General features: G+C 44.2%; 5 protein-coding genes, 2 long non-coding RNA genes and 2 other non-coding genes across 17 annotated transcripts; 4 read left to right on the top strand and 5 right to left on the bottom strand.

Annotated features, from left to right (window-relative positions):
- Positions 1 to 22590: 22590 nt before the first annotated feature.
- On the top strand, positions 22591 to 22697 carry LOC139011984 (U6 spliceosomal RNA). The gene has a single exon (XR_011471773.1). It is a non-coding gene; the product is annotated as a U6 spliceosomal RNA (small nuclear RNA).
- A 5050-nt stretch (positions 22698 to 27747) lies between these two features.
- CDKL3 (cyclin dependent kinase like 3) lies at positions 27748 to 68878 on the bottom strand. Its single transcript, XM_070417163.1, has 14 exons — positions 68842 to 68878; positions 68227 to 68406; positions 64069 to 64263; positions 59181 to 59359; positions 50203 to 50315; positions 47978 to 48117; positions 44119 to 44207; positions 41072 to 41225; positions 40650 to 40978; positions 39393 to 39486; positions 31920 to 32082; positions 30980 to 31077; positions 28751 to 28845; positions 27748 to 27836 (listed from the first exon to the last, which is right to left on the bottom strand). Exons 2-13 carry the CDS (start codon positions 68389 to 68391, stop codon positions 28792 to 28794), a joined length of 1773 nt encoding a protein of 590 aa, XP_070273264.1. The 5' UTR covers positions 68392 to 68406; positions 68842 to 68878; the 3' UTR covers positions 27748 to 27836; positions 28751 to 28791.
- LOC139011990 (U6 spliceosomal RNA) lies at positions 43826 to 43932 on the bottom strand. Its single transcript, XR_011471779.1, has one exon. It is a non-coding gene; the product is annotated as a U6 spliceosomal RNA (small nuclear RNA).
- A 5394-nt stretch (positions 68879 to 74272) lies between the features above and the next one.
- On the top strand, positions 74273 to 89750 carry UBE2B (ubiquitin conjugating enzyme E2 B). Its single transcript, XM_070414994.1, has 6 exons — positions 74273 to 74425; positions 76542 to 76622; positions 78533 to 78558; positions 82508 to 82597; positions 86015 to 86103; positions 87509 to 89750. The coding sequence occupies exons 1-6, from the start codon at positions 74382 to 74384 to the stop codon at positions 87635 to 87637; spliced, it is 459 nt and encodes a 152-aa protein (XP_070271095.1). The 5' UTR covers positions 74273 to 74381; the 3' UTR covers positions 87638 to 89750.
- Positions 89751 to 97147: 7397 nt separating this feature from the next.
- Positions 97148 to 102154, bottom strand: CDKN2AIPNL (CDKN2A interacting protein N-terminal like). Of its 2 annotated transcripts, none has more exons than XM_070414993.1 (3): positions 101894 to 102154; positions 100562 to 100661; positions 97148 to 97355 (listed from the first exon to the last, which is right to left on the bottom strand). In XM_070414993.1, the coding sequence occupies exons 1-3, from the start codon at positions 102130 to 102132 to the stop codon at positions 97344 to 97346; spliced, it is 351 nt and encodes a 116-aa protein (XP_070271094.1). In that variant the 5' UTR covers positions 102133 to 102154; the 3' UTR covers positions 97148 to 97343. The 2 variants fall into 2 exon arrangements, with proteins under 2 accessions (XP_070271094.1, XP_070271093.1); XM_070414992.1 differs by having other exon boundaries at positions 100579 to 100661.
- Positions 102155 to 102462: 308 nt separating this feature from the next.
- On the top strand, positions 102463 to 182993 carry LOC139010482 (uncharacterized). 2 transcript variants are annotated; one of them, XR_011471522.1, is made up of 4 exons: positions 102463 to 103125; positions 110680 to 110726; positions 174708 to 174870; positions 182983 to 182993. It is a non-coding gene; the product is annotated as an uncharacterized lncRNA (long non-coding RNA). The 2 variants fall into 2 exon arrangements; XR_011471523.1 differs by lacking the exon at positions 182983 to 182993 and adding an exon at positions 178386 to 179041.
- Positions 182994 to 186104: 3111 nt separating this feature from the next.
- JADE2 (jade family PHD finger 2) lies at positions 186105 to 236819 on the top strand. Of its 7 annotated transcripts, none has more exons than XM_070414988.1 (13): positions 187258 to 188121; positions 191779 to 191961; positions 196864 to 196921; positions 198819 to 198907; positions 210039 to 210196; positions 214847 to 215007; positions 215652 to 215863; positions 216999 to 217166; positions 218548 to 218664; positions 219777 to 220241; positions 228460 to 228577; positions 231183 to 231311; positions 232312 to 236819. In XM_070414988.1, exons 3-13 carry the CDS (start codon positions 196864 to 196866, stop codon positions 233127 to 233129), a joined length of 2493 nt encoding a protein of 830 aa, XP_070271089.1. In that variant the 5' UTR covers positions 187258 to 188121; positions 191779 to 191961; the 3' UTR covers positions 233130 to 236819. The 7 variants fall into 7 exon arrangements, with proteins under 7 accessions (XP_070271085.1, XP_070271092.1, XP_070271089.1 ...); XM_070414989.1 differs by lacking the exon at positions 187258 to 188121 and adding an exon at positions 188265 to 188390; XM_070414984.1 differs by lacking the exons at positions 187258 to 188121; positions 191779 to 191961 and adding an exon at positions 186105 to 186154.
- Positions 188392 to 189816, bottom strand: LOC139010481 (uncharacterized). The gene is made up of 3 exons (XR_011471521.1): positions 189719 to 189816; positions 189052 to 189131; positions 188392 to 188813 (listed from the first exon to the last, which is right to left on the bottom strand). It is a non-coding gene; the product is annotated as an uncharacterized lncRNA (long non-coding RNA).
- Positions 236820 to 253994: 17175 nt separating the features above from the next.
- SAR1B (secretion associated Ras related GTPase 1B) lies at positions 253995 to 280888 on the bottom strand. The gene is made up of 7 exons (XM_070414983.1): positions 280772 to 280888; positions 268721 to 268796; positions 265481 to 265600; positions 260252 to 260317; positions 258312 to 258415; positions 257146 to 257277; positions 253995 to 254634 (listed from the first exon to the last, which is right to left on the bottom strand). The coding sequence occupies exons 2-7, from the start codon at positions 268776 to 268778 to the stop codon at positions 254518 to 254520; spliced, it is 597 nt and encodes a 198-aa protein (XP_070271084.1). The 5' UTR covers positions 268779 to 268796; positions 280772 to 280888; the 3' UTR covers positions 253995 to 254517.
- Between the last annotated feature and the right edge of the window lie 7470 nt (positions 280889 to 288358).

Here is a 288358-nt window from a genome sequence, read left to right as displayed (position 1 = left end):
GTCCCTGGGCTCACCCCAACTTCTGCCATCAACAAGCTGTCTGATTTTGAGTGCATTCTTTCCCATCAGTTTCCTCATCCGACAATGTAAAGACTGAACTATATTGGTGAGTTCTCAAGTTATGATTCATGGGTGAATTCAGGGGGATCCATCAACTCCCAAAGGATAATGTATAGGAATTTTTAAAATTAATATTCTTACTGAGATAATTTTAGATTCCCATGCTGTTTAAGAAATAATCTGAGAGATGCCAGTTTCCCAATGGTGATAACTTGTAATACTGTAGTGGAATATTACAACTGAAATATTTGACAGTGACAATCCACCTATCTCATTCAGATTTGCCCAGTTTTACATACACTCACTTTTTGTGGTGTGTGTGTGTGTGTGTGTGTGTGTGTGTGTTTACTGCTATAAAATTGGGAATTTTCTCTTGCATGTGCTTTTTTTCTGGGGAAAGGCTCTTAGCTTTCATCAGATTCTCTCCAGTATCAGAGATGCAAAAGGGGGTTGAATTCCCAGCTCTAGGAATTCTATGAGACTACACCCAAATGTCTAGCTTTCTCTTCCAACAGCCACATTTAATTAGCGCTTACCACATGGCAGATGTAGGAATACATGTGGGGAAGAGGTGATGGAAAGAGGTTCAGAGAAAGCAGGATAAACCCAAAGATGGATAAAACACAGTCAACTGAGCTTATGCCCCAGCAAGGGACAGATAATCCAACAGGTAAACAAATCATTTGTTAAAGTTGTACAGAAGGAGAATGGCCTTGCTGCTTGGGGCAGCTTGGGAAATATTTTCACAAAACCTGATGCTTGCCGAAACCGGTTTGGCTCAGTGGATAGAGCGTCGGCCTGCGGACTGAAGGGTCCCGGGTTTGATCCAGGTCAAGGGCATGTGCCTGGGTTGCGGGCACATCCCCAGTAGGAGATGTGCAGGAGGCGGCTGATCTCTCTCATCGATGTTTCTGGCTCTCTATCTCTCTCCCGTCCTCTCTGTAAAAAATCAATAAAATATATTTTAAAAAAACAAACAACAACAAAAAAAAACCTGATGCTTGAGCTACATCTAGAAAGATAATCCAGAATTCTTCAGCTACGAAGAGAAGAAATGTTAAAATCACTCCATCTTAAATCATATCTATTCTAGATGTTTTGAAGAAAACATAGGAAACCATGCCCACATTTGTTTATTTTACGATGTTAAGGTGTCAAATTCTTTAACTCTCGTGTGTTGTTATTGAGGCCAAGAGATTTTTTCCCTCTGAGTATATTTTCCACTGTCTTGTCCAATTTGGATACTAGATCCTGCCTGCTCAGCTTGAGAAAGGCATTTTATCTCTGGCGCCTTGATCACATCAGAGCTTATATTTAAAGCATGAGTGATGAGAAGAGACCGAAGCTAAGTTCCTGGCTCTGTCCCATCCCTAGATGCACCGTGGAGCACCCTCTTCCTCCCCACATCAATGCTACAGTGGTTGGTGGGAGTCAGAGTTGGCCAGAGCCATAAGTAAAACATCTTTGCTCTCCAATCAGTTCTCCAGTCGCTGGGCTCTCCTTTCCCACTGGCTCATCAGAAAACCGCAGGGTCTCCCCCATGTCTGCCCTCCCCATGTTAGATGGTTGGCTGCCTTATATGGGCTCTGGTTCAGACACCACTTGGGGGTCTCTTTCTCTGTGGATTGCAGGTTCCACGACAGGTTATGCAGTTCCCAGTACTATTTTCAGGGAGATTGTTCTCAGTGGAATCCTCACTGCATCAGGTAGACCAAAACCCTACTCTTGGGCCCACTCTGTGAAGAACCCCCTACAAGCCCCATTCAAGGCACCACTTCTCCTGACTTCTGTGTCTTCATGCTAGTTAATGCCCTAAACCTCAATATCTTCATCTAAAGATGGGGATTATAATAGTACCATCCGCACAGGGCTATTTTAAGCTTTAAATAGACCAATGTAAAATTCTTAGCACATAACAAGTACTCAGTCTACATTAGCTATTATTAACATCATTTTTATAATAAGATCATTTTTTATTGTGAAAGATTTAAGGATCACTATAGAAAATTTATGAACTACTGACAAGTTTAAGGAAGAAATAATAATAACATCCAGGGATGAGTGTTACGTATTATTTTGATGTGTAGTCTTCCCAGCTTGTGTGTGTGTGTGTGTGTGTGTGTGTGTGTGTATGAAATTAAAAACTGGGTTCATGTTAAGAATGTCTGTTCTGAAACCTGGTTATTTCAACTGATATATCTTAAGCACTTTACCATATACTTAAATACTCTTAGAACATAGCATTTTTAAAAGACTACCTAGTTTCCCAGGTGAGATCTTCTGGACCACATCCTCTGATACACCATGGATCCATGTGGTCTGGCTGCTCTTCCTATGATTGGATCAGTCTACCTTCAGTAAAGTCTGAGAATGGCAATTTCCCCAAGCCCTTTCCAACCCTAGGGATCATTGAAAATGTTTGGCCACTTGATAAGAAAATATAGCTCACTGCTGTTTAACTTTGTGGCAAGGTACTGACTCCTCTAAAAGCTGAGAGCGAAGGCATTGGCCTCAGAGAATTGTACCCAGTCTGATAACTTCAGTGACATTTCCCCAGTGGCTCAGTTGCTTTCCCATGTCCTAAAAGAGGTGACACAGTTGGAAGGAGGAGTGAGGGGGGCCAGGATGGGAAACAAGCCCAGCTCACCACAGTGGAAGCTTGTCTCCTGATCCCAGCCCCTGCCAGTGTCAGATCACTCCCTGATGAAGCAGGCATTATCGCTCCTCCACCTCCCACCCGAGAAGAGCCAGTATAATGCTGCCCTTTGTTAATTGAATTGATAAATTTAAAACTCTTTCTCTGCTCTGCAGTAAAAGAACTTTCTATTTTGGGCTTAGTGACATAGCCAAAACTAAGCAGAGAGCAGCAGGCTGCAGCATGAGTTAATAGTTTTTCTTCAAGGGAGAGAATCCACAGGCAAACAGAAGGACTTTCCAAAATACATTGTCTGCATAGCAACATGCAGCCTATTTGCTGTCTTTCTGCTGACAGATATATTTCAGGTTCAACACTGAACACTATCTAACCTTCAGAGTAAGCTGATGGATTGATTCTGAACAATCAGGTTTCTAAATTCAAATCAATTCTCCAGGAATTTGTGGATGCCTCCCTCTGTACCTAGAGCTGGACTAGGGATTGTCAGGGAAGAAAATTCTGTCCTCAAGGGAAATCTTAGCCACCAAAAATTATTTTGATTTGAGGAGTGCCTAAAACATTTGCCTAAGAATATGCCTCCCCTGCTCCTCTGTCTCTCTGCCTGAAATTCCCACATTGACCTAAGGGTCCTGGGTTTCAGGAAGCCTCCGCACTGTGTTCCAATGACCCATCTGCTGCCAGCCTTGTTTGGATGCAAAAAGTGGATGCAGGATATATAGGGAACCAGGCCAAACAGAACCAGGGTTTTCTTTTCTTCTTTGCAGTCCCTGTTCTTCATTATCATAGCTGTTATAGTTTTTAAAAAATATATTTTATCAGCTTCACGAGGGTCCTGAGGACCGTGGCGGCAGTGGCGGTGGCGGAGGAGGCTGACGCCTCCCTGGGACTGCCTGGGCTGCGGTCTCCACTAAAAAAAAATGTGTGTGTGTGTGTGTGTGTGTGTGTGTGTGTATTATTGAGTTTACAGAGGGAGAAACATCCATCAGCTGCTTCCTGCACACCCTCTACTGAGGATCGAGCCCGCAACCAAGATACATGCCCTTGACCAGAACCGAACCTGGGACCCTTCAGTCAGAGGACCCACGCTCTAACTACTGAGCCAAACCATTTAGAGCATACCTGTTATAGTGTTGATTAAACCCCCAGTGAAGTAAATGCTTTCATTTCTTTAGGTTTATGCCCATCAAGATAAGAACCAGGATAGCATCAGACATCCCTGAGTTTGATAAGAGCAGGCATGTTAGAAGACATCTCACACAAGTCCAGATATCAGTAAATGAGATTCTTTAAAAAAAAAAACCAACAACACTGTAATCCTGCTTATCAAGTCCTGAGCCAACCTGCCTTTGCCCCTTGGTTAGCATCCTGTGACAGACGTAAGCAGTGGCAGTCCTCACTCAAGGTCAGCTGAAGCGGCTTAGATTGAGTCACCCGGGACAGCTCCTTTAAACGGGTCAGATTTAAAGTCCATCAGAAATTCCCAGTGACCATTCAGGTATATTTACACCTTCTTAAATGTGTGTGGAGGTAAATCAAATATCTAAGTTACAAAGAAAGCTGTTGTTTTCATGCTGATGTTTCCTCAGCTTTCAAATGAGGATAATGACAATGCAAACTTCTAAAAGGGGACAGAAGGCTTAATTTATGACTTTTCAGGAAAGAATGGAATTTTCAGATTTCTGGGAGAAATCGAACTATTACTGTATTTGTGAAATGTGCTTGTGAATTTAGAACTACATTTCAGTACTTATAATAAGCCTGGATAACAGTCAACCATGCCAGGATGTGAGCCACATGAATACTATTGTCACTATTATTCTTGTGCACAATCCTATATAATAAAACCCTAATATGCAAATCAACCCAATGGAACGACCGTTCCCTATGATGCGCACTGACCACTAGGGGGCAGACACTCAATGCAGGAGCTGCCCCCTGGTGGTCAGAGTGCCACTCAGCCAGAAGCCTGGCTCACAGCTAAGGAGCAGGGATCCTAATGTGTAAGGAGTAGCGAGCAGGTGGGCGGTAAGGAGAGAGGGGTCCCGGACTGCAAGGGGGCACAGGCTGGGCTAAGGGACCCCCCCCCCCATGCACAAATTTTTGTGCACTGGGCCTCTAGTTGTAAATAAGCAAGGAGGTGGGCTTTGAAACAACACAGGGAAACAAAAGTACAAATCAGCGGGATGCATTAATAAACATCAGCGCTGGGAAAATAGTGACCACAAAGTGGGCCTGTGACATAAAAAACATAATAGAAGCTTGGCATTAGAAAGAGGAGCAAAAGTTAAAACCTGGAGATGGCTGCCACATGACAGAAAGATCCAGAGGTTCACAAATGGCCTGGCTGCTTCACCCAGGACAAGGTACCCACCATCCAGTGGGACCTGGCTTCTCCTTCTCAGATGCTCCAGCATAGCCTCATCCCCTTCCATCCCTCATACCAGAAATACACCACCCCTGCAGTGCCTGTTGCCACAGTGTCTCTTGGTTAGATCTCCATTCCCATGTCCTAAAAGTCACTAGCTCATATCATTGGCTTGTTGATGCTCTCTTTAAAGAAATCTGGGGTGACTTCTAACTCATGTGAATCCAGAGTCAGCATTGCTCCCTGCTGTCAGCCAGGCCCCTATTCTTTTGTCGTTAAGAATGATGGAGACCACCCTAGCCGGTTTGGCTCAGTGTATAGAGCATTGGCCTGTGGACCAAAGGGTCCTGGTTTTGATTCTAGTCAAGGGCATCAGGCTCCTCCCCAGCCTGGGCTCTGGTTGGGGCTCATGCAGGAGGCAACCAATCAATGTCAATGTGTTTCTTTCATATCAATATTTCTCTCTGTCTTTCCCTCTCTCTCTAAAAATCAATGGAAAAATATCCTCAGGTGAGGATTTAAAAAAAAAAAAAAAAGAATGATGGAGACCAAGAGTAAATTTTAAGTGTTCTCACCAAAAAAATAAATGATTATGCCCTGGCCGGTTTGGCTCAGTGGATAGAGCATCGGCCTATGGACTGGAGGGTTCTGGGTTCGATTCTGGTCAGGGGCATGTACCTTGGTTGTGGGCACATCCCCAGTGGAGGGTGTGCAGGAAGCAGCTGATCAATGTTTCTCTCTCATCGATGTTTCTAACTCTCTATCCATCTCCCTTCCTCTCTGCAAAAAATCAATAAAATCTATTAAAAAAATAAATCATTATGTGATGTGATGCAGCTGGTCATTTTGCAATATATAAGCATATCAAATCAACATATTACACACCTTAAACTTATACAATATTGTATGTCAACTGTATCTCAACAGAGATGGGGGGTAAGAATGATGGAGACTAAAATTAGCTCCAGTAGCTCACTACAAGGTCTCAGATTGGGTTTGGATTCTCAGGATACCCTACCTTCCTCTCTCCTACTTGATTTCAAGTCTAAGGTATGCTTAGTTTGTTTGTTTGTTTATTGGATTTTAAAGTCTCTTCTGAGAGACTCAAAGTTCATAAAAAAAATTTCAGGGAGCAGTTACTTAATAATGATCAAGAAGTTATTTTGTCACCAGATGACTAAGCAAGAAGAAATGGACCCAAATTAAGGCAAGGGAGATTTCAGTTGACACCTGATGAAATATTTGACGAAAGATGGAACACAGGCTGGACTAGGCCATGGGCAAGAAAATGGGAACTTCATATCTTTCCAGAGCCCTTCAAGGAACAGACTGAGCAGAAGACTGTGCATAGTCTAGACTTGAGGTAAGCCTGCCGGCAAACAGGGGAAGGCCAAGGTTCCTTTCAGATCTGGTAACAAACACTTCAGAAGCGTGGCCGGCTGCTCTAGCAAGCTGAATTTTTATTATTAACAACTGAACAAGAACCTATTCCTAGAAGAAAAAGGAGGGCTCAGAACCTGTCTAGGATTCCAAGAGCTCAAGTTACCTGCGAGGTCTACCCCCTGAGCCCTATGAGCCTGGTTCATTTTCTTAACCATGTTTAGGGGGCCAAAGATGGGAAATCTTAAATGTTAAAGTCCAGTTAGTGGAAGAAACTTTCCAATAGTCAAATAAATCTTGCCTGTTGTGTCAACATCATATTTGTCAGTTATCCATGCAGAACTACTTCTGAAAATTTTCTCCTAAAGAAAACTTCCTGAAGGTATTGAACAATGCCAGAAGAAGACAGGGGTCGATGCAGTTCCTGATGAACTCAGCAGAGCCCAGAGCCAGCCCTTTCCAGCTGAGAAAGTTTCCCTTTGTTGCCTCAGCCAAGAACTAAGGAATCCTGGGTCCGCATACCAGGCTCCTTAAACAATGATGAATCTACTTCACTTCCTCCTTTATTTCCTAACCAAGAGTGGCATTCCAGTTTCGGTATGGAGGCCAGAAAGGGCTGATGACGTCACCACTTCCCCATAGGGGTTCACTCAGTCATCTTAGCAGGTTGCTTAAGAGGTAAGCCACCCTCCCCTAACTTCCTTTTGAAAGCCCAAACTAGAGATTATAGTTCTTAAATGAGGCACTCAACTTATTTTGCAACAGATGAAATTTTTCAAAACAAACCTCCAAGGTACATGTGTATAGGACTTGGGTGGAGGTGAGAGTTGGCCAGCACTGCTGAGACCTGGCTTTCAGTATGAGCCCTGCTGCATTCAGGGCCTTTGGATAACCTTTAAAATGATGCTATGACATTTCTCAGAAATAACATTTTCTAGAACTCTATACAAAAAGAGGAAAAGGGGTAGCAGTTGTTACAGAAGATTCTGGCCTCAATTTCACCTGCTCAGGAGAATTAGAGCAGTGTTGCAGCCACACCAATAAGACACATACCCTCCTGGGCCAGGCCCACGGTCTCCACCACTTAGGAATGAAGTTTGGAACAACCTCTGGGTCTCTGGGGAACATGGTTGCCATTCATCACCCATTTCCCGCCTTTTCTCCTCTTCTCTACCCTGAGACTAGATTATTTATGTTTTACGGGAAGAAAAAGTATGATGCATTCATTCCTCATAGCTTCAGAGAGAATCACTGTTGGTGATTGAATTGAACTCCGCTGTTTCTAACACAAAAACCAACATTTAGATAATCACCATCCCTTCGCAAGCCTTTTAAAAAATATTGGATTACACTGTGTGATCTCTTATCTTCAATATTTTATTATATCATTCCTGAGAAATCATAGTACTCTGGGCCATGGAGTGAGGGGCTGGTTACATGGAAAGTCCTGCCATGATGAGATTACTAACTTAATGGAAGAGACAAGCTGGAGGAGAAAAAGCTCTTAGAATACAGATAAAAGGCACAGGCAAATGAATCACTGCTGTACAGAGTTAGTGTAGGCTTGAAGACATGTGAGGGACTGAATAGTGTACTATGCATTAAGAAGAGAAAATACCAAAGGTGAAGCGATTTAGAAGTACAAATTACCAGTTATAAAAATAGTCACAGGAATGTAAAGTACAGCATAGGGAATCTATAACAATAAAACGTAATATTCTAATTAGACAGGATGTCCTTCCGGGCGAAGCTGGGGCTGCAAGGGAAGCCTGGGTCCTAGGTGCTGGAGGGAAGCCAGTGCCGGCAGCTGGGGGAAGGAATGCCTACTCTTGAATGAATCTCGTGCAGAGGGACTCTAGTATAGTTGATAATATTGTTATAATTATATATACAGTCAGGTAGGTACTAGATTTATTGAGGGGGTCACTTCGTAAGTTGTATAAATGTGTAATCACTATGTTATACACCTGAAATTAATATAATATTGCATGTCAACTGTAATTGAAGGAAAAATTTAAAATAATAGAAATTACTGGGTATGCACATTTTTCTAACAATAATTCATCAGTATTTCTCCTTTTTTGCTATAATACTCAACTCAAAATCTAAATACTGCTAATTCTGCCCTCTACCTAGAGTGATTATTTTTAAAAAGTAGTATAATTTTGACCAGCTGGCGTGGCTCAGTGGTTGAGCGTTGGTTGACCTATGAACAAGGAGGTCACGGTTTGATTCACATGCCCAGTTTGCAGGCTTGATCCTCAGTGTGGGGTATGCAGAAGGAAGCCGATCAATGATTCTCTCTCATCACTGATGTTTCTCTTCTCTCTCCCTCTCCCTTCCTCTCTGAAATCAATAAATATTAAAAAATTAAAAATAAAAATGTATAATTTCAAACATATATAAAAGTAGGCCTCCTGTAAAAGCTAATAATTATTTACTAATTTATATAGTGAAGAGTATAATGATCACCCATGCACACATTATCCAGCTTCAACAATCATCAACTCTTGGCCCTTATTTTATCTGCACTTCCAATGACTTCCCCCATTCTGTGCTATATCAAAGCAAATAGTAGGCATAATATAATTTCATCTATAGATATTCAATATGTATCTCTAAAAGATAAAAGTCTTTTTTAACATAATCATTCCCATACTTGAAAGTAATCATTCATAATATCCAAGTGATCATGTTTTAGGAAGCAAATAAAAAATGTTAACCAGTGGGTAGATGTGAAATACTGCCATTCCCAGAGGCACGGTAGTTGAATATGGCATGTCTCTAGCTTTGTAGATAAAACCTCAGAAAGTGGGTGATGAGATCTCATAGTCAATCTAATTATTTTAGAGTTTTGGGGTTTTTTTCAGAGAGGGGAAAGGAGAGGGAGAGAGATAGAAACATCAATGATGAGAGAGAATCATCGATTGGCTGCCTCCTGCACATGTGCCTTGACAGGGAATCAAACTATGACCTCCTGGTTCATGGGTCGATGCTCAACCACTGAATCACACCGGTCAGGCCAACCTAATTTTTATTATTTATTTATTCTGCACTTCAGGATGAGATTATGAGATGAAATCCCCATTAAAAAAAAGTAGAGAGCCTGCCTCCTTATGAGTGATTCCCTTTGGACAGTGGAGACCATGTAATTAGCCAATGTCATGATGTCATCTCACATGTTGCCTCAGAGCTACACACATAGCTTAGGAATGTGAGTGAGCAGCGTGGGCAAGGGAATTACTTGTAGACCCAGAGCGATGTGCAGAAGCAACAGTGTATGAAAGTTTTCCAGTGCCTAATTCTCTTGGTTTCTGTTCCTTTGGAAATATTTTAGGAATTTATTGGATATGTAATAACATTTAGTGGCATTCATAAGGGTTAGAAGAGGAAGTAGAGTCATGTAAAAAGGGTTTTAGTTCTAAGAAATATACATATATAATATATATAATATACATAATATACAATATATAACATCATATGTCATAATGAATATACTATAATACACTATAATATAATCTACATATATAAACAGGGAATATGCTAATTAGCCGAGCGTCACAACCGCTCAGGAGGAGCTGCGCGGCAGATGGGCAGGAGGGGACTGCGTGCCGCCCCCACCCCAGTGGCCGCGGGGAGGCTGAGGCTGGGAGCGGGCCAGAGTGGGGACACAACACACCGAGAGGCTGGGTCTGGGGGCAGGTCGGAGCAGAGACACAACGCACAGGAGCACCTGCCCCCACCCCCCAGTGGACACAACACTGTGGCGGTGCTGGGCCTCTAGTAATAGAATATATTTATTATATTACTTATGTAGTATAATATAATGTACTACTTATGTAGTATAATTATACTATATATATATTCTCTGTATTCCTTTGTAATGGATTGACAAATATTCCTTTAAGAATATTACACAAACATAGGTTGGTTTATGTATTTCCCAAAGACTTATATGCAAACAATTCTCTAAACCTAATCCTATTTTTAAAGCTTTCAAACAGAGCACATTTTGTAAAGCTAATTTATGTGCTTTGTGTCTCAATTTTTGTGCATGGTGTTTTTTTCTTTCTTCCTTAAAATTAAACAATCCCAACTAGGCTTGCAGGAGGAAATCACATGTTCTTTGGTCTGTGCATGCCTTTTCACTCCTGTCCCCCCACTACTGCAATAGCCATCTATGGTTTTTATGCCTCTTCTCTTGCCCCTTCCTACTGAGTTGTCTTCCTAAAGCATGTGTTTAGTCCTGGCACTCCACTAATAGGCATTTAATGCTTCCATCACCTTCCAAACTCCATCCCCTGCTCCGCCCCCCCCCCCCCCCCCATTCCTTAGTATAGCATCCCAGGTTCTCTGAGAGCTGCCCTATCTTACAGGAACCACCTTATTTCCCCCTGCCCTCCACTCTCCACATTCTCCAGCCATCAACTAGTAAATGTTTTTTTATTTTACTTTTTATTTTTTAAATATATTTTTATTGATTTCAGAGAGGACAGGAGAGGGAGAGATAAGAAACATCAAAGATGAGAGTGATACATCGATTGGTTGTCTCCCACACGCGCCTAGACTGGGGCCAGGGATCGAACCTGCAACCGAAATACATGCCCTTGACTGGAATCGAACCTGGGAACCTTCAGTCCGCAGGCCGACACTCTCCACTGAGCCAAAACATGGCCCATGTTTTTCCAAACACTGAACCACTGTCTTCACTTCCTAGAATAAAAGTATAGCATACCCTTCATGTCAGACTGGATCGAATCCTGGCTCTGTCACCTACCAGCTGGGTGACTTTGATAAAAATCACTTAATCTGCCTGAGCCGGGAGTTAGAAGATTTGGTTGTATTAAGCATGTCAAATGCTTAGCACAGTGCCTGGCACATAATAAACATCCAGTATATGACAGCTCTTATTTCAATCTATTAAGATCCTTCTATCTATTAAGAGACACTACCCCTTGAAGCCTTTTTAGTTCCCCCAACTGAAAGTCTTATCTCCTTCCTCTAGGATCCCACAGATTGTTCATACCTCTTTCTCAGCACTAATCACTTTCTGTCTTGTGTTACTATTATTATTTAGATAGGCATCTCTGTTCCACTTTACTAAATCCTTGCCATGTACTAAATGCCATGGGGAATAAAATATGAAGGAAACTTGGTTCTTTGCCATACAAATGCTTACACTCTAGTTAGCAAACAGAAACAGACATTGACAACTCAAAAATAATTCAGTGATGTTTGCTGAATAAGGCTGTGGATCATTATCATTATTATGATATTGTTTCCCTGAGGGTTTCTTTTATAGAAGAATCTCCAACTCTGGCCTAGATTTTAGCCCAGGGACTATTTCCCCTACTACTAAACAGAAATTTCCTCCTGAGAGCAAATACAGTGAAATACAATTGAACCCAGCTGAGTTTAGGGGACTCAAGAGAAAGGCAATATCAGTGATGTTGTCAGATTCAAGTGATACGATCAAACTATGACTTCCCCTATTCTCAAAGCTTTTGCCAAAATAAATACACAGTGTTGGACCTAAAATGTGGCACAAGGCTAAAGCACTTCTAGTCTCCTTTTCCTGATGATGCTGTTGTGATGTGCATTCTTGATGTATGTATAATTCAAAGGCAGACCGGAGGGTGAAGGCCGCATGTCCATGCTGCCTCCTCTCGCTCTACCTACGGATAGTCAAGACCATGAGGTCAGTGACTACCACTGGTTTTCAGCTTCAGAAAGCTGGCAGTCCTGATACTGAAGTCCTACATCTTTATTGTACTAAATGAAACTATAAGTCAGTGCCAGATTGTCAGGGTCAACAAGACTTCAAGTGAGACTGCTCAGGATCCTGCCTCACCCAAATACCTGAAGATAAAAACTACAACACCTACACCAAGAAACAATGCAACTGGACAGCATATTTTGACCGTGTGAACTGGGTACATGTCATCAAGACAGTTCCTAATGAAATAATTGCTCTGGGCTGCCAAAAACAGGACTGGCTTGTTCTTCCGGGCAGAGCCAACACCCCCTTTCTCTTGCCGCCTTCTACTCCAGGCTGGCTGAAGACTATGGCCCTGTGGCAGGCCTAGGCTGATTTCTTCACTCTACCTCTAGAGCTCTAGCTCTGTGGGTAACTGTGGAAGAGAAAGCTTTACTCAACTATGTGCTGTTTTGTGTTTATGAAACATTAAAAAATTAAACGTATGGTCAAACAATGGGCTTAAATGTTTTAAAGACAGTTCATTCCTAGAAAGCTAAAAATACTATAAAATCCCTAATTACATGACACATTTTAATCATAGTATCAAACAGTATTTCCAGCATTTGTAGAGACTTCCTTTTTTTTCTTTTCTTCACAGCTGAGTATGCCACCTGGCATGTGACTTAAGAGTCCAGATGAGGCTAAAGGTTCACTGCTTTTAGTGCCCCTAAGGCTCTCATTTTGTTTTAACGATATCACTTTCATGAGAGTCAAGCTTCTAATCACTAGCACCAGAAGCTTCATTTTTCCACTTCAAATAAATTCTTGGTCCTGGCCTGATAGCTCAGTTGGTTAGAGAGTCGTCCCAATATGCCTAGGTTGCAGGTTTGATGCCTGGTCAGTCAGGGCACATATAAGAATCAACCAATAAATGCATAAATAAAAGGAACAATAAATTGATGTTTCTCTCTCCTGCCCTCCCTCCCTCTCTCACCCCCATCTCTCTCTGTCTCTAAAATCCAATTTAAAAAAAAACTTACCCTTTCTTAAAAAAATAATTATTTTTTTAATATATGTTTTCATTGATTTTAGAGAGGAAGGGAGAGGGAGAGAGAGAAACATTAATGATGAGAGAGACTCATTGACTGGCTGCCTCCTGCATGCCCCCTACTGGGGATCAAGCTCGCAACCCAGGCATGTGTCCTGCCAGGGAATGGAACCATGACCTCCTGATTCATAGGTTGACACTCAACCACACTGGCTGAAGACTATGGCCCTGTGGCTGGGCAATAATTCTTATATTTTAAGAAAGAGAAAAATATTCAAATTGTCACATAAGTACCACTGGCCAACAATGAGAACAATACTTCAAGACTCTGCCATGAATGCAATAGAGGATGTCAGACTGCAGTAGCCCAAATGATAAATGAGAGCCTGAATATAAGACAGGTGGACTAAGGAGAAGTTGTAAGTTCAGTGAGTACAAAATTAAAATGAGTGAAATCCGAGGGCTGCTTGTTCTATTAAAACTACCTTTGTATAGCACCTCTGGGTTACAACCTACGTCCATGTACATTATCTGATTTGGTCATCACCTTACTTTCTCATCTCATCCCACACCCTTCTTCAGTTTCAGGGAAGAACAAGGAGGGTAAGATGACAGAAATCAGTATTTGCTTAGCATGAATTATTAGTAAACACAGAAGTATCATCTATATCTTACTTGATGTAATACATATTGAGTAACTACATAACAATCTAATGGGGTGTTAAGAGGAAAGATTTATTACAGGACTTCTTTACACAGGTATATAAGAGGGACAAAACCCAACATTATCACAGAGTTAAATGATTATCGGTGATGTACACACCAGGCATTTTTGGACATGGCTGCTGGTTTCCATCAGCCGCCTGAAGAAGTCTAGATTCTCAGCCCATCAATGGAGCGAGCAACTGCCCTTTTCAGAATGAGATCCCCACACAGGTTAAGCAGAACTTCACTCAATGCCTCACCAGCAACAATTCTTAAAAAATTAAAACGGAAGTTTGATTCAAGCAGAATGTAAAAATATGAGAAATATGGATAGTTGACCACTGATTAGATAATTGGTGGTATTAAGAAACTATTAATAACTATAATAAAGGCACATAGTTATCTATATAATAAAAGCATAATATCCAGATGTCCTTCCTTCCAGACAAAGCCGCAGCAGGTGGGGGCTGTGGCAGAGGCGGCAGAGGCTTCCCCACCTCCCCCCACAGCAGTGGCGGGCAGGGGCCCTTGCATGAATTTCGTGCATCAGGCCTCTAGTGTATTTATAAGAAGAGGAAGGACTTGGGGAGGGTTACACAACATCATGGACACATCAGTATTATTAAATTATTCTCTATACATTTTTGTATTTCTGAACTACTTCACAATAAAAATACACATTAAAATTAAAAAATGAAACAGCCCAATGGTGTGGCTCAGTGGTTGAGTATTGACCTATGAATCAGGAGGTCATGGTTCGATTCCAGGTCAGGGCACATGCCCGGGTTTCAGGCTCGATCCCCAGTGCAGGACGCAGCCAATCAATGATTCTCTCTCATCATTGATGTTTCTCTCTCTCTCCATTCCTCTCTGAAATAAAATATATATATAAACAAGTATGTAGTAGTCAGGGGCACTGACCTCTTAAAAAAAAAAAAAAAGAAAGAAAAGAAAAGCTGTTTGGCTCAGTAGGTAGAGCATTGGCCTGAGGAGCGAAGGGTCCTGGGTTCAATTCCAGGCAAGGGCACGTACCTCGGTTGCACGCTCTGGGCCCTGTTTGGGGCACATGCGGGAGGCAACCAATCAATGTGTTTCTCTCACATCGATATTTCTGTCTTTCTCTTTCTCTTCCACTCTCTCTAAAAATCAATGGAAAAATATCCTTGGTGAGGATTAAAAAATAAAGTATAAAATAAAAGGCTCTCTTTTAAAAAGGGAAGAGTTCTGGAAGAGTCCTACTCTTCTTGGATTGACTTCCAAGAACAATACCCATCTCTACCCAACCCTCAGCTTGTAAGAATTGCTTTCTATGTTAAAATATTTTTATGAAAAAATATTTCTAGCAGGTTTAAGTAATGATAATAAAATCCTCTAAACCCAAGGGACTCAAGAAACCTAACATTACTAGCACCACTGAAGCTCCAGGCACACTCTCTCCAATCACATCGCCAGCAGACAGAGCTGCTATTCTGAATTTTGTGTTTATTATTCCTGGCCTTTCTTTATAATCTAATCACATAATTGTGTATTTTAAGGTATAGTTTTTGTTTTGTTTTGTTTGTTTGTTTTTTGGTTAATCCTCATCTGAGGATATTTTTCCATTGATTTTTAGAGTGGAAAGGGAGGGGAAGAGACAGAGAGAGAAACATCGACATGAAAAAGATAGATTGATTGGTTGCCTCCCACATGTGCTCCAACCAGGGCTGGGGATCAAGCCTGCAACCGAGGTGTCCTTGACTGGAATTGAACCCAGGACCCTTTTGTTGTTGGACTGACATTCTATCCACCTAGCCAGACTGAATAGGAAGGTATAGTTTTTTTTATAAAGATGAGAGCAGATGTTAATGAATTTTATTAATTGATTTGAGAGAGAAAGATTGACTTGTTCCACTTATTTATGCATTCATTGTTTGATTCTTATATGTGCCCTGACTAGGGATCAAACCCTGAACCTTGGCATATCAGGATGATGCTCTAACCAACTGAGCTACTCAGCCAGGGATAGTTTTGCGTGTGTTTAACTTATATGTGTGGAATCATACTGTGACTTGCTTTTTTTTTTTTGGTGAAATATGTGAGATATATCTATGTTGATGCATGTAGTTGCTGTTCATTCATTTTTACTCTGTATTAAATATATTACTATTTATTTATCCAGTCTGTTGTTGATGGGCTTTTGGATTGTTTCCAGTTTTTGTTATAACAGATAACTCTGCTGGAAACATCCTTATACTTTTCTCCTGAGGTCCATGTACAATACTTCTCTCAGGTAAACACCAAGGAGAGGAACAGTTGGGCATAGGGTGTGCTCATCTGATAAATAATGTGAGATTTCCCAAAATGGTCGTCCCACTGTACACTCCCACCAGCAATGTATGAGAGATCCCATTGATCCATATCCTCACCAACACTTGGTATGGACGATTAGTTTTTGCCAATTGGGTGAGAGTGAGAACTGGAATATAAGGTTTTAATTTCTCTTTCCCTGCTTAAAAATAAGCTGAGGCTTTTGTTATTTTATTGGCCATTCATCTTTCTGTGTTTGTGAAATATCTGATTCTGCACTTTGTTCATTTTGAGAAGATATGTTTTTTTTTATTAATTTTTAAAAGGAATTTACTGTATATTCTAGATATAATACTCTAAGTTTCCAGTTGTGTCTTGCCTTTTTGCTTTTTTAAAAGGTGCTCTGTGATGAAGAGTAGTCCTAATTTTCAATGTAAGTGAATTTGTTCATATATTGCTGTTATCTTTTGCTTTATGTGTTGGTATAAGGCAAGAATCTAATTCCTTTTTCTTAAGTATGGATTGCCAATTGTCCTAGTCCTATTTCTTTAATAGTGTAGCCTCTCCACTGATCATCAATGCCACTTGAATCATATATTGTTTCTGTACATGTATAGGTTTATTTTTAGGCCTTTTATCGGTTCCAGTGATGAATTTTCTACCTTTACACATTACAAAATTATGAGTCTTGAGGTCTGGTTAGGCAACCTTTTCTACTTTATTCTTCTTTTTAAATATCTTTTTAAATAAACAGCCTTTGCTGTTCCATATGAATTTTAGAATGAAGTTGTCAAGGTCCATTGGGGGCGGGGGGGGGGGGGGGAGCACAAACAATCCCTGTTGGGATTTTATTGAAATTTGTTGTGAAAAGCTAACATCTTTATATTTAATGCCTGTTGAAAGGAGGCAGTTGTAGAAATTCTTCTTGCTGAGTTTCAAAGGCATTCCTTAATATATGTGGGGCTTCTTACAGATTCACTTTCTCAGATTCAGAAAATTCCCTCCCATTCCTAATTTAAAAGAGGTTTCTTTCCACCCAGCCAGCTTGGCTCAGTGGTTGAACGTCGACCTATGAACCAGGAGGTCGTGGTTTGATTCCTGGTCAGGACACATGCCCTGGTTGTAGACTTGATCCCCACTGTGGGGCGTGCAGGAGGCAGCCGATCAATGATATCAATGATTCTCTGTCATCATTGATCTTTCTATCTCTCTCTCCTTCTCTGAAATCAATAAAAATATATTTTTAAAAGAGGTTTCTTTCCACCTTTTATCAAAATAGATATTGAATTATATCAAATATTTTTTTTTGCAGAAACTAAAAACAAAACTAATCCACCCCCCTTTAATCTGTTAGAGTGGTAGACTTCAATAATAGGTTTTCTAAATCAACCTTGTATTCTGGGATAAAACCAACTTAATTGTTACATATTATCACTTTTACATATTCTAGATTTTGCTTGCTAATATTTTGTTTAGAAGTTTTATAGTTGTTTATGAGCTTGGGCTGTTATTTTCCTTGTTTTACTGACCTTGCCTGGCTTTGGTTTCAAGACTATTCCATGCATTCATTCATTGAACAAAGTTTTTAATCCCCCTTATGCACAAGGCACTATTTCTAGGCACTTGGACATGTCATGAACAAAGGAGAAAACTATCCCTATCCTGATGGAGATTATATTCTAGCCTCATAAAATGAATTGAAGTATGTTCCCCTTTTTTTATTCTCTGGAGGAGCTGTTTGACTTGGGAATTCTCTCTTCCTTAAATGTTTGAGAGAACATATTTGTTAAACTCTCTAGGCCTAGTATTTTAACAATTGATTCTCTTTTTTTATTGGTTACAGGGTCATTTAGGTTTTCTATCTATTTTTTGAGTCAGTTTTAACCAACATTTTGTAGGAATTTTTCCATTTCATTTAAATTTTAAAATGTATTGGCTTACAGTTTCTGGCAATGTTCTCTTACTATTTTCTTTTTTAATTTCTACTATCTCTGTCCTCGTGGCCCCCTTCTCATTTGTTAACTTCCTTGTCCCTTCCTTGTTGTTCTTGATCAGTTTCATAGGCTTGTCCATTTTGCTAGTCTTATAAAAAAAGTCAGCTTGCAGATTTGTTCTCTATTGTCCTATGTCTCAATTTCTCATTTCATTAATTTCTGTTCTTACACTTGTTATTTCCTTCCATTTTGGTTTTATTCTGTTCTTAAAAATTCTTCAGTTGGTGTCTAGTTCATTAATTTTCAGCCATTATCTTCTGATAGAAACATTTAATGTTACATATTTCCTTCTATTACAAGTCTTTTTTAAACTTTTGTAAAAATTATAACACATAAACAACAAAATCACAAGAGTTCAATGAATTGTCACAAAATGAACAGAACACATGTAATTCCCATGATGCAGGTCAAGAAACAGAATATTACTGGACATCCGAAGCCCTCCTCATGCCCCTCCCAATCACCATCTCCTGTTTTTCCCAAAGGTAAACATTATCCCCATGGATTAGTTTTACGTGTTTTTGAACTTTTTGAAAACAGAATAATGTAGTATGTATTTTGTGTTTGGCTTCATTTATTCAATATTATATTTGTGGTATACATCTAGGTTGTTGCATATAGGTAATTTGCATATGGGTGTAATTTGTTCATTTTTACTGCTATATAATATTTCTTTATATGAAAATGCCAGAATTCATTTTCCATTCTACCATTGATGAACATTTGTGTGGTTTCCAGTTTGTAGCTATTACAAATAATGCTGATATGAACACTGGATTCTCTTATTTTAAAAATAATTTTTCAAACTTGTAGAAAAGTTATAAGAACAGTACAAAAGAACATGTTTTTCCTGAATCATTTGAGACTAAGTTGTTGGTATGATGCCCCCAAATAACTTAGAATTTATATGTAATTCCTACGAACAATGGTATTCTTCCTTCCTTCCTTCCTTCCTTCCTTCCTTCCTTCCTTCCTTCCTTCCTTCCTTCCTCTTTCTTTCTTTCTTTCTTTCTTTCTTTCTTTCTTTCTTTCTTTCTTTCTTTCTTTCTTTCTTTCTTTCTTCTCTCTCTCTCTCCTTTATAAATTTTACTTTATTGATTTGAGAGAGAGAGAGAAACATTAATGTGAGAGAGAAACATCGATTGTTTGCCTCCTGCATGTGGCCTAACGGGGGATAGTACTGCAACCTGGTTACATGCTCTGATCAGGAATTGAACCTACTACCTTTTGTTGTACAGGATGATGCTCGAACCAACTGAGCCACACTGGCCAGGGCAACAATAGTATTTTCTTGCATAATCCCAATACAATAATCAAAAGCAGGAAATTCACATTAATATATTACTACTATCTAATCCACAGAACTCATTCAAGTTTTCCCAACTGTCCCAGTGTGTTTTTCGTAGCAAAATACTCCAGTCCAGGATCACATGTTTTATTTAGCTTTCCTATCTTTCTTCCAATATGGAATAGTTCTTCAGTCTTTTCTTGATTTTTACGGCCCAGTTATTTTGTATAGTGCCCCAACATTTTAGTTTTTCTAGTATTTCATTATGTTTAAATTCAGGTCACATATTTTTGGCAGGAATATCAGAGAAATAATGTTCTTTTCATTGTATCCTGTCAGGTGCTAAATGACATCAGTTTGTCCCATTAATGAGAATGTTCACTTTGACCAATTTATTAAGGTGTTTTCTAATAGGTTTCATCTCTATAAAATTACTATTTTTTCCTTTAGAATAAGTATATTGTGGGAAGATACTCTGACACTCTGCAAATATCCTGTTCAGTTTTAGCATTTATCAACGATTCTTGCCTGCATTAATTATTAGTGTGATGTCTGAGAGTGGGTTTCATTTTAGCTATTTTTAGGATTTCAGCTATTTTTGTTCCCATTTTCCAGCTGGGAAAACTGAGTCTTAGAGCACCACACTTATCTGCCCCAGTGGAGAATTGGTAAAGGCATGATTGGACTCTTATTACTCATCTGTACTTGATGGCTTTTAATAAAAATAGAATGTTCATTCAATAAATATTTTTAAAAAGAAGCCCCAGGAGTTTATAAGTACAGTTTCAATAAATAGTCTGATACTTACCAGATATTGTTTGGTGGATAGAAATGAAAAAAACCAACTTTTCAAACTCGAATTTATCAAACAATAATCCAAGGAAGACTATTGATGGCAGAATTATTCCATAATAAATCTTGTTTTTAAAGTTTTCATGAGGCATCAGATTCTTTCAACATTGTAATAAACAGTTTGATGTAATAATTATTAGCCACAAAGAAATTACTCAGGGACGCCCAAAATATGATGGCTGAAATGTATATAAATAATCTATAGCTTGGTTTATATGTCCTAAAACTTTAGCAGGGGTCCTCAAACTACGGCCCGCGGGCCACATGCAAATACAAATACTGTATTTGTTCCCGTTTTGTTTTTTTACTTCAAAATAAGATATGTGCAGTGTGCATAGGAATTTGTTCATAGTTTTTTTTTTAAACTATAGTCTGGCCCTCCAACGGTCTGAGGGACAGTGAACTGGCCCCCTGTTTAAAAAGTTTGAGGACCCCTGCTTTAGAGTCATTCATCTGAGGAAACCCAATTCCTAATATTTTAAAAAATATATTTTTATTGATTTCAGAAAGGGAGGGAGAGGGAGAGAGAAATAGAAACATCAATGATGAGAGAGAATCATTGATTGGCTGCCTCCTGCACATCCCACACTGGGAATCGAGCCCCACAACCTGGGCATGTGCCCTGACTGGGAATTGAATTGTGACTGCCTGGTTCATAGGTAGATGCTCAACCCCTGAGCCATGCAGGCGGGGCCCTGGCATGCATTTTTATTGCATCTCTCATCTAGAGGAGCAAGAAGCATTGATTCAGAGCAAAAAGCATTGCTCTAACAATTTTTCTAACTTATCTGATATTCCATGGAATTCTGTTTCTAACATGCATCCTTCTGTTAGTATCCCATCTTCATAGCTAGTTCAGTCTAACAGGGGACGAAGAGTGCTATCCTTTGTTACACCAGGGCAGAGACTGTCTCCAGGTCCTGAAAATGCTGGGCCCTTAGCTCCCTCTGGAGGAGGTTAGGACTATTTGACTTCAAAGAAAACCAGATTCACCTTTACTCTTTGGCAAGAGAGGCACATAAACTGTGTAACAGCCACTGGATACCTGCAATCTATATACTCAGGCTGGGTAGCCTCAGGCAGAGGCTAAATTAGCACCTCCTTAGCATTAAATGAAAGCTAATTTGTAACAGCAAGAACCTTAAAACAAAGTCAGCTTGAAAGTCAATCTCAGGCAAACTTCATTTCACAGGTTCATTTATTCTTTCAATACCGTTATGTATCCATTTAACTAAGCAAAGAAATCATTTCACTTATTCTAAGCCGAGAGCTAATTGAGAGACCTGCATAACACTGAGAGTACTTAACACAATTTCCCACTCTATAGCAAGTATTAAGTGTACTAATTTAGGACTTTCCTGGTCCCCTGACACACAGTGGCTAAAAAACAGGAACGTGGTGACTTTAGGTGGAGAATGTGAAAATCTGACCCATATACTGTAACTCACTTTGCAGAGCATTATTTCTATTCACTCTTTCACTTGCCTTATCTGAATTTCCTTGTCTCCTTTCTCTTTTTTACTTTCTGAGAAACAATTTTTCTAACTTATCTGATATTCCATGGAATTCTGTTCCTAACATGCATCCTTCTGTTATCGTTCTGTAATTAAGTTTCAATTCCTTCATTAAAATACTAACAAATTGTAAACTCAGCTGATCTCCTTCACCTTTAAACTCCATGCCAGATCACTTCTACTTAGTCCTTGAACAATGAATAATAGCCTGCTATAGAGAGCATATTCTACTAATAAAATTATCCCATTTTTTTCAAGTGATTACTGTATAAGGTGCTTAATAAATTCATTCATTCATAAACAAAACAAAAGTTATTGAGTGCCAATACATGTGGGTTGCGACCCCTGAAAATACATCCTGCATATCAGATATTTACATTACAATTCATAACAGTAGGAAAATTACAGTTATGAAGTAGCAATGAAAATAATTTTATGGTTGGGGGTCACCACAGCATGAGGAACTGTATTAAAGGGTCGCGGCATTAGGAAGGTTGAGAACCACTGTGCTAGGCACTGTTCTGGGCAGGGGGAATACAGCAGCAAACAAAATTCTAAATCCCCACCTTCAGGCGGTTCCTATTTTAGTGGAGGGAAACCATTAATAAAGAAAATAAGTAAAATACATATCTTGCTAGATAGGGAAGTGTTATATGAAAAATTAAAAAGGGGAAAAACCAAGATGGCGGCATAGGTAAACACCAGAAATTGCTGCCTCGCACAACTACTTCAAAAATACAACTAGTGCTTGCTTCGGCAGCACATATACTAAAATTGGAACGATACAGAGAAGATTAGCATGGCCCCTGCACAAGGATGACATGCAAATTCGTGAAGCGTTCCATATTATAAAAAAAAAAAAAATACAACTAAAAGACAAAACGGACATCATCCAGAACCACAGGAAGGCTGGCTGAGTGGAAATTCTACAACTAGAAGGAAAGAGAAAAGCACACTGAGACTCAGAGGAGGTGCAGAAGTAAAGTACAGAGGTACGGAGGCGCATGTGGAAAGGGATGAGGACGAGGTTGTCTTTTTCAATCGGGAGGGAGTCTCAAGCTCCCAACTGCTCTGAACTCCAGTTCTGGGCGAGTCTCTGGGGACCCAGACTCATACGGGGAGAAACTGGACTGTCTGGCATCGGTTGGAACTCGAGGGCGGCTTTCTCTCAGAGGTGCTTGCAGTGATTACCAGGACACTGAGTCACGGGCCTCTTAGAGTAAAACTGAGGATCAGCTATAGCTGTTTGCTCCGCTCTGTTGATTCCCTGAGACCCCACCCCACCCAGGCTTTTGCATATGAAAGGCCGGGCCCTTTGCAATCTGAAAATTACCTAACAAACTGCAGCTGGGTCAGACAGACCCAGAACTTCCAAAAGAAGGCCCAACGCCCCACAGCAGCTTGCATTGCTTCACAGCTGGGCCTCATCTGGGCACCTCCAAAACCCAAACAAGGAAGAGGAACCTGCAGATCTCTCCATAGCTCCTGCTGGGTAGCCTCAGGCAGAGGCTAAATTAGCACCTCCTTAGAGATCCAAGAGCCAGTGTACCCAGTGGTCAGAGTGGGACCATCCATATTACAACTCCTCAGATCCATAAGGGACACACTCAGGGAGCAGACTCAGTGAGCACCAAAGCCCCACTGAAGCAAGTCTTGCCCCTAAGGGTGTCTCCAGCACAGAAGTTCTCCCATTGTAGACACAGCTGATTCTCACAGCCAATTGGCCTGGAGGTCAATTCCTCCCAGTGATAACTACAACAATCAAGGCTTAACTACAACAAGACTGTGCACAAAGCTCACGAAGGGGTGCACCAAGTGTGTCCACCCCAGGTAATTGGGGAGGCTGAGCCACTGGGCCCTATAGGACACCTAGCACAGAAAGCTACTCTATCAACTCAGGGAAACATAAAAAATGCGGAGACAAAGAAACAGGTCACAAATGACAGAAATGGAGGAAAGCAAACTATTGGATATATAGAGTTCAAAACCACACTTATAAGGTTTTTCAAGAATTTTCTAGAAACTGCCAATAAACTTAGTGAGACCCTCAAGAAATCTAGTGAGACCTTTGAGGATATGAAAAAGGACCAACTAGAAATTAAGCATACACTAACTGAAATAAAGAATATTATACAGAGTTCCAACAGCAGACTAGAGGATCGCAAGAATCAAGTCAAAGATTTGAAATACAAAGAAGCAAAAAACACCCAACCGGAAAAACAAAATGAAAAAAGAATCCAAAAATATGAAGATAGTATAAGGAGCCTCTGGGACAACTTCAAGTGTACCAACATCTGAATTATGGGGGTGCCAGAAGAAGAGAGAGAGCAAGATATTGAAAACCTATATGAAGAAATAATGACAGAAAACTTCCCCTACCTGGTGAAAGAAATAGACTTACAAGTCCAGGAAGCACAGAGAACCCCAAACACAAGGAATCCAAAGAGGACCACACCAAGACACATCATAATTAAAATGCCAAGAGCAAAAGACAGAGAGAGAATCTTAAAAGCAGCAAGAGAAAGACAGTCAGTTACCTACAAGGGAGTACCCATACGACTCTCAGCTGATTTCTCAACGGAAACTTTGCAGGCCAGAAGGGAATGGCAAGAAATATTCAAAGTGCTGAATAGCAAGAACCTACAACCAAGATTACTTTATCCAGCAGAGCTATCATTCAGAATTGAAGGTTGGATAAAGAGCTTCACAGATAAGAAAAAGCTAAAGGAGTTCATCACCACCAAACCAGTATTATATGAAATGCTGAAAGGTATCCTTTAAGAGGAGGAAGAAGAAGAAAAAGATAAAGATGCAAATTATGAACAAATACACATCTATCAACAAGTGAATCTAAAATTCAAGTGAATAAATAATCTGATGAACAGAATAAACTGGTGAATAGAATAGAATCAGGGGCATAGACAGGGAATGGACTGACTATTCTGGGGGGGGGGGAGGGTGTAGGGGGTGCGGGAAGAGAATGGACAAAAATCATACACCTATGGATGAGGACAGTGGGGGGGGGGGGTAAGAGCAGAGGGAGGGGTGGGAACTGGGTGGAGGGGAGCTATGGGGGGAAAAAGAGGAACAACTGTAATAATCTGAACAATAAAGATTTAATAATTATTAAAAAAAAACAACAAAAAAAATTAAAAGGGGATTTATGAATGGGGAAAGCTGTAACTTTAAGGAAACGTGGTAGAGAAGTCTTCATATATGAGTAAAAACCAGTAAAGAGGTTGTCATGAACAATGGGAAGGAGGTGAAGGAGAGAAGCAATCATGCAGTCACCTGAGAAAAATTTCTAAGCAGAGGAAATGGCAAAAATTAAGGTTCTAAGGCAGGAACATAGCTAGGAACAGCAAAGAGGTCAGTGGGCCTGGAACAGAATGAGCATAGGAAGAGAGCAGCAAATCAGGTTAAAGAGGGGCCAGAGGCATACTGTGTAGGGCCACATAGGTTACTGTAATGTCTGTGGTTTCTACTCTGAGTGAAATGAGAAGCATTGGGGGTTTTGAGCACAGCAGTGACATAGTCTGATTTAAACTGTATTAAGGACACCCGGCCCTGGCCAATGTGGACAGTTTGATTCCTGGTCAGGGCACAATGTTGGGTTGTGAGTTCAATCCCCAGTGGGGGTGTGTGGGGGAGGCAGTTAATGTTTCCTTCTCACATCAATGTTTCTCTCTCTTCTTCTCACTCTAAAAATCAAAAAGAATATATTCAAACAAATCACCCAGGCAATGAGTTGGTAAGAGACTGAAGGTTAAACAAGGGTATAATCAAGGAGATCAGTTAAGATACTACTACAAAATATAAACAAGAAATGTGAATAGCAGGAGGGTAAAAAGTAGTCAAATCCTGGAAATACTTTGAGGGTAGAGTTGAAAGGATATGGAGCATCAGAGAAAGAGAGAAGTCATGAATTACAAGGTTTTTCTCCTGAGCAATTGGAAGAATGGAGTTCCCTTAACTAAGATAGGAAAAACACAAGCGGAAGTAAGAGATCAGGACCTTAATCTTGGACATGTTAGGTTTGAGATATTTATATATTTTAGTGGAGCTGGCAAATGGGCAATTGGAAATCTGAGTCTGGAGTGTAGGGGTCAAGTCTAGAGTCAGAGAATTGAAAGTCATCTATATATATAAAAGCCTAAGCAACCAGAATGCCAGAATGACCAGTCGCTATGATTTACACTGACCACCAGGGGGAAGATGCTCAATGCAGGAATTACCTCCTGGTGGTCAGTGCGCTCCCACAGCCAACCTCCCATTGCCGGCCAACCTCCCGCAGTCCCTCCCCGAATCCGGCAGGCTCTGGTCAGCAGCTGGCAGCCCGCAGCCAGCAGGAAGGCCCTGGCCAGCCCTAATCGCCGGCCAGGCCTAGGGACCCCACCCATGCACGAATTTTGTGCACGGGGCCTCTAGTCAGTTTATAAATGGTATTTAAGCCCAGCTTGTGTGGCTCAGTGGTTGAGCATTGACCCATGAACCAAGAGGTCACTGGTTTGATTCCTGGTCAAGGCTCATGCCTGGGTTTTGGGCTCAATCCCCAGTAAGGGGTATGCAGGAAGCAGCCAATTGATGATGTTTCTCTCTCATTAATGTTTCTACCTTCCTCTCCTTTCCTCTCTCTCTAAAAATAAATAAAAATAAAAAATTATAAAAGGTATTTAAGACCATGTATCTGGATAAGCTCACCAAGGGAGTGTAGACAGAACACAGAATAGGTCTAAGAACTGAGCCCAAATACTTGATGTTTCTCTGTCTCTCCACTTCCCTCCCACTCTCTAACAATCAATGGAAAAATAATCTCAGTTGCCCTAGCCGGTTTGACTCACTGGATAGAGCGTCGGCCTGGGGATGGAAGAGTCCCAGGTTCGATTCTGGTCAAGGGCATGTACCTTGGTTGCAGGCATAACCCTAGTAGGGGGTGTGCAGGAGGCAGCTGATCGATGCTTCTCTCTCATCAATGTTTCTAACTCTCTATCCCTCTCCCCTCCTCTCTGTAAAAAATCAATAAAATATATTTTAAAAAAATAATCTCAGTTGAGGATTAACAAAAAAATAAAAAATAATTAAAAATAAAGTAGAACAACAAATTAATGTTTCTCTCTCTAAAATAAATAAAAATGTAATTAATAAATAAGAGATTATAATATTATAATACAAATTATGCTTTCCTTTGTTTTTCATGTCTACTTTTAATAAATAAAAAATCAGGTAGTGTTCTGGTAAAACACCAGATAACCCCATTTTATTGGTTTTTTGTTTGGTTTTTAAGACTAGGACAATTGAGAATTTTGGCACTATTCTTCTTTTGGGTTGTATATAATTGGGTTTTATTAGATAAAAAAGGTTTGTAGCACATAAAAAGCACTATCTGATGGAACTAGAAAACTGAGAGTGCTGGTAGTTGTTTATAAGGATAAAAGAATTTAACACTTGAATATCATATAATTTACAGATATTTAAAAAATATTATAAATACTTTCACAGCTGACTAACAGAACATATGTTTAATCATTTAATGTTAATGAACAGCTTTTAGAACAATGGGTCAGACATTTCATGAAGAACTGACTTCAGAAAGCCTGAGCATCCTAGGGAATAATTGACATTTAAAGTTATGTGACTAGCAGAGGGCAGAGATCAGTCTAAGTACAGTGTGTCCTATGACAGGATGTGTTACCTACTCAGTAATCATGGCAAGTAAAGAGGCAGAAAGACAGATGACTTTAATTCCAAATCAGAGCATCACATCAACAGAATTCTTAGAAGAAAGATGAAAACAGTGAATGGTTTGATAACAAAATGAAGTGGAATGATGCTAATGCAGATGAATGGCCTACTTACAGCTCGTTACATTTCTACCGTATATAAAATAAAAAGAGAAGACTTGCCAATTTGTATTTTAAGATTTAAAAGACGCTACCCCCAAAAAATCTGCTCCTCTTCAAATTCTTCTCCGAACAATGGCCATCTCCACCCTAAAATTAGAAACCAAGCCAGTAAGAACCAGAGATAAGAATGTAAATATATATTGCCAAAACTTTACCTATTAATGTTAAATTATATGTAACAACATATTCTATTAAACTACTAAATGATAAACATGCTGGTCAAGCCAGAAGATTTGCTTCAATGCTTTGCTCAATTTCTATCCTTATTAAACACAACCTTCATGATATGTTTAAATGCTGTTCCAGAATGTTCAGCGTAGAAGCAAACCCATGTTTCATACTTATCAAATATATTTGTTTGCTCAGAAATATTTGGTGCTTCCAGATACTGGGATCTTATTTTATTTTACATTAAAATTTTTTTCCTTCTGTAATTTCAAAGTTTTGAGCATAAGCTAAGAATGACCACTAATCATGACTGAGATAATGAATGTATCATTAAAATTATATGACTTGCCCGGCTGGTGTTGCTCAGTGGATGGAGCATCATCCCATGTACCAAGAGGTCACTGGTTTGATTCCCAGTCAGGGCACATGATCCGGTTTCAGGTTTTGGGTTTGATCCCCAATTGGGAGATGCAAGAGGCAGCCAATCGATGTTTCTCTCTCATCAATGTTTCTATTTCTCTCTCCCTCTCCCTTCCTCTCTCTCTAAAATAAATAAAAACATTAAAAAATAAAAATAAATAAATTAATTAAAATTATATGATTTAATATAAGCTGTAGTTTTATTAGGATGTACCAGTCAGGCAGTTTTTATATATATAATTTAATGTTCAAATTAAGAAAACATAAATAATTTAAAGATTAATAAACTTAAAAACAAATTTAGGTGAATATATATATATCCATATATATACAGAATTTATTATATATTTGTAGAATTATCTAGTAGCATTTTTGCATGTAATATTAAAAAAAGGATTTTTAAAAAACCATACAGTGATTCTGGGATTCCCTGAATTTTCAGCTGCTGCCTTTTCTATTCTGCATCTGGCAGGTTCTTCTTCCTTTCAGTTTGTGCATTTCCTGTATTCTAAAAAGTAAATAGAAACAAGGACCTTAATTGAGGAAATGGTGAGTCTTTGGCTAAGGAAATATAGCCACAGATAAGTACTTATACTTTGCACATGCAGGCTGTTTCATAAGGTTCAGGGAAACTATCTAGCAAAGTATCCTCATTATCATCATGAAACAGAACTGAAGGTAATTTTTGTATGGGCTCTTATCTCTCTTCCTAATACACTCTTTAGCAGTAATTTCGGGTTTCTCTCTAGATCACAGAGTCTATTCAATGCATGCATGTACTATTTCAGCATACATTTAAGATGCCTAAAAGAGTTTAATGTACAACTGGGAAGTGTCTGGATCTGATTAGGTAATTCAAAAACAAGTCAATGACAGAGCAAAGAATAAAAGAAATAAGTTGCTAGTACCTCTTATATTTTTAACAACATGTGATATTCTTTTTTGCTCTAAACTAACAAACTACCAACTCAAAATTTAGGAAATATTCTTAATTCTGACATTAATTTATTAAAAGTGTCTAGAATAGTCTTAGATGCAATTTCAGTCACTTGTCAAAACTGCATTTGAATGGGAAATACAAATAAAATACAATCACCATTGATAACTTCTGGTTATTTCTCTTTTTTAATTTTTTCTAATAACTACAACCGTTTCAAGGTCATTCTTAAAAATGCCATCTTTTTAGAAGTTCTACACCATATGAGCAAGAAGGAGTTTTCCCTTTCTATTTACTTTTGTATTTTAAAATTACAGAACTACCTTAAGAGTTCTTTTCTTTTTGCATTGGCATGTAATTGTAGTTCCAGAGGGGCTCTCTGAGGACAGAGGGATAAATACATAATAGCACATTACTAACATGCCCAAACTCAGGAGCCCTAACTCACCAATCATTCTAAATATGTGCAAATGGTGTGCTGTTCAACATCAAGTCACCCAAGTTTAAAGCAACCTTATTACTTTTTATAATTAACTAAAAGATGACCACTAATGGCTTTCATGTTCTAGCTAGAAAATTTCTCCTTTCTGCAAAATAAACTGGAGAGCTCTTAACATGTTCTAGGCCAAGAATAAAGTATAAATGTCACAAAAAGTATATCTAACAATGTCGATAACTGTTTTACTTGAATGTTGTAGAGATTGAACAGACTTAGTTAAAATACCTTCTTAAGTAGTTTCAGATCAGAGTTTCTTCATTTTTCTAATTTACTCAAATTTCCTTGATAGGGATGTGCTAATTTTATCATGAATAAAAATGTAATCAAGCTCTGGGCTGTGTGGCCCAGTTGGTTGGGTGTTGTCCTGTGCACTGAAAGGTTGCTGGTTCCATTCCCAGAGCACGAGTCCGGGTAGGGGGCTTGATCCCCAGCAGGGGGCATGCAGGAGGCAACCCTCTCATAACAATGTTTCTTTCTTTTCCTCTCCCTTCCTCTTTCTAAAAATGAGTGAACTATTATTTTTTTAATGTAATCAGTTTTGTTTTTTTTTTAAAATAAGAAACTGGGATAACAAAGTTGCCGACCTCCCGAAAATAGAAGGCTAACTATGTGATTTAATTCAGTGGGTGCTCTGCACAATCCCCTTCTTTCAAAAGAATACGTTTAGAGAGTATTCATTTGGATGTTTAGGGCTTCAGATTTCCAAATAAAATTCAAGACTCTCTCTGGTGGGTCGGGGCTGGGACATTTCAACAAGATTATCTGATAGCTAGCTAAGAGCAAATATTTGTGAAAATAGGACAGCAGGTAGACAGAAGGTAATCGAGAACAAATGGGAGGGGAAAAAAAACCAGGAAGTGGCCAGTATAACCATAAGTTTATGCCATTATTCATTTCCTCTGGCATAGGTTACTTGTCCAATGCTTGGTAATACACATAACACATACTCCTTTCCCTGAATACAATATTCTAATCACTTCAACATTCAAATAAAGGCTGGTATTCATTACCCTCCCCCGCAAAAAAGTTATAAAACCTTTAGTAAGTAGTTATTCTGGAAATATATATATCGGTTTCTCAACTTCAAAGATTACAGAATTTTTAATTTTTACATAACTTTCCAATGATAATAACTAAATTTACACACCAAGTCAAGGATTCTAAACAGCATTCTTTAGTTAAATCTATAAACAAAAAATGTTTTACCTCTTGTTTTTCTTGATTTTGGTCCACATTAAGTAAAGTTGGTATTTTAGATGAATCTGTTTTCTTTGATTCCTTCTTCGGCACTTTTATCTGTTTAACTTTTGCAAAAATATATACAACAATGACAACTTATTATTCTTCATGAAAATTTTACTTTCCTTTTTAAGAGTTTCAAATGGAAATTGTGATGCCCACTTAAGTCAGTTCCTCACTTTATTGAAAAGGAACTGAACAAATTATGAGTTGTAATGGTAAAATGCACCAGTCATAAATTATTTGTTTTATAACTTTACAAAAGTAATATATCATTAAAAGAATACATGTATTTTTTAAATTCTGAGTATAACTGTCAAATGGATCAGATATTTCCTCTTGAACTGTACAAGTACTATATTCTTGCTATTATATTAAGTTTTCACAAGGTGTCACTGTTCTTCAAAGAACATAACATTTACTCTGCCAAAAATGAGTTTCATTTTAAGAAATCAATACCTGTTAAAAATCTTAATCTACTAATTCTGTGGATTCCTGAAGCTCATATATAATTCCTGCCATTATATGGGCAAATAATCATGGGTAAACATAGGAAATTGATTTGTTCCAGATCATATACTGAACCAAAACCACCTTCTTCAAATACTGTTCTTAACATTTCAACAATACTAAGCTAATAAAATATTTAACTTCTAAAGTTTTCTTAACCTTTCTTTAAAATTTTCTCATTTAAGTCTCACCCCTTATTTGATGATGGGGGTTGGGGGGGAGGGTATCCTCATCTACTGAAAATATTTTTCACAGGGAGAATGAAAATATTTTTCATTAGGGAGATAATTTACTATTTTCTCCCTAAATCACACTATAACATGTAAGTTATGTTAGAAAAAAGGTTTTGTGAAAGATAACATTGGGAGATTTGTAATTCTATGCAACAATTATGTACCTTCCGTTCTTTTCATATCATTTGATTGTATTATGAAAGGCAATTTTGGGAAATGGAATTCTTTCCTGTCAGGTCTGGAAAAATTCAGCTTCCTTTTATTTCCACTTGCCATTTGGTCACTTTGACTTGTCCGCTCACTAAATACACCTTTCTCCATTTGGTTCTAAACAAACAAATAAGCAAGAGTTAATTTGAAGAAAAATGTGTAACTATTCAATGACAAGCCTAGAATTATTAGCCATTCAGATGGTATAAGGCAGTGGTCGGCAAACTGCGGCTCGCGAGCCACATGCCGCTCTTTGACCCCTTGAGTGTGGCTCTTCCACAAAATACCGACTTCTGCACATGGCCCATGAAGTTTCAATCGCACTGTACGTGTGCACCCACACGTGGTATTTTGTGGAAGAGCCACACTCAAGGGGCCAAAGAGCCACATGTAGCTCGCGAGCTGCAGTTTGCCGACCACTGGTATAAGATATGCATAGCAATGCCTTCTAAAAGAGAATACCAATAAATATATAAACAGATTAAAGTTCAATAAAAGTTTCATAAAGCAACATTATTTTTAGCATATTGAATATTCTGAGAATAATAGTCTCGATCATGAGAACCACAATCTTAACTTTTAATTTTTAATCCTATTCATTATACTCTGACTTTGGACAAATTGCTTCAATTCATTTTATTAAAAATTTACTTTTCTAGCCCTCACCAGTGTGGCTCAGTTGGTTCAGCATCATCCCATGCACCAAAAGACAGCAGGTTCAATTCCCAGTCAGGGCACATGCCCATGTGGTGGGTTCAATCCCCAGTAAGGGTGCATATAGGAGGCAACCGATCAATGTTTCTCTTTTTCTCCCTCTTCCTTCTTCTCTCTCTAAAATAAATAAAAACATACTGTTATTTTTTAAAACTATTTTTCAATTTAGAAATAATGTGCTCTGGACACTGGGAAAACCCAAAAGGAAAATAAATTACTTGTGAACTCAGCATTCTGGAAAACCTTTTATGTTTTCTGATGTTGCTCATTTGACAACAGATGATAAAAACTTTCCTAGGTTACTGAACTGTCTGGCTTCAAGGTGAGGGCTGAGGAGCAGCTTTCTCCCAGACTCAAGTGCTGGCAGAGGCCATTGTTCCTCTGCCCATTCCCCCCAGAGCTGGTGGCCGACTCCACATCTGAGTCTCCATCAATCTAGCTAACTAACATGTTTCCCCAGCCCTGATGATTCCCTGAAATCCCACTGCACCTAGTTTGTAGGCATACAAGTCCAGTGGTTTTTCCATATAAACAGCCTCTCTTGCCTCATGCTTCAGACTTTCCTAAAATCTCACAAACAAGTAGCATCTGGCCTCTGTGTCCCCCATATCTTTGCTAAGTGGCCCCACGCCTGACACTAGTAGCAGCCAGCCTCGGATCACAGCTTGGCTTCCCCTGGGCACCTCTAAGCTCAGCATAAATAACAGCCATTGGCAGATTGCTTTATAGCTCATGCTGGGTGGCCCCAAGCAGGGCACAGGTGGTGGCTGACCCAGTGGATAGCTTCAGACCACACCAGATTACACTTACCAAACAAGGCCACTCTACCAAGTCTAGGAGACATGGCAGCTCTACTTAATACATAGAATCAAACACAGGGAAGCAGCCAAAATAAGGAGACAAAGAAACAGGTCCCAAATGAAAGAACAGGAGAAATCTCCAGAAAAAGAACTAAATAAAATGGAGGCAAGCAAACTACCAGATACTGAGTTCAAAACAATGGTTATAAGGATACTCAAGAAACGTAGTGAGAACTTCAACAGCATAAAAGATAATATGAAAACCATAAAAAAGAGCTGATCAGAAATTAAGGATACACTAACTGAAATGAAGAATAAATGACAGGGAATCAACAGTAGAGTAGATGAAGCAGAGAATCAAATCAATTACTTAGAATATAAGGGAGCCCTGACCAGTTTGCTAGAGCGTCGGCCTGTGGAATGAAGAGTCCCAGGTTCGATTCTGGTCAAGGGCATGTGCCTTGGTTGTGGGCACGTCACCAGTAGGGGTGTGCAGGAGGCAGCTGATCGTTGTTTCTAACTCTCTATCCCTCTCCCTTCCTCTTTTTAAAAAATCAATAAAATATATATATATTTTAAAAAGAATATAAGGGAGCAGGAAACAACCAAATAGAATAGCAAAAAGAAAAAAGAATCCAATGAAATTAGGATAGTGTAAGAAGCCTTTGGGACAACTTCAAGCACACCAACATTTGCATCGTGATGATGGAAAACTTCCCTAACCTGGCAAAGAAAACAGACATACAAGTCCAGGAAGCACAGAGAATCCCATACAAGATGAACCCAAAGAGGCCCACACCAAGATACATCATAACTAAAATGCCAAAGGTTGAAGACAAAGAAAGAATCTTAAAAGCCGCAAGAGACAAGCAGTTAGTAACCTACAAGGGAGCTCCCATAGGATTGTCAACTAAGTTCTCAACAGAAACTTTGCAGGCCAGAAGTGATTGGCACAAAATATTCAAAGTGATGAAAAGCAATGACCTAAAATCAGGATTACTCTACCTAGCAAAGCTATCATTTATAATCAAAGGACAGATAAAGAGCTTCCCAGACAAGAAAAATTAAAGGAGTTCATCACCACCAATTCAGTATTATATGAAATATTCAAGGGTCTTCGTGAAAATGGAAATAAAACAAAAAAAGCTGGGGTAAAATACTTATACCAGACAAAATAGACTTTAAAACAAAGCCAAAACAAGAGACAAAGACCCAGCAACTCCACCTCTGGGTATTTATCCAAAAAACCCAAAACACTAAATCGAAGACATATATATTCATGTTGTTTTTTTATTACACTTTTAAAAATATATATATTTTTAAATATATTTTTTATTGATTTTAGAGAAGAAGGAAGAGGGAGAGAGAGAGAGAGAAACATCAATGACAAGAAAGAATGATTGATTGACTGCCTCCTGCATGCCCCACACTTGGGATCCAGCCCACAACTTGGGCATGTGTCCTGACCCTGAATTGAATCATGACCTCCTGGTTCATAGGTCAAAACTCAACCACTGAGCCACGCATACCAGGCAGCATTCATATGTTTACTGCAGCATTATTTACAATAGCCAAGATATGGAAGCAATCTAAGTGTCCATCAATAGATGAGTGGATAAAAAAGAAATGGTGCATGCTGGCTGGTGTTGTTCAGTGGTTAGAGTACAAGCCTGTGCACTGAGGGGTCATGGGTTGGATTCCTGGTCAAGGGTACACACCTGGGTTTCAGACTTGACCCCAGCCCTGGTCAGGGTGCATGCAGGAGGCAACCAATCAATGTGTCTCTCTCACACCCTTCTCTCTCTCTCTCTCTCTCTCTCTCTCTTCCTATTTCTATATTTCTCTCTCTCTCTCTCTCCCTCCCTTCCCCTCCCTCCCAGTTATACTCTCTCTAAAAGGCAATGGAGAGAATGTCTTCAGGTGAGGATTAACAGACCACAAACAAACAAACAAACAAACAGAAGTGGTGCATATATACAATGGAATATGATTTGGCCATAAAAAAATGAAATCTTGGTATCTGTGGCAATATGGATGAACCTAGAATGTTTTGTGCTAGGTGAAATAAGTCAGTCAGTCAATGCCAGATGATTTCACTTATATGTGGAATCTAGAAAAAAAATAGACAAACAAACAGAACAGAGGCAGACTCATAGATGCAGGGAGCACTTTGACGGTTGTCAGATGGGAGAGGGGGTTGGAGCAATGGGTGAAAGAGATAAAGGAATTCAGAAATACAAATTGGTGGTTGCAGAATGGTCATGGGGATGTAGAGTGCAGCATAGGGAATACAGTCAACAATATTGTACTATGTATGGTGTCAGATGGATGCTGGATGTATTGGGGTGATCACTTTGTATTAGATAAATGTCTAATCACAAGGTTATACACCTGAAGCTAATATAATATTGTAGGTCAACTGAAGTTTAAAAATGAAAGGCCATGTCTGGGTATCTCTTTGGTTAGAGTGTCATCCCAATATGCCAAGATTGAAGGTTTGGTCCCTGGTCAGGGCACATATAAGAATCAACCAATGAATGCACAAATAAGTGGAACAACAAATTAATGTTCTTTGCTCTCTCTCTCCCCCTTCCTCTCTCTCTCTCACAATCAATACATAAAAATATTACAAAAAATAAGACTACCCTTTAAAAATTTTTAATAAAAAGGAAAAGAAAAGCTTTCCTAGGTTAATGAATAATCTTCCACAATGTAATATATAGTATTCCATTGTGTAGATACACTCTAATGTATTTAACCAGCTTGCTCTTGGATGAATTTGTTTTCAATTTCTTTTATTTTTTTTAATTTTTTTATTAAATCTTTATTGTTCAGATTATTACATTGGTTCCTCTTTTTTCCCACCATACCTCCCCTCCACCCAGTTCCCACCCCACCCTCTGCCCTCACTCCCCACCCACTGTCCTCATCCATAGGTGCACGATTTTTGTCCAATCTCTTCCCGCATCCCCCACACCCTATTCCCCCCCAAGAATAGTGAGTCCATTCCCTTTCTATGTCCCTGATTCTATTATAATCACCAGTTCATACTGTTCATCAGATTATTTATTCGCTTGATTTTTAGATTCACTTGTTGATAGATGTGTATTTGTTGTTCATAATTTTTATCTTTACCTTTTTCTTCTTCTTCCTCTTCTTAAAGAATACCTTTCAGCATTTCATATAATACTGGTTTGGTGGTGATGAACTCCTTTAGCTTTTTCTTATCTGTGAAGCTCTTTATCTGACCTTCACTTCTGAATGATAGCTTTGCTGGATAAAGTAATCTTGGTTGTAGGTTCTTGGTATTCATCACTTTGAATATTTCTTGCCACTCTCTTCCGGCCTGCATAGTTTCTGTTGAGAAATCAGCTGACAGTCGTATGGGTACTCCCTTGTAGGTAACTGACTGTCTTTCTCTTGCTGCTTTTAAGATTCTCTCTTTGTCTTTTGCTCTTGGCATTTTAATTATGATGTGTCTTGGTGTGGTCCTCTTTGGATTCCTTTTGTTTGGGGTTCTCTGTGCTTCCTGGACTTGTAAGTCTATTTCTTTCACCAGGTAGGGGAAATTTTCTGTCATTATTTATTCAAATAGGTTTTCAATATCTTGCCCTCTCTCTTCTTCTGGCACCCCTATAATTCTGATGTTGGTACGCTTGAAGTTGTCCCAGAGGCTCTTTACACTATCTTCATATTTTTGGATTCTTTTTTCTTTTCCGGTTGGGTATTTTTTGTTTCTTCATATTTCAAATCTTTGACTTGATTCTTGGGATCCTCTTGTCTGCTGTTGGGTCTCTGTATATTATTCTTTATTTCAGTCAGTGTATACTTAATTTCTAGTTGGTCTTTTTTCATATCCTCCAGGGTCTCACTAAATTTATCGGCGGTTTCCATAAAATTCTTGAAAAACCTTATAAATGTGGTTTTGAACTCTATATCCAGTCGTTTGCTTTCCTCCATTTCTGCCATTTGTGACCTGTTTCTTTGTCTCCGCATTTTTTATGCTTCCCTGTGTTGGTAGAGTGGCTTTGTGTGCTAGGTGTCCTATAGGGCCCAGTGGCTCAGTCTCCCCAATTACCTGAGGTGGACACTCTTGGTGCACCCCTTTGTGGGCTGTGTGCACAGTCTTGTTGTAGTTAAGCCTTGATTGTTGTAGTTATCACTGGGAGGAATTGACCTCCAGGCTAATTGGCTGTGAGAATCATCTGTGTCTGCAGTGGGAGAACTTCTGTGCTGAAGACACCCTTCTGGGGCAAGACTTGCTTCAGTGGGGCTTTGGTGCTCACTGAGTCTGCTCCCTGAGTGTGTCCCTTATGGATCTGAGGAGTTGTAATCTGGATGGTCCCACTCTGACCACTGGGTACACTGGCTCTTGGTTCTAAGGAGGTGCTAATTTAGCCTCTGCCAAAGGCTACCCAGCAGGAGCTACGAAGAGATCTGCAGATTCCCTTTCCTTTTTTGGGGGGTTTGGAGGTGCCCAGATGAGGCCCAAAACTGTGAAGCAATGCAAGCTGCTGTGGGGCCTTGGGTCTTCTCTTGGAAGTTCTGGGTCTGTCTGACCCAGCTGCAGTTTGTTAGGTACTTTTCAGATTGCAAAGGGCCAGGGCATTCATATGCAAAAGCTTCTGCCGCAGCCTGGGTGGGGCAGGGTCTCAGAAGCAACAGGGCGGAGCAAACAGCTATGGCTGATCCTCAGCCCTGCCCTAAGGGGCCGGTGTGTCTCAGTGTCCCGGTAATTGCTGCAAGCACCTCTGAGGGAAAGCCGCCCATGAGTTCCAAGTTCTGCCTGCTGCCAGACAGTCCAGTTTCTCCCGGTATGAGTCCTGGGTCCCCAGAGAACTCCCGGAACCGGAGTTCAGAGCAGTCGGGAGCTTGTGACTCCCTCCAGATTCAAAAAGACAGCCGTGTCCTCAGGTGCCAGCCCCTTTCCGCGCGCTCGAGCCTCCGTACCGCTGCACTTCCGTAGCTCCTCTGGGTCTCAGTGTGCTTTTCTCTTTCCTTATAGTTGTAGAATTTCCACTCAGCCAGCCTTCCTATAGTTCTGGATGATGTCCGTTTTGTCTTTTCGTTGTATTTTTGAAGTTGTTGTCCTGTTTTCAATTTCTTATTGTAAATAACACTATGGTTCAATTTTTTAATAAGTACTTTTCTATGTTAAAAAATGAGGTAATGAACTACACTGATGATTTTTTTCTAGTGAAAACTAAAATGTATCTTTTTGGCAATTGCTTTAATCTATAAAGTAAGGTATTAACATTTTTGAGGTGCAAAAACAAAAAGTCAAGCCATGGATACAGACAACAGTACAATGAAGGCCAGTGAAGAGCGGGAGTGGGATACAGAAGGTCAATGGGGGTGGGTGGGGAGGGAGACATCTGTAATAGTTTCAACAATAAAAATAAATTTTTTTAAAAGTCTTATGACTTTTTAAAAAAATATATTTTGTTGATTTTTTACAGAGAGGAGGGAGAGGGATAGAGGGTTAGAGACATCGATGAGAGAGAAACATCGACCAGCTGCCTCCTGCACACTCCCTACTAGGGATGTGCCCACAACCAAGGTACATGCCCTTGACCAGAATCGAACCTGGGACCCTTTAGTCTGCAGGCCGACGCTCTATCCACTGAGCCAAACTGGTTAGGGCAAGTCTTGTGACTTTTAAAGGTGAAACATTTAACGCCCCCTCCCCCAAGTAACACACTGAATATACAAATCAAGTTAAAAGAAATGAACTAAAATTGTGAAGGCACTGAGGAAATGATGGCCTATTTTCATCTCAGGAGGGGAAAAAGGAAACTAAAAGTACATTTTAATAAATATTAGTGCCCCAGAGATGGAGAAAAGGGCAAGGGGACCAGTTAGAGGGATAATGTTGAAAGAGGCCGTAATTTAATTACTAGCTTCTTGCCTTACTTGAGTGGGACCTGTATCCTCTTGCCTGTTATTAGTCATAACATGTCCAATAGATTGTGAGGAAGTATGTCTCTTTTTTGCTCTTTCAGTTAACCTATTATTTAAAAACAAGTAAATAGTTATTAGAACTCCCCAGAAGTGCTTCTGTTTTAAGTTATACCATGGAAATCTAGTTAGAACACTGAGTGCCAAAATGCAATTGTCAGTCTTTAAGTGCTCACTGCTCTAAGTAGAGAGGTGAAAACAGAGAGGAGAACAGCTCCGTTATGGCTAACATCAGTGGTAACAACCATATTGTAGGGTTATTCCAATTGGCCCACTTGGTCCCTTCTATCTGATCTGAACCTGGGTCTTTGAATTTCTGGGTTTCTAAATTTCTGAACTTGCTGTCCAAAACTGGTTTACAACCATGGTTATTGCAGCAATAGTTTTTGGGTCATCTCAAGAACAACTGAGCTCTTGCTGTCTGTAACCTGCTGAACCTTTCGACTGGCACAGACATTTCCACATAGACAGGTCCACTTGCCCACCTCTGCAGAGCACTAACTTTCCCAGCATCTAGCCCAAATCAGTCTGGCAGGATCAGCTTGGGATATTGAACCTAGTCTCCTTCCTCATCTAGATATATTGAAGTTTCCCTAAATTTAGAACTGATGCCTTACTAGACAGACCCTGCCATCCATCACACTGCTCTTGATTAACAGACTGATGAACCATTCTCTCAATCTGTATTAGTAGCTAAAACTAGCCCAATATGTTGGTTTACTCTCAAAATATTTGACCTTGAAAGACTATTTGACTATAAAAGGTTATTCTCAACCATCCTCTCTCCATTTAGAGAATTCTCTCTGATACAGAAATAAAGCTTACTTTGTTATACCAAGGCAGGTCAATACCAGGACTTAGGTCATAGCACCTTTTTTTCCTCTCCAAATGAGAAGAAATGTTTCTAAGGTTTTGTGTGTTTTTGTGTGTGTGTTTAGTTTTTGTTTGTTTGTTTGTTTGTTGGAAAACTGAGGCTTTTCCAAAAAGCATTAGTGAAAAATTAAACTTCTGGATAGCCAAGAAAAGTTAATTTCTTCTACAGTATTTATAAGAAGGACTCAGTAATGGGCCATTGTATGATTATAATTTCAATGTGTCTTCAAATTCAGTTTACATACAGATACTATGAATCTGATTCTTTGAATACTATTATATAGGAACATTATATTACTTAGGTCCATTTCCTTTTGTCTCTTTTCTGTTAGAACTCACCTTGAATTGGAGTGGGAGAGATTTGAATTGAGATTGGAAGCCATCAAGTTACTGCTAGTTAGGTTGATGGGTGGCATCATCATATTACCTCCAGCATGTGGATTGTCTTTCATGCCAGTAGAGTTAGTGCTGGGATTGGCAGTGTTTGGTGGTTCATTGATTATAGATTTTACATTTTGAGACACAGTATGAGCATTTTCAATTGCATCTGACTGACCATGTCCACTTTCATACTCTGTCTTTTTTGGTTCTAAGGTATCTACTTTTCCTCCTTTGACTTTAATAACTCTGTTTTTTATTTCCTTGGGCTTTTTCTCTTTTTCCATTTCCTGGAATAGATACATCCAAAATCTAAGTCTGTAGTTTTTATCGTTAGTGTGCTAACTATAATGTTACTGGCTAAAAAGAAAAACAGTTTTTACCTTTCCCAAAACTGAAGTTCGTAGAAGTGTATCAGTATGCATTGTTTTTCTTTCATCTTTCATAAGCTCATTTTCTTTAGAATTCTCCTTTGACTTTATGAATGAATTGACTTTTGCTTCTTGTAGTAATTTAGCTCTTAGTTCTGGTATGAATCTGATAAAACAAGCAATATTAACCAATAATCTTTTTATTTATGTAGATAATTTTATCTTTAATAGACCATTTAATCAATTAATTTACATTTTAACCACAGAATAAATAAGTAATCAAGAATGCATGCCCAGCCCTAGCCAGTTTGGCTCAGTGGATAGAGCGTCAGCCTGCGGACTGAAGGGTCTCAGGTTCGATTCCAGTCAAGGGCATATGCCTAGGTTGCAGGCTCAATCCCCAGTGGGGGGCATGCACGAGGCACCCAATCAGTGATTCTCTCTTATCATTAATGTTTCTATCTCTCTCTCCCTCTTCCTTCCTCTCTGAAATCAATAAAAAAATATTTTTTAAAAAAGAGCAAGCATTCTTGTTAAAAAAAAAAAAAAAAAAAAGAGAATGCATGCCCAAAATGGCCCAATATTTATTTACCTAATACAAATTGCTTCCTGGTAAAGACCCATCTTTCAATTTTGCCATGGGAGTCCTATATAATAAAAGGGTAATATGCAAATTGACCCTAACAACAGAATGACTGGGAATGACTGGTCACTATGACACACACTGACCACCAGGGGGCAGATGCTCAATGCAGGAGCTGCCCCCTGATAGTCAGTGCGCTCCCACAGGGGAAGCTCTGCTCAGCCACAAGCCAGGCTGATGGCTGCCAGCACAGCGGTGGTGGCGGGAGCCTCTCCTGCCTCCTCAGCAGCACTAAGGATGTCCGACTGCAGCTTAGGCCTGCTCCCCGCTGGCAAGTGGACATCCCCCGAGGGCTCCCAGGTTGCCAGAGGGATGCCTGACTGCCAGTTTAGGCCCGATCCTTCGGGGAGCGGGCCTAAGCCAGCAGGTGGACATCCCCTGAGGGGTCCCAGACTGCAAGAGGGCACAGGCCGGGCTGAGGGACCCCCCCGCCCGAGTGCACAAATTTTGTGCACCGGGCCTCTAGTTTACTATATAAAACTTTTACAGCAAGAACCAAGATGGCAGCATAGGTAACTGCCTGTACTCACCACCTCCTACAATCACATCAAAATTACAACTAAAATACAGAACAAATATTATTCAGAATCACCTGAAAGCTGGCTGAATAGAAGTCCTACAACTAGAGAAGTAAAGAAGAAAGCACATTGAGACTAGTAAGAGGGGCAGAGGCGGGGAACAGGCTGGTCAGACACCCACATGTGCCATTTTTTGAATCATGAGGCTGTCCATGAGGAGCAAGGGATCCCAGCCCCACACTAGACCCCAGCTCAGGGTTCCAGAGCTGGGAAGAAAAGTGTCTGAAACTATGGGCTGTAACAACCAGCAGGGATTGTGGCTGAGGGAATCGGAGGTTACTAGGATCCCCAGTGTTCCCCTTAAAGAGCCTGCACACAAACTTACCTGGTCCTGCTTCTGAGCTCCAGCACCAGGGGGACCCAGACACATACGGGGAGGACCTGGATTATCTAGCATCGGGGCAGGAACTCGGGGGCAGCTTTCTCCCAGATGGGTTTGCTACAGGGGTCATCATTCCTGTGCTGGGACCTCCCCTGTTTCAGGGCTGACTGGAGGCCATGTCTGAGTCTCCATTAGCCTAGAGCACACTGTTTGCTCCACCCTGGGGATTAATTGATAAGTTTCTGAAATCTTACTCTAGAAAAAATATTTTCATATCCTAGCCGGTCTGGCTCAGTGGCCTGCAGACTGAAGGGTACCAAGTTTGATTCCAGTCAAGGGCACATGCCTGGGTTGTGGGCTCAATCCCCAGTTCGGGGCATGCAGGAGGCAGCTGATCAATGATTTTTTTCTCATTACTGATGTTTCTATCTCTCTCTCCCTCTCCATTCCTCTCTGAAGTCAATATATATAAAGAAAAATATTTTCAGTACAAAATGTAACAGAATATCAACATTGAAGGGAGATGGTTTTAGTTTGGCCTTCTTATTTTTATTTTATATTTTTGTCTTCCTGACACTGGAACCCTGGGTTGGGGGGCTGGGACCCCTTACTACTCAGTGGGGACTTCCACAGCTGAGATATCCCTCCTGATTTTTATTTGCCACATGTGGATGTGGGACCAGCCCGTTCCGCATCTCCATCCCTTCTACCAGTCTCAATGTGGCTTCTTCTTTAAATCCCTATTTGTAGAACTTAAATTCAGCTATATTTCAGGCAGTTCTGAATGATGTTTGCTCTCTAATTTAGTTGTATTTTTGACCTGGTTGTGGAAGGATTTGGGTACCACATTTACCTACACTGCCATTTTGACAGGAAGTCCTATTGGTTGCTTCTTGTATAGGCCCTCACGGGGAATTGAACCCACAACGTTGGCATATCGGGACAGTGCTCTAACCAACTGAGCTACCCAGTCAGGGCTATTAATCTTAATTTTAATGTATATATCAGAGATGGAAAAAAGATATATCAGAACAGGAAAAAACAGACTATTCTGAGTCAGAGCTCCAAATGGGGGAAAAATTAGAAATTACTGATTACTTATTTAATGTTATTTCTGGCCAATGATGACCATTGCAAATGTTTGTAAAGAACTTAGCACACATCCTAGGATATAGTAACTGTGTAATGAATGTTAATTTAAATTATTATCTTTTAATTTTTTTCAAAATATGGAACGCTTCACGAATTTGCGTGTCATCCTTGCGCAGGGGCCATGCTAACCTTCTCTGTATCTTTCCAATTTTAGTATATGTGCTGCTGAAGCGAGCACTACAATTATTTTGATTATTATGACACCTGTAAGTCTACTATATAACTAATCAACATAGGAACTCAGTAAGTTTTCATTAAATTGAATTTTTCTGTTGTGTAACATTAACCTATGTAGCAATTTCCATGCTAGTAAAATTTCCTAATACAAAACACTTGGAAGTCTACATTCACTCAAAACGCTTACTTTTCAATAAATCCATCTCTAGTAAAATACTCATGATGCAAAAGATCATCAGATGATATTCTCTCAGCAGGATCAATTTGTAAACAAGCCTAGAAAATAAAAACAAGATTCTATGGTTAAATAAGCTCTTAGTAGGGCTCTATGAAACAAAAGTTCAATTTATTTGACAAGAATAAAAGTAATTAATTACCCAGAGCGAATAGCATTCTTGAAAAGATGGAATTAGACCTCAGGAATATCTGACAATGAGTTCTGACCATTTATTTTCCTAAGAAATTTGTACTTGTAAAGCATTATTACAGGTTAAATGCCCTATGATTCTAGTCAGAACAGAAGCCAGTTTATTTTGGCTGGCATTTGCAGAAATTTACTTAGGTCCTATGGACTCTCTTATCAGCCTGGAAAGTACTATACATTTTAAAATTTGGTAAGAGAATAGATTTCATGTTATGTGTGTTTTACTACAATAAAATAAATTGACTCAAAAGTGAAATTGAGTACATTATTTACTTTATAATGTGGGAATACCTAGGTCCTTAAAACTGCAACTAGCTAAACATATGTGTTTATTTTTAAAACATAATAGTAATTCATCAATAAAACTTACTAAGAAAAATGCTGAAAGGTTTGTGCAAGTCATAGCCTATTAGAGGCAGACAAATTAGTCCTTCTATAAATAATATAATTCAGAAAATTTAAAAACATGCCCTGGTTTGGAAAATGTAACATATGATACTTTGGGAAACAAACAGGCAGTTCCTTTAAAAACTACTGGCGTGGCTCAGTAGTTGAGCATCAACCTATGAACCAGGAGGTCACAGTTCAATTCCCGGTCAGAGCACACGCCCAGGTTGTGGGCTCTATCCCCAGTGTAGGGTGTGCAGGAGGGGGCTGATCAATGATTCTCTCTCATCATTGATGTTTCTCTCTCTCTCTCTCTCCCCCTCTCCCTTCCTCTCTGAAATCAATAAAAGTATAAATACTTTAAAAAATTTAAACATACAGCCCTGGCCTGTGTTTCTCAGTGGTTAGAGTGCCAGCCCATGCACGGAAGGGCTGTGGGTTCAATTCCTAGTCAAGGGCACGTACCCACGTACCCACGTACCTGGATTGCAGGCTTGATCCCTGGCCCTGATTGAGGCATCTGCGGAAGGCAACCAATTGACCTACCTTCCTTCCTTCCTTCCTTCCTTCCTTCCTTCCTTCCTTCCTTCCTCTCTTTCTGCCCCCCATATCCCCACCCCCACCCTGCTCCCTCCTTCCTTTTCGTTCATCCTCAGGTGAGGATTAACAACAACAAAAAAAGAGACATTGCCCTAGCTCAGTGGTCGGCAAACTGCGGCTCCCGAGCCACATGCGGCTCTTTGGCCCCTTGAGTGTGGCTCTTCCACAAAATACCACGTGCGGGCGCGCACATACAGTGCGATTGAAACTTCGTGGCCCATGCGCAGAAGTCGGTTTTCGGCCTGGGAGAGTCTATTTTGAAGTACTGTTGATATTTGGCTCTGTTGACTAATGAGTTTGCCAACCACTGCAGCTGGTTTGGCTTAGTGGATAGAGCATCAGCCTGCGGACTGAAGGGTCCAGGGTTCAATTCCAGTCAAGGGCACATGCCTGGGTTGTGGGCTTGGTCCCCAGTGGGGGGGCCTGCAGGAGGCAGCCAATCAACAATTCCCTCTCATCGTTGATGTTTCTATCTCTCTCTTCATCTCCCTTCCTCTCTGAAATCAATAAAAATATATTTAAAAATATATTTTTAAAAAAGAGACATTATTTCTAGTCTATTAAATCAGAAAATATTTTTTTAAAATTATAACATCTAATACTAGATTAAGAGTGGGAATTTATATCCAATGCTACATGAGAGAACTTGAGTATAAATCAGTAAAATCTTTCTGGAGAAAAAAATAGCAAAATACATAAAAAAATTTAAAAAGTATAAACCCTTCGCCCACTACTCACATTTTAGAAATTTATGCTAAACAAAAATAAAGCAAATTCAGAAAGACAGATATAAAAGATGTTCATTGTAGCACCTTTACCAATAGTGAAGGGGAAAAAACCTGAAAACAAATGTCCAAAATTGCAAGATCAACTAAATAAACTATGGTATTGTCATACACTGAAACACTATGCAACTACAGAAAATTGTGATGTAGTTCCAATTTGCTAACATGGTAATATGTTTATCACATTATAATGCTAAATGAGGATTAACAGGTTACATAATAGTGTGTAAAGTATGATACCTTTTAAAAAACTTAAATTTCTCTTTTTTTACATAAACCAGTAACTTAGTCATTTATTATCAAGTATTATATACTGAACATAATTGTATATGCTATACTTTTATTCAACTGGCATCTCAGTAAGTTTGCTTACACCAGTATCACCACAACCACATGAGTAATGAGTTGTGCTATGATCTGGCCTTATAATGACTACAACATCACTAGGCAACAGGAATTTTTCAGCTCCATTACAATCCTAACGGATCACCATATATGCGGTCTGTGGTTGACCAAAATGTTATGTGTCACATTACTGTATATATTGCCCAATGTACTGCAACTCCCATGGCTAGAAACTGTTAGAGCTGAGGTTTACAGATATCGGGTCTGTAGCCAGAGGCAGCACTTAAAAAGCATAAATTTCTAAGCATATATTTGTTGGGCAGTCTGCAAGTATCTAAACCAAAATGTTAATTATAATTTTTTCCTGGATTATGGGAGTTAGAAAAATCTTACCTTCTCTTTTTTATCATGTATTTTCTACTTTTTCTAAAATCATTATATATTGTGTGTATAATTAAAACTATGAAATAAAAAAAGAAATTAAACTGAAAATGTAGTCAAATTTGATCTTGAATAAATTCTAGTTCTCTCCAGGTACCAATAAAATATATTTTTTCCTTCAAGAATAGTCTTTAGATATTACATAAGTTTAAGTTTATCTAAATAACAGCAACATCAACAACATTTGATGGGCTTATTCAAGGCCCTGCGCTCAGAACATTGCCACCATTACCTCATTTAATCCTCTAGCCCCAGAAAAGAAATAGTTAATGTTGTTTTACAGCCCAGTAAACTGAGGCACAGAGATTAAGTGACTTGTCCAAGGTTACAGAGCTAATTAGTGATAGAGCTGGGTTTTAAATGTAGTTTATGTGATTCCAGAGTCCCTTATAAACACTGCACTGTACTTGCTTTGAAATCTAGATAACCACTTTTTTAAAGGGCTATACATTAGGAATAAGATACCTTAGTTGATGCTGGGAAAGAAAATTGGCTGGATAAAAAAAAATTAGTAGGAACAGTTACTTTTTACATTAAACTCTCTTACCTTTTGAACTTTGCAGTGAGTGTATAGGTATATTTATTATCTAGTTTAAAACAAAATTTAAATTTTAAAATAATTTAAAAGTGCTATAAAAATTTTTCCCTCCAATTCAAGTTGTATTTTGGCATTGGTGTGTCTCCAAACAATATTACAACTGCAGCAGCCAAAGCCATGTAGCTACCTTAGGATACCACTGTTCACAGAATAGATCCCTAACCTGGGTATTAAAAGATGGTTATAAACAGGGTAAATCCTTAGAATATTTCTAGTTTGTCCCTAATTATCATTATAATTGGGATGAACTAAAAATAATAAACAGGATCATCCTAGATGGCTTTCAGTTCTAATAGTCTAGGAATTTTACTTTCTCTGAGCTAAACACAAAGACAGGAATATAGTAACTTTAACAGATACCATTACTTTTACGAATCCTTTTAGAATTTCATTGAAGTAATATCCTAAAACTGTATTATAATGTATGCAAATTTCCCAGAAACAAGTCCTTAATCTCATAACATACATGAACTATATCTGCTAACAATCCATTTAGCTTTGGGTATTTTTTTCTTGCATTCTTGGGGTGTTGAACTTGAGGAAGGACCACCCCTGCAAAAATAGGACTCTTGGAAAAGAAATTCTGCAAGTGAGGTGTCAAATTGCCTAAAAAGAGAAAAATATATAAGAAAACACAGAAATTAGTCTAAATCAAAATAATCAAATTGCTATATGGTCTTTATTATGTTACTAAAAAGAGATAATAACAATTCCGTTATTTTAATTAATTAATTATTTTTCTTTTTGTTTTGTTCTGTTTGTTAATCCTCACCAGAGGATATTTTTTTCCACCAATTTTTAGAGAGAGTAAGGAAGGGAAAGGGGGAGAGGGAGAGAGAGAGAGAGAGAGAGAGAGAGAGAGGGAAGGAGAGAGAGAGAGAGAGAGACAGACAGACAGACAGGCATCGATGTGAGAGAGACACATTGATTGGTTGCTCCTGCACACGCTTCGACTGGGGATTGAACCTGCCACCCAGGCATGTTCTCTTGGACTGCATATTGAACCCAAGACCCTTTGGTGTGCAGGCTGACACTCCAACCACTGAGCTACAGTGGTTTTTAAGTTAAACAAGGAACTATCGGAATATAGCATAAAAATTAAAGTTTCCCCAGTAATCTGTTGATAGCACATAGACAGTACAGAATGTCAAACAACCAGGTTAATTTTCTTTTCACAAAATAAAATATATAATATATAATGCCATCAGGAAAAGCAAATCTAAACTTTTACATATTTCCATATGAGTATCTAAATGGCTTAACTAGCAACTGTTAATCAAAAAAGCCTTACTCAGAAAAGCTAGCATATTAAGATTATTTAGATATTGCAAAGGAAAAACAAGGCTATAGAGTCGTAGTAGAACTATAAACAGGAGCGGAGAGCTAATTTCTAGTTAGTACCAGTTTTGCTATACAACTAGTTCTGTGCCTTTGGGCAAATCTCCTCCCTCTCTGTGCCTTGGTTTTCTCATCTGTAAAAGACAAAATGGACCCCATCATCTCTAAGGTTCTTCTAACATTAATCTCATTAATCTCGGAACATGAAAGACGACACAAAAAAGGGTGATGCTTGAAGGCTCTGAACTATATCTTTAATCAATATTTATCCAGAGTTCATGGTTTTTATAGTTGTTCACAATACCTTTCTCATGATCCTGTAATTACATGTTTATGTATAGCTTCCCCACCACAAAAAGGGCTCCTCCAGCTCCTCATTCATAAATATATATACATAAAAACTTACTGAAACTTCATGAGCAAGGATATCCATCAAAATGATTGGTTAGTCAAACAGATAATCAAATAATTCAGCTTTCATCAAATATTTTTTTGAATAAGTTATTTAGCTATTTGGTTATCTACTATAGTTAAAAACATGTTTTCTCAGCAAATAATTGACTTTCTATCTCCAAGTGCTTTTTAAAACCATCTAAATTAAATCTATTATTTAAAAGTCTTTGAGATATGCAAATATTTATTTCTTTATTTTAAATTTCAGAGAGAAATAGAAACATCAATGATCAGCTACCTCTTGGACGCCCCACACTGGGGACTGAACCCACAACCTGGGCATGTGCCCTCACCAAGAATCATAACCTCCGGTTCATTGGATCAACGCTCAATCACTAAACTACACGGGTGAGGCAAGATGTGCAAATATTTATAGAAGCCAAATATTTTAAGCAATTTTCAAACAAATTGAAGAAGATTCCTATTGTACTATTTTTCTTATTATCAACCATCAACATATGGCTTACCTATTTGCATCTTGGCAAAAAATATTATTTGTAATAACAGAGGAGAATTTTCTACTTTTTTTTTTTATCAGCTCAAGGCATGCATCTGCTACATCTATCAAAAGAATATGCCCCCCCTGTTCTTATAATGAGAAAACTAAATTTGAAAATCAAGCCCTAACTGGTTTGGCTCAGTGGATAGAGCGTCGACCTGCGGACTGAAGGGTCCCAGGTTCGATTCCAGTCAAGGGCATGTACCTGGGTTGCGGGCACATCTCCAGTAGGGAGTGTGCAGGAGGCAGCTGATCGATGTTTCTAACTCTCTATCCCTCTCCCTTCCTCTCTGTAAAAAATTCAATAAAATATATTTTTTTTAAAAAGAAAATCAAGCAAATTTGATCTGGACATACTTATTTTAGGCATTTAACAGTACATTTCAATAATACCTACCTACCTACTTTTAAAACAATTTTATGAAGTAAATCCAAATCAGAGCTGCTAGGAAGAAAGGGATTTCCAGTGGCCATCTCAATGATCATACAGCCCAAAGCCCAGATATCCACAGGTCTGAAATAGATAAGAATCAATCACTTTTTCATAGAAAAATATATAAGATACCTTTTCTAAAAAAAAAAAACTTATAAAATAAAGTTAGGGACAAAGAAAAAAGAGTCGATAAGTGGTATCATTTTTAAAATTCACTGTAATAGCACATGGCAACTTTAGGTTATATATTAAATATTATCACATTTTACTAATATCACTAAATAGATCATATTTAAACTGCACGAGAAGTTATGTAGCAGTCCAGATAAAAAGTAACTAATTCTAAAATTGTTTCAGATACTTATACAAGAACATTATGAATTCGTGCATGGGTGGGGTCCGGCCGGCCCACCCCAATGGGGGCCCATTGGGCTGGGCTGGTGAGGGGCCACAGATGGTTGGCTGGCCAGCCCTGCCCCCGATTGGAGTGTTGGGGGCCGATTGGGGGCGCCGGCAGGGTTGGCTGCCAGAGTGCAGCATAGCCACCAGTCATTCTGGTTGTTCTGTTCGTGCTGCCATTCCGGTCACTGGGCTTTTATATACTAGTATATAGATGGTTTATGAATTAGAATTGGATAAGAAAATCATCTTGTATTTAACAAGTAAAAACTAAAAATCTCAACGTCACATTCAGAAAGAGATATCAATAAACACTACAATGATCTCTATTTTTTTTTACTGATACAACTGATTAAAAATTGTAAGATTTGATAACTGTTGGTGAGGCTGTGGAAAATAAACACTCCCATGTACTATTCTGGGAGTATAAATTTACACAATTTCTTGGAGGGGAAATCGGAAAAAGCTACCAAAATAAAAATGTACATACATTTGACCAAATAACTTTAGTCCTAGAAATTTATTTTTTTTTAAATTTACTCGCAAGCCAGATAGCAAGGCAAATATCTTTATTTCTGCAGCTGTCTGGCTCCCGAGTATCCTTTGTGTTCTGCCAGGACCCCTGGTTTGGGTCTTACCTTATTTCTAACAGGGTTAACAAATGTAAGGACGTGTTTTTAAAAGCTGCAATAACTTACCCACATTTTATATCCTACCACTGATGAGTCCAAAAAAACACACACAACAAAACTTCAAATAGAACATATGAGGGGTGGATAAGGCACCAGACACTGTCTATTTTACTTCCCTCCACTGCCAGATGCAAGACTCAATAGCATAAGAAGGAGGTGAAACTTAACTCAGTTCCTCAGGAAATCCACTTCCTAGTACTGCCTGGCAAGCTATAAAGGAACAAGAACAAAGCTAGGGAATAGACAAGTTGAGATTATTTAAAATGACGAGTTTAAACATGTGATTGAATTCAATCTCTTTACAGGGCAAACAACTGTTTTCCCTGGTGGAGTACTTTCTATGGAATCATCTCTCAGTCCTCTGGCCTGCATTTCTGCCAGGACTCTGTTGGCCCAAAATGTAAGTCCCATCTGCAGTTGACTGCATAGAACTTACTTTTTTGTTCTTTATATATAAAGAAGATTTGTTATTTCTCATGCATTAAAAAATAGAAGTTTTCAATGAAAATTTTACTAAGTGGATTTGCAAATTCTGCTTTAGCAATCTACCTTTAAATACACATTCTGTGGGTTAGCTATTAGGAATAAAGTGATGGCTAAAAGAAATTTACTCGCACATGAAAACAAAGATAAATTATAAAAATTTCACAGCAACACTGTTTGTGGTAGAAAATATTGGAAACAATCTAAATGTCCATCCATACAGAAATGGATATATAAAATTTTGTACAACCACACAATGAAATATTATTCAGCTGTTAAAAAGGATAATATAGGCCTATCTATGTGTGCTAATATAAAGTGATCTCTAAGATAAATTCTCAAGTGAAAAAAAAGTTCATTAAAGAAATCAAAGAAGTTATAAATAAATGGAGAGATATTTCATGTTTATATACACTGAGTGGCCAGATAATTATGACCACCTGATGTTTGTAGGCAAATTAGCCGTACACTGCATCGTACGGGATATGGAAGCCAAAGGCCTGTTCGAACACCTTTGCTGTCTGCAGTTACCAAGATAAAATGTCTCCAATTCGTACAGGAACACAAGGATTGGACAGTCAAGCATTGGAAAAAAGTCATGTGGTCTGAAGAATCACGTTTCCAGTTGCATCATGCAGATGGCAGAGTGAAAATTTGGCAGAAACAGCATGAAAGCATGCACCCCACATGCATGAGTATAACCCTTCAAGCTGGTGGGGGCAGTGTTATGGTTTGAGGCATGTTTTCCTGGCATGATTTGGGCCCTTTAATTCGTGTGGAACAATGTCTGAATAGCACAACATACCTAAGTATTGTTGCTGATCAAGTTCATCCTATCATGTTGATGGTGTATCCCAATGGAGATAGCTTCTTCCAACAAGACAATGTGCCATGCCACAGTGCTTGTATTGTGCAGGAGTGGTTTCAAGAACATGAGGGAGACCTTACCTTGCTTAGGTGGCCCCCACAATCACCAGATCTCAATCCAATTGAGCATTTGTGGGATGAAGTTAAAAGAGCCATCAGGCAGCTGGTTCCACAACCATCAAATCTCACAGAACTGGACAGTGCTATTCAACAGGCATGGTGTCAGATTCCTCGCATCACCTTTCAACATCTCATGGAGTCAATGCCAAGAAGAATCGCCGCAGTATTGAAGGCAAAAGGCAGCCCAACGAAGTACTAATGGGGTGGTCATAATAATCTGGCTACTCAGTATATATATATCCCATGTTCAAAGGCTGTTAAATCGCGTTTACTCATATCTTCAGAACAAAATCACTTTTACTGTCGTGGTAAACAACCTGCTTCCCTATTTATAATGGTCTGGCCCTCTAGCAACTTCAGCGCGAAATTATAGCTAATTTGCCTACAAATGTCAGGTGGTCATAATAACCTGGCCACCCAGTGTATATGCGATTTGATAAGTATGCTATTTTGTTGTATCGACTACAAGCTTCAAAACTTCATATGTCACATTTTCTGAAGGTGTTAACATCATAGATATTTTTTACGCTTAAAAATGTAGAATTTCATGCCAAAAAAGAGCATTTGCAGGAAGTTTTAATTCATTATTTTGAAGAAAACTGCTGCATAAGGCTTCGGGAAGCTTATGTGAACATGCTCCATCTCAAGATACTTGTGAACGCTGGTTTAAACGCTTTAAAAGTGATGATTTCGATGTGAAAGACAAAGAACGTCCAGGTCAACCGAAAAAGTTTGAAGACAAACAATTACAAGCATTATTGGATGAAGATGCATGTCAAACTCAAAAACAACTTGCAGAAAGATTAAACGTTGCTCCGCAAACAATTTCCGATGGTTTTCAAGCAATGGGAACGATTTTAAAGGAAGGAAAATGGGTGCCACATCAACTGAACGAAAGACAAATGGAAAACCAAAAAGTCATTAGTAAAATGTTGCTTCAACGGCATGAAAGAAAGTCTTTTTTGCATTGAATTGTGACTGGTGATGAAAAGTGGATTTATTTTGAGAATCTCAAATGCACAAAATCATGGGTTGATCCAGGTCAACCATCAACATTGATTGCAAGGCCAAATCGCTTCGGAAAGAAGACAATGCTCTGTGTTTGGTGGGATCAGGAGGGTGTGGTGTATTATGAGCTTCTAAAACCAGGTGAAACCATTAATACTGATAGCTACCGACAACAAATAATCAATTTGAACCACGCTTTGATCGTGAAATGACCAGAATGGGCCAGAAGACACAGCAAAGTAATTTTGCTTTATGATAACGCACCACCACACACTTCAAAACACGTTAAAAGATCATATGAGCCACCTTCTGAGCATTCTTCCCTGGAGATGGGAGAATCCGTGTGCTTCCAGCTTAAGTCTGGGCTCATCTCTGCAGGGTTTGCTGCTGTTTAGCCCCAAATGCTCTGACAGTCACAAGGTGTGTTTTTATTTCTCCCTCTCCCTTCCTCTCTGAAATCAATAAAATATTTTTTAAAAAGTAATAGTAAAACTACAGTGAAAATTAATAGAGAATTTTTAACACAGGGAAAATAAATGAAACCAAAGTCTATTTTTTGTAAAGATCAACGAAATTGACATTTAGAATGACTAGTAAAAAAAGAGAGAATACACAGATTATCAGAATCAGAAAAGAAAGTGGTAACACCACTGTCAACCTTACAAAAATAAAAAAGATTATAAAGGAATACAATGAACAACTGTCCACCAACAAATCAGATAGTTGGATTAAATGGACAGTTCCTGGAAAAACACAAACTACTACAACTAGCTTAAAAAGAAATAGACAATATAAATAAACCTATAAGAAATGAAAAAACTGAATTAGTAATCAAAACACTACACATAAAAGCAAGCCCAGGCTCAAATGCCTTCACCGCTGAATTCTACCAATATTTAAAGAAGAATTAATTCCAATTCTTCACAAACTATTTTAAAAACAGAAGAGGAGGGAACACTTCTCAACTCAATATTAGAGACCACTGTTATCCTGATACCAAAACTAGACAAAAATATCACTAGCAAACTACAGACTGGTGCTGCTTATGACTATCAACACAAAAATTCTCAACAAAAGACTAGCAAACTGAATACAACCACATATAAAAACATTTCCAGTAGGTCCTCGGGTTACGTCGGAGATCTGTTCCTATGGCCTGACGTAACGTGATTTTCACCGTAAGTCAGAACCCACCTACATAAGCACCTACGTCACTCACATGGAGCACATACACAGCAATAACAAAGTGAAACAGTAAAAAAAAAAATTAAAAGAAAGATAACAATTCCTGACCTTTACTTGTGGTAAATAAATAATAAAAAACATAAAGCACATATGTACACACGTTGAAATGGCAGAACTTTTTCTTTTTAATAAATAAATGGGAGATGGCGATGTAACCATGAAACAATGTACGTCGAGTCCAACGTAACCCAAGGACTGCCTGTATATGCCATAATCCAGTGGGATTTATCCCAGAAACAAATGTTGGTTCAACATGCAAAAAACAAAATACACACAATCATCTCAATAGGTGCAGAACAAGCATTTGACCGACACCTTTTCATGATAAAAATTCTCAACAAACTAAGAAGGGCATCTCTGAAAAACCCAGAGTAAACATCATACTTAATGGTAAAAGACTGGATGTTTTTTCCCTAAGTTAGGAACAAGACAAGTCTATCTGCTCTCACTTCTATTTAACATTGTACTGGAGGTTCTGGCTAGGGAAATTAACCTGAAAAAGAAATAGAAGGCATCCAGACAGAAAAAGATGTAAAATTATCTCTATTCACAGATGACATGGTCTTATATATAGAAAGTCCTAAGAAATCCACAAAACAAGTATTAGAACCATATGACCCACAATTCCAACTCCTAGGTATACACCCAAAAGAAATGAAGATACATGTCCATACCAATGGCCACAGCAATGTTATTCATAATAGCCAGAAAGCGGTAACTATAAAAACGATCATCATCTAATGAAGGAGCAAATAAAATGTGGTATATCCATAAGATGCATATTATCCTGTCTAATAAAGATGGAATATGCAAATTGACCATCACTTGGCAACAAAGATGGCGGCGCCCACAGCCAATAAGGAGGGAATATGCAAATTGACACAATGAAGATGGCAGCGGCTGGGCCGGGACGCTTGCGTCATTGCGTTCTGCTCCGCCCCGGCCGCTCCAGGCCTCTGGGCAGTGCACGAAGGTGGAAAGGTGGCTTTGGCCAGAGCGAAGGCGGTGCTGGCAGCCAGGGGAAGGAAGGCTATTCTTGCATGAATCTTCGTGCATTGGGCCTCTAGTTCAGCCATAAAAAGAAATTAAGTCTGATACATGCTATGACACGCATGAACCTTGAAAACATTATGCTAAGTGAAAAAAAGTCTTAAAGGACCAGATATTGCATAATTCCATTTATCCATTTATATTAAACGTCTAGACCAAGCAAGTTCATAGAGAATAAAAGTAGATTGGTGGTTGCCAGGGCCTGGAAGGGTTAGGAGGAAATGGGGAGTGACTGCTAATGGGTACAAGGTTTCTTTTTGAGGTGATGAAATGTTCACTTGTGGTGATAGTTGCACAAGTTGTAAATATACTAAAATCACTGAATTGTACACTTTAAATGGGTAAATTTTATGGTATGCAAATCATATCTCAAAAAAATTGACATAAAAAAAACACCTAGATTCCCCTGGCTGGGTAGCTCAGTTGGTTAGAGCCGTGGTTGGCAAACTGCAGCTCGCAAGCCACATGCGGCTTTTTGGCCCCTTGAGTGTGGCTCTTCCACAAAATACCACAAAATACCTCGTGCAGGCGCACACGTACAGTGCAATTGAAACTTCATGGCCCATGTGCAGAAGTCGGTATTTTGTGGAAGAACCACACTCAAGGGGCCGAAGAGCTGCATGTGGCTCGCGAGCCACAGTTTGCTGAGCCGCAGTTTGCCGACCACTGGTTAGAGCATCATCCTGATAGGCCAATGTTGCAGGTTCAACCCCCAATGAAGGCAACCAATGAATGCATAAATAAGTAGAACAACAAATCGATGTTTCTCTTACCCTCTCTCTCTTTAAAAAAAAAAAAAAAAAGATGCCCTGGACGGGTGGCTAAGTTGATTGGAGCATTGTCCTATACACCAAAAGGTTTCGGGTTCAATTCCAAGTCAGGGCACATATGTAGGTTGCAGGTTCCATCCCTGTTCATAGCACTTATGGGAGGCAAACAATCGATGTTTCTCTCTCACATGGATGTTTATCTCCCTCTCGCTCTCTCTGTCTCTCTCTCTCTCCCTTCTTCTCTCTCTAAATTATTAAAACATAACCTCGGTTGAGGATTTAAAAAAGACTAGATTAGCCCCAACTGGTTTGGCTCAGTGGATAGAGTGTCAGCCTGCGGACTGAAAGGTCCCAGGTTCGATTCTGGCCAAGGGCATGTACCTTGGTTGCGGGCACATCCCCAATAGGAGGTGTGCAAGAGGCAGCTGATCGATGTTTCTCTCTCATCGATGTTTCTAACTCTCTATCCCTCTCTCTTCCTCTCTGTAAAAAATCAATAAAATATATATTTTTTAAATTAAATTAATAATAATAAAAAAATAAAAAAGTATAAAGTACAAAGAAATGTAAAGTAACTGATTATAATAAAAGTCAATATCATGGTTACTTGGGGGGGAAGGGAAAGTGTTATAATTGCAATAGGGCCCATGGAGGGTCTTCTGAGGTGGCTAACAAAATTTTATTTTATTTTCTGGTATCTGTATTTTGTTTTACAATAAAAAGATTTTTTAAAACACTCATGAACAAATTTATTATAAATACAATGTGAATGAAGCCTCATAGAATCCAAACTTGCCATGTACAAGGGAGCAATGCTGGCTCTGTGAAGTTCAGAGATTATACTTATCTGCAAGAAACTTATCTTACAGCAAGAAATATTTTAAAGAACAATAGCTAGAGTAGAACTAGGTCATATTAAATATTAACTGGCACAAAACTTACAGACAATGTACATGAAGGTTTAGAAAGGGATATGATTTGGGGGCAAGGAATAAGGACTGGGGGATGTATCAGAAAAGGAATTTAAGCTACATCCTGAAGAGAGGATAAAACTGGGACTAGATTTGATGGAAGCTACATTCACTGAGAATTTACTATATTTTAATGTTTTTTTATTCATTAAATCATTTAAACCTCAGAACAATTCCATGAAGCTGATCCTATTACTATTTGCATTATACAGATAAAGTAATTGAGGCAGAGAGATAGTTTGAATAAGACATCAATGATACATACAGTAGAAAAGGTACTTGGGAGTAACTTCAGGTAAATTAGCTTACCTTTCTGTGCTTCAGTGTCCTCTGATCTAAAATGAGGAGGACAATAGTAGCACCTTCACCATAGAATTATGAAAATTAAATTATTTAATGCATGTAAAGCATCTAGAACAGTTTATAGCAAAAAGTAAGTACTCATTAATATTAGATATTATTGCCCCGGCTGGTGTGGCTCAGTTGGTTGGAGCATCATCCCGTACATCAAAAGGTGGCAAGTTCGATTCCCAGTCAGGGCACATACCCAGGCTGTGGATTCGATACCTATTTGGGGCATGTACAGGAGGCAACCCATCAATGTTTTTCTCTCTCTCCTTCTCTCGTTCCTCTTTCTCTTTCTCAAATCCATGAAGACATAGCCTCAGGTGAGGGTTTAAATAGGTATATTAGATATTACTATAAAAACAGAATAGAATAATGGTTTCTAGGAAAAGCATGCAAGAATATCCCCCTCCATTGGTTGTATTAGTTGTACAACTCGGTCCCTTTATGTTCTTCGAGATTCGTTATTTGTATATTAGATTGCTGTTTCATATACTGCTTCTACTGTTTCACAATAAATTGAGACCATGCTACCTTCTGAGGCATCCAGAACAATATAATCTTAAAAGGTATTATTTGCCAATCTTTGCAAAGAGAGTGCCATATTCCAGAAAATAGGACACATGTCAGTTCCTATGGTAACACTGGCAGAGTGAGGTAAATTATTTTAAAACCTTTGTATAATGTGGAGGCTAAACATAAGCAGATAAGACAGCTCTGCCAAGGATACAGTCTGAGGGATGTCTGCATAGGTCTCCTGGGGTTTGGGCCACTTAGCCCCAGAGAGCAAGCATGGTAACATCAATAGCCAGCATGCAGGTGCCTATCGGACCTCTCTGTTCTATGTAGAGGTATCCCTTTCTTAAACCCAACTCAGGTGCAAAAGGCTGAGGGTGTCAGTAGGAGGGGTGACAAAGTCACCACAGGTTAAAAAAAAAAAAAAAAAAAGAGAGAGATGAATGGGAAAGGCCAGGCAAGATCCTAAAATGTACATACTTTCCGTAAGAGGTATCTTTTAATACTAATTCTGGAGCTCTATACCAGCGTGTGGCCACATAGTCTGTATAAATATCCCCAGGAGCTGCTAGCATTCGTGCAAATCCGAAATCACAGAGTTTAATAATTCCTGTCTGGGATACTAAAATATTCTCAGGTTTTATATCTCGATGAATGATCTAAAAAACAAACAGAAGATGCAATACATTAAAATGAGGTTTCATTACCTAGAGAAGCTCTCAAAAATTATACAGAGAAAATCTAGCCAATTAAGGCAGTAAAGCTATTTTCTTACCCCATGCAAAGGATTAAGCACACAATGCAAAGGCTGAAGTTATATATTCCCCATTCTTGCCCCTTACATTATCTCAAAATGACAGCGAGCCGAAAAAAAACAAGTATAATACTAAAAAGGCACATCACATTCCTAAACCAAAAAGTAATCCAAAGAACTTGAAAAAAGTTTAACTTTCCTTTAACCCCATGTTACATCCCAGGTACTACCCTTTCTCTCATTTTCTTCACAGTAAATCTCTTGCTGACATCATCTCTAGTTATTCTTCACTTTATGATCATTCATTCACTACTCAAAGTAATGAAATCTGTCTTCTGCTGAAATGTTCCATTAAACTGCCTGAGCCAACATCAACAACTTAATTGTTGCTAGTCCAACAGAGACCCCTCAATGCATATCTTACTTGATATCTTAGTGTAAAAATGTTGCCAACCATTCCTTCATTCCTGATCACTGGGACCTAAAATTCTCCCAGGCTCCTTCTATCTCTACGGCAATTCTCTCTCTATCTGTCCCTTAAATACAGGTTCTGATCTTAGGTTTTCTCTTCTCATACATCATGCTTCCTGGGAAATCTCATGCACTTTTTTTTGGGGGGGGGGGGACACCATTTTCTTCAGTTGGTTATGGGGACACCATACTCTCTTGGGCTTCTTCCCAACTACTGGCTATGCCATCTCAACCTCACCTACTTTTATAACTTTAGTAACTATCCATATACAGATGATTTCCAAATTTCTTTGTCTAATTTTTATTTCTAGACATCTCTCCTGGTTTCCACAAGGAGTGGAATTCTATAAGAAGTCCCACTCAGCAAGTCCAAAACTAAATGCATCATCGCCCCCAAAGCTATTTGTTCTTAATAGTACTTGTGCTCATGGGAAGGGGAGCAACACTGACCCATGTCTCAAGCCAGAAACCAAGGTATTTTTCTTCCTCGGCTCCCATATACTCTTACCCTACCTACTTCTCTCTCTAGTTCAAGTCCCCTCAGCTCTCTCACCGAAAATTACTACACTACTAACTACTCTCCCTGCATTCATTCTGATCCCCTCCAATCCTCTATCCACAATGAAGTCACAGTACTGCTTTAAAATCACGTGTGATTATGTCACTTCTCTGTTTAACATCTTTCAATGATTCCCCACTCCACATGACAGATTTGTAACTCCTTAAAATGGCTTATAAAGCCTTGTAGGATTTGAATCCTACCCACCTTCTCAACCTTCTACAACCTCTTTCTTTTTTTATTTTTTTTTATTTTTTATTTTTTTAAAAATATATATTTTATTGATTTTTTACAGAGAGGAAGGGAGAGAGATAGATAGTCAGAAACATCGATGGGAGAGAAACATCGATCAGCTGCCTCCTGCACACCCCCCACTGGGGATGTGCCCGCAACCCAGGCACATGCCCTTGACCAGAATCAAACCTGGGACCCTTCAGTCCACAGGCCGATGCTCTATCCACTGAGCCAAACCGGTTTCGGCACCTCTTTCTTTTTTTAAAAAATATATATTTTTATTGATTTAAGAGAGGAAGGGAGAGGGAGATAGAAATATCAATGATGAGAGAGAATCATTGATTGGCTGCCTCCTGCACACCCCCCCCCCCCCTACTGGGGATAGAGCCCGCAACCCAGGAATGTGTCCTTGATCAAAATCGAACCTGGGACCCTTCAGCCTGCAGGCCGATGCTCTATCCACTGAGCCAAACTGGGTAGGACTACAATCTCTTTCCCTAGAATATTCGTTTCCCAATTTTCCAGGATTTGTCTAATCTATGCATTTGTGATGTTTGTAGTAGATGTTCCGTCCATTTGTTCTCACATCATTCTGCACTTACCCATTACAGTATTTGTCAGGCTATATTATTAATTGTCTATTTACTTGTTTGTAACTCCCACTAGACTTGTAAGCTCCATGAGGGCAAGATATATGTCTTGTTTAAGCTATATTACCAGTGCCCAGCACAGTGCCTAAAACAAGTAAGGCATTTTAAAACTTTATCAAATGAAGTATGTTCTTATCACTGGAAAAGTATCATAGCACAAGTGAAAATATCTCAGTGACAGAAATCTGGGATCTGCTGAACCGGTTTGGCTCAGCGGATAGAGCGTCGGCCTGCGGACTCAAGGGTCCCAGGTTTGATTCCGGTCAAGGGCATGTACCTTGGTTGCGGGCACATCCCCACTGGGGGGTGTGCGGGGGGCAGCTGATCGATGTTTCTCTCTCATCGATGTTTCTAACTCTCTGTCTCTCTCCCTTCCTCTCTGTAAAAAATCAATAAAATATATTTTTAAAAAAAAAGAAATCTGGGATCTATCTTTGTTTATATAACTTAATTGCTATGTTTGGGGTTGACTCTTGTTCTGCCTCCGTCTCCCTCCACAAATGGCCCAAAGAATTAACCTAGGGTAGTAAGTTAGAGCCATCTTAAAAGTACCATCTATACAACTGCATTGTTCTATTTCCACTTCCACAACCCCTCAGGATGAATTTCAAGGCTCTGGCAAACCTCCCGCCTGGTCACCTGTGCAATCTTATCTCCCTTTGCCTGGTCTCTGTAAGTGCACTTATTGCCACTCTCTGAAGTCCCCGGCCCAGGTGTACCCCTATTATAGAGACACCCCATCTGAATACATTCCCTTTTCAAGTGAAATCTTAGTTACAGTTCAAAACTGTACTTACATTAGTTTTAGCTCTTCTTCGAAGTCGTCTACTCTCAGTCTAGCCCATACTGGTTTTTCCCTTTTTCAAAAAACATTTTTAAAGTCTACAAGGCACTAGAGCAGTGATGGCGAACCTATGACATGTGGTCAGAGGTGACATGCGAACTCATTTTTTTGGTTGATTTTTCTTTGTTAAATGGCATTTAAATATATAAAATAAATATCAAAAATATAAATATTTGTTTTACTATGGTTGCAAATATCAAAAAATTTCTATATGTGACACAGCACCAGAGTTAATTAGGGTTTTTCAAAATGCTGACACGCCGAGCTCAAAAGGTTCGCCATCACTGAAATATAGGACTACAGATAACATGACTATTCCTGACTCTGATACAGTGCTAAACACTTTATACCTACTACCTAATTTGATCTTTACAAAAAAATCTGTGAAATACTATAGTATCGCCCTAGCCGCATCGGCCTGCGGACTGAAGGGTCCCAGGTTCGATTCCAGCCAAGGGCACATACCTGGGTTGTGGGCTCGATCCCCAGTGGGGGGTACACAGGAGGCAGCCGATCAATGATCCTCTCTTATCATTGATGTTTCTATCTCTCTCTCCCTCTTCCTTCCTCTCTGAAATCAATAAAGAAATATATTTTTTTAAAAATGAAATACTATAGTATCATTTCACAGATAAAGAAAATGAAGCTCAGTGAAGTTAGATAACATTTCTGGGCCCACAGAGTAACGGGGCTGTCACCTTTCATTGTGCAAGTTGTAAACTGCACAAGTTTTGTGTTTATCCACAGATAAGCTGGTGGGTGAAAATCCAAGACAGACTGATAACAAAGACTGGTGCTTTTAACTTTTGCATTAGACTGCCTCCCCATGGATCTAGCTGGAAAGGAAATCACAATCTGAATTCCAGTTGCTATCCCAACCATATTTTTCAAAGCAGTAAAATGTGATACACTATGAGCAAGAGAGAAAATTAGAAATTAGGATATCTGAAAAAGTATGGAATATATATATGCTATGCCTATATCACTTACTAATAAAACTATTTTTGAAGCTTTTACTGTTATTTCCTGAATACAAATCTAACTTTCCAGAAAGCAGAGCTCAGTGGAAACAAAATATCTCCTTAATAACCTGAGCTAAGGCAATGCTAAGGGCAGCACTAAGAATCAGATGAGTTGATCTTCTTTCCTTTCTTGATTTTTTCAGGAGTCAAACAAGGCTCTATATCTCTTAACTACTTTATTTCTCCTTTCTTCCCCTAAAGGCATCCACATGAACTTGCCATTCCCCTGGCCAAGTTTCCACTTCTTACCTTCAAACCTCCCTTCATTTGAGCTAGCCTAGCTTTCAACATTTTAAAATGTACTTTCTCTAGTAAAAGATGCTCCAATTGACTTTTGATTCCTCTATACCAAATTATTAATACCATACTTGGTCTGCCCTATAATTAGAAATATTGTAAGCTCACTATGTTTTCTTGGTTCTGCAACTAAGTTATAAAGTAGTGACCTCATTTTCAGGATGTCAATATTGTACAGAAAGATAATTTTAACAATGTCATAAAAAAAGAACAATATTTATTTTATTTTGGGGGTCTAGCAATGGCTTTTTATTTTTATTTATTTTTTTAAAAAAATCTTTAAAGTATTACATAGGTCCTGCTTTTCCCCCCATTAACCTCTTCCAGCCAGCTCCTGTACTCCCTCCTCCCCCAGGCCCTCGCCACCCAGTGTCCTTGTCCACGGGTATGCATATGTGCATACAAGTTCATTAGTTGATCTCTTCCTACCCACACTCCCCTGCCTTCCCTCTGAGGTTCAACAGTCAAAACAGAACATTTAAAGGGCACTTATCATTCATATACATTCTATAGTTTCGCTTATTCTGCAGCACTTACATTATTATTGTGAAGATATTCAATTGCTCGAATGATTTGGAAGAGGTATTTTCTAAGTCGTTTACTCTCTAGTCCATGACAATAATGTTGTAACTCATCTAATACTGTGTGGTCAATAAATTCAAATACCAAATGAATTTTCTTTTTCTGTCTAAAAACTTCAATCAGATTGACCAGGTTTTCATGATGGAATTGCTATTGACAAAGAAACAGATTTTTAATAAATTATTTCATGCACAATGATTTATACATATAACAACTATATTTTAAAATGAAGCAGAAATATTCTCAGCTTCTTTTCCTCCATGCATTTCAACAGAAATTTCTCAATTGATTTGCTTACATTCCTGTTTTAAGAAATGTTAATCTATTTCATAATTAATATTTATAGAACAAAGGGAAATGTATTGCTTTACTTCAAGTTAGCATTTGCTTGTTTTTTATTAAAGTAATTTAGAGTTAATGTACTATAATGCAATTTGGTATGCTGCTAAGAGATATCTTCCTATCTTTTAACTTGATTTGTGGTTAAATTTAACATCTGAAATTTAAACGGTCCTTATATTTTCAAATGAGCACCGAGTTCAATGCTACTGAGTATGTGATCTGAATGTATATAAATTATTCTTTGAGTTTAATCCTAAACTCTTGAGAGTAAAATCTGTTCGGGGGGGAGAGGGGACATTATAAGTTCATCACACTGTAACAAAAGAGTGTCAGAGTATCTAGAAACTTTCAGATATGTGAAATACCTATTTATAGCCAGAAGGATGTTACATAAATATACAATTATTTGTGTGTACATTTTTGTTCTAGTCTATTGAGCATTATGCTATTCTATTTGAATAAAATAATAGTCTATTATTCTATTAAGCAACAAGACATCTTTTTAGACTGATATAATAATTTTAAAATATCAAAAATGGTATGCATCGGCTTAGAAAAGAAATGACATTTTAATATTTTATGCTGCTTATTCTATTTTGTAACACACTGATTTAATTACAATAAACTCTGAGATATTTAACTTTTTCCAATTACCAAAAATACTTATTCATTTGGCTAAAAACTAAGGGGTATATTTTCAATATTAGATTCATTAGAAAACTATACTTTATGAAAATTATTTGCCTTTATTCTGAGGGGATATTAGCAATTTTTCTACTTATCTGTATTAATATCTAAACCAGTCCTTAAAACATGACTAATAGAAAAACATGTCAAAATATAATGCCAGATGCCTTTCCTACTTTTGCTCCCAATTTCCTTGGTGGGCAAGATGCCAGCAGCAACAGCATGCAGGCAGTAACAAAACAAAAAATGACTGCTTTTGGACTTTAATCTTTCAACTAAGGAAAATTATGGGTTTCCTATCCAGTCTTTATTTTAAGGGCAAAAGCAGTGAAGGGTTAATGGGAGTTAATAATCATTAGGGAAGATCCCCAGGGGTAAGGAACCAGGTACACTCTCAAATAAATCATGAAACCCCTAGAAATGCTCCATTACCCCTTTTCAAGTTGTTTGTTTTCCTTCATTACTAGACAAGTTTTATACAGATATTTGCACTAATTACTGTCATTTATTTAGTAAAATTCTAGAAGATAAAAATTTAGTTCAAATTAAGTCATTATGACTATCTTTTTAAATTAAGTATTGTTATCTAATCCAAGAAATCTCTCTTGTAGAATTAGATTAAACTAAAAATTCTATAAGAAATAAACCAATACGAATAATTAAGGTGTCTCAAAATAGTTTGCATAATAGTTGTAATAGCTGTAACATTCAAATTCATCCCTGTGCTCTTGCCATGACATAATTGACTTTTAGAAAAAAATAGTCAGCTTAAATGCAATAGAGTTGAAGAAAGAACGAAATATATTACCTAGGAAAAGGTCTTCTAATCAGATTACTCATTTACAGTGTCTAATAGTTGCCTTACAGTATTATTATGTTTTGGGTCATCAGAATAAGGACTGGTATCTTACACAAAATTATAACATCTTCACTGACTTTAACTTTCCTTTTCATTGTCAAGAAATAGAGCAGTTCCAACAATACACAGACACCTAATATATTTCTTCAATTTTGAATTGATCCATCATACCTATTATATACTTACAAAGAAATAGAATATTACTTTGTTTTCTTCATTAAATAAAACATCTAGACTACATTGTCAAAGTCATAACCTTAAAGCATCTAGATAAATTCCAATTTATAAAGTACATATATACTTAAATCACTAGTTTTGTACTCAATCACCAAGGGGTCTTAATGCCCCTTTCTTTACACCCGGGAGTACTTTCCCCTAGGTTGACCTGTCATACCTACACAAAATCCTATCTTCTGCCCTGATCTCTCCCAATATTGTTCGCCATCTCTAAGAGCCCTCTGGCCATCTTTACTTAAATGTACTCCTGTCACCTCAAATTCAACATTTCTTTCTGTTTTTTTCACCTGAGGATATTTTTCCCATTGATTTTTAAGAAAGAGTGGAAGGGAGGGGGAGAGACAGAGAAAGAGAAACATCGATATGAGAGAGAGACATAGATTGGTTGCCTCCTGAAAGTGCCCTGAATGGATCAAATCTGCAACTGAGGAATGTGCCCTTGACTGGAATTGAACCCGGGACCCTTCAGTCTGTAGGCTGCTGCTCTCTCCACTGAGCCAATCAAGAACAAATTCAACATTCCTAAAACTGAACTAGTTCCCAAACTATGCCTCGTGGGGTATTTCAAACTTCCATGATAGTACTCACTGAACCTCAAAGAAATCTTTGTGTCTTCTTTTGCAATATATCATGTTTTAACTTTATTTTCCATTTTTACCAATATTCCTGAATTAAATTCCCTAACAGGACTCCCTATTGTTACTCTTGGAGTCCTCCAATCTTTCCTAAAAAATAGTGCCACATTTGTATTTATAGAGTTTCTTTATTCTGAATTCAAAACCTTCGTCCTCTTACAAATTCAAATTTTAACTCCTTAGCCCAAAAGACAAGATTTAAAAACCGCTCTGGTTGGTTTGGCTCAGTGGACAGAGCATTGGCCTGCAGACTAAAGGGTCCCAGGTTCGACTCTGGTCAAGGGCACATGCCCAGGGTTTCGGGCTCAATCCCCAGTAGGGGGCAAGCAGGCAATCAATGATTCTCTCTCATCATTGATGTTCCTCTTTCTCTCTGAAATCAATAAAAATACATGTGTTTAAAAAAAAAAAAGACTTAAAAACCTACGTCCAATTTACCTTTCTAATTCTACCTCTATTTCGGTACAGGAAATTCTACAGGCAAATACCTTTGCTCTTTGTCCTTTCCACTCTGCTTTTTTTTTTTTTAATCCTCACCCGAGAATATTTTTTCCATTGATTTTTAGAGAGAGTGGAAGGGAGAGGGAGAGAGAAACACCAATGTAAGAGAGACACATCAATTGGTTGCCTCACACATGCCCCCGACCAGGACCAGGAGGCTACAACCGAGGTACATGCCCTGACCAGAATCAAACCTGGGACCCTTCAGTCTTCAGGCTCAGGCTCAACCCACTGAGCCAAACCTGCTAGAGTTCCACTGTGCTCTTTATCTTTGTCCTGCTTTAGCCACTCTGAGCTTATGCTGTTCTACTAACCTATTATACAACAGTCTCTCCTTCTTACACAAATCCTACACATCATTTAAAGCCAGAGTCATGTCCCAATTCTTCCAAGAAACCTTCACTACCTAACAGGACTTTGTGTTAATCACTTGGCACTTCTTATGAGCCACTTTTAATGCAGTATTATATGTCCTCCTGTCTCTCTGATTAAATAATAAAAGGCCTGAAGAACAGGTACCATCTTTTACCTCATTATAGTCTCAGCATCTGGCACAATGCCTTGCACAAAGCACACACTTTTATATTTCAGAATAATTATTTCACAATAATCAGTGAAATTCTAGAAGATAAAAATTTAGTTCAAATGATAACTTTTGTTATATTATCCATAAGCACATATATCTTGTATCACTATAAAATTACAAAATGTAAGACAATTAGGTAGGGTATCACACTTGTTTTTCTATTACCTGTCTTAATACATGTGTTAACTGAAAAACTCCTTATATAATTTTTTTCCATAACTATTTCTCTCTCAACTTAAAGAGCAATTAAGGCAAAAGAAGCAAACCTTTAGAAACTTTATTTCTCTCGATGCAATTTTGTTGACAGATTTTTCTGGTGTCTCATAAAATATCTTAATGGCCACTATCTGCCCGGTATCCTTATGTTTACACTTCATGACTGTTCCATAACTTCCTTCTCCCACTTTTCCAAGAGTTTCATACATATCCATTCTTAAGCCCTGCTTCTTCACAGAAATAAAGAAAATGTTAAACATTTTTATTTTATTTATTGAAGCTGGATAATGCAGTTCCACAATAAACCCATACTTTAAAATACAGAAACATAGAAAAAAATAGGAATCTTTTCCACAGGCACCGATTGTCTTTGGAAACTGCCAGCCCGACAGTAAGGTGTACTTGCGGGGCTCCAGCCTTCCGGAGAACTTCGGGAGCCTCCTGCTGCCTCGGTTATTCCCATTAACACTATGTATTAGGATTCCTTCACTACAGGTCACAAACCACGGGACGGAGGGTTATCCTCACACTTCCGGTCATGCCCGTCAAATAAGAGGTTCCGCAATACTGCAGCGGCCCGCAGGTCAGTCCCCGGGACCCAAGAAAACCTCGGTCCAGCCCACTCCTCAAAGCAGATATCTTAGGGTCCCGGGTCAGTGTCGCACCCTACGCCCGGCGGACGGCCTCGTCCGGGCAGCCGCCACCGCCTCAGCCCATTCTGTGGTCCCGACGGTCCGGCCCCGCGTAGTCCCAGTTCTACTTTGGCCGCTGGTCCCACTAGCTCTCCACCACCCGCTACCATGGCAACGGTGCCGCCGGCCTCGCGCTGGGAACCTAGTGCGCAAGACCGGAACACAGGCCGGACTGGCCTGACCCGGAAGGAAAATGAGAAGTAGTGGAAAAGACTAGCTCCCGGTGTGCTCTCAACGGAAGCTCGTTTAGGGGTGGAGGTGGGGATTAGTGGTCGCCAACGATCAAATTGGGTTCTCCTCGCAAAGCTGATTTAGAGTGGAGATGGGGGGCGCGGGGGGAGAATGCATCAGCAATTCAGACGGCAGCGTGAGTGACTGCAAATACTCTAGGAGAGAGGAACCGCGGCGGAGGCTCGTCCCACCGGCCTCGCGTATGTCCCCAGGCTAGAGAACACCTGCGCTTCCGCTGGGTCCTAAAAGGACGGCAGGTGTCATTAAATAGTAGAGACTTCTTGTAAAAGGAGACTTCTGAGCAAGTCTAGTGTGATTGTAGTTTTCTAAGTTACCTAGTTATGTAAATACTCCATAGACGAGTTTGAGTTCAGCTGTCCACATTTCATCCTTAAAATGGAGAGAAGACGCTTCTTACATCAAGAACATTTCTGCAATACGCTTAAAAAAATTTTTTTTCAAGCTCATAGTAATCCTTTTTAAGAAAACTGTGTGTCAAAACTGGAAAACTTCCTTTTGGGGGAAGCAAATATTTCAACGGGTTCTACCACACATGGGTTAACACACAAGGGTATAGGGGGGGAAAGCTGTTAGCTAATTGCTTAATACTAGAATGAGGTCCTGTTGGCCTTCCAGCCTCCAGTGAATAACAAGGATATCACTGGAGCAAGTGCCCTCTTTCTTAGGGATTTCATTTATTTTTGTCTGTAAAAGTAAATTTAAATGTTAAAGGGCCAAATCTCACTGTTTCCCTAAATGAGGAAATACCATTATCCAGTAAATTCGAGCCCAGTTGGTCCCATTCACCATGCATATTAAAATTATATCTGGCCGAAACCGGTTTGGCTCAGTGGATAGAGCGTCGGCCTGCGGACTGAAAGGTCCCAGGTTCGATTCCGGTCAAGGGCATGCACGTTGGTTGCGAGCATATCCCCAGTAGGAGATGTGCAGGAGGCAGCTGATCGATGTTTCTCTCTCATCAATGTTTCTAACTCTCTATCTCTCTCCCTTCCTCTTTGTGAAAAATCAATAAAATATATTTAAAAATAAAATAAAATAAAATTATATCTGGTGAGCTTTTAAAAAGGTCCCACCCCAGAGATCCTAATTTAAATGAGAAAGGGTAAAGGAATTGGTATTTTTAAAGCTTCTGAAATGTTTCAATGCTGCTCAAATTTATATTGAGAGAGGAGTGGGAAGGGAGGGAGAGGTGGTCATGGTTGTCTTTTTCTTTTAATATATTTTTTATTGATTTCAGAGAGGAAGAAAGAGGGAGAAAGGGATAGAAACATCAATGATGAGAGAGAATCATTGATCAGCTGCTTCCTGCACATCCCCCAGTGGGGAGCGAGACTGCAACCCATCACGTGCCCTGACTGGGAATCGAACAGTGACCTCCTGGTTCATAGGTCAACATCCAACCACTGAGCATGCCAGTCAGGCAATGGTCATGGTTTTGAAACTGGACAACCAATGGATCCGGGCTGGGACTGATGGATCCGGGCTGCCTATCACTACTTGATCCAATTAAGCAGAGACTGAGTTGAATCATGTGAGTGTTTATTCTAATAATGCCACAGTATGGGAGAGCAGCAGGTCATCCATGAAAATCTGCTCTGCTTATGTTGGTTAGAAGGACAAAAATTACATGGGGAAGTGGGCAAAAGGAATTACAGGCATGGGGAAGTAGGCAAAAGGAATAAGAATGGTTATAATGGTTACTAGTTACAGGCAATGAGGGGGTTTTGAAGGGTGGACTCTATTGTTTCAACTCGGTTGTTAATTCTTTGATGAATGGACCGCATCCCCAGGTTAACTCCCATGTCTCAGGGTGTACAACTCTCAGCCATTTAGAATGTGCTTTCTCCAATCAGAATAGAACAATCATGGTTAACAGAGCATGATTAATATTTCTGCCCCTGATAGTTTTTGTTTATCACTACCAAAATATTGAGAATTTTTTCCATTTAAAAAGTTATTCAGTGTGGCTCTGGTTAGAACGTCAGCCCAGAAGTGTCTTGGATTTGACTCCCAATCAAGGGCACATACCTGGGTTGCAGGTTCGATCCTGGGACCTGGTGCAAGGGAGGTAACCAATCTACGTCTCACATTGATGTGTTTCTATCTTCTCCCCTCCTCTCTTCCACTCTCTCTAAAAATCAATGGAAAAAATATCATCGGGTGAGGACTAACCAAAAAAAAAAAAAGTTATTGAACCCTGTTATAAAATACTTTGTACCTATGAATAAGAATGTCATAGTGGGCTCAGACTTTATAAGTATATTTATTAAATATTTGTTGTGGACTAAATAATTGCAAGGGACAAAACATGAATCAAGTCCTTGCCCTCAGTGATCTCATAATCTAGAGCTACGGAATCACTACAGTATAAAATTATAACTTTTAAAGGGGGGAGGGGGCAGAAGAGATTAAACAAAGAACTTATATGCATATATGCATAACCATGGACACAGACAACAGTGCAGTGAATGCTTGGGGAGACTGGCAGGAGTGGGATGGAGGGGGTCAATGGGGGTGAAAATGAGGACATCTGTAATACTTTCAACAATAAAGATAAGTTAAAAAAGAAACTACCTACTGTGAACCATAGGCCCCAAATGCTATTACTTGTGCTAAAAGCCCATGATACCAAACCTAGATTTAATACCTCATCGAATTGCAGTTTCAACCTCAGCCAGAAGCAGCCTTGACTAGAAAATTCCAGATAACCAGACTCAAGATTTTGTTTTCTGGCAATTGTTGACAGTTTGGCTCAAATAAATTCACAAAAATTCTTCACACGTTTGAATGTTTCTTGACAAATGGCTAGATAAATGACATAACAGACTTTTTTTTCGAAGTTTCTCTTTAGTATTTCATGGCATGTAACCCTACCAGTGTGTCTTCATCCTTGGTAATAGGAGGATTAGGATTGCTACGGCAGGAAGGCAAAAAAGTAAAAATAAGGATATTCAACTTTTGATTTAGAGAATCACATTTGTGAATGCACAGCAGGACCTATCAAAAGTTAGGTCTGGCTAACTTGATCACAGAGGCAGTTACTAAAAGCAAGAGATAGTCAGGGTTTGAAAAAAGGGAGTGTTGACATAAGAAACATCCAAACCTGTACAGAATTTTTATGAATTTACTTGAGACAAACCGACAATTGCCAGGAAACAAAATCTCTTATCAGATTGAGAAAATGCTCCTGAAAAAAAATGGCAGTTTTACCATTTGTTTTATACACCAGAATCAAAGGAGAAGATGTAAGGGGGTTATATGAAATCCATTGGTGATTAGGGAGATGGTAGAACTCAGATTGAGGAAATCTCTGAGATTGGATAAAAAGTATACCAGAGACTCAAATACTTCTTTTACATTGGTGGGTTCAGGATAATGAACACTTATCATGGTATGTGGAGAAAAGATAACAACAGGGGTTCAGTGGTCTCAAGTTCTGGTGCGAGATTATGCCCCAGGGGTCTGGAAAAAAGGGGTTTACTCTGACATAACAAAGGTATGTTATCATAGATGCAAAAAGACAATAGGACATGACTACCTTCCATGGCTCCCTTTTAGTTAGGAAGTTTTCATTTCAGACCATCCTATATGGCTACTTTAGGTCTCTGAGCTTGTAAAACTTGCCATGCAGGCCTCCCCTAAGTTTGTCGGTTTTAGTATGTGGCTCCTTTTTTGTCCAGGAGATACCAGGAAAGTGGGGAAAGTTAACCCTCTCTGGTTCCATTGAACTATGGGCAGTTTGGGGCAATGCTAAGGCCCTCATCCTATCCTCTCATTCTGGTTTGGGCTGAAGAATTACCCTAATATATATTGCTTCCTGCACATCCCCCAGTGGGGAGCGAGACTGCAACCCGTCACGTGCCCTGACTGGGAATCGAACAGTGACCTCCTGGTTCATAGGTCAACATCCAACCACTGAGCATGCCAGTCAGGCAATGGTCATGGTTTTGAAACTGGACAACCAATGGATCCGGGCTGGGACTGATGGATCCAGGCTGCCTATCACTACTTGATCCAATTAAGCAGAGACTGAGTTGAATCATGTGAGTGTTTATTCTAGAAACACATCAATGTGAGACGTAGATTGGTTACCTCCCTTGCACCAGGTCCCAGGGTCCTCTACAAGAGTCAATAACTTTGAGCTGCTCTCCCACCCCTTCCCCGTCCTCCCTGAAGCTGTGGGGAGCATTTCTGGTGCATCTGCATCAAAAAAGCTAGTGTGGAAGACCTGAAATGAATTATCCAGGCTAGATACAAAATCCCCATCCATGTCGCCATGATCTGTTCCCCAGATCTGAATCTACACCATTCTTTTACCTTTGCCCATAATTTCCAACCCTGGAAACCCCACTGCAATGCACACACAGGCAATCTGGTGCCCCTAAGGAGGATTTTACTTTGTATTCAGGGGATTTTACTTTGTATGGGTCTCAGCATTCAATACCGCAATGAAAAAAAATGGTGGTCCCATCACTTTATGTACTAGATTTGATAAGCTTTTGAACCAACCAAAGGAGATTACAATTCCAAATTATTTTTAGCTTTGTGTTAGACTTAAGCAAAACACGCTTCGCTTCCCAGAACCTCTTCCTCTCCCATTGCCCTCCCTGATCCTGGGACCAAATGTTTGGAAAACTAATACAGGTGTATGGCCATCCGGTCAGTTTAACTACCTGCTTCAAATACCTGGCCGAGACTCAGGTGCAGCGTAGCCCTCGCTTTACCAGTTCTAATCACGTCATAGGGGCACGTGGTTCTGGATACTTCGCCACCTCCCCCTCAGGGGTGGATTGTTGACATCGCCACCGGTAGATCACGTGACCTTACGTCATCCCACCTCCTTCGCCTGAAATCTCCACCCCGCTTGCGTCCCCCTCTCCCCACTCGGTCGGACCTAACCTAGTGAAAGGGGACGCATCAGGGTGGTGTTTCGGCTTTGTTGTCTCCTAACCCACGATGATCTAGTCTGAACACAGAGAATACTCATTTTCCAATTAGTTCAGGGAGCACCAATGGCAGGACCTTGTTGAAAAGCTACCGCAGGAGCTCTCACCCGTGCCCTCCCCTTTCCTCCCCCCCTCGCGCCGTGGTACTGGCGGAGGGCGGAGGGATCTGGAGGCGGCGGAGGGAGACGTCATTGCGGGGTTGTTTGTGCAGCCTCCGTGGCGGTGACCCGCAGTGATTCGGCCGCCGCGCCGGGGGGTGGGGGGGGCCGCGCGGGACTCTTTTCTTTCAGACGGACCGCGGGGCAGCTGTGGAGCATGTCGACCCCCGCCCGGAGGAGGCTCATGCGGGATTTCAAGCGGTAAGGCCCTTCCCCTCCGCCTGGACGACGGCTCCTCCCCGAAGCTGCGGGCCTACCGGACGCGGATCCGGGACACCTTCCTCTTGGGGTCCTCAGAGGGCCGGCGGTGGACCCCCCGGGAGCGACGGGAGGCCAGTTCCGACCCCCGTTCGCTATCCCTCCCTCCCCAAAAGTAAAAAAAAAAAAAAAAAAAAAAGGCTGTGTGCACCTAGGATTCCCCGCTGCCCGCTTGGGCCAGCTGCCTGACTTGTCGCCCTGCCGTTGAAACCTTACCCCCGCGCCTGCACCCTGCGGTACGGTACCCCTTCTCGAGACCCCAAAAGGGAGCCCTTGCAGAAGCTTTTTCCTCGCTGACTCCACCAGTGAGCTTTGTTCGACGGGCCTGCGGTCTCCTCGGAGGGGCAGGGTGGAGGCGAAAAGGCCCCCCCCCCCCTTTCTGCAGGGAGGGTGGGGTCAGCCTCGGGAGGTCGGAGGTGGTTAACCCATCCCCCGAAACCCGACTCCCCCCTCCCCCGCCCGCCCGCCGGCCGGCCGGCCAGGACCTTGAGAACTGGCTCAGGCCTGGGACCGAGCTGGCAGCGCCGGCTGCCAGGACCTTCTGCAACTCCGCTCCGGGGCCTGGTGCATAAAGCCCTATCTATAGTCTCCAAAGTCTGGAAGAATGCCTTCCCCGAGGCAGGCGCTAACCTGATTCTCCCAGGGCCTCCTTTTGTAAAACAGGGTTTTGTTAGGAGACGTGGGGGGTGGTGAGGAGGAAGGGACTTTTTTTTTTTTTTTTCAGTTGTTTACCTTTTACTTTGAGGTACGGTGGGGGGGGAAGTAATAGAAAACGTAGCGTTGCGATCCTCTGTTTTTCTGAGACCTGCCCTGATTGAGATGAAATTTGTAGTCTAGAAACTTAGATCAGCGGCTCAGGAAGTGGCCTCTCAACTTGGCCATGATAAAATCGAAGGTGAGGCCTTGGAAGCCGCTGTTCTGGGCTTTGACCAGTTTCTCATCATTGAATGTATTTGTCACTTCTCTTAGCCGGTTATCTTTGGTGGGCGTCCAGCAGCATCATTCCTGTAAGGCTTCTGTTCGTGGCCCAGTCTTCTTGAGGCTGACTAAAAATAACTGTCTTTATGTGGACTGATTTGAAAGTATCATACCAGATGACAGTCACTGCACATATATATATAGAGAGAGAAAATACAGCGTTTATTTTTTACTGAGTCTTTGAAAGGAGATGCCCTATTTCATGTAAAAGTCATCTTCTAAAGCTTGAAATCAGTAGTTTCAAATTAGCTGAAATTCAGATGAGTGAAATTCAAATAATAAAACTTCCAGTTCGTGCCTATTGTTACCCTGATTTGCTGTGATTCTCTGCTTTATTCTGCATTGGACACAGGGTACCTTTGGTAATTTTCCAAGGGTCTTCAGGTTACAAGAATTTGACAGATGTTGGAAGATAGTTTCGTATTGAGTCTCCTGCTCTCAGAGGTAGTTGTAGTGTTCGTGCAGCGCCTTTAAAATAAGGACTGACGGGAAACCAAGCAATTTTGATTACTCTGAAAGCCATTGCTAATTGGAGCAAATGGGATAAAGTAGCTCTCCTGCCTGAAACTACTTTCCTAATCAAATTGAATCAAGTGTTTTCAGTCCTTTAGTGGTCACACTGAGGATTTTTTTGTTTTGAGGAGGAGGAGGAGGTTTGCACAAATAGCCATCCTTAGCACTCACACAGTCTGCATTACAGCAGCAAAATTGATGGTTCTGTTAAAATATTTTTTGCACTTGAGGTTTTTTTATTTTTGGTTGAGGGAAGTCTATATATTTTTGGTTGAGGGCAGCCTATACATATGTTAGTTGTTGAAAGATATCTTAATCTTGATGGTAATTGAAGAGGGATACTCCCAAGCCCTTTAGCATTCTAGATGATTTGTAGTGGTATCTAATAAGTATGTACCTGGGCGAGTTTTTTTTATTGTCAGATGGTTTATTCCAGCTCAGCATAAGAACAAGGAAATAGGTTTTGTTTGTGTCTCAGAGCAGATAGTATAGAGTCTATAGGTGTTCTATTTGGCCTTTTTAGTGGCCCAAATGTTCAACTTTTAAAATTACTACTACGGATTTCTAGATTGCAAGAGGACCCACCTGTGGGTGTCAGTGGCGCACCATCTGAAAACAACATCATGCAGTGGAATGCAGTTATATTTGGGTGAGTTGAAAGATAAAACAACTGATAGGTGTGGTGAGTTTTTAAAAATGAGCAACGAGGAAAAGAGACTGAGGTGGAATGGGGACCTTACAGAAACTGCAAGGTAAATTAGAAAAAACATTGCCATAAAAGTTTTATCGGTTACATAAAATTTATTTGCATTTTGCAATTAATGCATAAGATTTTATAGCCCTAGCTGGTTTAGCTCAGTGGATAGAGCATTGACTGGTGGATTCAAGGGTCCTGGGTTCGATTCCAGTCTGGACACATGCCCAGGTTGCGGGCTAGATCCCCAGGAGGGGGCGTGCATTAGGCAGCCAATCAATGATTCTGTCGTCATTGATCTTTCTATTTCTCCCTCTCCCTTTCTCTTTGAAATCAATAAAAATATATTTTTAAAAAATACATAAGATTTTATAACAACTTTGGGTTTTACCTTATAAAAATACCATTTGAAGCTAAAGGAGAAGAGATAAATGATTTTATATAAAATGTGCCAAGCAAGTGTTTATGCTTGTATTTATTAGAACTATAAAAAGGCTAGGAACAAAAACATTGAGAACTTAGACTATGGCAAGATTTTAAATGAAAAACGTTTCATAGCCCAGTATGAAATACAGGCATACCTCAGAGATACTGTGGGTTTGGTTCCAGACAACCACAATAAAGCAATTTTTTTTTGGCTGGTGGAGGGCCTTACTTTCAATTCATAAAAAAAGGCAGCATCTGTGAAGTGCAATAAAATGAGTATGCCTGTAGCTGAATGAAGACTTTGAGAAGCAGCCTTACATTCTACATATATATTGCATATGTGCTTTTTAATTTAAAATTTCCTTATGCCTTTTCTTTGGTTTTCTCAGAATTGATCTTTTTTTATTTCACTCTTTTTTAAAAACTAGGGTTTTGTGCTAAATCTTTAATTTTAAAGGGGAATATTTTCATAAACAATTCTGAGTTGCCTCTGAATTAGTTACAAGTAAGAGTCTACCTTAAAAACTAGTGGGAAAAAGAGGGTAGTTCTCCTTCTAAAGTTATTATTTTAAATTCAGGCTGTGAACATGCTTCTTTGAGACCTGAATATGCCTTGCAAGTAATAATTAAACTTCATGCTGCTGCTTAGGAAAAATGAAATTGGGGTATGGAGGCCAGGAAAAGATTTGAGCAAAAGAAACTGGCTTTCTTGATTTAGTTAGGTCTATCCAGTTTGAACTAGAAATTGCTCTGTTGAAAAATAGAACACACCTGCCCTAGCAGAGGGGCTCAGAGCATCATCCAATACATAACAGGTTGTGGGTTTGATTCCCAGTCAGAGCACATACCTAGGTTTCAAGGTTCCATCCCCAGTCAAGGCTCTTAAAGGCCCGGCCAATCGAAGTTCCTCTCTCACATCAATGTGTCTCTCTCCCTTCCTCACTAAAATTAATGAACATCATATCCTTGGGTGAGGATTTTTTTAAAAAGCAGAACATGCTGCTTTGGTAACATAGTTAAACTAAAGGGTATTGATTTCCATCTTACTGATGTAAATTAAAATAGGACCTTTTCTCTTAAGAATGCACATATTTACAAAATAACCTGTTGGTATTTGGGAGCTGAATTCTTTTTGTGCTAGAATTATGATACATTTGTTCGTGTGTGTGTGTGTGTGTGTGTGTGTGTGTGTACGCGCGCGTGAGTGTAAAGCTACCCTAAGAGGAAAACTTAGAAAATAAAAGTTACCTTTTATGCCTAAATCTGTAAAAATTTAGGCCTAAGATGATACTAAATTAACACTATCTTAAAAACTCCACAAATTGTCAGGATGAGCCCCTCTTTCTGTTTGAGTTTATCCTTTCCACTCTTGAAAACCAGGAAAAGGCAGAACAAAAGAATGAAAAACGTGTTTTAATCAGAAATTTTCTTGTTTTCAGACCAGAAGGGACACCCTTTGAAGATGGTAAGTCATTCTCCTTATGTTTTCTACAGTGTTAAGAGGCTTTTTAAAAAGTAGGAAATTATGCCCTAATTTGTTTGGCTCGGCCTGCAGACTGAAGTGTCGCAGGCTCAATTCCGATCAGAAGCACATACCCCCGGCCTGGGCCCTGGTGGGGGCTCTTGCAGGAGGCAACCAATGGATGTCTCTCTCTCACATTGATGTTTTTTTCTTTCCCTCTCTCTCCCACTTTCCCTAAAAATCAGTGGAAAAATATCCTTGGGTGAGGATTAATAACAACAACAAAAGTAGGAAATTATAACACCAGTGTATCTACTTAAAACTGTTTTTTATTGTTAATAGGTCAAATTAAAATTAAATACTGCTACTGAGTTTACAAGACTTTCTCCTCCCATCAGCTTGATCACCTTTGTTGCCACTCTGTTACCTTAATATTTGGCTATAGAACCTTAAGCCTAGATCATAGGGTCTGTGTTGATAATAGTTTAAATTTTGATGGCCTTTGTAGCATGCTAACAATGTTCCTGTGGTAAACACTAGGAGAGGGTAATGGTGCTTTTTTTTTCTTTTTTTAACTTTGTCATCTGTATTGATAGGATGTTGAGCTGAAATTGTTCTTAAATACACAAAGCTGTCAGTAATTTCACATACAACTGGCATTCAACACCTGTAAACAGCATTCTTGCATACTTTTTAAAAATATATGTTATTTTAAAAAAAAAGCAAATTTCCAGTTCTAAAAAAGAATTGTTAAACAGGTTTGTTTTAATTATCAAAATGGCTTCAGCATTAATGCAGCAAAGATATTTGTACAAAAATATTGATTGCAGCACCATTTTTAAGGAGATAACCTGAATGCCCAGTAGAGGAAATGGTTAGCAAATTATGGTTTAGCTAGACTCTGGAGTACTATATACCTGTTAAAAAATAAGGTAGGCCAAATGACGTTACAGAAAAATGTATGTTGCAATAAGTAAATATATGCAAGTGTGTCTGTTATGTCAAAGGATTATGTACCACACTGTTATCAGTGGTTACCTCTAGGTCAGGGTTAGGAATTAAATAGAGGTACTTAAGGACTTAAGCTTTTTACTCTACACCAAGTTATTCTCAAGAGTGGTCCAAAAACCCCTTAAGGTCCCTAAGACCCTTTCAGGGGTTCAATGTGATCAAAACTGTGTTCATACCAATACTGAGACATTTCCTTTTTTCACTGTATTGACATTTGCGCTGGTGGTACAAAAGCATTATTGACTAAAACCAGGACCTAAGCAGTTTAATGTCTTGGCATAAATCAAGACAGTGGCACCAAACTGTACTAAGTGGTACTTTTTATATTTTAAAAAATGCCAGTTTCACTTAATCTCTTGGTGAAAAAGTGGAAATTATTAATATTATTAAATTATGATCCTTGAGTATACATCCTTTTAATATTCTGTGTGATGAAGTGGAAAGTATGTATACAGCACTTTTCTTGTATACCAAATATAATGATTGGAGGAAAAATCCTTCTGCAGTTGTTTGAGTTGCAACTTGAACTACTGCTTTTTTCATGGAACATTCTTACTTGAAAGAATGACTGACAGACAAACTGATTATTTAGGTTTGAGTATTTGGCAGGTTATATTCTCAAAAGTGATCTAAGTGAGCTGTTAGGTCAACAAGAGCAGCTGAACAGTGAACCAATATTTTCCAAATGTGAATGATGTAAAGCTTTATTTATATGGTTTCAGATTCTACATTGCAACTAACCTTTAAAAACTTACCATTTCTTTGGTGTAATATAAAAAAATACCTAGTTATCTGAAAAGGCTATGGAAGTACTCCTTTCCTTTTCATTTATATAATTGTGTGATGCCTGATCTTCATGTTCCTCAACCAAAACAGCATATTGCAACAGATTGAATACAGAAGAAGCTAAGAGAATCCAGCTGTCTTCTGTTAAGATAGTCATTAAAGAGATTTGCAAAAAATATAAAACAATACTTCTCACTAACTTGATGAGAAGATATTTGTTGTTTTTTCTCATTAAATGTTACTTAGGTAAATGTGTACTGAGTTTATAGTTCTTAATGATAAATATTTTAAGATTTTTGAGTTATAATTTCTAATACAACACATATTGATAGTTACAGCCCCTGGTGTGCTGGGGGCAGCTTGTACTGATTTGTGAGAACAGATTGTTAAAAGTTTTGGGAATTTTTGCAATTATTAGAGAGCCAATATTTAAATATGAAATTATTTTTTATTTTTGGTGGAGATACCATAAAATGGTATGCTTTGCATGCATCTCTTTCCAGCTTCACATTCAGTGACTTCACATTGAAGCTTGGTGGAATGAGAAAGTAAAAAGGGTCCTGAGCCCTAGTCGGTTTGGCTCAGTGGGTAGAGCCTGCTGGCTGAGGGGTCCCCTTCAGTCCCGGGTTTTGTCCAGAGCCTGTGCCTCGTTGCAAGGCTGGATCCCTGGCCCTGATCAGGGCCAGTGTGGGAGGCAACCAATCGATGTATGTCTCTTTCACATCGATGTTTTCATTTACATAATTGTGATTATCTCTTCCATTCTTTCTAAATTTCGTTGGAAAAATAACTTCAAGTGAGGATTAATAAAAAAGGGGGGGTCCGGAGACCCCACAATAGGGGGAGAACTTAAAAATAGCTGTTTCATATTTGTGTTTACTTGAAATTTTTACATAGTACATTTTTGTAATTAAAGAGAATTAAAATGTAAACTTTAAAAATACATAGGTATAAGGCTGTCTTCACTATACATTTCATAGTACCTCTATTAATATATCAAAATATGAAATAGAGACCACCTTTTATTTTGCTTATATCTTTGACCTCCCTAATTCCAAATTTCCAAACAAAAAATTGTGAAGAGGTAGAGTTTGAATATCAAATATGAGTAGTGAAGAAGATAAAGAATAAAATATTTTACTAAATACATGCCTCTTATGTTAGTAAACTGAAGCCAGGAGCTTAGAATTAGGTTGATTAAGGTTTTGTTGTTTAGATTATTTTTTAAATTTTTATTTTTTAATAGATTATTTTTAATTTTTTTTTTTTTAGTTATAGTTGGCATTTTTTTTAAAAAGTGGCATTGGTGACATAAGGGAAAGAACTGTGTAGAGACACATGGAAAGGTTTAAACTTTCATTGACTTGGTTAGGAATAAGTTTTTCCAAGGGGTTGTAGTTAGAGGGAGGACCTCTCTAATCTACTCACCTTTAAGGTGAATTTCCTCAAAGTAAAAGGACTTTGGATAGTGAATAAACACAAAAGAAGTCTAAAAAGACAAACCCCAAACCACTAGTAGTGTTATTTCTGTGAAATGGATTTGGAATTGGAGTTGAGAGTTCTTAACTTTTCTGTTTACTGTGAACAGATTTACTTTGTTAAAATGCATAATTAAAAAAAAATGCCTATGCTTCTATTGACCAAAAAATACTGATATGGACTGACCAAAATGTACTGTGTTGGTCTATAACCAGCAATAGTAGGCAGTTACACTTATGCTTACCAGTACTGATTCTTGGCATATTTAAGTGAAGGGATTCTTACATTAGCTCCCAAGTCTCCAATCTGAGTCCATTGTATGTGGTAGTCACCAACTCAGAAATCCTCTGGGCACCCTCCCCTCTTCTAAGCTGTAATAAATTGTCCAAATGTGCATTTTAAATTTAGTAGCTAGAACCAAATTGCCTTTTAAAAATGTAACAGTTATTCCCACCAATAGTATGTGAAAGTGTTAGTTTCCTATGCTTGCCAATGCTAAGTGTGTTGTCATTCTGACATAAATTGAAGTATATTAGTATGTTTCATATGCTAAACCAAAATTCACATGAATGTTTATGTGGTGCAAAAACCAGTATGGGTTGAAAATTCATTGATGAAGAGATTTAAAAGTTATGCTTGTCTGTACTATAATTATTTTGGTTTGTTTTCTATCTAGGTACTTTCAAACTAGTAATAGAATTTTCTGAAGAATATCCAAATAAACCACCAACTGTTAGGTTTTTATCCAAAATGTTTCATCCAAATGGTAAGTAGCAATTTTGTTTGACTTTGCAAATGATAAAGGGGAGGGGGAAAGGCTTGTTTCCTCCTTCTAGGCCTTACCCCATAGCTCTCACTCCAAGGGCCCATTTCCAGATCAGTATTAGTCACAAATCTTACCAAGGTTCCAAATTTGAGATAAATTTGTTTTGTTTTAACAACTTCTGATTTTAAAGTAATATCTATTTGTAGAACTGTGAAAGATGTTGAAAAGAATTTGTCACTTAAAATTTAGCTTTTAAAAACACAAATAAATGCTTGTACAAAATTGGTATGTTCTGAATAAAGTTAAGTACCTAATTTTTTATATACTATGAACATTTTCCCTTATTAAATATTTCTACACCATTCTTAGTGGCTACAAAATGTTCTGAGTTTGCCATAACTTATCTAATCAGTGTCCAGTTGTTTGCAGCACTTTTGATATTCTTGAAAATAAATCTTCTCAAACACTCCTGAATATTTCTTTCTTTTTTAAAAAAAATATATTTTATTGATTTTTTTACAGAGATGAAGGGAGAGGGATAGAGAGTTAGAAACATCGATGAGAGAGAAACATCAATCAGCTGCTTCCTGCACACCTCCTACTGGGGTTGTGCCTGCAACCAAGGTACATGCCCTTGACCAGAATCGAACCTGGGACCTTTCAGTCCGCAGGCCGACGCTCTATCTACTGAGTCAAACCAGTTAGGGCCTGAATATTTCTTTAGAATAAGTTTTTAGAAGTGGTATTACTGGATCAAAGGCTTGTGTATTTTTAAGGCTTTTTAAAATAGTTTTACTCTTTTTTCCTCATTCCTATTTTCACTTTCAGAAGTTTATTATTTTTCATAAATGATTGCTGAGGGACCCTTTTGTAGTTAAATTTGTCCTTTCCTGACTTTGTGCTCTTTACTTTTAATATATTTATATTCCTGATTGTAAATTACTGTTTGAAAGACTTATTTTCCAAAATATTTAAGCTCTCTTTTTGTAACCTTTTGCTCATTTCAATGTGATCTTCCCCATCAGTTAACTTCTTTTCAGAAGGCACATATTCAGAAGTCTTTCTGATTGCATGTAGTCTAGTACTGCAAACTGCATGAGTGGGCTATAGGCAGGTAGAGCTCCCTACTCAGAGGAGTGTTTTTGTGTACGTGGAACCAGTGTGACTTCCCAATAATAGATTTAATTTCTTTTGCTTTTTCCTTCCAGCTGCCATTTTTTTTCTTTTAAAGCCAAGACAGGTTTAATTGAATGTTTTGTTTCTGTTTTGGGGAAATTCCCAAGTTGCTTACTACTCTGCTGTTGCTTTATTCTGGCTTAGACTTTATATTGAATCAACCCAAATTATAGTAAGGGGGCTCTGTACATCAAGGTGGAATAGGCTGTAGAATGCACAGGGAGTATATGTGTATAGGTGTAGGATTAATAGATTTATGGAGAAACTATATTGTTATTTTTGATCATTTAATATTAATAGCATCGTCTCCCTTTTTTCTGCTATCAGTACTTTTTTATTGTTAACTTCCTGGTTTACTTTATTAACATCTTTATAGAAATATAATTCATACTAGGGGCCCAGTGCACAAATTCATGCACCTTGAAAGGAACTGTGGACTGCGAGGCTGAGGTGTGAGCAGGGCCGGTGCCAGCAGCAGGTGTGAGCACGGGAGCAAAGAATTTTCAGTAACCACCAGAGGCTTGCCCCAATGACAGCGACCGGCACCCCACCTTGGTCTGGCATCCCCGCTCACCTGCTCCACCATCCTGCTGCAGCCAATGCCCACCATGTTCCACTCGCGCCCCCTGGTGGTCCGTGCACATCATAGCGACTGTTTGGTTGTTCTGCCGTTCAGTCTATTTGCATATTAGGGTTTTATATAGAGAGATACCATGTTCTTTACCCATTTAAAATATACAGTTCAGTGTTTGTTTTAATAATTTTTATTGAATTCAGAGAGGAAGGGAGAGGGAGAGAGAGACAGAAACATCAATGATGAGAGAATCATTGATTGGCTGCCTCCTGCATGCCCCCTACTGGGGATCGAGCCTGCAACCCAGGCATGTGCCCTTAACCAGGAATCGAACCATGACCTCCTGGTTCATAGGCCAGTGCTCAACCACTGAGCCATGCGGCTAGGCCAATTTTAGAATCCTTTCTGATGTTCCTTTGGATTTATAGTAAGTAAATTGACTTGTTTTTAAGCTGAGTTTTAGGATCTGGTCTAAAGCTAACAGTTGGAAGTACCTAGCACATGGATAGTAATGGGTAAGAAGGATAGAGCCCTGTGGTATGACAGCATTTAAGTATACTTTGCCTCGTCTTCTCCCCCTGCTCCCAAAAGCTGCATTGCTGTTTTTATGTAGAGTGATCTGGCTTGCTCTAAAGACTTCTAAAACTTGTTAATTACTTTTATTTTTTAATTATAAAAGGAATGTATACTCAGTGCAAAAACATCACAAAATACAAGAAAAGATAAAACAAGATCTTTCATAATCCTACTATCACAGTTATCTGCTAGTTACATTTTGACATTGAATCTTACAAATGTTTTTGCAACTGCATACACCTCAAATGAAGATAGTTACAATTTTTTACTATAAATGGAATTATATTATCCTGTATAAATAATTGGAAAATTACAGTATTAAGGTAATATATTGTGGATGTCTTTCTACATTAGTTAACATAGGGTAGATGTGTATCATTTCTGTTGACTAGTGTGGCAGTGGTTATATGAATGTAGCATTGCAGGTCCCCTCTTTATGGGCCACAAGGTGGTTTCCAGCTTTTCACTCTTATAAAGAGTGTTATAGTGAACATTTGTAAATAAAATTTTGTAGTTCATGATTATTTCTTTTAGAGTAATTTCTGGGAGTGAAATTGCTGTGTTAAAAAATAAACTTTAGCCCTAGCCGGTGTGGCTCGGTGGCTAGAGTGTCGGCCTGTGGACTGAAGGGTGGTCCCAGGTTCAGTTACCGGTCTGGGCACATGCCTGGGTTGTGGGCTCGATCCCCAGTTTGGGTGGGATGTGCCAGAGGCAGCTGATCAATGATTGTCTCTCATCATTGATGTTTCTGTCTCACTCTCCCTTCCTCTTTGAAATCAATAAAATATATATTTTTAAATAACCCCCCGCCCCCCAAAAAAAACTTTATTTAAGAATATTTAGAAATAGGGAATTTAAACAGATTTACTATATGTGATGTTGAAAAAGTTTTAACTCCCACCCAGCCTCCTCATGAGAAGGTACAAAATAAGAGACCTTATTTAGGACTGGTTTTCCTGTGAGAATGGGGCTTAGTTATTGCCTAATTTTCAAAACTTCTGTGTGGGCCAAGCGTTCTATTTGTGGTAAAGCTTTCTCTTAGTAGATATGACAAAGTTAATATGTAACCAGTTTTAGTGTTGTCTTTGCAGTGTATGCTGATGGTAGCATATGTTTAGATATCCTTCAGAATCGATGGAGTCCAACATATGATGTATCTTCTATTTTAACCTCAATTCAGGTAAGTGTGTATTAAGATGCATCATAATTTTTCAAGACTCTGTGGTATCCAATCAGCTCTTTTAGGCATAATCTAAAGACCGAGTGAGCAAATTAACTTTCCCAGCACTGAGGTAACCAGTGGCAGAGCTCAGACAAAAAACCCATGATTTTCAGACGTCTGGTCTCCTTTTTCATTAGTGACCACCTTAGATCAAATCCACAATTATTTTCCTGTTTATGTGTAAGTTAATGTTCACACAGGCCAAGTATTTGTGCCCATGAAGTATAGCCAGAGATTGTGGAGAAGAATAAAAAATCTCAGGGAAAGATAAAAGATGATTGCTTAAAAAAAACCATAGGGACCTCAAGAAACTGCCAAGTGCAGAGAATTGAGAATACTGCCCCATCCAAGAAATTGTCTATACTAATAAAAGGGTAATATGCTGATTAGACTGGAAGTCTTCCAGACATCCTTCCAGACGTCCTTCCGGACAAAGCCATGGTGGTGGGGGCCTAGGTAGAGGCGGTTAGGGGCGATCAGGCCGGTAGGGGAGAGTGGTTAGGGACAGTCAGGCCGGCAGAGGAGAGCAGTTAGGGGCGATCAGGCTGGCAGGCAGAGTGGTTAGGGGTGATCAGGCAGGCAAGCAGGTGAGTGGTTAGGAGCCAGTGGTCCTGGATTGAAGAGGGTGCAGGCCCTGCTGAGGGGACCCTCCACCCCCCCACACACAAATTTTGTGCACCAGGCCTCTAGTATATATGTAAAAGAAAGTAGCATAACTATTTGCCAAAGCACTCTGGCAGAATATTTCACAGTGGACCTTGAATGATAGTTTTCTGGAGGGGTGGAGAGAGGTATGTTTTATTTAGTTATGTGGATTTGAGAGGAGCAGAAGTAATGTTTTGGTTTGTGAACTTTTTAAAGCTTTGCTTTAATTGGGATCATCTTATAAACATTGTTTTTAACCTTCCTATTTCATCCCTTTGCTGCTAGATATGTTTTATTGATTAAAGGAAACAAGATTATCTAACTTATAGTGAGACATTTGCCAAATAACTACAATAATAGAGCTTAATGTTGGAAAAGGTTTGTTACTAAGCTATTTATAGGTGTTGTATATTAACCAAATCTGCAAATCAAACTGCTCACTTCCTACTTTAATGTTAGTAGGCTAAAGAAGATATTCTTCTCCAATTTATTCCAAAGGTCTTAAGGCAATTGAGAGTGATCTGTTTTAGAAGCTTTTCTCTAGCAGTAGGAATCTTCTCACTGTATTTATCAAGCCATTTCTGAAATTATTTAGACCTAAAAATATGTAAGACATACTAATTTCTGCCATTTTATATAACTTCTGTGCTCCTTATCTGACCCCTGTTAATGCAAAGAACAACTCTGCAACTCTATTTTTTTCTCTCTTTCCTTTTAGTCTCTGCTGGATGAACCAAATCCAAACAGTCCAGCTAATAGCCAGGCAGCACAACTTTATCAGGAAAACAAACGAGAATATGAGAAAAGAGTTTCAGCCATTGTTGAACAAAGCTGGAATGATTCATAATAGACAACTGGTCTGTTAATCTTTTTCATCATTGTTGTGTATAATTTACCTCTCAGTAGAAAGGCTAACAAATTTTAAGTGCCACCAGTTTTAAGGATTCTGCAGAAGAAAAGTCCTTCAGTTTAGAACCTATAAAAGCTTGTGTATCTTGATTAATGTACTTTTTATTGCATGGTGTGAACTAAGTTATTGCTTACATAAATTTGTAATATATCCTGTTTGTATTTTTTTCCAAGTGTATAATGTTGGTGTGGAGTTTTCATGACAGAATATACACATTTTGTAAATCTGTACTTTTTTCAAATATTGAATGCCTTATTTTTGAATTCTTTAGATTTTTAAATTGGAGAAAAGCACTTAAAGTTTTTTATATATGAATATTACATGTAAAGCTGTTAAAATACATAACTTCAAGAGACTTTGTCACTTATTTCCTTATCTATGTAGGAGGGTTTAATAAGTCTCTAGCTCTCAATCAATTGATAGTTTCATTTCCAATTTCAAAAGAACAGATTTATATTTTATCAAAAAATTCTTCAAATTTGATTCTAAATACTTATAATCTCAAACTTCATTTTTGAATGCACCTGTATTGCTTTCAATTGAGCAATTATAAATTGGTTTGTTCTGTCCAACTCTGTACTTAGGCCACTTTTACTGTTTCTTCATGCTCTACTTACTGTTAAACTGTGCCTCTTGTGAGTTCACAATTTGCACCTCTACCATGAGGAATTAGCACCTTTACCTTTAATGAGCAGAGAGCTGATGCAACTTATTTGCTGCTTGATAGCACTTTAAAAGACTTTTGATAATGAAGAAAGTAAAACCATAAGCATTTACCAAACATCCATATCCCACTATTAGCAATGAATAAGAATTTCAGTGGACGAGCAAGGCAGACATTTTTTAATCTCCTAAGTTGTATAAAAGTTGTACTGCATCTAGTTTACATTTAAAACATGGTATTGTAGAAAGCTAATACAAAGCTATCCTATGCCTTCAAGTAAGATAGAAAATGGAAAATATACAAGTAAATTCTGTTGAACCACCTGTGTAGTCTTTCTAGTAGTTAAAACAGCTATTTCAGTAATCCCAAGAGTTTTCTTGTCATATTCCTACTACTATAGTAAGCTCAGAGCTGCTTCTCTATTAGAAGACTGTAAGATGGCAATATCTATAGCTTTTAGTAAGCAAAGTTTAACACTGGAAGGATAAGTGCTGATCGTTTCTTTTAAAGTTATTAGTTGGCAAATTTGGGGGTAAGTGTATGGCCTTAAGTACTTTGATACAAGTGAGAGTTCACTCACTGGAATTAATGGCCAAAACAGGGGGAAAGGTACTTTATTTAAAGATACTTTTTGGTTATTTTAAATGTGTGATGCTTTTATATTCAGCTCTAAAATTATACTTTCTATAGACATATAGTCCAGTGAGTGAAGTGACTCTGATAGTTAATACACAGTAGCAATGAGTCTTCCCTCTTACTTCATTACATGTTATTTGGATACTGCTTTGAAATCTATTTTTATGCGTAACCTGTTTTCCTTTCCCTATTTTAAACTGAAACATTTCAAGTATCGATGGGAAATTATTGAAGAAAATTCGTGCACAGGTAGGGTACCTAGGCCTGGCTAGCAGGCCTGCCATCTGGGGCGTTCCTTTGTTTTGTGCCGCCCCCTAGTGGTCAGCACACGTCATAGCGAGTGATTGAACTCCCGAGGGGACACTGCATATTAGCCTTTTTAATATATAGATTATATCTTACTTGGCAAGGAGTCAACTCTGACTCTTAAGTCAATGCATGCAACTCACCTAGTCTGCATTTCATTGGAGAAAATTCTTGGGAACGGTCTCTGAATTACTCATAGTTTTTTCCTTCAGCTTAGGCTAATGAGGACAGTGCAGCAGCTAACACACAAAGCTGTTTGTGCAGGGCTAAAGCCGATGGTGATTTTATAGCATTCTGGGCATTTCACATTCATGAAGTGGGAATTGGGCTCCGTACCAGGTGTTTTTCTTGTTGTTGTTTTTTTTTCCTTCTGGAGAGGGATGTTGTCATCGCTAGAAAGGCATTTTCAAGGTTATATCATATAAAAAAATATGTACTTTTAAACTCTACACAAATTTTTTTTTAACTCAACACAAATTTTATAAATGGTATGGCAGGAGGCTAGAATTAAGTTGTTTAGATATGAAGGTGGATTCATGTTAAAATTTAAATACATTTGTGACAAAATTCCTCTTTAACAATGACACTGTACAAGGCACTATTCTAAGAATTCTGACATACATTGCATCTCAGACTTAGTAATCCTGAGGTGTAGGTATCAAAGACTAGCAAAGTAGGTACAAAGAGATTAACTGTGACTAGCTCCAGATCAGGGGTCCTCAAACTACGGCCCGCGGGCCACATGCGCCCGCAGAAAACATTTATCCGGCCCGCTTTTGCCGCCGCTGCCTGTTGGTTAGCAGCCGACCCCCCGGACTCCCCGGGGCCTCAGTGTGCATGTGTGGAATGTGCGCCGCACTCTCCGACTCCCCTCCTTCTCTCTGTCTCTTGACTCCTCCTCTCAGTCTGGGGTGTGATCAGAGGAGTCACGAGCTTGCCTATGCAGAGCCTGCTGCTGCCTGAGGACCGAGGTAAGAACAAGTTAGGATTAATTTTTTTTTGAAGTTAGGAGGTCTATTTTTTTTTGAAGTTAGGAGAGCCTTTTTTTTTTTTTTGAAGTTTTGTTTTTTTACTTCAAAATAAGATATGTGCAGTGTGCATGGGAATTTGTTCATAGTTTTTTTAAAAACTATAATCCGGCCCTCCAACGGTCTGAGGGACAGTGTACTGGCCCCCTGTTTAAAAAGTTTGAGGACCCCTGCTCTAGATCAACCAACTAGCTAGTGATAGAGCTGGGATTTGAATTTAAATATTCTATCCCAATTTATGAAAATACTTTTGTTGATTTAGCATTATGTACAGACTGGTATCTGTCCAATGAAAAGGTTTTCCTGACCACCATTTTCCAACTCTTTTTCTAGTATAAAGTCTTGATAAAGGGACATTTTCAGGTCTCTGCTATAAAGGACTATGATTTATCAATAGACCAAAAATTTTTCTCTTCCTAAAAATATCCTTGAGTCTGCACACCCCACCCCCCAAAACATAAGTTCCATTAATATGATTAACTTCTAGAACTGATCTAAAAATTATTAATAGGTGGAGGTAATAGGGGGAAAAAGCTATTTAAAGTACCTTATTTAGTAACATCTTTTGTGCTCGGTGAATAAGGCACCTAAGTTTATTCATTTAGTATTCTTTTTAAGAAAGAACTCAGGCTTACAGCACAATTTAGTTACATCTAAGGTATTTTGATCTCTTAATTCTTTCATGTTTCAAGAGCAGAGACCAAGTTTTTAGGTCTTGGTGGTGTTTATTACAATTCCTTTATATTGCATTCAGCAATGCAAAGTCCCAAAGAAATCTGTTGGAATTAATGTATGTTAATAGAAAAGTCAATGGTTGGAAAGCTAGTAAAGGGTAAATGAAATTGTGCATAGGACCTGGGTCCTTGTGCCAAGATGTGCCCTCTTCAGTTCCCATGTAGTTAGGGAAAACAGCTGTTGTCAGATAAGGGGAAAGATTACTTAGCAGTTATTCCAGTATATAACATAGAACAAAGATATGTTGAAAGAATTGACAGTTTTCCTCTGCCCTTTCAAAAAATACAGAAATATGTGTCATTCTGTCAGTAATTTCTCTACACCATCACTAGCTTTTTTTCTTTTTTTAAATATATTTTATTGATTTTTTACAGAGAGGAAGGGAGAGGGATAGAGAGTTAGAAACATCGATGAGAGAGAAACATCGATGAGCTGCCTCCTGCACAACCCCTACTGGGGATGTGCCCGCAACCCAGGTACATGCCCTTGACTGGAGTTGAACATGGGACCTTTCAGTCCGCAGGCCGATGCTCTATCCTCTGAGCCAAACCAGTTAGGGCTTTTTTTCTGTTTTTAACCTTTTATTATAGAAAATATCTAACAGGAACAAAAGAAGATAGAAAATATATTGACCTTCCATAGGTTCATCATCCAGGTTCACATTTTTTTTTCTTTTCATTTTCTTTTTTTCTACCTGACTTCTCTCTTTTTCTTTCCATCACCATGTACCCCCTCTATGGCTTCTTCCTTCTTCACCCAACCCCTCATACATCCAAAATCACCACACTGTTGTCCATGTCCGTGGGTTCTCTCTAGTTTTTTTTTCTTTTTTTACTTCATCTCTACACCACACCCCAACACCACCAACAGACAAGTACCAAATGATTTCACTCATATGTGGCATTTAATGAACAAACTGAACTACCAAGCAAAATATAGACAGCATTATACAGAACAGTCTACTTTTTTAAAATTATCTCAGAGATCCTTTAACTTGAACATGGCAAACCAGATTCCCTAATCAGCATTTCTAGCCATCACCCCTTAATTGAGGTCATCGGTACTTTTCCTTCTCCCTTCTTGCTCCTCATAGACAATATCCTCAACCACACACTCAAACCATGAGTGATATGGATCACTTCCTCTTAGTTCTTACATATGTTGGTAATTTTCTCATCCAGCTAGTTAAGAAGGTGTACGACCTTTACTTTGAATTCTTTCTCTGACATATTGCTTGCCTCCATTTTATTTAGTTTCTTTTTTGGCGATTTCTCATTTTCTTTCCTTTGGGGGTTTCCCTAAATGGGGTTTGTCCCCCTATTTTTGCTGTCTCTTTCTGGCCTTGGGGTCCAAGGGGTTGAAGGCCCTAGCAGTGCAATGATCTGGGACTCACTAGACTGGAGGCTGGGTCTACCTTCAGTTTCACACCTTTATTGTCTGCTCTGAGCTGTACCCCTTCCTCCCCCGACTCTGATCCCTCAGTTGTCCATTTCAGGTTCTCATGGTGGGCGGGGGCATGTGCACAGTTCATCTGGTATGCAACTCCCTGTGAGGGCCCAGAGCCCTCTGGCATGCAATTCACTGTGTGACCCCAGCACCCAAGGCAGGATGACACCCTAGAAACCCCTGGCAGCACACATGCAGCATGGTCCTGTGACCTGTGGCTGGGCACACCAGGCTGAACCAGCAGCTCTGAACTGGGCGGGGGGTAGAGCACAGGCCAGGTGACAGCTCCACAGTTTGAATGGAAAAGGCATGCCCTTCTGCAGCCCTGAGGATGGAGCCTGGTCTGATGGGGTGCTCATTTTTTTCTTTCATGTAAATGTAAGTTAGTTGAGACATTTCATATATTCCCAGCTTGGCCTCAAAGGTAAAACGGCAGGAATGAAGTAGTTAGAGTTCACTAAGTGCCAGGTGCTTTCCCAGACATTAGTTTTTCCACTGAATCCTCCAATTAAAGGATCATCCCCACTTTGCCGATCCCTATCCTGAGGTGAAATAACTTTGGGAAGCATCTCCTAATTCACATCTACTAGGTTGAATTAAATATTCTTAAAAAAAGAAATGTCAAAGGGAAAGGAAAATGCAGCCTTAGAGGATGAGATTTTGGTGCTAGCATTCACATCAAAGCAAGGTCTTTAGGCCCACACAGTTCAAGGTTGACCTTACTACTACCTTCACTAAACCAGGGGAGTACCAAGACTTGCCTTAGGCCCTAACAGCATCTTCCTCTCAAGCAATAGGTTGGAGGGCTAGTCAAGGATATTTTGGGTTCATTAGCCTACTTTTCCTAGGCAGAGAAAGAAAGATGGGACTTGGGCCACAAGTACCAGGGTGATATTTTAAGGAGGCACCCTTTTCTGACAGCACTGCTGGAGAGAAGCTCTGGTTCACATGGTCTAGAATAGATAAGAATTCATCAAATGGGAGCTTATTAGTCTCAATTTTTACGATTTGATTTCTAAGGGCGTCTGTTCAGATGGTTACCCCAACTCCTCAGCTGGTCCTCTTACCCATAGGCAAGGCTTCAAGCCCACCTCCATGTCACAGGAACATATGCAAAGGACTCTGCCCCTACAGCTGGCATTGAGAAAGCCCAAACCAAAAAAGGGCAGCCAATACTGCCACTCCTAGCCCTGGGAGTCATGACTTTGAAGGGACAAACTTTTTTTGCTTTTCACTAAAAAAGAAACAGGCATTACCATTTGCTCTCTATTTATTTTAATGAAAAGTGAGCCATGTGAGATTCTGTTTCTCCACCAAAGAATTTGTGTATTTGTGTTTGTGTCCATGACAAGCAGAGAATTTTATTTTTTCTTAATATATTTTTATTGACTTCAGAGAGGAAAGGAAAGGAAGAGAGAGAGAGAGAGAGAGAGAGGAACATCAATGATGAGAGTGAATCATTGATTGGCTGCCTCCTGCACAACTCCCACTGGGGATCGAGCCTGCAACCCAGGCATGTGCCCTGACTGGGAATCAAACCCGGGACCCTTCAGTCCACAGGCAGACACTCTGTTCACTGAGCCAAACCAACTAGGGCACAGAGAACTTATTTAGTGTGTACTCTATTTGTTGAATGAAACAATATACATTATGACCAAAATTCTGTTTTAAGTTCTAAAACTTGTGCCCCTTAAGATTTGTGTTTAGCCTTAGCTGGTTTGGCTCAGTGGATAGAGTGTCAGCCTGTGGACTGAAGGGTCCCAGGTTCAATTCCAGTCAAGGGCACATGCCCTGGCTGTGAGCTCAGTGCCCAGTGGGGAGCGTGCAGGAGGCAGCGGATCAATAATTCTCATTATTGATGTCTCTATCTATCTCTCCCTCTCCCTTCCTTTTGAAACTCAATAAAAGTGTATTTTTTAAAAAAGATTTGTGTTTACTTTTATTCTACAGAACCAAAAGGTGTCCCTAAACTCATCAAGAATCATTAGATAACAGAACTCCCTAGAAGTTAACAAACTCCTTCCAGACATAAGAGTACCCAGCAGAGAATTTAGAGCTGGACAGCAGGTAAACACTAAGTTATCTGACATATGGGGTAATATAAACCTCATTTCAGATGCAACACTCTATTTTCATGGCCATTTACTACTACAGATAGCAAAGCTTCAGGGGTGGTGATAGTGTCATTCCTCCCAATGCCTGTGGAATAGGCAAGCACAGATCCTAGTGGATCCTGGAAAAGTTCAGAGGGAATCTTTCCCCTGCAAAGGTAGAGGATTGATCAGGTGGGCCACAGACTCTTAAGAATGTTTCAAAAAGCAATTTTCTGGATAACATAAAAGGGTATCACTTAACTGAGCACCCTAAACTGTTCTTGTGCTTTTCACAAGGTATTGAAATTTATGTCTTTAACAGAAAAGATCCTCTTTTAGTCATTATTTGAAGATAATACTATACTATGTCTCTTCCTAAGATATCACTTGATCCTCACCCCATCTTGGGAAAGACTATATATATGAAGAGGCCAATATCTTGTAGCTTATATCTGGTGCGAGCTCCTGTTTGAAAGCTAAGAGTGGACCATTTTACCTACACCACAGGAGTGCTGCGATGCAAAAAAATTGGATTTCAATGCCAGAAAAACATGAGGATAAAATTATAAAATATTATTTAATTTTATAGGTAAGATAGCCATATAAGTCATAAAGATGAGAAGAAAAAGGAGCTGCTTAAACTGAGGAAATAAGAAAAGCATCAGAAAATGGTATTAGATAATTTGATTTTGGTTAGCGAAGTCTTCAAAAATAAACTGATGGGGATGGGGGTGGAGAAGTTTATCCATCAGTACACAATTTAAGCTTGCTGTATGCAATAGATATATTCCTGATGGGATATTATTAATTTAATGGGACATTATATCTTCTAGAGAAAAAAGAATCCATCATGAGAAACCCATGGAAAAATGCATTTTAAAAGTGAATCACCAGCCCCGGCCGGTGTGGCTCAGTTGGCTGAGTGTCATCCTGTGCACCGTGAAGTCATCAGGTTTGATTACCAGTCAGGGCACAAGCCCAGGTAGTGGACTCAAGCCCCAGTAGGGGGTGTGCAGGAGGCAGCCAATTTTTATTTCTCTCTCTCTCGCCTTTCCCCTCTCCAAAATCAACAAAAACATTTTTAAAAAGCAATAACCACACTCTGACTTTCCACTTTATAATTTGGGTTTTTAAGCCTCACAAATTTCTACAAATAATTAGGATGAAAGAGACTAGGCTACATTTGAGGAAAAGAAGAGGTTAAGGCTCATTAAGCATGTGCTTGGCCCTCCATCTTAATCCTTGCCATAGCTCTGGTAGTAGTTATTTCTATGATCTCCATTTTTCAGATAAGGCTGGAGGGGAGAAGTGGCTTGTCCAAAGTTATAGGTCAGAGATCTTGTTTCTCCCAACTTGGTCCACTCCAGTGGTCACTAGAGATGAGCTAAAAGTTGCACAAAGATGAGGCCCATCCAAGGTGTGCAGCCTGGCCTTAAGCCATGGCAAGAGTCATCCCATTTCTCTGCCACCAGACACCATGCTCCCACAGTCAGCTCTCATTAGCACTTCTGGTTGTTCAGGTACCTGGGTTTTTCAATAAGTTAAACTAAAGCAGGATCCACTGTCTTATTTACTACTATCCTCAGGACCAAGCACCCTGATGCGTGAATCCTACTATGACTGGCTATTACACTGCTGTCTCCTAAATGATGTCCCTCTCTCAGTACTTATGCTTGGAATAAATACTTAATGGTGGATACAAAATAGGAAAGAGGAACAGGAGAGGGATAAAGAATAGATACATTGCCCTGACCGGTTTGGCTCATCGGCCTGCAAACTCAAGGGTCCCAGGTTCGATTCTGGTCAGGGGCATGTGCCTTGGTTGCGGGCACATCCCCAGTGGGGAGTATGCAGGAGGCAGCTGATCGATGTTTCTCTCTCATCGATGTTTCTGACTCTCTATCCCTCTCCCTTCCTCTCTGTAAAAAAATCAATAAAATATATTTTTTTTAAAAAAGAATAGATACATTAACTAAAAAGGGGAAATTAATACCAAAATTTCAGAGCAGAGCAGCACTGCAATAAAGAATTTCTTTGTGCTTGGCAATTCCTCAAGTCTAGTAGAAGACAAGAGCGTAAGGCTCCCCCTCGGGGCGGGGAGGGGGAATGTGGCCTTTACTCAGCAACTGGGAGACCTTCTAGAGAATCTATAGATCAACTGGCTGCCTGGATCAAACTAAGGAATCTTTTGTCAGTTTTAAAATAAGATCAGATGCTCTTTTGTAGGCTGCCTCTTCCCATGAGCTGATGGGTACTTGAAGCCTATGGTTTGATTCTCTCATCTCTTTAGAAAAGATGAGTGTGTGTGACAGTGGAGTATGTGGATGGTGTAAACTTCAGATAGCAATAGGAAATAAAGGGTCTGGTTTGTGAGGGGGAAAAAAGGATCGTAAGACCAGAATCACACTTAAAGGTACATTGTTGAGAAATCCAAAGTGTAAAATCCATTACCTGCCATTATTACATCAACATAAAAAAATATGCATTTTAACAAAAAGTTTGATATTCAGAAACAAAATAAAAAGGCATGATTCATAAATACATAAATATCCATGCATACTTTTACTATGATAGCTACTGGAAGAATGAGACCTTTTAAAATGCCACTTTCATTTCAACTGCCTCTTTCCTGCATGTTGGTAATACCAGGAGTCGTAAGAGAGCTTCTGTGGTCAAAGTCACATTCTTCCTTTCTAGCCTGTAGCTGATAATGAAAATGTGATGGATCTTCTGTCTTAGCTTTGATGCTGGGGGGAAAAAAGGAAAAGATTATGTAGTCATGTAGCCCAGTGAATCAGATTCATAAAATACAGCAGCGATGCAATATTTATGTACTACCCACATAGTAAGAAGACTCAAATTATTAATATTTTACTACACACAAAAAATTCAGAACTCTGACCATACCATCCATTTGGAAGCCAGAACCTAATTTTTTTTTTTTGTCATTTGTGATCTGTAAATGTTCACAATTTAATGTGATAATGGAAATGCTTAAAATATAACTTTTTTTCCTAGCATGCTTTGCAATGAAAGGTTCTAAAAGCAGAATCACACAAACAGTTATTGTTCTAAATTAAAATCAGCTAAATCCAGGTAGTAATTCACAACATTCCACATTAAGTCAGGATATTTAGGAGATGTGAAGGTTATGTACTTCTGGATTTCACACTATTAGAAACTGTCTTGAAATAGTGGCGAAATGAAGCAGACATATTATTTCTGGGTACTCTCTAGCACCTTTGGTAAATTTAAACATGGCTTTAGACAACTTTTAAGGAAGGTGAAGAAATCATTTTGGCTGTCACCTTGTATTTGAATGGATTTCCTTAACATTTAGCAGTGTGAATGAATCAATCTGAGAGTCTTTTTAGTAATCAGAGTTTTCAAGGTATGACCTATATCCTAGCTAAGCCTATTTCGTCAGTCTTTTTGAGTAATTTAAAAGCAGCAAAATTCCTCACCGAAAACAAAAAGTATAAGAAGTCTTTCTCCTTTTAGGAGAATGCAGTATCACCTAAAGAAAGCATCTTCAAAGGGAAGGAGATTATTCTCTAAATTGTCTCTCAGATTTCTGATAAGACCAAGACTACAACAGCACAACAGTTGCCGCTGGCTTTGGTTGCTGCAAGTCTGGTCTTTGACACAAAGTGTTGATACGTGATCCACTCATCCTGGGCCCCAGGCAACAGACTGGCCTATGGGGTCAGACAGAGCTTTTCTGGCTGCTTTTAGCAGATAAAGGGGAAAAGGTAGCTCCACTGAGCATTTATCTTGGGGATGCAAGACAAAACTGATTTAACTAATCTGACAGGCTGCTTTTTTTTTTTTTAAATACAAATACTCACCACCTTAGAATCCTATCTCCTTCCACCAAGTGGCTGCTCCATTACCCTACAGCTTGCCAAGACTGTACATAATGCACAAAAAAAGAACCTCTTGAAACGCAGATACACTCATTTTTCTAACTTCTCCTTCACTTTCCATTCTGCCATTTTCCCTCATGGATAAAAATGTTTTCAGGGGAAATGGACAATAATTACAATGACAAATTCTTTCTTTTAGTCAATAATGACAGCTTCCTAGTCAATCACTCCTCTTTCTCCTTAAGACAATGCATTGGAAATATTAATTCTGACAGACATAGTAATGACACCCTTTCTGAGTAAGCTGCTGCAAATTTGTTAATTATTGCTTATTAATGGATAAAGCTGGTCAACCACAAAAGCTGCCAGTAGGTGCCTGGGGATGATTGTTAGATAAATGTTGTTCACTCCATATATTTGTGTTTGAACCTCCCTCTTTTTTTTTTTTTTTTTTTTTAATATATTTTATTGATTTTTCACAGAGAGGAAGGGAGAGAGATAGAGAGTTAGAAACATCGATAAGCTGCCTCCTGCACACCTCCTACTGGGGATGTGCCCGCAACCCAGGTACATGCCTTTGACCGGAATCAAACCTGGGACCTTTCAGTCCGCAGACCGACGCTCTATCCACTGAGCCAAACCGGTTTCGGCGACCTCCCTCTTTCTAAAGAAAAACCATACACTGCAACTGTTGGACAAGTACCATCAGTAGACCAGACACTCTAACCACTGAGCCAAACCGGCCAGGACCAGAAGTGTTTTTAAAGTCTTACTTTAAAGAGCTTATGTCCCTAAGTCATCTTCACTAAGTCCTAAGATATCAACAATGCCAGGCGATTCATTTCCACCTGCTAGCTAGCCATAAGACTCAACTAAACTCTAATTTTAGAGGTAGGGGTCAATTGTGGGCAGAACTACAACATGTTTTCAGGTGCATGGCTCAACATCAAGGTTTTCTTTTGTTCTGGGCTGGCAATGTTGCTTAAGGTTTGCCAGTATCTACTACATGCAAACACCTCAGGGAAGAGACAAAAGTCCCTGAAGGCTCTTTCCAGTGGGCTCTCAAGGTGGCCTTCAATGGAGAGGGGACAGCCTTCAACACAAAGTCTGTCATGCACACATGCCCGGGCTGTAGGCTCAGTCCCCAGTAGGAAGTGTGCAGGAGGAGGCAGCCGACTGATGATTCTCATCACTGATGTTTCTCTCCCCGCCCCCCCCCCTTCTCTCTGAAATCAATAAAAATTAAAAAAAAAATTTAGAAAAAGAAAAATAAGTATTGAAGGAAATTGAAACACATGTAATCCAAAAGTGCTACAGAAGTATAGGCTCCCTGCAGGCTTCTTCCAGGTAGCCAGATGCTAAGGATTAGTTTGACCGCAAACCTGGTTTCTAGGATGCCAGGTTCGTGCCTGAGAACTATTCTCTGGAGCAGTGGTTCTCAACCTTCCTAAAGCCGCGACCCTTTAATACAGTTCCTCATGTTGTGGTGACCCCCAACCATAAAATTATTTTCGTTGCTACTTCATAACTGTAATTTTGCTACTGTTATGAATCGCAATGTAAATATCTGATATGCTATATGTGTTTTCCGATGGTCGCGACCCACAGGTTGAGAACCGCTGGAGGCTCACCGTGTGCAATGACAGCATAAAATAATGGATATCCCAGGACAGGGCTCCCTACATTTTTGATGCTCAAGACCCCTTTACAATATATAACAGTTTAGAGAGACCTTCCCCCCAACACACACATACACTTCACTCTGGCCTATGGGTAATGTTAGGGATGTGCGTGTCAATTACAAAACCTCCTTAGGTTTTGCAACCCAATTATCATGAAGTGGTCTGATCTCTAAAAGCCTGGCATGACAAAATACAGCTACATACAAGAGAGGAAAGTATACTACAAAAGAAAATTGATGTGAAAGATCTCAGGGAGGGCAGAATACCTTTTAGGAGCAAAAAAGCAAGGAGAGGATCTGCCACAAGCAGGAAGTAAAGGTTCACCCTATTCAGAAAACAGTATATATTCTAATGCATCACTATCAACTCTATACCATTTCAAATGCACTTGGAAAGCCTGTTTACCTTTTTCATTAACTCACTTCTGGTAGTAAATTGTGGCAGGTCTTCCACTTCAATCCCATCAGCCATTTCCATCACCTTGTCTAAAAGGTCTTTGTTGTAACTGCACAATAAAAAGTAGTAAGGTTAAAAACCTTGGAAAAAATTGCTTGTCAGTATGGGGCTAACAAGAAACTGCAGGTAAAGGGACTGTAAACTCAATTCTCAGAGGACTGATTTGGTACCAGAGGGGAAATCAATACATGTTCAGCAGCAGGTTAGTTAACAGTTCTTCCTGTTGGGAATACAGAAGTGGCTCTAGGAATGCCAAGAGAGCAGGTATTTCAAAAACAAATTTACAAAACAAGCAAAACATTTACAAAAATAGAGGCACTGTACATCTGGCAGTACATATTCATGCATATGGTATGACAGCCAAAAACTTTGTAGTTTTTGAACACATGGAATGTTGGTCTAATGAAAATAAAATTATTTGTTCATTTATCCAACTTTCTGATATTTGCCGAATCTTGGATCCCGTTAACCAGGATTTCCCAGGGGCGCCTAGAAGGCAGAGAAAAGAGATGGATGTGACTGGCAAGATTTGCTTCCCCAAATCTTGTTCTAATAACCCCCAACATCTGAAAGCATAATCAAGTGGCTTAGGGCTAGGTGACAAGAGTCGGACAACCAGGAGTAAGCTGAGTCATTTTATCGTAACATAATTTCAGGAAACGCTAAAATAAAAGGAGATGGGAGCCTCAAGATCTGTCACCTTCTTCATGGCTGGGGAGTGGGGAGATGCAAGACCTCTGTTACTTCCCTGAGAGGAAAGGCAATGAGGCAAAAGCTGGCTCTGGCTCGGGGTCCAGCAGACTGGGGAGTGGGGAGATGAAGGCGAGGGCCACAGATTACATCCTGCCAGAAGCTGCAAGGCCCTAAGTATGTCACCTCCCCCCTCTCAGCTTCTTCATATGTAAACTGGGGGCCTCAGTTTTCGTCTCTGCATTTGCCATGTGGGTGAAAGGAGCTGATGGACTTGAAATGCACTCTGCAGAGGTGACGGCTGGAGCTAACACTAGCAATACAGATAACAACGGCAATTTCAGAGGCCAGCGTGTACTGAGCTCTTGCTAGATGGCAGCCTGTGTGCTAGGTGCTTTTCACCCTTCAATACTGTAATCTTCACAACTCGTTTTCCAAACGAAGACACCGAGGCTCAGAGAGGCCATACACTTCTTTCCAAGGGGCAGGCCAAGGGTGGGAATCGGACGCAGGCCTGGCCAGTGCGGCTGGAGGCTGGGGGCGGGGTCGGAAGGCGGGGGACGGGGTCATCCAGCCGGCAGGGGACCGCACCTGCAACCCAGGAAGAGGTGGTTGGCCCAGACCATGGAGAGGGACAGCAGCTGGTCCAGGCGGCCGCCGCCGTCCGGCGGGTCGCGGTAGTCGGGCAGGTGGCGCAGGATGAACTCCATGCGGGCCTTCCATTGCTTCTCGCTCTCCGAGTAGGAGCGGAACTGCTCGGCGAAGTCGGTCGCCTGCCGCACCCCAGAAACCAGCTCCTCCACCGCCGCGGCGGCATCCCCACCCACCATGGCGCCCTCCGCCGCCGAGGGCCAGGCCCGCCCGCCGCCTCCCGCGCCGCCTTCCCGACACGCACCGCGCGGCTTCCCGGCGGCTAGAGGGGCCCGGGCGGCGCGCGACTGCGCCGGAGGACCGGCCTGGAGCGCCCTCGCCGGGCGCGGCGGCCTCAGCGGCCCGGCCGCTCCGATCCCGCAGCCCTGGGCTCCGGGGCGCAGGGGCGGTTCTCGGCGGACCCCTGGGGGAACCGGTAGGGAAACGGAGGCCCCCAAGCGCAGAGACCAGGCGTCCCTTTCTCTCCCTCGGCAGCTGGAGGCACCGCGGTGCTGTGCCCTTGCCCTGAGGGTGCCCCGGGCGCCCGGCTCGCGGACGAATTTCCTCAGTTCGGGGGACTTTTACGAGCAGCTGCTCCGGTTCCGTCTGTGATTCCCAGAGGTCGCCACGCCGCACCCAGGTTGTGGGGGACCCGCCTTCCTTGAGCGAGTCATTCACCCAGTTACGGACCCGCCAGGCCCTCTGCAATGAGAGCAAACCCAGAGGCCTGCTTTCATGAACTTGATCATCTGCTGAGGGAGCCATTGGTGAAATACCTAACTGTTCAAGCGAAAATGTCCAACGTTGACAAATTTTAATAAGGAAGAGGTCCAGAGTGCTAGGCATCTAAACAAGCAAGGAACCTGCTCCAGACCTGGGGGGCCAAGGAAATGATGCTGGACGCTGGGAGCTGAGCAGGCGTTAACCACACACAGAGCAGAAGGCCATGGCCAGGGAGAGCCTGGCCTGGTGAGAGAACAGCAAGAGCTGTGTGCCAAGGTCCGAGAGTGCAGGGCGGTGGAGGAGGCGAGGCCACAGACCTCCACAAGGACCGCAGGCCGTGGGAGAGACTGTGGGCCAGATCCTAAGAGGAATGGGGAGCCACTGAAGGATTTTCACCCAAACAGGGACACCTGTGTTTCCAAAAGATGTTGGAAGGAGCCATAATGTATGTGTCCAGAGGAGATGAGCAGGTGAGCTGGCATGACTCTGCTGTCTGCTCTAGGACCACATAGCAGACCTCCTGAGAGACGGAAGAGCTTCGCTGCTCGGGGTGAATTTCCCACCCCGGAAAGCATTCCAGTACAGTAACAGGGAAAGCACTTGAGCCAGCATCAGCCTTGAGAGATTATTGACCTAATAGGCTTCCCCATCATCCCCTAGAAGGCATAGGGTACAGAGCCGGCCCTAGAATCCAGGATTAAGGGCTCCAGTGAAGGTCCTATGTTGTGCGTGGGGCCCAGGGGCGGAGCCAACCATGTGCTGCTGTCTGCTGCTTCTGATGAGAAATCAGCTGCATTCCCTTCTCCCCCCCAAGGCAGAAACCACATACAGAATGGAAATACCAGGCAGTCTTATGAGTATACTGTTCCTGCAGACCCAACACCAGGTGCAGGGACATCTCATTTACGGTTAACAATATGGAGGCATGCTGCTCTCACCCTGTGAACAAGGAGAGGGTGGACAGGGCTGTGAAGCCAAAGACAGACTCAGCTTCTCCACAGCAATCAGGAATAGATGCCCAGAGCTGGGCCTGTCTAACTGAGTGCAGATCACATCTCCTGAGGCGCTTGTTAAAACAGCGCATTCCCAGGCCTATCACCAGGTACTCAGTCAGGGCCCTAGGTAATTAATTCCACCTGTGAGTGACCAAACTTAACACTAATAAGGGCTTGCTGAACAAAATTCTTTGTCACCTGATTGTAAGGTGGAAAGGCTGACCCACAAATAGGAACCTGGGCTCTGTGACCAGCAGCTGCAGCTACACAGCTGTGTCAGCCACAGGTGTGAAAAAGCTAAGGGGTCATCCAGCAACTAGCTTATTTAGCATCATCTTTGATAATGATGGGATATATGCATACATATGTACCTATATACAAACATACTCAGACATGTATGTAGGTTATAAGAACCCAAAAGTGCACAAATGGGTATCCTTTTAAAATATATATATATATTTTATTGATTTCAGAGAGTAAGGGAGAGGGAGAGAGAGATAGAAACACCAATGATGAGAATCATTGATTGGCTGCCTCCTGCATGCCCCCTGCAGGACACATGCCCTTGACCGAAATCCAACTCAGGTCCCTTCAATCCTCAGGCTACAGCTCTATCCACTGAGCCAAACTGGCTAGGGCGGTATTCTTTGTTTTTAATAATATGAAATTGTTGAACTTATGCTTTCAAAATGTAAAGCAGAAAAATTTTTTTTAATGTGAAGTAGTTTAAAAATGCTAGTATTACTTATATGGAACCCTGAGGCAAGTCCAGTTACTAACCAGTTTTTATCTCTAACTTGTTTCTATGATTCAGATTTTCTTAGAGTACTTACTTCCATGGACAAAAATCAGTTTTTCTACCTTATCTTTTTTTAAACATTTTTATTGAGGCCCAATTCATAAACCATAAAATTCACTCATTTAAAGTTTTTTTAATTCAATTAGTGTATTCACAGATTTATTCAACCATCAACACAAATTAAATAAAGAACATTTTCATCACCCCCCAAAAGAAACCCCATATTCATTAGCAATTGCTCTCTTTCATAACAACTAATCTACTTATCTCTGGATTTCCTATTGTGCACATTTAACATAAGTGGAATCATACAATATGTGGTCTTTTATAATAAACTCTTTCACTTATATAATGTTTTCAAGGTTTATCCATGTTGTGACATGTCAATACTTCATTCCTTTTTAAAAAAAATTGATTAGAGATAGAGAGGAAAGGTGAGAGAGAAAGAGAGAGAGAGAGAGAGAGAGACTCATTTGTTGTTCTACTTATTATGCATTCATTGGTTGATTTTTGTATATGTCCTGACCAGGAATCAAACCATGACCTCCTGGTTCATAGGTTGACGCTCAGCCATTGAGCCACCACGGCTGGGCTCTCTTGCCCTTTTATAAATTTATTTATTTTTAAATATATATTTTTTTATTGATTTCAGAGAGTAAGGAAGAGAGATAGAAACATCAATGATTAGAGAGAATCATTGATTGGCTGCCTCCTGCACGCCCCCTTCTGAGAGGGCTCAAGTCTGCAACCAGGCTGACACTCTATCCACTCAGCCATATTGGCTAGGGCTCTCTTGCCCCCCACCCCTCCCTTTTTTAAAAATTGTTTTTATTGATTTTAGAGAGAGAGGAAGGGAGAGGGAGAGAGAAAGAGAGAGAAATATTGATAAGAGATACATCGATTAGCTGCCTTCTGCATGCTCCCCACCAGGGATTAAGCCTGCAGCCTGGGCATGTACCCTGACACTGAATCGAACCAGCAACCTCTTGGTGCAGGGGACAATGCTTAACCAACTAAGCCACACTGGCCAGGGCCGATCTCTTGCCCATTTTTTTAAAAAATAGACTTTATTTTTAGAGCAATTTTATGCAGCAAAATTGAGTGGAAAATATTGAGAGTTTCCGTATGTTCTCCCCTACACACACATAGCCACCCCCACTATCAAGTTCTCCCACCAGAGTGGTATATTTTGTTACACTGAAACATCATTATCATCCAAAGTCCATAGTTTACATTAGTTTCACTCTTGGTGTTGTACATTCTATGAGTTTTGACAAATGTATAAGGACGTGTATTCACCATTAGAGTAACATACAGATTAGTCTTACTGCCCTAACAATCCTACGTGTCATTTGAAGAGCAAAAGTTTTTATTTTGATGAAATTCAGTTTCTTTTTTTCTTTTATGAGTTATGCTTTTTGGTCCTAAGAAATCTTTGTCTAACCCAATGACATAAAGATTTCCTTTCTTCTTCTGGAAGTTTTATAGTTTTAGGTTTTTCATTTAGGTCTATGATTCATTTCAAGAAAATTTTTGTATATGATGCAAGGTAGGGGTTGTCAAGAGCAATAAAGGATATAAAATTTTACCCTACTTGCAAGTTAACAAGTTGCCCTGCCACAATTTCAACGATGCTGACAAAAGACATAGGACTCCTGAGACAGAAACAAAGAACTTTATTACAGCACAGCAAGCTGTGTGAGCTTCATGTTTGCATTGGCTCCCCATGTTCCCCAAGTCTCACAGGGGCTATGCCAAAAGACCCAGGATGAAATACAAACAGGTACACAGAGGGGGTTTGTATCACAGCTCAGCAACTCCAAGCTTAGGGAACATCAATTCTATATAATAAAGAGCTAATATGCAAATGGTCATCACGCCCTCGTGCCCTCACACCGTCTCGCCCTTGCACCAGGGCCAGGGGACCTGAGACTGGACCAGGGAACCTGAGGCTGTGTTCCACTCAACCGCCCCCCCCCACCCCCCCCCGGCCCTGTGGGGCTTGACAGGGGTGGGGCCGGCCAGGTCTGGGTCTCGCGTGATTTCAAGATGCACGCGGGTAGGCGGGGACTTGACTCTGGGTCCCACGGCGTGCCCCAGACTCTGACAGGAGGAAGATTTTCATATACATTTTACTAATTTTCTTTCATCTTTGCACTTCTGTTATAGAGAAAGGGCAAATAGCAATATTAAAATATTTCCTCTAATTAACCCCCTTTTAATGTGCACGAATTTCGTGCACCGGGCCACTAGTCTTTTATAAAGGACTGCAAGCAAACTTGTGCAACCTTTGCCCCAGAAAAATACATTATTTTTTTTATCTGAACAGTAAAAACAAAAAATTGCCCTTTGCTCTGTAGGTAGACACTATCTCCAGTCTGTTTCATGGAAAACATCCTTGAAAAGACAGTCTGGAACAAAAGGAGTTAATGTCTAACTCTTAAGATGTGAAGATGCATGAGAGACCATGGAGAATTGTCTCCCGACATAGGTTGAGATTCTTTTTTAAAAAATATTTATTGATTTCATAGAGGAAGGGAGAGGGTGAGAGAGATAGAAACATTAATGATGAGAGAATCATTGATCGGCTGCCTCCTGCATGCCCAGCATTTGGGATCAAGCCCACAACCCAGCATGTGCCCTGACCGGGAATCAAACTGTGACCTGAGCCACACCAGGTGGGCTTTTTAAAAATATATATATATTTTATTGATTTTTTACAGAGAGGAAGGGAGAGGGATAGAGAGTTAGAAACATCAACAAGAGAGAAACATCGATCAGCTGCCTCCTGCACACTCCCCACTGGGTATGTGCCCGCAACCAAGGCACATGCCCCTGACCGGAATCGAACCTGGGACCCTTGAGTCCACAGGCCGACACTCTATCCACTGAGCCAAACCAGTTAGGGCCCAGGTGGGCTTTTTTTTACCTTTTTTCTTCCTTTCCCTTCCCTTCCCTTCCCTTCCTTTCCCTTCCCTTCCCTTCCCTTCCCTTCCCTTCCCTTCCCTTCCCTTCCCTTCCTTTCCTTCCTTCTTTCCCTTCTTTTCTTCCTTCCTTTCCTTCCTTCTCCTCCTCCCCCCTCTTCTCCCCCTCCTCCCACTCCTCTCCCCTCCTCCCACTACTCCCCCTTCCTATTCTTCCTCCTCTTCCTTTTTTTTGCATATGGTTGTCTAATTGATCTAGTGCAATTTGTCAAAAATACTATCCTTTTTCCATTTAATTACGTTGGTACTTTTGTCAAAAATCAATTGACCATATATGTGTGAATCTATTTCTGGACTCTATTCTGTTCCTTTGATCTATTTGTCTGTCCTCTTACCAACACTATACTGCCTTGAATACTGTAACTCAGGAGTTAGTAAACTGTTTCTGCAAACGATGGGTTACCTATAATTCCTGTTGCATACTTTTCTTTGTTTCTTTTTCCAAACATTTAAAAACCTAAAAAAAGCATTTTTCGTTTCTGAGACTTACAAAAACAGCCTCCAGGTTAGATTTGGTCCATGGACCATAGTTTGCCAACCCTGCTGTAGCTTTATAGTAAGTCTTAAGGTCAGATTGTTTGAGTCATCCTACTGTGTTCGTCCTTTCTTCCTTTCTTTCTCCTTCCCTTCCTCCCTCCCTCCCTCTCCCCCTCCCTCCCTTCCTTTCTTTCTTCCATTTTTAATTTTTAAAAATTAGTTTTGAGCCCGGCCAGTGTGACTCAGTGGTTGAGCATTGATTGACCTATGAACCAGGAGGTCCAGGAGGTCACAGTTCAATTCCCATCAGGGTACTTGCCCAGGTTGCGGGCTTGATCCCCAGTGTGGGGTGTGCAGGAAGCAGCCAATCAATGATTCTCTCTCATCATTGATATTTTTATCTTTCTCTTCCTCTCCCTTCCTCTCTGAAATAAATAAAAATATATTTTTAAAAATTGATTTTGAGAGAAAGATAGAGAGATTTATTGTTCCACTTATTTATGCATTCATTGGTTGATTCTTGCATGTGTCCTGACCAGGGATCAAACCTGCAACTTTGGTGTATCAGGACAAGGTTCCAACCAACTGAGCTATTTGGCCAAGGCCAACTGTGTTCTTTTACAAAATTTTTTTGGCTATTTTATGCTACTGCTTTTTGATACAAATGTTATTATTAGTTTGCCAATTTCTAGAAAATAGGCTGCTGGGATTTTAATTGGGATTGCATTGAATCTATAGATCAATTTGGGAAGAACTAACATTTAACAGCATTGAATCTTCCAATTCATGATTCTGATGTATCTCTCCACTTATTTAGGTCTTATTCTTGTGGTATATTTTAAAACCCGATGAAACATTAGATTTATACACACATTTATCACTTTACTTGTTTTTCATTCCTTCTCTATCTCTTACAATCTGGTTTCATTTTCCTTCTACATGAAAAACTTGTTTGCATTTTCTTTACTATAGGTCTGCTGGTGGCATGTTCACTTTTTATCAACCTGAAATGACTTTATTTTGCCCTCTGTATTAGTTATATGGCTGCATAACAAATTACTCCAAAACTTAGTGACTTAAAACAATAAACATTATCTCACAATTTCTGTAAATTAGGCATGCAGGGGGAGCTCAACTGGGTGGTTCTGGCTCAGCATCTCTGATGAGGTTTCAGGACATTTATTGGCTGGCGCTTTATGTATGGGAAGGCTTGTTTAGGGCCAGAGGAGCCACCTCCAAGATGGCTCACTCACATGGCTGTTTGCCACAATCTCAGCTTCTCACTATGGACCTCTCCACAGGGCTGCTTGAGTGTCCTCATATGGCAGGGGTCTTCCTTCAGAGCAGATGAATCAAGAAAGAGCAAGGTAGAAGCTACAATATCTTTCATGACATGGATTCCTAGGTCACATAACATCATTTTTGACTTATTCATTAGTCACTAAGTCCAGTACACATTCAGGGGCATGAAAATTAGGCTCCATATTTTGACCCCACCAGTGTGTCTCAGAGGTTCAACATCAACCTATGCACCAGGATGTCACCGGTTCGATTCCTGTTCAAGGCACATACCAGGTTATGGGTTTGATCCTTATTGAGACCATGCAGTAGGCAGCTAATTAATGTTGATATTTTCTCTCTCGTTGATGTTTCTATCTCTCCCTCATCCTTTCTCTCTCTCTCTCTCTCTCTCTCTCTCTTTCTCTCTCTCTTTCTCTCTCTCTCGTCAATAAAAACATATTTAAAAAAATAGGCTCCACATTTTGGATGGAATGTCAAATGTATTCAAACCACCAAATCTTTCTTTCTTTTCATTTTTTCCTTTTCTCCTTCCCTTCCTCCTCTTTTTGCTCATCCTCTTTCCTTCACCTCTAATACTACCTTGAATGAACATTCCTCTCCAATCCTTTTGGGTCTGGAAACCTTAAGAGAATTCTAAAGGATATGCTAGAAAAATAATCTAGAATGTTTTTCTTCAGTTCTTTTACCACTAATTTATTTCTCATGCCTACAATGCATTGGTTATTAAGTCTAACATATTCTATATATTAGAGTCTCTAGCATTTCCTTGTTAAACTATTGCTTTTCCGCTAAGAATTTTTTTTTTTCATTTTGAGGAAGTACCCATTAATTCCCATTTTACTAAATGTTTTAAATCAAGAATAAGTATTTATCAAATGCAATTTCAGTATTTATAAAGCTACCCATGATTTTCTATTTAGAACTATTAATATGACCCCACCGGTTTGACTCAGTGGTTCAGTAGTTCATAATATGATTTATATTAGATTTTCTAATATTGACCCTTATTTCCATTCCTAGAATAAACTCCACTTGGTCATATATTCTTTTTAAAAAATAACTTTTATTTATTTATTTTTAAATATGTTTTTATTGTTTTCAGAGAGAGGAAGGGAGAGGGATAGAAAAATCAATGATGCAACAGAATCATTGATCAGCTACCTCTTGCATGCCCCCTACTGGGGGTCAAGACCACAACCCAGGCATATGCCCTGACAGGGAATCGAACTGTGACCTCCTGGTCCATGGGTCAATGCTCAACCACTGACCCACATTGACCAGCTGGTCATAATATATTCTTCTTTCAGTGTGCTTTTGGATTCTGTTTGCTAAAATTTTATTTAGGAGTTTTGTATTGATATTTTTAAATGAGATTGGCCTATTTTTCTTTATTCTTACAATTGTTATTATATTTTGATATCAATGTACTTATATTTTCTTTTTGAAATGAGTTTGTTCTTTTTCTAGGCTATGGAGCATTTTCAAAAATCACTGGAATCATTTGTTCTTTAAAGGTTAGTAGAGTTGTTGAATTCCCCTATAAAACAATGAACCTGATGTTTCTTAGGTTTTCTGGGGGGGCAGGGAGAAGGGTGTTTGACAAATTTTATCTAATTATTTTGACAAAATTATTTCTTAAAAGTTTTATTGTAACTTATATAGCATTATATCTATATGTTATATTATGCATAATATTATATTCAAATTATTTTGAAAAATTTATGCAAATTGGTCTATTTTGGTTTTCTATCTTTAGTTTCTGATGAAATTATATATTTCATATAGGTTTTCAAATTTATCTGCATAAAATTGTATAAGGTATTCTTTTTTGTTTTTGTTTTGTTTTCTACTTTCTAATATTTGTGTGACTATTTCCCATTTGTAATTTCTTATTTTGGATTTTAGTGCATTTCCTTCATTATGATTAACTTAGCTTGCGACTTACCTAATTTATTGAATTTTTTAAAAGAATAAGCTTATTTATTTATAAGTTCTACTATATTTTGTTAGATTCACTGATTAATTTCTGTATTTATCTTTATTTATTTTTTCTTTTGCTTTCCTTTGGTTTATTTTATACTTCTTTTTCTTGTTTCTTAAGCCAGCTGTTTATTTCATTTATTTTTCTTTTATTTATGTTGATATACTTATTTAAGGTGGTGAATTTTTCTTTGAGTACTATTTTAACTATATTCCTAGATCCTTCTATATCTGCTCATTATTATTGTTTACTAGAAATTCTGCAGTTTTGAATTTGTATTTTCCATTTGATTATGGATTTATTTAATGTATACCCCCACACACATCCAAATAGAAGGGCACTCTTTGTTTTCTAAATGCTAGTATGTTATAAATGTCAATGTTTATTGTGTTGTTATTATAGAATGCTATCTATATTATTTTTACTGTGATGATTTAATGAGATTTGGTTTATGGCCTAACATATAATCTTTTGTGTGTACAAATATTTCAGACCACTTGATAAGAAAGTATATTCTGTATTCTCAGGGCATAGTGTTTGATACATATCAGTAGCATCTACCTTATTGATTATATTGTTTGGACTTCTAAATTCTCATTTAATTTTGACTACTTGATTTGTTTGGAATTGGGCAAAGCAAATCAAAGTCTTCTATTATTAGTGTGTCTTTGTCTAAATCTCCTTGCATTTCTATAGTTTCTATTATATGAAAGTTCCTGCTGTATTATTTTGTGCATGTATACTCATATCTTTAATTTTTATGGTAAATTGTAGCCTTTAGCATTAAAAACTACTTCTCTTTATTTTGCTTGAAGCTGTTTGTACTGAATTCTATGTTGTCAGATATTAAGAGTTTTAAAGTTTGTATTTTTCTTGTATGCTTTTCTTTGCCCATCCTTTCATTATTAAGCTTTCTGAATTATTTTGTCTTATATGTATACAGCCTATAGTTGGATTGGGCTTTGCAATCTATTTTGAAAACTATTTTTAAAGTAGATGAGTTAGCCCCAGCCAGGTGGCTCAGCTGGTTGGAGCATTCTCCAAACACCAGAAGGCTGTGGGTTTAATTCCTGGTCAGGACACATACCTAGGCTGCAGGTTCTTATCCCTGGTTGGGGTGCATTTCTCTCTCTCTCTCTCTCTCTCTCTCTCTCTCTCTTCCTCCCTCTAAAAAAGTAATAAAAACATATCCTCAAGTGAGGATTGAAAAAATTACAAATAAATAAATAAATAAATAAATAATAAATAAATAAAATAGATGAATTAAACTCATTTATATTTATTGAGATAACAGATATATTTGGTCTCAATTCTATACTTTTTAATGTGTTTTCATTATGTAGTTGCCCTTTTTCTTAATGTGGTTCTGATATTTAGGAAAGTTTGTATTTTTGTTCTAGAAGTTACCTTTATAAAATACTGTTGATCCACTCTCTTTAGGGACTGTATCTTCTAAATACCTACTATGAACAATAATAAAATTATCGTATAATCTCAACCTCTCCCCCTGACCCCTCCTCCGTCATACAATCAATGGAATTATCAATCCTAGTGTTTATGTTAAATATGCTTAAGCTTCTACTTTATTTGGAATTTTTAAATAGTATCCTTTGAATCAATTAATTTGAGGTGATCAGTGAGCTTATTCTTTTTAAAAATATATGTTTTTATTGATTTCAGAGAGGAAGGGAGAGGGAGAGAGAGAGTTAGAAACATCAGTGATGAGAGAGAATCATTGATGGGCTGCCACCTGCACACTCCACACTGGGGATCGAGCCTGCAACCTGGGCCTGTGCCCTGACCTGGAATCGAACCTGTGTCCTCCGGATTCATAGATCAATGCTCAACCACTGAGTCTTGCTGGCTGGGCAGTGAGCTTATTCTTATTCCTATCTTCTATCTTTCTTCTTCACTTTTTTATTAGTGATGAGAAATATCTATCATATTAAGGAATATCTGCATTCTGATCTGTCATCCTAACCTCTCTGTTGGTTTTACTCTTATTTCTGTAGTCAAATACATTTCATGCTCAAGGAGGGGCCTTTTACCTGGATTTCCTCAGACTCGCTCAGTAGTACTGAGACTGCTGTTCCATGGTTCTAGTAGGTTCCTCAGAAAAGGCTCATGATATTTCCTGATTTTTTACAGTTTTCAATATGTTTGTCTATAGGCTTTATACTTAAACTTTACTTTTCTTTGAGTGTCTTGTAGGCATTGCTCCACTGTTTTGTGCCTTGAACAAGTGTTGGAGGGGTGGAAAGGTGTGGCCAGGGGAACTCTTTCTGTTGCCACAGTGACAAACTTCAGACATGGTCTCTGTGAGTAGTCACCTCTTCTCTGGATTTCAAAGCGTGGTTGATGAGAGCTTCTCTGTCCATCTCTCTTTCCCAGATTTCTTTACAGCCTTTGTTTCTAAGAGAAGGCACCCACCTTTCTTTTTCCAGTGCTTTCCATTGTCCCTAGCAGTCTTTCTTTGTATGATTTAGGACTTGTTTTCATAGTTCCCTTTCAAAGTGGGGTTTTCCTGTTCTGGAAAGGAATAATAATAGTAAGAGCTTTCTAAGCTCTCTGAGAGTCTACATCCCCTTCTCATTCAAGGTTTTTTCACCAGGTTTCCTACTCTTTCTCACCTTTGGCAGCTCCTGACAAAACTTTGGAGGCTGCAGTTGGTTTCTCTATTTGTCGTTGTTCTTGTTGAGTGTGAGTCAATTCAGAGCTAAACCACTGCACTAAAACAAAACGTTCTTCTATTTAATTATAATTTAAAAATTTAATGAATGCCACTGTGACTTGTCCTTTCAACTAAACTTCCATGGACATCTAGGTTTTATTTTACTCCTGATAAACTCCTAGAAGTGGAATTCCACGTTCAAAGAACTGCACACTTTTAAAGCTTTTACTATGTTTTGCCAAAGTACCTTCTAGAATGTTTGGACCTAAGTTACCATACCTACCAGCTGCAGGCTTCCTCTTTAAAGCAGGTAAATAGTGCAAGGCTACAATGAGTGCTCTCACGTTTTTTAATTCCTTTGTTAGCATCATAATTAGCTAGTTAATATTAATAAAAGGAAGACAGCACATACATGAAGAAGCCATCAATGTTTTTCTCTCAGACCAATGTTTCTATCTCTCTTTTCCTTTCTCTCTAAAATCAATGAATTTCCCTGGGTGAGGATTATATATATAAATCCCAGGTAATGTGGGAACAGAGGACACAGTTGGTATTTCTGTATCAAAAGGCATGAATGTTTAGCCTGTTGTAAATGTAAGCGTAAGGTTGTGTTTTTTTTTTAAATGAATTAAACAAGTCCTCTCTCTGCCAGAAACCTTGAAATTGATGTTCTTATAACAGAGTCAAGTGGCTGCTTTTACCTAACTGAATTGATGTTCAGCATTCAAGATCACAGAAAGTTAGAGTTCTTCGCTATTTTGTACACCTCGGGCCATACCAGGAGAAGTTCAGTCCAAGTGCCTTATTTTAAGCACAGCATTGATGAACTAAAGTGCTCAAAGGGAGGGATGGAGAAGGGGAGCTGGAGATCAGGTAATGTGGGAGCAGAGGACACAGTTGGAGAGGCCCTATGCCTGTCTTCAGATCTTTGAAGAGCTGTTTTGTAGAAGATGGTTTATTTTCTGCTTTTCAAGGCAGGCATAGGGTCAAAGAGTGAGAGCTATATAAAGTCAGATTTCATCTTTAAATAGAAGAACTTTAAACAATTAGAGCTGTCTGAAAAATACTAAATACCCCTTGGGTTGAACTGAGCCCCCGGTCATCTCACATCTATAAAAGATTCATGATTGAACTAGATAACTAAATATTTTACAATTAAATATACACACACACACATATATGTACACACATATATGTATGTATACACACACACACATATATATACACACACATATATATGTATGTATACACACACACACATATATACACACACATATATATGTATGTATACACACACACACACATATGCACAGCTCTTTGTTTTTAGAAAGTCCCTTTTGTTATTCTGACCAGTAGTTTTATAGAATAAGACCCTATAGCTACTCATCTCAATCCCAGTTTGATTTCTGAAACCTGTTGCCTGCCTAGCTGCTGTTAACTTCTGTTCACATAAGGTATAAATAATAGTGAAGTAGCAAAAATGCTTTATGTTTGTGTTCATCCTCATTTTTAAAATATTCATATTTTAATTGTTTCTCTCTTTTTATTGATTTCAGAGAGGGGAGAGAGAGAGAGAGAGAGAGAGAGAGAGAGAGAGAGAGAGAAACATCAATGATGAGAGAGAATCATTGATTGGCTGCCTCCTGCATGTCCCCTACTGGGGATGGAGCTCACAACCCGGGCATGTGCCCTTGACTGGAATTGAACCTGGGACCCTTCAGTCCGCAGGCTGATGCTCTATCCACTGAGCCAAACCAGCTAAGGCTAGTTGTTTCTCTTTATACATTTATGTATGTGTATTGCCAAATTGTATATTTATATATTTCAGGAGGACTCATATCCCTAGTCTTAATTCTATTAACCACAAAGAATAGTTTTCCCAGCATAAAAGGGAAAAGTTGATTACATTTCTACCATTAGTCAGTGGTAGAGAATCTCCCAACACAGTACAACAACAAAACTCTCCTTTGAGAGTGAAACTTTTAGTAAGCACATTGTAAACAAGATTAGGAACTTGTGTAAATTTGCTTAAAGAGATAGTTTTTCACGGCCCTGGTGTGGTAGGGACAACCCCGGTCAGGTTGAAACGGCCCCGGTGTGGTAGGGACGACCCCAGTGAGGTTGAAACAGCCCCCGTGAGGTAGGGACGACCCTGGTCAGGTCGAAACGGCCCCGGTGTGGTAGGGACAACCCCGGTCAGGTTGAAACAGCCCCGGTGTGGTAGGGACGACCCCGGTGAGGTTGAAACGGCCCCCGTGAGGTAGGGACGACCCCGGTCAGGTTGAAACGGCCCCGGTGTGGTAGGGACAACCCCGGTCAGGTTGAAATGGCCCCGGTGTGGTAGGGACAACCCCGGTCAGGTTGAAACGGCCCCGGTGTGGTAGGGACGACCCCGGTGAGGTTGAAACGGCCCCCGTGAGGTAGGGACGGCCCCGGTGAGGTTGAAACGGCCCTGGTGAGGCTCAGACGGCCCTGGTGAGGTTGAGACTACTCCAGTGAGGTTGGGACAAATAAAGGGGACCAGTATGGACTGATGAACAGGGGTAGATACAGAAGCAGAGCAACATTGAACAGAATGTTAAACTACAGTGGGAAGCCTGGGGAGGGTTGGGGGGGGGGATTAAGAGACCAACTGAAGGACTTATATGCATGCATATAAGATTAACCAATGGACACAAGACACGGGGCGGGGGGTGCGGGGGGTTGGGGCCGGGGGAATGTCAAGGGGGGGAAAAAAGGAGACATATGTAATACTCTTTGTAATACTTTAAGAAATAAAAATTATAAAAAAAAAAAAAAAAAAAGAGTTTTTCAATAAAAAACAATAGCTGGTGACAGGGTATGGTCCCACTCCTGAATTTACCTAAATTGAGGTCCCTTGTCATCCTGCCCTGATCTCTCTCAGAAGAGAAAATGCAGCCTAGGGACCTCTATGCCCTGCAGGAGCCTTTGGGCACAGCTCCTGAGCCCAGGGATAGAGCCCTCAGGCAAACCCAGCTTCCCTTTAAGTGTACTCTGGGCTCACAGAGGCTGGCAAGGAGCTGCTGGCACCACGTCATACATGTCTTGAGTAGATATCAAATCACTGCTCAGCATATGACCAGGAAGTTTTGTCCGCCTCTTTACACATCTCCCACACTATGAATATTAATTGCAGAGCTTTCTGGTTCCATTAATCGCTTTAGCCGCAGACCTAGATTGTGGGGTCTATATTTTAGGGTGCCAGATTTAGCAAATAAAATAGGTTAAATTTGAATGTATTTTCTCTGGCAACCCTACCACATTTTCCAATCAACATTTAAGATTTTTTTTTTTAATTAAATCTTTATTGTTCAGATTATTACATTTGTTCCTCTTTTTTCCCCCCATAACTCCCCTCCTTCCAGCTCCCACCCCACCCTCCCCCCTCATTCCCCACCCACTGTGTTCATCCATAGGTGCATGATTTTTGTCCAGTCACTTCCCGCATCTCCCACACCCCTTTTTCCCCCAAGAATAGTCAGTCTATTCCCTTTCTATGTCCCTGATTCTATTATAATCACCAGTTCATTCTGTACATCAGGTTATTTATTCACTTGATTCTTAGATTCATTTGTTGATAGATGCATGTTTGTTGTTCATAATTTGTATCTTTACCTTTTTCTTCTTCTTCCTCTTCTTAAAGGATACCTTTCAGCATTTCATATAATACTGGTTTGGCAGTGATGAACTCCTTTAGCTTTTCCTTATCTGTGAAGCTCTTTATCTGACTTTCAATTCTGAATGATAGCTTTGCTGGATAAAGTAATCTTGGTTGTAGGTTCTTGGTATTCAGCACTTTGAATATTTCTTGCCATTCCCTTCTGGCCTGCAAAGTTTCTGTTGAGAAATCAGCTGACAGTCGTATGGGTATTCCCTTGTAGGTAATTAAGCCTCTTTCTCTTGCTGCTTTTAAGATTTTCTCTTTGTCTTTTGCTCTTGGCATTTTAATGATGATGTGTCTTGGTGTGGTCCTCTTTGGATTCCTTTTGTTTGGGGTTCTCTGCGCTTCTTGGACCTGTAAGTCCATTTCTTTCTCCAGGTGGGGGAAGTTTTCTGCCATTATTTCTTGAAATAGGTTTTCAATATCTTGCTGTCTCTCATCTTCTGGCACTCCAATGACTCTGATATTAGTCCGCTTAAAGCTGTCCCAGAGGCTCCTTACACTATCTTCACACTTTCGGATTCTTTTTTCATTTTGCTTTTCCAATTGGGTGTTTTTTGTCGAATCTTTGGTTTGATTATTGTACTCCTCTGGTCTGCTATTGGGTATAATATTCTTTATTTCAGTCCGTGTATGCTTACTTTCTAATTTCTTTATCGTAGCATCGAGGGTCTCATTAGTTTTCGTGAGGCTCTGCACAAATTTATGGCAAGCCCTCAAAATTGCGATTCTTAGCTCCATATCCTCCATTTCTGTCATGTTTCTTTGTCTCCGCATCTTTTATGCTTTCTTGGTGCACCCCCTTGTGGTCTCTGTGCGCAGTCTTGTTCTAGCCAAGCCTTAATTGTTGTAGTTAACACTAGAGGGATTTGACCCCCAGGCCGGCTGGCTATAGGAATCAGCTGTACGGAAAACGTCTGCCTTCTGGGGAGGCGCTAATCCAGCCTTTGCCTGAGGCGATCGGGCAAATGGCTGTGCGCAGGCTTTGGGCGGGGCGGGATCAACAGGGCGGGCGGAGGGAGCAGTTATGGCCACGCTCAGTCCCGTTCCCAGAGGCTCTGCTTCTCAGAACCCCGGCAGCCGCTGCAAACCTCGGAGAGAAAGTTGCCCTCAGGTTCCAACTGATGCCGGATAATCCCGCTTCTCCCGTTTGAGTCTGGGTCCCTAGAGACTCGCCCGGATCTGGAGCCCAGAGTCTGAGACTCACTCCCGACAGAAAACGACAACCGCGCCCTCAGCCACCAGCCCGCTTTGCGCGCGCACCTCGGTACCTTTGTATTTTCCACACTGCGCCGCCTCTGAGCCTCGATTTGCTGTTCTCTTTCCTTCTAGTTGTAGAGTCTCTCTTCAGCCAGCCTTCCTGTGGTTCTGGGTGATGTCCGTTCAGTCTTTTAGTTGTATTTTTGAAATGGTTGTTTGCGGCAGCGGTCTCCGGTGTTTACCTACGCCGCCATCTTGGTCTCCTCCCAACATTTAAGATTTTGAGAGAAAATAAATGAATGAATGACTAAGTGAATGAATAAATGGAGAGGAAGATCAATAGAAACAATTCAGAGCTGTGATTAATGAGTAACTAATACTTTAAAAATTTTGTTTTTGTCCATGTAAGATATTTTCTATTGATTTTTTTTTAATTTAAATTTTATTTTAATGAAAATTATATATATATATATACACACACACAAATTTTAAAGTCAAATAGCACTAAAGGCATATGGTCAAGAACAGCAGTCCCCTATCCCATCCAACACCAACCCCCAGCCTGATCCCCAGAGGTACCCAGTTAAACTTTTTCAGCTATTTTGCCCAGTTTTAACCTCCTCCCCCATATTTTCTAATAATATACTTATAGTGCCAATTTGTTGATTTGTCAGTTTTCGACATTACTATTTTCTTGCAATTATGGAAGATGAGGGTTTGTTTGTTTAGCCATTTTCTGCATCTTCCTTTCCTTTTCCCCACCATCCCAACCTGTTTCATAGTCTTAGGTTAAATCAGTTATCTTTTTTTACATTGTTATGATTATATAAATGTTTTTGGTGTTGCATTTATTTTCTTTTGCAGTTTATGTGTTGTAGTTTTTCTGTAGGTAGTAATTGCCTCACATTTTTTAATTTATTCACTTTTTTATAAACTTATTATTAATTCTCACAACCCTCTAATAGCCCCTCAACAAAATTTCCCACCTAGTCACATCTGTCAGGTAATCCTCTGGCCAATCTCTGACCTAAAATCCTCTATTTTCTGGCTCAGAGGGCACTCCTGTCCTGCTGTCATCCAGGGCCTCCTTTGCCCTCTCCTGGGCATGTCTTCCTCATTGTTGGATTATACTCTTGTTTGGGTGGACAATTTCCTGAGAAAGGGAACATGAAAGGCAAATTATTTGTGATCTCCCATGTCTGAAAGCATCTTTTATTCTACCACTTCTCTTAATAATTTGGGTTTAGCCCAACTGGTTTGGCTCAGTGGATAGAACATCAGCCTGTGAACTGAAGAGTCCCAGGTTCGATTCCGGTCAAGGGCATGTACCTTAGTTGTGGGCACATCCCCAGTAGGGAGTGTGCAGGAGGCAGCTGGTCGATGTTTCTCTCTCATCGATGTTTCTAACTCTCTATCCCTCTCCCTTCCTCTCTGTAAAAAAATCAATAAAAAATATTAAAAAAATAATTTGGGTTTAGAATTCTAAGCCATTAATAATTCTCACTCAGAATTCTGAAAATTTCACTCGATTGTCTTTCAGCTTCTAGTGCTGCTGCTGAGAAGTCTAGTGCCATTCTGATCCCTGATCCTTTCAATTGACCTGTTTTTCCTTCCTGGGTCCTTTTAGGGTCTCTTCTTTATTCCTGATGTTCTGACATTTCATGATAACGAACCATGAGTTATAAATCTTATTTTTCCTCCCTGAGGATGTTATAGTATTTTTAAAGCTCTCTTCTCCTCCCTGAACTTATGCATTCCCTTCCCACTCGCCCTTACTCCCCCATACCTGTCTGTCATGTCTGAGGCTTGCTTTAAAAGTCTAGGGATCTTGCTGCTTAGAGCACTGTCCCAATATGCCAAGGTTGTGGGTTTGATCTCTGGTCAGGGCACATATGAATCAACCAATGAATGCATAAATAAGTGGAATAACAAATTGATGTCTCTCTCTCTCCTCCCCTCTTTCCTTTCCTCTCTTTCTCCCTAATCAATACATAAAATTTTTTTAAAAGTTTGAGGATCTTGACTCTCCATTCATATGTAAGGGTTTTGTGCTACAGAGATGATTGCATGGTCAGCATGCCTGGGTGGAGCTTTTCTAATGGTGGACTTCCCTGTAGTGGGCGTTGGTCATAAATCGGCTTTTGCAATGGGGATCCCAAATGTCTGTATTAGGAGGTCTTACCCTTGAGTCTTCTCAGTTCCTACAGAAAAGGGTTCTTTAGTCTTCAATTGAGGGTAAGAGGTGTGCCTGGCTGCCAGGTTGTCCAGAAGCAGGGTGAGGAAGGGAGCTGGGACTTAACCTTTTAGTATCTAGATTTCTATTTAGCCTCCCTATTTTCTGCACTTCATACCCACCCTCCACAGTTTCTCATGTGCTGATGCAAATTCTCCACTGAGCATATCAGGTCTCCTGTGGGAATGGGCAAGGTGTGGCGACTCCACTGCCCACGGGACTGTGCTCTCACGGAGGCCCCATCAGTCCCATTTGCAGCTCTGCCCTTCCCTGCAGCTTGGTGTGCTTCTCACCTTCTCACAGGGAACCCCTCTGCAGGCATCAGGCCTCCTGCCTCCCCCATGCTGCCATGTGACTCACTGCTTCTTCCTCTGCTTCCCACACTCCTAAAATGTGCCAGCATCCTTCATCTGCTGCCATCTCCTATTCTCATATACCTTATGGATTTGCAACTCTTTTTATTCCTTTATCGTTGTTTTTGGCAGAGTTTTGGGAGGGAGCAGAGATTCATGAGAGACTCTTCTGCCGCATTTAACAAGAGCTTCTTTAGGGTCTGTTTTCACTCTGAAGCACTTGGGAACAATTTCCAGGCCCCATTCTCAGGCTGTCAGTCAACACAGTCATTTTTGTTTGATTATGAAGTAGGTGTTTCTTTATGGGAAATAGAGCAAAGTCCAAACACACACATTGTTTAATAGTATTAGTAAAACACCCTTGATCTTTTGAACAAAATTCAAATATGTTTCTCTGCTTTTGTCTAAGAATAGGGGACAAAAAAGCATGAGGGGCACTTTGAAATGTGGCCCAAGCCCCAGTGCTTACCAGACCTGCTCTGTCTTCTGGGTTTGAATAAAAGCAAGGAGAATGCCGAAATACCATCTCCTTTGAATTAATCATGAGCCCCACCTCTCCTGCTCTCCTGTGTTTACACATTACTGCTATTGTGTTGTATCTACTGGCGGATCTCCTTTCATCTGCAGGCCACACAAAACCCTCTTCATTTAAAGCTACACATGTGGCTCTTGAATTAAGAGGGGGCATTTCAACAGTAATTTCTCATTCCTCGTTTTGAAGGGCTCAATGTCTTAAGGAAAGCTCCCTGCTCTTTCTATGTGCTCTGCTGTGCCCAACATTTAAAGTCTGGAAAAGCTAAGGAGAGGGAGCAGGGTCAGGAGGCTGTCACAGGAAAAGGTGGGTCTGTGGGGTGGGGCAAAGGGTTAGCAATGGACCAAGATGGAGAGGGCCTTGAATGTCACATTAAGGGCTTTATTTCATTTATTTTTTTTATTGTTGTTGTGTGTTTTTTAAAAAAAATCCTCACCTGAGGATATTTTCCATTGATTTTTAGAGAATGGAAGAAATAGGGAAAGATAGAGAGAAATATCTATGTTAGAGAAACACATGGATTGGTTGCCTCCTGCGCACGCCCCGACCAGGGCCTGGACCAGGGAGGAGCCTGCAGCCAAGGTATGTATGTGCCCTTGACCGGAATCGAACTGGGGACCCTTCAGTCTGCAGGCTGACACCACTGAGCTAAACCAGCTAAGGCCACACTAAGGGCTTTATACTTTTCTGCAGGTAGTGGGGAGCTACCCAAGGACCTTGAACAGGAGAGTGACACGAGATCAATTGTGCTTTAACAAATTAAGCTGATAATTGTGGGTGGGAGGGCTTAGAACAGAGAGAGGCTAGAATCTAGGAGGCCAATTAAACAAAGTAGTTCTTAACCTTGGCTACCAAGATCACTGGAAGAGCTTTGTAAAAATCCATTCCTCAGATGCAGCACTGAGCTGGAAGGCTACTCTGACAAGCCAATAAGAGGGACCAGACCTGAAACACGGGGCTGTGCTCTGAGAGGGAGAGGAAGAAACAGATTGGAGAGAGGCTGCCAAGGGTGGTGGTGGAGCCTCACCTGATCTCTGCCTGTTTCAGAGACTAGAGGAAGGAGGCAGGACGATCATTGAGCTGGGCCAAATGAAGGCTAGTGCTCTCCATGCAGAAGAACTAGAGGATCAGATCTGAGAGAAGATGGTGACAGGGGAACATGCAGGATGCCAAAGGGGCCTGGAACGTGGGGAAAGATGAATCTGTGAGCATCTGGCTCCTATATACAGTCATGGAGTGCATGGAGCTGGAGACTACAGTTCAAATCCCTTTGGTTGCACACACACGTGGACACATGCATGGATACACGTGGACACACACAGCCCTGTTCTGCAGGAGCTCAGTGTTTGTGTGACACTGGAACCACAGCCTCCTCACTACAGAAAGCTGCTGATGCTAGCATTAACTCAATATGGCTGTTGTGATGACTTGATGAGATACAGCGTGCAAAGGCTGGGCACGGAGCCTGGCACGCAGGGAGCACTCCGTAAATGGTAGCTATGAGTAATACTAAAAAATGCGATCTCATTTCTGAAGCCAGTGAGCCATAAAGTATTTCATTCAGTGTATCTCACTTCTGAAGCCAGAGAGCCATAAAGTATTTCATTCAGTGTTAGGAGACATGTCCACAGGAAGGCATGAAACCTTTCATTTGTTGCTACTTACCCTAGGTGACTTTCTCTGGGTGTGTGTTTGCTGAGCCCCTTGCCTTTTATTTCTAGGGCTTTTAGAGAAATGACAGTCCCTTGCTGCTGCGTTTAATTGGAAAGGAGCTCAGAGACCTGAGATTATAATTATGACATCTTAAATGTTAAGCTCTTCAAAAGTCTGCCATTGCCCTCACTGTCACCCTGAACACATCTGGAAACCCAAACCCTGCAGCGCCCCAGAGCATGCACTGGGTCTCAGCCAGGCTTCACCTGGGAAATCTGAGTGAGTGCCGTGCAGGCAGCAGGAAGATACACAATAAACCGAAGAGCCTATGATGAGCTCAGAGGAGGTGAGTTGATAATCTGCTATTTATAGCCCCACTAAGAGGCTCTGGCCGCCAGCTCCATGTGAGGCTGGATAGAAACGATGCCTTCACAGAGCTGAGAGCACAAAATGAAATTGGTGATTCATGGGCAGCAGCCACTTGGAATACAAACACGTCTGCACCCCAGCCCCACTGGCCTTGCAGACGCCCACTTTGGAAGCATGTTGCACAGAGTTGCTAGCCTGCTGCCTCCTTTTCTGCATGCGTTTGGACAGGATGTGAGGATAGGCAGGTTCAGCTCCAACAAGGGGCCTAAGAAGGGCAGCAGCACCCCTTGGAAAACCCCAAGAGCCTGAGCCTGCCCCTCTCAGAGACTCAGCCAGAGCCCAGGTCAGGGCTGAGTAAAAGGCAGGGCCTGGACTCAGGAGCCCACCTTCAGGTGCTGTGGCCTCAGAGAGCCTGCGGTTCAGAGAGAAAGGACAGGTCACACTTGCCAGCTGCACAGCCTCCATCACATTCCTCTCGGAGACTCAGTTTCCTCACCAGTAAAATGGGAATAATAACAGAATCTGCCTCACTGGGTGCAATGAAGATGAAAAGAAGGAACATATGTAAAGTGGTCAGCACGGTCCCTGGCCCATCGAAGGCTCAGTGAATGGGAGCTGCTGCCTCTGCAGCTGTTTTTGCTACCGTGTCCTGGTCCCCACACTGATACCACTCCTCTGCTCACAGCCTGTGGCCCTGAGGCTCCTCATGGAGGTGGTGCACTGGGGCCTCCACAGAGACCCTCTGCCTAACAGGAGCACACCCCACACCAGGCTACCCAACATTATGAACTTCCCCGGCCCTGGGGAACTTGACTCTTTGCTTTGCCTGTCTCTGCCTTTGTCTAGAAATTAAGTGCTGCCCCTCTGGGTTGGATCTTGCCTGGGCTTGGCCACCCTATTCTTCTGTTCCTCTGATACGTGGGATGGTCCAAGGGGGCATTAACTATCACCATCCAGTGGTGGGCTTCACCTAAGAGTCCCTAGTGCTAACTTGAGGTCTGTAGCAAGCACTCTGCCCACCAAGGGAGGGCTGGACGACTGGCAGGGTGGCCCACCCCACCTACCAGCTGGACACAAAGCGCAAACTGCTGATTCATGGAGGCTCATGAGGTCTGGCTGTTTGTGTATTCTCTCAGCTCCAGCTGTCGGCCAAAACATAATTGTAGCTGTCACTTTGGCAGCGAGATGCTATGAAGTGTCCTAATACAACTGCCTCTGCTCCATGGCAGTGAGCTTTAGGGAGGTGGGAGGAATCTGCAGCTGCTCCTGTGGAGAGAGCCATTCTGGAAAGTGGTCTGTGTGATGCTCAGCCAGGTGCAGCTGCTGGAATGGTGTGAGCAGCAGGGTAAGGCCTTGCATTAGAACAGGCACTGGCATGCCTGCATTTGCATAGATAGTAATGCAATTTTGATGATACCAATTAATATAAGAGAGTCTGCTGCTGAAATGAGGCTTTTGGGGCAGCTATGAGGACTTGGAAAACAGCCTTTAAACCTATGCACAAATTGGATAAGCATGCATGGGGTGAATGAGTGGTTAGGCGGTAGGGTACATGGCATAGAGAGATGGTCTAGAGATATGGCTGGGGCCATATTGGGAGCAAGGGACTTGAAGGCCAACCATGGAACTTGGCCTTGATTCTGGAGGCAATGGGGAAGTAATGAAGCACTTTAGGGAGAGAGTGATAAGGTCTGACAACATTGGGATCTAGGCTCAAACATCCCCAAGAAGTGTCACTAAGGGTAAGGCTCTCCTTCCCCACAATAGTCTATAAGAAGTGTTGTTCTGCCCTGGCCAGGTAGCTCAGTTGTTTAGAGCATCGTTCCGATAGACCAATGTTACGGGTTCAATCCCAGTCAGGGCACATAGAAGAGTCAACCAATGAATGCATAAATAAGTAGAAAACAAATCGATGTTTCTCCCCCCGCCTTTCTCTCTCTCTGTAACATAAATAAATAAATAAATTTTAAGATTAAAAACTAAAAATAAGTAGTGTGATGCTTGGGAAGGTGTTCTGCAGCACCAGCTCTAGGATTCAGGAGTGGTTGTGGCTCTGTGCTTAGTGGGGAGGGCTGGCCCTCATCAGACCAGCTGAGCGTGTGTAGTGAGTGAAAGGAGACAGCAGGCTCATGCTTCCCTTCTTCCTGGGTCCTCCTAGTCCAGAGTTCACTAATGAAGCATCTGCCTGCAGATGCGTCCAATGCAAGGGACTGCACACACTTGTGCTAAAGGTCAGGGGAGGCTCCTGGAGCAGAGAGATGGTCGTACTGCCTGTTGGTGTTGCCTCCACCACCACATATACACATTAAGAAAACAGCAGAGCCCAGCTGGTGTGGCTCTGAGGTTGAGTGTCAACTTATGAACCCGGTGAACCAGGAGGTCACGGTTCAATTCCGGTCAGGGCACATGCCCAGGTTGTGGGCTCGATCCCCAGTAGGGAGTGTGCAGGAGGCAGCCAATAAGTGATTTTTCTCTCATCGTTGGTGTTTCTATCTCTCTCTCTCCTTCTCCCTTCCTCTCAGAAATAAATAATAACAATATACCAGTATTTTTTTAAAAAGAAAAGAAAACAGTATCCAAGTTTGGTTGATGGAGGAATTCCTAGAAGGAAGGTTCTATCCTCATGTACTTAAATACTGGTTTATAGGTTGGCTAAGGAAGACGGAAGAATAGAAAGTGTTGAGAGTCATACTAGTAGGTGAGGCACCCAAGAGCTTGCAAGCAGAGCACACTGGGTCCATCATGTAAATTAGGAGGAAGACAGGACTCAATTGACGAACCTTTTGTGTACCCTTCTCAGAAGTGCATTGTTGCACAACAGTGGTTTGGCAGTGATTTTCCCTGTTCAGCTGCAAGCCAGAGGGCAGGATGCCTCAGGTTGTCTGTCAGGGGAGGTGGGCCAGGAGGAAGGGATGTTCCCATTCTGGCATGATCTTCCATCAGCGTTCCCTGAATTGGGCTGCCAGGGTTGCCCGAGGGTGGTGAGCCAGCAGGTGTTGAACAGTGAGGAAGGCTCCTCACCTGGCAGCTCCTGACACAAGTGGGTGTACTGGGTGACTGGAACCATTTGGCCTATGGGTGGGGCCTGAACTTTATGCTAGTCCCTAAGGGCAGGTAGCATGTCCTAACTCCCTCCTGGCTGCCCATGGCTGGCTTGGAGCAGTAGCTCAAGATGTAGTTTATTTGGTTTGCTTTCTCCCTTAAAATTTACAAAATTTAATGACAAAGTATATCCAGTTTTTTAAATTTTATTTAAAAATATAACACAGGAAAGTCCAAGCAACTATAAGTACAGCTTCAAATGAATGCTTTTTAAAAATAAATATAGAAAAGTATAAAAAAGAAAACAAATGACCCTTAAATATTTGCCCGGACAACTTCCACTGAAATTATTTTAACATACAAAAATGAAAAGCGCCTCCTTCTTTCTTTTTTTTTCTCCCACAAGTAACCACTAACAGTTTCTTGTGTATCCTTCTAAAGTTTTTTTCTCTGTACCACGAATATTTCTAAAATGTGTATGTGATCATACAGGCTTTGTCTATATTTAATGGTAAATTGTAAAAGAGGATGCAATCACACCCCTCCTAAGATATAAAATTAACACGTGTTAAAGATTTAACTCATTAATTAATGAGATAACTGCTAAAATGTTACAACCAATTCAAAGGAGAACTCAAAGTATGGCACACGATAGATAAGCAATGCTGAAATGGCTTTAGAAATGGGCGGGAAACTAGTTAATTACCTCACGGCAGTAATAGTCAGTTGTATTCCACAATTCGCATTTCTGTGAACAGGAATTATTTTCATTGCTATCAAGTTTTTACAACTTACCTTCCATCTTTAGAGTTGAGAAATGTCTAGTCAAAGACAATGAAAGGCAGAGATAACCCCAGTGGGTAAATTATTCAGGACACCCACAAAATTTCAACATCTTTCACAGTTTTTCCATACACTTATAATTGGGCCCCTCCTCCCATCCTTCCTAGGATTTCCCTGTCACAGCCCCTGCTGCCCATTTTTTGTCACAGCTGACCCAACCCTCTACCCAGGTTCCAGATGATGGGTTGGGGCTCAAAGACCTGGGAGAGCCAACCATCACCTAGATGAGCCAGACAGGTGCTCCCCAGGCTCTGATACCCCACTTCTATGGTGTTGGGCCCTGCAGTTGTGAGTCAGGGGACTCAGGGCTGGCGATCATGTTGGGCCTTGTAAAAGAAGTATACAGAGGGCTGTCTAATGAGTTTCTAATTTCTGGGATGGCTTCATGAATTTGGATTCCATGAGAGTCCCCCTTTACTCATGAGTCAGTTTGGGTGGGTGTCTGTCCCAATAATTCCCCACCCAAGAGAATAGCTGGAATGTAAAATGTACAGTATTATGACCTAAGGGGTTGGGGTAGTGTCTCAATCCTCTTGGTCTAGGGCGCTCCCCACAGATCACAGGGTCTGTGTTGGCACCATGGGGCTTGATGTCAGCCCCAGAGGGCAGGGGCAGAGTGGTCTATGATACTGTGGAAAAGAACATATATCTGACTCACTCTGTGCCCTTTGTTTTTATTTTTATTTTTCAAATATATTTTTATTGATTTCAGAAAGGAAGGGAGAGGGAGAGAGAAACATCAATGATGAGGAAAAATCACTGTTTGGCCGCCTCCCGCACACCCCCTCCCTGGAGATCGAGCCGGCAACCCGGGCATGTGCCCTTGACCAAAATCGAACTTGGGACCCTTCAGTCCACAGGCCAACGCTCTATCCACTGAGCCACACCAGCTAGGGCGCTCTGCACCCTTTGACAGTCATCTCCTATGAACAGGTTTTCTTATCTTAAAAATGAGGGACAATGCTACTTCCTGTCTTGCCTCCTAGGGCTGCTATGGGGGTCTAGTAGGAGGCATGGGTGTGAATCTACTGCCAAGACCAGTCACATAGTGGGAACTGAGCCTACAGCTCTGGCAGGACAGGAGAGCTTGGCCTCTCTGTGCAAAGTGCTTTGGGAGAAGAGGTTTTATGCAAATGGCCAGTCATGATTAATTGATGGGGAGGCTCTCAGGCAAAGGATCAGATTTCACAGATAAATATATATATAGTTTGGCTCTCCTGAGAAGGAAATGTTCATTTAGCATAAGGCAAGTCTATCTAAATAAAGATTTTTCTTATCTTCAATGGGTACCTTCTCACCATCTTCATTCATTCACTGAGCATATGTTGAGCACCTACTGTATGCTAAGCACTGTCCCAGGCACTGGGATAGTGAGATAAAGGGAGCTAGCTCCTGCCCTTGTGGTGCTGGGAGGCAGACATACAGAAAGAGCTTTATCAAGGAGTGTGATAAGCACAGACAGAGGATATTCTCGCAGCACCTGTGACCCCAATGTGGCATCAAGGATCCACAGGTCATGTACAGAGGATTGTCTGATATTGCTGGAGTGTCAGGGGAGCTGAGGGGCTGGCCGAAGCAGGCAGTGGGGGTCAAATTTGTACCATAAAACAGTCACTCTGGCTGCCTGTGGGGAATAGATTAGAGGGGAACAGACTAAAGGCACAAAGACCCATTAGGAGGTAGTTACAGGCATCCAAGCAAGAAATGATCTGAGCTAAGGAAAGGGGTGGAAGGAATTGATTCAAGAAATGTTTTGGCCAAGATTTAACCTGAGAAATGATGACCCTCAGGGTTTCACTGTGGATGACCATGTGGTTAGGGTTCACCATCACAGGTTAAAGAGAGCACAGGAGTAGAAGCAGGCTTGGGGGAAGGGGCGGGGCTGGGCGATGTTGAGTTGCATCATAAATGTGGTGAGTATGGAAGAACTATGGGCATCCAGGTGGAAGTATACAGTGGGCAGGTGGATACACAGGTCTGAAAGCTAGGAAGTTGTGAGGCTGTGAAGCGAGGGAGAGGAAGCTGAAGTGAATCTGAGCATAGGCAAGTTTATATGAGTGTGGAGAGGAGGAGAAAGCAGGGGAAGAAGTGGAGGGACATCATGCCCTTTGGCCCTAAAATTCTCATTTGCTGAGAATGAGGGTGAGGGAGGAACTAAGGGCAAGGAGAAGATGCTTGGAACTCTTTATTTTTTTTTTATTTTTTATTTTTTATTTTTTTTCGCTTAAAGTATTACAAAGGGTATTACATAAGTGTCCTTTTTTCCCCCCCCGCCCTTGACAAGCCCCTGCCCTCCCTTACCCCCCAGTGTCTTATGTCCATTAGTTATGGTTATATGGGTGCATACAAGTCCTTCGGTTGATCTCTTACTCCCCTCCCTCCTGTCCCCCAACCCTCCCTGGCCTTCCCACTGCAGTCCGACAATCAGTTTGAGGCAGCTCTGCCACTGTATTTATTATTGTTCAAAAGTTTGTAATGGTCTTAATTATCCATGAAAGAGTGAGATCATGTGGTATTTTTCCTTCATTGACCGGCTTGTTTCACTTAACATAATGCTCTCCAGTTCCATCCATGCTGTTGCAAATGGTAGGAGTTCCTTCTTTTTAACAGCAGCATAGTATTCCATCGTGTAGATGTACCACAGTTTTCTAATCCATTCATCTACTGATAGGCACTTAGGCTGTTTCCAGATCTTAGCTATGGTGAATTGTGCTGCTATGAACATCTGGGTACATATATCCTTTCTGATTGGTGTTTCTGGTTTCTTGGGATATATCCCTAGAAGTGGGATCACAGGGTCAAATGGGAGTTCCATTTGCTTGGAACTCTTTATATGGGAAATGGGAGAGAATATGACCCAGGCCAAGCAATAGAGGGCCCTGGTGGGAGGTTATAAGTCTGCATTGCTACGAATCTGTCCACCTCAGCTTTTCTCCAGAACACAGAAGCCAGGAAGGCAGGTTGGCTTATAGTGCCGCACTGTGGTCTTGCTAGGAGGGTGTGGCAGAAGGAAGGGAAGAGTGTGTACTAGAGAGAGCTAACAGTTCACCAAAGAAATAGTCCCTCCCCTCCCATAGAATAGAGGCTTCCCAGCAGAGACTACATTTCCCAGTACACTCCTCCCCTCACACCTATTACATCTGAGAGGAGGCAAGTGACTTGTTCTTGCCAATGGAATGTTAATCAGAGATGATGTGTGTCATTTCCAGCCCAAGATACTTAAGACACAGTTGTGCCTTCTATACCCTTCCTTTCCCCTTCTTTTAGTTTGACGCCCCCTTGGGAACCATGTCAGATATGGAAGAGGCATAGGGTGGCAATATCCTGGTCACTGAATCACTAGAGGGACACCACTGATCAGAAACGGCCATTTGGGGGTTTTATGAGCAGGAAATTAACTATGTTATTTGAGCTGATACACATTCTGGAATTTTTTTGTTATAGCATTTATCATTACCCTAAGTAATACAGGATTTAAGAAAATTGATGGGCCCTAACCGGTTTGGCTCAGTGGATAGAGCATCAGCCTGCGGACTCAAGGGTCCCAGGTTCGATTCCGGTCAAGGGCATGTACCTTGGTTGCGGGCACATACCCAGTAGGGAGTGTGCAGGAGGCAGCTGATTGATGTTTCTCTCTCATCGATGTTTCTAACTCTCTATCCCTCTCCCTTCCTCTCTGTAAAAAATCAATAAAATATATTAAAAAAAAGAAAAAAGAAAATTGATGGTTATTCAGATGACTCTGATGGGCCAGGCTGGGGAAACAATCGAGGCCTCTAAAAACAGAAGATCTCTGTTAAAGTCCAAGAACAGAGGTGGAGAGAGGACTAGAAAAATCTAAGAAGCAGGAGGTCAAGGCCTTTGGTAGAATTTAGGAGGCAAAGAATTCTGAGAGAAACTATCTCATGATGTGGCAAGAGCCAAGTGGGAGAAGGTGAGGAACATTAAGCAGGTCCAGGAATCGTGATGCTGGGAGTCAGGAACTGTGTTAGCTGGTTAGTGCACCCAGATGTGATGGTCTGTGATGAAGCAGGATGTGGGTGGAGAGGAAGCCTCAGAGGACTGGCCATTGTCCTGCAACCAGGGCACCAGGAAGGAGTGCTTTAGTATAAAGAATAAACCAACAGGACTGCCATCTCTCAGTCCTGTCAGTGGCCATGGCTGAATAGAACCAGGGCATCTCACCACTGTTAAGGACTTGCTCAGTGGGCCACATATGATGCACACTAAAAGCTGGTCCATGAAAGGGATACCTGTAAATGCTGATGTAGGCTACCTCCATCCAGAAACAACCAGACCCACAGCAAGAGAGCTCTCTTCAGTTGATAGATCCACTTGAACTCTCCAAAGCACTTATTTACAAACTAGAGGCCCAGTGCACAAAATTCATGCATGAGTAGGGTCCCCTAGGCTGGGCCGGCAATCAGGGCTAATAAGGTCCCCCACCTCCCCGCCTTCCTGCCTTCTCCTTTCCTCGCTCCCTCAGCGCCCCGCTGCCACCACTGGTCTCCCACCATGTTCCACACTGCCACCTGGTGGTCAGTGCATGTCATAGCGAGCGATCGGTCTTCCAGTCAAACTCCCGAGGGGACAATTTGCATATTAGCCTTTTATTATATAGGATGTTTAAGCCTCACGGAAATTCCAGGGAGACCCATGAGAAGATGGTATCTCTGTGCCTGGTAAAATCACCAGAGTGTGAAGTGAGATCTCACAGGAGGGGGTGGAGCCAGGGTCTCCTGATCCTTGGCCTGTGGTTCTCATTATAAAATTCCTTTTATAGGCATTTTAAAATATTAACTTCTCATCATCTTAGAAAGATTTAGGCATCAACATGCCATTGGCAGCAGGAATGACTGAGATGGCCTCCAAACACACTTCCAGCTAGTAAGTCTTAGAAGAATTTCTGAGTGAATGGTACCAAAACAGGGATGGGAGTAGAAGTGACAGAAAACTCAAGATAATAGTTGTGAAAATAAGAGAAGTTTATTTCTCTTTTAAAATAAATAAATAAATAAGGTAGGTATCAAGAGTTGTGATGGCCCTCCACAATTTCAGAGGGAAAGGCCCCTTCTATTTTGCTGTTCTCCTCTGTTGTTGTGTAGTAAATTATTTCAAAACTCACTTGCTTAAAACAATGGTAAACATTTATCATTCTTTCTGTATGTCAGGAACTCGAAGTGACTTAACTGGGTGGTTCGGGCTTGGTCTCCCTCATGAGGTTATAGTCAGGGTATCACATGGATCTGTGGTCATATGGAGGCTTGACTGGGACTACAATATTGCTGGCTGTTGGCAGAAAGCCGAAGTTCCTCACCACCTGTAGTTCTCCGTAGAATTGCTTGAATGGCTTACAACACAACAGCTGGCTTCCACTAGCCTAGAGTGAGTGATCTGAGAGAGAGAGCAAGGCAGAAGCTACAATATCTTTTATGATATAGTCTCAGAAGTCACATTATCTTTTCTGCAATATCCTATTGATCTCACAGGTCAGCCCTACTTAATATGGGAGAAAACTAAACAAGGACCTGAATACCAGAAGTTGAGAATAATTGGAGGCCCTCTCAGAAGTTGGCCTACCACATCTGCCAGCCTCAAAGTGTGGCTTTATCCTCATGGTCCAAGGTGCTGCTCTAACTCCAGCTGTCACGTTATAAAAAGTGCCTTCTAGCTAGCATGAAGAAGGAAGAAAGGAGGAAGGGCATGGCTTTTTCTTTTAAGGATACTTTCCAGAAGTTGAATACATTATCTTACTTATATCTCATTGATCAGAACTTAGTCACATAGCTGGAAAGAAGGCTGGGAAATTTAATATGTATTTTGATGGTGATGTACTCAGCTAGACCAGATACTAGGGATAGTTGGCACTCTCTGCCACATCAACAATGTTCCTGTGTAGATTTCAAAAGTTGGGGGTGGGGGAAGGGAGCACAGATAACATAACTACCTTGGGTTACTGATCTGGCTAAAGACTTATGACCCATCTTGTTTAAGAAGTAATTGTGTTATGTGTTGCAGGGATGGGGGAGGAGTGGAGATTTGTGCTTTTCCCTGTAATTAGTAAATCTCAGTGTAAAAAGAAAATAGTCCTTAGAAGAGCTCAGGAGACAAATGAGCATTAAAACAGACCTAGTCCTAGAAGTCCAACCAAGGGTGGTCTCAAGAATTAAGATGATCCAGAAAATGAGAAGATCATCACAGGACTCATCGTGAGGGCAGCTTCATTCTGCACCCAGACCTGCAGGTTTAAATAAATTTTAAGTAGCCCGATTTCCTTATTCAAATGCAGAAGCACAGATGGGCAACTCTACCAGCTGTGTTTTTAAAGGATCTTATGATTCCTGATCAATGAACCGAAGAGACCAAATACAGAAGTGTTTAGAGCTGAGCAGCAGATTTGTGAGAGACCTCTTAGAGACCAGAGCCAGGGCTTGGGCAGCCAGCTGGGAGCTGACTCAAGCTGGTGGTGAGGGGGCAGGGAGGGTGATGTTGGGCATTGGAAACTGGCTAAGCAAATGAGCCATTAGCTAGCCAGAGAATTCTAAGTCTTGGGAAATCCACAGAAAAGCTGCCCTGGCAGAAGGAGGGCAAGGCTCTGGCTAGCTAGGTGGCCAGTAGAAGACGCACTGTCATCCTGGAGAAATGCAAGAAGCCTGGGGCTAGGGTGCCCAAGGGGACAGCAGGTACTGCCAAGGCCTTGTGGCAGGGCTGGCTTTCTCTTTGCTGCCACAGCCTGCTTGGACATGGATCCTTATCATGAGAGTGGAAGAGAGTCGACTGAGGACTCAGAGGTTCTTGCTTCATGGAGGATGTCTGGGGGTCTCCTACCTGCCTGGCTGTGGCTGGTCTCACATACCCTGCCTATGGTCCAAGCTGGAGGATGTCCTAGGACCTGAGTCCCTACCTGGCCATCTCCAGATGGGATTGTCAGGATACCCTGGGCAGGCAATATGCTCCCTCATTCAGCCCACAGCCCATAGGGTTGTCAATCATCACCACATTGCTGCTGCACCAGGGTCATTTTTCAGAGCAGTGAGGGGATCAGCAAAACTCCCAGCCTTCCTCACTCTGCCTTGGCTTCAGTCCCAAGTTCATCAAGAAACTGGGGAACCTCCACAGACTTCGAGGACCCTTTCAAAAGAGACACCTCCAGGGGTAGCTGAGATTGGTCTCCAAACTTGGGCAGAGGGTGAGGTCCCTGGGGACAAAGTTGGGCTGGTAGGGGATAAGATGGGGCAAAGTATCCCAAAGTAGCCTGAAATTGGCTTGGGAAATCTGGGACTCTGTTGCACAAAAGCTTAGTGAGCACCTGCTCATTGGGACAGAATAAGCTACCCCCTGGGGGTACAGAGCAGAGAAAGGTTCATATGATATCACCCCAGACAAACAATTAAAGCAAAAGAGCTGAGGGTGCAACATGCAGTGATGGGTTAAGTACAAGGTACAGAAATAATGGAGGGGGTGAGTAGAGAATAGAGTGGTAAAGGAAAGCTTTACAGAAGAAGTGATACCTTCAAGAAGGAATGGGGTTCCTCAACCAGCAGTGGGACCAGGTGAGGAATGGCATCCAGGCAGAGGGAACAGTAGGCCCCAGAGTTCTGAGCTGTGAGACCTCCTGGGTAGAAGAAGGGAGTTTGTTTGCCTGATGCATTTACTGTACTCTGAAGTTTCTAGGCCTGTTCAGGGTGCAATGTGGCCTTGATCTCTTTCCACTAAGCGACTCAGAGGAGTCAGAGGCGGGAAAGATGCTCCCTTGCTGCGGAGGTATCTGGTCATGATAGTGGAAGTACCATACGTAGGAAGGGGAGAAGTGTCCTCTGGTTTTGGAGAACCTACCCAAGGCCCAGTCCTTCTCCATGTAGGTCCCTTAGGTATGACTGTCTCCCACAGTTTCTGATGGAGCAGAAGTCAGGGCTGGGAGGTGCTCTGGGTGGGGCACTCTGGCTTCCCCTCCCTCTTGTCAGATCCAACCCCTCCAGGTCGCTGGTACTTTCCAGAGCTCATGGGAACCCCCAGTATTGCCAAAATATCCATCCTGTCTCTTGCAACCAGCACTACAGTAAAAGAAACATCATCTGGCTCATATTGATAAGCCTCATTGCTCTTTTTTTGTGGTACGCAAGCTTGCTTTTCCTCCAGGACCCAGGAAAATATGATATGCAAATGAATCACCAGGTGACCCAAAAACAAACAGTAGCTCTGGAGTTGTTCTCTGAAGCAGAAGGAGCCAAAGACCCCAGAGGTCCAGTGGGCACCACCTCCGCTCTGGGTCAAAGTGGGCAAGTAGAACTGAACCAGAGCCATGCTGGGATGTCACCCTGTCTCCACCTACAAGTGGACCAGGAGCCTCTGGCACAGAGCTGCAAGTGCCACAGCAAGGCTATGGGAGAGTTTGTGGTGCAGGTAGAGGATAGGCCCTGCCCTCGGTATCAATGTCCTCACCAGCCCAGCTCATTCATCCAGGAACTCCTTTCCCCTGATTATTGCTCTTCTCACTGGGATATGCAAACAGCCTCCTGACAGCTCTGGCTTCTCTCTCATCTTTGTTAGCTCCAACCCCAAGGCCTAGCTCAAGTCACATCCTTCTGGCTCTATAATGAATTCCCTTAGTTGCAAACTCCTTGGCCTGGCATTCAAGGCTCTACTCACTACAGTACTAACTCACCTCTCACAAGTCTTCCTTACACTCCTCCATCTTTTATATACTTCTGCCTGCAAAGCTCTCCCAACCTTGGGCCCTGGATCTTGCCTTTATCTGGTGTAAATGCCCCCTTGCCACTGCTGTAGACACCACCTTTCTGACCAGGCCTAGCTCCAGTACTGTCTCACCTATTAAGTCTTCCTTGTCACCCTCTGCCCTCTGAACCTATGGCCTTAGGGATGGAGCTTTTTTCTAGATTTGCATCTTTAATTACAGGAGTCTCACATGCTTATAAAAACATTCCCATATTACAGAAGCATACACAATAAAGTGAGCATGTTATCCCAACTCTCCTGTCCCTAGAACTTGCCCCAATTAAGAGTCAGGCATGCACATAGGTACACATTTTACCCAGCAAGAGAGGGACCAAAACCACTTGACATGGTAGGAGCAGGTTGGGGTTGGGAAAAGCAGAGACCTAGATTGACTTTGAAATAAAATTCTCAAAATCAGTCTGTGGGACCTTTGATTTCTTTCAAAGAACAGAACCCCAGGGAGGCATTTTTAATTTGTATGGGAATATTTATTCTATTCACCCAAGAGCCAGAAACTCAAGTTCAAAAGGCAAAGAGGGCCTAGCCAGTAGCTCAGTGGTTGAGCATCATCCCACGTACCAAGAGATTGCCAGTTCAATTCCCAGTCAGGACATATGCCTGGGTTTCAGGCTTGATCCCCAGTAGGGGACATGCAGGAGGCAGCCAAATGATGTTTCTCTCTCATAGATGTTTCTATCTCTCTCCCTCTCCCTTATTCTCTCTCTAATATCAATAAAAACATTAAAAAAACAAAAAACTAGGCCTCTGCAGAATGCTCTTGACCTAGCACAACCCCCACTGCAAGCCCAGGCTGAGTTGAACAAGAAATCTGCCAGCCTTGATGACATGGTCACTCAGTTGATGGAGAGAGATGAGGTTTGAACCCTGGCCTTTCCTTCTCCAGCCTGGGCCTTTGCCTGCCCCAGTGTTCTGGCTGGGCAGCCTGGAGCTCCTCTACCCCCTGGGTGATTCTCTTTATAGCATGGCCCAAGAGAAGAATGCACCCTAGGGACTAAATGGTTCCCATCCACCTTAGAATAGGACCTGTGCTGGCATTTCAAGGGGGAAGTGCTGGCATTTCCTTCTCCAGGGACTCCAGCTCATGTTGCGAGGCAGTTTGAGGGGCAGGGGGCAGATATCTTCCCCAAATAACCCAAAGAACCACATCTCTTGCCCACACTCCAATTTAAATAAATATTTAAGTAGGGAGAAAGGACTGGAGTGCACTAGTTGGGAACACCGAACCCCAACTTAAGTATGTCAGGGAAGGCTCCAAGGTGTTGGCATCTAAACTGATACTTGAAAAATAAGCAGGAGGTGGCAGGTGAAGGTGAGAACAGCATTCCTTGCAGAGGGAGCACCACGGGCAAAGGCCTGAAAATGAAAGGGAGCCTGACTTTGGAGAAACTAAAATTCACTGTTGCTAAGGTTAGTGTGTGGGGGGATGTATACGGGTGTGGGTTGGAGAGGTAAACTGCACGTGCAAACCCCACGGCTTTGTCCAGATGGCCAAGGTTTGCTACATAGACTATGAACTGGAGGTGAAGTGAACATCTTTGGGTGAACAACAATGGTGGCCTGGACTAGGCAGACACAATGGAATATGAGAAGAGGTCGTATTCAACACAGCATGTCAAGGTGAGGGAGAGGAAGAGGACCCTGCCTTAAATGTTGAGGATATATATTCCTGATCAACAGTTGCATTTAAGAAACAACTTTTAAATGGTTTGGACTCAGCTCTAGCCAGTTTGGTTCAGTGGATAGAGTATTGGCCTGCAAACTGAAGGTACCCAGGTTCAATTCCAGTCAAGGGCACATGCCTGGGTTGAAGGCTCAACCCCCCCAGTATGGGGCATGCAGGAAGCAGCTGATCAATGATTCTCTCTTATCACTGATGTTTCTATCTCTCTCTCCCTTTCCCTTCCTCTCTGAAGTCAATACAAATATATTTAAAATAAAATAAAGTAAATGGTTTGGACTCAGGGTGTGGGGAGCTGAGGGATCCCACATCCTTTTATAATTTGTCAAGAACTGAAGGCCAGTGCTAAATGATAAGCCCCAATCTGGCCATCTAGCCTGCTGACATCAGTGCAAACCCAATTGGACACGCAAATCTTGTTTTGAGCATGTCTATGGCTAGACAACATAATCCTGAAGCAGATACCCCAGGTACACAGCTGACTACCTCCAGCCAACAAAGCACTCACCTGACCTTTAAGCCTAATGTCCCAGTCACTCAGCAAAACTCAGAACCTTTGCTTTTTAAATACAGAACAGACATAGTTCCTGACCAACTCCATTTCTCTCCCTTCCCCAACCCTGAGCCTAGGCTCTCTGCTGGAATAGTCCCTGTATTTGATAGTAAACTTTTTCTACTCAGCACTCAACTTTGATGTCTAGTCTTAACTCAAGGCAGAGGTTCCCAACAGGCACAGGGGCCTGAAGGGGCTTCAACAAAGTTGGACCCACCCTCTATGTTCTTTGCACAATTCTGATATGTTGCCCTCTGTGGTTTGTCTTTGAGTTCTCCTGGGCACCTGGGGGTACAGTGGAAGGCCTCAGTAGGGGCTTGAGGGGCTGTCTGAGGCATGAAGCTTGAGGGTGGTGGGCTGTGGGGTATGGTAGAAGAATATCGGTAGGAATCTCAAAGCCTCAGTGAGGTCTTTAGCTCCTCGGTGACCTCTCCTCTCTGGGCCTGTTGCCCCCACCCTGACCCCAGCTCCCAGGCCTTTGCACATGCTGTTCCTTCTGCCTGGAATACTCTTTCCCTTCTTTGTCTGTTTGGTTCATCCTTCAGATGTCAGTTTTCTCAGGTAACACCTCACTGACTTCTTGGTCCAGGTCAGAGTCCTTAGTTAAATATTCTGATAGACCAGTGTTTCATTACTTTCCCCCCTTTATTAGAGGTTTTTTTTTTTTATTGGCTACCATCTGCCTTAATCAGGATGAAAGGGACTCGTATGTGCCTTCCAGGAGAGAGAGGTTCTGCCTGTCTTACTGCTGTATCCCCAGCCCCTGGCAAGAGAAGTGTCCAGGAGTAGGTAGTGAATGAATGGATGAATTAATGAATGAGCAGATGGACAGCTGGATAGATTTCACTTGGTAAAACAAAAAACTCAATTGGACAAGATCCTTCCCAGCATTAATATAATTCTCTGGCCTCTATTGTTTTATCTCTGAAATAAGAAGAATGTTCTCTGCTTGCTGCTTTACTTCTGTATCTAACATGGCTCAAGTCAGCCTGATAAAGGTTGGGGAGATTAAAAAAAACAAACAACTTCAATAAAGGATCCCATTTGGCTCAAGGACCTTATTTTCTGACACCTGGTTACATATTTGTGAACCTTGGGATAGAAATTCAGGCTGTGCCTGGAAGTACAGGTCTCTCTTTCAGAGCTGGATTTCAGTCTTCAGCTCCCCGGGCAGGGCAGGATGAGTTTCCAGAAGCCCCAGACATGCCTCCTAGAGATAGGGCAATAATACTCTTCTGTATCTCCATGGCCAGGCAAGGAGGGTGGGTGAATGTCACAGCACAGAACTGGGGATTGTGCCCCAAGAGGGGCCCAGCTGTTCTGCTCCTTTGTCCATCTGTCTAAATCAGTGATGGGCTGAGTGCAGGAATTTTTCTGAAGCAGAGCCAGAGGTGTGGCTGAGGGCCTGGTGAGTCATCTCCCAAGAGTCTAGGCTGCATAAGAAGGCTGCCTTTGCTGTTACTGTGGCAGGTGGGCCTCACCTACTGAGGTCTGGTTATCCTTTTAAGGTGTACAAGGATGAGACCATCTGTATAATCCTCACCAAGTAATCTTCCCCAGCCATCCTCTTCCTGAGGGCCTGGAGCTGCCCTTTCCTATTCCCCCTAGTCCTGAGGAAACAGGGTCCTCCTAAAAGGAATAGCTGGCTGGATGAAGGGATGACCTGTCTAGGGGTAGGAGTGAGACAAAGTCCTAGCCACATCAAAAATAGCACTCATGCTCCTAAGAGCCAGGATAGGGAGTACCAACAAGTCAACAAAGGACATAAAAGAGCTGAAAAACCTACATGAAGGAAAGGAGGAGGCATTTTATTCTGGAGGAATCTTTTCAGTGCTTAAGAATTTAATGCCCACCCAGCCAATGTGCCTCAGTGGTTGAGCATTGGTCTATGAACCAGGAGGTCAGGGTTGGATCCTGGTAAGGGCACATACCCGGGTTTCGGGCTCGGTCACCAGTGTGGGGCATGCAGAAGGCAGCCAATCAATGATTCTCTTTCATCATTGATGTTTCTCTGTCTCCCTTCTTCTCTCTCAAATCAATAAAAACATATCTTTGGGTGAGGAGAAGAAAGAAAGAAAGAAAGAAAGAAAGAAAGAAAGAAAGAAAGAAAGAAAGGAAGGAAGGAAGGAAGGAAGGAAGGAAGGAAGGAAGGAAGAAAGAAAGAAAGAAAGAAAGAAAGAAAGAAAGAAAGAAAGAAAGAAAGAAAGAAAGAAGGAAAGAAAAAGAAAGAAAGGAAGGAAGGAAAGAAAAAGAAAGAAAGGAAGGAAGGAAGGAAGGAAGGAAGGAAGAAAGAAAGGAAGAAAGGGAGAGAAAGAGAGGGAGGGAGGGAGAGAGGGAGGGAGGGAGGGAGGAAGGAAGGAAGGAAGGAAGGAAGGAAGGAAGGAAGGAAGGAAGGAAGGAAGGAAGGAAGGAAGGGGAAAGAAAGGAAGGAGAAAGAAAGAAAGGAAGAAAGAAAGAGAGGCCAGGGAGACAGGAGAGTCATAAGGAAGCTAGGGGCACACAGAATGAGGTCACTGTGGCTGAGCTACGGTCAAGGTAGCAGGAGATGGGCCTGGAGCCAGACTGGGCAGGACCTTTATCCAAAGGGATCATAGCCTCCTGGAGTGTTTGCAGCAGGACAGAGACCTATTTGACTTACATTTGGGGAAGCTCACTCTGACTGTAGGGTGGAGAATGGACAGCAGGGGGCATGGATAGGAGCAGGCAGGCAGTGAGAAGCTGCTGTAGGCATCTAGAAGAGAGATGGTGGGGACTCCACCCAGGTGGAGGTGGAGGTGGAGAGCTACAGACAGGTTCTGGAAGTGTTTTGGAGGAAGAGATGCCAAGACCTGTGGCTGGATTGGCCATGGAATTGGGAGGCTTTGTCACATAGGTGGACAGTAATGCTATTTTCTGGAACAATAGCTTAAAGGGACAAGGCTGGCACTTGGTTGCTGGGAGCTGAGTGATCAGTTCACCTTTTCCCACCTTTGTTGGTTAGACATCACAGTTCATTCAGAAAGTTCTTTGAGTTTAACCCTGACCTTCCAGCTGCAATTTGAGCTCAAGCCATTCCATAGTTGCCCTTGGTGAGTGCGTTGGGTACTGAGGGGCAGGGGGACTGAGGCATGGGCTCAGGTCCAAGAGCTTGGGTGGCAGGCATGCTTCCTGCATGACCACTGTCAAACATACCAACCTCTGGTGCTCGTCAGACTCAGACCCAGGGAGCCTGTGCCAAGTGCGTGGGCCAGAGGACCCAGTACAGGATCTTACTGCCCCAAGCCCTTCAGGCCCGCACATGCCCCTCATCCTGCCTCTGGAGCCCTCCCTCAGATCTGAAGCATCCCCCAGGGCCCTCGAGAAGGGATCTTCTTCGTGATTCCTTCAGAGGTAGGAGGTGGAGAGCAAAACCTCTGATCTTGATGCCAGACTCCAAGAAATTACTCACCCGAGGGCAAAGCTTCAGAAACCCAGGCAAGGTGCCCTGCCCAGATCTGATCAGTGTGACTGTTTAGCAGGCGCTGTGGTATTGGGGGGCTTTCAGGGATGGCTCCAGGGCCTAGCACAGCACAGCTCCTTCCAGGCCTGGGCTGCCCTACACCTCATCTTACCAAACTGCAAGTGGGGACCAGGGAACCATGGCCTGAGCCCTCTTGGGACCAGTCCCTCTAGCTGACCAATCGGGACCCTCAAAGCCCCCAGATCTACTCAAGATTAACTTGCCACGTATTCTGGAGTCCCATCAGTGGCTTTCTCATTTTGATCCCTATACTACCCTTCTGGAAAGTGTCAGTCAGTACCATAGTGGCCCCATCCTGGAAGCCTGCTCCCTGACACGCTCAGGAAAGTGCCCCAGTCTTAGCCTCTCATGAGCTTCCCATCTCTAGGAGCTGGGATCAGATGACCAGCCTGCTCAGGTGTCCTTCTTCTGCCCTGCCCTCCTCTGCTCAGCCCTCCTGGGCCTGGCTCAAAGCCACAGGGTAAAGGGACTATCACTGGGAAGGGAGTCAGGTGACCTGGGGTCCAGCTGGCTGGGATAGAGCCAGATGTTGTCCCAGCAGAGGTGGCATTTGGGAGTCATTAAATCTGGAGGGGCAGGATGAATTCACAAGGGTGGTCTCCCTACTCTCCCCTGAGCAGAAGCTTGCCTGGAGTTGTCTTGAGAGGCAGGCCTCTAGGGGAATAGCCCTGTGATGGACACTCTCTCCCCACCACTTCCTGTCCTGTGCTTTTGCAGCTTGAGTGGTAAGAACGCCTTCCTTATAGGAGCGGGGTTGCCAAGACTTTCAGCCCCAGGCCTGGCTCTGCCCTGAAGTCACACAGAAACACCTGCCCTTGGTCCTCCCACACACAACCCTGTGAACCCCCCCCCCCCCAAACTACCCCTCCTGGCTGGACTTCTAAATTTGTTCCAGCAGGCTGGATGGGGTTAAAGGGACCTCAGAAAGTGTCTAGGGTCAATTTCAGGCAGAGGTTGGATCTGGCTATGTAAGAAATGGGGACTGCCGAGGCTGGTCAAGGCAGATTGTAGGGGTGAGGCCTGAAGATGCTAAGAGGGGCTGATGGCTACCAGGTTAGGATCTGGCGGAGATTCAGCCACAGTTGCTCCCCCAGCAGCCACCTCTGTTTTAGCCATGGAGTTCTCTAAGATGGCTTCAAGGACTTTCCCAAATCCCATAGTCCCCTTCATCTCCATTCTCAGCCATTGTCAAGAGCAGTAGACTCTTCGAGGGTGAGCCAGCAGATGAGCTAGCAAAGTCAGGACTGCCCACTCCCTTCTACCATCCTTCTGCCCCATGTTCTAGGTATGAGACAGAAGTGCCCATCCCTGCTTGCCATCCTACTCTGTGTGGTAAACAATGCAACCTGCATTCCGGGCTCCTCCTGCTCAGTATATCATGTCCTATGCCTCTCCTCTGGGGGTGTGCTCCACTTATTTCCTGTCCAGACAAGGACTCTGACCAGGGTGAGTCCTCCACCACCAGGGAGCCCCTTAGGGTTTCCCAGGGGTAAGGCTACTTGCCATATTGTCCTATGATAAGAAACCCAAATTCCCTGAGGATGAGGGTCAGGCAGTCAGGGTGAGATGGGGAAAGGCCCATTCAGGAGTAGTAGGGGGTACAGACGCTTTCTCTCTTGTCCCTTGTTCACCGCCCACTTCTAGCCAGGTGATTCTTCCACTTGGCACCACAGAAGAGCTCTCTGAGAAAAAAGAGGCTGAAATCTCTAGGGGCTCTGCATGTGCAGGCAGATCAGGGATGGGAGAATGCTAGAGGAAACCCCCAGAGAACAGCTGTGACCTAGGAAGGAGTCACCATGGGCTGTCAACCCACTTGAAAAATGGATGGTGGGCAGCCTACTTTGGGGCCTGAGGGACCCTCACTCTCCCAAAGGAGACTGATCTTTGTTGGGTCCTGCAAAAAAAAAAAAAAAAAAAAAAAAAAAAAAAAAAAAAAAAAGAGCCTGGTACAGCATCCCATGCTGCTGTTAGAAGAGCCCTTAGGGAGTCGAACAGTGTCACTATGGGTCTCTTCACTTTGGCCATTTACCAAAAGCTTCATGAGCTTCTGCCATTTTCTGGGCCTCAGTTTCTACATCTGTGAAATAGGTAGCAGTCTAAGGATTCAAAAGGAGTCTATTTTATTCTCAAAATAACTCCCTTTTCTGCCTGTAATTCATTCCAAATGCCCACTTTCCTTAGTAAGTTCTGGTTAGACATTGCCCTAGTCAGGTACTGCTCTTGAAAGGTGGTGAGGGCACCATGAGCTTCTCATCTTTGGATCATAACATTTTTCTGATGCCATCATGCCTCCATCCCCTCCCCCCAGATCTGGCCATGATTTCCCCATAAATTGAGACCTCTGGGTAGCACCCTTGTCTGCTGCCCCCTGTGCCATGCCCAGATGATCCCAATCTCATGGACTGGAGCCTGGGCAAAGATGTCAACACAACATTCCTTTGTTAAGGGGAGCCGAAGCTGTCATTGGCCCAAACAGGACTCTGACTCTGACACTTAGCCAACCCACCCTCTATTTCAAATGACACCTGTTGGCTGAACCCTTATTCTGTGTCAGTCACATAGATAGGCTCGGAGGCAGGACGTGGTAGAGAGAAAGGTTAGCCATTCCACTGCCATGATTGCATCCTCACAGATGTGACACTGAGGTTCTACTCTAGAAAAATCCTCAAAGAGGGGACTTGTCCCTAGGAGCCAGGTAAGGAGGGCGGAGGGGGTTCAGCCAGGTCTCCAGGCACTCTAACACCCTTACTGAGATGGCAGTGCCATGCGATATCTGGTCCAGCAGGCTGACCAGAGGGCACAGTCCTCTCATGTTTAAAGGAAAGTAGGATGTTGGGTTTGCTATCAGGCTCAAAGCAGGGAGCTGGCAATAAATCAAGAACTGAAAAGCGATGTCACTGCTTCAAAGTAAATTTCCAAGCCTGGGAAACAATTGTGCATTAAAATCCATTGGAGGGAAAAAAATCTATTAAAACTTCAGGAGAAATGCTTTGCTATAAATTAGATTTTTCTGCCAACCAGGATAATTCAATAATTTCCCCCTTGACATTCTCGAGATTGCTCTTTGGGGGGAATTATGATGCTTTGAAGTTGGGAGCAATTTGTTTCCAAGGAAAGATGAAGAGTCGACTGGGAGTGGAGGTGAGAGGACAAGTAGGGGCTCTTCCAGCTAAAGGGGGAGGGGGCCCCATTTGGGGGTTCAGTGTCACTCGACAGAGGTTTTCCATAATGGCCACAAGGTCTGCAATGCAGGTTTTTGACCAGGGTCTGCCCCAGGCCAGACCATGACGCTGACAGGAAAATGGCAGGGGGCTTGGGGAAGGCTTTGGGGTCCTCCAGTATCACTTTACAGTTAGGGCAGCCTCAGTCTTACAGCTTCCCTGGATAACTATCTAAAACTCTCCTCAACCCTTATGGAACCAGACCTGGTCTCAAGTAACGAGGTGACTATAGTCACTTCTTCTTCTTCTTCTTCTTTTTTACAATTAATCTCATAGGGTAAGGGAGAGGAAGAGAGAAATAGAAACATCAATGATGAGAGAGAATCATTCATTGATCGGCTGCCTCCTACACGTACCCTGCTAGTCTTCCTCTCTTCCTTTGCTGTGCAAGATTCAGCACCAGCCAAGACTCCTCCCTCCCATCCCATCCACCTCCTGTAATTTGGGGCTTTGATCCTAGCTCTTGTCAGCCCAAGTCCTTCTGCATAAGGTCCAACCCAGCCATGCTGCCAGACTCTCTCTGGTTAGCCAAACCTTCTCTGGCTGGACAGGGCAGCTGGCAGAGGGAGGGTGCCAAGCAAGGGATGGGATCTTAGAGCGCTGGGCACAATCTGCCTGGCCACTGGGTGCCAGCCTCCAAGACAACTGTGGGAGCAGGGAAAACACTGAAGTCAGGACTTGAGCAGGGCAGGGCTCCAGAGGCAGCCTGCCTGGCTGTGAATCCTGACTCCTCCATTGGCGGGCAAGTCACTTAACCTGTCTCTAAACCTTGATTTTGCTATCTATAAAATGGGGGTAATAGTAGTACCCGCCTTATAGATAGAATTCAATGTAACAATGTGCACGAAGCACCCAGCACCAGCCTGGCACTCAGCAATGGTACTTAGTATCTTTCAGACACAGGAGCCCTGACCATAGGCTTTCCCACCTCAGGAAACCCATCCCCTGTAGCCCCTACTCAGTCCCCTTTCTCTCTCCCACCCAAACTGGCCTGTCCTGGGGACTTGTCTCCTCAGATAAAGCCACAAAGAGGGATGTCTGCCTGTAGAGCTGGGATGCCCACTGGGCACTGTCACATGATTGTGCCTGAGAACCTCATCCACTGTGGTCACTCATTGTTGCTACTACCAACAACCCTCACAAGAAGGTGGTTGATTAGTTCTCTCATTTCACTGAGGCTCTGGAAGGTGAAATGACATTGTCAAGGTCACATATCTAGAGGAAGAGTTTGGAACTGGGACTGGAACCCAAGTTAAACCAACACAACCACAGAGGCAGACTCGCATCTCAGGATCCCTTCCTCCCTCCCTCCCTCCCTCCCTCCCTCCCTTTCTTCTGCCTTCCTTTCTTCCTTCCCTCCCAGGAACCAGAGCTTCCCGGAGCCCACAGGGTGGCCAGAGCGGCACATTGAGGCAGGGACATGTGAGAGTGATCTTCTTCCCAATATTCTCTGCATCCTCGGGAGAAAGATCATAGGGCCCAGCAAAAAGAGGTTAAAGGGGAAGGAAGTGGGAGAGTCTGGGAATGTTTCCATTTAAACAGCTGTCAGAACACGCCATTCACTTGGACACTGCCTGACTCATAGAACAGAGGAATTTGGGGTTTAAAGGTCATCTCATCTCACCCTCCTTTTGACTAATTTCTTCCACAGGTGCTCCCCAACCTCAGATAACAGGGATCTCACTACTTCCCAGGGCAGCCCCAGGGCACAGGTTGCTCTTGCTTCTGGACCCCTTCTGGGGCTCAGGCTTGTCTTTTGGTGGCACGGTCCTGCCCCAGGCCCAATGGGCAGGAGACAGCAGCAGTTGGATGGTGTGTGCCCGCTGTTTCTCATGGCAAGACTCCAGGTTTTAGGAGCTAATCTGTGAGCAAGGCAGAGGCTTTCTGGAGGCTGCGTCTTTCCAAAGGGCAGAGCTGGGTGCAGGTGGGGCAGTATTCCCTGTGGGCCTGGGCCTGTGCTCAGGAGTTTCCCTCAGAGTGAAGATCAAGGGGAAACTCAGGGCTGGGGAACTTTGCCACCACCTGAAACCAGGCTGGGAGTTCAGCAGACACCTAATCAATACCACTGGGTTTGCCTTAAAATGATAAATCTTTATATTGAATTAGCCCCCAGGCCAGGGGATGTCCAGATTCCTGGTTGTGCCTAGGAGGACACCATCAAAAGACCTGCTAGCACCTGGAAGGGCAGGACATGGAGGCTGGAAAGGGGCAGGAAGGATCTGGGGGTTTTGAAACTGTGGCTCCTACTACTCAGTATCAGTGTGACCCTCTCTGAGCCTCAATTTCCTTATCTCTGAACGAAGGTAACAGTGTTGTGTGTTTCAGAGCCATGTGGGAGGTAACAAAAGACAGGATGCCTGCGAAGTGCCTAGCACTGAGTGGGTTCTCTGAAGGTGCTAGAGTTTGTTACTATTTGCAGCAGACGGGGAAACCCGTGGGAAATCCGGGCGCCTCTGGGAAGTTGGGGGTGGTGGGCTGGCCTTCCCGGACCCAGGGGGCGGGGCGGGGGCGGGGCGTCCCAGGTAGGGCCCCGCCTCTCCTGTCTGGCAGCCGTGAGGCCCACTGAGCTTTCCTGCAGCCGAAAGCAGCTGAGTCACTGTGGCCCAGCCGGCCTGCCGCCGGCCGTTGGCCTAATCTCAGGACGTCGCTACCCCCGAAAGCCCCCGGCCTGCACGTCGGGTGACATCTAATGTGTGCCAAGTCCCTCCAGCAACTCTGAAGAAACATGCAGGGGCCCATGGGCATGGGGTGCCAAGGAAAGAGGGAGCCTTCTTCCCAGCTGCCGGGAGGTATCCAGTAAGCCCCGTTCCTAGAAAATCCCCCTGCCTGCTGGCACAGTGCCTATCTTTCCACCACTAGCCAAACTTTCCTTGGGAATAATAATCGTCTTCTGCAGACTTCTCTTTTAAGATGCTCTGAAGGGGAAACAAGAAGACTGGAAAACAGGGGCTGATGGACCCTCTGAGCCAAGAAGGGGAAGAGGACTGAGAGGCAGGCCTGGGATCGGACTGCCTCCTAGGCTCCCTCTGGCCCCGCCTGCCCCCTCCCATCCCCCAGAACTCCAGGGGAAGTGGTGGATGGGGGAGGGGAACAGAGCTGACATTCTGTAAACAGAGCCGATTTGGGCCTCAGCCAAGGACGGGGTGTCCTGGCCCAGGCTGGGTGTGAGGCCTTTACTCGGCTCTCCAGGACTCCCCACCCTGCCCGGCTGCCCCAGGGGTTCCCGGCCCACTGCCAGCTCAGGCCAGGATGTGTCTTGAGTTTTGGGAAGTAGCCAGTTCCCTTGTGGGTAATGTGTCCCGGCCTAGGGGGACAAGGTGGGGGCTTCTCTCTAAGAACGATCATTGTTTGCTCATTCACCCAGTGCCAGGCTCCGGCATGGAGACAGCCTCTGGTCCCTGTCCATGGGAGAAGCTGCTACGGGGTTGTTGCCACTCCCATCTTCACCTCCCATTCCCCCTGCTCGCCTGCTGCCTGAGGCAGTCCCTGTGAGGTAGAGAAGCTGGGGGGAGGGGGGAGGGGGGGAGGGGGGGGAGGGGGGAGGAGGAGGTCAGGTTCTGAGAACACTTCAAGACCCAGTACTGCTCCCTTGGCTTGTTGCCAAGTATGGTATCCCATGCCCATGGCCTCACAGGGGCAACTCAGAGCAGCAAGGAATGACCTGGAAAGGAGGAAGGGAAAGGACAGGCATCCAGGGACACTCAAGGGTACTCAGCTGTGGGTTTAAGGTGGGGGGAGTGGTCTTGGGTGTTCAGAGATACTGGCACCATAGCAGGTGGAGACAGCTGTAGGTTATGCCATGGATGAGAATGGCTTAGATACGGAGAGGATCCTGGTAGCAGGAGAAGAGAGAGGTTGGCAGTGAGACTGTAGGCTGGTCCCCAAGTACCAGTCACAGATTTTAGACTTTATTGTTGAGGCAATGTGCTCCTGGATGATAGTGGGTGGGGTGGACAAAAAAAGGATCCCATAGACAATTATGTTTGGAAAACACTGCTCAAAAAAGCTAAACACAACTGGCCAATGTGGCTGAGTGGTTGAGCGTCAACCCACAAAGGGCACATACCTGGGTTCATGGTTCAATTCAGGGCACGTGTTGCGGGCTTAATCCCCAGTAGGGGGGAGTTGCAGTAGGCAGCTGATCAATGATTTTCCCTCATCATTGATGTTTCTATCTCTCTCTCCCTCTCCCTTTCTATCTCTAAAATTAATAAAAACATGTTTGTTTGTTTTTTAAAAAAGCTAACCACCATTTATTGCAAGCTTTATCAGAGCTTTTATTTCACATGCTAATTAATGAACATCTTTCTTCTCCAAGACGGGACTGGGTATCCAAAAGTTTCAAGCCCAGCCTCATAGGACTTGTGCTCTTCTGAAAACATTGGTGCCCAAGGATTAATAAATATGTCTTACTTGCTGGTTCTGGCCCAGGTGGAATGGATGTGCACACATAGGCACCAATGAAAACAGCTTTCCTAGAAACCCAGATTCAATTAAAATCTCCTCAAAGGAGGCCAGTCTGCAGAAGCACAGGCAGGGGGTGATGGTCATAAGAGAATATCAAATGAATGAGTTTGGCAGACTCAAGGTTCCAGGTCCCAGGCTCCAGGCAATCTCCTACTTCTCAAACCAGGTCCCCAGCTCAGCATTCATGAATGTGGGATACCTGGTCATGGTTGGGGGATCCATGGCCTTCACAGAGAACATACTGAATAGAGGTTATAGATTGTGACCGAGGTTGGTGCTTGAGGCTGTGGTCAGTGTGATTCCTCAAAGTAGGACATATCCTGAGCTGAGCCTCCTATGGCCTCACATCTAACTCCACCGAAAGCTAGTCCTCAAAAATGGGCTTTTTCCTCATTGTAGGGTGCGGCTATAGGGTTAAGCCTTGGACTGACCTGTTGGAAAAGCCACAAACAAGTCCCAGCTTAAAGGGCACAGTCCTCTTAGCATAATTAGGCTTGACCTTATGATGCTCCCTAGATCATATCTGGGTAGCTAATGGGCTGAGGCAGATGCAGCAAGTGCTGCCAAAACAAGTGAAACTCACAAGAACATTATAACTATGGTGACCACTACCTTGTTTACCTCTGGCTATAAAATAAAGGCTCAGCTTGCCTCTGGATCTCTTTCTGTGGCCTCAGCCGGGCACAGGATGATCCACCTAGACCCAGTTTATTCTCTTTGTCTGTCATTTCTTCATCCTTTCGCCGCCCTCACTCAGGCTTATGAACCCTTGGCTGAGCTGGCTCAGCACATCTCATTGCTTTGGTAAAGAGGTTGCATCCAAGCTGTGCTACTCAGGGACCCCTCTGACAAAGAAAGACCTGCATCCTCACTGGAAAGCAGAGGGTGACAGAAGAGCAGCAGAGGAAAGAGACTGCAGGCCCTGCATGGCATCTCCAGAGCATTCCCTGGGGCTCCCAGACATCCTGGGGGCACCAAGCAGGGAGCTGCAGAGGCCCTGCTTGAGCAGGTGGCTGTTAGATACAGAGGCTGGAATATATAGGCTGGAACCATGCAGGTCCCCCTGTCCTCACAGGCTGGGGAAGCAGTGTGTGTGTGCCTACATCTTCCTCCTACTTGCAAGCTGCTCCCATAAACTGTAAGATAGATATGGTGATGACATCTTGTATGCAGTGTGAAAGCAAACTGAAAAGGGAGAGGTCATTGGGAGCTGGCATCTCCAGGGAAGGGCTCCAAAATGAGGTAGGGTGTGGTAAGCCTTTCTAGGTGGCTAAGTTTTAGTGGTATAGAGAAGAAAGGACTGGCCTGGCTGGTCTGGCCAGCATCAGAAGAGAAGGCTGGAGAGGCCCAGAGTCAGTTTCACCAGCTTCTTTGAGAAGCTGATTCTCAGGCTGAGCAATAGAATGTCTTATGGGGGCCTGCAGAATACACACCCACAAGCCTCCCTTCCACCAAGTCTCACTCCTGCCTTCATGGCCAGATGAGCCTCCAGAGTCTTCTTCATGTATTTTTCTTGCTTGTATAACTCCTGCAACTTTGCAACACCTCACCATAGTGCTGAAATGGCTTTGGGTGTGGATCAGCCAGAGTCCTCTTGACTGCCATAGTCATTGAATTTTAAAAAAATAAACAGCTTGATTGAAATATAATTCTGTTATTCGCTTTTTTAAAGTATACAATTCAACGGTTTTTAGTATATTCACAGAATTGTGCAATGATTGCCACAATCAATTTTAGAACATTTCATCACCCTTCTCAATAAATCATACCCATTAGGAGTCATTGTCTTTTCCCACCATGCCCCATCTGCGGTCCTAGAAACCACTAATCTACTTTCTGTCTTTATGGATTTGTCTATTCTGGATATTTAATTTAAATGTGATCACACAAAATGTGGTCTTTTGTTACTAGCTTATTTTCCTTATATTATGCTTCCAAGGTTCATCCATGTTGTAGCATATATTAGAACTTCATTTCTTTTTATGGCTGGATAATATTCCATTGTATGCGTATACTTCCATTCATCAGTTCATGGTCATTTGGGCTGTTTCTACTTTTTGGATATTATGAATACTGCTGCTGCGGACACTAATGTACAAGTTTGTGTATGTACATATGTTTTTATTTCTCTTGAATCTATCAATAGTAAAAGTGCTGGGTCATATGATAACTCAATATTTAACATTTGGGGGAACTGTCAGATTGTTTTCCAAAGCAGCTGCACTACTTACTTTACATTCCTACCAGCAGTGTATGAGGGTTCCAATTTCTCCATATCCTTGCCAACATTTTCTATAATCTGTTCTTTGGATTATAGCCATTCTAGTGGTATAATATTTTATCTCACTATGGTTTGATTTGCATATATATTTTTTTATTTTATTTTATTTTATTTTTTACAGAGAGGAAGGGAGAAGGATAGTTAGAAACATCGATGAGAGAGAAACATCGACCAGCTGCCTCCTGTACACCTCCTACTGGGGATGTGCCCGCAACCAAGGTACATGCCCTTGACCGGAATCGAACCTGGGACCTTTCAGTCCATAGGCCGATGCTCTATCCACTGAGCCAAACCGGTTTGGCTGATTTGTTTTTTTCCTGATGGCTAATGTTGAGTATTTTTTCATGTGTTTATTGGTTATTTGTATATGATCTTTGGAGAAATGTATATTCAGATCCTTTGCCCATTTTTAAAAACTGGGTATTTGTCTTTCTATTATTGAGTTGTAAGAGTCCTTTAGATATATGATTTGTAAACATTTTCTATCATCCTCTGGGTGTTTTTATACTTTCTTGACTGATACTCTCTATGGCACACAATTTTTAATTTTGATGAAATCCAATTAATTAATCTATTTCTTCTTTGGCTGTTTGTGCTTTTGATTTCATAGCTAAGAAGCCACTGCCTATTCCAAGTAACAAATATTTACACCTAGGTTTTCTTTTTAGAGTTTTGCCTCTTATATTTAGGTCTTTGATGTGTTCTGAGTTATTTTCCGATATGATGTGAGATAAGAGTCCAACTTCATCCTTCTGCATGTGAATATTCACTTGTCTTAGCACTACTAGTATTTGTTGAAGCTACTCCTTCTCTCATTGAATTGCCTTGATACCCTTGTCAAAAATCAGTTGACTTTATATATAAAGATTTATTTAAGACTTTTTAGCTCTCATATTGATCTCATCCTTATGCCAGTATCACACAGTCTTAATTATGGAAGCTTTGTAGTAAGTTTTGAAAGTGGGACATGTGAGTTCTCCAACATTATCCCCCCAAAATTGTTTTGGTAGTTTGGTTCCCTTGTACTTCCACATGAATTTTAGAATCAGCTTGTCAGTTTCTGCAAAGAAGCCCATTAGAATCTGATGGGGATTGCTTTGAATCTGTATATCTTCTGATCCATGAATATGGGATGTTTTTCCATTTATTTAGGTCTTCTTTAATTTCTTTCAAAAATGTTTTGCAGCCCTCGTTGGTTTGGCTCAGTGATTGGAACATCCGTCTGCTGACTGAAAGGTCCCAGGTTTGATTCTGGTCTAGGGCACATACCTTGGTTACAGGCTCCATGCCCGGCTCCAGATGGGGTGTGTGCAGGAGGCAACCAATTGATATGTCTCTCTCAGGTCGATGTCTCCCTCTCTCTGTCTCTCCTCCTCCTTTCCACTCTATCTAAAAATCAATGGGAAAAATATCCTCGGGTGAGAATTAACAAAAAAGAAAAAAATGTTTTGCAGTTTTCACTGTGTAAATCTTAAAGTTCTTGTTTAAATTATCCTGAAGTATTTTATTCTTCATGAATTGTTTTTTAAATTTATTTTTGGGTCATATTGCTAATATATAGAAATGTAATTGATTTTTGCATATTAATCTTATATCTTGCAAACTTATTAGTATGCTGGACTTATTAGTTCTAATAGTAGTTTAGTGGATTCCTCAGGATTTTTTATATACAAAATCATGCCATCTGTGAATAAACAATAGTTTTACTTCTTTTCTGGTCTGTCTTTTATTTATTTTTATTGTCTAATTGCTCTGACTAGAACTTCATTAATGTTGAATAGAAGTGATGAGAGTGGATATTTTGCTTATTCCTGACATTAGGAGGAATTCAGTCTCTCATTAATAGGATGTTAAGGGGTTTTGTAGATGTCCTTTATCATGCTGAGGAAGTTCCTTCCTATTCCTAGGTTGAGTGTTTTTATCATGAAGAGCTGTTGGAGTTTATCAAAGGCTACTCAGATGATCATGTGGTTTTTGTCCTTTATTCTACTGATATGGTTTATTACATAAATTGATTTTAAGAGGTTAAACAAACCGGTGTTCCTGGAATAAATCACACTTGGTCATGGCGTATAAACCTTTTTATATGTTGTTGGATTTGTTTTTCTAGTATTCTGTTGAGGATTATTATATCTATATTCCTAAGATATATCAGTCTGAAGTTTTCTTACTTATGATGCCTTTATCTGTTTTTGATACTGGGATAATACTGACCTCATAGAATGATCTGGGAAGTGTTCCCTCCTGTTTATCTTTTTTAATGACTTATTTTTCATATTATAAAAATAAAAAGATATAGAAAAGTATAAGTAAAATTAAAATTACTAGTAATTCCACTATATAGAGGTAAGCACTATTATTATTTAGGTGAATTTTCTTCCCATTTTTCTATGTTTATACATGTTAAAATACAAAATAGGCATCATGCTCTATATGGAGTATGGTACGCTGTTTTGCTTTTTTTAATGTTAAAATTATATTTGTGAGCTACAATGAAATATTATTCAACCATAAAAAGGAATAAGGTGCTGATACATTCTATAACATGGATGAACCACAAAAACATCATGCTAAGTGAAAAAACCAAATACAAAAGGTCATATATTGTCTGATTACATTTACATGAAATATTCATAATAGGTAAAGCCATAGAGGCAGTGTGAAGATTGATGGTTGCCAAGGACTGGAGAGTGTGAAATGCTTAATGGGTACAGAATTTCTTTTTGATGATGATGTTTGGAACTAGAGAGAGGTGGTGGTTGCACAACATTGCGAATATACTAAATGCCACTGAATTGTTCGTTTTTAAAATGCTTCTCTTTAGCCCTGGCTGGATGGCTGTTGGTTGGAGCATCATCCCATGCACCAAAAAGATTGTGAGTGTGATTCCCAGTCAGGACACATACCTAAGTTTCAGGTTCAATTCCCAGTCGGGGTGCATACGGAAGGCAACCGATTAATGTTTCTTTCTCACATACATGTTCCTCTTTTTCTCTCTCTCTTTCTCAAATCAATGAAACATATCCTCAGGTGAGGGTTAATAAATAAATTAAATAACCATCTTTATGTTAATCAAATTTTACCTCAGTAAAAAATTATATTTGTGAATGTTATTAGATGTGATTTAAAATAAAGCTCTTATTAAGTTTGATTTTAAAATCTTTTATTAGATTTTAAAAATTATAATATGAATATATTTGCTTGTGATAAAGTGAAGTGATAGTTAAGGTTTATGTGCAAATTTCAGAATAGCATAATGATTTCTCAATAGCTACAAAATATTACATTAAATATTTTATTATATATCTAATCTAATTTTTTATTATGTATTATGCTATAATGAATATCTTTAGGATTGTTTCTTAGAAGTGAGTTATTATTTCTTGAGCTTTATAAGATACTCTAAGCTCAAAAAACCATAAAATTAATGCATAAATTGAACTATATTCAAATAAAAATGTTCTGTTCATCAAAGTATCATTGTAAGAGTGAAATGGAAAGTTACAAAGTAAGAAAAATATTTATAAAACATATACAGCTGATCCTTGAACAACATGTGTTTGAACTGCATGGTTCTACTTATATGCCATTTTTTTCAATATGCATAGTACTGTAAGTGTATTTCTCTCCCTTACGATTTTTTTAATAACATGTCCTTTTCTCTAGCTTACTTTATTGTAAGAATACACTATATGATACATATAACATACAAAATAAGTGTTAATCGACTGTTTATGTTATTAGTAAGGCTTTGAGTCAACAGTAGGCTACTAGTAGTTAAGTTTTAGGGGGTCAAAAGTTATATATGGATTTTTTTTTTGCTCTGGCAGGATAGCTCAGTTGGTTAGAGTGTCATTGCGATACACCAAGATTGCAGGTTTGATCCCAGGTCAGGACACATATAAGAAGCAACCAATGAATGCATCAAGAAGTGGAACAACAAATCAATATTTCTCTCTCTCTCTCTCTCTCTCTCTCTCTCTCTTTCTCAAATTCTTTCTGCTAATAAATGTAAATAATTTTTTTAAAAAAGAACAAAACTAGGGACTCTTTCCCCTTTCCCACGTGGGAGTCTGTGCTGTGAGTTTCTTTTCCCTTCCCCACATGGGAGTCTGTACTTGTTCTTTAATAAATTTCCACTGTTGCTATAAAAAAAAAAAGAACAAAACTTATATGTGCATTTTTGACTGTGCAGGGGTTGGTGCCCCTAACCCCCATGTTGTTCAAGGGTGATTAGTAAATGGGTTGGATCCAGAGTATATAAAGAGCTTCTATAAATTCAAAAGAAAAAGAACTAAATATAAAAATTTTTGAGTGTAGCTAAGGTAGTATTTAGAGGAAAATTTATAGCATTAAATGTATGTATTTAAGAAGAAATTATGAGCCAAGGATGCATTTTAGGAAGTTATTTTCAAAGAAAGTAGAAAAATTAAAAAAATAAGAATTTTAATGAAATAAAAATCAAACATATAATAGAGAGAATTTTTTTTATTGATTTCAGAAAGGAAGGCAGAGGGAGAGAGAGGTAGAAACATCAATGATGAGAGAGAATCATTGATCAGCTGCCTCCTGCACACCCTCAACCAGAGATTGAGCCCAAAACTCGGGCATGTGCCCTGACCAGGAATCCAACTGGTGACCTCTTGATGCATGGGTTGACTCTTAACCACTGAGGTGGGCTCATTATTCTTTTTGAAGAACAAAGTTTAGTATTTAAAATTCTCTCTATTAACCTGGCCAATGTTTCCATCTCCCTCTCCCTCTCCCTTTCTCTCTCTCTACAGTCAATAAAAAAAATCTATACAAAGGATAATGAAATTGATAAAACTATGATGAGAGTAATAAAGAAAAAATAGATGAACAAATAATTAATAGTAAGAATGAAGAAGGGGACATTACTAGATGTCTTAGAGACATCTAAAAGATACTAAGAAGATATGAACAACTTAATGCTAATAAATGTAAAAAGTTTAGATGAAATGGGAAAAATACCTAGAAATAGTAATTGGGAAAAATCCCTAGAAACAATAACTTACCAAAAGTGATTAATGAAGAAATGGAAAACCTGAATAGTTCCATAACAATTACAGAAATTGAATCAGTAACTTAAAAATCTTCCCACAAAGAAATCTCCAAGTTCAGATAGCTTTGAACATTCTAGAAAAATAAAAATCCATTCATATAGAAACTCTTCTAGAAATTTAGAAGCTTTGACTCCCAAAGAACCAAAGTTATCCTTCTTAACTCATTTCACAAAATTAATATGACCCTGACCCTCAAATCTAACAGTCAATATAGGAAAATTAAAGGCCAATCTCACTTATGAACATAGATATAAAAACTCTAAATAAAGTACCGTGGAACCTCATTTCTCGAAGTTAATTCATTCCAGAAGACTGTTCCAGAAGCTATTTGTTCAAAAACCAAATAACTTTCCCCCATTAGAAATAATGTAAATTGAATCAATCCATTCCAGACCCCCAAATGATTCTCTGTTTTAAACTTTTTATATATCGTACATGTCTAATGTACTGTTTATAAATAAACACTTCTTTTCTTAAAATTATTGAACCACCCCCTACTAGCCTTAAGTGAATTTTTCGTGTATCACTGCCTCGGAAATGCTGTCACTGGCTAACTGCTTTTGGTTTATTCAATCAACAACAGTTTTTCTACCTACTCAATTGCCTGTGATTGTTGTTTTGTGAGCACCCTTAGGAACATTAGCACTTTTAAAAAAAATTTAAATAAATTTTTTATTGTTTAAAGTATTACATATGTCTCCTTTTCCCCCCATTGACCTCTCCCCAGGCCATTCCTGTCTCCCAGCACATGCCCTCACCCCACTACTGTCTATGTCCATTGGTTTTGCTTATATGCATGCATACAAGTCCTTTGGTTGATTTCTTACCCCACTCCTGACCCCCTTACCTACCCTCTGAGGTTGTAGGGTCTGTTCGATGCTTCTATGTCTCTGGATCTATTTTTGTTCATCAGTTTATGTTGTTCATTATAACCTTAGCACTCTTGATGTCCTCTTTATGTTTTAAAATTGTGCTAATCTTTGATTTTACCAGCAACAAAAGCATTCTCTCCTTTGTTTGTTGCTTGAGACACTTTTGATCTTGCTGAGGTATCAGCATGAAAGGGTTGTCAGGTTGATAACTGGAGTTTTGGTCTACAACTGAGACTTTTTATTTCTGCGAACAACTTGTTTGAGAATCGAATTGTTTGGAGATGGAAGATGTTCAACAAACAAGGTTTGGTTATATTAAACAAAATTTAACATCATATAAAAAGGATGGCGCGGTAGTGTAGGGGAGAACTGAGGAGGGACAGGAGTGGGGTGGAGGGGTTAAGTGGGGGTGGAGGGCTGTTGGAAAAAAGGGGACATCTGTAATACTTTCAACAATAAAGATGAAATTTTTAAAAAAGGATAGTGCATATGATCAAGATATATATAAACCTAGGAATGTAAGATTTGTTTAATATTCAAAATCCAGTTAATGTTATTTATCACACTAACAGATTAAAGAAAGAAAAATCTTATGGTTATCTCAATGGATATAAAAAAAAGCATTTGATAAAATTTAACTCCCATTGAACTAAATGGATAAATAATTTTTTAAAAAATAACTTTTGCCAAACTGGAGCTTCCTTAATTTTATAAACACTATATTTTAAAAAATAGCTAATGCAAGTATCATACTTAGTGGTGAAACATTGTAAGTTTTCCCTTTGAAAATTGGAATAAAACAAAGATATCCATTACTAATACTTTTATTCAGTACTGAACTGAAGGTCCTGGCTAGCACAGTGAAGAAAGAAAAGAAATAAGGATTGGAAAGGGAAGAAACAAAACTGCCATTAGTTATAGATAATATAATAGTAGAAATAAAAAATAATCTACATATAATTAGAATAATTAAGAGAGTTCAGCAAGTTTCCTGGACTTAAAGAAAATCAACAAAGAAAAATCAATGTATTTAACAACAACAAAGAGAAAAATATATTTTAAAAGCGTATCATTTGTAATAGTAGAAATTTAGTAAGATTCCAATGCAAAAAATATTGAAAGCATTATTGACAGAGATTAAAGAGCTTAATAAATTAAGGTATGGTACTCATGGATGGGTAGACTCAATGTTACAGATATTGTTAGTTCTTCCCAAAGTGATCTATAGATTCAGTTTTATTCCTAATAAAAGCCCAATGTTTTATGGAACTTGATAAGGTGATTCTTAAATTTATATGAGCATACAAAAGGCCAAGAATAAGTTAGTCACTCTAGAGAAAGAATGAGGTTAGAGGAATTGCTATACCAAATTAATCTAAAGCTATAGTAGTTAAGAGAGTGTGGCATTACTTGGGAATAGACAGTTCAATAAAAGAGCTGAGACTACAGAAACAGACCTACACACATCTGGACACTTGATTTCAGACAGAGATGACAGTGCATAGCAGTGGCAAAAAGACAGATTCTCGATAAACTTCACTAGAATCATTAGGTATCCACTAGGGAAAAGAATAAAATTGGAACCCTACCTCACACCAAATTCTTCCTTGAGGTGGCATCTGGGTGGCACATCTTTGCATCTGCCACGAGCCCAAACTGGCAATAACCCAAATGTCAATCAGCTGAAGAAAGGTTAAACTCGGCTGTGTTCATATGACATACCCATAATTCCCCAGTGTTTCCTCATGCACTCTTGTGATCTATCCATCTTAGGGCAACCACTGATCTTGCTAATACTTGATTTGGTCAATCTTTAAATTCTAGTCCTAGTAGATGTGCAGTTTTAATTTGTATTTCCCTAATGACAAAAGATGTTGAATTTCTTCTCATGTGTTTGTTATCTAAATGTCTTCTTTGGTGAAATCTTCAAGTCTTTTGCCCATTTTAAAATTGGATTGTATATAATTTTTATATGAAATTTGCATATGTAATTTTGTGTATGTCTCATACATATAGTGACCTGTTACTCTTGGACCTCTTTTCTTTTCTTCTTCTTCTTTTTTTTTTAATATATATATTTTATTGATTTTTTACAGAGAGGAAGGGAGAGGGATAGAGAGTTAGAAACATCGATCAGCTGCCTCCTGCACACTCCCCAGCGGGGATGCGCCCGCAACCAAGGCACATGCCCCTGACCGGAATCGAACCTGGGACCCTTGAGTCCGCAGGCCGATGCTCTATCCACTGAGCCAAACCGGTCAGGGCTCTTCTTTTTTTAAAATATATTTTTATTGATCTCAGAGAGGAAGGAAGAGGGATAGAGAGACAGGTATTAACACCATACCTTAACACATTTATGTTCACAAGAGTAATTTGAGTTGCATAGAAGTTAATTTTTGTATATGGTTAATGGTGTAAGAGTAACAGGTCACTATGTTGCATAGGGCTATCCAATAGTTCCAGCACCATTTGTTGGAAAGATTGTTTGTTCCCCTTGAATTGCCTTGGTACTGTTTGTTGAAAATCAATTGATCGTGTACATGTGGGTCTATTTCTATTTTTACACTAAAATCACATTTTTTACACTGGCTTTTCAATTTGACCTGAATTCATTTAGTATAAGATCTGAGGTATAGTCTGGATTTATTTTTTCTCAAATAGTTAACCAATTGTCCTTGGGGGGGAAATCATACTTTTTATCTCTACTGTTTGAAGCCCAAGCTTATAGGTAGATTTATTATGCTATATATAAAGTCTATTTCTGGGCAATTCTGTTTCATTGACATGTCTGTGGGTTTAGTATCAGTTGTGTGGAGAATGTGTTGATTAATATTCCTACCTGGAACTGAAGGGGAGCCCAGAGCTCTGTCTGCGCTGGGAAGACTGCCCCTCCTCAGATCTCCAGACCACCATCAGCAGGAGTGATAAGGGCTCCCGACAAGTACTGTCTCCTTCCTCTCAACAAACCCAACCTGGCCGCCACCCTCTGGCTTGGGCCCTCAGGACCTCATCAGACCTTTAGTCAGAACCCACAAGAGGCCTAGAACTCTCAGGACATCCCTCATCCCAGGACTCTAAGCCCGGTATGGCTCTGTATTTCCCTTTTCTGACTTCATGGCCCACCCTACTCCATGTCCAGAAATCCTTTCACTGGACTCTCTGAAACTCGTGGTGTAGCATCATCAACAAACTCCCCTATATCCTGGACATCATTTCGGAATATCCCCTTTGCTTTCTTGCTCTAATGGAAAACTACCTCCCTGCAAGGACTCTGCTTTCCCAGCAGCCCCTGAAGTGCTTGTGGTCCCGTACTCCTGGGCCTAGGGATGAGAGGTGCCCATTTTGCCCCCCAGTGCCATTTCTGTTTGCCCTCCTCCTTAACACCCATGTTTGAATGCCAGGCGATCAGTCATGACCACCCATTTCTCCCTGCTTTTGCAGTCATTCACAGACCTCCTGTCATTTGCCCTCATTCCTTGAAATTTTAGATCCTGACCCACAGTAACCTTCTCCAAGCCCCCTCCTACCTTTTTGTTTGTTTGTTGCATCAGTCGTGTGGATGAACAAGCCTCTCAGCCCCTTGGCCCCCTCTTCAAGATCTTGGCTTCTGCAATATTTCGGCCTCTCACTCCCATAGCCAGACTTTGATCTGTCAAGGCAATTCCTTCTTCATCTCGATATCATGTATCCCCCTCTGTGAAAAGCACTGCCTTTCTCTCCAGTTCACTCCCTCTAGTACCTCCACTCCAACAATTCATCCTGGAACCTACTGATCCAAGAAAGATTCATTATCCCCCACCCCTCGAATACCACTTCTCTCTTTAGTCAGCTCAGTATATAGTCACCTGGCAAAACCACGACCCAGGTTAAACTCAACCCTCTACCCACTCTACACCTGCACCCACAAGCTGCCCGGAACTGACAAAAAACCTACAATGGGCTGACCAGTCTCACTCCACTGACAGCCTTGTCCTAGTTTGCTAAGAAAATAGAAGCCCTTGGAAGAGCAGTTCCACGGCCTCCACCACGGCTTCCCCCACCCACCTGCATTTGTGTTAATCAACTCTGCCTTCCGTGTCCCTAATATGGACGAAGCGTCCATGTTCCTATTCAAGGACAGCCCCTTTTTTCTGCACCAGATGCCGTCCCCATCTGTCTACTCAAGGACTTCACTCCAACACTTATCCCCTTTCTCACCCGCATCATCAAAACACCCGTCTCTGCGGGAGTATTCCTAACACATACAAATACTGTAATTTTTCCATCTTAAAGAGAAACCTTGCCCTGGCCAGTTTGGCTCAGTGGATAGAGTATCGGCCCTCGGACTGAAGGGCCCCAGGTTCATTTCCCGTCAAGGTCACGTACCTCAGTTGCAGGGTCCCAGGTTCAATTCCTGTCAAGGGCACCTACCTCAGTTGCAGGCTCAATCCCCAGCCCTGGTCAGGGCTCATGTGGGAGGCAACCAGTGGATGTGTCTCTCTCACATGAATGTTTCTCTCTGTCTCTTCTCCTCCCTTCTACTCTCTCTTTAAAAAAGAAAATCATGCCGAAACCAGTTTGGCTCAGTGGATAGAGGGTAGGCCTGCGGACTGAAAGGTCCCAGGTTCGATTCCCGTCAAGGGCATGTACCTGGGTTGCGGGCACATCCCCAGTAGGAGATGTGCAGGAGGTAGCTGATTGATGTTTCTCTCTCATCAATGTTTCTAACTCTCTATCTCTCTCCCTTCCTCTCTGTAAAAAACCAATAAAATATATTTTTTTAAAAAAAGAAAAGAAAATCAATGGGAAAATATCCTCAGATGAGGATTAACAAAATAAAATAAAATAAAAAATCAATTTAAAATATGTATTTTTTTTAAAAAGAGAAACCTCCTCTTGGCCTTATATTCCCCTCAGGCTCCCACCCAATTTCTCTGATCCTCTTTATGGCACAGCTCTTAGAAGGAATGGACTCTTCTTGCCGCCTTCAAGTCCTCTCCTTCCTTCCTTTCTCCCTTCCACTCCCATCAGGCTTTAGCCCACATACCACAGCAAAGCCGCCTTTGTCAGGGACTTTCCACATTGTTAAATCTCAGACCTCACCTTCCTTGCCTCTCCGTAGCATGTAAGAGTTCATCTCTCCTTACCTGGTGCCCAGATCAGCACCACCCTCTCCTGGTTCCCCTTCTACCTCTCTGGGTGCTCCTCCTCTGTCTCCTTTGCTGGCACTTCATCTCCAAGGCTCCACCCTTGGACCTCTTTTCTTTTCTTCTTTTTTTAAAATATATTTTTATTGATCTCAGAGAGGAAGGAAGAGGGATAGAGAGACAGAAACATCAATGATGAGAGAGAATCATTGAGTGGCTGCCTCCTGCATGCCCCACAGTGGGTCTAGAGCCCACAACCTGGGTATGTGCCCTGAACAGAATCGAACCGTGACCTCCTGGTTCATAGGTTGATGCTCAACCACTGAGCCATGCCTGCTGGGCAGCCCTTGGACCTCTTTTCATCTCTTGTCTACACTAACTCCCTTGATAATCTTCTACAGCAGCGGTTCTCAACCTGTGGGTCACGACCCCTTTGGGTGTCGAACGACCCTTTCACAGGGGTCGCCTAAGACCATCGGAAAACACATATATAATTACATATTGTTTTTGTGATTAATCACTATGCTTTAATTATATTCAATTTGTAACAATGAAATTGGGGGTCACCACAACATGAGGAACTGTATTAAAGGGTCGCAGCATTAGGAAGGTTGAGAACCACTGTTCTACAGTGTTATGGTTTTAAATACCATTCAGTTGCTGATGACTTCTAAATTTATATATCTGGCCTAAGCCTTTTTCTGAATTCCACCTCATATTGTCTCTAGGCAGTCTCCTGAATCTGAATTGTGGCCACACCACTTCAATTAGGCCCAAGTCGCCAGTTCTATGGAGTGAGGGCAGCTGGAATGGGGGCCAGTGACTCAGTGAATGCTGCCAGCTGGTAGACTCAGTCTGCACTCTGGGCTGGCTAAGCAGCTTGGTGTGAAGCACTCATAGCTGGGTCAAGGGTGGCTGCATCTCATAGGCATACAGGTGCCTGCCTCGGTACACTCGGCCTGCTGGGTCTCCTTCCTGCCTGCCTTCAGGGCACAGTGACCTTTCAGGAGGATACTGCTAAAGGTCTAACCCTGAGGATATTGCCCGTTCATCTTGTGGCCTCCATACCAAGCTGAGATTGTCTCTCCCCTGGACTTCATTGCTCTCTGGGACCCCACAGGGACCAGGCCAAGTGAGAAATTCTGTAAAACCCCTCTAAGTTCCTCTCCCACCTTCTGGGCTCACTGCTCTGCAACCACACCATACCTGAGGAACCCAGGTAGGCTTTCAAGTGGGTTATGTCACCTGGGCCCAGTACACACAAATGGGAAGCCAAAAGCCTTATTCACTGCAGCAGGGGGCATTGAAGCCTCCTGAGTGGGCTTCTCAGCAACAGATGGAACAGAGGGCAGTCTTCTCCCCATACCACTCAAGGCTGCAATTTTGCAAACCAAGAATTAAAGTCTGGAATACTCATGCCCTGCGGTCTCGAAAAGTGGGAGGATCCTAAAGGAAGATCAACTTCCCTTAGAAGCCAGGCACATTGGCAGGACGTGCCCGGGTAAACAAGTGATCTTGAGGCAATGCTAATCTGCTTTTTCCTCTTCTTCAGAGTGTCTGGTCAGGTCTAAATTGAATTATTAATTTAGTCCTGTGTACCCGTGTCACTTTTCCAGACAACTCACCCACGGTCAATTTCAACATGCAATTTGCAATGAAATTTGACTGATCAGCAATACCATAATCAGTTGCAAATGTCTGTGCTTGTATTTGTTTGGCGTAGGGTCTTTTTCATTCAAGTGAGGGAGGCCAATAAATGTCATGACCTTGTTCTGGGACATTGACTAGCCAGAAGTTGTTTCTTGGGTCAGCGATGGGCTGGATGGTGAAGAAAATAGATTGTGGGGATTTGAAGCTGCAGCACGTGGAATTGTGTTTTCACCTTAATACATTTATGTTCACAAGAGTAATTTGAGTTGCATAGATGATAACACATGTAATCCATAAGGTAGACGGGAGCTGGCGTTACCTTGCCTGGCTTCACCCTTTAATCCAGTGGTTCTCAACCTTCTGGCCCTTTAAATACAGTTCCTCATGTTGTGACCCAACCATAAAATTATTTTCGTTGCTACTTCATAACTATAATGTTGCTATTGTTATGAATCATAATGTAAATATCTGATATGCAGGATTGTCTTAGGCGATCCCAGTGAAAGGGTCGTTCGACCGCCAAAGGGGTCGAGACCCACACGTTGAGAACCCCTACAATCTCTTCAGATCTACTTGCAGACCTCCAGTAACAGGGGCTTCTGACCTGCTGAAGCAGCTCTATTTCTGAGAAACTTTTTTGCCTGGACTCCTATCTGCCAGTTGTAGGTCTGTTCCACCTAGTGCAGGGTTCTGGTCTCAACTCAGAAATTGTCACATTGCATGAGTTTGGGCCAGTCTCTAAGCCTCAATTTGTCCACGTGAAAACAGGGAATCCAGTTGTCCTATCTCAAGGATTATAACAGAGTTTCTAGCTATAAGCAACAGAAATTGACTCTTAACTTAAGCAGATTGACTCAATTGACTTAAGCAGAAAAATAATAAGGATATTGAGCAGCTCAGAGAATCTCTGGGCAGAGCAGAGAAGCAGCCCCAGAGGCCACACAGCCACAAGAAGGGCCCCAGATCATACTGCAGAACTGGCTCCGTCAAGACCTTGCTGTTATCACTGTCACTACCACCACCCTGCACTAGGCTCTGCTGTCTGGGCTGCAGCATCCTGTCCATGCCCTCAAGTGCCACCAGCTCCACTGTCCCATGGAGGCTGGTCTATTGCACCCACATGACCACCAAGGAGAACTCTCTGTGGTCCCTGCTTCTTTGGTCCACTAGCTCCCAGGTCACAGTTTGGAGCCATATGTCTGATTATCAAAGCCTAGGGCCGTGGTCGGCAAACTGCAGCTCGCGAGCCACATGCGGCTCTTTGGCCCCTTGAGTGTGGCTCTTCCTAAGCCTTAGGAGTACCCTAATTAAGTTAATAACAATGTACCTACCTATATAGTTTCAGTTTAAAAAATTTGGCTCTCAAAAGAAATTTCAATCGTTGTACTGTTGATATTTGGCTCTGTTGACTAATGAGTTTGCCGACCACTGGCCTAGGTCATGGGCCCCTGCCCTGCCACAAGGAGGCTGGGAAAAGTGTGCACGTGGTACTTTCAGTCTCTATGGTGGAAGTGGCTCTACCTCAAAATAAGGGGAATTCCCCATCACAGGAAGAGGGTTCAGATCCTGGGTAGCCAAAAAGAAGAACAGAGAGTCAATTAAGATAATAGATGTTAAAGAGGTTTGAAAAGGTATCAAGTTCTACCCACCTGCCAAAGATTATTCATTTTATAACTATTTCTGCAGATACAGAGGGGAGAATGTTGTGGTTCCTGTCCTCAGAGACAGCACAGTACCCTCAGGGAGTAGGAGGCCTGGGCTGGATGACTCCTGTTCCTCGCAGGGGCTGGTGACCTTTGTGGATTTCAGGGTGCCCAGATTGTATGCTGATTAACTATGAAGTATGTACTAAGTCCCAGAGGGGTGGGCAATATCTGAGGCTTCTCAGGCAACCCAAAGCTTGCTTGGAGGTAGGTGGTGTCTCATATTCTCACTGTATCTGGGGCTGTGTGTCAGTCCACTGAAGTCTGATACAGACTCAGAGCTGAGGAATCCTGTCCTTACGTGCCTCTTTCCATTGAGAGAACTGTGTCCATGAGGCAGCTTAGAGGGCCCAGAGAGAAGGGCTCTAAAGGGCTCACCGCAGCCTGTGTGGTGTGAGCAAACCAAGCAGACCACTGCAAGTGCAGAGCTAAGGCTCAGGAAGGTCCACACTGAGGTCATTTCCCCACAAGCCTCCGCCCCTCTAGCTCTCTGGGAGATAAAGGAGAGCGTGTCTTATTGTAGGGCTAGATAGGGCAGGGGAAGGGCAGAGGGGCCAAATTAAAGCCCATTTTAGACTTGGCATTGGGTCCCAACTTTACTAGAGTCTTTCTACATTGTTCAAGCTCTCCTAGATTGTTGGCTGCCTGTAGGCTCAGCTCAACAGCACATAGAACATGGCCTGGCCCCTGCGAGGTTTCTAGTCATGTTTACCTAAGGAGCAGTGGTCGTGGAGCTAATGGCCCCACTGCACCTTCTCTCAGGGAGGAGAGCTTCCCACCGAAGATGTCTGGATAAAAGGAAAAGAGATCATTGGACCATTCCAGTGTTAGGAGGCCCTAAGATTGCTTTGCACACAGTAGGTGCTTCTTGCCCCTGGATAGAATAGAGTTTCCAGTCCTTGGAGCAGGATCTGGGTCTGCCCTAAAGCCATCCAGGTACCCGCTCTGTGGACTGGAGGAGACTCAGGGTTGGGCCCAGAGGGAACAGGACCTGCCCTAGGTCACACCGAAGTCCCCTAGAGTGGGGGACTTGAGTTACTGGAGAGGATAGTGTCAGCTTGGAAGACTAGGCACTTAAGTCAAAGAAAAGCAGAGCCTGCCTACCTTCGCCCCACTGTACAGATGGGCAAACTGAGTCTTTAAAAAAATGGGTGCCTTGTCCCTACCTCACAGCTCATCTGCTGTCCTGCCCACTCCTTTCCTCTCTCTCCTTCTCCAGTTCTGAAGGAGAAGTACTGAAAAGCATCATAGCCATACCTGGCCCGGGTCAGGCACCCCACCCTCTGCCCTGCTCTAGAACAGGGGCCAGCAAACCATGTGAAGGGTCACACAGTAAATATTTAGACTTGGAGGTCCATAGGTCCATATAGCTCTGTTGTAGCTACTCAACTCTGCCTTGGAATGTGAAAGCAGCCAGAGATAATATGTAAATGAATGGGCCTGGCTGTGCTCCTTTGTTTATGAACACTAAAATTTGAATTTCATATAATTTCCACATGGCATGAAATATTATTCTTCTTTAAATTTGTTTCAACCATTAGAAAATATAAAAAACTATTCTTAGCTCAAGGGCTGTACAAAAATAGGCAGAGGGCCAGATCAGGCCTTCAGGCCATAGTTTGCCAATTCCCTGTTCTAGAATGTGCTGTCCTGGGGCCCAGATTTCCAGAGTCACCGAGGCGGTAAGTCATGTCATACTGAAATATGGGCGGTAATAGAGTGGCGAACCGTTCTGGTTTTCCCAGGACTGAGGGGTTTCCTGGGATATGGGATATTTGATGCTACTACCAGGACAGTCCCAGGCAAACCAGGACAGTTGGTCACCCTAGCTGGTAATCATTAACCCAGAGACACGGTCCTGGTGTGGCCCCACGGGCCTGCCCCATGCACTGCCTAGTGCTTGTGGTTTGTGGTAGGGCCTCTCCCGCTCTGCCTGGCCCTTAGCAAGGAGATGCCCCCTCCTCCAAGCAAGAAACCTCTGTGGTCTGGGCGCTCTTAAAAGGCAGGAAGTTGAATCATCAACTCCGGTAACGTCTCAGTCAGCCTGTGGGTCTGCCCTGGGAGCTCAGGGCTCCAGGCCCAGGGAGCTGGCTCTACACTTTGTTTGCTGCTCTTTCCGACCAGAAAAGCTCCAGAGAGAGGCTTCCAGAGAGGCTTCTGAAGAAATGAGAGCCGTGGAGTCAGGTGGGGAGGAGAGAGGACGGCAGGCTCTCACCGGCTCTGTCCTGAGCTTGCTGTGTGACCTTCAGTGACTCCCTCGCCCTCTCTGTTTCTTGGCTTTGGCTTCTACCACAGAAATACTGATTCTTGAAATCCCCTTGAATGAAGAGTGTGGACCAAAGTGAGAGCATCCTGGATCTCTGAATGCTTTACGACCAGGGATGCAGGATGCTCAGACACACATCCCTGTCTCCCACTCACCAGAGAGCAGAACCTGACCAGCCACTCCGGTTCAGACTGCAGAGGCTTTAGAAGGGCAACAAGTCTGGACTTAGAGAGCTGGAGGAGAGGGGCAGAAGAGAAGTAGGTTAAAGAGGAATCCTCACCAATAATAACAATGTTATTCATGCCATCTGTTGTTCATTAAGCACTCACTCTGTGCCAGCCCCTGGGTGATTGCAGTTGATCCTCACAAGGACCCTTTAAGATAAAAACTATTATTATTATTATTTCTGTTGTATATGTGAGGCAAATGAAGCCCAGAGAGGTTAAGTACCTTGCCCATGGTCAAACAGCTACCAAGTGGTGGAGCAGGCATTAACCATTTGTTAGACTGTAGCTTTGGGGCTCGGGCACTCAGGTGGCACAGGGGAGGAATGAGCTCCCCCGAGAGGTCAAGGACAGGGTGGGGGAGAAAGTGTTCTTCCTTTCTGGTGCTGCATAAGGACCTCCAGAACATACTTAGAAGTATGGGGCTTGCTGGGTGGGTCGTGCCCTGATCAAGCAGATCACCCTCACGCACTGTTCAGGTTGCCTCTGAGGGCCTAATGAGGAAAGTGGACACACAGCAGGATTTTGCTGCAGAGCAGGCCCTGGGCACTCACTTTTTTTGAGCGAAGGCAGCCACCCCTGCTCCAGAGGTACCCTTGGGTGTCTCTGTCTGCTCCTTCCTGCCCCAGCATTGGTGCCACACTCAGGAGTCAGACTGTGGGCCACAGGACCCATGCCATGCCCTGCGTGGCCTCCCTCTTCCCCTATAAAGGAGGGGACAATGAGGACAGAGGACTAAGCCCAGGAGGGGCCCGTAGAGTCACTAACAGGGTGTACTTCTTGGAGTGGAGGCAGCCGCCAACTTAGCTGTCCTCAGAAACCAAGCAGAGAGACCATTCCGGGGAAAGAAGCCAACCCAGCTACCCAGGCCACTGACTGAACCCCCAACATAGGCTCGGGCTAGGCCTGGAGATGCCTTCTCTCCTGTGAGCAGCAAGTTCAAAGCCAGGCTCAGCCAAACCCCTAAGCATTCCTTACCTTCTCTGGAGCACCATGACATTTTGCATGAAGCCCTTCATCTAAAAAGGATTTTGTTCATGTCTGCTATGTGGGCATTGACTGGATTGGTAAGAGTGGGGGTTTTAGAGGGTTCGTTATCTAAAGACCTACTAGTGGCCTGGCCTGGACTGAAGCCTTGAGGAGGAGGTAGGGGGCCTGGAATCTGTGTGCAGTGGCTGAAGCCACCCTCCTGACCCCAACCTGGGCCTGCACTGGACCCCAGGCCTCAGGAGCCAAACCATCTTTGCAGACACTTGGATTCTGTTACCTGACTATTTGGGGCAGCCCTGAGCTAGACTTGATTATGGCAAACTGAAATAGTTCCTTCCTCGATGTGGCTGGCTCTCCCTCCAAATTAGCCTTTTGGAGACCCTTGGGGTTCTGTGGTGAGCACAACCCCCCATCCTACTCTCCAGTTCTCCTGGCAGAAAAGGAAGAGCAGCCCAGGGAGCCTCCGTGCAGAGTGTGAGGTCCATGGGCCCTTGTGGACTGAGTGCCATGGGCAGCACCATGCCTCCCTCCAGGTATGGGCCCCGCCCCTTCCCTGTCCCCAGCTCCTTCCCCTTGGAGAAAGGCACAACAGGAATGGCCGGGTGAGGACACTGTGGGACTGTGCCCAGGGAATGACAATTCTGGGCCTCTCCCTACTCCCTGTGAGTGTCAGCCTGGGTGTGGGCCCCGGGAGGCCCCTGTCTTTCCCTAGTCCAAAGGCCACTAACAGCCCAGCTGCTGGGAGTATGTGGAGGGGGGTTCTTCTGCCAGGAGGTGCAGAACAAAGGAGGGCGGGTGGGAGAGAAGGAAGAGGCTGAGCTTAGTGCATATCCTGGCGCCTGAGTGCATCTCTGTCTGGGCAGGACTAGGCCACTGGGGCTGCCCTCAGCTTCCCCTACCGCGCAGCCTGCACCCTGGACAAGGCTCTGCAGAATAGCCTGTCTTCTTTGGCCCCTCCTGCTCCTGAGAGGCAAGTTTCCTATAGGACTTGAGTGAAATAGCACCAGGTTGCCAGGCTCCGGAGGCAAGTCCCTATCAAGCTACTCCTGGCCAGAGTCTCCCCTCAGGGCATTTGCCTTTATCAGGGGTGGGTGCTGTCAAACTTGCCAGTGGTGGAATTTCTGACCCAGAATGGTGGGTGAGGGAGATGATTTGGGTCAGGGGCCCTTTGCAAGCCACTGCAGCGCTGGTCACCGGAGGGGCCGCGTGAGCTCAATGGGGCCCCAAGTGGTGGGAGCAGGGAGACAGGGAGCTCCTGGGGCATACAGTGTGGCCAAAGCTAGGGGGACCATCCAGCACTCAGAGCTGTTGGTGTGGGATGGTTCTGCCTTGGCGGTGATGAGTGCCTATCATGGGGACATCCAGGCACAGTGAGAAGACTGGGCAGGGATGGTGTGGACAAGGGGATTGTGGGAGCAAGGGTCTGGAGGTGGGAACATGCCAGGCAGGGGTAAGGACTAGTGAGCCACCCAGGGAAAATGTACACAAAGGTTGTGAACAATTAGGCGGAGAGCTCTGGCCCTGAGCTCCATGCCTCCCCAAGCGTTTGCTAACCGTTGGGGGTTCAATTGTGTCCCTACAAAAAGATATATGGAAGTGCTAATACCCCTCATTTGAATGTGACCTTATTTGGACATAGGGTATTTGCAGATTTAATTGAGTTAAGATGAGGCCATTGGGGTGGCCCTAATCCAGTTTGACTGAATTCTTGTAAGAAGAGGGACACTTGGACACAGACACGGGCGCACATGAAGAACCCCGCCTGAAGACACAGAGACAACAGACACAGAAGGAAGGTGGCCACGTGAAGATGGAGGCAGAGATTGGAGTTATGCTTCCACAGCCAAGGAATGCCCAGAAGCTGGAAGAGGCAAGAAAGGCTTCTCCCCTCGAGGCTTTGGAGGGAACATGGCCAACACCTTGATTTTGAACTTCCAGCCTCCAGAACTTCGAGAGAACACATTTCTGTTGTTTTTAAGCCACCCAGTTTGCGGTACATACTTTGTTAAGGCAGCCGCAGGAGACTGCCACACCAGGCTGGCTCTGCTGCCTGGAACACCCTTCCGCCTGGTTCCTTCCAGCGAGCCCTCTCACCACCTCCAGTCCCATCACCTGCTCCATGAGCCGGAGTTGAGTGCGATTTCTCTGTGTAACCTCACGCTGAGCCCTTGTCCAGTAGATCTGTAAGGTTTGCTGGCCAGCCTACATCCCTGCCTAGACTGTAAGCTCCTTGGGGCAGGGCCTGGCCTGCAGTAGGGCAGCATAGACCTGGTCCACAGTGGGTGCTCAGTCAATGTGAGGTGGTAAATGGAGGAGTAGTCGAGAGTGCCAAGGCGCTCAGACTGGGATGAGCCATCTACTCCTCCACAGCCTGGCCTATCTGGGGTGGGCACAGAGCCAACCAAAGAGAGGTAACAGCACCATCCACACAGGCCACTTCCCAGCTCCTCCACTTTCTAGTCCCCTCCTGCCCTTATGTGAGTCTGAATGACTTGGGGAAATTCCTAACCTCCCCTTTCAATTGGGCCATTGGCCCTGTGAGTTTGCCACAACATAATTGCTCAGGTCCCTCCAACAAGGGGACTGTGTCTGTGGCTCGATGACTCATGCACACTGCTCCATCCCACAGCCTTGGGTGGGACCCAGGGCTGGGGTTAGTGCCAACCAGAGCAGACTAGGAGCTTGGACATCCCGTTGCCCCAAGCCAGTCCCCAGGAACAGAGCGTACCCAAGGCTTTAGGACAAAAATCTGGAAGCAGGGAGGCACCTCTCACTTGAAGTGAGATCTGAGTGATAAAAAGGAAGAGACTGAGGAAACAGTGAGCTCAAAGGCCCTGAGGTAGGAATGAGCTTGGTATGATCAAGAACTGGAAAGAAGGCAGGGGAGGCTGGAACATGGTGAAAAAGGGGTCAGTGGGGCCCTAGCCAGTTTTGCTCAGTGGACAGAGTGTCCTGGGTTCGATTAAGGTCAAGGGCACGTACCTCGGTTGCAGGCTGGCCCTGGTCGGGGTGTGTGCAGGAGGCAACCAATGGATGTGTCTCTCTTACATCGATATTTCTCTCTGTGTGTCTCTCCCCCTTCCTTTCACTCTAAAAATCAAGGGAAACATAACCTCAGGTGGGAATTAACAAAAAACAAAAAAAGAGGTCAGTGGTAGGACCTGAGATTAGATTGAGTCCACCTGGATAACTGGGATAATCTATCCATCTCAACATCCTTAAATTAACCCTCTCTGCAAAGCCTCTGCTGCTATATGTAAGTATAACATAGTCCAGGTTCTGGGGAGCACAACATAGATATCCTAGGGGGACATTATTCTGTCTACCACAGTGTCTCTCTCATCCTTACCCTTCTCTCTCACGCTATTGCTACAATTCTGTTTTCCTATCTGTCTACCTATATGATCTATTGACCTGTCATCTGGCCACAATTTATCTCTCTTCCTACCTCTTCATCAAGTCTCAACAAGTTATTTATCAATCTATTACTCCTCCATGGCTTTAATCTTTCAATTTGAAAATTGAATCCCCCCTCAGCCCTCTAGCTAATAAACAGACTTTTAAATTCAATCTCAATCCTGGCTGGTGTTGCTCAGTTGTTAGAGCATTGTCCTGTGCACTGAAATGTTTTGGGTTCCAATCCCAGTCAGGGCACCTACCCAGGTTGTGGATTTAATCCCAAATTGGGGCACATGCATGAGGCCAACTGGTCGATGTTTCTCTCTCTTTCCCTCTCTTTTCCTCTTTCTCTAGAACAAATGAAAAACATATCCTCAGGTGAGGATTTAAGAAAAGATACTTCAGTCTATCATTATGAATTATCAAGCTTCATATTTTCACATGTGTCATATATGTGAACATTCTTTCTTAATGTCTCCAAATAAAGTAAATATTGAGTGCTTGCCATGTGTCCAATTCTATGTCATGTGGGTGAGATAAAAGGCTGATGACACCCCCAGTAGCCATATTGGGTCCTTTTTCATCATCATCATCATCATCATCATCATCACTATCAATGCCATCTCTGCCAATCCATGATACTTCCAATTTGTTATCCATATATGGACCATTTTTATATGGACTTTCCAGCCACATCTGGGCTGTTCTAGTCTGCCTTTTGCTTACTAGCCATCCTGTGTATGCATAAATAATGCAGGCTCATTTTAACTCAATCTTAGATAAAGTGTGGGTACAAAAGTATATCTGCTAGGCAAGCATCTTCTACATCAAGTAACAAATCCTAAAGTTAAATGGAAATTATTTTAGGTTGACTGGGCAGGTAGCACAGAAGATGGGGCCTCCAGAGATGTGACATCTGGCATGAGTGGATACATGTAGACACACAAAACTCACACACACACACACACACACATACACACACACACACACACGTAGGTACACACAAATGCACATGTGCACACACAAGCATATTTGTGCCCTCTCTTTTCCCTCTTACCCCACATAGTGGCTCCTTCCTGGCTCCCTCATTTCCTCCCCACTCCCACCCCCAGGGCCAAAGCAGACACTTCAGCACTGACTCATGATCTCCCTCATCTTGTTTCCAGTCTAGGAATCTCACCTCCTCACCTTGGCTGTGAGGTCTTCTGAGGCAAGAATGATGCCTGTTCTTTCTTGGGCATGTCCTCCCACCCTGGCCAGCCAGAAGCCTGGACACCTAAGAGCTGCTGGCCTTTCCTTGAACTCTGAGGGCTTCTGTGGAACAGAGAGGTAAGAGGTTAGATGCCCAATAACAGAGGCTCTCCAGAGAAGTCCCCACTGCCCAATACAGTTCTCTCTGTCCCCCAAGGAATCTGCCTCTCTTGACCCAGCTGGTTGCCAGGGTAATGAGGGTTTTCTCCTTTGGTAGAACTCTCTTAGAGGAGCTGCACTAAGTGGGTAATCTGCTTGGAGCTGGCCTAGTGGGGATCAGCTCAACAAGAATGTCCTTGTTTCCAAGCATCTCCATTGCACAAGCATCCAGTGCCAATTCCTGTCCAACCTCTCCTTGGGGCTGGCTGGAAACCCAGCACATTTGGAAGCAGCTTGCCACCAGCCAGAGCTGCAGGTCCTGGATGTCCAGAGTTACATACCCAAGGCCAGCCCAGGCTCACAAGTCACTTTGTCCACAGCCCTAAGGGAGGAACAGCTTGCTCCCCAGTGTCTGCAAGAGGCTCCCAAGCAACCACCTTGCACCCTGGAGCCCTTCCCAGCGGTGGAAGGCTGGACAAGGCCAGGACACCATTAAGGAATCCCTGACTGGGGTGAGGAATTGCGGGACCAGCTGGCCTTGCTGCTTCTGGTTCCACACTGAGCCTGGATCCTATCCACTTACTATCTAAATCCAATGTATGCCCCTCTCCTGTCCTGTGGTATCCCAGGGCAGAGGCCTCATATAGCACATCTCTGTAGCCTGAAGCTAGCTCAGAACAACCATAGGAATTGTATGCAGAACAGATCTGCACCTATGCACAGCTCACACCAACATCCCTAGGCCCAGAGCCCAAGCCCAGGCCTATAGCAGTCTCCATCTCTCTCCCCCAGCTCAGAACCCTCACTTAGTAAGTTTCATTAACTGTTTAGAGCCCATCAGGTAATAAATTATCCCCTTATTTGCTCCCTAAAGGAGCCAGGCTGGGCCAGATATCCTCAAACTGAAGTGTTGGAAAGAAATAGTACTCCCCTGTCAGAGGAGGGAGCCCCCACAGGAGGCCATGCTACTCAGAAACTTCTCTCTTCCCACATGGTTCCCAGTCCCTGCCTGGCCCAAGCCTAAGTCCCAGCAGACCACAGGCCAAGTGGGGCTTTTCCATGCCTTGCTGGATCTCAGCCTCCATGAGAAGGCTCTGGAAGGACTAAGAATCTCAGGCTGGGCCAGCTAGATAAGCCCAGAGGGACATTACCACTGGGGCCCAAAGAAGGCCAAACAGGCGCCAGGCCACCCAGTCAGCACTGAGCTGAGCCAGAGGGCAGCCTTCTTGCCCCTGCCCTCCAGGATGGCACTCTAGCCCATCTTTGGGCTCAGGGAGCATGTCCCTCCACCCCAACAATGCTTCTATTCCAGGAGAAGTCTAAGCTCCCATGGGGCAACCAGCACTGCCCAAATGCAAAGGGCTTCTTGGGGCTCCTCCAGCAACCACAGTCAGCTCTTCCCCTCCATCTCTATAGCCCCCACTCCAGCCCCTCACCCCTTCCCAACCTCACTCCCCGACCTCCAACACAGGCAACCAACCAGTCATCAGTCTGATGGCTATCATTCCAAACACTTCGTTTTTTCTATGAAATTACATATCTCTGTGTGTTTGTGTTGCGATAAAAATGTAGACTTTTGTAGGTATTTTTAAAATGTGAATGGGATTATACTGTGCATATTAGCCAGAAACTCACTTTATTATCAGGTGTACAATAACATGATCCAATATTTGTGTATTCTGAAATGTGCTTTTTCACTTCACACTTTTATTAGGGCTCTTTGTACATCAGACACACAAAACAACACAACAATTCTTCTTTTTGTCTTCTTTTTACACAGGCTTATTTACCCCATTTTCTAGTGATGGACATTCAAGCTGTCTCCAGTTTTTCACTGTTACAGTGATGTACTAACATTCTTAAACCTTCTTGTGCCATATCAGAGGGTCTCTCTACATAGATTCCTGGAAGTAGACTGCACGCTCTCATCTCCCCCTTCAACTTGGGGAACTTCGGGGCTCACTTTCACCCACGGGCAGCGTACTAATATCTATTCTTGTACAAAGGGCAGTTCCCTCTTCAGGAAACACCAAGGACCAGCTCTTAGCACTGTGTTCTATACCCCACTGCACGGCTATGGACCTTGCAGACATCACCGTCTCCCTGGAACATCCTCACCCTCCATCTCACCTGAACTGCGTCTATATGCAGGTCCATCAATGGCCTTCTCAGGAAGCTCCCTAACTGTACCACCACAGCTCCCAAGATGGCTTGTTTTACCTTGACTACCTTCATATGCTTATGGAATTATCTTCCTAAATGAGCCTAAGTCCCTTGAAGACAAATCTGCCCTAAGATAGAGCCTTGTTTCTGTAGGTGCTTGTTAAATGTGTGCTATTCTATACATAAAAGCCTAATATGCAAATTGTCCCCTTGGGCTGTCGTTCGACCAGGAGTTTGATCGGGAGAATGGGGAGTTTGACCACTTGCTATGACGTGTGCTGACCACCAGGGGCAGCACGGAACATGGCGGGTGTCAGCGACAGTGGAGGTGCTGTGGGCCCCGACAGGCCCTGATGAGAAGGGGACTACGGTGGGATGGTGGAGCAGGTGAGCGGGTGGGTGGCGCCAGGCCAAGGCAGGTGTGAGGGGGGGGGGGGCTGATCGCCCGCCCGCAGACAGTGACCAATGGCAGTGGCAGGGGGTGGGACCACCACCCGGTATGGTGGAGCAGGTGAGGGGGCGGTGCCAGGCCAAGGCGGGGTGCCAGGCGGGGTTGCGGGGCTGTGAGGCACATATTCATGCACTGGGCCTCTAGTTTTTAATAAAACCAAGTTACCCTCAATAAATGCATGGGAGCGGTCTCTGTAAGGTTGCTAGATTGGGGGGTGGGGTGGGGGGGAGGATTTGCTTTGGTTTATCAGAAACCCTGGGAAAGGGTGAAAGGCTTTTGCTTGAACTGTTCAACTTGACTTGGAGCCAGTGCCTTTGGTTCTTGGTGGTTATTGGATTAGGCCAGGCCCCTCAGCTCCGAGTGGGATGTCTCACACTTAGATTCTGGTCAAGGCTCTGACTTGGCTGGAGTTACTGTCTGCCGCCAGTTTCCGGGGAGGCATTTGGAGGCCCCAGGGATCTACATTGCCTTCTGCCATCTGTGGCCACTGGGCTGGGTCTGAGAGTCTGAGGAGAGACAGGTGGCCTGGCTGGCACATCATCCAGACATCTCCTGGTGCTGGTCCGTACCGTCCTAAACCAGTTGGCAAAGACTGCAGAGGGGTGCCTCTCCCAGGCATGCATTTATAGTGCACCACAGAAAGAGCCAAGGCTGGGTCTTGCCAGGGCAGTGTCTTCAGCCACAGATACTGCCTGGGCAGCTTTTCTCTCTATCCCAAACCCCTGCTGCAGCCCCTGCCTGGAGCCTAGGAGGTGGAAGCTGCTGGATTAGTACTCTCTTGAATGCCATAGTATGTGCTTTGCACAGAGCTTGCCATAGATAGGCAGCCAGCAAAAATTTACCAAATGACCAACAGAATGAATGTCTCTCTCCCTTATAGGAGGCCACCTAATGCCATTGACCATATGTGAGAGGATAAGGACTGGATTCCAGAAACAGAGGAGACATAAGAAAGTGTGAGCAAATCACACCTGCATCAGTGCAGTCTTCCCAGATTTCATGTTTTCCCTTCAGGATTCCCCAGATGTCTACAGGCACTCCGATGCTAAGGGCAAGTGATCCAGCTTTCCTAACACTCTAAAACGGTGATATTTCAAGTGTGATTTGTGACCAGCAGCATCAGCAGCACCTGAGAGCTTATTAGAAATGCAGATTCTCATGCCAGACTTCAGACCTAATGAATCAGAATCTGTACTTGAATAAGATCCCAGGTAACTGTGTGCATGTTAACATTGGACAAGTACGACCTGAAGCAGCTAGTGATTAAACATAGGACTTCTCACTTGGCTGCTAAGATGTGGCAAACTACATTTGGGGCTTCTACCTACCTTGATGACTCAGACAAATTATTGAGTCAGATATTTTCTGTATCCCCAGCCCTTGAATACTGTCTAGATCTAGAACAAGCATGTCAAACTCAAAGGCTAACACAGGCCAAATAAACAAGGTTTAAGTTTATGTGGGCCGTCAAAAAACAAAAGCTTCAATTTTTATAGAAACGTAGGTTTATTTTGATAGAGACATGCTGAATACAAAGGGCTGAAATAAATGTATAATCGTTAACATAAAATAATAGAACATTTTAATAAAAATTAGTATTCTTTCTTGAACATTAACTTACCAGACATTGAATAACTGCACAAATTAATAAGCATAACGTAAATAAACCTATTTTTCTTGTTCTCCGAAAGCGAAATATTTCCTGTTGCGCACACCAAACAAGTCAGTACAAGACTAATGACATGGCAGGCAATCAGCTGCTAAAATATCGGCTGCTAAAATATAGTATTATTGGAGAGAAATGGTGCGCCTGCGTGTAAGACACGTAAGGGAAATGAATGCAACAGGATTATAGTAATCAGTCATTAGCGAATATTGTAGTTCGCTATTAATACTTATGTATAACAGGATATTGTAAAAATTAAGTTATGAAAACTTTTTGGAAATTTTTATTAAAACGTTTCTCACATACCGTTATATTGGCCAGGCTGCAAAAATATTTGTTGTGGACCACATGCGGCCTGCAGGCTGCAAGTTTGACATGCCTGGTCTAGAACATAGTAGGCACTCAGTAAATATTCCATGAATAAATATTGAACAATTCTCGTGCTTTTTTCTCTATTTAACGTGTTCAGGGTATGCTGGACTTCTGTTTCTGAACATCAATTGCAAGTTATTAGAAGAATTTTTGTTTCCAGTGGAAGAATAGATATTGTTAAATGAGCAATTACTGAGTGCCAGGCCGATGCCATATCATGTGGATAAGTTCTCAATCTTTTACAAAGTGTGGTTCAAGGCCAAGGGCATCAAACATGACCAGGTGCTTGTTTAAAAATGTAGATCCCTGGGCCCTGCTCCAGACCTGCCCATTGAGAACCTTTGGAGGTGAGACCCAGAAGTCTGCATTTTTAAAAAATATATATTTTATTGATTTTTTACAGAGAGGACGGGAGAGAGATAGAGAGTTAGAAACATCGATCAGCTGCCTCCTGCACACTTCCTACTGGGGATGTGCCTGCAACCAAGGTACATGCCCTTGACCGGAATCGAACCTGGGACCTTTCCGTCCGCAGGCCGGCGCTCTATCCACTGAGCCAAACCTGTTAGGGCAGAAGTCTGCATTTTTAACAAACATCCCAGGCACACTAAAGTTTGGAAATTATTGCATCCCTAGTTTACAGAGGAAACTAAGGAACAGAGAGATTAACTGACTTGTGCAAAATCACAGAGCAGGTGAATGGTGGAGATAGGACTCAAACCTAAGACTGCCCAAATCCAGAATCCACAGTTTTAACCACATTGTCTATTATTATGCTGGAAAAATTGATGCCCAGGCTGACTGTGTATATTTAACCATGTATATCATTTTGTGTGTATCTCACGTTTCCCCAACGTTTGCTATATCATTCTTGTGGAGTCTTGGAAGGCAGTGAATGTGTTTTATTTTTCTCAGTGTCTGCAGCATCCATTACCATGCCTAGAACCTGGGAGATCCTCAACAAAAGTTGTTTGAATTTCTACAGATACATAATTATCCATCTCTATAAACATAGATGCTCAGAGGACATCTCATTTTCAGGTAGACTCTTGGAACAAGCTATAACAACTATAAACTTTCCTACCTTCTCTTGAACCCACTCCATCAAACTTTTGCTCATGTCATTCATTGATATAGCTATTGTCAAGATCACCAGTAACTTCAACCTGGATGAACCTAATGATCAATAATTGTTGGCCCTTATCTCACCTGACTCCTTGGCAGCTTTGGACATTGAACCTTTCTTTCCTCCTGAAACTCTCTTCATTTGGCTTCTAACCTCTCTGGATTCTCCTCCTCTTCTCCCTCCTCCTCCTCTTCCTCCTCCTCCTCCTTCCACACCCCCCCCCCCCATTTTGTTATTGTGGTTAAATAGACATAGCATAAATTGTATTACTGTAACTATTTTTAAGTGTGCAGTTAAGTGATATTAAATATATTCACATTATTGTGCAACCATGACTACCATTCATCTTCAGAACTCTTTCATCTTGCAAAACTGAAACTGGACTCATTAAACAATAATTCCTCATTTCCCCCCTCTCTCCAGCCCCTGGCAACCACATTCTACTTTCTATTTCTATGAATGTCACCACTCTAGATATCTCATTCAAGGGGAATCACACAGTATTTATGTTTTTGTGACTGGCTTGTTTCATTTAGCGTAAGAACCTCAAGGTTCATTAATGCTGTAGCACATTGCAGAATTTCCTTCCTTTTTAAAGATGAATAATATTCCATTGGAGGTATATACCACATTTTGCTCATCCATTCATCCATCAAATGGACACCAGGGTTGCTTCCACATTTTAGCTATTGTGAATAATGCTGTGAGTATGAGTGTACAGATATCTCTTCAAGACTCTGCTTTCAATTTTGGGGGGAATGTATCCAGAAATGGAATTGCTGGAACATAGGTAATTCTATTTTTTAATTTTTTGAGGAATGGCTGTACTATTTTACATTCCCACCAATAATACACAAGGGTTCTAATTTCTCCACATTCTCATAAACTCTAGTTGTTTTCTGTGTTTTTGTTTTGCTTTATTTGTTTGTTATTATCTTAGCCACCCTGAGTATGAGGTGGTATCACACTGTAGTTTTGATTTGCATTTCCCTAGTGATTAGTAATGTTGAGTATCTTTTTGTGTGCTTATTGGCCATTTGTATCTCTTCCTTGGAGAAATGTCTGGATACTTCTTTTTTAACATCTTGCTGATTCCTCCTAACCTTGCAGTGCCCAAGGGTACTATCCGTAGACCACTTCTTTTTCTTTTTTTTAAAATATATTTTTATTGATTTCAGAGAGGGAGAAAGAGAGAGAGAGAGAGATAGAAACATCATTGATGAGAATCATTCATTGGCTGCCTCCTCCCCCTACTGGGGATTGAGCCTGCAACCTGGGCATGTGCCCTTGACTGGAATCGAACCCAGGACCCTTCAGTCCGCAGGCTGACGCTCTATCCACTGAGCCAAACCAGCTAGGGCAACCACTTCTTTTTCTACGCTCACCTCCTTAGTGATCTCAAACAGCCTTATATCTTTAAACACCTTCCACCTACTACCACTATCAATGATATCTTCAGCCCAGACCTTGCCCTTGAGCTGAGGCCACCATTTCTAGCTGCCTACCGGATGGCTGCACTTAGATGTCTAATGGTATCTCGAGTTTAATATGTCCAACACTGAACTCCTTATCTTCCCCGCAAATCTACTTCTTCCACAGTTTCCCCCATCTCGGTTAATGACAGCTCCATCTTTCCATTGGCACAAGGCAAAACTCTTGTCCTCATCCTTGACTTCTGGTTTTCTCACACCCCATCAACAAATCCTGTCAGAGCCATCTTCAAAATATACAGAATTTGACCACTTCCACTGCTACCTCCATAGTCCAAGTTAACATCAGCTCTTACCTGATTTACTTCCGTGACCTCCTCACTGGTCTTCCTGCTTCAGCTTTTCCTCCTTCCGTCTGTCTTCCATCCAGCAGCAGAGTAACCCTTAAAATCCGGTAGCACATCATGCCACTCTTCTGCTCAAAACTGTTCACATTACTCCTAGAAAAGCCGGATGTCTAATAAAGCCCTCTATAATGCCTTCTTTGTACAGGTACATATTAAGTACATTCTTGCCTCCGGGCCTTTGCGCCTCCTGGTCTCTCAGTCGACACAGTGGCTCTCAACCTTTTCTTTTGTGCCATGGACTCCCTCTGAGTATAACATCTTCAAATCCATAAAATAAGTTATGTAAATAATAAAGAAAACTATATTGACATACAAATCTCAAAATGTTTTAAAATGTGTAATATAGTACTTTATGTTTCTTATTAACTCATTAAATTATAAGAGCTAGCAGCATTTTGAAGTAGTGATGAGTATAGTGATATTTTAGATATTTTCAACAACTATAATGTGATATGAAAATATCTGATTTCTACTAGCAACAATGCCACAGGTGCTGCTACTATCGCTGTGATTTGCTCTCTGCATTCATAATTGAAGAGCATGCTGAATTTTAAAATAAAGATATATGTATATTTTCCCTTCTAAGATCAAGACTCCCTGAATTTTATACACAGACCTCTGGAGGGGAGGGGTATGTGTGGACTCCAATTAAGAACCCTACGCTTAGAATGCTCTTTCCCCATAAATCTCATAGCTCACTCCTTCACCTCCTTTTACTCAAAAGCCACCTTCTCAGTGAGTTCTTTCCTGAGGACTCTAAATTGCATCCCCACGTTCCCTTATCTCCCTTTCCCACTTAATTTTTCTCCACAGCACTACCTTCAAACATGACATATATTTTTTTACTTTCTTTTTTTTTATAGCAAGTTCTCTTTTTTTTTCTTTTAAATATATTTTTATTGATTGCAAAGAGGAAGGGAGAGGGAGAGAGAGAGATGGAAACATCAACAATGAGAGAGGATCATTGATCGGCTGCCTCCTGCACGCCTCCTACTGGGGATCGTGCCAGCAACCAAGGCATGTGCCCTTGACTGGAATCAAACCTGGGACCCTTTGGTCCACAGGCCAATGCTGTATCCACTGAGCCAAACCAGCTAGGGCTATTTTTTTTTTACTTTCTAATCAAATTGTATAACCCTAACCAGTTTTGCTCAATGGATAGAGCTTCAGCCTGAGGACTGAAGGATTCCAGGTTCAATTCCATTCAAGGGCACATACCCAGGTTGTGGGCTCAATTCCCAGGAGGGGGCCTGCAGGAGGCAGCTGATCAATGATTCTCATCATTGATGTTTCTATCTCTCTCTCTCAGTACCCCTTCCTCTCTGAAATCAATAAAAAATATATATATTAAAAAAATAAACAAATTGTGTATCTCCTTTTACTAGAAAGTTCCATGAGAGCAGGCATTTTTGTCTGCCATGGTAGTGCTGTGTCCCCAGCACCTAGAATGGTACCTGGCATACAGAAAGCACTCAATAAATATTTGTTGGGGGGAAAAGAGTGATTATATCTCTAAGAACTCTATGTTTCTTCTTATTTTTTTTCTGTAAAAAGTTAATGATTTGTGAGACTTTTAGTAAACATTAAAAAGTTATAATTAGCTTTGTGGCTATCATTCTGTTAACATTTCCAAGGTTAACCTTAAACAGCAGAGCGCTGTAGGAACCCAAGGATTCTGATGGAGCTTCCAGTCCTAAATAAGCAGTATCTTCCAAAGACGTTTTAGGGGACATGGGTCATACCCAGACTCAGGGAATCACTTCAGAATCAAGGTGCTGCACATAAGATTCCTTCTTACCTGCTGTACAGCAATCAGGCCCCCATCCTTAATCAAACCATTAATACTAATACTTTTTATTTCTGGCAGTGTGGCAAATGGAAAGCACATAGGCTTCAAGGTCAGTTGGACTAGGTGCCAATTCTGCTACCGCTTGCTAGCCCGCGTAATTGTTGGTAAGTTACTAAACCTTTCAGAATAGGTAAGATGGGTTTTTGTGAGGATGCAATGGGATGGCATATACAGTATACAGCAAAGATAGGGCACTGTATAAATGGTCATTCCCTCCCTCTTCCATCTCTCTAGGTCATTTTTTAAAAATATTTTTTTATTGATTTCAGAGAGGAAAGGAGAGGGAGAGAACAACAGAAATATAAATGATGAGAGAGAATCAATGATTGGCTGCTGCCTGCACACCCCCAACTGGGGATTGGCCCATAACCCGGGCCTTGATCAGAATCAAACCCAGGACCCTTCAGTCCACAGGCCCACGCTCTACCCACTGAGCCAAACCAGCTAGGGCTCTCCAGGTCATTTTTTATTTTTTTAAATATATTTTATTGATTTTTTACAGAGAGGAAGGGAGAGGGATAGAGAGTTAGAAACATCAATGGGAGAGAAACATCGATCAGCTGCCTCTTGCACACTCCCTACTGGGGATGTGCCCTCAACCAAGGTACATGCCCTTGACCAGAATCGAACCTGGGACCTTTCAGTCCGCAGGCTGATGCTCTATCCACTGAGCCAAACCAGCTAGGGCTCTAGGTCATTTTTTAACTGCTTGCCAAGGTTTGTGGGATCCTGATGGCCAAGAGGATGTCCAGTCCTCTCCTGCATGTAAACCCTCTGCAACTAGACCTAACCAGAGCAGTCCCCTTGGACTGTACCACTGTAAATCGGTGCCTTCACTCCCACCTCAGATGTGTGCCTGAGACTGACATCTGGACCTTGGTCACAAAGCCCACCATCTGTCACAGTTTCTTCTGGCTTTCCCTTTTGCCCGCACTGGGAGATCTTGTATATGTCCTCGTAGAGGGTAAGACACAAATCACTGTCCCCAGTTTTTTAGCATTAAGAGCTTTTAGAGGGCTCATTCACCCTTCCAAAAGGTAGGCACCAGGGAAAGTGCTAATGTGCACTGTGCACTCTGAGCCAGGCCCTGCTTTACACACATAGCATGTATATGTACATATATACATATATGTACATATATACACATGTGTATATATGTACACATGGCCTTAGGAACCCTGCCACCACTCCATTCCACAGAAGAGGAAAAAGAGAACCAGAGAGATGAATTCACTTGCCCACATCAAGCAGCTTCTGAACTGAAGGGTCAGGATTAGAACCCAAGTATTTAACCATTTTTTTTACATGCCCACAGCCTGTCACTGTCGCTGACTTGGGCTTTGGCAAATCCTACTAACTGACCACTGAGAGCTAAAGCTAAGTGGGAGGTGATACACAGACTGTCAATCTTGCCGGACCAGCCCTCCCAGACTTTGTGAATGAAGGAAGAGAAATATTGAACTGACTCCCTTAAGCTCCTGTTTCTTTCTTGTTGCAAAAGTGCTTATTTCAGCATCCATCATCTCCCTCTTTGTTGGTAGACAATCAGTCCTGTCAGAAGATTTGTGCTGTTATGAGTTTATTATTAGATTTATTTCTCCTATAAGAATTGTGTTCACAACATTCCATTGGGTAATCTTTTTAATTGTGACATAAATGTCACCTTATGTAAATTGAATATTTATTTTCCCCTGGTAGGGGGCAGAGGGGAAAAAAAGAATAAACAACCTTCAGTCTTGGAGAGGGAAGGTGGTTCCTGGCCCAGTTCATTACTCATCCATGTGCCTTCAAAGCCAAAGGTGAGCTGAAAAAATTATTGGATCATCTTTAAGGGGTAGGGTGAAGAAAAAGTTGGCCATGATGCTTTGGGGATGTTGGGCCAGGCTCCCAGGTCTCCCTTCCCAAATCCCGCCCAAGACCTGACCACCTCCTCCCCAGCTGGGAGCATCGGGAGAAGGCTGCAGCTTGCCTCTCACTCCTCCCCATCCAGGAGGCCAGCCGGGCTCCTTCCTCGAGAGAAGGTGAGCGCGGCGGGCACTATGGGTTGAGTGGGTGTGGCCCGCGGCTCTGGGAACCGACCCAAGGCCCCGCCACCGCTCGCAAGCCGCCCCACAGTCCGCCTGCCTGGCGAGCACAAGCTCTTCTTCCAGAAACTGCGAGGATCCGAGCGCACTGTTTGTGCACCACAAGGTCAAGTCGGGAAGTGGAGTCGGAGGAGGAGGGGCGAGGAGGCGAAGGGTGGGGAGAGGGGCGCCCCGCTTCCTCGCCAAGTGCCAACCCTTGGAAGTTGCCCCTCGGTTTTTAACCCTTTATGGGGAATGGGAAGGACAAGCAAGGGGAAGGGGATACCCCGGGGCAAACTCCTCTAGGGCCAGGACCTGCAGCCACCCACCCACCCACCCATCACTACGTTCCCCACCCCCCGGAAATGCGGGGCAGAGCTGGGTGCCAGGAGGCACCCGGGCGGGAGGAGGGGGCGATGAGCCCGAGAGGGATCCTCTATGGACTGCCCCTCCTTTCTAGAGGTCGCCCACAATTTCAAGTTTTCCCCGCCCGGGATGGTAGTTTCCATCTGCTGGGGGTGGGGGAGGAGGGCCGCACCCCCTCCCCCAGACCCGCCCGCGCCCTCCCCTCCGCTCCTGCCAGCACTTTCTGCTCACTTCTGGCTGTAAAACGCCACGCGATTTATTCGATTCGCATTTTAAACCAGCGATCCAGGAGCAGGGCCTAGGGCGGGGGTCTTCCAGCGCTGGAGCCCCGGGAGGCGGGGTGCTCAATGCAAACCTCGTTCCCTCCGCGAGTGTCGCCTTCAGGCTATTTGCAAAGAAACGTCTTTTTGACGCAGGGAGAAATGGCAAATTTTAAGTACGTCATTAATATGGCGCCAAAAGATTTTTTTAAGTATAAGCTTGCCTTTTTTTTTTTTTAAAGGTTGCGGGGGGCACCGCCCGGGTCTGGGGCGAGAAGGGGGCGGGGTGTGAGCAGAAAGTGTGAGTGAGAGAGTGGAGGGGCGGGGTATGTGGGTGAGTGTGTGAAGTGTGAGCAGACCTGATGGGACTTGCTCCGGCGCAGCCGCCGCTCGGGCCCGGCCCTGGGGACAGGGCGGGCTGGGGGCGCCCCAGAGTCCGCGGGGAGTCCGGGCTCGAGGTGCAGGCAGGCTGGCAGCCCGGCAGGGCACCCTCCCTCCTGAGGCCTGCAACGCTACCTGGACCCGTTTCTTAAGCCAAACAACTGGGCGCAGGGGGGTGGGGGGTGGCGGGCTACGGAGGGGGGTTGTCAGGAGTGGAGCTCGGACTGAATAAGAAAAAAGTGGCTACTCCCCCTCCCTTGCTCCTCCCGCCCGCCCCCAACCACCCCACCCCCACCCCAACACATTTTTTTTTCTAAAGAGATCACAAGGAAGTCTTGGTTTAAAAAGAAACAGAAACATACACAGGGGGGTTGGTGAATGGTCCCGACCGCGGCCATCGCAGTTGGAAGCTATTTTTTGGTGGGGGTGAGTAGTGTCCATGGAGTTACTTTGCGCCCACTGCTAGAAGGCAAGGGCTCGGGTCCCTCGGGCTGAACCGCCCCTGGCAGAGGCGCGGGGCCGGGGACGCCGCGGGCCCCGTCGCCTCCCTCGCCGCGACCCCGGATGGATGCGCGCCCCCCGCCCGCCCGCGCCGGCCCCCGGAGCTCCGGATTTCGGGAGCATCCTTCCCGCGCCGGTCCCCGCCGCGGCGCGTAGCCGAGGGCAGCGCCCCTCGGAAGGGCACCACAGAGCAAGGTAAGATCCAGCCCCCAGCGATGGGCCCTGCGCATCTCCACAGCGTTATTTTGTGTTTTTGCAACAGATCTGCCAGCGCTCCTCGCTCTGTCTCTAGCTCGCTCGCTCCCTCTCTCTCCTGCTGGCTGCCTGTTCTAGGAAGCCAGCGCGCGGGGGGAGGGGGATGCACAGCACAGGGAAGAGAGATTGCGCATGTTGGTCAGTCGTGTTTTAAAGAGTACATTGCGGGGAGGCTGAGAGGGGCGCATGCTACAACAACTTTTGGAAGGGTGAGTTTGGCGACCTTCTTTATTAATGACTGCGGCAAAGAGCCCCCGGGCAGGCTAGGGGGCGCGGGCGGGCGGGGGCGCGCAGGGGCTGCAACTTGCCCCGCGGCTCGAGCTGGGCGGAGGGGCTGCAGCGGGAGACCTGTGCCAAGGGGAGATCGTGCGGCCGGGGACGAAGGTTCGGAGGACCCAGAGTTAACTGCCCTCCTGTCGCCCCGAGTTTCATTTTGTTGGTACGCAGCACGTCCGGGCGACGAACCGGGTTGAGCCGGTGCACATGACCCCGCGCTGGGCTCACGTGCAGCCGGCCGGGTCCCAGACACCTTCCGGGGGCCACTGCCTCCGCCCTGTCGCCCCCTCTCCGGGCTAGGTGCACGCGGGTGCTGCACGCGGGGGCAGCGTGCTCAGCTCCCGGGCGCTGAGGCTCTGCACAAATTAAACACAGTTATTTGGAGGGGTTGGGGACGCCCTTTCCAGGTGAGTGTAGAGGGTGCGCAGCCCCGGCACCGGGGGAGCGGGCTGGGTCGGGGGCAGCTCCCTCCTCCAGGGCTGCGCGGGAGTCCGGCGGGGGAGAAGCGCTGAGAGAGTGGAAATGTACCCGCGGCGGCCGGAGCCGCGGGTGCGCGCCCGCGGGGCGACGGCAGGGGGCGTGGCCCTTGTTTACCTTCTCCCAACTCAGCGGGTTCGCGTCCCGCTCTGGGGTAGGTTCTGCAGTCCCCGGCTCTCCGCCTCCGCCCCTGCGCCCTGGGTGGTACCGGGAAGACGTAGGCTAGTGGCAGCCCCAGCCTGGACTCTCATACCCGACCCCCAAATGAGTGACACTGCAGCCCCCGCCCCCACCAAGCACCGCTGCAGTCGCTCTCCCCGTTCCCCGGCCCGGCCCCGCCCCCCAGGCAGTGGCATCTTCCCGGCCTCACCTCCTTCCTCTCTTCCTCCCTCTCTCCCTCCCTTCTTCCCACCCACTCGCCTGCGCCTGCGGAGCAGCTCCCTCCCGCCTCTTCCCCGCCTGTGTGCAGACTTGTGGCTCCCTCCGGTCCCTTCCCGCCTATCCCTGGGCCCTGAGACACCCTCTTCTCCAGGCCAAGGGATGAGACAGGGGTCAGCTTCGCGATTAGTCAGAAGATGGGGATGTCAGCAAGACAGACAGGATGGCTTCACTGTACCATCCAGAGGCCTAAGACCCCCTCTCCCGCCACACACACACACACACACACACACACACACACTCACTTCCCCACAACTGCTCACTCCACAAGGGGCGCGGGGCCCATAACCGCTTCACCCAATCCCTACCCCCCGCCCCGGGCGTCCAGTCCACCTCCCGTCGCCACCTGAACCGCCGGCCTGAACCGCCTCTTGCCCTTCCTTTGCCTGGGCCGGAGCCCCCCGCAGCCACCTCCGGCTCCTCCTCCCGGCTCCCGCGGTCGGAATCACGCCGGCGCGCCTCCAACCTGCGGTCCCGCCGACTGCCTCCAGGGGCGGACTGGAGGCGCGTGCCATCCCTACCCCCACCCCCAACCTCCTAAGACTGCCACCCGCCAGGGCACTTGACTTTTTATATTTTTCTTACTATCTTCGCCGCAAGTTTCATGCCCAGGGCTGGTGGGAGCGGGAAGAGCCATGTTTCCCTTTGCCCAGTGCCAAGGGCACACTGCAGCCGGTCACTCTGGTCTCTGCAGATTTCCAAACCTTGCCCCTGCACTTAGCACCCCCCGCTCCCCTCCCCCTGCTCATCTGCAGGATTCTGAGACAAAGTTTCACCCACAGGCTGAGTTTGCAGGGGATCATCAGGGGGCATCATGTTTGCACTCAGCATTGCCAAAGGGATGGGGAGGGGCTGAGTGGCAAGCCTGACCTGCCATCTCACTTTTGTTGATAGGGGAGGAGTCCTGAGCTTTGAGCCCAGGCAAGCTGTCAGGAGGTCCCCTTAAGGGTTCTGTTTGAAAACTGATTCCTGGGCCCTGGTGGTGGTAGGGCCACCTGCCCCCTCCTCCCAGGGTGGCATTAACTCCCTTCACTGGTAAAATTCCCAGTAGGACATTTGGCAAATGGACCGGCCAGGGAACTGCCAACCAGGCCTGGCCCTGTTTCCTGGGTTCCCAGGGTGCTGGCTTCTCCCCTACCCTGACTTCCTTGCTCACCTTAGGGCCCCAAGTGAAGTACCATCCCTTCTGTCCCATCTTCCTGGGACAGGTTGGGACTGGCAGAGCCATCTAACAAGCAGAGGAGGAAAATAACAACAGAATAACTGTAAGGGGAAGGAATGAGTAATAAAGCCGACCCAGGCAGGGAGGAGGGCTTTCATGTTTAAGAGTTGCTATTTGCTTTTTAGGTCACAGGCTGCAAAAACAGGCTTTGATCCGAAGTGGGCGAATAATTTATTGAGAAAGTTTGCATGGTAGAAAAAAAGAATGTTTGTTTGATCTGGAGCCCTCTCAGTTGTCCCAAGTGCTGTTGGCTGTTGTTTAGAGTGGAAAATCATTTGGTTCCACAGCAAATGCCTCACAGAGGGAAGTCTTTGCCCCAGGCAGCAGGACTTGCAGTGAATGCTGGATTTGAAGCTCTTTGGCCAAGGGTCTCCCCAGCACTTTTGGAGATGAAGTGTTTAAGGATAAAGTTGTTTGGGCTTGACATGCAGCAAATATTTCCCATCCAACATGCTTTTCCTTTCCCTAAGTTGCCTGGCTAAATAGCCAGTAATACTAATCTAAAACACTCTCATAAATCTCCACTTAGCTTTCATTGGCAGGTGAAGTGGGACTGCTGGTCCCCAGCCCCAGGTGCACCCCAGAGTCAAGGTTAGGCATTTGACATTGACTTCCATGTCCTTGAAGTTGGGAGCAGGGTGCCCTGGTTAACTGGTGTACCTGTTAACAGGGAGGTAGTTGTCTTATGCCCGAGACTCAGGTCAGAGGCTTCCAGTCCAAATTCTTCATAGTTCATCCAGCAGGCTCTTTGTGGGCCTCAAAATTCTCTAAGGGAAGACCAGGTCAGAGTTGTGAGGAGGGGAGTACCTCTGGCTTTCTCTGCCCTCCTAGGACCTTTACCATGTGGCTCAAAGCTTAGGAACCCAGGAAGGTGCCCATAGGAATCTGGAGGACCCCAGCCACACTCGGGAGTTGTAGTCCTGCATACTGTAGCCCAGTGGGATGGGGTATACCATCTGGAATCAGAAAGTTTCTGTGACTCAGTTCCTTCATCTACCAATAGGGTTAATAATAGTACCTATCTCATGGTGGGTACGTGGATTAAGCAATATTGCATAGAGAAGACTAAACCCAAAGCCAGGCATGTGGTAAACACTTGATTAGTATTAGTCACTCTTACTATTATTATTAATGACCTGGACAGGGTCCAAATGCAGCTTTGACCTTTGATCTCTCCCCTTTAGGGTAGGCTGAAGAGCCAACTCCCTTCTCTGAAGAAGGGATCAGAAGGACCCTGCAGTTGCCAATGGGCAACCATCTGTGGGAGCAAGTGGACTGAGCTTTGCCCGCTCTGAGGTGGAGAGTAGGGTGAGAGGTGCTGAAGGACAAATAGACAAAGCCCCTTTCATTCTCCCAGGATCCCCTTGGTATGTGCCCAGAACTGGGTCTGGAGGGTGGGTGTGGGCAGCATGTTCTAGGGGAGCTGGGTGCACTCTGGGACACTTGGAATTGCAGGTGGGCACTGATGGGTGTCGAAGGAGAGTCCAGGCTTCCCTGTGCTTGGAGAAGCAAGTTTGAGGATCTGTGTGCACAAAATCATTTTTGTAAGGGCAATTATTGTCCCTGAGAAGGCATTAAAGTTAATGAGAGATAGGAAAGAGTGGGGCTCTGACCCCCGTTTAAAGCCATTTAAGAGTATGCAGTTCTTGTTTTCTGAATGTCTGGCCTTCCCGACACAAGGAGGCTCTGAGGACAGGTTTTCCAGCCGAAATATCATTAAATTGTATTAGCATCTTATTACACACACGCCTTAGTGGTCTGCCTCAGACAGGGAGAGTTTTTGTTTCTCTTTGAAAGATTGTGTCTGGAATGGTAAATTGCCTGCTTGAAAGCCTCCCCCACTCCCCTTTTTTTAAGGAGGAAGACGAAATCCTGCTGTGTGTGGTGGCTGTCAGGGCAGGCCTGGTGGCCCCCAGAGAGGAGAGGCTGGAGGCCAGGTTGGGGTGTTTTAACTGCCCAGGGAGCGGCTGCAGTAGCCGGCCTGAAAGGCCCACTGTTCCAGGGTCAGCTGGAAGGGCGTTAATGGAAGCCCAGGGTGTTTATTTGAGTTTATTTGCAGAGAAGTCTTTAAAGGGGGCTGGCACTGGGCATTGATGTTTCAAGTCCAGACCCAAGGCCCCCACTAAGACCAGTGACTAGTGCTGCCAAGAAAACATCTGCCACCAAATTGCTGCCCTATTACTAAGTTGACATTGATCATTAGCCAGGAGCCCAACCAAATAAAGAGTCCTGGAAAACGTGTGAGGTTAAGATGGGGAAGAGGGCTGTGAAAACAGGACGAATCTTGGGCTGGGGTGTTTGTTCCTGCAAGCGACAGGCAGGCCTGCTGGGCCGGACAGTCCCCACACTTCCAGAGGGAGGGGACAAGAACACACTCAGCACTCGGCACGTATCGAGCCCCTATTCTGTGCTGAATGCTATGCACGGAGGGCATGGGGGCCCAGCAGGGATCCGGACAGGCTTACTTTCATGGAACATATATTCTGGAGGAGAAGGATGTTGGACAAGTAGATTGGCAAACACAAATTATGATGGATGCTCTGCAGATGCTAAATAACAGGATGGTAAGCTTTCTTTAGATAAGGCACCCTGCATATGTGACATTTAAGCTGAAACTTGAAAAATGAAAAGTCAGACATGCATAGGCTGCATAGACCATTACAAGGCAGAGGGTACAGGCTGTGTACAGGTCTCAAAGCATGGGCTGTCAGGTTTGCCTCAGGAAATGAAAGGAGGCCGGTGTGGCTGGAAAATGGTGGAGCAGGGCTAGTGGTCGATATGAACTTGTTGAGTTAGGCAGATCATGTGGGGTCTTGTGGTGAGGAGCTTGAGTTTTATCCTTTGGTCAGTAGAAAGCCTTTGAAAGGTTTTAAATAGGAACATTTAAAATGTATACGTTATAATTTATTTTATTTTACAATTTTATTGATTTTAGAGGAATGGAAAGAGGGGAAGAGAGGGGGGAGGGGGGAGAAACATCGATCAGGTTGCTTGCTGTATGCACCCTAACTGGTAATCAAACCAGCAACCTGGGTATGTGCCCTGACTGGCATTCGAACCGGCAGCCTTTTGGTGCACAGGATGATGCCCACCAACCAACTGAGCCACACTGCCAGGGCCTGGTTTATACTTTTTAAAGATCATTCTGGCTACTGCGTGGATCCTGGATTATGAGGGAGCAATAGTAGAAGCTGGGAGATAAGTGAGGAGTCCAGGCAAGAGATGAGATGGCTTGGACCCGTTTGGTAGCAGTAGAAATGGGGGAAAGGTGGGTGGATTCATGGTGTGTTCTGGAGGGAGAGCCCACTTGCCGTGGGTTGCTGAGTGGCTGTGGGCTGCTGCTTCACTGAGGCGTCCCTATGACACCCACACTCCCAAAGGTGAGCTTCCTATCTGTGTCTCCATGCTGGGGGCAGTGTGGGAGGTGCAAATGGAAGGGAAAATGACCCTTTCATTCCTACAGTCTCCTTTGTAGGTGGAGTTTCAGGGGTACTTCTGTCTCCAAAAGAAAGTGCCTTGTGACCCTGAGGTATTCTCCCAGAGCAGACCTTGCTTTGGGAGACACTGGAGGGGCCAGTGGAGAGGGAAAACCGAGAGGCCAAGATCAAATCTCAGCACCCCCAAACCCCACCTGCATTTGCAGTCTTAGACTTCAACTTTGGTGAAGGAGTCTTCCCTGTACCCCTTGCTGGGGTAGAGAGGGGGGTTCAGGGGGCAAGGGGCTGTCCCACAGGGGAGCCCAGGCCTCACTGGGGCTTCATTAGCCACTGACAGTGGAGGCTCACCTGAGGCAGGGAGGCCTTTGCAACAGACATGGTTCAAAGGAAGGAAGCTTCCCTTACAAACGGTGACTATCCTCTGAAGCCTAGTTATTATTTCAATTAAACCACCACAAAATCTGCACCCTTAATAACACCCTGCCCAGGAGGACTCCGGGATGTTCCACAGAGGGCAGGTTGGACAGGGACCTGGTGAGGGCGGGGTGCCAGTCCGCAGCCTGGCAGGTCCTGGGCATCAGGGAACGGCATTCGGAGAAGGGTGTCGGCAGTTGGGTCCTGTCACAGAGGCCCTTCCTTATTGTACAGGGTCACCGCTCCCTCTGAGGACCCCGTCAGGTGGGCACTGGTAGGAGGGCTCTCCACCTGGCCCAAGGCTGCATGGTATTAACTAGCATCTATGTGGAGAGCCAAGGGCTTTATGCTGCTCTCATTTCTTCTCACCAGCTGATTCTGGCCCACAGATGTATTTAGTTTGGCCCCCTGAAAGTGTTTTTAAAATCCTGAATCAGCTGCCAACATTTTCAGCTCAGGAGATTTATGTAAAAACGCAGACCCAGTTGTCTTTCCCCTGATCCCTGGTCTAGTGGGGGCTGTGGCTTTTATGCTATGGGAGAGCCTGGCTTGGAAGTGACCGCTTTGCTAGAAATGAAGAGAAATGCAATTCCTGGACAGCCCATTGCAGGGGGAAACAGGTGGATTCTAGCACCTCTCTTTGACTTCTACCCGCCTGTGATAGGGCTGGGTTAGCAAGATGTAGGTTAGAGGGCTTCGTTTAAACTCACCCTCAGACCCCAGAGGACAGCGACGATGGGTGGCTGCAGGTGGTAGAGCATTACCTACCTGCTTGCACTAGGCTGCACAGAGGCAAGGACATCTAAAAATTGTTCATGGTCTCCTGAATCAGACAGACTTCTTAAAGCACTGCAATCCAGGGCAAACCACTTAACCTCTTGGCTTTGTCTTCTTCATCTGCAAAAGGGAAGCAGCCGTCTTGCCCACTTGTACCAAAGGTCTGTTCTGAGGGCTTAGTAAGGCCCCTGTGTACCATGGTGTCCCCCTTCCCTACCGCAATGAGTCGTTCCCACCTTCCTGCCATCCATGCGCCTCACACCACCAGGCATCCCTCCATCCCTCCACACCCTCTGCAGAGCACTTGTCCACACCTTCAGAGCTGGGCAATAAGCAGCCCCAGTGAACCTTCCTGTCATCCTGATCCTGCTGCTGGGGGACATGGGGGTAGAGAGAAGCTCCTGGTTCTGGTCAAGCTCCAGGCAGGCGGGTCCTCCTGGTCAGCCCAGAGGTCTGGGTAGTCACCCCTGCCTGATGCTCCCGGTCCCTGCAGGCCACAGGAGGAGGAGGGGACCCCAGGCCTGGCAAAGGCGGATTTGGGTGGTGGCAGATAGTAGATAGGATCATAGGCGGGGTCGGGAGCCTGGCTGGCCTGCAGCTGGGCTGGGCAGTGGGGCTCTTCCCTGCTGACACTGGCTCCTTGCCGTTTGCTGTGGGCAGTGAGGCAGCCCAGGTTCCAGACACAGGAACAGGAACATGGTGGAAAGTGCTCTGGGCCCTAAGCCCCAGATCTGTTCTCACATTAGCACTCGGCCACCAACTAGCTGAGACCCAGAGCAGGTTAACAAGCCCTGGGTGTGCTCCCCTCCAAGAGGACAGGAGCAGGCTCTGCCACCCAGGACTCTGTAGGATTAGAGGAAATAGTGGGTGGGAAAGCACTTCCAACAGGCAGGCGCTGAGGAGGGCACAAAGGCGGCTCAGTGTGGGCTCAGGGATCAGCCCACAGGCATTCAAATCCCAGTTCAGACAGTTACTAGCAGGACAAGGCACTGAGCCTCCCCAGTAACTGAAGCAAATAGCTCAGAGCTCACTGGGTTGTTAGGAACTGGAGATGGCTGAGATAGTGTGGGTAGAGGAATGAGCGCAGCATGGGAGAGCTGCCCTTCTTACCTTGAAGTTACGTACTGTAGTGAAGATAAAGTTGGTTTGTACTTTTATCAGGAGAAGGACAGTGGGGGAGGGAGGGAGCCCAGCCCAGGGCCAGTCACCCTGGGCCTGGTGTGTCTCAGGGACCCAGCTTGGAGCCTCCCTGTACTCACCCCCTTTTCCACACTCCTGGCCGCCCCTCTCAGGATGTGTCCTCAGTGCAGGCGGGACTGGCTTGTCCTTAAACTCAGATAGGATGGGCCTACTGCCTTCCCTTCTCCGCACCCGGTGAGGCACCAGTTGCAACTTTTGCTTGGGAGTGGATTGATTTTCTGGTGACCCTGAGTTTCCTGGGCAGGTCCTCTCAGCTTAGACTCCTGCTCCTCTGAGGCTCTGGGCTCAGGAGATGGAGAGGCAGCCTCCTCTCCCCTCCCTCATCCCACCCAGGGTGGGTGGGGTGGAGTGGGGCTGGCTGGAGGGAGGCTACTGGTGATTTTCTGGGGGATTGAGGGTTTCCTGGGCTGCTTGTATAATGGGGCCTGCCTTTTGTTGCAGATGGAAGAGAAGAGGCGAAAATACTCCATCAGCAGCGACAACTCTGACACCACTGACAGTAAGGCCTTCCTTTTGGGGCTCCTCCAGGGAAAGCATGTGAATAATTTCCAGGCCCACAGATGGGGAGCGGCTGCCCGTGGTCTCAATGTTGGGGAAGGCATAAATGAGAGCAGGTCCCTCTCACGAAGGCCTTACTGTCCTCTTCACCCTCCCCCCACCCCCCACCCCCCCTTACCCTCTTGGTCTCAGCCCCACCTGCTTTGCTCTGTTTGGAACAGATCTGCTCCCCTCTGAGCCTTTGGATATGTAACTCCTGGCTACTAGGAGTACATCCCTCTCCCTGTGGCTCTCCTGTTGAGTCAGGGCACTATAGGAGGTCTCTACACAACCCATAGAAAATCTGTCACTGCAATAATTACCTGATAAGTATTACTACCTAACCACTGGCAAGCTCCCTGATAAGAGAGGTCACTGTCTTATCCCCAGCTAGATAGGTGCTCAGTAAATGTTTGCTGAAGAAATGAATGAAGCAGTCTGACCTTCATGGGATCTCAGAGGTAGACTAGTGTATGGCTTGGGGGTGTCGTTTGGATGTCTGGGGATGGGGGGATGTTGTTAAGGAGAAGATAGGGCTTAGGGAGCCTCTTCTGAAATTTGGGGGAGGTGTGTGTAAGGTGAGAGCTTTTCTCTAGTAGTAGAAGGCAGCTCTTCCTACCTGCCCAGGAGCCTGGGCCTGCATGAGCTGGTGTAAGTAAGGAGCTGCATTCTGCCCTGTAGGAAAGACACACTGCCAGGGGCTCCCACGCAGTGGTGTTACCGGTGGAAGCCCAGGCTAAGAAAGAGGCTGCCTTGCCAGGGAGGCTGGGCCTGGAGCCCTGCAGCTCTAGACCTCGGTTTGTTCACATAGGTGATGAGCCTCTGAGATTAAGGAGATCTCCAAGGCCCCTTAGAGCTCCCAGAGTTTCATATCTTCCTCCAAGAGCCTGTGGCAGATGCAATCCCATGGTGGGTCTGGTCCCAGTCCCATCCCCCACTCGAGGTCCCATTCATCACTGTCCTTTGGGGGTCTGTTGGTTCACCTGGGCTCTGGTGTCTAACTTGGCCAGCCCTTCCTCCCTGTGGCAGGAGATCACAGCGACTGGCCCTCTGTGGCTGCAACCACACTGCCTGTGGCCTGGCTCAGTAGAGCCAAGAAGGACCACATCCTCTACTTCTAACTTTATTGCATGCAAAGGAGCCTGTGAAGGCGGAGCACCTGCAAGGGGTGGGCTTCTGGGCAGCTGAGCCCTGTAGCTGCCTGGGAGTTGGGCCAGGCTGGTGCATATTCCTTTGGCAGCAGCTCCTTTGACCCGTAGGGATAGAGGCCACAGCCCTGTAGTCCAGCAAGGGCCTTCGACCCTCATAATAGTAGCTAATGTTTATTGAGAAGACTACAGGCATGCTATCATCTCATTCTCACAACAATCCTTTGAAGACAGTTAGTTAGCCTCTTGCCCCCATTTTATAGAAGAGCAAACTGAGGCTCAGAGAAACTTAGTTATTTGCCCAGGGTGACAAGCTAGTAAGTGGCTGAGCCAGGGTTCAAGCCTGGTCTGTGGGTCTACTTTAGAGCAGCACTATTCCCACTGCTCTGCCCAGCCTCTGTCCTCCCAGTGGGCATCACACCAAGGAGGAAGCAGAGGACAAGAGAGTGCAAGGGACCTGTCGTGGGTCACATAGTAAACTAATACTGAGTCCTGGTCACTGCCTTTTATTTCCCAAGCCCCTTTGGATTGGTGGGCAGAAGGGGTTTCATGTCATCATTCATCATTGGAGAGGCCCAGAGCAGGGACAATGTACTAGGTACTCACAGAGGTGTCCACCCCCTGAAGCTGGAGCTTCCCTTCTATCCTTGGGTGTGGGGGGTGGTGTTCCTGGCCTCCCAGGGCCCCTCATGGGCTGTGTTCTCTCTGCAGGCCACACTACATCTGCCTCAAGATGCTCCAAACTGCCCAGCAGCACCAAGTCGGGCTGGCCCCGGCAGAACGAAAAGAAGCCCTCAGAGGTGAGTAGTGGCCAGTGTCCTAAAGAAAGGCAGAGTGAAGATGGGAGGTCACAGGAGCAGAGGCCTGGGGCAGTGAGCTCTGCAGATGTGTGGAAGAAGAGCACTCCTGGCGGAGAGCATTCCTGGCAGAGGGCACAGGCACGACCACGCTAGGCCCGTGTGGCTGAGTGAAATGAAGGCAGGGGGTGTAGGTTGTTGTAAAGATGTTTCTGTTGATCTGAGGATCTGAGTGAGAGAAGCCTTTCCAGGATCATAAGCAAGGTAGTGGCAGTCTGATGTTTTAATGAAAGGTCCCACTGGCTGCCGTGAGGAGAAGGGGATACCGGGACACAGGTGGGACCAGGAAGGATTCTGATTCTTTTGCAGTTGACCAGGAGATAAACGATGGCAGCTTAGAGCCTGGAGTTGGCAGTGGAGTAAGAAGCAGTGGTATTCAGGACACTTTGGAGGCTGAGCAAGGGTGTCAGGATTGCTGGTGTAGGGGTGGAGGATGGGTCCCCAGTCATCCAGTTAAGTCATCTGCTCCTTAAGCCCAGTTCACAGTGCCTGCATTTTAAGCCTTCCTTTGTTTGACCTGGGATGTTTCTTGTGGCAGGTAGAGGTATTTGGCTTCCGGAGCTGTGGAGAAGGGGGGGGGAGGGGGGGGCGGCGCAGTATTCAAAGCAGAAGAGGCCCCAGGCACAGATGAGGCTGCCAGAACATTGAGTCTCTGAGAAGGTGGAGGGTCTGTGGAAAGGTTGAATAAGGCCCTTAAGAGAGGCATTGCTCTGCAGCCTTCAGAGTAGCTGGGCACTTTAGAGTGCTGGACACGTCATTTTTTTAATCCTTAAAAGTAGCCCAGAGCCCAGCTGGTGTGGCTCAGTGTTAAGTGTTGAGCCATGAACCAGGAGGTCATGATTTGATTCCTAGTCAGGGGTTCAATTTCTGGTCAGGGCACATGCCTAATGTTGCAGGCTTGATCCCCAGTGGGGGGAATACAGGAGGCAACTGATCAATGATGCCTCTCATCATTGATGTTTCTGTCTTTCTCTCTCCCTCTCCCTTCCTCCGAAATCAATAAAAATATATATTTTTTTAAGTTAAAAAGTTTTTTTTAAATAGTCCAGAGTTTTCAGTCCTGTGATAAGGAAACTGAAGTTTCCCAAGTTATATGGCCAAGACCTGAGGTTTGGGGGCCTAACAGTGCCCAGGGTGGGAAGGCCCAGAGTTCTGGGTCTGAGCCCTTGACTTGGGCTGGGGGAAGTGTCTGTTCTGAGCCTGTGGCCCTGCTCTCCCCTTTGACCCCTGGAGCGATCTGGGCTCAGCTGTCATTAGCCAGCCCCTAGGGGGGTCTTCCGCAGAGCCTTGCATTTGAAAAAGGACTCCCCGCCTCCTCCTGAAGCTGGCTGACCCTAACACTCTCCCTTTGTGGGGTGTGGGGAGCCTTTGAGACCTGATGCCTCCCACCCCCACCCCCAACCGATTGTCCTTCCTTGGCCCCATGGAGGAGGGGTGGAGCGGGAAGGAGATACCTTCAGGAATGCGGTTAGGGCTGGACGGAGCCTGCTTGGGAAGATTCTGTTCTTGAGGCTGGTAGTGCCCTCCTAGACTAGCCCTGCGCAGTGGGTGCCCTGGGAGGTGGGAGGCAGAGTGCTAGAGCTCTGGAAGCCCTGGGACCACTCCTCAACTCCACTACCCCCCTCTCCCTCCTCACCCCCATCTTGATACCTGCAGGGGCTCCCCAATTGTTGTGGTTGAATTAGTAAGACAATAGCCACCTTCACACGTCTTGGGGGTCCTGGGAGGCAGCAATTGTCAAGCCCCCTGTTGGAGCAGAGGAGCCTGCCGCTTTGGAGAAAGGTGGAGAAGTTCAGGGGAGCTCCTAGGGCTGGCTGCTCCCTCCTCCCCGCAAGCACCTGTAGGAGGAGGGGCCGGCTCTCAGGGCAGAGATCCCAGGGCCTGGGCTGCCATGACACCCAGGATAGGCTGGTGGCTGGGAGGAAACAGGTGTCCACGAAGGCTGAGGAGAAAATGATTTGCATGGGGCTGAAAATTCCCCTGCTTCTTGGGTTTTCCAGCTCAGAGCCTTTGAACCTCTCCCCACCCCCTCCAAAAAAAAAATAAAAAAAAATAGAGGCAAGTCATTGTAAGGGTGTTGGTGCCCGGCCCTGATGGGGACTGGCTACACGTGGCCCGGGGTTCGAGCACAGGAGCCTCCCAGGGGGCTGTGCAGCCTGAGGGAGACACCTGACCTCAAGTCCTGGGCTCCAGGAGAGCTGAGGAAGTCTTCCCCGCCTTGAACTATGGCCAAGGACAGCTCTTCCTCCCACAGCAGGCTGGAGAGCAGCCTGTGAGGTTTCCCTCGTCCCCTAAGTGAGGAGGCTGAGCCATAGCCACCATAAATTCCAAGCTATCTCGGGGCAGAAAGGAAACCGTCAATGAAAGCTTCCAAATTATTTGGCTCATGAGAAGGCGGAGATGAAAGCGAGGATTTGGCGGTACAGAACATTTGCACTAAATCTCGCTGGGTGTTGCCTTCTCTTTCTGTGAATGGTGTGGAGAGGAGGGCCCTTCTCGTCTGCTGGGCCTGGGGGCCCAGAGCTTTGGACCCCCTGAGGAGAGGGGATCTGGGAGCCCCATCTGCCCTGTCCCCCAGAGTAAGAAGCCTGTGGGGTGGTTGTCAGGCTGGTCACAGGGTCTGCTCCCAGTCTGGCCCAAGTTCCCAGCCAGAATGTTTGCAAATTGATGTGTGTGGTGCAGGAGCTCCCTTGCTGGGGGCTCAGTGGTTCACTTCCTCGCCTTATCTCTCAACGTGGACAGTGATGGGGTGAGGTTTGGAGGACCATGAATCCTTATCCGAAGCAGCACCACTAGCCCATAGTGAAGCCAACAGCTGTGGGAAGGACTGGGGTTGGGTTTAGAGAACCGAGGGGCTGCCGCTCTGATGGCCTGCCAAGGCCAGCCCTTCCCAAGTGCACCCTGAGGGTGCAAATCAAGGGATGCCCTCTACACCAGAGTGAGATGCCCCAGGGCAGAAAAAGTGCTCAAGTCAGGACCCTGGACAGAGCCAAGGCCTTGAGGCCCAGATTCTCATCCACCCTTAACTAGTGGGTGGTCTTTCTCAGCCAAAGTGAAAGGGGAGTGCAGGCCTCAGTCCTGGGGTGGCCCCAGAATTCCCTTTGGCAGTAGAAGGAAAAGTGGGCTGACCCCAAGGACACAGGGTGCTGCCTTCCTCTGCTCTACCTGCCTGCAGTATCCCAACAAAGCTGAGGTCTAGCGCTTGGGGCTTCAGTCAGCCAGGCCAGTCCTGAGGGAGGAGGAGGGATTAGCCTGTCCTGGGGAGGTGGCATTAGTGCATAAATCTTGCTCTGGCCTTGAGTTTCTGGCTGACCTGTCTTACCAAAAGGCGTCATCATCATTGGTGCTTAACACTTTGTGGGTCATATCTCTGTGAATCTGATAGAGATCACAGACCACCGCCTATCCTACCTCACCCCCAGGAATTGTGACTTAAATGGTCTGGAGTGGGGCCTCAGGTACCTGTACTTTCTCAAAGCCTGCCCCCGCCCCCTGGAAGCCAGGGTTAAACACTACTGTCATAGCCCTTTCTCCCTAATATGCTAATTCAGGAGTTCCTGGCTTGGGCCTCCCTGAAAGATCCTGAGGTTGCAGAGGGGATGGGAGCCTGATTCAGTGACCTAAGAAAAGGCAGCAGGAGTGGGTGGGACTGTCACCCAGCTCACCCCCACCCCCACAGCGGCAGCTAGGGGACTGGCAGGTTTTTGCTAAGCCTTCCACCCTGGCAGGGCAGTGTCTTCCTCAGGCTGGGCAGAGAGGCAGATGGGAGGGCAGGCCACCTGGTGGGGATTCCCCCAGTCAGGCTGTCTTGAAGTAGAAAGTTGTGTTTTTAGGAAGTCAGAGTCCCCAGAACTCAGCCAGTGGGCAGGGACACTGATTAAACTCTGCCAGCACCTAATAGACCCTGCCCGGTGCTAGGGGAACAAAAGCTGCAGGCTCTGTCCCCAGGGAGCTTGTCCTCTGGCTGTCAGCAGGATGCAGGTGCTACACAGGAAAGTGTCTGTTACGAGAGGTGCAGCCAGCTTTGCCGCTGAGGAACTCTGTGACCATGGGCAAATGACTGCTTCTCTCTGAGCCTCAGAGTCGTCATCAGTCGAGCCCAACCCTGCACCCTGCCATGGAAGTTCTGTTCTGTAGATGTGACATCCTTTCCTGAGGAAGTGGGAGTGATCCCAGAGTGAGTGGAAGTGACCCTGGCCTCCCTGGGACAGAAGCTTGGATGGTCCCAGAACAGGGTGGGTGGGAGTTGGGATTCAACCATCAGTTCCTTGGTAGGCCCTGGCGACAAACTAGTATATCTCTACATGAGGGGATGGGGCCTGTTTACAGTTCCACAGAGGCCCTTTGTCAGTGCTCAGCCTCTTGCCCCTGGGGACAGGGCCTACGAGAAAGAGGTGATCTTTATGGACAGCTTCTGCCCCCATTGGGGTGTCCCCAAAACCCAGTGTTGGTGAGAATTCAACAAATGAAGAGAAAGGAGGCAGCTCATTGGTTTGACCCATTGCTTTAAAAAACGAAACCCTTTACCTTGGGTGAAGGCAGGGGTGGCCAGATTGTGTTGGGGTGCAAAACCACAGGATCAGTACAATGCCTTCCTAGAGGAGCAGAGGTATTACCCAGATGTTTGACATAACATATTTTTAAATACCTTTAAAAATTGATTTTAGAATGAGAGATAGAAACTTCGATGAGAGAGAGAGACATTGATTCGCTGTCTTTTGCACACCCCCTATTGGGGATCGAGCCCACAACCTGGGCATGTGCCTGACCAGGAATCGAACCGTGACCTCCTGATTCATGGGTTGATGCTCAACCACTGAGCCACACTGGCCGGACAACACAATCTATTTTATATTAAAACAATGATGACATATATTGTAGTAACATACCCACAAACGTGAGAAGCAAAGCAGGAGAATCCTAAAAAGGGTTTTTGTGTTTGCCCCAGTGGTTTCAAGCCCTGTTCCTAGCCAACAGCTCCTCTGCTGTCCTGGAGTGAGCGGCAAGTGAGAGGGGAGCCCTTCCACTGGGCTACACGCCTGCTTGCTGAGCCTCCCTCTGCCTTCCTCTGGGTCTCGTAGAGTCAGAAACAGTACTGCTCCCGCCAGCTGGAAAGGCCTCCTGGCCTCTGGGACTTGTCTTGCAAAAGAAATGTGTGTAATAAATTCTCTTTAAGAGCAGGAAGTGCTGTTATCCTTGTGAAAGAGAAAGAGATGTTGAGAGAGAGGGAGTGTGTGTCTGTGTGTTTTAAGTGTGTGACCAATGTGGTAGCTTGAATGGGACGGGGCAGAGCCTTTCTCTGGTGTTTTATGCCTAATTTTAAGTATCTAACTCTGTGTGATACTTTTATCAGGTCCCAGCTCAGGAAAGAGACTTCTTTTTAATTTTTATTTATTGATTGGAGAGAGAGGGGGGAGGGGGAAAGAAAGGAAGAGAGGGAAATATCGACTTGTTGTTCCACTTTTTTAAAAAATATATATGTTTTTGTTGATTTGAGAGAGAGGAAGTGAGAGGGAGAGAGAGAAAAACACTGATTGGCTGCCTCCTGCACAACCCCTACTGGGGATCGAGCCACAACCGGGCATGTACCATGACTGGGAATCCAACTGGCGACCTCTTGGTGTACGGGACGACGCTCAACCAACTGAGCCATGCCAGCCAGTTCATGTCCCACTTATTTATACATTCACCCATTGCTTCTTTTATGAATATTCATTCCATAACCTTGCTGTATCGGGGCGATGCTCCAGTCATCTGAGCTACTGGCCAGGGCGAAAAGAGATTTTTTTAAAAGAAGAAATATCTGACTGGTTTGCTGATAGCATTGCAGTGGTTAAGAGACAATGCAGACCTCAAACAAGTGGTTTAACCTCTCTGAGTCTCAGTCTGCACATATGTAGGATGAGGGTACTATGAATTAAGTGAAATTATATATGCAAGGCATTTAGCAGAGCACGTGCCATGTCACAACAGGACAATTACTTTTCACTACTAGCAATTGTTTCTAACAAGATGAAGTGCTCAGAAAAAAAATGCATTAAAATGAAGTATCTGGGCCAGGCCGGTGTGGCTCATAGGTTGAGCATCGACCCATGAACCAGGAGATCACGGTTCAGTTCCCAGTCAGGGCACATGCCTGGGTTGTGAACTTGATCCTCGGGGGGGTCGGAGAGGGGTGGGCATGCAGGAGGCAGCAAATCAAGATTCTCTCTCATCATTGATGTTTCTATCTCTCTCTCCCTCTCCCTTCCTCTCTCGAAAATCAATAAAAACGTATTAAAAAATTAAAACAAAAAAATTAAGTATCTTTCACTTAGCTCTTTCAGGACATACCCTCAAATATCCTTAGGAGGGCGGTGGGGAGGGTGCCACTCCCAGCTTTGCACTGGGACTCCTCATGTGGACAGAGGTCATGGAGAGGCAGTCCTGGCCAGAGCCATTTCACTGACTGAGAGAGTGGCCAAGACCAGTTACTGAAGTCCACTGAAGAATCTTTTGACCAACCCCTGCTAAGCAGGACGGGAAATTTCAGGGTTTAGCCATACTTCAGATAAATCCTGAGGCTCCTTCATTCATTCACTCACGTGTACCACACACATTTCTCAAACACCTGCTGTGTGCCAGGCACTGTGCCGTAAACAGGCACAGTGATAAACAGCGTCCACATGTAGCCCCCGCCTCCTCAGCTTGATTATTAGGGGAGCTGGACATTAAACAAATCATTACCCAAATAATCATATTTTGTAATTGTGGTAAGTGCTGGAGCCTTTCCTTAAGTAACTGAACTTCCTCTTGGTGCCTCTTGGTCTGAAAAATACTATGATACAACAGTTCACCTTGAGAAGAGGAAGCACAGAGTCGCAGGTCCTGGGATGAAATATTCCAATAACATCCACAAGTCTGTGGTCAGACATGAGAACCCACTGGATGGCACCGTGAAAGCTGCCCGTTATCATTGTTTTTATTTGCTTTTGGAGACCACATCAGACACCACTGATGCTTTCTGGCAGAGCCTGATTTTGGTTCTCCCTGGAGAAACAGGTGTGGAAAGCTAGATGGTTGTGAAAGGCAAGGTCATGAACCATCCCTACTTCTAGGCAGAGCAGTCTTCAGCTCCCTCCAGGGTTGCATCGGTACCTCTGGCACTCAGATTGGTTATTAAATTAAAATTTTAGACCTTTAAGCTTTCTTCATCCTGTTTGAAGAAGCTACAATTCACATCTCCTTAGCAGCTCAGCAGAACTTGGTTGCTAGGCAGCAGACCTTTAACAATTTGTCAATTTCTGCCAAAATAGAGAAAAATAGTAAACATTCACATTCTTAGAAAATTGCTTGTTTTCCAGCTTCTAACTTTCTTGCCACAGCAAGGCTTCCAGTTTATCAGTGGCCATTTTATTCTTTATTTAGTTTTCATAAATAATTCAGAAGCAGTTTAAGAGAATAATTGAGCCTTTTTTCAAGCCTCACCTCTGGCAACTCAAAACGAAGATACTTGGTTTACAACTGGGTTGCCATATTTGTGGATGGGTTTTTTTTGTTGTTGTTGTTTTAAATATTTTTTATTGATTTCAGAGAGGAAGGGAGAGAGAGAGAGGTAGAAATATCAATCATCAATGATGAGAGAATCATTGATCAGCCACTTCCTACATGCCCCATACTGGGGATAGAGCCTGTAACCTGGGCATGTGCTCTGACCGGGAATCGAACCATAACCTCCTTGTTCATAGGTCGACGCTCAATCACTGAGCCACACTGGCCGTGCTGGATAGGTTTTATATGAATGTACAGAGGCTTCTCTGAAAGGTAGAGTGCTCGGCTGTATGTAGCCTTGGGCAGCACCACAGCAAGGTGGTGGCAGGTCCATGGGAGGTTCTTGAGTCCTTCAGCTTTTGTTAGCACCTAGCATGTGCCAGGCCCTGTGCACTGCTGGGCTCCAACCTGCTGCCCGGCCAGACCTCACTGAGATCACCTTCTCATGGGGAGACATGGAAAGAAACCAGGAGATTCCCATATTGGGGCTATGGGAGTTCAGAGGAAGCCCAGAACCCAGCCTGGGATTGGGGAAGGCTTCCCAGAGCAGATGTGGGCTGAACTGAGACCTTAAGGATGAAGCAGGCCAGCCCCACCTGGGCAAGGGAGAAGAGTGTCCCCGCAGAGTCCTCCCGTGTGCCCAGGGAAAAGAGTGAAAAGTGCTCTGGAGACTGCATCTGTACAGGCACGGGGCCTGGTATGCCTTGCAGCTCAGTTTGAGGGCAGTTGCAACTTGCAAAAGCCCCCACCTGATTTGCATAGTAGAGTCCTAGCAGAAGCCACTTGGTTTGACCACAGGTTCACTCAAGGGAATTGACAGCCCTGTGGCCAAAAGGGGCTGTGGGGGAGTGTGGATGATGTCAGAATGGCCTTGGCGTGGGGTACTTTTGCCACTTCCAACATGCGGGACCTTGTCAAGGTTCTTTAACTAGACTGAGTGCCAGTTTTCTCAGCTGGAAAATAGGAATGATGGTAGCTCCTACCTCAGAGTTGGTATAGGGTCTGATAATAAATTAACTCAAGAACAGCTGGTACTGGGCACACAGTACTCTTTACCATTGTGACAGTGCTGCCTTACTGTGCTTACGTGAGTCCTCTGCCCAAAAGGGCCACTGGTGTCCAGTCTGCCATCTGCTCCTTGAGTGACCCAGGACGAAACAGAACTCTGTTGAGATCAGACTCTTCTCTCTCCTGAATCTCCCTGGCCGAGTTGAGCCCAGGACCCCTTGCTGCTTGGAATTCTCAATCCTGGGCCTAGGTCAGGGTCACTTCTCTCCAGCTGGTGTGGCTTGGCACTCTGGCCTCTCCAACTCCAGCTCAGGCAGCACCCTGGTCTTTTGGCTTTGAACCCTGCAGACTAGAGGCTGTGTGTTGATTTGTTCAGGTTCAACTTTGGGTGTATCTATGAGATGTCTCACCCTGTTAATGTGGGTTCAAAAAGCACTGCCAGGAGCCAGCTGGGAGCCTCAGATACATCAGATAATTCCTCAGAGAAGCCCTTTCATTCATTTGCTCAGTCACCTATTATGTGCCAGTCACCATGCACTGAGAATGCAGCAGAGAACAGGACAGGTGTGTCAGGGGAGAAACAAGCAGCATGAGTGCACCAGTTCAGATGAAGTACTGGGAAGTGAGGCAGGATGCTGGGATAGAAGGTGGCTCTGTCAGGCAGTTGGCGCTCCCTGAGTCAGGATGATCAAGGAAGGAATCCCGGAGGAGGTGGCATTTAAACTATACCACAGGATGAAGGAACAGCAAGAGATTTTAAACACATACATGCCTCTTTGGAGGGGCTTACAGGGACACTAGGTTCTTGAAGGGTTGCTATCGGGGCAGGAAGATGGACGGTCCAGGTGGGCAGCTCCCCTTGGCACCAGGGCTTTGGCTGTCATGCCCTTGGCTTGCCTGGGTTGGGAGAGCTTTGAGGCAGTGATGAATCCACTGTGGGTTCAGTTCACCCACCAGGTCTTGTACTGGCGCCCAGAGGGAAGTAACCCAGCCCCAGCCCTGCTGGGCTTGGCTGAGGCCACAGCTAAGAAAGGCCCCCACAAAAGCACTGAGTACCTGAGTTTGTGTTCTTGTATCAGCTGGTTTACTGCTTGCTAATAAGATATGCAAATCATCAGGGCTGTAAAATCTTCACCACATTCCATCTTCTGTTTAATTAGCATTTAATTGTAATCTCATTTTAATTTTTTCACACTGGCACCCTAATTAAATGTTAGGGTATTCTTCTTAACAATTAAATTAAATTGGCAAATAGAATCTTCAAGAAATTTGACCTTTTTCAAGCCAGGGCCCTCTCTGGCTAGATGCAGATGTTAATTAGCTTTCTGAAAGATGCTGCCTCAAACCCCCTTGGTGCACCCATTTCAGTTGTTTTCTTGCTGTTCTGGCCCTAGATTCAAATGAGACACTCACAGCCAGTGACTTGGGCCCCAGTAGGCAGAGGTTACCATGAATGAGTTTGTCATGAGCCTCCGAAAGGCCAGTAGATGCTGACTTTTCCAGGGAGGGGTGGTTTTAAGTTTGGTCTGAGGCCTTGAGCACTCCTTGAAGTGGTTTCTCTTGTCTCGTTGACGCAATCACTTCTTTAACTTATGATTCTCATGTGATGATCACTGGGAAAGTTGGTACCTACATAAGTCACATCGTTTGGAGCTGCCACCAAGTCCCTCAGCAGCCCTTCCTGGGCGGCCACCTGAGGTCAGGTAACCAGGGCACAAGAGTCACTGCCAGTGCCACTGGGGCTGGGCTTAGAGATTGTTTGGGGAGATGGGGGCACAACAGGCAGAAGGTTGGGAGAACAGTTTCCTCAGTGACCAGAGAAAACCAAAGCATGAGTGTGTGTCCACTCAGTGGCCTGGCTCTGAGGGGACTTGGATGGGCTTGATTGAGAAGGAATCCAACCCCATCCTCCTGCCCCGTCACACATAGAGGATGGAACTGGGGAGCCCCTGCTGAACAGGGACCTGGTGTCCTTGTTCTTGAGAGGCTTTCGGGACCCTGACCCATTGGAAGTGTGTCTTTGGGATTGCCCCAAACCCTACCTCCCCTCAGCTGTTTGTATAAGGTCCTGGCATTTCGTTTGCCCTGGTTGGTGCCCTGCAGTCTTTACATCTCCACTGTGCCTGTAGCACTATGTTTGCAACTACAAACATAATTTTAAGCATTTGACAGAAATTCCCCAGTCACTTAATGGCAGTATGCATTCACAAAGGCCTTTTTTTTTTTTTTTTCCCTTTCCCAGCCTTTCCTGTTCCCTCTGAGATCCACTCCCATTCATCACTGTCCTTTAACAGGTCAGGACACATATGAATTCAATTTAACACATTTATTGAATATCTGCTGTGTGCAAAGCACTGTGCTGGGTTTAGAGAAGGAAGATGCATTATTGCACTTAGTGCCTTTGTGTTGGCTTCTGACTTTAAGTGAGTGGGTAGAAAGCCCACTTGAGTTGTATTTGCCTCTTCCTCCCCTGGCCTGGGGAGCGGACCACCCGGAGGCAGTTTGAAGCCACTCTCACCATCCTTGCTCCCGACAGGTTTTCCGGACAGACTTGATCACAGCGATGAAGATCCCAGACTCATACCAGCTCAGCCCGGATGACTACTACATCCTGGCGGATCCGTGGCGACAGGAATGGGAGAAAGGTGTGCAGGTGCCCGCCGGGGCAGAGGCCATTCCAGAACCCGTGGTGAGGTGAGCCGGGCAGCCCAGGCTAGGGGCTCAGGTAGGGGAAGAAGGCGGGGCTAGGACCCCACATGGGACCCACCAGTCCTGGGCTTCCTTGCTAGCCTAGCTTTATTTTGTCTTAAATTATTTTGGCCCATAAACCATTGAAATATTCCAGAAATACTAGCAGTTTAGTTTTGAGACTAACCTCTTGGGCTTGGGCTCAGCTGTGGAGCCAGACAGCCTAGGTTCAAATGGCCATTCATAGTCAGTATGATGTTGGGCCAGAAATAAAATCTCCCTGGGCCTCAAGTTTCCTTGTCTGTGAAATGGGAATGATGACAATAATATTTACCTCCTACTTAGTGGTGGAGTTGATGTAGGGAAATGATGCCTGAAAGGCATTTGGCACAGGGTCTGGCACACAAGTATTCAGTAACAACTGGCCCGGATTAGCTTGATGTCGATCCAAACTAGGTCCCACAAGCACGTCTTAATCAGGGAAATCTGCAGACTTTTAATGACTCCTTAAGACAGGGATAAGCCATGCTCTTGACTTCTTAAACCTTTGTAAGGAGTTCTTAGTGGGAGGGATGCTCAGGAGGCAGCTGCTGTGACCAGCCTCTGAGGAGGCCCCCTGCCAGGGCTGAGTCCCCTGGGCTTGTGGGTCAGCGAGACCCCTGGTGCTCTTGTCAGGAGGTGGCCTCATGGCCATGGGCCATGCCTCCAGCAACAGAGGTCAGCCAAGTGCTTCTTTCTGTAGCCTGGGAAACCCTCCAAGTCATGTCTTGGGGCAGAGGGGCCTGCTGTCCTGCCCTCCCCCACCCACCAGCTCGCCAGGGTTGGACAGCTTGTGTCATTAGCAGTCCACTCCTGGCCTTGGCAGCCCCCGAGCTCTTGCTCAGGCCCATTTGACCGGGCCTGGGGCAAAGATCACAGCTGTCACCTCCCATGACATTGGCACTGCTGCTTTCTGGCAGCCACACCCATGACTGGCTCACAGACACCCAATGCCCTCTTGGTGCCAGGCCTGTGCTGGGCATGGATTATAGAGGCAACGCTAATCCCTGCGCAGGTGCTCTCAGTCAGGAGTGGGTACTGGGCAGGGTTCATCCTCCTGTGGCTCCTGAGGGCTGAGTGCCTACCAGCACTGGTCTGGGGCCTTTGAGAATCAGGGAGCCTCAGGTTCTCTGGGAGACACACATGAGACTTGGAGGAAGGACTTATTCTCCACATCCCCTGCCCAGGCCCAAAAATGTGGGGCAGGCTCCTGGCCAGTTTCACACCCTCACCTCTGCAGACAAGAACTTCCACTGCCCTTTTGAGCCTGTTTCTCCTCTGTCAAATGGAGCTAAAAACAGTACCTGCCTGGTGGTGTGCTGGTGAGGCCTGAATGAGAAGACATGGGCCAGGAGCCCAGGGTAATGAGCGGGGGCACCAGCTGGGTGGAAAGAGGTGAGTCCTGATGAGGCTCAGCCCAGCAGTCTGCCCTCTCCTTGATGTCAGTGTCAGGTGGTTCGGGAAGCACCGCTGGCCTGGGTAATTAACTGCAGATGCTTCCACACCAGTAGCTTGGCTTCAGCCTGCCTTATCTGTTGACATCAAGAGGAGAGCACGTGTTCAGGCAATTCTGGCTCTGCTGGGTGCATTCCCCACATATGCATGTGCTGTAAGCTGACAGGAGCCAGGCAGCCTGGCCTGGCCATGCTCTTTGAAGAGGATAGACTGCAGGCAGGGAAGGGTGTGCTTCTTGGAGAGATCTCCATGCCTCTTCTTCCCGTGTCTCCCTCCACCTTCTTCAGCACCTCCTCCCGCACGGCCCTTGTCTGGAGGCCAGCGTGGCAGCCACTATAAGTCAAAATTCTTATAGGAACTCTCTTCCTGAGAACTTGCTATGCTGAGCCTGTTATGCTCATCTTCTCACTTAATTATCATATTAGCCCTAAAAGTACATATTACTGTCCCCATTTTATAGATGAGGAAGTTGGGAAATTCTGGGGAATTCCCTGCATGACTGTCAGGGCCTAGTGGGCTGGGCCAAGAAATCGCAGGCCCTGGGAACAAGCCCTGGGTCACCCCCGTGAGGCCCAGAGAGAGCCTGTGCCCTGATCACCCTGCGTGTTGGTTCTGACTGCCCTCCCTGGCAGCTCCCCTCGGCCCCTCTGTCTCTGCCTCCTTCCCCCATCTTCCCCGGCCCTTGGGCAGGTCTGCCCACTGCATGGTCTGAAATGTATCTGGGTAATGAGAATCTGTCTTGCCCCCAGATCAGGCCCTGAGTGAGGGCTTACCCTGCTCCCTCAGTGTGTCCAAAAGACTCAGCCCCAGGCCGAACCACCCTCTGGGGTCTGTTTGGTCTTTTGGAGTAGAGACCCCTCCCCTCTCCCGGATCCCAGCCCAGCCGCCCATCTCCTCCCAGCTGACCTCAGTACAGCTGGCTGCGGCTGAGACCGAGACCTGGCCTAGGGTCAGGCTGGTCCATGCCTGGTGCGAGAGCTTCCTCCTCAGCCAGAGCCAGAGGAGGCCGAACGGATGAAGGTGAGGCCCAGGAAGCACAGGAAATGCCTTTCTGATGAGCCTCTGAACCCCAGCTTCCCAGAGAAAGGAATGTGATTCTGGCCCCAAGAGCTCTGGCCAGGTGGCAACTGCCTGAGCATAAGGTGTGGGCAGTTTATGCTGGTAGGTGGTGGGCCTTTGGGCAAAAGTTATCCAAAACCCCGACTAAGCATATGCTGGGGGCACAAACAAAGCAAGGTCATGACAGAAATCAGCCTGTGTTTTTAAAAGAATATATTAATTCAAATCAGAGCCTCATGAGGAAAGGCGTAATTTTGTAGGACTAAGAGTGTTCATCTTGCTTCTATTTTGGGGGCCCGGCCGGCATGGCTCAGTGGTTGAGCGTTGATCTATGAACCCAGAGGTCACGGGCTTGATTCCTGGTCAGGGCCCATGCCCAGGTTATGGGCTCGATCCCCCTGGGAGGCGTGCAGGAGGGAGCCAGTCAATGATTCTCTCTCATCATTGATGTTTCTGTCTCTCTCTCCCTCCCTTCCTCACTGAAATCAATAAAAATATATTTAAAAAAAAAAAAAAAGGGCAGTTGTGCCAGCATCATAATCATCATCATCATCATCACCCAAAGCCGTCCTTAATCTGGGCCTCTGTGTGGAAAGGTGGCACCAAGCCCTTTCACTTTCCCCTTGCCCCCCTCAACTGCCTCTGGGCTCCCCCCTGGTCTGGAGGCCATTCTGCCTCCTGTCTCCTTCATCCTTCCTGCCTCTTGCTGACACCGGGGCATTTCCTGGAGTCCAGGGCCCTGCCCTCTCCTGTCTGCTCTGAGTCACAGCCCCTGGCAGCCCTGTCTCCAACCCCAGGAGGCCTCCTGGGCAAGTGAGAGGCCTCTCAGCCCCGCAGGCAGGGCTGGCCAGACAGAGGCCAGGCTCCACAGCAGTAACCCTAGCAACCAGTGGGGGGTGGGAAAAGCTGGCATTTTGAACTGGTACCAGGAACTGAGGGGCAGCACATGCTGAACCAAGAGGGGACGTGTGCCCTCCCAAGGCAAAAAGTGCTCTATTCCATTTCAGAAGGAGCAAAGTGTTGTCCAGAGGTCTTAAAACACACACTCACACAGGAAGGGCTTACTGTGTGCCAGGCACTGTTCTAGGAGCTTTACAGGTTTTCATGCATTTCCTCTTCACACCAACCATAGGAGGTAAATACTATTCTTATTAGTCCATTGTTCGGGTGAGGTCACTGGGGCACAGAGAAGTTAAGCGGCTTGCCCAGAAGTACCCACTACGTGGGGCAGCAGGGCTTTGAGTCCCCACTCTGCAGCCAGGACCCTTCCAAGCTGCCTCAGCGACAGCACCACGCCTGAGGGAGGGTGTACCAGAGTGTGATCTGGGACTGTAGTAGGTGCATCTTAGTATCCAGGGGAGGCAGTGTCCTCTTGGGGTGAGGGGAGCACCGTAGACAGAGACTCGCTGCTCAGGGAACATTCTTTTGAGGGGGAAGGGCAAGGTGTGTGGACAACACTGCTCTCGTGGCAGTAGACCTTTTTTATGTGGGAAGGGCCACCCTGGGTGGCAATAATGTAGCCAGAGAGGACTCCTCTTCACCCAGAGGAAAGCTGGCCTCAGTTCTCCTCAGGTTGTTGGTGAAGGAGGAACCAGGGCTGTGAGGGCCTGGAGACAATCCTGGCCTCTCCGCAGCCTCGAGAGCTGTGCTGACGGACCTGGAGCCCACCTGGCTCTGTTCCACGTGTCCCAGAGAGGCTGGCACGGGAAGTTGCCAAGGACAGCACTTGGAATGCCTCCTACGGGCCGGGGCAGGGCAGATCCAGATCCTGGGGCTTTAGCTAAGGCCCAGGTGCCCGCTCTGAGCAGAATGGATGTGTATGGATGGATGTGCACGGGCTGTGGGTCAGCCCCGGCTCTCATCCTCCACTCTGCCCACAGCCCTTTGTTTTCCTCCCTGCTTGCTCGTAGTCAACTGAGTCTGCAGGGTGGGCAGGCAGGAGAAGGAAGCATAAGAAGGGAGTGAAGTGTGGGCACTGCTTGGATCCAAGTCTCACTAGGTCCTCAGCTGGGCTGGCCAACTCACCAGATGCCTCCAGACCCAGCAAGGGTGGCAGGCTGAGGGTCCTTCCCCTCATGACACCACCCCCTCTTGATTTCCTAGGATCCTCCCGCCGCTGGAAGGCCCCCCTTCCCAGGTGTCCCCTAGCAGCTCCGAACTTGGCGAGGGCTCCCAGCCTGATTGGCCAGGGGGCAGCCGCTATGACCTGGACGAGATTGACGCCTACTGGCTGGAGCTCATCAACTTGGAGCTCAAGGAGATGGGTAGGTGACCTGCCAGGCTGAGAATGGGATCGGGGGAAGGCCAGGCAGGGCTTTCTTCTGAATCCCAGCATCCTCACCCTCAGAAGGACAGTAGCCACGACTGGGCTTTTGCACTGAATGGATCTGGGGTGACAGTCCCTGCAGCATTACTGATTGGAGAATTTATTGGTGTCTCTGTGCCTGTCTCTGTAGCTGTCAGGTGAGGGTGATACTAGCATGTAATTGACAGTTCTTGGGAATAGGGTTAGTGTGACTGTTACATGAAAAGTGAGTATGGACTTCCCGGCTGGAGTCCACCAACGTGTATCAGGGCCAGCTCTGTCATATTCAGCCACCTTCAGAGGTCCCCCATTCACACAGCTCAAGCAGTGGACTCCCCATGGAGCCAGCCGCATCCCAGAGATGCTGTCTGCGTGTACACTTCATGTGTGTGGTTGCAGGCAGGCTGTCTAGAGTCAGAACACCACGACAGGCCCCAGGGCCTTTGAGATCGGACGGTCCAGCCCATTCAGTTTTCAGACAATGGAGCTGAGGCCCACGACAGCCCACCTGTTTTCCCAGGTCACACCAGATGAATGGAAGCCCTCCCATCCATCTGCCCTGAAAAGCCACACTTCTCACTCCCTCCTCTGTTGTCCTCACAGAGAGGCCAGCGCTGGACGAGCTGACCCTGGAGCGTGTGCTGGAGGAGCTGGAGACACTGTGCCACCAGAACATGGCGCGGGCCATTGAGACGCAGGAGGGGCTGGGCATCGAGTATGATGAGGACGTCGTCTGTGACGTGTGCCGCTCTCCCGAGGGCGAAGACGGCAACGAGATGGTCTTCTGTGACAAATGCAACGTCTGCGTGCACCAGGTGGCCAGCCCCCCAAAGGTCCCTATCCGCACTGTGTCCTCACACGCAGCCCGGCGGGCCCCTGCCTGGAGCTGGTCATCCTGACTGGGAGTGTAGCAGCACTGTGGGCACAGGCTTCTGGGAAGAAGGGCAAGGTGGGAGGAAGGGACTGGCATGATTGTCCTGTGGCACCGGGCCAGCTCCGTCAGCCAGACCTGAGTAAAGGCCCGTTGGATGATCTTTCTGTCCTGCCTGGCAGATTCCCCACCGAGCACACAGCCCCTGCCTTCCTCCTCTGCTCCTCACCATCCTGCACTACAAAGGGGCCGCTCAGTGTAGCGGTTGAGAGCAGAGCCTGGAGCCGGGCTGCCTAGTTTCAAATTGTGGCTCTGCCCTTTACAAGCTCTGTGGTTTAGAGCGAGTTTCTTAACCTCTCTGGACCTCTCTTCCCTCAACTGTACATAAGATTAAGTTGTAGTAAGGTCTGAGTTATTGGCTTCGAACAGTATCCTAAGGGCTCTAAGTGTTTGTTACCATTGTTGATATAAACTGGGTCTGGCCTGACCAGGCCCACCCCTTGGACCTTGGGCATCCCTGGGCTGTGTTTGCAGACCTGACTGGAACACAGTGGACCCACTCGGGCTCTGACTTTGATGCCCGCCTGCCCTCCCCCACACACACTGCTGCTGGACTGTCTCCTGGGAACTCAGAGAGGTCTCCCCTGGCGGGCGGATAGGAGGCAGTACACCCCATTCACCCACACCCCTTATCCTCAGCAGCTCTTAGGTTCATGAACCCTTAGCATGACTAAGAGGACCCCCTTCACAGATGCCTGTGAAAAAAGATGGAAGGTCTGCTCCTTGTCCTCAGGCAGTATACACACCAAAACACACTCAGCTAAAGGCAGCGTGGACACTTCTGAGGCCCCTCACAGGTTAGGACCCTCTGGCTAAAGGGACAGTCCTCCCAGCAGAGGGCAGACCTGAGCCCTTCCACAGAGGACTGAAATGGTGACTTCTCGCACACAACACAGACAAGTCCTCAGGAGGTCTCCTTGCCAGAGCCTGGTAGCAGGGCTGGGAATTCACAGCCGACTCCTGACCAGGTGCAGATTGACCAATGCCTCTGACCTGTGACCACCCTGCTCTCTTCCCAGGCCTGCTATGGGATCCTCAAGGTGCCCACAGGCAGCTGGCTGTGCCGGACGTGTGCCCTGGGTGTCCAGCCAAAGTGCCTGCTCTGCCCCAAGCGAGGAGGAGCCTTGAAGCCGACCAGAAGTGGGACCAAGTGGGTGCACGTCAGCTGCGCTCTGTGGATTCCTGAGGTGGGCAGGTGGGGCGGGGGCGGCCCCGGGGAAGTGGGTCTGCATGGAACTCAGAACTCAGGGGGCAGAGCACTGGGAAAGGAGGGTGATAAGCCACAGAACATGGGATCTCAGGTGTTGAGCCTGGAGAACACTGGGGCCCCCAGGGAACTTTGCTATGGACTTGGTCAGAACTCAGGTGGTGGTTTCCAGGGGAAATGGACCCTGGGAATCCAGTGGTAAGTCTGAGAGCTGGACAAAAGTCAGGCAGCTGACTGGGGAAAGCAGGTTTTGGGTCCACCCCCATTGAGGCAGTGGTTCCAACCAAAGCCAAGCTGTCTTAGAAGTAAGCCAGGTGACCTGAAAGGAAATTGGGTGGAAGCCTAATTGAAAGTCGGGTAGTGGGCCTGCTGCTGTGGCTGTGGCTAGATAGAGGGGTGTCCTGGGTCTGAGTCTAGGTGGGGAGGGACCGTGGATTTACAGACTAGGTCCACAGTGAGATCGCAGAGGCCCTGGGCTCCCAGAGGGCATCCCATTTTATTTGAAATAGGAAATGCTGAAATCTCCTGGAGTTTCAGCCCCGGCCCTGTTATGTGCCATGACCCAGAATGGGACCTCGCTCCGATGCTGCCATGCCTGGGAGCAAGCCAGGTGGCCCTCACCTTCCTGGGCTCCAAGTCTGAAGGACCTTGCTGAGACCCACCTTGCAGGCTTCTGTGATAATGGTGGTTGTGTCAGCAGTGGTCACTTGCTTCCACTGAGTATGCCCTGGGACAGAGAACCAGCAAAGACCCCACCTTGGGAGCCCTTTGGTTTAGGACTTCTGGGCAGGGGCTCTTCCATCCTTAGGCATGGGCGGTGGGTGTGGCGGGGGCGGGGGGGGGGGGCGGAGGTGGGGAGGCTGTGCCCAGAAGATGTGGACATGGGTATAGTCCCCATAGGAGAGACAGGAGGGCCTAAACAAGGGCCCTGGAAGACCTCCAAGAAGAGATGCTACCCCGACCCTGAGACCATTACTTGTTGCCCAGAAAAATAAATAAAATAAAGACAAATTATGATAAGAACTCGGAAGATGCTATTGACAAAGGGCTGAGGTACAGAAGAGAGGGGACCTTGCATGTACTCATTTAGACACACACACTCTGAAGCATCTCTGTCTCAAGGGCCACACAGTTGTAGGCACACACACTCAGTTACACTACAAACAGTGTGAGACTTGTCGCAGGTGAGCCCACACTCACCCAGTGGTCAGCTTGGGACAGTCAGGAAGGACTTGGGATTCTGGGGCTCTCCCATTGTCCTGTCTGCCTCCCACCTGTGTCAGCAGACAGCCCCCCATTTGGGGATCCTTGGGGCGGGCTGAGGACAAGAGGCCTGATGTAGCTCCCTGTGTCCTGCCCAGGTCAGCATCGGCTGCCCCGAGAAGATGGAGCCCATCACCAAGATCTCCCATATCCCAGCCAGCCGCTGGGCTCTGTCCTGCAGCCTGTGCAAGGAGTGCACGGGCACCTGCATCCAGGTACATGGCCACTTCACCTCGCTGCTGCCCGGGAGCCCATGTAGGAGCCAGGTGCCACCCCCTCCACCTGTCTGTAGTGGTGCTACAGACAGAGCCACTAATGGGCCAAGGAAGCCTGAGACGGGACCAGTCAGAACCCCACGTGGGGGGCATTCCTCTAGGATAGGGGGCAGGCCTGGGAGCCAAGGCTTACCATCCCATTGGAGTGCTCAGGACTTTGACTTATTAAGCTCAAGACCAGGTTTCTTTGTGCTTAATAAATACATTGACCTGGCTTCTGGCATCAAGCATGACATGTAGCAGGCGTGGGAATCAGTTAGGCTCTTGCCACACGGGGCAGGGCTGCAGTAGTCCATTGACAGCAGTGGTTCCCAAATCCTAGTGTGATCCTTGTTACCCGAGGGCTTGTTAAAACACAGATGGCTGGGGTGGGGCTGAGAATTTGCATTTCTAGCAAGTTCCCAGGTGATACTACTGCTACTGGCCTAGAGGCTGGGAGGTAGGGATGTCCTGTCTCTTCAGGAACAGTTGTCATTGCAAACACTAGCTGTGCCTCTGCCCATTTGTACAGCTTTCAGAATGGCCTGTGAGTGCAGCGGAAATGGCCACTCATAGTGGGATGGGTTATTGCTGAGACAGTTATCAGCTGCCCATGACCATCATCCCAGGCTGGGAGGGAGGGGCAGGTGCTGCCTGGGCAAGAGAAGGAAAGGGTCCAGTGCAGTCCCTCTTCCCAGAGGACAAAGGAGGTACAGCTCCCCTGACGTTGCAGGAGCAGAGGAGGCAGGGACTCCTCACCCGTCTCTTTCGATGCCCCCAATTCCAAAGTCATTTTGCCCACACAGGCATGCAGCTTGCCCCCAGGGGGGTTGTCCAGTCATAGGCTTGTTGTCTTCCCCATGTCTAAGGTGCTGAACCCCATTTCCTTCCCTGCACCCCCCTCCCAACTGCCATAGCTCCCTCCATACCCCGTAGAGTGTTAGGAGCCCATACCATTTTATTTAGGGTCTCACCGCATTCTTCGTTCTCAGGACCCTGGGGGATGCCCACATCCTTTTTACCTCCCATCAGGGTTCCCCCCATGTCTGACACTGCGCTTGCTGTCCCTCCAGTGTTCCATGCCTTCCTGCATCACGGCATTCCACGTCACATGCGCCTTTGACCATGGCCTAGAAATGCGGACTATATTAGCAGACAACGACGAGGTCAAGTTCAAGTCATTCTGCCAGGAGCACAGTGACGGGGGCCCGAGGGTTGAGCCCACATCGGAGCCGGTGGAGCCCAGCCCGGCTGGCGAGGACCTGGAGAAGGTGACTCTGCGCAAGCAGCGACTGCAGCAGCTGGAGGAGGACTTCTATGAGCTGGTGGAGCCGGCCGAGGTGGCTGAGCGCCTGGACCTGGCCGAGGCGCTGGTCGATTTCATCTACCAGTACTGGAAGCTGAAGAGGAAAGCCAATGCCAACCAACCGCTGCTGACCCCCAAGACCGACGAGGTGGACAACCTGGCCCAGCAGGAGCAGGACGTCCTGTACCGCCGCCTGAAGCTCTTCACACACCTGCGGCAGGACTTGGAGAGGGTGAGTGCTCCTCCGCCCCCTGCCCGCAGGCCACTGCTCACTGCCCCGGAGCAGCTGTGGCTCACCAGGGCTCACACTGTGACCTCTGGCCCAGGGGTTGAGGGCCTCCAGGTCTCATACAGGGAGGAGGTTACTGACTTTGTAGAACAGGGAAGGATCCAGCTCTTGGGTCTGAGTCCCTCTGGTCCCAACCCTTTGGAAGGCCTGGTGAAGGGTCATGAGGCTGGAGACACTGGAGCAGGGGCAAGGACCCAGGCTTCCAGCTCCCCTGGCTTCCGGCCCCTGTGTGGCCTCTCTGAGCCCTGCCCGGGTGCAGCACACAAGCTCCTGCTTAGAGTCAGAGGCAGGGGAGGAACTGGGAATGTCGAGTGAGCTGAACCAGCCCAACAAGTATGTGCTAGGCCAGGGAAGGAAGACAGGTGTGACTATGGCTCGCAGGGGTGCTGGACAGAGGAAATGGAGTGAACAGAGGGGTGAGGGTGGGCTCACCTCTGTGGAGTGAAAGGATGTTGGGTGGGCCGAAGTGTCTAGAAGTTACAGAAGGCTTTTAAGCAGGGACTGCCCTGCTGTGACTTCCACTTCCAAACACTCACCGAGGGGGAATGTGAGGGCCTGGAGGGAGTGGGCGGGTTGGCTAAACACCCCTTTTCCCCCCAGCTGTGAGCTGAGAGACTGGTGATCTTGTCTTGGTCCAGGATGGTAGCTTTGGGGGCTGAGTGAGATGACAAAGGGGTACAGACGCTGTGGTTTAGGGCTGAGCTATAGAGGTATAGAGGTTGGGGAGCAGCAAGAGCATGGAAGACCCTACAACATCTAATCCCTCCTACTCGCCCCAGAGGAAGTGAGGGGGTCCTTGAACATGGCTTTCTGGCACCCTTCCACCTGCAGCTAATAAAGTGCCACCCGAGTTGGGGGCAACCCCAGGAGGAAACAGGATGTTCTGGTCCTTGGGTCAGTCCTCTGAATCCCAGGTGCTGGTCTGGTGCCCTGTGTGGGACATTCAGTTCAGCGTCCCAGACCATGTGGGATGGTGACCAGTGTCCTGCACAGCAGACACACTTACCCACCCTTCCCCAGGTTGTGTCAGGAAACGCACACAGCATCTAGAGGGCCTGTGTGGCCTGAAGCAGTGGCTCTGTTGGCAAGTCTATAAAACGGGTAGAGCAACTCCACAGGTGTTGTGCTGTGGGGGAGGCGGGAGCGGGCATGAGGTGGGTGCTCTGAAACTGGACTGGACTTCTCCACCTTCGGCCCACTCATCTGCCCTTTCGCACGGTCAAAGGGAAACGACCCTGTTGGCCTTGGAGGGAGGGAGCTTACTGCCTGACAACCAGTCTGCCACCAGGTCAGAAGGGAGAGGTGTGCAGGGGGTGGCACCAAATGTCCCTGGCTCCAGCAGGGCAGAGGGCAAGGCCACCCACATTGCAGTCACTACTGCCTGGGCAGCCTCGCCTCCTGCCTCTTGTGGCAGGGCCGTCAGGTACAAACCCTTCAGAGCTACTGCCAGGGTTGTCCTAGGCCACCCGCAGGTCTCCAGTGCAAACACGCTGCTTTCACTCCTGCGGTTCCATCAGTTCGAGCTCTCTGGTCTGTGCTGGTCAGCCCTGTGTCTGGCCCTGGCTAGGCTGTGTGGGGAGGCCAGCGGGTAGGCTCCCTGATTCATCCTAGCATAAGGTGGGTACTCTCAGCCCCAATGAGCAGGTGAGGAACCTGGGGCTCAGAGAGGTGAAGTGACAGGAAGCCTCAGAGGACCGTGTGTGTTCCAAGAGTTGGATTTAGACCTGAATAGGAGACAGGTTTGTCAGAAAGAGGGTTGTTGGCTCATTTTCTCTTCTGTACATGTCGTGGGCAAAAGCATCCTCTTATCAGTCCCCGAACTCCCTATCCAGCCCCCACCCCCCACCCCACCCGCCCTGTCAGCTGGTACAGGTGCTCCGAAGGTTAATCTTGCCAAGGGTTAGGGTGCCAGCTCTGGGGCAACAAGAGCTGCCACATGGACCCCTCTGGTCGGGGGACAGAGTCCTTCAGAGTCAGCCCACTCTTCCTCCAGGAAAGGGAGGCAGGCCCGGCTTTCATCTCTGCAGCTTCTTAGGGCTCAGGAGCCCTGTCAAAATGCTGCTTCTCCAGCTGGGAGCAAAGTGAGGGTGTGCAAGCCATGCGCCAGGTCGACCCCCTCCAGTTCCAGCCTCACTGCCTTTCACAGCCATGCGTGGGTGACTGAAGTAAGTGAATAAAGCCAAGCACTGTGCCACAGGGGAGGCTTTCTGGAAAGACTCATGAACGCTGGTGGCATGGCCAGCGGGTCCAGCCTCTGCCCATGGCCCAGTGCTGACGGCCGAGCGTATCCAGCCTGTGACTGCGCACAGGCCAGCTTGGGCTGGAGCCATCAAGAGGTCGAGACCTTGGGCAGCCAGGATTGGCGTCCAGTCCAGCGCTTCTCAGCTCGGTGCCTTCTAAGTTTCAGTTTCCACTTCTCGGAGTTTTAGTTTCCTTGTCTATCGAATGGGATAAGGATCACACTAACCTTAGGGGTCCCCGTGAAGACGGGGGACAGAGCTTAGCACGGTACCCTCGTTGGTGGTGGTGATCATCGCTGCTCTGGCTTGTAGAGGGGTGGCCGGCCTGCAGGGTGGGGGCTCCATGGAGAATTGAAAGGTAGGCCCAGTGCCTGGGACCACAGGGCATCCTCCCTGGTTGATTTGCCCCCAAGGCCAGGAAGGAGTTTTGCTGAGAGAAGCAAGAGCTGGGCCGTGCTGCCGCCACCATGGAAGATGTGCTTTTCTAACATTGTAGCCACAGGCCTCAGCCCTGGTAGGCAGCTCGGGAAGGCGTGGCCGCTGCAGCCTCCCAGAGCTATTCACAGCTGACAGAAACATTGCAGCACCGACAACGGGCAAGTGCGCTGGTGTCCCCTAGCAACCGAGGAGGCAGTTCCGGCTGTGAGGGCTCTGCTGCCTGTGGGCCTGGATCTGGTTACCAGGGGTTTACTCGAGAGCCTGGCCTGGCCTGAGTGGGGCTCGGCGGCCAGGGGCGGCTCTCAGACACACACCCCACCCCCCCAGCGGAGGATAATAGTGAAGGAACCCCTCCCCCAGGCCTCGTTTCCCATGGCTCTCCCCAGAGAGGAAGACCCTGCACCTGCCTCCTTGTCACCGGTCACTCCCCACTCACTGTGTCCTCAGTGCCTGGATTGCGGTCTGCTTGGCCGCCCCCGAAGCAGCCTTGGCCTCCAGCACTCTGGCTCCTCAATCCCTGCATCTCCCATCTCTGGGACTTTCTGACCCATTAGTGTCCCTGTCCCACTCAAACCCTGTCACCACCTCCAAATCCCCACATTCCCCTCCTTAACCACAGCCTCCTGTTCTCCCTGCTCAGTTGCCTCCCAGGCTCTCTACCCTTCACTGTCCCTTATTTTCTTCATTGGCATTAGCTCGCTGCCTGTCCTCTTGCCCCTATATGGAGGCCACACCCCTGCCAGAGCCTCCTCCAGTAGGAGCCACACTCTGCCCACCGGGATCGATCCCCTAGCAGTGAGAAGGTGGGTCCCCCAAGATGCCTGCCCCCCAGCCTGGGCAAGCAACGTTCTGGGCTCCCCAATCCACCAATCGCTACCCCTATCCACCTTACTCAGGGCCCCCCATCTGATAGCAGACAACCTCACTTCCTGTTCCTCAGACCAGAACCCTCCAGCTTCATGCCCAGAGATCCTCTGTGCCCCTTCGCCGCCCTCCCCCCATCCCCAAGTGTCCCTTTCCAGCCCCCGCCCTGCAGCACAGAAGTCTCTCTTCCCTTCCCCCATCTTCGTCTCCAGGATCCCACCAGCATTTGAATCTATTTTACCTTCTCCCAATTTCGAGAGCAAATTTCCATCTCCCTCTAGTCGTGGGTTTCTCCATCACATCCTTCTCTCCTTTCCCATCATCCCTCACTGCTCTTACTTCCTTGCTTCCCACTCCGGCCATGCTCCTGCCGCCACCACATTGCAGAACCTTCCACCAGGGCCAACAGCCTCCTCCGTCTCCCTAGGTCCCGTAGTCATTTCTCCATCCTGTCCCCTGGCCCTCTCAGCAGTGGCTGCCACAGCCAATCATGCCCTTGTTCTGGAATAACTTTTCTTGTTGATGCTCTGACCAGATCCCCCCTTAGTACCCCGGTTCGCTCTCCCCCTCTGAGTTCTCCTTGGTCTAGTGAGCATCCGCCACACTCGGCCTAAACTCTCAGTGCTGCATCAGCTCCACAGCTGTGCTCCCCATCGGAAGGACTCCAGCCCACACTCTCTCCTGAGCTCCAGCATCTCATGCCCAGCATGCCCACAGGTCCAAGCCTGCTCCTCCCACTGCCTCCATCTCCGTGAATTCCTCCAGCCCTGGTCCATTCTGGTTTCAGATAACCGGCTGTGTGTCCTCTCTGCTCTTCCTTTCTCCTCAGCCCACATCCAGGTTCTCTCTGCAAAATTTACTGATATCAAAACAGTTTCATCAAAATGTAAAACCTGCCTTTATTACCAATCTCTGCCCTAGTTTTGGAGGACTTTGTTACTTGGATTATTTTTTTAAAAGAGTGTTTTATCTTTATAATCAGAAAAAAACAGTAAGGACAATGTGAGGAGCCTGACAGCCTGGCTGAGCTTCTAAGGTGGGCTCAATACTCTGTCCCCCAAAGCCAACCCGGGAGAGGAATTCTACAGCATTCCGTCACAGCTGGCTGTGGCACCGAGCGTCTTGGGAGAAATTAGAGAAGTAGTTGATGATTCCAGGGTGAAGTGAGCATAGGGTTAGGGTTAGGATTAGGGTACCAACCAAAGAATGTTGGCAGGGTTGGGATTATCAGAAGGAAGCATTCCTGTTTTCTATAGTCCAGACATTATTGATTGTGTACTGTGCCCAGATCAGGGGGAAAATTGAGCATTTATCTGTAATATCCTGTATGTTTAATATCTTTTCATATCTACCACTGTTTATTATAAAACAAACATATTCAGAATTCCTAATAGGATAAAAAAATATGCCAGTAGAAGTTCTATTCTCTTCCTGTCCTACAATGAACCATCTACGCAATAGCCTGTGCAGCTGACTGTGGGGCCCCTGGCGAGGGCCGTCCTTCTGACATCACAGTAGCACGTGAGGTGCAGATTTGAGGTCCCCACCCCCAGAGAGTATGTCAGGCCCCCAGGCCTGGGCGTCTGTGTTTTTAATCAGCTGCCCTAGGGGTCTTGATGCCAGTTATTCTTTGAACTTGCCTTAGGAATCCTTCCTCTAGAGCAGTGGTTCTCAACCTTCCTAATGCTGAGACCCTTTAATACAGTTCTTCATGTTGTGGTGACCCCCAACCATAAAATTATTTTCGTTGCTACTTCATAACTGTAATTTTGCTACTGTTATGAATCGTAATGTAAATATCTGATATGCAGGATGTATTTTCATCGTTACAAATTGAACATAATTAAAGCATAGTGATTAATCACAAAAACAATATGTAATTATATATGTTTTCCGATGGTCTTAGGCGACCCCTGTGAAGGGTCGTTCGACCCCCAAAGGGGTCGCGACCCACAGGTTGAGAACTGCTGCTTAGAGTTTCAAGTGAAAGAAGAAACAGAACACTACCGGCAGACCTTAATAGGAAGTATTTAAGTATACTTTGGGGAAGAAATCTATAACTCTGAATGTTTTCGAAGATTTCAAAAAGCTGGACCTTAACTGATCCGTTTTTAAGTTAGATATGTTGACTGGTTTGTTTTAAGGCCTCCAAAGTAGCCATGAATCCATCCCCTTTTCATCCCCACTGACCCCACGCACATTAGGTCTTCCGCCAGGAAGAAAACAGACTGGGATACAAGGAGGTAATGTTGGACTGCGCGTATGCCAGACAGGGAAGGCCTCTGGAGGTGATGTGAGTCCAGCCTTGGGGGAAGAGTCGAGTGTACACCAAGGCAGACGTGGGCTGGACACAGACAGAAGCGCCTGGAGGTGGGGCAGTCCTGGAGGCCGGTTGGGACCGGGCCCTGAGGTGACTGGATCAGACTGAACAGGCTCTGGGCTGTGTTTTTTCGCTGTGACAGGAAGGAAGCTATATTTGTTTCCCGGGGCGACTGTAACAAAGTACTACAAACTAGAGGCCAGAAGTCGCCAAGCTGAGTCCTCCACCGGCTCCGAGGGGATCTGTTCCGGGCCTCTCTCCTAGCTGCTGGGCTGCCTTGATGTGGAGACCCATGACTCCAGCTCTGCCTTGTCCTGTGGCATTCTCCCTGTGCGTGCGTGCCATCACATGGCCGTTCACAAGGACTTAGTGGCATGAGGGCTCACTCATCTCCAGTATGACCTCATCTTAACTAATTACATCTGAGGTTCCACACAGACGCTGTCGGAGGATTTGCACTTTCAGAAGATTGCTCTGGGATGGCAGAGGGGTCCAGCTGAAGATGATGGGGGTGACTAAGCGGCGAGGGGGCTGAGGCAAGGGGTCGCGTCCCCGGGAAGGACTGATGGGCATGCTGACGGATCAGCGATGGGGCAGATGAGGAGGAGCTGGGTCATTAAGGACCCCAGCACTTACACACCACCATCAAAATCTCTGCACAGCTCTGCCTGGCCTGGCTCAGCGAGGCCTCAAAGCCTCACTCTCTAGCCACAAGGCCTCGCTCTGCCTCTCCCCTGCCTGGCCTTTCTCTGGATTCCTGTCCCCAGCCTGTCTCCCTCTCTGTGACCAAACCCCTCCCTGCCTAGCTGCCCCTTTCTCCAGGAAGCCTTCCTCATCCCCTCCAAGTCTGGTTCAGGGCCGCCTGGTCCTGTCAGTACTTGGTCAGCATCTGTCTGCCCAACTGGGCTACACATCCTGAGAAGAAAGGGACCCAGATGGCATTGCTCACTGCTGAGCCCAGGACCCAACACCACGGGAGTTTCCAGAGCCACAGCCTGTGCTCAGGGCCGTGTGGGAGGAGGTGGGTTGGCGGGAGGTCCTGAGGAGGTCAGGCTGGGCCCCAGCTGCCCTCTTGGGAGGTGCTGGCCACTAGGATGGCCTAGTGCTCCCTGTCTATCCTGGGTGCACTCACCAGTGCGAGTGCCACTGAGAGTCTTCCTGCAAAGCCAGGACGGAAGCTGGCGTGCTGGGACTTCCTTCACAACTAGGCCCAGGAGGGAGATGAGGATGCTCGTGTGTACAGCGAGGACCGATCACGGCCACCCCAGGCCAGGAGAATGGTGCCCATGACAACAGGCCAGGGGCTCTAAAACCCACAGATCATCCCAGGCAGCTTAAGGACATGCAGCCTGACCTGGAAGATGGAACCCAACTGAAGACAGAGTACTAGTTTTAGCTGGAAAGACCCTGGTGGGACCCAGAATTTCAGCTCAGCAGCCCCTGGCCAGTCCCTGCCACTGGAAGTTCTGACCTAAATTGAAGATGACACCAGAACAAGGAAGTGTTTCGGGGAGGGGGCCTGGTCTTGGCCCAGGGAGCAGCCGGTGAGGTTGGGCACACTGGAGCAAGTCGTCACGTGAACAGAGCAAAAATGGCCCGTCCTTCAGGTGCTTCTAGGCCAGTGCAAGAGGCTCTTCCTCACTGGCCCTTGGAGGCCAGGGGCCCCGCCCTGCCCTGTGAGGAGTTCTGTCTCTGGCTGAGCACATGCATGTGGCCACGTGGACGTGGGGGCCTTGGCCGGTGCAGGCGTGGGCCTGGCTCAGGTCCCAGAGCAGCAAGGAGACCCGGGTGGGTTGGAGACTGCCTGTCTGCTTGAAGCTGTTGTGCTGGGTTCTCTCACTCCATGCACCATGGCCTTTCGTGTCTCGGGATAGGAGGTGGCTTTTCTATGGCTGAGGAGTTTCTTCGGTGGGAAAGAGGCCTTGGACAGGAGGCAGAGGGATGGACTTGGTGCCCTCGTGAGGCCCAGTGAGCCTCAGTGCACTGTGAATATAGGGGCGAGAGCTGTGTTAGAAGGGCCTCAGGCAGCAGTGTCGCTGACTCAGCCAGGAAGGCGGAGTCACCAGCCTGAGCTACCCAGATGCTCTCTGTCACTGGCTCAGCCAGGGCCACAGGGTCAAGGCTGTGCTCGGCCCATGTTTTGTATCAGGGAATTGTGGCTCAGGGCTAAGGACACTCGGGGTCCGGGAATTGATTCCCAGATGTCCCGGGCAGGTTAGGCAGTGGTGGCCCCCAGAGCTGGAAGGTCAGGGAGGGTCGCCCTTGAGTAAGGTGGGAAATGTCTCTTGTGTTTCCTCAGGTTAGAAATCTGTGCTACATGGTGACAAGGCGGGAGAGAACGAAACACGCCATCTGCAAACTCCAGGAGCAGATATTCCACCTGCAGATGAAACTTATTGAACAGGATCTGTGTCGAGGTAGGCGCCTTCCCTGCCCAACACCAGCCACCTCCGTGTGCACACACTCAAGGGGTTGGGTCCCAAGAAGGGTGTGTCTGTGGAGCCTGGTTTGGGGCATGTGCATGGGGCCCGGGGCCACTGGCCCCCACCCCTACCCTCCGTCATTCAGTAACTGGGCCGAGAAAGGGACCTCCCCAGGGTCCCAGGTATGTATTGTTAGGCAAGGAGCCAGAGGTTGGAGTGTGGCCATCAAGCCTGCCCTCTGAGAGCGTTCTTATCCACTAGGGACACCAGGTAGTGCCAGGGCCACAGTGGTTCAGTAGTAAATTGCATGTGAACAGGTGGGGACCAGAGGTCCTAGTGGCTGTGTGCTAGCACTGGGGCAGGAAGGGCCAGAAGCCGGCGAGATTCCCTGACCTATGTGCCTGCGTGTTGAACCTGAAGAAAGCGCCTGCCCAGTGATGGAAGAGGTCCTGTGTGCTCTTTCTCTGGCCTCAGAGGATTCAGGCCCTGTGCCAGAAGCTATTCCCTCTTATTTCTTACTCTCCTGCATCACATGCATTTAATAGATTTGGAAATCAAAGGCCAAAGAAGCTCTGGCTTTGCTTTTATCTGTTAGTTGTGTGGATATTGCCAGACACAGGGCTCTTCCTGGAGTCTTCACATGTTAAGGAGGGCAGTGCTTGACCCCCAAATGGTGCTCTCGTGTTGGATTACCTGCAGCAGGAATAGCTGGATGGAGAGCGATTTCGAGCCAGGGGCGGCTACTGCCAGCTCAGCCTCTGGGTCAGGCTGGGCCTGGAGTGGACAGAGAAGAGAGCTGCCAGGCCACCCCCGGAGCCGATGACTGAGAGCTGGCCACCCCTGCCTGAGAGCCAAGCTGCCTCATCTGCACTTTGGGATCGCCACCCACTCTGGCCCAAAAAACCAGGAGTGCCAAGTAAAGACGGTGGGTCACAGCCATGCAGAGCTCGGAGCTCGCCGTGCACCCTCAAGGCCCTGGCAGCTCCCTGGCGCCCGGAGTGGTCCCCGGCTCCCTCTCATCCGTGATTGGTTCCGTGAGCACTAACTGAGCGTGGACGGAGGCCAGGCCCTGTGCTGGGCATTGCGGGCACACTGCTGCGGGCTGAACGCACAAGGTCCCGCCCTTGTGGAGCTCACCACCTGGAAAGACAATGGGAAGTGGTGGCCAGGGAACGGCAGCGGTGCTGGTGCAGGGACAGAGCTGTGAGGGAGGCTTCACGGCGGCAGTGGTTCTGCAGCAGCCTCGGGCTTCCTGGGACCGCACTGTGAGCACATCCAGCCGCAGGAGCGAGGCAGCAGAGTGGCACGGCCTGCAGTGCCCGAGGCACGGGATTCCAGAAGCATGTTCAAGAGTCGCAACATTTGCAGCTCCCCGGTCTGAGTGGCTACAACAGACAGCCCTTGTTCAGGGCAGAAGACCGGTTTGCCTCTGCCCGAAGCTGACGCCCTCCGTGTTGTGCGCTTGACCCCTGGCATGGGACGTGGGCTACAGGCATATTGCCAAGGCCTGTCTGGCCAGAGGGCTTGAGAAGGCTTCCTGGTGGCAGTGGTATTTATTGAGGCTGGAGCTGAACCAGGTGAAGGCCAGGACAAGGAAAGAGCATTTTTGGAGACCCAGAGGCCAGAGCTTATCTTGTTAGAGAAACTGGAAGGAAGCTGCTGGTATCGGTGCGATTAGAGCAGGAGGAAGATGTCCAAAGTGAGGCTGAGGGGTTGCCAAGGTTGACCAGGCAAGGTCTTGTGAGCCTCAGAAGGAGCTCAGACTAGCTGAGGACAGTGGGGCCTCAGAAGCCTGCCCTCACAGTATGTGGGCACTGGTCCCATGTTATAGATGTGGAGACTGAGGCCCAGCAGGAGGTGCACAGGGGCTCAGCAGCCGAGCTGGGAAGATGACAGAGCTGGGACCACACCCCCCAACACTTTCTTAAATCCTTATTCAGGAAGCCCTCCGGCCTGCAGCTGAGAAGCTGGGAGAACATTCCTGGCAGCTGGGCCTCCCCCTCCATAAGCCCCTCCCTGCTTGGGTGTTCTCTGTGGCTCCCTAGACCTGTATGGTCATGGGCTGAAGGGGCATGAAGGTCAGGTGTGCAGCCAGGTCTCCCATCTCCTGTCTGACCTCAAAAGCAGACCAGGAGACCAAGGCAGGAGACCAGCTCAAGGGACTAACCAAAATCTCTTGACTCCTCAGATAGTGTTCTGTCCACCTTCATGTCCAGCTCCTTGGCCTAGCATTCAAGACCCTGCCCTGTCCACTCACCTCCAGCCAGCCTTCCACCCACCAGGACTCTCCCAGAACCTGTAGGCCATGCAGATCAGGCTGCAGCCCAGATCCTGCAAGGTGGTCCTCCACCCACTTCAAGGCCCTGCGCCCTCCCCAAACCCTGCCAGAGCAGCAGTGGGCAGTTACACACTCCCCACACCGCCTGCCCCTGGACTCACAGGAGCCGCAGTTACCCAAGCCCCCAAGGCTCTGAGCAGGGCAAGGCGACTGGGATGGTGAGGCACCCGGTGAGGAGGGACTCCTGGGTGGCACGCAGCGATCTTGGTTCTGGCCGAGGCAGTCTGGGATAACCACCTGCTCTCTCTTTCCCTGGTGCAGAGCGGTCTGGGAGGAGACCAAAGGGCAAGAAGAGCGACTCGAAAAGGAAAAGCCGTGAGGGCCCAAAGGGCAGCCCTGAGAAGAAAGAGAAAATGAAGGCAGGGCCCGACTCGGTCCTGGGGCAGCTGGGTAAGTGGCCATGCTGGCCTGGCAGACCGGCAAGGCTCACACCATCCCTCCACCTGCAGCCCCCATATGAGGCCGGCTGGGACCATCGGCACCCACCTGCACAGAGCGGGAGGCCCTTTGCCCAGGCACTCCACCTCCTGGCCATAAAAGAGACTGGGGTTTCGGAGCCCTGGTGCCATCCGAGAAATTCCCCTTTTGTAGATCGGGAGGCTGTGTTCGGGAGCTCAGGAACTGACAGCTCATTCCACTGGCCAGGGTCCTGAGGCCCTGAAGGGACCTAGGCCATCTGGCCCTTCTAGGAGCCACCGCCGCGCTGGGAGGTGTGGGCCCCAGGGTTCTCCATCCTTGTCCCACTCCGCCAGAACCTTTTCAATGGGCCTCTCTTCAGTACCAGTGAACCTTCATGACAGAGAGACCCAAAGGAGTGGCCAAAGGCACTGGCCCAACCCATCTCTGCTGTCACAGACCTTACTGGCAGTAGAGTCCCCTTCTAGGCCTCACTTCGAGCACAGAAGCCCCAGGTCGTCTCTTATCTCCCTCCGTCTCAGGAAGGGGACAAGTTGGGTGTCTAATGGGAGGCTAGTCTCACTAGCTGTCCTGAGACCTGAGGAAGGTGGGGGGTGGCCTATAGCTAGAGCAGGCACTGACATCCAAGAGGGGCCTTATACCCTGATACATTGCCACCTTATTCATGCCTGACACCCTTACCCAACTTCCTTGTTTTGGAAGCTCTGGGAGGCAATGTGCATAGAAATCCAGCGCCCCCTGGTGGCCTGAGGGCATTTTCCTCCATTCCTTGGCTCCCTGCACCTCATGGGTGTGCGGGGCCAAAGGCCCTTGCTTGTTTTAATGTTCTCCTTTGGCCACCTGAAAATTCTCAATGATAATTTTTGAACAGGGAGCCTGCAAAGCCTGCTGGGGAGGGTCAGAAAGGGATTCCAGAGAGTGTGGAACTGACACCTGCTGGCATCTCACCTTCCTCCTCTCTCCCCTCCGCCAGGCCTGTCCACCTCGTTCCCCATCGACGGCACCTTCTTCAACAGCTGGCTGGCGCAGTCTGTGCAGATCACAGCGGAGAACATGGCCATGAGCGAATGGTCACTGAATAATGGGCACCGCGAGGACCCTGCGCCCGGGCTGCTGTCGGAGGAGCTGCTGCAAGACGAGGAGACGCTGCTAAGCTTCATGCGGGACCCCTCACTGCGACCCGGCGACCCTGCCAGGAAGGCCCGTGGCCGCGCCACCCGCCTGCCTGCCAAGAAGAAGCCACCACAGGATGGGCCTGGTTCACGGACAACTCCGGACAAACCCCCCAAGAAGCCCTGGGGCCAGGATGCAGGCGGCGGCAAGGGGGGTCCAGGTCAAGGACCACCTGCCAGGAAACCACCACGGCGAACACCTTCGCACCTGCCGTCCAGTCCTACAGCTGGGGACTGTCCCATCCCCGCAGCTCCCAAGAGCCCCCCACCGCTGGCCCCTGACACCCCCGACGAGGCAGCCCCCATGGTTGCCGACTCGAATGTCCAAGTGCCTGGCCCAATGGCAAGCCCCAAGCCCTCAGGCCGGCTGCGGCAGTCCCGCGAGAGCAAGGGAACCCGGAGGTCATCGGGTGCCAGGCCTGATGCTGGGACAGGACCTCCTTCTGCTGTGGCCGAGAGGCCAAAGGTCAGCTTACACTTTGACCCTGAGACTGATGGCTTCTTCTCTGATAGGGAGATGAGCGACTCAGATGTGGAGGCTAAGGACAGCGGGGTACAGCGGGGTCCCCGGGAAGCAGGGGCTGAGGAGGTAGTCCGCATGGGGGTTTTGGCCTCCTAAGTCACCCCTACCCCTGTCTCAGGCCCTGCCCTAGTCCCCCACGAGGCCTCAGCCCAGTCACAACTGCCATTTCCAATCTGCTGAGTGTCCCAGACTCTCAAGGCTGCCACTCTGTTGTGGTTTTATTTTTAATACAGAGAGAGTTTCGAATTCTACACTGTTGTCTTTCCTCTGTGCTGGCCTAGGACATTAGGATTCCTCCCACAGCTCTGGCTGCAAGGACCGGGCCAAGTCCTGTGCAGCACCCATGTGGCGGCGGCGGCCCTACCCGGCGTCGCTGGGCTCCTGGCTAGATGCAGACAAGGTGAAGGAGAGCTCAGGACGCCAGCCCGCTGCCACTGGGTGACACAGAATGTCGTTTGGGCATTATTTTATGGCAGATGGGCCGGCCCAGAGCCTGCCCACCTTGCCCTCAAATTCCACTGGAGTCCATTTGGGGGGTCCTGCTGCACTCCACTGATCCCCAAGGAAGTCTATAATAAGTGATACCCAGCCAGAGTCTACTCACTGTCACAAGCACAACGAGCTTACATGAGAAAGCACTGAGGGGGCGCAGAGGGCCCTGCTGGTTCCAGGGGAACCACAACCGCTCCTGTCAACCCACATCGAAGGCCTGCCCACCCACCCCGAGACCCTCCACTCCCTCGCTGCTCGGCCCCTGCCAGCGCCCAGCCCTGCAGCCCCGGGAAGGGGTTTCCAGAATCCTTCCTGAGCTGTGCCACTTACTCAGGGGACTCCCAGTGCCAGTGGAGGGCTGCCAGGGAGGGCCAGTGCCCAGACGGGGGCGTGGGCTCAGACTTGCCCGCTGCAGAGAATCGCTCCGGGCTCCAACTTCCTTCCTTCCGTAGGAGCCAGTCTCGGCCAAAGTCTGGTCACTCCCAGACAGCTGACCAGGCCGTTCGCCTTTTCAGGTTTCCCAGTCCTGCTAAGAGATGAGCTGCTTCCTCGGTTTCCTTCTGGAAACTCCTTCCAACTAGCAGTGGGATCCCGGGGCCCAGGCGGCCGCCTTGGCTGCTGGGGCTGTTTTCAGTCTTGCTGGAGGTTCCTGGTTCCTCTCCCTGTGAGCCTTAACCCCCTTTCCCAACTGTGCCCTCCCTCCCCACCACCCACCCCCCTCCCTCCCTCCCCTCCCCTCCAGGTCCAGGTAGTTGCTCTGAAGAGTTTTAGTGGAGTGGCCCCAGGGTGATAGCTCAGGGAACAAACAAAAAAGGAATTCAGTGAAAACGTGTGTTTTTTTTCATTTGTGAATTACTCCTGGGTCACTTCCGCCACTGGTAAAGCCAGAACTTCTCCAACAAGAACCTTGCAAAAGTCCAGTGACAGTCGAATCATTCTGTGGATGCCAAAGAATATTTTGACCACAATACAGCACAGCCTGGACCGAGCACCTTGTCACTTGGACTTTTTTTAAAGGCGTTCTTTAGCGACAGCTTACAGGAACATGTTCCTTGCACACACCCAAGGAGACCAGCCCGAGCTCTTGGAAGAGGATGCTGTTCCACCGCCCGACTGTGGAAACCGGAACCAGGTGTTGGATTTCAAATCCTGGACTGGGCCCACCGTGAGCTTTCAGAAACGGCCTCACAGTGGGGAGGAACACGCGGGAAACCGGCACGGCCCGAGTCCTGACCGTGAGGTTCCCCCGTGCGAATGAACACACAGCGCAATTCGGGGATGGGAGCAGCTTGACCACTCGCCCCCGACTCCAAAACTACCAAGGTACGACAGTGGCGCTGTCATTGACACTCAGCTTTATGTGAATTTTAGCAAAACAGGAAACAAAGGTGATGACTCAGTTCAGGGGATCGGACGAATGTGTCCGGTTGGAATGGACTCAGCAGGCTTCAAGGACTCTGGGCGTTGGGATGGCATGAGCTACCACGTAGTTTAGTCTGCCTGCCACCTGGGTAGCAGTGGCCAGTGCAGTGTCAGCAGCAGCGTCCCAACCCCGTTCTCTGTTTACTGCCTTTGAACAGACCTCCTTCCTCCCCCGTGCTTCACGTCACAGCCGTGTCTGTGCTGGATTGCTCAGTCTGACCTCGCAGGAAGCAAAGGGATGAGCTTAAAGAACAACCAAACTTTCCCTGGGGTGAGGGGACTAGGGTGCCAGGAATGGCTTCGGTCCAGGAAACTCAGCACTTGCCCCCTGACCCCTGCATCCATCCCGAGGCAGGGTCTGGGCCCCCTGGAGGCAGGAGAGAACCTGGGAGGGAGTACGGGCAGCTGGCACTCTTAGGGGCCTGTGCTCAGGTTGGCTCTGGGTTCTGGCCCTCTTCTCTCCTGGCTCTTGCTTTGTTTGAGCAGATTATCGCTGGGGCATGGTGTCTGGTTAGGCTGGTGGGGGCCCCTCCCAGGCCAGGCCAGGCCCTAACCTCCCCTCACCAGGCAGCTGCCCACCTTCAGGATGTCCACCTGCTGCAAGCAGGACGAGGATGCCGGTGTCCACTTCTTCCCTCCGTTAGTCACGGCCCCTTCACTCTTTGTCCAGCCTCTGTCCATCGTGTTGAAGGCCTTGCCACCCCTGAGGTTAAGGTGGGGAGAAGGCAGACGGGAAGAGGCCTTTCCAGGCCGGAGGCTGGGGCAGATCTTGCCCTCGCCCACACTGCCCACACTCACTGGCCCTCAGGGAGGGAGAAGCTGCTGTCACTCATCCTGGCCATCATCCTCATATCCCAGGCCCAGCTGCCCACCGTCCCCTCCCCCCTCATCACAGTGAGAAAGGATAATGTGCAAGGGAAGTATTTTTATGGATCATAAATGTATTTTACAGCAAATGAGGAGAAAGGTAGAAGGGTTTATTTTATTAAATGAGCACTGACTTGGTGACAGTACGTGAGAGGCCACCCAGGTTTCCACATGGGGGCTGGACTGTGGCTGTGTCCACGTGCATGCGTGTCCCTGGGTGTGGATGGGACGTGCTAGGGCAGTTCCTAGAGAATCAGCTGCCCAGCTCTAACAGACATGGGCAACAGCTGGACTTGGCCTTCCCTTGCTCGCTGCCGGATGTGGCCAACCTCTGCCCATGTCCAAAGCTCTGCAGAATGGTCGGGATGCCTGTGGCAAGGCCCTTGGGGAGGCCACTTCCCATGCCCCTGGCCCAGCTGGCCACATTGGCCAAAGAGCCAGGGCTGGAGTCTGGGACTTTTGGTTGTTCTTTAGGGCACTTCCTGCCACCTTGTCCCTCAGACGCACAACACTCTGTGCTCTACGTCGGCTCGGGGTGGGGGGATGATATGAATGTCACAGGAGGAGACACCTTCTGTCTTTGTTTCAAAGAAAGTGATGTGCCATTTGTTAATATACAAGAGAAATATTGAAAATATATTGAAAAGAGCAATTTTAAATTATTTTTGGCTTATGTTGCAATATTTATTTTCTTGTATTAGAAAAGATTCCTTTGTAGAGAAAAAATGTATTTTTCATTAACGCAAAGACCTATTTCTCCTTTTTGTACATTGTCCGTGTTCGCTACCTTTGATGAGCAATAGAATGTATGGCCGCCCTGGTGTGGCCAGCGCCCACCGTGCCCTGCATGACATGTGTTGCCGCTGCTACGTAGCTTTCAGTCCCATCCTGTCCTGCTCACTCCTGGGCTTCCAGACCTGGCCACCCCCAGAGCCTGTGTCTCAAGGAGCCCTTTGCACTCCTCATGTGTTGGCAAACGCAGTTAATAAAGCAATGTTTTCTGTGCTGGTCGGTGTGAGGCTTCGTTGCATTGAGTGGGGCAGGGGCCTGAGAGTGCTGTGCGCAGACTCGACAGTGGCCCAGTGAAACAGCAGTGCTCCCTGGGTGTCCCAAGGGGCCTGCTGCTACCCCCTCAGGAGTCATCATAGTGATGGTCACAGTGACCGCTCCATGGGCCAGCGGCTGTGCTTAAGAGCTGAGTTTCTTTTGCCCCTCACTGTCGTCGTCCCCTAGGATTCAGAGCGGATGAGGGGTATGCCCAAAGCCACACTCTGGTAAGAGGGGAAGTCCTACACCACAGGCAGGACCCTTGGATTCTTGCCACCCCCATGAGCCACCCGCCTGGGACAGTGGGAAGGTTTGGGAGGGAGCTTAGCAATGTCCCTACACTAGGGAAGAACTTCGCTCAAGTGTGTGTTTCATTCATTATTTTCTGAGCACCGACTCCGCTCCAAGCTCTGGAAAGTGTGGGAAGTGTCACTGTCCCTCCTGGGGCAGCTCACAGTCCAGCAGGAACCCAGACATGAGGGAATGGGAGTCATGGAGGCCTGGGCTGATTGGCCGGGAGTAACACCATTAGTTCATTCAACAATGAATCCATTTGATCACACACCTGGTTCAGCCAGTCCTCTGGGTTGTATACTGTGCATGTCACCAGGGCCTGCCCTCAGAGCTTCCAGGCAATGGGACCTGAAGAATAAACAGTTGCTTGCCCAAAGGGAGCTGGATAGAAGGAAGAGACAAGAAACATTCCTGGTGGAGGACTCGGCACAGGCAAAGACGGGTCAAAGATGCGTGGAGTGGGTCTCACACCTGAGCCCATGGGAGGCTGTGTGGAAAGGGATTGAATTGGGGCTCTAGCTTCTGGAGCCGCTGACTTAGTCATTTAAGATAGCAAACTGCCCCATTTCCTAACCAGTGCAATAGGAGGCAGGTCCCCACAGGCACCTCCAGACTCATAAAGTTCTGCGACTCCACAGCATTGGAAATAAACCTGGGGGCTCCTGGGAGGCCCCAGGAGCTGTGATTTGGAGCTGCCCTGGGCTCAGCACCACAGCCTCTCCTTTCGCCCAAGCCAGCCCGATGCCACAGTGATCCAGAGTCACGCGAGGTCCCCCCACCCCTGCAAGACCCGCACCTGACAGCACACCCAGCTGACAGATGCGGGGCACCTGTGGGTCGGAAGCAGCCATGCTCAATGGAAATAACGGTACAAGTAAGTGCAGTAGCTACACATTTTTAAAAGTACAGGAAAAATTAATTTTAATAATTTTATTTAACCCATTATATCCCAAATATGATCACATAAACATGTAATTAATATAAAACACTTATTAATAAAATATTTTGCATTCTGTTTGCGCTGTGTGTGTGCTGCACTTACACCTCATTTGGATGAGCCACGTTTCAAGCTCAGTAGCCACGTGGCTGACAGCGACTCCATGGCAGCGCAGCCCTGGAGCCGTCAGCTGTGCCTGGGTGGCCTTGGGCTCATATCTGATCGGTGCTCCTAGGTCAGTGATGGTGAACCTTTTGAGCTCGGCATGTCAGCATTTTGAAATACCCTAACTTAACTCTGGTGCCGTGTCACAGATAGAAATTTTTTGATATTTGCAACCATAGTAAAACAAAGACTTATATTTTTGCTATTTATTTTATGTATTTAAATGCCATTTAACAAAGAAATATCAACCAAAAAAAATGAGTTAGCGTGTCACCTCTGACACGCTTGTCATAGGTTCGCCATCACTGTCCTAGGCCTTCACTCCTGTCACTGCCTCTGCCCTCCCTGCCCCCTGAGAGCCCCCGAGGACAGGACAAGTGTAGGCTGACTAGGTGGAGGCTTCCTGTGGAGGCCAGTTCTCTGCCAGCAGCTCGTGGGGGGCGGGGAGGGGGTGTCCACTCACCCAGCACTCACTGAGCACCTGCTGCTGGGCCCTGAGGCCCAGGATGACCACAAGCCCCTGTGGAGAGACCAGGCCGGTGTGGGAGACGGACTTTAATCAGATAATCCCAAAGCAATGTGCAGTCACTCAATGAGACTGTGTGGCAAGTGAATGTGCAGCCTGCAGGGGGGAAGGTCTGCCCTCCCTGAACTCCCTTTACTCTGGCTACTCCTGCAAGTAAGATCTGGGGCGCCATCTACCGCCCGCTGGGCCCCAGCCCAGATATCTCCAGTCCTGAAACCCACAGGGCCAGAGCCAGCCCTGCATTCCCCGGGCTCAGACTCCAGCCTCTTGGCCCCTGCACTCCAACGCCTCCCAGTGCAGAGAATCTTCTCCATCAGCCACAGGCACAGAGGCAGCTCACGGACCCGAGGCCTCCTGGGAGAATAAGGCATCGGCTGAGGCCTGCTGGGTCCCCAACCTGGATTGAGTGTGGAGGCCAAGGAGACCCAGGCCCTGCCTTCCTGCAACTGCCAAAGAAAGGCAGGAAGTCAGCAGTGGGCTGGAGAGGGAGCATGTCATACTCCCAGGGCTGGCCTCAGTCCTTATTGCACCTATGTCTGTGCCCAGAGCTGCCAGAGGAGGCGGCCAAGGCCCCTTTCCTTGGAGACTAGCTCAGGACTCGGAGGCCAGGAAATGCGGGCTGCTCACAGTGGTCTCACAGCTGCCCTCCCCTCACAGGAGGCCTCCCATGCTTCGCCTGCCAGGCTCTTACGGGCATCCACGAGGGCCAGCTCCTTTGCACTGCGAGGGCTGAGCCAGCCCCCCGACCTGTGTAGTCTGCCCAGCCACCCACTCTTCATCCCCCTGATGAGAGACTCAGGCAGAGGCACATAAGGTTTCATGATCACCATGTTGCCCAATAAAAATGAGTTAATAAAATGTGAATTTTAGGGCAGTCTTTGGGGTTCAGGCAGACTCAGAGGGAGGCAGGAATGGATGAGGGATTGGTCAAGCAGGTGATTTAAGGGGCCAGCTGAACGGAGCAGGGCGACGCTCAATACCCAGTGCTCTGAGCCAGACCTGGAGCTCAGAAGCATGCACACCATCCGTCCTGAGGGACCTGGGTTGGGACGCAGAGGCCCTGGTGCTGGCTTGTCAGGGAGATCTTCAGTGGGTTCGGCAGCAGGGCTGCCAGATTTAGCAAACAGAAATACAGACACACAGTGAAATTAGAATTTCGACAAACAATGAATAATGCTTTAGTATAAATCTGTTCCAAATACCACATCCTGTATTTTTCCTGGCAATCCCAGGGGGAGGCCTCACATCCTCTGCTACACGGTGTCTAGGCAGAGGGTTGGTGCTGGCGTGGGATTTGCCGTTGTATACAAACTGGGGCAGACCCAAGACTGTCTGCCCACCCCTGCAATGCAAGAGCCATGGAAACGGGCTACAGCCAGTGGCCAGGACAGACAGAACCCAGCCTGCACCTGTCTTACTGTGCCTCAGCCCAGAGGCCTCCCAACCCAAGCTGAACAGAACTCGGAGGTGTCCCAGAAGGAACCTCACTCCCTGCAGCTCCTTGAGGCCCACAGCCCATTTATTTGCTGACGGGTCAGCATCTAAGAGTTCACGTTGGTTGCAGCACCATTCACTATAGCCAAGAGGTGGCAGCAACCCAAGTATCCATACAGTGGTTCTCAACCTTCCTAATGCCGCGACCCTTTAATACAAATACAGTTCCTCATGTTGTGGTGACCCCCAACCATAAAATTACTTTCGTTGCTACTTCATAACTGTAATTTTGCTACTGTTATGAATCGTAATGTAAATATCTGATATGCAGGATGTATTTTCATTGTTCACGACCCAAAGGTTGAGAACCGCTGCAATGGATAAAGGCAATGTGGTAGATACATGCAGTGGGACAGTATTCATTCTTGAAAAGGAAAGAGACTCTGACACGTGCTCTGACATGGATGGCCACTGAACGCACTATGCTAAGTGAAATCAGCCAGTCACAAAAAACACTGCACAATTCCCCTTACATGAAGGATCCAAACTTTCTATGCTGTATCAAACTCACAGAAACAGGAAGTAGAGTGGTGACTGGCAGGGGCTAGGGGCGAAGCAGGTGTGAGTTGCTTGGTGGGTGCAGAGGCAGGATGGGTGCCTGGCTCTGGCGCACAGCCGTGTGCTTGTTGGTGACGGTTCTGTGCTGTACACTTGGAAATTGCTGGGAGGGTAAATTTTGTTTTGTGTTTTTCTGCCACCATTTTTTTTTTTAAAAGAATACTATACAGGAAAGTGGATAGAGCGTCGGGCTGGGGACTGAAGGGTCCCAGGTTCGATTCTGGCCAAGGGCACATGCCTGGGTTGCAGGCTCGATCCCCAGTGGGGGGCGTGCAGGAGGCAGCCGATCAATGATTCTCTCTCATCATTGATGTTTCTATCTCTCTAGCCCTCTCCCTTCCTCTCTGAAATCAATAAAGATATATTTTTAAAAAAATATCCTGCTACATTCAATAATGTACAACTGCTTTGTTGCAATGAAAGACATAATATTAAGCAAAAAGAAGCCATTCTAAAATATTAAAGGGAAAAAAGAGTTCAAGTTGGGTCTCTGCCTTTTGTGGAGCATCAATGATCCTCCTACATCCCCCAACTCAAACTCAGGCCTCTTTTAATTATTGTTATATCCCTCCCAAGGCTTTTTGCACAGTGCTGTAGGGAAATATGGCTAACGCAGGAGTGAGGAGACCAGGGTTCGAGTCTTCTCTCTGCCACTGATGTACCTCAATTTTCCCATCTGTACAATGGGAAAAGAGGTGTGGTTACTGGTATTTCTAAAGTCCAGGTCCTGGGGGGAGAATCCATGGTCAGAGGATGTGGTCAGTGAGGATCCAGTGAGAGGCTGCTGGGCCCTGGAATTTAAGACCCTGGGTGAGGTGGGCTGGTTGGCAGATGAGATAGGTGAGCTCCCAGACTGGCCTTGGGCAGCGGGAGAGAAGGAAGCTTTACCCACTCATTGTGTGACCTTCACCGAATCAGATGCCTGTCACACGGTGAAAGGGGCAGTAGGTGCATAGCGGTTGTCTTGGGTGTGACCATGGAACGAGATACGAGGTCTGGTTGGGACAATGACAGGGTTAAGCATGGAACAGGGCCTCAGGCACCGGAAGGAAGGTGAGGCATCTGTCCTGCAGGCTTGGGGACAGGGCCTCGGCCTCCTGCCTCTGTGTTCTGGGTGACAGCTGTTCTAAGACAGGCCACCTGGGTCTAGAAGTTTGTGTTCAGTGGGTGATCCCCTCACTCCGCTTCCATCCTCAGCTAACATTAGCTACCTGTGGCCATTCCGGTCTAGAGAATTCATCCATGAATGCACCATGAAGAAGGAAGCGACTAGAAATAGGATCTAGACGGCTGTGGGGTAATAATGGAGAATTAGTGACCCGAATTCTGGCCCTTTCTGGGCCTCAGTTTCCTCATTTATTACATGAGGATGAGAGTTCCTGCTGGCCCACCAGGCAGGGTGGCTGAGAGGCACAAAGGAGGCATGGTTGTGAAGTGGGTAAAATGAGGAGCCACTGGAGGCGCAGAGGACAGGAGAAGTGGGGCTTGAGGCAGGAGGCCAGAGGAATCTGTACTCTCCCTTCCTGGAAACTGAGCCCGGGCAGCCCTGTTGTTTGCAAGTTCTCATGTGCCTTCCTACCCCTTCCCACCCCAGCCAGGACAACCAGGGTCTGGGGTCAGGGCAAAGCACTGGCCACCTGCAGCTCCCTGGGCAGGGCTGGGGACGGGGCTGGGTGTAAACAGCTGGTGCTCATCCTGGAAGCAGCTCATGTGATGCCTGTAACAGTCAGCTGCCTGGGCCTGGGCAACACCCACCTCCCCAGCACTCTGGGCGCCCTGCCGCCATCCTGTTCACCCGAAACCTTGTATCCCAGGAGTCTGGAGGCAGCTGAAGAGGACGTCCCTCCTGTCCCCACCTCCTAGCTCCCTTTGCAAAGAAGGAATGTTCCATTGCTGGGCATCAAATGCTGTGATCAACAGGAAACTCAAAAGAGCAGCCAGGATTTGCAGGAGAAGCAGAGGGGGAAAGTGACTCAGCAGAAGAAACCTTGCTGGTGGATGTTCTGGACTGCTATTTTGGGGCTCTGGGTGATGGCCAGGTTCTGGTGACAGGTGCAAAGCCTTGCTTCCAGGTGCCAGCTGTAGTATTCATGCCCATTGGCTGGCCGAGGGAGGCCGAGGGTCTTGGCAAGGAGCTCCGGTGGGCGGGTCTGACCCTGCCTCACCCAATGTAAGACACACAAATGGGCGCATGTCCAACGGGGAGCCGTGTGCCAGGCGGAGGCATCAGGAATCAGAGATGCTCAAATCTTAGGGGCCCCTCTCCCCTCCAGGAGCACTGCCTTCTAGTCAAGAAAGGGAGTGGGGCCCTAGCCAGTTTGGCTCAGTTGATAGAGCGTTGGCCTGCGGACTGAAGGGTCCCGGGTTCAATTCCGGTCAAGGGCACATGCCTGGGTTGCGGGCTTGATCCCCGATGGGGGGTGTGTGGGAGGCAGCCGGTCGACGATTCTCTCATCATTGATGTTTCTATCTCTCTTTCCCTCTTAATTCCTCTCTGAAATCAATAAAAAAAATATATTTTTTAAAAAAGAAGAAAGAAAGGGAGTGGGACTGGCCCCAGCCTGCACCATCAACCCTGGGTGCTCAGGGTTGGGTGGGGGAGAGACATGAAAGCTTGTGCTCAACTAACCACCTTCTCTAGGCTGAATTCTAGTGACAGAGAGCCTGTCATTTTGAAAGCCACCCAGTGCTAAGCCATCTCTGTTAAAAAAAACAGCTTCCTCAAACTCAACTGCAGTTGTCTCCTTAAAACTTGGCCTTTTTATTCACATCGTCCTGAGCCCTGTAGCCACAGAGATCAAGTCCAATCCACTGTTCCCGGTGCTGGTCGATGAGTTAGGGTACCCTGCCCACACGGCTTTCCAACTTCAGTCCTTCCCTCAGGGTTAGAACGCAGGGTATTGCCGTTTCCACTGCACTTCCACCCCAGAGCCCCACACTGTTCAGGCAGAGCAGTCCCAGCTCAGAGGCTGCAGAGGGAATGGCCACAGAGGGACAGAAGCTGTCAGCTCCCGCCTGCCAGCCGGGTCCTCAGAGAGCGCCCCCTGGCCTCAGCCAGGTCATCTGTAGGTTGGCAGGAGCTGCTTTTTCGATAGCTTCAGCACGTGTTTTAGTTTTAACCCAAACCAGAACCTTTCCTATTAAACAACAAAGAAAAGGCCTTCACAGCTGAACTCGTTCCTAAAAGAAGGGGCTCATTAAGCCATACGCCAGCCAGAAAGAACCAGATCCTGCGGCACGCGGCCCAGCCGCCAGCAGCAGCGCCGGACGAACGGAGGAGACACCGCGGCCGCCGTCCTGGGCTCCTTCGTGCTTCGGGTTCAAGGGAGAAAGATGTAAGTTGTTTGAAAGAATCGGCTACAGATGAAGGGTGTGCAGAGGAGTGTTCTGGGGGAGGGGCAGAGGCCCTAGGGAAGCAGTGGTAGCTGTTGAGGGTTGGTTGTGGGCAACAGTCCGGAAGGCCACGCGCAGCAAGGCTGGAGGCGCCTGGTGGTCTGTGGCTCCTCGTGGTTGGCTCCTCGGCTCTTCTCCTCTAGAGAATCCAGAAAGCCGCCTGGACGGTAATGCCAAGTGTCCACCTACACTCAGGCACAGGAGCCGTCTCTGTTGGTTTTGCCCTGCAGCTGTGGCTGATTAACCTCTCATCTCTTCCTTCCGACCTGTGGCTTACTGTGGCTCAGGACATCTCCGTTGTGTGTTTGTTTCATCATTGCTGTCATTTAATTCAGGACATCTCAGCTGGGGGGTCTGGGTCATTTGCCTCGTCAGCGCCACACATGCAGGTGCACCTGCTCAGGGGTCAGTGTGGCACTTGGAGAAGAACACATGCCTGCCCAGGTGGTCCCAACTTCAAAGCAGCATGTCCTCATCCCGACCATGGCCCCGCAGGCGGGCTGTCCCGCCCATGGCCCCGCGGGCGGGCTGTCCTGCCCATGGCCCCGCGGGCGGTCTGTTCTGGATCACTGGCCCCGCGGGCGGGCTGTTCTGGATCACTGGCCCCTACCTCGGCTTGGAAAACATGGCCATGCGTCATAAAACGCTGGTTTGGGAATCGGTGTGAGAAATAACGTACTTAATTACAAGTAAGAAGCAAGTTGAGATGTGGGGAAAGAGCAGCCCTTTCCTGCCTCCTGCTCTGCAGGCTTTCCTCTCACGCTTGCCTCCTCCTGACACCTTCTCCACACAGCGCCTCCCCAGGCACGGGCTCTCCCAGCCCACAAACCACTGTCCTTTTCTGCCATGCCTTTGTCTTTGCTGTTCTATCCTCTCCTGCCCCTTCTGCACTTAACCAATTCGTACTCCTTTAACATTCACTCCTGGTGCCCCCTTTCTAGAAACCTCGATAGTCTGGGGGCTTCTTATTGCCGTCCACAGTGCCTTCAGCAGATCTCTGCCCATGTTTCATTATGCAACGCGGCCCAGCAGGCAGGTGTTCAGGACATGTCTGCTGACTGAAGGAAAGGCAGGCAGGAAGTGAGGCCAAGCGCCCCGACCTGAATCCAACCCCAGCACAGTCCTCGGTAAATGCCCGGTGCTAACGAATGGTTTCCTGTAGGGGTAAGGCTGTGTGTGAGAGAGAAAAAGACAGAACCTGGCGAGTAGCGGCCCTGCCCCTGTTTTGCACAGCCCGAGACTGGCACTTGGAGTGGTGGGAAAAGTCACCAGGTAATCAGACGTCAGGGCACTGCTTCTCCGAGGAGGAAGGCAGGCTGAGGCCCCAGAGAATCCAAAAGGGGCCCCGCTGCCACCCGACTGCCGAAGGACTGGTGATGCTGAGCTGGCCCCAAATAGAAGCTGGGTGCAACCTCAGACTATTCCCTAAATAGCTTTGTGCCCCTGCCATCTGCTGCCAGGCAGTTAGGAATGAAAGCAGCTTCCTTCAGGAAGAGCTGTCTCCCCAGCCATGGGGCCCTTCGTTACAAGCTGCCACCTACTTGGCCTCCCTGGCGTCCAGAACAGGCTAGAGCTCTCCTGTCTGTCCCTTCCTCAGAGGGGCTCTCGGCCATTCAGGCCTCAAGGTGAAGTCCCCAGGATGGAGAAAGTCAACTTGCTTTTCTTTTTAAAAAATATTTTATTGATTTTTTACAGAGAGGAAGGGAGAGGGATAGAGTTAGAAACATCGATGAGAGAGAAACATCGATCAGCTGCCTCCTGCACACTCCCTACTGGGGATGTGCCCGCAACCAAGGTATATGCCCTTGACCGGAATCGAACCCGGGACCCTTCAGTCCACAGGCTGACACTCTCTGAGCCAAACCTGTCAGGGCTTTTCTTTTCGACAGTATTACAGATGCCCCCATTCCTCCCTCCCATTGCCCCTTCCATCCAGCCCCTGCCCCGCCCCAGGCCTTCCCCACACTATTGTCTGTGTCCATGGGCAATGCATATATGCAGAGACTAGTAAATTCTTTGGTTAATCTCTCCCCTCCTCACACCCCTGCCCTTTGAGATCTGTCAGCCTGTTCTACAACGTGCTTTCCTCCAGACTGCAATCAATGTGGTGTGACTTCCCAACTACAAGGTGGGTCTGAAGAGATTTCAGCCCTAGCCGGTTTGGGTCAGTGGATAGAGCATCGGCCTGTGGACTGAAGGGTCATGGGTTCAATTCTTGTCAAGGGCACATGCTCGGGTTTCGGGCTCAATCCCCAGAAGGAGGGCGTGCAGGAGAAGCCCATCAGATTCTCTCTCATCATTAATGTTTCTCTCTCTCCCTTCCTCTATGAAACAAACATATATTTAGTAAAAATAATTTCAACCCAAACCCTAGCCCTTGCTAGAAGAGAATGGTACTTGATAATATTTGTAATCACTCTGGTTTCTGAGAGTTTGCTAATCCCGAATGAAATAGGATTACCATTCCACTGTTGAATTTCACTCCGTTTTAGCTCAAGAAAGCAGTAAACAAAAATTTCTGGTTTATGTAGACTTGTACTCCTGAAACCAATATAATTTTATTAACCAATGTCACCCTAATAAATTCAATTTTTAAAAAAGTACTTTAAAATTTCCATTCTGACCCCCACCCCCACCCGTGTTTCTCTCCCTGTCCACCTAAACCTCACCTTCAATTATTTCTTCCCCTCCTTTACTTTTAATAGCCATGAAACATGCCACGTGCAAAGCTCTTTGACTGGAGAAATGTGTTACCCATTAACCCAAGCCCTTTCAATTCGATCAAAGAAGAAAACACTTCAGATCTTTCTGCAACATTATCAGCTTGTCTGTAGTGGCATATTGCCATCACCGAAGTCAGTGACTTTAATAAACATCTTAAAATTGTTCACCACAATGTCCCACCCAAATCAAATTTCCATTCCAAAGCAAGGCTTACTTTACTAAGTAATAGCCAGAAATTACTGAGACTTGGTGTCTAATTTTAGATAAACTAATAAACAAGAGTCTTTGTAGACATAGGCCCTGACCTTTGTCAATTAACTGAATCTCCAGCTGAACCCTGTGGAAGAGAGGTAGCAGAAACAGAGCCTTGTTTTAGGACATTTTTTAAAATGATTTTTTGAGAAAGAGAGAGAGAGAGAACCTCTATTTGTGGTTCTACCCATTTAGGCATTCATTGGTTGGTTGGTGTATGTCCCCAGTCCCTAATCAGGCATTCAGGGCTCAAACCTAAAACCTAGGCTTAACAGGAAGATGCTCTAACCAACTGAGCTACCCCACCAGGGCTTTAATCATCAGGTTTCTAAGCTGTTGTTCTTACCTTTCAAAAAGGAGGATGGTGGCCACTTTACATTGTTTCCTAGGAAGTTCCCCTATTCCCAACAAGGGTTTTGCATACTCTACTGGGGGCCGTTACTTGCATTACTTGTACCTTACAAGTATCAGATAGTCTAGTTCAGTGCTTGGCAAACTCATTAGTCAACAGAGCCAAATATCAACAGTACGACAATTGAAATTTCTTTTGAGAGCCAAATTTTTAAAACTTAAACTATATAGGTAGGTACATTGTTATTAACTTAATTAGGATACTCCTAAGGCTTAGGAAGAGCCACGCTCAAGGGGCCAAAGAGCCACATGTGGCTCGCGAGCCGCAGTTTGACGACCACATGTCTAGTTGATAAATTTGTAGCTAAATTCAAGAAAACGAGCTAAATAAACTGGACTTTATTTTCTTAGCATTTGTCCCTTCAATGCAATTACTATCTACTTATTTTCAATTCACAAATAACTTGAATCCATAGGTAAATCTCTATTTGATGGGCCCAATTTTAATAGAACCAATAGAATGATTGCTTATATTAACAGAGCTAGCACAGCCCTGGCCGTGTAGCCAAGTTGGTTAGAGTATTGTCCCAATGAACCAAGGTTGTGGGTTCGCTCCTCAATCAGGGCACATACAAGAATCAACCAGTGAATTCATAAATAAGTAGAACAACAAATCAATGTTTCTCTCAAATTAATAAAAATAAAAGAGCTAGCACAATGCTTGTTGCCATTCTGCACATGGTTAGTGGGAAGGCTAAAGTGATGGCTGTAGAAAGGTTTTATATTTGCATGTAAGTCTCAAAAGTAGCTTTTTAATCATTACCAAAATGATTTTTTCTTCACTGATTGGCCGATGATTAGTGTTATTAGTACTCAGTATTGTTATATCTCTGTTTTTCCTAAATGAAAAATCCATACTGGCATCAGAAAACCTAAAAAGCTTGTTACAGATTCAGATTACAGCCCTCCATCCCCCTTCCCTATCTGAATCACAATATTTGGTGGAATTTTTTTGCACGTGTGTGTGTGTGTGTGTTGAAAGCTCCCCAGGTCTGACGCATAAAGCACAGGACCTTGGTATAGATAAAACCAACTGGCTGCCTCATTTTTCACATTGCAACAGTCCACTCTGTGTAAGTCCTACTTAGTTTGCCCACAGTTGTTTCCAGCCTCAGGAGGCAAATTAAGTCTTGGTACAAAGTTTCTGTGAGTCCTTGTACAAAGGGAAAGTTCTGTTATTGTCATAATATCACAGTCTAACGGGTAAAATGAAAATTACAACTGGATAATAAAAATGGAACTTGATACTAGGGTTTTTCAATGACAAGATTAGCATTTTATTTTTCTATTCCTGACAATCAAATTCATAGGAGGTGAAGAGATAATAGAACATAAAAATAACATACAAACACAACTCAAGAACATTTAACCATCTATTGTAGTGTTCTTTTGAAAATACATAAAGGTAAACAGAAATATCTTTATATAAATTATGCTTAACAATCTGTATACACTATAAAACAACTGTTAAAATGCACACTAAGATTCTAGTGCAAGCAGTATACAAAAGTGCAAACAAGGTTAGTGATGAAAACTTATCACCACCTTACCACTTCAACACACTCTGCATTCAGCCAAATACTGAAGGCCTCACCATGGAAAACGCTTTGATCACTTATAAAACCACCGACTACATTCACCCTCGTGCTCTTGCCTCAGTATGGCAGCTGATTGCACTCAGGTTGGGAGCAGCACCAGGGAATACAGAAACCTGTGTAGAGTAGGCCATTCTGATGTGAATCCTTACACTTGACAATGAAAAAAATTCCAAAGACAACTTGTATGTCAAAACTGTAGAACTGTCACCCCTTTTTTACACTCCCCCCATTTTTGATATGTATTTTTGCCCTCCAAATTTTTTAAACTAAAATTAAACCTAATCCTCCTCTCCTATTTAAAATGCATGCTGAAGAATTCGTCCACTCCAATGCTTTTCCAAAAATTAACTCTGCGTAAAATCACACAAAAGCCTTTCCCATTTTTGCCCTAAAATCTATTTTGGGTGGGGGCACTTAAAAAACAAAGTTGACTTTGGATAAGTTTGTTTACTTGACTTTGGATTCTACTTAAAAGTGTGGTCAAAGACCTGAATAATCAACCAGTGGTATTACATATATTAGCTACTCAATGTTCTAAATTCTGGGAACAAAAATTAGTTGGTTCCGAATTGCATCTTCAATGGACTGGATTTCCCTTTATCCTCAGGAGTCTTTGTATCCAGGTGTGGAGTAGAGGTATGTGAGGGGGGATGGTTCAGGAGTAGTAACTTGGTTTTAACAAAATCCTGATCATTTTACACAGAGGCACAGTCCTCTATTACAAGAGCTTGCTCATTTTCATTTTTTTTTTTTTATTACAAAGCACTGATCTACTTTTCAACAGGACAATGATGGAAATAACCAGAAGCATCAATGTGTAGCTTTGAGAACTTAGTCCTTCACTGAAAATAAATTGTTTTCTGAATCCTCTTGTTTATAGCAAAATATTAAAGGTTTATAGAAAGCCTTTAATTTCCTATTAATTTTAAATTAAGGAATTTGTACTTGCTAGTCTCTATTTTCATGCTTTCTTGGAGATTTTTCTGAGGCTTCACTAACTTTTATATGTGTTTAAAATAATCCAAACATTACCCTCTAAAGAAAATGAAAACAAGATACTTTGAAAGACTTTCCTTTAAATTAGCTATTCTCGGTGTACTATCGTCAAATTTATTTGGCAATAAGTCCTTGCAAACTTCAGACACGTAAGTGACTAACAAGACTGAAATGCTACCCTGGCTGGGTAGCTCAGTTGGTTAGAGCATCATCCCAATACACCAAGGTTGTGGGTTCAATCCCAGGTCAGGGCACATACAAGAATCAACCTATGAATGCATAAATGAGTTGAACAAGAAATTGATGTTTCTCTCTCCCCTTCCTCTCTAAAATAATAAAGACTGAAATGCCACATTGAGTCACGTACCAAATACAGTTTTAGGAAATGTGAACCTTTCCCCGGAATCTCTCAAATCATGTCAACTAAGAAGTATACTGTTTCTGATGGTGGTACTTGTGAAAATGCTGGTTTGTTTGTTTGTTTTGAGATATTTTTTAGAGGGAGAGCAAATGAGAGGGGGAGAGAGATACATCAGCTGCCTCCTGCACACCCCACATCGGGGATCGAACCTGAACCCAGGCATGTGCCCTGATCGGGATTTGATGCATGGGGTGATGCCCAACTGAGTCACACAGGCCAGGATGAAAATGCTGGGTTTTGAATGTGGTTGATCAAATCATTTTGCAGAAGGCAAGAGTAACTGTGTATTATCGCAGCTATTACCCTATTTAATGATTTATAAGTAGTTTCTGTACTGGAAAACACTATAGAGAAGGGTAAGCCAGTTGAAAACAGGAAAAGAAACAATGTTCTACTTACATGTTGTAAACCACAGTAAATTTGTCTATGTACACAGGCACACAAAACTAAAATTTAGATCTATGCAGGCAACATCTGAATTCATACATCTTTGGCACTCAAAGATACCGAGTTAACTAAGCAATGGTAAAGAATATTTTTTCATATCCAATAGTCTCCCCTCTTATCCTTGGTTTTATTTAGACTTGTACTCCTGACTGTACTCCTAAAACCAATGTCATTATGCAACACGGTCAACCATGGTCTAAAAGTATTATATAGGAAATTCCAGGGAAAAAAATCATAAATTTCAAATTTTGTGCCATTCTGAGTGAAGTAGTGTGATGAAATCTCATGTCGTCCCGCTCTGTTCCACCCAAGACATGAATCATTCTTTGTCCAGTGTATCACTCTGCATACACTACCTGCCGGTTAGTCACTAGTCTCTTAGTAGCTGGCTTGACTATGTATCACAGTGCTTATGTTCAAGGAACCCTTATTTTACTTGATAATGAGCCCAAAGCACAAGAGTAAGGATGCTGGCATTTCAGATATGCCAAAGAGAAGCCATAAAGTGCTTCCTTAAAGTGAAAATGTATGTATATAGAGGACAAAACATAGTATATATGGCTCAGGACTACCTGGGATTTCAGGCATCCACTGGGGGTCTTGGAACTTCTCTCCTGTGGATAGGGGGGGGGTACTACTGTAATTTAGGAAATGTCTGTGCCCCAATTTAAAAAATGCTGTACTCTCCATTCTAAAAATTTACTGAGATAAAAATAATAGAAATAAAAATTCACTAATATAAAGATACGCTGAAATCTATCAATTTAACCAGTCACCCAAAAGTATAACTAACAACAGTCATTGAAGTACGTATGGGGTTAAAGAATCTTTAGAAATATAAAAGTGGGCTAACACTTTGTATTTTTAGAGTTTTGGAATTAAGATTTTAAAACAACTTTTGGACATCCCGATTTATATGGAACCGAATCTTAACTTGTATATAACAGTGTTAACAATTACATTTTCATACCTTACAGTGAGAGGTGCAAAGTTAATCTATATTCTTAATAGTACCATTTACACTCAACATACTTCCCAGGTGCACACACTCACACAGGCACATACAGGGTATATGTTTTCCACAAGTGCTTCTACTGCTTCTTGGCATCTCTTGAAGGGAGCAGGGACTCGGGGTGTGTGCTCCAAGGAGCTCTCAGAGCTGGAGTATGCCCAGTGGCTGGGGAACTCTGCAGCCCACGTCCCTGGCACTGGGAAGGAAGCCGGTTGCTGCTAAGTGCAGCTTCTTTCTAGAGGTTCAGGCCACATGAATCTTACGTCATTGGGAAAATATCCACAGTTTAGATGTGGTCCACAAAGTGACTTTGTTCCTTTGATCCCAGTGTCAGAACTAGAATAAGAATTCTGGAACGAGATATTGTGTACCAAAAAAAACATTTTTCCCCTTTAAAGAAACCAATAAGCTTTTTTCTTTATACCAATTTATGAGACAAATAATTAACTTCTCAAGTATCACACTAGATATTAGGGAATACTTGAACTGAAGAAAGATACCATCAACAAGAGGCAGTTACTTTTAATAAGGCTTAGTTCTGTTAGTCATGCCATCAGAAGTGAGGACTTTAAACAGCTGGCAAAATAAACCAACAGGCAGAAATGTTATTTTCTACTTTTCCCATGGTACTACTGATGTTTCTCAGCAGGGAAGAAGCTTTTATTTTCATTTGGAAGGAAGCTGAAAGTGAAATAGAACAGCCAAATCACTAAAACCCAATGTTATGTTAAGAAATGGCCTTGTTGGTTTAGCTCACTGGTAGTTCCTTCCAGTCATACTCCTCATCCTTACCTGCCTCATGTGTTAACATTACCGATGAAAGGCTGTGGTGACTGATTTGGACAACAGCTAGAGAAAACACTAATTTTAATATTTAAATTATTCTTGATGGAGCCAGAGCAATCTATTTTCAATGGAATTGGTTAAATATACTATAAAGTCTCGGTTTATAACCAAGAGAGAAATCTTAAGCTTGAGAGTCTTTAAATATATGTATTTGGCACTTAATCTTTCATCTTATTTTACTAATTAGTGGAACCTCAAATGGAAAAAAAAAACACTCAATGTCTTAGGAAATTGAAATGTTTTTAAAAACTAACCAAAATTTTGTTAGTGAGTTTATCAGTGAGGTTTGCGGATACTATCACATGGCAAGTATTACATCTAAAAGTAAAAGCCTTTATGCTGTAATGTAACAGCTGGCTGAGAGCAACTAAGGAAAAGAAAAAAAGCATACACTTTCTTTCCAAGAAATAAAATATGACAAAGAATGCAAAAGAGCTCTGGGACAGGAGCAATATCTCCACAATTTCAATGACAACTGGAGCAGAACAGGCTTTCTTTTCCTGCAGATTCACGGGTCCCTGCAATGAACTGCACAAGACCCTATTTGTCACTTGCTCTGGGAAGTGCCATTACGTATCAAAAGCCTAGGGAGTACCTCTAAATGTGGGGAGGCTGGTGCCTGTCACTACGTTTGGTGACCAGGCACAGATTATCAAACCAGGCATCAATAAGATTGGAGCACTTGAGAATTAGACAACTGGAATGGACCTATAGGGGCCTAGCAAACCAAAAACCAACCTGTGGTGTACCAGAAGATGTGCTTTTTTTTAGAAAGCCAATCCCATAGGGACTAGGATACGGACCCTATCAACACTGGGAATGGTAGTGTTCCTGATTAAAATGCACAGGATTCAGAGATAAAGTGGTATAAAGTACAATCAAACACAACTTGTCTCCTGGTAAATGCGAAAGTCTCTAGGAACTGAAACATTATTCTAAATATTCTGAAGCAATCTCCTTTCCCAACAACCACCTCGTGTGTATAATATAAATATTCCATTTCAGAGCATACTAGCTAGATAAGACACATTAAAATGAAACATTTGTCCAACAAAGATGCCAAACATAAGGGTCTATTTTATTGCATGACGTTTGCATAAGAAAAAGTATTATTGAAACCTGTAAGGCATCATGCAATCATCAATAAGCTAATTATTAACTGTATACTTAAGATAGGTGGAGATATAATCTAAAATTTAAAAACTAGTTCCAAAAGTACATAAAAAATTTAACATGATGAGCTTTTAATTATAGTTTATATTTGTAGTTTCATATTGTTAAAAAGTGCTTCAAATGTACTGCTGAAAAGTTGCTGTTTATAAATGGCGCTGGGGGTCATGTCAGATTACAAACGGTAAAAACTAATTATCTTCATGGAATTAGAAAGCTAACATTGTGATATTCAAACTTACTTGAATCAGTTTTCAATTGTCACTCAAATTAAGTTGATATAGTATTAATAATCTAAAAAATATCTGTTTTCTAACCAACAAAAGTCTATTGAATTCAAGTTATGCATGTTCAACAATCAAATCTCTGAGTAGGCCTGAATGGCAAGACCTGGACCTGAGGCAGGTTGGTGTTAGTCAATGTACTGAGCCATCCAGCGGAAGCCTTCTCCATAACCTTGCCTTTTGAGCACACTGCACATAAAAACTTCTAGTGGCCGGGCATTCAGTTCTTTCAGAGATACATTGCCCTAGGAGAGAAGACAAACATTATGCTGGATGGAACCTTTGTGGAATAAAAGCCCCACTCCCCAGCAGAATTATAGCTTATATATCGTATAACAAAAGGTGACTGGATAAAGCCACTTTAGGACCAAATGGGAAAAGGTGGGCTTGTGAGGCATACAAGAATGAAAGTCATCTTTGACTGAGAAAAATTTCAAGTTACCTCAACTGGCTTCACAAACATTAAGGATGAATATTCTCTATGTAGGTTTATGACTAAACAAGGCATTTCCTAAAATTAGTATGTAATTGAGTTATTAAAAAAACACTGAAACAAACCAAAGTCTACCTTGTGTAACATAAGAGTTTCCTTCCATAGCCTACAGTATTTCTAAAGTCAGATTATACGTAAACCAAGGAAATTTTGTTTGTAAACTCTGGAAAAAATTTTTTTCATTTGAAGATCTAATTCACTTTATTAAGTAGTCCATGAATCTAGCAGCATCCAATCTAGCAACTAGAAGAGTGCCCCCAACTCTGGGATTTTTTAATAATAAGGCCCCTCTCCTGACAAATCCTAGTGGAAATCAATGTAAAAATAATGCATCTTAAAGTTTATTAAGTATGTGTTCAGAAAACCCCAAACACTCCTATGCCCAAGTTTACATTTTATTTTTATCTCTGGTGAACTCAGGGCCTACACACTAAACTGGGGGCCTAAATACACTTCTGGTATGCTTAAACATTCAAGTATATTATTTGGTGGTTAATTTTGAAAATTTATTTAGCTCAGCTGGTGTGGCTCAGTGGTTGAGCATCAACCTCTAAACCAGGAGGTCATGGCTCGATTCCCGGTCAGGCACATGCCTGGGTTGCAGGCTCAATCCCTAGTGTGAGGCATACAGGAGGCAGCCAATCAATGATTCTTTCTCATCACTGATGTTTCTATCTCTCTCTCCCTCTCCCTTCCTCTCTGAAATCAATAAAAATCTATTTAAATTAAAAAAAAAACTTTAAAAGGTTTGATTTAGTCTCCTATAAGCATGAGCTTTGACATTTTTGTTATCACCAAGAAAAGGTCACATTTAGTGGCATAAAGAAAACAGTGAGGGCATTAAAAAAAAATCCCAAAATGTATAAATGACAGGTATTTTTATTTAAGTATAGGTGATATACAATATTATATTTGTTATATTAGTTTCAGGTGTACAATATAGTGATTCAACATTTTTATACCCTACAATGTGATCACCCCACTAATTCTATTTTTTTTTTAAATATAATGATTTCAGAGAGGAAGGGAGAGGGAGAGAGAAATAGAAACATCAATGATGAGAGAGAATCATTGATTGGCTGCCTCCTGCAAACCCCCTACTGGGGATCGAGCCTGCAACCCTGGCATGTGCCCTTGACCAGAATCGAACCTGGGACCCTTCAGTCCACAGGCCATTGCTCTGTCCACTGAGCCAAACCAGCAAGGGCACACCACTAATTCTAGCAATCATCTGTCACCACGCAAACTTATCACAATATTATTGACTATTTTCCCCTTCAGCTTTTCATCCATCCCTTCACCCTCCACCCATCTGGCAACCATCCCTTTGGTGTTATTTCTATAAGTCTGTTTTTGCATTATTCTGTTTGTTTTAAATTCTCCATATAAGTGAAACCATACAGTATTTGTCTTTCTCGGTCTGACTTATTTCATTTAGCATAATGTCCTCTAGGATCATCCATGTTGTCACAAATGGCAAAATTTCTTTTTTAGCATCACACACACACACACACACACACACATACACACCTCCTTTATCTACTCACCTACAGACAGACACCTACGTTGCTTCTATATCTTGGCTATTGTAAATAATGCTGCACTGAAAATAGGGGTGCATATGTCTTTTCAAATTAATATTTTCAATTTCTTCAGATAAATACCCAGGGGTGGAATTGCTGGGTCATATTGTAGTTCTATTTTTAATATTTTGAGGAAACTCTATACTGTTTTCAACAGTGACTATACCAATTTAAAATCCAACCCACAGTGCCAAGGGTTCCCTTTTCTCCACATCCTTGCCAACACATTCGATAACTTTTTTATAACAGCCATTCTGACTAGTGTTCAATGTGTTTTGTTTTTTTATAATTCTTTTTTGTTGAAAGTATTACATATGTCCCCCTTTTCTCCCCCATTGATCCCCCCAAGCCCGCTTCAATGTGGTTTTGATTTGTATTTCCCTGATGATTAGTGATGCTGAGTAAATGCTAGTTTTTAAGGAAAAAAAAAAATGAAGGGCTTGAGTAGTTGGATGATAATAATGTAAAAAGACATTTCGTTGTACACATGAAAATAGTATAATGTTATATGTCAATTATACCTTAATTTTTTTTTAAAAAGGATCCAGATTGTACCAATTAGGCTAGTAACATGATTACTGTTAGGGGTAGTGTTGAAATAAACTATTTCAGAACATAAAAATATACTGTTGAATGAAGTATTCATACTTGTCAAACTTTTTTTTTTTTTTTTTTTTTACCTTTCCTGTTGTCTGACCATATAAACCAAACATCTCTCGTAATCTCTCTTCACTGATGGCTTCAGGTCTGTCGATCTTATTCCCAAAAATCAGTATAGGCACATTAGCAATGGTTTCATCTGTCATTAGTGACTGAAAAAAACATGAAAGCAAAATGAAACACAGATGTTGATATAAAACCATCCGAAGGGCTTATTTTGACGAGATACCAAATGGGTATCAAGGACTTGTTCTCTGTCATAACATGTCAGTTTTGCTAACTTTCTTTGGCAAACTTTTCCTCAATTTTAAGTGAGCTCAATGAACCGTTCACCTGAGTCCTGTCTTCCTAAGGCTCCTTCTGTGATGCTCAGACTGCTCACTCTGTGAATCAGTGAGGTACAGCAACCAGAGCCAACGCCTTGGAAATGGGCAGACTGATTTCATTTCCAGTTCTGCTGCTTCCAAGCTGTGAGATCTTGGACAAATAGGTCTCACTGAAGTTCAAAGAAAATGGAGTAGTAGCACCTACGTTATGGAGTGGATTTGAGAATTTAATGAGGTGATGTGTATAGTGTGGCATAAGGTAGGAACTCAGTAATTCCCTAACCCTGACCACAGAACCTAACTGGACTTTTTCACATGAACAAGTATTTCCTTGCCTGTTCTGGGCAGAGGCGTAGGCATTCAACCTTCAAATCATGGACCTGCTCTCTCTGGGGCCCCAAATCTAGCACTAGCCTTGCTTGCTACTCCTGAGCCCCTTTAAGAAGCATCTGATCTAGAGGAGGTGAGGGGAAGTAGCTACCCATGGCCCTGCTCATTCCTGGGAGTGGTGACAAAGATGGTATGTTATACCATTTCCAGGTTCTGGCCAACTCCATCAGAAACTGGCAGCCGAGGATGATTGGGGATTCAAGACCAAGCCACTCCAGGAATGTAGCAAACATGAGATTTACTACAAGGACACACTGCCCAGAGTGAGCTCAAGTCTTCAGGAAGGAAGTCTGCGTTAGTACTTCCTCAATAGCTACTCCCTCTGCATTCTAAATAATCGCTGAGCTCCACAAATTGCCAGGAGTTACATCAGAGACTACAGAAAAGCTGCATTCTAATACCTAGATCTCCAACCTATTTCCTCAGGCTTACTAGTAATTCAACTGTTTAATTTTAATTATTTAACTTACATCAAGTTCTTCTTTTGATTCTAACAGCCTTTCATGGTCTGCACAATCCACCAGAAATACAATGCCATTGATAGCAGGAAGGTAGTTTTTCCATACTCTTCGAGCTAACAAAAACAATCAGAAGTTAGATTTTATTTGCTGGTCAAACCTAGAAGATGGTTTGATGAGAGTCCAATAAGATATCAAGTGTAATTATCCCTTAGCTGCTGCTACTCCATACATACTCAAGTTAATCTTTTACCTAGTGTTGCCAAATCTTTCCAGAAGAAATTTCAGGCTTTCATTGATTGTGGGCAAGTCAATACTTTGCCCCAATTTTCCCATGTTTTATAAGCAGTATTCATATCTGCTACCAATGATGGATAATGATGCTTGTTAAGTTCATTGGAGAACTGCTATTATTTTCATATGCAGTATTCATTTTTTTACATTTCTAGTTTATCAGTTTTTTTGTTTTATTTTTTTGCTGGGGATAAATTTGGAATCAGTGGCAGAAAAAATTAGTACTAGGTACAGACTTAAGTTAAAATAATAAAAGCATACTTACTGTTCTACTCATAACAGAAATAAACTAAAGTCTATAAAAACATATGGTAACTTTTTTCCATGACATTCTTTTCTAAAGAAAAGAGTTTTTGGAATGCCCCAGAGAAAAATACCTTTTTTCTCTGACTTCAGTTTTATGACATATCTTAAAAACAATATAGAAATGAAGTCTCAGATGAGCTCCATTAGGTTTTAACTCCCTCTAATCATTATATTCCAGAAATTACTTTATGTGTATTTCAAACAATTATGTCTCAAATATGTTTTCTTTTTTTTTTAATCCTCACCCAAGGATATTTTTCCATTGATTATTTTTAGAGAGAGTGGAAGAGAGAGGGAAAGACAGAGAGAAATATCGATGTCAGAGAAACACATAGATTGGTTACCTCCTGCAGGCACCCTGGCCAGGGCTGGGGCCAGGGAAGAGCCTGCAACCAAGGTATATGCCCTTGACAGGAATCGAATATGGGAGCCTTTGGTCTGCAGGCCGATGCTCTATCCACTGAGTCAAACCAGCTAGGGCTCAAATGTGCTTTCACTAGTCACAGCCACTTAAAATCTTTTCAACTATCTGTCATATGAGCTTTTTAGAATGCTCACCAACTTTGTACTATTCTTTATTTACAAATTACTATGTGCTGGGTACTGCCAAGTCCTTCTGGGAATATAAAAAATGGACAGGATAAAAAAAAAAAAGTGAACAGATTTTAGTCCCAGAAAGTTTAGGAGAAGAGATAAGGCAGTCTTTTCAAACTTGCAGACATGTACACAAATGCCCTACGTGCTGTGGAAGTACAGTTGAGAGTACTTCCAGCTGCAAGCAGCTCCTTGGGGAAGGTAGCAGCACTCACCCTGGGCCCTGAATGTGGGTCATGCATGTGCAGATGGAATGGCATGAGCAAAAGCACAGAGTGGGAGAAAACCAAGAGGGTTTGGTTTGGTTAGAATAAAGAGAATGGGAAGGGGAACATTGGGAAATAAAGACTTGAAAAGTAAACTGGAACCAGATCATAGAAATCCCAAATGCCAGATCAACAAGTTTGGCCTTTAATTTATAAGTAATGAGTTAGCCACTGAAGGCTTTTCATACAAAGCAGTAACATATTCATAACATGATTATGACAATAAGTGAGAGATGGATTAGGGCAGAGAGAAAATGGAGGCTCAATTTTACTCATTTGCTTTACCACCAAAAGCAATTCAAACTTCAATTGATCAGGAGTATCATAAAAATCACCCTTTGCTTTTAAAGCATTTATCTAGGGGTAATAATTCCTAAATTTTAAGTCTACTCTGGCTTTCCTTGAGTAGAATGAGATTTCATGCACTGGAACATAATGGTCATGTTTTTATTAAGTTAAAATAAAGCTTCCACAGGAGTAATAGAATCGTACCTTGAACATGTCCTCCCAGATCAAACGTTGTAAAGGTCATGCCAGCAATGGTTAGTTCTTCTGAAGCTAAACAATAATAAAAAGTATTTTTACAACATGAAAATCAGAAATCCATTCATGGTATATATTGCTAATTTTGATTTACTTTAACTGAAAAAAAGTCAAACATTTAGGAACTGATAAAATAATTCTTTATTGTAATTAGATATATTCCAATGCATATTGACGGTATAACATAAGTAATGGTAATATTCAATTCTACCCACCACAAATCCATCACTTATTTATTTTTCCTTCTCTATTTCTCCTGCTAAATGTTAATCTATTCAAGCAATTATTTTTTGTGAATTCTTCCAACCTAATAATTTCCTGCAAGTCAGCTTAAATGATACAGGTGAAATAAGCAATTTTCTCTTATGGCTGTCAAATTTTATATGAGACAGTCTTTAATGACAAACACAAATATAATAAAAAAAATTTGGCCATTATTTCTTCAAATATGTTTTCTGCTCCCTACCTTCCCCTTCTGGGACTTCAATTATAGGTCTCCTAGACAGCTTAATATTGTCCCAGAAGTCACTGAGGCTCTGTTCCTTGTTTTTCAGTCATTTTTTCCTCTGTGCTTCATTTTATAGTTTCTATTGCATTGACTTAAGTTCACTGGTCTTTCTTTCTGCACTACTGGCACTGTCTAATTTGCTATTAAGCCTATCCAGTGAAAATTTCATTTCAGATATTCTATTTTTATTTCTAGAAGTTCCATTTGGTTCTTTTAAAAAATATATATTTTTTTTGCCCTAACCGGTTTGGCTCAGTGGATAGAGCGTTGGCCTGCGGACTCAAGGGTCCCAGGTTCGATTCCGGTCAAGGGCATGTACCTTGGTTGCAGGCACATCCCCAGTTAGGGGGTGTGCAGGAGGCAGCTGATCGATGTTTTTCTCTCATCGATGTTTCTGACTCTCTATCCCTCTCCCTTCCTCTCTGTAAAAAATCAATAAAATATAAAAAAAAAAATATCTATATATATATATTTTTTTATTTCAGAGAGGAAGAGAAAGGGAAATAGAAACATCAATGATGAGAGAGAATCATTGATCAACTGCCTCCTGCACACCCCCTACTAGGGATCGAGCCCGAAACCTGGGCATGTGCCTTTGACTGGAATCGAACCCTGGACCCTTAGTCCGCAGGCCGACACTCTATCCACTGAGCCAAACCAGCCATGATCATTTGATTCTTTTATATCTTCCATTTCTTGCATTATATTCATATTTTCCTTAAATCCTTGAGCATATTCATAACAGCTGTTTTAACTTTCTTATCTGCTAATTCTATCATCTTTATCAATTCTGGGCCTGTTTCTACTGAATTGATTTTTCTCCTGGTTATGGATTATATTTTCCTGCTTCTTTGCATGTCTAATAGTTTTTTACTTTTATCCTCACTCAAGGATACCTTCATTGATTTTTTAGAAAGAGGTTAAGGGGGAGAGAGAAATAATGACATGAGAGAAACATCGATGGGCTGCAATACCCACACACACACCCAGACGGGCATTAAACACGAAACCCAGGTATATGCCCTGACGGGGAATCCAACCCACAACGCTTTGGTGTAAGGGACAATGCTCCAACCAACTGAGCCACACCAGCCAGGGCTCTAGTCATCTTTTTATCAGACGGTGGACTTTGTTGTATTCTTTTGAAGAAAGTGGACTTCGTTCTGGCAGGCAGTGGATTGCAGATCAGTTTCTATGCTTTGTTAGGGAAGATTTAATGTAGCCTTTACTTGGAGGCCACTTTAACCCGTTATTAAGGTAGGACCCTTTTGGAGTTTCTATCAAATGCCCTGTGTATTCAACCAAATCTCCCCATTCTGGCTGATGGGAACATGAATGATTTCCGGTGCCATGTAAGCACTTGGAACTATTTGGCTAACAGATCTGCTACAGTCCCTCCTCCAGAAACTGTGCTTTGCCTGGCTTTGTGGAGTTTTACAAAGTTTTGCATGCAGATTGGTATTCAGCCACAAAAATGTGTGGAGTTGTTTCTCTGCAGAGCTCATTGCTCTCTGGTACTCTTGCCCAGCAAATTCTAGTCACCTGTGCCTCTCCAAATCCTGGTCTGTCTCCTCAACCCACCAAGACTACTGGGTTATGTTTGGGTTTCATCTCCCTGCCCCATGGTCTGAAAATTATCTCCTGTGAAAAAGCTTAAATAAAGAAGGGTTTCTTTTCCTTCTCTCAGGAATCATAGTCATGTGCTAGCTATTGCCCAATATCTGAAAAACAGTTGTAGTATATATTTTTGTCCAGTTTTCTAGTTGTTTACAATGGGAATGTAATTCCAGACTCTGTTACTCCTCGTGGCCAAAAGCAGAAGTCCCCTATAATTACAATGAAAGGTTCAGTGTGATTGTTTACTATTCAGTATAACTGCTAAGGCTCCGGAGTAGTTTATCTTGTTAAAAATTCTGTACGGCCCTGACCGGTTTGGCTCAGTGGATGGAGCGTAGGCCTGCGGACTCAAGGGTCCCAGGTTCGATTCCGGTCAAGGGCATGTACCTTGGTTGCGGGCACATCCCCAGTAGGGAGTGTGGAGGAGGCAGCTGATCGATGTTTCTCTCTCATTGATAGGTTTCTAACTCTCTATCCCTCTCCCTTCCTCTCTGTAAAAAATCAATAAAATATATTTTAAAAAAATTCTGTACGTACAGTGCCAATCGAATAAATAATTACTGCAATTTGTGATCAAAGTGTGTTCCTTTCCATAAGGAAAAGATAATGGTTGGATGTAGTTGGAAAACTACCTCTATGATTATATTCCCTGCTTTATTAAAGAAGTCCCAGTTTGGACGGCCCCGGTGAGGTTGAAACGGCCCTGGTGAGGCTCAGACGGCCCTGGTGAGGTTGAGACTACTCCAGTGAGGTTGGGACAAATAAAGGGGACCAGTATGGACTGATGAACAGGGGTAGATACAGAAGCAGAGCAACATTGAACAGAATGTTAAACTACAGTGGGAAGCCTGGGGAGGGTTGGGGGGGGGGGATTAAGAGACCAACTGAAGGACTTATATGCATGCATATAAGATTAACCAATGGACACAAGACACGGGGCGGGGGGGCGTGGGGTAGGGGCCGGGGGAATGTCAAGGGGGGGAAAAAAGGAGACATATGTAATACTCTTTGTAATACTTTAAGAAATAAAAATTATTAAAATAAAAAAAAAAAAAAAAAAAAGAAGTCCCAGTTTGATTAATTTAAGACACAGAACACTGTTGATATCCCAGGAAATTTCCTCTAGCCCCCTCCCAGTCAGTCCCCACCTCCACCTCCACAGAAAAAAACTGATCTGAATTCTGTCACCACAGGTCAGTTTTGCCTGTTCTAGAATTTCATATAAATAGTATCATATGGTATGTAATTTTTTTATGACCAGTTTCTTCCATGCAGTATAATATGCATCTGTATGTATCAGTTTATTCCCTTTCTTGTTCAGTAGAAGTCCATTGTTTACCCATTATATTTTTAAAATATTTTTTTATTGATTTCAGAGAGAAGGGAGAAGGAGAGAAAGAAAGAAACACTAATGATGAGAATCATTGATTGTCTGCCTCCTGCACACCCCACACTGGAGATCGAGCCCGCAACCTGGGCATGTGCCCTGACCAGGAATCAAAACATGACCTCCTCGTTCATAAGTCGACACTCAACCACTGAGCCATGCCAGCTGGGCCCATTCTTTTTTTGATGACTATCTGAGCTGTTTCCAATTTTTGGTTATTACAAATAAAGCTAGTATAAGCATTCTTGTACAATGATTTTGGTGAACATATGTTCTTATTTTCTTAAATAAATACCTAATAGTGGAACTGCCAGATCATAGGGTAGAATATATATGTTACTTTTTTCACATCTGCTTTTGATTAACTGAAAAATATAAATTGACTTGGTGACTTGAGCTGCAGAAAGGTTGAGATAGCAATTGTTTGTGCCACTACTTATACTCCTACTACTTAGAATAATGTCTGGCATAAAGTAGGTGCTCAATAAATATTTGTTGAATAGGTAAAAGAGAGCAACATCAAAAAATTAAAACATGACTTATACACAATATAAGACCACTTTGTAGTCTCTTCCAATTCTGTTGTTTTTGCAGACAATTTTATAAACTCAATTGCACAGTACTGTTCTTGTATCAGAATCTTATTTGCCAAGTCCTACTCTCTTCTCATAATATAAAAGATTTGTCCATTTTATAAAATCTTCCTTTTTCAACACCACTAATAGTTTTATAGATAAAATCTTTACTTTGTTCTGTTCTCCTTCCTTGTACTTTATTTACTGAACTAAATAACTAAATAACCTACTTTTTGGTGCAGTTCTCAATTTTATACTCATTATTTAAGGCCATACTCATTATTTCATAATCAATCTGTGGATTAACTTGTCTTTAAATTCTGTCTACTTAACTCAGTCTTTTCAACAGTAAAAGTGAGATTCCAATTACTTATATGTTAGGCTTCTTTGTAATAACTGTTACTTTAACTTTACTTTCTCAAAAGGTACCTATTACATAACCATATATATATATGATGGTATGTATTAAGTCATTATTAATGTCTTTCAGGAAGTCTTTCTTAAAGAAAGCACGGTAAATTATTTTAAAACTTTCCATAAGTGTATCAATACATGGCTTCTTTTTTGGAATAATTCTATGATCTTTATATTAGGTATTGTTGAAGTTGTTAGGACTAGAAAAATAACTGGTTAATAAATGGAGTCACCAGTAAAGTATAAGAGTGTAATCTGGAAAGAAAAGAAAACAACTACAATCTGTCCACTGAATAATGATTAAAATAGCACAGCTTTAAAATCTGAAAGAAATTCATGTATGGAAACAAAGTTATAGTGACTTATATAGCCTAAGTAATATCTGGTTGGATAGACCTTAATCATGTCATAATCACTTAAACAGTAACTTTTTAATTGCTTTAGCTGGAGAAGAGTGTACTAACTGATAAAAAGATCTAAGTATTATTTCAAGACCTAAATATACTCCTGGAGTTGGGTCACCTATTATTTACTATTTAAGAGCAGGTCAAATCACCTGGTTATAATTTATCCATACAAAAAATCACCAAACAAAAAAAAACTTTCAGTTAGCACCTATGAATCAGTATAACTAGATAAAGTAATAACAGTAACAATGTATGGGGGAATATACTTACTGGGATGTAACGTTGGGACATGTTGTCCAAGTCTGTCATCTTTTAGCATGTGTAGCAATGTTGTTTTTCCTGCATTATCCAATCCAAGAAATACCAATTTACCAGTTTTCTTATATAATCCTATAGAGAAAGCTTTGATTAATCAAAGTAATATCTGACACAGATTATCCAAATAAAATGACCTTCAACAAAATATATTAACAGTTTAGTTATTTGATACTTTTCTTAATTACTCTGATTTTTTAATAAAGAAACACCTATTAACCTTTTGAACTTTTAAGACTTTATAAACTGGCCTGAATAAGCTTGGAACTCTAACTTATTTTTAGTTTTGAAGAGCTATTTTAAATATATTATAATTTGGGAAATCAAATCATTACTAAACTAAACTTCACCCCTATCAAAGAATGTGTGTGTTATCTAAACTTATCTGTAATGCCAAAATCCGTCCCCTTGACGATTTGGGGGTAAATATGTGTGTCTTCTCACTCACAAAATTATTGAAATCATGTATTTATGAAGATAGGCCAAAAGCAAAAATAAAGAAAATTTAATGGATGAAAATAAATTAAGTATTTTTGACAATAAAAATTGCCGAAGCCGGTTTGGCTCGGTGGATGGAGCGTCGGCCTGCGGACTGGGGGGTCCCAGGTTCGATTCCGGTCGGGGGCATGTGCCTGGGTTGCGGGCGCATCCCCGGTGGGGGGTGTGCGGGAGGCAGCTGATCGATGTTTCTCTGTCGTCGATGTTTCTGGCTCTCTGTCTCTCTCGCTTCCTCTCTGTAGAGAATCAGTGAAATGTATTTAAAAAAAAAAAAAAAAAAAAAAAATTACAGCAAGGCCCTGGCCAATGTGCTCAGGTTAGAGCAGTCAGCCTGAACACTGAAGGTTCGATTCCTGATCAAGGGCAAGTATCTGGGTTGCAGATTCCATCCTGGGCCCTGCTCAGGCACATGTGGGAGGCAACCAATTGATGTCTTTCTCATATCCATGTTCCCTCTCTCTCTCTTCCTCTGCCTCCCACTCTCTCTAAAAATCAATGGAAAAAATATCCTTAGGTGAGGTTTAACAAACAAACAAAAATTTATAGTAAGTTTTTCAGTAAAAGTTTTGCTCACTGTCAAATTTCCCTGAGAATAAAATTAAGCTTTACAGGATTGCATAAAACTAAGCAATAAAAACGAAATAAAACACATAATTTTAGATGTATAACAAAGCATTGATAAAATCATAAATAAACAGAAAAAAAGACAGCATTGACCAAATTATAGACTGGCATTTATTGCAAAATTCCATATTGAGCCTTATTATTTTTCTTTAAAGATTTTTTTAAGAGCTGCTTTAGATTTACAACAAAACTGACAGAAAGGCAGAGATTTCCCATGTGTCCCGTTTCCACACACATATAACCTCCCCCATTATCGACATCACCCACCAAAAAGATATCCTCTTTTTCTTTGTTAAAATATATTTTTATTTATTTTTATTCAGAGAGAGAAAGGGAGGGGGGAGAGAAATAGAAACATCAATGATGAGAATCATTGATTGGCTGCCTCTTGCATGCCCCACGCTGGGGATGGAGCCCGCAACCTGGGCATCTGCTCCAACCAGGAATTGAACCGTGACCTCCTGATTCACAGGTCAACTAACAATTCGGATCCTTAGGGGAAGATTATCTTCCATATTTACTTGAGCTGGGATAAGACATTTGATCTTTATGAATTCTGACAAGTAACTTCTTTAAACATTTTTATTTCTTAAAAGGTTTCTACAGCCTGACCAGTGTGATTCAGTTGGCTGAACACTGCCCCATGCACCAAGAGGTCACCGGTTCCATAACCACTGAGGGAACATGCCCAGGTTGCTGGTTTGATCCCCAGTAGGGGGTGTGCAAGAGAGAGCCAATTGATGTTTCTCTCTCATAGATATTTCTATCTCTCTCCCTCTCTAAAAGCAATAAAAACATTTTTTGTTGTTAATCCTCACTGGAGGATATTTTCCCATTGATTGTTAGGGAGAGTGGAAGAAAGAAAGAAAGGGAAAGACAGAGAGAAACACATTGACTGGTTGCCTCCTGCACAAGGCCTGACCAGAGCCTGGGCCAGGGAGAAGCCTACAATCAAGGTATGAGCCCTTGACTGGAATTGAACCCAGGATCCTTTGGTCTGCAGGCCAACGTTCTATCCACTGAGCAAAACCGGCCAGGGGATAAGATTCCAAAATGGAACACCAAGAACATTTAAACTTTAATCTGTACAGTGGGTTGGACTAAATTTTTTTCAATAAACATCGATTTACTGTTCTACCCATTTATGCATTCATTGGTTGATTCTTGAACAGAGGTCGAACCTGCAACCTCGGTGTATTGGGATGACGCTCTAACCAACTGAGCTACAGGCCAGGGCATTTTTTTATTAAATTTTTTATTGATTGACTTTAGAGAGAGAGGAAGGGGGATATATATATAGAGAGAGAGAAAGAGAGAGAGAGAGAAAGAGAGAGAGAGGAGAGACAGAGAGAAGAGAGAGAGAAAGAGAAAAGGAAACATCAATTTTTATTGTCCCATTTATGTATGCATTCATTGGTTGATTCTTATATGTGCCCTGACCAGGGATTGAACCAGCGCAACCTTGGTGTATCGGGCATGACACTCTAACCAACTGAACTACCTGGTCAGGGCTATTATTTATTAATTGCTGTATTATTTTCCCTATGCACAATTATAAACCTACTTTTGCCCCATCCTGTAATATACCTATTAACCACTTTAAGGAGTAGAAATTATTATTTTACAGATAAGGAAACTAAGGCTAAAGTGGGTAAAGTAATTTGCCTAAGATTACATAATTTATAAGAGCTACAGTCAGTCATTAAACTTTTTTTACAACTTCTTTTTTTAAGTATATTTTTATTGATTTCAGAGAGGAAGGGAGAGGGAAAGAGAGATAGAAACATCAATGATGAGAGAGAGAATCATTTATCAGCCACTTCCTGCACGCCCCCCACTGGGGATCAAGCCCGCAACCCCAGGCATGTGCCCTTGGCCGGAATCGAACCTGGGACCCTTCAGTCAGCAGGCCGACCCTCTATTCACTGAGCCAAACCAGCTAGGGCTATTTTTTACAATTTCAAAGATCACATTCTTAACTACTGGGTATATATATAAAGAGGTTCTAGACAAATAAGCACTTTTATATAAGTAGGCTTAAATGGATAATAGAGAATAAAGAGCCAACATTACCTAAAAACTGTAGCACACTGCTGAAACCACTATAAATCCAGTCAAATATGAAGGACATATCCAAATCTTACAGGGTCTGGAAAAAAACATGTTTGAATTTAGTAGACAACATTAAATGCCAATATACATTAAACAACAACAACATTAACCAACTCTGAGTAAATAACCCTACAACAATCTTACCACAAAGAATTAAACACTCTCATCCAGGCTGGTTTAACCTGATCTATACTGATGCATAAAAATGCTATTAAAATACTAAGTAGAGACCATTTTTTGCCCATCAAAGGAACCAACACAAAGAAGAAGAAAAAAGTTATCAATATAAAAAAAGAAATATAACAGCCAGGACTAGAAAAAGTGTGGTAAAAGAGGCATTGTTAGTGGCAGTATAAATTTCTACAAATCTTTCCCAAAACCAATTTGGCAATAATAAATCTGTTGATACCACTTGACCTAAGAATTCTACTTTCAGAAATTGTCCTAGCCCTGGACAATGTGGCTCAGTTGGTTGAGCATCTTCCCATGCATGGAGAGGTTGCCAGCTGGATTACCAGTCAGGGCACATGCCCGGGATACAAGCTTGATCCGCAGTAGGGGGTGTGCAATGGACAACCCATCAATTTTTTTTCCTCTCTCTCTCAAACATAAAATCAATAAAAACATTTTTAAAAAAAGAAATAGTTCTAAATATGGAAAAAGTTTATATATAAAGATGTGCAAAGAGGACATTCAGAAAGCCAAGAGACATATGAAAACATGCTCAAAGTCACTAATCATCCGAGAGATGCAAATCAAAACAACAATGAGGTACCATCTCACACCTGTCAGAATGGCTATCATCAACAAATCAACAAACGACAAGTGCTGGAGAGGATGTGGAGAAAAAGGAACACTTGTGCACTGCTGGTGGGAATGCAGACTGGTGCAGCCACTATGGAAGACAGTATGGAGTTTCCTCAAAAAACTGGAAATGGAACTCCCATTTGACCCTGTGATCCCACTTCTAGGAATATATCCCAAGAAACCAGAAACACCAATCAGAAAGGATATGTGCACCCATATGTTCATAGCAGCACAATTCACCATAGCTAAGATCTGGAAACAGCCTAAGTGCCCATCAGTAGATGAATGGATTAGAAAACTGTGGTACATCTACACGATGGAATATTACGCTGCTGTAAAAAAGAAGGAACTCTTACCATTTGCAACAGCATGGATGGAACTGGAGAGCATTATGCTAAGTGAAACAAGCCAGTCAATGAAGGAAAAATACCACATGATCTCACTCATTCATGGATAATAAAGACCATTACAAACTTTTGAACAATAATAGATACAGAGGCAGAGCTGCCTCAAACTGATTGTCAAACTGCAGTGGGAAGGCCAGGGAGGGTTGGGGGGCAGGAGGGAGGGGAGTAAGAGATCAACCGAAGGACTTGTATGCATGCATATAAGCATAACTAATGGACATAAGCCACTGGGGGGTAAGGGAGGGCAGGGGACTGTCAAGGGCGGGGGGGAAAAAAGGACACTTATGTAATACCCTTTGTAATACTTTTAGCAAAAAATAAAATAAAAAATAAAATAAAAAATAAAAAAATATTAAAGTCTTTCTCTATTCACACTAGAGAAAAAAAATAAATAAAATAAAATAAAAATTTTTTTAAAAAAAGAAAAATTTTAGATATAATCCATGTTCAAATTAAATTAATTATAGTACACATGACCTATGGAATATTTACCAAAAATGATGGAGTGTGGGCAGGAAGAGCAGGAAGAAGTGAAAGAAGAGAAGAAAATTTATGATAAAATAAGTTTCAAAGTCAGATTATACCTAATGGAATAAAAAACCTTTTTCTATTTCTTTTGGTCTTTTGAAGTAGATGGTATAAGATGGTAAATTTCTGTGTTTGTCTTTTACTTACACTTTTCAAATTTTAATCATATTACTGAATGTTTAAAAAAAAATCTTGATCTTCTCAAGCTAGGCCTTCTAGATCATCAATAAAACTTTCCTTACCCTCCTCACCTTACTAGCATGAGCAGAATTTTGTTCCTGCATTCAGTTGATTCCTGATTAAGACAGTGACTGGCAAATTATGAAGCTTCATGTGTCAGTATCACAAGAATGAGATCTACAACAGCAATATATTCAGGGTATCCCAAAAAACGTATACACGCTTTAACAGCAGAGAGCTCAATTTTGTAAATTAAATGTATTTTAATAAATAGTGCCTTTATAATTATTCAATGTGTGTATATGCATTTTGGGGGACACTCTATATACTAATATACAACAATCTAATATCTTAGTTCTTGTTTTACTCAAGTTGAAAATTACACCTCATTCTACTATTATCATTTTAGGTCATTTAGAAATTGAAACTTGTAGTCAGAGAAAATATATACAAGTGGTTTAACTTTTTTTAGGTATTTCATATATGTTTTTCAAAGAGAATCATAGATTTATCGGGATGATCACTTCATAAGTTATATAAATGTGTGAAACTGAAAGGGGAGAGCAAAAAGTCAGATATTGTTAGATGATATGATTGGGTTAGGGACCTGCAAGCAGAGTAAAAATCAATGGGTGCTAATCAGTGAGGCAGGAGCCAGAGTGATAAACAAGTCTCAGACAAATTTAGGTATTTGGTCATGCTTGCTACCTATGTATATGGACATAAGAAAGAACACTGACTCAACCTTTCAACTTAATAAAAACAGCAAAACAAATAAAAACAGCTACCATTTATTGAGCATATGGTCTAGCAGTTAAGAGCAGGAGCTCTGGAGCCAGGACTTAACCACTTAATACCTACCTGTAAAATGGAGATAACAGTATAGCTACCTCAGATGGTGGTTGTGAAAATTAAATAAATTACTACGACACATCTTGCATGAAGTAAGCATTCAGTATTAGCTGCTATTATTATTTCTTCTTCTATATGGCCCACAGTACTAGGTCACCACTAACCACCCTAACAACCTTTCAAAGTAGATATATTACTGTTCCCATTTTACAGAAGAAGAAACTGATGCTAAAATAACTATAACTCAACTATTAGTGATTGGCACTTCTAAGTTTCAAACCTGGGTCTTTCTGACCTCCACTTCCAGGCCCTTTCTCTAAAGAAAAAAACACACATATTTTTCTGACTTTTTGTTGTTGTTAATCCTCACCCGAAGATATTTTTCCATTGATTTTTAGAATGGAAGGGAGGTGGAGAGACACATTGATTGGTTGCCTCCTGCATGTGCCCTGACCAGGGCCTAGGATCAGCCTGCAACCGAGGTACATGCCCTTGACCTGAATTGAACCCACAACCTTTCCGTCCTTGAGCCAAGGCTCTATCCACTGAGCAAAACCAGCTATGGCAACATATAGTTCTAACGGTTAAAATTTGCTTAAAGTATTATATACCATTTTTTAGTTACTTCAGCTCATGACTCCGATGTATAATCCTTCTTCCTCATATCCACATCCAATTATTCCCCAATTCTATTTCTATGGAGAAGACTCAAACTTTCTTTGATTCCCACAGGAGAATCACCTAGTCAAGAACCTTATGTCACATTCCTAAACTGCTATCTTAATCTCAAAAATTTTTTTTTATTAAATCTTTATTGTTCAGATTACATTTGTTCCTCTTTTTTTCCCCCCCATAACTCCCCTCCTCCCAGTTCCCGCCCCACCCTCCGCCCTCACTCCCCACCCACTGTCCTCATCCATAGGTGCACGATTTTTGTCCAGTCTCTTCCCACATCTCCCATTCCCCTTTCCCCCACAAGAATAGTCAGTCCATTCCCTTTCTATGTCCCTGATTCATTATAATCACCAGTTCATTCTGTACATCAGATTATTTATTCACTTGATTCTTAGATTCACTTGTTGATAGATGCATGTTTGTTGTTCACAATTTGTATCTTTACCTTTTTCTTCTTCCTCTTCTTAAAGGATACCGTTCAGCATTTCGTATAATACTGGTTTGGTGGTGATGAACTCCTTTAGCTTTTCCTTATCTGTGAAGCTCTTTATCTGACCTTCAATTCTGAATGATAGCTTTGCTGGATAAAGTAATCTTGGTTGTAGGTTCTTGGCATTCATCACTTTGAATATTTCTTGCCATTCCCTTCTGGCCTGCAAAGTTTCTGTTGAGAAATCAGCTGACAGTCTTATGGGTATTCCCTTGTAGGTAACTGAGTCTCTTTCTCTTGCTGCTTTTAAGATTCTCTCTTTGTCTTTTGCTCTTGGCATTTTAATTATGATGTGTCTTGGTGTGGTCCTCTTTGGATTCCTTTTGTTTGGGGTTCTCTGCGCTTCTTGGACCTGTAAGTCCATTTCTTTCACCAGGTGGGGGAAGTTTTCTGCCATTATTTCTTCAAATAGGTTTTCAATATCTTGCTGTCTCTCATCTTCTGGTACCCCTATAATTCTGATATTAGTGCACTTGAAGCTGTCCCAGAGGCTCCTTACACTATCTTCGTATTTTTGGATTCTTTTCTCATTTTGCTTTTCCGGTTGGGTGTTTTTTGCTTCTTCGCATTTCAAATCTTTGACTTGATTCTTGCGCTCCTCTGTTCTGCTATTGGGTGTCTGTATAATATTCTTTATTTCAGTCCGTGTATGCTTAATTTCTAGTTGGTTCTTTATCATAGCATCGAGGGTCTCATTAGTTTTCGTGAGGCTCTCATCAAGTTTATTGGCAGCTTCTAGCACATTATGCAAGCCCTCAAAATTGCGTTTTTTAGCTCTATATCATCCATTTCTGTCCTGTTTTTTTGTCTTCGCATTTTTTATGCTTTCTTGGTGCACCCCCTTGTGGTCTTTGTGTGCAGTCTTGTTCTAGTTGAGCCTTGATTGTTGTAGTTAATACTAGAGTGATTTGACCACCAGGCCAACTGGCTGTGAGAATCAGCTGTGTCTGCCGGGAAAACTTCTGTCCTCTGGAGAGGTGCTAATCTAGCCTTTGCCTGAGGCTATCTGGCAAATGGCTCTGCGCAGGGCTTGGGCGGGGCGGGATCAACAAGGCGGGCGGAGGGAGCAGTTATGGCTGCTCTCAATCCCGTTCCCAGAGGCTCTGCTTCTCAGAACCCCAGCAACAGCTGCAAACCTCGGAGAGAAAGCTGCCTCATGTTCCAACTGATGCCAGACAATCCCGCTTCTCCCGTTTGAGTCTGAGTCCCTAGAGACTCGCCCGGATCTGGAGCTCAGAATCTGAGACTCCCTCCTGATTGAAAACGACAACCGCGCCCTCAGCCACCAGCCCGCTTTGCGCGCGCACCACCACACCTTTATATTTTCCACACTGCGCCTCCTCTGAGCCTCGGTATGCTGTTGTCTTTCCTTCTAGTTGAAGAGTCTCTCCTCAGCCAGCCTTCCTGTGGTTCTGGGTGATGTCCGTTCCGTCTTTTAGTTGTATTTTTGAAGTGGTTGTTTGTGGCAGCACTCTCCGGTGTTTACCTATGCCGCCATCTTGGTTTCTCCCAATCTCAAAATTTGTTTCTCCCATTTGTACACACCCTCCAGAATGGTTTCATCAATATGTCATCTTGGACTTGACTTGCATAGTCAGGGTGAATATAATTCCCAGTTTCACTCGCAAAAGGTCCTGATTTAGGTGTTAAATTATGTGGCCACCCCATACATGTGGGTGGAGAGTCACTGGAAGTTTGTAAGCTGAAAGACCATCACTTGAGATGGTCTTTAAGGGACAGATAGGGGTGGAAGACCCCAGAAGGGTAGAAGGTAGAACTAGAAGAGACAGTGAAAAAACTAGAAAGCAAAGAAGTTAGCCCCATCATATACAGCTGCAGAAATGTCACACCTGGCTTTGGCGACAAGAAGACAATTGTTGAGAGCATGAGCAGCCTGCAGTGGCGCAGTAATACAGGACAGCCTAAGGCCAGTACTTAAAGTACAGCAGAGCCTATCTACATGATTCATTAACTGTGTGATCTTGAATGAGTTACAAGTTTCTTCTGCAAAATCTTTCAGGGTGCTATAAAGATCAAATGAGCCTGGCCGGCATGGCTCAGTGGTTGAGCATCCACCAATAAACCAGGTCACAGTTTGATTCCTGGTCAGGGCACATGCCCAGGTTGTGGGCTCGATCCCCTGCGTGGAGCATGCAGGAGACATCCAATCAATGATTCTCTCTCATTATTGATGTTTCTATCTCTCTCTCCTGCTCCCTTCCTCTCTGAAATCAAAACGATATATATATATATATTTTTTAAAAGATCAAATGAGATACAATGCACAAAGTAAGTATTTAATACGTAGTTGCTGTATTAACAAGTGAATGGACCTTAGCCGGTTTGGCTAAGTGTATAGAGCACCAGCCTGCAGACTGAAGGGTCCCGGGTTCAATTTCAGTCAAGGGCACATGCCCAGGTTGCAGGCTCATCATTTCTATCTCCCTCTCCCTCTCTCTCTCCCTTCCTCTCTGAAATCAATAAAAATATTTTTTTTAAAGTGAATGAGGCAGGAGGTTAATAGGTGGAGGCAGTGAGGAGAAATTCCTCTTTCAAAAAGTTTGAGATGAGCCCAGTTGGTGTGACTCACTGGTTGAGTGTCAACCTATGAACCAGAGGTCACAGTTCAATTCCTGGTCAAGGTACATGCAGGCTCATTCTTCAGTAGGGGTTGGCAGGAGGCAGCTGATGAATGATTCTCTCATCATTGATGTTTTTATCTCTCCCCTGCTCCCTTCCTCTCTGAAATAAATAAAAATGTTTTTTCAAAAGTGTGAGATGGAATGAGGGAAATGAGATTTTCTTTTTAAGGAAAGGTGAAGTTTAGAGTACGTTGATAAACTGAAGGGAAGGAGCTAATGGAAAGGGAGAGGTTAAAGATGAGAGAGAAAGAGAAGGAAGGAGTTAACCAAAAGGGGCAAAGTTTCAAGAGGAGACTGGGCTGAGAGCACTTCGGGTCCTCTAAGATTACAAGAAAGGCGGGCCAAGTACGTATAGTGGAGGTGGCAGGAATCTGACTCCAAAAGTGAACAAGGGGTGTAGAGAAATTCTGAGGAGCAGAGCAAGGATTAAAATAGCCACTGTGCAGGAAAAGATCAAGTTAAAAGAAGAGTCAAGTGCTTGGCCGGAGTTGAAAAACATTTAGCAGTACCAATCTGCACTGATTTCCAATCTCCCCTACTTCTCCCACCCTCACTCTCCAACAGTGCTTAACTTTAGAGAACATTGAGTGAAGGAGGATTATGGACTTCCAGAACAGGACCTAATAAAAGACAAGGGAACAGGAAATTGAGAGTACTAGTAAGAGAGACTAAGGTGAGGTGATCAGAAGTTCAGGCTGAGTGGAAAAAGGTACAAAGGCAGTGGTGCATAGGGATGGGAATCAATGGCAGGGTTCTCAAAATATAGAACTGGGAGAAAAGGAGGAAAGCCTTTCATAGAAAAGCAGGCATTGATGTAGTAAAAGGGTGAGGTGGGCCATAACTGTGTCAGAAAAACAGAGGCGAATGTGGAGTCCAAGAATTCAAGAGAGACCCTGGCTAGGTGGCTCAGTTAGTTGGAGCATCCTCCCATGTATCGGAGGATCTCAAGTTCGATGCTGGTCAGGTCTGCCACGTGCGGGAGGCAACTGATTGATGTGTCTCTCTCATCCTCACATCAATGTTTCTCTCTCCCTTCTCACTACCTCTCTTTAAAAAATAAAAAAAAATTAAAAAAGGTTGTAGATTTATCTGAGAGAGAGAGAGAGAGAGAGAGAGAGAATGGCACCTATTTACTGCTATAAAATTTGTCCCAAAAGAAATAATTTAGCCCTGACCAGTTTGGCTCAGTGGATAGAGTGTCGGCGTGAAGACTGAGGGGTCCCAGGTTCGATTCCGGTCAAGGGCATGTACCTTGGTTGCGGGCACATCCCCAGTAGGGGGTATGCAGGAGGCAGCTGATCGATGTTTCTCTCTCATCAATGTTTCTAACTCTCTATCCCTTTCCCTTCCTCTCAGTAAAAAATCAATAAAATATATTTTAAAAAAGAAATAATAACATATGGGGAAACTCTGCTTTAGAAGATAATGAGATATTTATATTTCTAAAAACTCGTGGTTTCTAAGAACCTTAAAACAAGCTGGGAGTCATTAGTCATTTTAAAGTACAGATAAAAATGCCTAACTAAGAATAAAAGTTACTTAGCCACAAACAGATACCTGAGCCCTGAGAACAGGTTACACAACACCATGACACCCTATTAAGACATGTGAAGAGCAAAGGTCAAGAACAAGGAAACATATACTCATCAGCAGATTTATTTATTGCATGAACACCAAACAGGAAAAGCCCTATACAGATTGGAAACGTGATCTAACTCATGTAACATGAAAATCAGTGCAAAGGGTTTAGTGGAATAGAACCTCTCAGATTAAAAATAACTTCTTACACACAAAAAAACAACCTTCTTAAATAGGCAAATCCTTAGAATAAGTAGATTAGTGTTTTTCAGACAGGAAGGGAAGAGAAAACTGGGAGGAGTGGCTGCTAATGGGTACTGGGTTTCTTTTTGGGGGTGACAAAATGTTCTGGAATTAGACAGTGGTGATGGTTGCATAACATTGTGAATATGCTAAAAACACTGAACTGTATTTATAAGGGTAAATTTTATGATACATGAACTACTCAACAAAGGTAATATTAAAAATTAGTCAAATTTACATGATCTTTTAATATTTACAACAAACTTATATAAGTAATTAGGCAGAACCATTTAGGTGTAAACTTTAGGGGAAAAAAATAAGTAAACTACAACAGGATACAAACACTCCAAAAAGTACTACTCAAAGAAAATAAAAGCTATGATAGTCTAAAGAGGCAAATATGATATCAGAGTAGGATTATACAATCAATACATTAATAACTTTTGGAAATAAAGTATGGTAGAGCTATGGTAAAATGGATAGAGTACCTGTCTAGAATTTTAAAAATATGGATTTAACATGCATATTTTGAAATACATACTATTATTTCATTCTGGAAAAGTCAATCTTTCTGAGTCCCCGTTTCGTCCTACTATAATGGGAATAACCACCTGCCTCAGTGTTGTAAGAATGGTTAAATAGCCCTAACCGGTTTGGCTCAATGGATAGAGCGTCGGCCTGCGGACTCAAGGGTCCCAGGTTAGATTCCGGTCAAGGGCATGTACCTTGGTTGCGGGCACATACCCAGTAGGGAGTGTGCAGGAGGCAGCTGATCAATGTTTCTCTCTCATCGATGTTTCTAACTCTCTATCCCTCTCTCTTCCTCTCTGTAAAAAAATCAATAAAATATATTTTTTTAAAAAAAGAATGGTTAAATATGATAATGTACCCCAAAACACCTTGAATACTATACAATATAAGATGGTGTTAACTCATCCAGACTAAATTACTTAAAGTTCAGTGCACAAAACTTTAAATGCCAATTTTCAAATTAACTTCAATATTAACAATTTTTAGGCCTGGTCTGGTATAGCTCAGTTGGTTAGAGCACTGTCCTGATATGCCAAGATTGCGGGCACATGTAAGAATCAACCAATGAATGCATAAATAAGTAGAAAAACAAAAATTGATGTTTCTCTTTCTCTCTCAAATCAATTAAATTTTTTTAAACATATTAATAACTTTTAATATGAGCAAGTTTTAAATGATACTCTGATTCTATTTTAAATATTAACAGCACTGTCACCAGAAAGGGCACTAGACTAGTTTCCTTCAACTCGAGGTAAAAAGAAATTTCACTAGAAGAGATTAATCAAAATTTTTTACCTAATTGCGTCAGGTTTATGATTAAATCATGGACAGGTTTCGGGGGATGGAAAGTGGAGGAAGGGAGAGGGGTGACAGGGGAAAATGAATAAATAAACAAATAAAAAAAGGTACAAAATCCATAAGGTGAGTATACTATCTGTAAGCTAATTTAGAATTATATATACCTCTCTCTCTAATTGAAATACCAGAAATATAAAGAAGGCCAAAACCTCTTCTTGACCATGTTTTGCAGAATTTCAGCAAGGCCCTGTGCATTATTAAGGATCGAGAGTAACCATGTTCGGTGTTTCAAGACAATACTGCTTTATAAATATTCTCCCCTAAAACTGTTAGATTTTCTTTCTATAGCCTTTAAAGTTTTAAAGCAGTGATGCAAATAAAAAACTCCAGAAAATATTTTAGGAATGAATACATAGCAATTACAATAATGGAACATGACCTTTTGGTTAATGTAATCAATAAAAAGTACACACTAAGTTTCCTCTTGGGAAAAGTGATACTCGATTGAAAGACAGTTAAATCTGTGACAAATATCAATAATAGGATTGTTTTAAGAATGAAAAAAGGGGGGAAACCTCTATATTATGAAAAAAGTTGTATGTGAGTACTGAACTTGCCTGTACTGAGTTAAGAAAATGAAAACTGCCCAGCTGTTTTGGCTCAGTGGATAGAACATCGGCCTGCAGACTGAAGGACCCCAGGTTCGATTCTCATCAAGGGCACATGCCTGTGTTGTGGGCATGGTTCCCAGTAGGGGGCAGGAGGCAGCCGATCAATGATTCTCATCATATTTCTATCTCTCTCTCTCCCTTCCTCTCTGAAATCAATAAAAATGTTTTTTAAATGAAAATTGACATAAGCAATGACAAATTCAATCCTTAAAATATTTTTAACTGAAATTGTCCTAAAACGTATACAAAAGGAAGAGAAACTTTTCAACACTGTGATTTTAAAATTATTTGCTTAATAATGTTTTGCAGAGAAATAATTTAAATGAGTTTCAGATAAGTGTACGTAAGGAAGAGGGTGGAAAAATAATCATTACTATAGAATTCTGATTGGTAAGCTTCAAATGATATGGCAGTGATTTTTATTTTTAATAGCCCAATCTTTTGTCTCAATTCTTGCTTGAAATGCAAGGAAAGGGAAGTTAAAATGTACCTCATTTAAACTGCTAATCTTCGTAATTATTGAAAACACTTCTCTAACATTTCTAAAATAAAGGCAACACCTTCCTTTTCCGCAAACTCAGAAAATACCAATGAACTGTAAACCTGAAAGTTTTTAAAGTTCAAAATAGTTTGGTAATGAATGCAAATCCACTAAACAATATTACTTATACAACTGCTTTGATACATCAGCACCACTAATCATTGACAAACTGTAAAGCTTCCTTTATTCCTCCTCTGTAAAATAGGAATGATACCACTACCTTCCTTAGTGGATTGCTTTGAGCATAGCTAGCGCCTTCAAACAGTAGTCAATACATGTTCCTTTCCTTTTCTTTCATTTGCTTCAATGTGACTTACTCTTAACTGGTACTTAACACTGCACAGACGACATTCCTCAGAGTTGGACAGACCCTGATTTAACAACATGCAAATAATACTAGGTTGAATTTTTCTAGGTAAAAAGATCTCTTAACCTCATTTTGCCCACGTACCAAATACCTTAAATTTCTGCCGAGTTTCGTGGGGGGTTTTTTGGCCTCCCATGTCAGAGTTTTCGCTGCTGTCAAAACAAATTTCTATCTTGTTGTAAAATCCTGGAACAATTTATAGGTCATTACAGTTTCCCCCAGAAGTGGATTTTCCCCCACTCGAATGGGACTTGAGCTGTGGCACCTGCGCTGAGGCAAGACGTCAACTCCCAGTAGTAAAGCGCCGTGAGCCCCTAATTGGGAGGCTGAAAACAACACGCAGTGTCACAGCCTCTTGAGCTGTCAGATTCCGGCCGCCCTCGCCTTACCGGGTGAGGAAACTGAGGCCGAGGGCAAGGAAGGGCTTGCCTGCAGTTTAGAGTCATCTCGTTCCTTCCTCAAATAACCCACCGTTAGACAGCAGCGGTGTCCTGCCCAGAGGACCATCACAGCGGCCCCGCACAACAGAAAAGGAACCCACCCTGCCTCGCGCCGCCTGATTCCGGGGCGAAAAACAGGCGCCCCTTCCTCGCCCCGCCACAGGAGGGGACTCTGGAGGAGCCCAGACCCCAAAAGTGCGCCTTCCTCGGGATCCACAGCTGCCGCCCGCCGGTTCTCCCCAGAGGAGAGGCCGTCACTCACCTGCGAGTGGAGAGAACGCGATTCCTTAATTGGCGTCAGCCCTACACCCTCCGAAACCCAACAGCAAAGCGCGATGGCTGCCGCTGCCCCAGCTCTCGTCAACTCCTTCCGGGCCCGCGGGTGCTTCACTCCTGATTGTCCGCAGGATTGTAGCACCGGGCAGCCGAAGTTCCGCCTCCTACGGTTCCGCCGCCAGTCCCAGCTGAGCACGTCTCCCCGCAGCCCGGTCTCCCCACACCGGCCCAAAGGTGCTTCCGGGGCCCATGGGACTAAACAGAGAGGGAAATACCGGTCCCTACCTTGGGGAAATTATCCGTGACATCATTTTTTTTAATGTGCTTTTATTGATTTCAGAGAGAGGAAGGAAGAGGCACAGACGAACATCAGTGTGAAAGAAACATCAAGGGCTGCCTTCTTCACATCCCCTGCTGGGCATGTGCCCTGACGGGGGAATGGAACTGGGGACCTCCTGGTACATGGGTCTACGCTCAACCACTGGGCAACACCGGCTTTCTCGAATTCACAAATGATTTACAAAATGTAGCTCAGTGCCAGATAATGTGTTAGCTGCTGGGTATTGAGCTTTAACAAGACTGCCTTGACTCTACAGTTCATTGTTAATAGATTAGCGTTACTTTCTTTAAATGTGTTTAAATGGGAATATTTTGGTGCCTGGAATGGAAGTGTGATGACAGTGCTTCCGAGACTGCTCTTATAAGAAGGTTAAAACCTGTATTTTTATAAAAATGTATTTGAGCCTTGGCCAGTGTGGTTCAGTTGGTTGGGTGTCCTCCCGTGCCCCGAAAGCTTGCAGGTTAGATTCTCAGTGAGGGCACATGTCCGGGTTGCTGGCTGATCTCCAGTGGGGTGTGTGCAGGAGGCATTCCCATGAATCTTTCTCTCTCACACGGATGTTTCTCTCTCTCCCTCTCTCTTCCCCTCTCTCTAAAAATCCATTTAAAAATTGTTTTAAATTTTTTTGAGGAGAAACCAAGATGTCGGCATAGGTTAACGCTGGAGTTTGCTGCCTCGAACAACCACTTCAAAAATACAACTAAAAGACGGAACGGACATCATCCAGAACCACAGGAAGGCTGGCTGAATGGAAGTTCTACAACTAAGAGGAACCGAGAATCAGAGGAGGCGCAGTGCTGAAGTAAAATACTAAGGTTCGGAGTGCGCTGGCGCGGGTTGGTGGCTGAGGGCGTGGTTGTCTGTTTCAATCCGGAGGGAGCCTCAGACTCAGAGCTCCAGATCCGATCTGGGCAAGTCTCTAGGGACCCAGACTCAAACGGGAGAAGCAGGACTGTCTGGCTACGGACCTCAGAGGTTTGCAGTTGTTGCTGGGACAGAGAGGCAGAGCCCCTGGGGATGGACTGAGAGCAGCCATAACTGCTCCCTCCTCCACCCTGTTGATCCCTGCACAGAGCCATTTGCCGGATAGCCTCAGGCAAAGGCTAGATTAGCACCTCCCTAGAGGACACAAGTTCTTCCACTGCAGACACAGCTGATTATCACAGCCAGTCGGCCTGGAGGTCAAATCCCTCTAGTATTAACTATAACAATCAAGGCTTAACTACAACAAGACTGCGCACAAAGACCACTAGGGGATGTACCAAGAAAGCGTAAAAAATGCGGAGACAAAGAAACAGGACAAAACTATCAAGGGAGGATATTGAGTTCAGAACCACACTTTTGAGGTCTCTCAAGAGGCTTCTAGAGTCTGTCGATAAACTTGATGAGATGTACAGGAAATCTAATGAGACCCTCGATGGTGTGATAAAGGACCATCTAGAAAGTAAGCATACACTGACTGAAATAAAGAATATTATACAGACTCCCAACAGCAAACCAGAGGAGCGCAAGAATCAAGTCAAAGATTTGAAATGTGAAGAAGCGAGAAACACCCAACCGGAAAAGCAAAATGAAAAAAGAACCCAAAAATATGAAGATAGTGTAAGGAGCCTCTGGGACAGCTTCAAACGTACCAGCATCAGAATTATAGGGGTACCAGAAGATGAGAGAGAGCAAGATATTGAAAACCTATTTGAAGAAATAATGACAGAAAACTTCCCCACCTGGTGAAAGAAATGGACTTCCAAGTCCAGGAAGTGCAGAGAACCCCAAACAAAAGGAATCCAAAGAGGACCACACCAAGACACATCATAATTAAAATGCCCAGAGCAAAAGACAAAGAGAGAATCTTAAAAGCAGCAAGAGAAAAACAGTTAGTTACTTACAAGGGAATACCCATATGACTGTCAGCTGATTTCTCAACAGAAACTTTGCAGTCCAGAAGGGAGTGGCAAGAAATATTCAAAGTGATGAATAGCAAAAACCTACAACCAAGATTACTTTATCCAGCACAGCTATCATTCAGAATTGAAGGTCAGATAAAGAGCTTCACAGATAAGGAAAAGCTAAAGGAGTTCATCACCACCAAACCAGTATTATACGAAATGCTGAACGGTATCCTTTAAGAAGAGGAAGAAGAATAAAAAGGTAAAGATACAATTATGAACAACAAATATGCATCTATCAACAAATGAATCTAAGAATCAAGTGAATAAATAACCTGATGTACAGAATGAACTGGTGATTATAATAGAATCAGGGACATAGAAAGGGAATGGACTGACTATTCTTGGGGGGAAAAGGGGAATGGGAGATGCGGGAAGAGACTGGACAAAAATCATGCACCTATGGATGAACACAGTGGGTGGGGAGTGAGGGCGGAGGGTGGGGTGGGAGCTGGAAGGAGGGGAGTTGGGGGGGGGGAAGAGGAACAAATATAATAATCTGAACAATAAAGATTTAATCTTAAATAAATAAATAAATAAATAAATTTATTTGAGTCAAACAGAGGACAACTGGAAGCAAGATCTCAACAGATTGAGGAAAAAACACTTCCTAGAATGACAGTTTGCAGTTTCTTTTATGAATTTGAAATTAAGGTGGGAACATAAGGAAAATTAAATGAAGATGGGAGTAAACAAGGTGAGACTGGATTACAGTATGGTTAACAAGAGTATGTGCTCCATTGGGATGCTTATGCCTCCTAGCAGTCTGAAAAAGAGAATTACTCTGGCATTCCAAAAGTGAGTTAACCTAGTGTACAAGAACAATGGACAGGGCTTGCTCAGGCAAAGATAACCCTTTTACTAAAGAAGTTATATGCTTGGGGCATGATGACCCACCATGATCTTCCCAGTTAGGAATTCATGATGAGATCAGCCTGTGAGGTTGCTTTCAGTAGAACCCATTTTTTAAATATATTTTTATTGATTTCAGAGAAGAAGGGAGAGGGAAAGAGAGAGAGAAACATCAATGATGAGAAAGAACCATTGATCGGCTACCTCCTGTATGCCCCCTACTGGGGGTTGGACCCAAAACCTGGGCATGTGCCCTTAACCAGCATAGAACCTGGGACCTTTCAGTCTACAGACCATCGCTCTATTCACTGAGCCAAACCGACTAGGGTTCTGCAGCAGTTTTAATGTTTGCCCTGATGTTCCCATGTGTGCTAAGCCACTCCCCAGCCATGTGCATTTGTTTACTTGTAGTGACTGATGAATGTGATCATTTACTAGACCTATTCACAGTATAAATTTAAAATTACTGTAATACATACAGAAAACTTTTCTGTGAAATTAAACTTTTCTTTTTTATACATAATTTTAGTTACATAAACATGTCTACTTAAGTAAAAATAGGTAAACTAATTTGTCAATTTTTTAATATACACAGCATTTGGAAGACCTACTTTATTATATAATGGACTTTCAGCTTTAAGGGACACTCCCTCACCCAAATTCATCCATTATATCAAGGTTTTACTGTATTAATTGAATAAATTATTAATCAATGAAAGAACTGCGGAGGACATTCAGCAGAAAGTATAATAAAAAATAGGTTTAACCCTGGCCAGATGGTTCAGTTGGTTGGAGTGTCGTCCCATACACCAAAAGGTTGCAAGTCTGATTTCCAGTTAGGGTACAAACTTAGGTTGTGGGTTCAATCCCCAGTCGGGGTGTGTATGGGAGACAACCAATTGATGCTTCTCTCTGGAATCAATGTCTCTCTCCCCCCCGCCTTCCATTCTCTCTAAAAAAATCAATAAACACATATTTTTAAAAAACATATATCTCAATATTAAAAAATCTAAAAATAAATAAAAGTAAATCTGATACATATACACATGGAGGGTGCAGATGCAGCAGAAGGGTCATGTTGTTCTGAAAAATAAGAGTAAAAAATTGAATGACATCAGTTTATTTTTTTATTATTTTTATTTTTTTATAGCAAAGGTGGAAATTTTATTGAAGAACAAGTACAGACTCCCATGTGGGGAGGGGGAAAGAGTCCTCGTGACGTCAGTTTAGAAATGTGTATGGTAGTGTAGGGTAAGTATAGGTAGTTGATCAAAGAAATATCAATACCCTTAACAACTAGTAACAGCTCTAATAATTTTTTCTTGATATTTGTGTGACCACATTTTAAGAAGTCAGAGAAGGATTTGACAATGTGTAGACAGTACTAAACTATTTTTCATATGCTGTCTTACCAGTTAACTTCCTATTGTTAACTTAGGGTAGGCAGATGACAAATGCTGCTTTCCTTCTCAATAGTTTAAAACTGACTACATTAAAAATGTATAAAAAAATTTAAGAGACTTAACTATAGTTTTGGGAGGAGTAATAGTAACATGGATTTTTAGGGCTGGAACAAATTTTAGAAAAAAAAGTTGCTTACGTATTAGCAAATTATTTGTATATTTAACCTGATTTAACCAATGAGGTTATTTACTTTTTGAAATGGCTAATCCTCTCCATCAGTTTTTTTCTTTGGACACAGATATTGCTTAAACAGAACAAAGTTCAAAGAAGTGTGATTTAACCAAATCAAACTCCTGTGCCAGCGTCAACAAACCAAGATCATTAAGGAATTGCATAAAAAAGAGAAAGAAACTAATGCAATTTTGAGACCAGGTGTGAGCATTTGCCCATTTGAAGAGTCACCCTGATTTTCTGTCTGACCTCAGGAAGATTCAGTGTCTCTCTCAGGTCTATTTTCTCTTTACAAGATTGAGAAACTTGAGCCTGGCCCATGTGATTCAGTGGGCGTGCAGGAGGCAGCGGATCAATGTTTCTATTCCTCTCCCTCTCCCTTCCTCTCTCTCTAAAGTCAATAAAAACATTTAAAAAAAGATTGAGAAGCTTGAGCTTGTCATATTTTTAACTGTTCTTGGATATATGATTTGGGACTTTTATAAAACAGTTGGGCCAAAGTATCATCTTCATCCTAAAGAAGTCTTAATACTTGTAACTTGTACAAAGAGTTGTGGAATTCCACACACAGCAAACAAATTTTAGTAAGATTCTCAGGAAAATGATTATATAGAATTAGGATAAAATTTAATACTTTTGAATTCTTACTGTTTGTTTTTCAGACCTGAGATAGCAGTTTAGGTCTTGCTCATTTTGTATATAATTTAACCTTTTATAGCAGGCATTTGGTATTAAATAAGTTGTACTTCACCCTTCAGAGATTGTGAAACCTTTGGTATGACATTTTAGTCAATAGTATAAACCTGTAGTTTAAAAAAGGGGTTTATCATTAGCTCAGAGCAGGAAAAAACTACCTAGAATGGAGGCAGCTAAATTGATATTGACTAATCACTGCAGTTTCTATCTCTCTTTGGCCTCAAAAGTAAAAAGAAAAAAGTCTACTTGCCAAAGAAAAAAGTGTACTCTCCCAGAAGGGAAGTTTTTTCTAAATTATGTCCTGGTCTTTTGGTTCCGTAGGGTGTGTGTGTGGCGGGGGAGGTTGGCGAAGACTTTGGTTTCAGGTGCAACTGGATGTCAAAGTTCGCTTCTCTACACAAGCTTCAGCTGCATGACTTGCATTTTTGGTCTGTTGTCTCTGAGGACTTGTATTATTTGCATCTTCTTCCTTCCCTGGCCTTTTTTTTAATTTTTTTATTTTTTTTAGTTTATTGATTTTAGAGGGGGCAGGCGGAAAGAGAAAGAGAAAAAAACCACACTGACTTGTTGTTCCACTTACTTATGCATTCATTTATGATCTTGTATGTGCTCTAGGGCTTGAACCCACAAACCTGGCATATCGGATGGATACTCTAACCAACTGAGCTACCTGGCCAGGGCCTCCTTCCCCTGCTTGGACAGCAATTGTGGGCAATGAGTTTGGCCTAAAAAGCTTTAAGCAAATATCAATACTCTCATGAATAGATGTCAAGGGCAAATAAGATATCATAGTTGGAGCCAAATTACAAATATTGATTTAATTTAAGAGGTAGGATAGAATAGAGAAATCAGAAAGGGGGGAGGGAGTAGATTGCCAAAGCATTTCTTGCTTTCATTCTCTGTTTGACACCTGTGGAGACCCTGGTTCTTGTCTTCTTGAGGGAAAGATTTCAAGACACAAAGTATAGAAAAGAAAGCAATAATTTATTGACCGTAGCAAAAATATATTTAGGACAGTGAAACAAGAAGAGCACAGAAGAAGCAACAGGAGCCTAGGCTGGGCCGCCTTAACTCATGGGAAAGTCAGAAAAAAGGGGGTCTGGGAGGAGCTGCTGCTGCCCATGGCTTCCCTGGTTGCAAGTCTCATGGGGTTCCTTAGAGGTTAGGGCCTTGGTCGGCAAACTGCAGCTCGCAAGCCACATGCGGTTCTTTGGCCCCTTGAGTGTGGTTCTTCCTAAGCCTTAGGAGTACCCTAATTAAGTTAATAACAATGTACCTACCTATATAGTTTCAGTTTAGAAAATTTGGCTCTCAAAAGAAATGTCAATCGTTGTACTGTTGACATTTGGCTCTGTTGACTAATGAGTTTGCCGACCACTGGGTTAGGGGATAGTTGTCGGGGAGGATACGGAGGAAGGAAGGGTGAGGGGAATGGCATAGGCACACTGGGACCTTCATTTTCTGGGGTTTTAAAGGCTGGGCGTTCAGGAGTGGATCAATAGGATATTCATCAGCTTTACCAAAATGAGATTTATTCTCTTAATTTGTCTTTGGGTGGGGTTGTCAAATGGCACTTAATTGGATTTCTGTTGTCTGTCTCCCTGAGTTGGGTGATTTTACCCTCTGTTTGGGGTGGAGAATTGCAAACCATTTACATACTCTTAGTTTAGGGAAGAGAACATTGACTAGGTGGCTGCAAACTGCTGTTTAAGCATCCGTGTTCGTTTCCCTATTCCACTTGTCCTGCAGTTTCCCTAGCTTCTTACTACTCTCTAACACTTGGAACTTAGGAGAGAGAGAGAAAAGGAAAACATGCCTGGGGGAAGGGAATAGGGAAAGGCGTCTGTGTGCTCCATAGAGAGAGCTGCCCAGAAAGCAAGTCTGAATGGTTTAGCTTACTGTAAACTCTTAGAGGAGGAAATAAAACTGCCATTGACACGTGCTGTTCAATGTGCCCTTAGTGAACTTTCGCGTGACTATGCTATGAATCAGCGAGTTTCAAAATTAAAATTACTTCTAAATCCTCAGGTCAAAAAGCAAGGCCTCCGCCGCGGTGATTACACTTTCAACACACGTACATAATGAACCACCTCTTTTTAAAAAT

This window comes from Myotis yumanensis, unplaced genomic scaffold (assembly GCF_028538775.1).
Source record: "Myotis yumanensis isolate MYYU_CA2020_CCGP unplaced genomic scaffold, mMyoYum1.0.hap1 SCAF_5, whole genome shotgun sequence".
In the NCBI taxonomy this organism is placed as follows: domain Eukaryota; kingdom Metazoa; phylum Chordata; class Mammalia; order Chiroptera; family Vespertilionidae; genus Myotis; species Myotis yumanensis.
The sequence above is the reverse complement of the archived record's forward strand: the minus strand, read 5'-3'. Positions and strand labels throughout refer to the sequence as shown.

What these genes read in the sequence shown, in the direction of transcription:
- CDKL3 (XM_070417163.1), bottom strand. Translation starts at nt 68,391, where the DNA reads ATGGATATGTATGAAACTCTTGGAAAAGTGGGAGAAGGAAGTTATGGA. An exon ending in TGTTAGCAGATATAGTTCAT is followed by an intron (nt 44,208 to 47,977) that starts GTATGTTATGAG and finishes TTTATTTTCTAG; the next exon opens with GCTTGTTTACAAATTGATCC. An exon ending in TGATATGAAAAGAACGGAAG is followed by an intron (nt 31,078 to 31,919) that starts GTACATAATTGT and finishes TTTTTGCAAAAG; the next exon opens with TTAAACAGATAAAAGTGCCG.
- UBE2B (XM_070414994.1), top strand. Translation starts at nt 74,382, where the DNA reads ATGTCGACCCCCGCCCGGAGGAGGCTCATGCGGGATTTCAAGCG. An exon ending in CTCATGCGGGATTTCAAGCG is followed by an intron (nt 74,426 to 76,541) that starts GTAAGGCCCTTC and finishes ACGGATTTCTAG; the next exon opens with ATTGCAAGAGGACCCACCTG. An exon ending in AGGGACACCCTTTGAAGATG is followed by an intron (nt 78,559 to 82,507) that starts GTAAGTCATTCT and finishes TTTTCTATCTAG; the next exon opens with GTACTTTCAAACTAGTAATA.
- CDKN2AIPNL (XM_070414992.1), bottom strand. Translation starts at nt 102,132, where the DNA reads ATGGTGGGTGGGGATGCCGCCGCGGCGGTGGAGGAGCTGGTTTCTGGG. An exon ending in CACCTCTTCCTGGGTTGCAG is followed by an intron (nt 100,662 to 101,893) that starts GTGCGGTCCCCT and finishes TTTATTGTGCAG; the next exon opens with TTACAACAAAGACCTTTTAG. An exon ending in GCCACAATTTACTACCAGAA is followed by an intron (nt 97,356 to 100,578) that starts GTGAGTTAATGA and finishes TTTTCCCCCCAG; the next exon opens with CATCAAAGCTAAGACAGAAG.
- JADE2 (XM_070414985.1), top strand. Translation starts at nt 193,009, where the DNA reads ATGCTATGCACGGAGGGCATGGGGGCCCAGCAGGGATCCGGACAGGCT. An exon ending in ACGAAAAGAAGCCCTCAGAG is followed by an intron (nt 198,908 to 210,038) that starts GTGAGTAGTGGC and finishes TGCTCCCGACAG; the next exon opens with GTTTTCCGGACAGACTTGAT. An exon ending in GCACGGGCACCTGCATCCAG is followed by an intron (nt 218,665 to 219,776) that starts GTACATGGCCAC and finishes CTGTCCCTCCAG; the next exon opens with TGTTCCATGCCTTCCTGCAT.
- SAR1B (XM_070414983.1), bottom strand. Translation starts at nt 268,778, where the DNA reads ATGTCCTTCATATTTGACTGGATTTATAGTGGTTTCAGCAGTGTGCTA. An exon ending in CAGTGTGCTACAGTTTTTAG is followed by an intron (nt 265,601 to 268,720) that starts GTAATGTTGGCT and finishes CTTTCTCTATAG; the next exon opens with GATTATATAAGAAAACTGGT. An exon ending in TCTGGGAGGACATGTTCAAG is followed by an intron (nt 258,416 to 260,251) that starts GTACGATTCTAT and finishes TGTTTTTGTTAG; the next exon opens with CTCGAAGAGTATGGAAAAAC.